Source organism: Symphalangus syndactylus, chromosome 2 (assembly GCF_028878055.3).
Source record: "Symphalangus syndactylus isolate Jambi chromosome 2, NHGRI_mSymSyn1-v2.1_pri, whole genome shotgun sequence".
NCBI lineage: Eukaryota > Metazoa > Chordata > Mammalia > Primates > Hylobatidae > Symphalangus > Symphalangus syndactylus.
Window position 1 is genome coordinate 82,655,244 of NC_072424.2, and position 242,588 is coordinate 82,897,831.

The 242,588-nt window shown below is 38.4% G+C and overlaps 1 protein-coding gene, 3 long non-coding RNA genes and 1 other non-coding gene across 15 annotated transcripts; 3 read left to right on the forward strand and 2 right to left on the reverse strand.

Moving 5' to 3' along the window:
• The first annotated feature begins 37,115 nt into the window (after positions 1 to 37,115).
• Positions 37,116 to 67,663, forward strand: LOC129471536 (uncharacterized). Of its 2 annotated transcripts, XR_010116396.1 has the most exons (5): positions 37,116 to 37,245; positions 43,293 to 43,479; positions 59,702 to 59,772; positions 62,618 to 62,860; positions 67,384 to 67,663. It is a non-coding gene; the product is annotated as an uncharacterized lncRNA (long non-coding RNA). The 2 variants fall into 2 exon arrangements; XR_008653625.2 differs by lacking the exon at positions 62,618 to 62,860.
• A 4,548-nt stretch (positions 67,664 to 72,211) lies between these two features.
• On the reverse strand, positions 72,212 to 76,954 carry LOC129471519 (uncharacterized). 3 transcript variants are annotated; one of them, XR_008653619.1, is made up of 3 exons: positions 76,805 to 76,954; positions 76,605 to 76,640; positions 72,212 to 72,778 (listed from the first exon to the last, which is right to left on the reverse strand). It is a non-coding gene; the product is annotated as an uncharacterized lncRNA (long non-coding RNA). The 3 variants fall into 3 exon arrangements; XR_008653615.2 differs by lacking the exons at positions 76,605 to 76,640; positions 76,805 to 76,954 and adding an exon at positions 75,435 to 75,700; XR_008653617.2 differs by lacking the exons at positions 76,605 to 76,640; positions 76,805 to 76,954 and adding an exon at positions 73,037 to 73,637.
• Positions 76,955 to 77,138: 184 nt separating this feature from the next.
• LIN28B (lin-28 homolog B) lies at positions 77,139 to 229,238 on the forward strand. Of its 8 annotated transcripts, none has more exons than XM_055260188.2 (5): positions 77,139 to 77,440; positions 86,916 to 86,964; positions 94,573 to 94,760; positions 172,074 to 172,258; positions 224,323 to 229,238. In XM_055260188.2, the coding sequence occupies exons 2-5, from the start codon at positions 86,931 to 86,933 to the stop codon at positions 224,690 to 224,692; spliced, it is 777 nt and encodes a 258-aa protein (XP_055116163.1). In that variant the 5' UTR covers positions 77,139 to 77,440; positions 86,916 to 86,930; the 3' UTR covers positions 224,693 to 229,238. The 8 variants fall into 8 exon arrangements, with proteins under 8 accessions (XP_055116163.1, XP_055116174.1, XP_063476067.1 ...); XM_063619997.1 differs by lacking the exons at positions 77,139 to 77,440; positions 86,916 to 86,964 and adding exons at positions 93,529 to 93,729; positions 123,555 to 123,608; XM_063619988.1 differs by lacking the exons at positions 77,139 to 77,440; positions 86,916 to 86,964 and adding exons at positions 94,117 to 94,256; positions 123,555 to 123,608.
• LOC134732869 (uncharacterized) lies at positions 173,871 to 220,701 on the forward strand. Its single transcript, XR_010116394.1, has 4 exons — positions 173,871 to 174,056; positions 175,076 to 175,195; positions 175,918 to 176,108; positions 220,606 to 220,701. It is a non-coding gene; the product is annotated as an uncharacterized lncRNA (long non-coding RNA).
• LOC129477789 (U6 spliceosomal RNA) lies at positions 191,348 to 191,454 on the reverse strand. Its single transcript, XR_008655976.1, has one exon. It is a non-coding gene; the product is annotated as a U6 spliceosomal RNA (small nuclear RNA).
• Positions 229,239 to 242,588: the final 13,350 nt, after the last annotated feature.

A 242,588-nucleotide genomic window follows, 5' to 3' on the forward strand; every position in this document is an offset into this window, starting at 1 on the left:
AGAAGAAAGCTGCCCAGGAGAACACCAAAACAGCTAAACAGCTTCTTATAGATTATTATTAGCTAAAGAGTAGAAGATTTTCTCACCTGTCACCAACACCAAAAACATCAAGTGGAAGTTTCAAAAGGGCACTTGTATCATAATTTCCATTAACAAAAGCGTAGAGTTTTTCACTAATGCTAATCCAGGTTCTTCTGTGGCCCAGACAGTTTTAACTTTCTTTTTTGTATATCTGGTATTTTGTTCTTCCTGGAAATTGGTTTTATTGAAGATTCCCAAGCATTAAGGGAGAGAGAAGAGAAAAACAATCTGTTCAACAAAAGGCAGGAAATGGGTGGGAGCAAAGAAAAATGGTCATAAAAACAAAACATAAAGTAGCGGTAGAAACAAATCTAAATTTATCCATGGTCACAGAAAATATAAACAGAGTAAACTCAATGTTTACTCTAAAACATAGAGGTCTTAGATAGTTGTTAAGAAACATAAAAATGGAGGCCACAGTTTAGATATACCCAAGTCCAACTGTGTATAACCACAAACCAAAACTCATCATCCTCATTTCCCCAAAACACCATCTGTAATAATAAACACAAAACACAAGGTTTACATCCTTGTCAGCATGATTCAGTGAAACTAAGCCAATCAGCTATAGACAAATCTGCTTAAATAGTTGCCCTAAAAAAATTAATGTATAACAGCCAATCATGAAAAAAGGTCAAAGTACTTCATCTTTATGCTTTATAAACTGTACGGGAAATGCAGTAAGGCAAGCTTTTCAACACTGACTCAAAATCTCCTGGATCGCAATTTGTACTTGATCTGATTTATTTCTTACATCTGAAAAGATCAAATAAAACAGCTATTTGCTGTTTCTAAGGGACCACCATTTCCAAAAGGAAATGGAAAAAAGGGATACCATAGAAAATATTAGCCAAATAAATGTGACATATCAATATATCAGGGTTCTCTGGAGAAACAGAACCAGTAGAATGTGTGTGTATATATGGAGAGAGAGAAAGAGATTTATTATCAGAAATTGACTCACATGATTATGGAAGCTAGCAAATCCAAAATCTACAGTTTGGACCAGCGGTCTCAATACCCAAGAGACCTGATGATGCAGTTCCAGTCAAAGGCCAGGGCAGCTAGTAAGACAGAAGAAGTCTGGAGGCAGTCTGCTGAAAAATTCCCTCTTGCTGTTTCTTCTATTCAGGCCTTCAGCTGATTGGATGAAGCCCACCCATATTATGGAGAGCAATCTGCTTTAACCAATTTAAATGTTCATCTCTTCCAAAAACACCCTCCAAGTTGATACAGAAAATTAACTATCATGAACAATATTAATATCAGCAAAATAAATTTTAAAGGAAAAAACATTATTAGAGTCAAAGAGAGTTACCAGAAAGTTTATACTAGTCCTGAACCTACACCTAAAAACATAGACTAAAAATAAAGCTACACTTGACAGAATTACAAGTATAAGTTCCACACCATGGTGCTAGATTTTTCACACCCTTCGCTCTGAAACGAATAAAGCTAGCAGAAAAAGATAGTTAAAGATACAGAAGATTAAAAAACTTCAACTACAAGTCTCAGTAAAGGGCACGTGTGAACATTCACTTCACTACTAATGAAGAGGGAATACGCATCCTTTTAAAGCACATATATTACAGCTACAAAAATACAACTCATCCAGTGCCCTTCTTCAGACTAGTGTCACTGAGGTGGCAACTAGGAAGACCATGGCCAAAGCCAGGGTAGGGTAGGATGAAAATCCCAAGAAATGGACTGGACAGAGGAAGCTATCAAAGAAAAACAAAGCAGACTCTAGGTCTGGAAGTAGAGGCAGGAAATGCAGGGGACACATAAGCCAGTAGAAGGGACTTCGGAGTTAGCAATGAGAGGCAGCCACGGGTCTCACTAAACTACACTTTCATCCGGTACCCATGCTACAGAATTTCTTAATCAAAGTGAAGGATCCTACATTTGTCCTGCTGGATTTCATCTTGATTAGGTTTTTGTTGTTGTTGTTGTTGTTGTTGTTTTGTTGTTTTGAGATAAGGTCTTGCTCTGTTGCCCAGGCTGGAGTGCAGTGGTGTGATCTCCACTCACTGCAACCCCCACCGTGAGCTCCGCCTCCTGGGTTCAAGCAATTCTTGTGCCTCAGCCTCTGAGTAGCTGGGATTACAGGTGAGCGCCACCATACCCGGCTATTTTTTGTATTTTTAGTAGAGACGGGGTTTCACCATGTTGGCCAGGCTAGTCTCAAACTCCTGGCCTCTGGTGATCCACCCACCTCAGCCTCCCAAAGTGCTGGGATTACAGGCATGAGCCACCGCACCCGGCCTGAGGTCATTAGTATAACCTGAAAAGATATTGTTGAGTCCTGCATCTATTAATCACTTGTCTGGTATCTTCTGTGCTGTGTATCACGTGCAGACTTGACAAGCTCCCTCTCTATATAGAGATGTAAGTCACAGATTAAAATGCTGAAACAAAAGAAAGCCAAAAAAAAAAAAAAACTCACTGAAATTACAACTTAAAACTTTCCCAAATTATCTTTGATTCATTAATGGGTTCTTTAGGGGAGAATATGTCATCGCCTATTAACACATCTAACTGTCTATGTACTGAAAGCCATTAGAAATGTTGTGTACAGGCTGATTGCGGTGACTCACACCTGTAATCCCAACACTTTGGGAGGCCAAGGTGGGTGGATAGCGAGGTCAGGAGTTGGAGACCAGCCTGACCAATATGGTGAAACCCTGTCTCTACCAAAAATTAGCCGGCTGTGGTGGCACGTGCCTGTAATCCCAGCTACTCAGGAGCCTGGGGCAGGAGAATTGCTTGAACCCGGAAGGCAGAGGTTGCAGTGAGCTGAGATCGCGCCCCTGCATTCCAGCCTGGGCAAAGACCCAGACACTCCCTCTCAAAAAAAAAAAAAGAATTGTTGTGTACCTTTTGATTCATTCAGTTCACCTCTGGGCATATAGTCCAAAGAAACAACCTGAAATAGAAACAAAGATGTATAGATAAATATAATATTTATTTATACAGAAGTATTATTAAATTCCCAGTAAACAAAAAAAATACTGCCTGTAGGAGGGGAATAGAGATATTTCTTCAATAATGTTTTTCAAATAATTATGCTCATGGATATATAATTGTAAGTAGAGATAAGTGTTCTGAAAGGCTGGAAAAACCATTCTGTGAAAGACTAGGAACATCTAGAGAGGATTTCCAAAAAAACAGACACTTAACCTAAGAATCAAAAGATGAATAGAAGGTATCTAGGCAAAGGCGCTAGGGTGATAACGAATATTCTTAGTGGGGTGCAGTAGCTCACATCTGTAACCCCAGCACTTTGGGAGGCTGAGGCAAGAGGATCGTTTGAGTCCGGGAGTTTAATACCAGCCTGAGAAACATGGCGAGACCTTGTCTTGACGAAAAAAATTAAAAATTAGCCAGACATGGTAGAGTGCCCCGGTGGTCCCAGCTACTCCAGAGGTTGAGGCAGGAGGATCACTCAAGCCTAGGAGAATGAGGTTGCAGTGAGCCATGTTTGTGCCACTGCACTCCAGCCTGGGTGACAGAGTGAGATCCTGTCTAAGAAAAAAAAAAAAAACCAAAGAGGCCTTGTGCGGTGGCTCATGCCTATAATCCCAGCACATTGGGAGCCCGAGGCAGGTGGATCACTTGAGATCAACAGTTCAAGATCAGCCTAGCTAACATGGTGAAATCCTGCCTCTACTAAAAATACAAAAATTAGCCGGACATGGTTGCACGTGCCTGTAATCCCAGCTATTCTGGAGGCTGGGGCAGGAGAATCGCTTGAACCTGGGAGGCGGAGGTTGGAGTGAGCCAAGATTGTGCAACTGCACTCCAGCCTGGGTGACAAAGCGAGACTCTGTCTCAAAAAAAAAAAAAAAAAAAGTGCTCAATGGAGAGAATGGAATTTGCAAAGATCCTATGGTGCATGAAATGTTCAAGGAATCTAAAGAAAGTTGTATTTTGGTTATGTCATTGAAAGTCAAGGAGCAAAAGGTAGTACACTATGAAATGGTGAGAGAGGAAGCAGTCCATGTGGGGTTTTGCTGGCCACGATAGGGCCTTCAGCATAAGAGCAGTGGAAAGGCATTAAAGGATCTTAAGCAAGTGGGAATAATATGATCAGATTTGTGTTTGGAAGGAAAACGTTTACTCCACCTGAAGGATGAAGAATGAATTAGATTGGCAGTTGAATAGATAAGCAAAAAATAGTTTGTGGGCTAGTCACTAGTTAGTCCAAAAGATGGTTGTCTTTTGGACAGCATAGTGGTTATGTCAGTAGAGTAAAATGTTTTCATAATAACATTGAGAAATGTTTTTGTAATAAAACCAATAACACCTAATGATGGACTGCATATGGGAAATGGGAAACAGAAAATGGATTATGCAATTGTATGTATGACGGCACCATTCCTGGGAAAACAGAACACTGAATAGAACCAGGTTTGGAAAAGGAGATTGTGTCATGGAAAGTTCGAGGTGCCTTTGAGGTACTGAAGTGGAGATATCAAGTAGATGACTCGACATACATGGCTATTCTGGGCTTACAGTATACATTTGGAGATATAACTCTACAGATAGTGTTTGGAAACTAGGGAGATAGTATAAAGTAGAAAAGAAACATCAATTTGTTCAAGACTAATCCCTGCAGGTTGACCTCCCAAAGCGAGTTCGCTTCCTGAAGGGCTCAATGGTTCAGGCAGTCTGTCCTGGTAAAATATTGATAGTTGAACCAGGCTGTGGAATAAAAAGAGCACTAGAAAGGTAGCTGGAGTGGGATTGGGGTTGAGAGAAAGTTTTGGGGTTTTTTGTTTCATTTTTTCAAGTTACCAGGTAATTGAGGATTTTTTTTTTTTTTTAGACGGAATTTCGCTCTTGTCGCCCAGGCTGGAGTGCAATGGTGGAATCTTGGCTCACTGCAATCTCCGCCCCCTGGGTTCAAGTGATTCTCTTGCCACAGCCTCCCGAGCAGCTGGGATTACAAGTGTGTGCCACCACGCCCAGCTGATTTTGGTATTTTTAGTAGAGACGAGGTTTCACCATGTTGGCCAGAGTCATCTCCAACTCCTGACCTCAGGTGATCTGCCCACCTTGGACTCCCAAAGTGCTGGGATTACAGGCATGAGCCACCTCGCCCAGCCAAAGATATTTTAATTAATTGAATATTTCAGAGAAGGAGAAATTATTGGTAGTGTAAGATCAAAAATACACAAAGCTCTCTAAATAAATAAGAACCACATAAAAGTTTAACAATAAGAAAATTGCTCAATAAGTTGTGGTATGTTTATATATGCAATATTTTGCAGCCACTAAAAATGGTGTATACGATAAAAGGATAGCACCGATTACAAGACAAGTGGAGAGGGCAGCTCTGGGGACGGAAAACGAAGTAACAAGGGCCCCGCATCAGAGGGAGACTTCTTGCTGTATATCTTTTAATATAGTCTCTGAACAGAAAGACATCCGAATACCTCTCATGACACGCAAAGTTAATAAGTGCATATTTTATCAATGCAAAAGTTTCTTCTCTGAGACCATGATGAAATAATATACAGGGATACAATGGAAGATGTTCACCCTTGCAGAATTCACATATTGCTTAATACGTAAGAGAGATTTCATACTGGAGAAATCTCACTGCACTAAAATATTCTTTCTGTTTTCTTGAGTCCTGAGAAAACACACTATAAATACTGAGGACAAGTAAATTTAAAAATCCTTATCTAACTCTATGTATTTAGAGCATGATAGATGTCAATCTTCTTCCCTGTGTATCATCAATGGGAAGAAGTACATGCTAACTAACGGCAGCTGGTCCTCATGGATATAAATTGCAAGCCACCAGAACTTTCTCAGGAGTAGATTATTGCAACCCTACATGCATCTTAGGTTAGGATTTAAAGTGTATTAGTTCTCAGGAGAAATGTAAATTTTGATATTTCCATGAATCAAAATTCATAAATTGTGATTGCCTAAAGTAGAAGCTTTTGGCTATGCCTAAATAAGTTTGATGTTTCAAATTTTCATGTATCTATTGCAAAAGTTTCATGTTTTATGCTAATATTAAATGCAGTGCTATGTTTTCCAAAGTGAGGCATTAGGATATCAATAGATAGACAACATCCAAAATGCAACTCATACTGAGAAATTAAACATTTTAAACCATTAAAACATTTGTAGAAGTCTGTGACTTTCATAATAAATGAGACGAAATCAGTAATTAGTCCTATGAAAGTGTTTTCTGAATTTTGTAGTAAGTTCAATGACCTTAGTAATCACTTCAGGGAGCAGCGTGAAAGATCATGTTTCCTACAGAAAAAAGTAATAGTGTCAAGAAAAACAGTATGGGCTGGGCGAGGTGGCTCATGCCTGTAATCCCAGCACTTTGGGAGGCCATAGCGGGTGGATCACTTGAGGTCAGGAGTTTGAGACCAGCCTGGCCAACATGGTGAAACTCCGTCTCTGCTAAAAATACAAAAATTAGCCAGGCGTCGTGGCATGCGCCTGTGATCCCAGCTCCTCAGGAGGCTGAGGCACGAGAATCACTTGAACCCAGGAGGCAGAGATTGCGGTGAGCCGAGATTATGCCATTGCACTCCAGCCTGGGGGACAGAGGCAGACTCAGTCTAAAAAAAAAAAAAAAAAACACACAGAAAAGAAAGAACGAAAAATAGTATCATTGAGCTTGTGTATTTAAAATTATTTTAATTTGTGTTGAGTTTATTTTTCATTTCAGTGAAATGCTGCCTTCTTTAAACATTCCGTTTTAATTAGATAAAAGGTGTCAGCGACTTCATTCCATCATCAGTAACTTACTTTCAAATTCAATACTTACATGTATGTGCAAAATGCAAGGTAGAAGTACACTAAAGAATAAAAACCTGCACATGCAACCCCAGAATAAAGACATTTTTTTCTTATGCTCAAGAAGTTCAGCTTCTAAAAAGAGACTTAAGACATGTACAAATATGACAATAATACACAGCAAACTGTGGAGAGTCCTTCAAGTTGTACCAAAAACCCTGAGGAGGTGAGAAAGAGAATCATCACTTTGGTGTAGTAAGGGAGTAGAATCAGGGAGATTTCATGCCTGAAAGAGGTCATATTTACACATGGGGAATAGAAACAAGCAGGACAATCTGATTAAAAACAAATAATAATAGCTGATACTTGTTGAGCATTAATAGCTGATTTAGCTGAGGCTTATGGGTAACTGGGGAATTAAGGCTAACATATTAGTCAGATTTCAGTTAGCCTTGAACGACATGCTTAGCAGCTTGAAGCCAGTTCTATAAGCAGTGAGGAGCAACATAATTAGGTGGCATTGGGAGAGAGTGGCAACAGCTAGATGAGTTAAGAGGCTATTGCAATTATACAAGTGATTGGATACAAGACACTGTATTAAGGTGAGGGTGAAAAAGAAAGATGTATGTGAGCATACTGTAGATGGGCAGGATGCAGAATCTGGAATCTAGATGATCAATGGGATAAATGGGTTAGAGTGATTTGGGATCACTCCAAAGTCAGTAACAGAAGTAGAGTAGTTCTTTTGAGGGAAAAAGGTTAGTTCAAATGTTGTTAAGGCCCTTTTTAACAGATTTTTACGGAGAAAAACAACTATTTTAACTTGAAGTCATCCATTTCTCATAAAGCTAGGTTATAGGCATTGAAATTAGTATTATATATGTTTGGTTCTGTCTTTCCTCCACTTTGGTGCAGTAGACTTATTCATGAACATGTGTTACCGTGTATTTCAGTATTTCACTATTTATGTGAACATGTTATGTTTCTTTCTTTTTTTTTTTTTTTTTTTGAGATGGAGTCTTGCTCTGTTGCCCAGGCTGGAGTGCAGTGGCGTGATCTCGGCTCACTGCAAGCCCCGCCTCCCAGGTTCACGCCATTCTCCTGCCTAAGCCTCCCAAGTAGCTGGGACTACAGGTGCCCACCATCAAGCCTTGTTATTTTTTTGTATTTCTAGTAGAGACGTGGTTTCACTGTGTTAGTGAGGATGGTCTTGATCTCCTGACCTCGTAATCCACCCGCCTCGGCCTCTCAAAGTGCTGGGATTACAGGCATGAGCCACCGCGCCCAGCCAACATGCTATGTTTCTAACTCCAAATCATTAGGTAGCAGAATTCTGAGGAGCCTTGTCAAGCCTGATCTGAAGCATGAGATGGTTCTATACCAGATTCATTTAATAAATGCACCTGTCATCTGAGTACTGGTTTTCCACATCTATTAGTATGGAATTAATTTACATAAAATCATCACTTTGAATTGCCCATGAAGAACTGATTTGTTCACTTTTTCTTCAAGAGAAATAGTGCAGTGAAAAAGTAAAAGGTCTAACTGCCCAGGGTACAGTGGTTTAGGAGAGTGGGGACATGGACAGTCTAGTGCTGACCTTGACACCAAAAAACCGTGTTTCACTTATACTCTCTTGTTTTAAGTTTCCTCCTCTGCAAACTGAGATTTATTAAACAGGATTTTTTCAGCTTTAACTGACAGGAATGCAATTTCAGCTAGCTTATGTTAAATAAGAATTTATTAATACAGTAAGATGGCTCACGAATGCCAAGGGCAGGGGGCACCTTCAGAACTCTTTGGTCTCTGTCAGAGTTATCTTCCTATAGAACAACTTGAAACATTTCATTTCCCACCTCAGAATCTCTGCAGCTCTCCCCTTTCTCCAACATTTAAAAATCTAAACTCCTGGCCAGAACTTCCAACACTATGTTGAATAGGAGTGGTGAGAGAGGGCGTCCCTGTCTTGTGCCAGTTTTCAAAGGGAATGCTTGCAGTTTTTGCCCATTCAGTATGACATTGGCTGTGCGTTTTCATAAATAGCTCTTATTATTTTGAGATACGTCCCATCAATACCTAATTTATTGGGAGTTTTTAGCATGAAGGGCTGTTGAATTTTGTCAAAGGTCTTTTCTGCATCTATTGAGACAATCATGTGGTTTTTGTCTTTGGTTCTGTTTATATGCTGGATTACGTTTATTGATTTGCATATGTTGAACCAGCCTTGCATCCCAGGGATGAAGCCCCCTTAATCACGGTGGATAAGCTTTTTGATGTGCTGCTGGATTCGGTTTGCCAGTATTTTATTGAGGATTTTTGCATCGATGTTCATCAGGGATATTGGTCTAAAATTCTCTTTTTTTTGTTGTGTCTCTACCAGGCTTTGGTATCAGGATGATGCTGGCTTCATAAAATGAGTTAGGGAGGATTCCCTCTTTTTGTATTGATTGGAATAGTTTCAGAAGGAATGGTACCAGCTCCTCCTTGTACCTCTGGTAGAATTCAGCTGTGAATCCTTCTGGTCCTGGACTTTTTTTGGTTGGCAAGCTATTAATTATTGCCTCAATTTCAGAGTCTGCTATTGGTCTATTCAGGGATTCAACTTCTTCCTTGTTTAGTCTTGGGAGGATGTATGTGTCCAGGAAGTTCTGGCCAGGGCAATCCGGCAGGAGAAAGAAATAAAGAGTATTCAATTAGGAAAAGAGGAAGTCAAATTGTCCCTTTTGCAGATGACATGATTGTATGTTTGGAAAACCCCATCGTCTCAGCCCAAAATCTCCTTAAGCTGATAAGCAACTTCAGCAAAGTCTCAGGATACAAAATCAACGTGCAAAAATCACAAGCATTCTTATACACCAATAACACACAAACAGAGAGCCAAATCATGAGTGAACTCCCATTCACAATTGCTTCAAAGAGAATAAAATACCTAGGAATCCAACTTACAAGGGATGTGAAGGACCTCTTCAAGGAGAACTACAAACCACTGCTCAACGAAATAAAAGAGGACACAAACAAATGGAAGAACATTCCATGCTCACGGATAGGAAGAATCAGTATCGTGAAAATGGCCATACTGCCCAAGGTAATTTATAGATTCAATGCCATCCCCATCAAGCGACCAATGACTTTCTTCACAGAATTGGAAAAAACTACTTTAAAGTTCATATGGAAACAAAAAAGAGCTGCATTGCCAAGACAGTCCTAAGCAAAAAGAACAAAGCTGGAGGCATCATGCTACCTGACTTCAAACTATACTACAAGGCTACAGTAATCAAAACAGCATGGTACTGGTACCAAAACAGAGATGTAGACCAATGGAACAGAACAGAGCCCTCAGAAGTAACACCACACATCTACAACCACCTGATCTTTGACAAACCTGACAACAAGAAATAGGGAAAGGATTCCCTATTTAATAAATGGTGCTGGGAAAACTGGCTAGCCATATGGAGAAAGCTGAAACTGGATCCCTTCCTTTCACCTTATACAAAAATAAATTCAAAATGGATTAAGGACTTAAATGTTAGACCTAAAACCATAAAAACCCTAGAAGAAAACCTAGGCAATACCATTCAGGACATAGGCATGAGCAAAGACTTCTTGTCTAAAACATCAAAAGCAATGGCAACAAAAGCCAAAATTGACAAATGGGATCTAATTAAACTAAAGAGCTTCTGCACAGCAAAAGAAACTACCATCAGAGTAAACAGGCAACCTACAGAATGGGAGAAAATTTTTGCAATCTACTCATCTGACAAAGGGCTAATATCCAGAATCTACAATGAACTCAAACAAATTTACAAGAAAAAAACAAACAACCCCATCAAAAATGGGCAAAGGATATGAACAGATACTTCTTAAAAGAAGACATTTATGCAGCCAACAGACACATGAAAAAATGCTCATCATCACTGGCCATCAGAGAAATGCAAATCAAAACCACAATGAGATACCATCTCACACCAGTTAGAATGGCCATCATTAAAAAGTCAGGAAACAACAGGTGCTGGAGAGGATGTGGAGAAATAGGAACACTTTTACACTGTTGGTGGGACTGTAAACTAGTTCAACCATTGTGGAAGACAGTGTGGCGATTCCTCAAGGATCTAAAACTAGAAATACCATTTGACCCCGCCATCGCATTACTGGGTGTATACCTAAAGGATTATAAATCATGCTGCTATAAAGACACATGCACACGTATGTTTATTGCGGCACTATTCACAATAGCAAAGACTCGGAACTGACCCAAATGTCCATTAATGATAGACTGGATTAAGAAAATGTGGCACATATACACCATGGAATACCATGCATCCATAAAAAATGATGAGCTCATGTCCTTTGTAGGGACATGGATGAAGCTGGAAACCATCATTCTGAGCAAACTATTGCAAGGACAGAAAATCAAACACCGCATGTTCTCACTCATAGGTGGGAGTTGAACAATGAGAACACCTGGACGCAGGGTGGGGAACATCACACACCAGGGCCTGTCGTGGGGTGGGGGCAGAGGGGAGGGATAGCATTAGGAGATATACCTAATGTAAATGACAAGTTAATGGGTGCAGCACACCGTTATGGCACATGGATACGTATGTAACAAACCTGCACGTTGTGCACATGTACTCTAGTACTTAAAGTATAATAATAAAAAAAGAAAAAAAGAAAAATAAATAAATTTTAAAAATAAAAAATAAAAATCTAAACTCCTAAGAATGCTATTCAAAGTCTGGCACTGTCTGTTTTCAATAAACCTTTTCAGTCTTATAATAATTGCCAATTAATTGAGCCCTTTTGGTTTCAGAGGAAAACAACCTGAGTTAGAATTCCTGGTTCTGCCCCTACTAACCTTGTACTTTGGAAAAACTTCCTTAACCCCTGGAAGCTTCCATTTTTGTCATTTGCAAAACAGGAATAATAACAGTATCTGTCTTATTTCCCTTATTTCATTTTGCATTTCATGGTGACAAATACAGTCTCGCATTGTGGATCTTTTCTTTTTTTTCTTTTTTTTTTTCTTTTGAGATGGAGTCTTGCTCTGTTGCCCAGGCTCGAGTGCGGTGGCGCAATCTCAGCTCACGGCAACCTCTGTCTCCTGGGTTCAAGTGATTCTTCTGCCTCAGCCTCCCAAGTGGCTGGGATTACAGGCGTGCACCACCACATCCAGCTAATTTTTGTATTTTTAGTAGAGACAGGGTTTCACCATGTTAGCCAGGATAGTCTTGATCTCTTGAACTCGTGATCTGCCTGCCTCAGCCTCCCAAAGTGCTAGGATTACCGGCATGTGCAGATCTTTTCTTCATTACCCATTCTTGAACCAGAGTGCAAGATTAAACTATTTAAATAAGTTCCTCTCTTAGGAAACATATGCCTGAGAGATGCAGTTCCTCAAAAGCTGGGAGCCTAGACTTGTAAAATAATTTGGCTAATGCAGAGGATATGCACTTATTTATTCAATTCTAAAAGTCTGTGTCTAGAAAATAACATCCATATTTGGCACATTCTTCTTTTTTTTTTTTAAGACAGGGTCTCACTCTATCACCCAGGCTGGAGTGCACTGGCAGTCATAGCTCACTGTAACCTCGAACTGCTGGGCTCAAGCAATCCTCCTGCCTCAGTCTCTCAAGCAACTAGGATTACTGACATGGGCTCTTGCACCCAGCTAATTTTTAATTTTTTTTTTGTAGAGACAAGGGTCTCAATGTGCTGTGAAGACTGGTCTCAAAATCCTGGCTTCAAGTGACCCTCCCACCTTGGCCTCCTAAAGTGCTGGGATCACAGGCATGAGCCATTGCACCCAGTCTTGACATATTTGGCACATCCTTGACACCTATCATTTTGAAATCATCTGCTAATATTTTTTGCTCCTTTTATTTATCCTTCTAGCCTTGCATTTATCCCCTGAATCCTTCATTTTTAGCTCCCAGGAAGTCTCAATTAATTGAATATCTTAGCACTTGTTGCTTTTAGGAAAAAATAAGCTGATATAACAGAAGTTGCTGTCTCCTCTGTCCTCTGCCACAGCCACCATAGAAGGCTGTGCTTCCCGACAACTGTCTTGATCCAAATTGGCCATTTCAGACAAGATCAAGACTACCTGATCAGCCTCCCCACTCTGAGGCTTGGAGGTGGTAAATTTCAGGTGATCAAAAATGGAGAAATTTCCTTAATAGCTTTGTTTCAGCTAGATGTATCTCACTATTCCAAAGTCCTTATTTAATCTCAGCTCTAACATAATTAATCATTGACTTCTGTTCCTTAACCTGCTCCCTGCCTAATCCCACACTTTGAGTTTAACCGCGACATTTCAACATTTAGTGCACTTGTTCTTTAAAATTTCACCTATGACTTAATATGCCTACAGCATTTACAAAGGTAGGGGCTCAACTTCTTATGCAAATCCATGTAGAAAGACAGCAGAGATAGTTGGATCTCTTTTCTCTGCAACTACCTGTAACATGTATATCTGGGAATGCAATTACTCAGATTTATAAGTAGAATTTAGCAAAGCTTTGATGCTTCATGGTACTTTCCTGGTTGAGCACTAAAGATAAGTGATTTTTCTCTCTTCTTCCTAAACAATCTATACAGAATCTTTAGTTTCTCTGTCCCTGAATTTCAACACAATAGATCCAATTATACTTCCTGAGTCATTGTGGGGAGAGTTTAGGTGAGGATGGGGATAGGAGGGCAGATGAATGGAGAAGTGGATGCTCTAGATCAAATGCCTGTGCAACAGCAGGAGTAATAATCAGCTGCACTCCTGTGCTCAGATCTAGTGCTGCTTGGAAGAGCTTTCTGTTAGAGGATTCTATGATCCTAACCACCCTGTTTCTGGAAGGAAATGTGCCCAGGAGCATTGAGGGTAGGAAGGGGTCTGATTCTCACTCAGGGACCACAAGGCCATGTACTGCATACCCTGATACTCAGAGAAGTGCTACTAGGCTAGCACATGGGCTTAGGGCAACTGCATAGTTATTCTATTTCTGAACAGCTTTTTATACTCATATTGATTATAACTTTAAATATTTTTGGAAGATATAATCGGACTGCGAGACTAAAAGAAACGGGGTTTCATCCTGTTGATGCCTCTCTATTACTCCAAATCTTTATTTCATCATGTAGTTAATGAATGAAACAGGTGCAAAGCCTGTGTTTCAGGCTGAAAGAGATTCTGATACATATAAGGTACTATCCTGATACATATAAGGTACTGTCCTTGTCCACAAGAAAATCACAAATCAGAGCTGGTGGTGCAGATGGGAAAGAGGTGAAGATACCACAAAAACAATTAAGACGTGTACATTTTTATTCACTGAACACATATTTATTGTGTATTTCATTCCAGACACTGTTCTAGCTATTGAGAATATAGTATTAAATAAGACAGATGGCTGGGCATGGTGGCTTATGCCTGTAATTCCAGCACTTTGAGAGGCTGAGGCTTGCAAGTCGCTTGAGCCCAGGAGTTCGAGACCAGCCTGGGCAACATGGCAAAAACCCATCTCTACAAAAAAATATTAAAAAGTTAGCCAGGCACGGTGACACCTCTTGTCCCAGCTACTCGGGAGGCTGAAGAAAAAGAGTCACCTAAGCCTAAGAGGTCAAAGCTGCAATGAGCCATGATAGTGCCACTGTACTCCAGCCTAGGTGACAGAGTGAGACCTTGTTTCAAAAAAAAAAAAAAAAAAAAAGACAATATCCCTTTCCTCCTGGGTTTATATTCTAGTAGAGAAAACAGAAAAAGAAAAATAAATAATATAATTTTAGCTACTCAAATGTACTGTAACTAGTTAAATAGTGATGTATAATATGCTTCCATGTGTCATAAAAACAATAAGGAAGCTATTTCTTTATATGACATGGAACTCTTCACCGATCCAAAATAATTTCCAAGATGGATTAAGTGAGAAAAAAATCAAGGTGCAGAAGAGAATTTAGAATATGTTAACATTATAAGAAAATAAGGGCCAGGCACGGTGGCTCACAACTGTAATCCTAACACTGGGAGGCTGAGGCGGGTGGATCACGAGATCAGGAGTTCGCGACCAGCCTAGGGAACACGATGAAACCCCATCTCTACTAAAATACAAAACATTAGCTGGGCATGGTGGCATGTGCCTGTAATCCCAGCTACTCGGGAGGTTGAGGCAGGAGAATCACTTGAACCTGGGAGGTGGAGGCTGCAGTGAGCTGAGATTGTGCCACTGCACTCCAGCCTGGGCAACAGAGCAAGACTCTGTCTCCAAAAAAGAAAATAAGGGTAAGACCACATATTTGCTTGTATATGCTTGCACAACTGCTGACTGACATTAGCTGTCTCTAGGTTGAAAGACGAATTGCTTGAGAGACAAACACTGTGTGTACTCTTTTTTTTGTTTGTTTTTTTGAGGCGGAGTCTCGCTCTGTTGCCCAGGCTGGAGTGCAGTGGCGCAATCTCGGCTCACTGCAAGCTCCGCCTCCCGGGTTCATGCCATTCTCCTGCCTCAGCCTCTCTGCGTAGCTGGGACTACAGGAGCCTGCCACCATGCCCGGCTAATTTTTTGTATTTTTAGTAGAGATGGGGTTTCACCGTGGTCTCGATCTCCTGACCTCGTGATCCGCCCGCCTCGGCCTCCCAAAGTGCTGGGATTACAAGCGTGAGCCACCGCGCCCGGCCATGTGTTCTCTTTTAGCTTCTGAATTGTGAACTTATATAAATGTATTGCCAGGGTCGGGTGCAGTGGCTTACGCCTGTAATCCCAGCACTTTGGCAGGCCAAGGCAGGTAGATCACCTGAGGTCAGGAGTTCAAGACCAGCCTGGTCAACACGGTGAAACCTGTCTCTACTAAAAATACAAAAATTAGCCGGGTGTGGTGGCCTATAATTCCAGCTACTTGGTAGGCTGAGTCAGGAGAATTGCTTGAACCCGGGAGGCAGAGGTTGCAGTGAGCTGAGTTCACACCATTGCCCTCCAGCCTGGGCAACAAGAGCAAAACTTCGTCTCAAAAAAAAATTAATTAATTAATTTAAAAAATGTGTTGCCTAATGACTTTTAAAACAAAAAGACAGGGTGAGAGGTGAAGTAGTGACAGACAGAATAAATCTTTTTTTTTTTTTTTTTTTTTTTTGAGATGGAGTCTTGCTCTGTCACCAGGCTGGAATGCAGTGGCGCAGTCTCGGCTCACTGCAACCTCTGCCTCCTGGGCTCAAGTGATTCTCCGGCCTCAGCCTCCCAAGTAGCTGGGACTACAGTCGCACACCACCACACTTGGCTAACTTTTTGTATTTTAGTAGAAACAAGGTTTCACCATGTTGGCCAAGATGGTCTCGATCTCTTGATCTTGTGATCTGCCTGCCTTGGCCTCCCGAAGTGCTGGGGTTATAGGCATGAGCCACCGTGCCCGGCCCAGAATAAATAAGTCTTTCACAATTAGTTTTATTTTATTTTACTTGAGACAGGGTCTCCTCTGTCGCCCAGACTGGAGTGCAGTGTCATGATCTCGGCTCACAGCAACCTCAACCTCCCCATGTTTAGGTGGTCCTACCTGTGCCTCCCAGGTACCTGAGACTACAAGGAGGCACCACCATGCCTGGGTAATTTTTGTATTTTTTGTAGACAGAGGGTTTCACCATGTTGCAGGCTGGTCTTGAACTCCTGGGCCCAATCTGCCCTCTGTGGCCTCCCAAAGTCCTGGATTACAGGCATGAGCAACCATGCCCAACCCAATTCGTTTTATTTTAAAAGGGACTAGAGAAATGGGGATAGCAGATAGGCTCAATGTGGGGAGGAGGCAGCGGCAGGTAGTTTTTTTTTAAGTTGGACGATATTATAACACATTTGTATACTGACAGAAATAATAAATTTAGAGGGAAAAAATAGATAATACCAGAGAGAGGACAGTCACACTTTGTGAATAGGGAAGTGAGGATGGAGCCCAGTGCTTAAGAGAGGCCTCAGTTAGGAACATGAACAGATACCATATGTAACAGGAGGGAGGGGGTGCAAAATTCATCAGTATGGGAGCAGACAGTTAGTAGATGTGATGTTGGGAACAGGCAGCTATTTTCTTCTTATTACTTCTATTATATCATTAAATAAATAGCAAGCTGAAAGTGGACCACAGTAAACAGCAGTTAGTAGATGTGATAGTGGGAACATGCAGATATTCTCTTATTACTTCTATTATATAATTAAATAAATAGCAAGCTGAAATTGGAGTGCAGTAAACAGATGTTGGGGCTAGTAGAAGGAGAAGACAGTATGGAGATAGTTGCTTAGGAGAATAAGAGCAGGAATCAACTAAGGAAGTGTACTAGTTCTGTTAGGACATACATTTAATGTGAGATCAGTCAGCATAGGGTTGTATTTTTATCAAATTCAGCTGCTTGGGTGTAATTTCAGAGCAGGTGGAAAGTTGTATTTAATCAAGCCTCAGGTATTGCCAGTGAGAATGATGAGGGAGGAGAGGGGCAAAGAAGTTCAAAATAGGTGCAAGGGAGTATCTATAATGATGAACCAAGGAGTGAAAACCGGATAAGGAGCTTGGCTGTCTAGCTCCCACCAAACCTACATTCCTACAGGAAACGGTGGAAAATATATATAAAAAGCGCTACATAAAGGCACTAGAAAGGGAGTAAACCAGGCAGAAATGGAAAGGGAGTCAACATTTGGAAGAAGAGATCAAAAAGTGAGTTTCCTGCTCTTGAAGGAGCTGAAGCAGATTCCAGTTGGCATGAGAGCTAAAACTAAAGTAGAAAATCACTGCCTTACCAGTTTGAAGAACCAGAAAACAGATTACAGACGAGCTCAGCTTCTAGAAAGTTAGTAGGGATATTCTGGAAAGGATGAGCCAATGCAGGAGAGCCCCAATTTGTATTTAAATTCTGCTCATATCTCTGGCTGGTCCATGAGCCACATACAAGGGTCAGAATCCAAGCAAGGCTAAGGTTAAAGGAGCTGAACTGAACCAGTTACTTGTGATGCTCCACAACCTTTGGAAGCATGAGGCTCCTTCTGAAGTTGTTTGGTTGCTGTATGTTTGGACTGTCTTCAGTGAAAAGCATACTTGGTGAGAAACAGGCCTTGGTGCAATTTTTAGTAGTCATATTGACCTAAATGGAATCACAAAATTCATGTGTCAGCCAGGCACAGTGGCTCACACCTGTAATCCCAGCACTTTGGGAGGCCGAGGCAGGCATATCATGAGGTCAGGAGTTCGAAACCAGCCTGGCCAACATCGTGAAACCCCGTCTCTACTAAAAATACAAAAATTAGCCGGGCATGGTGGTGCACACCTGTAGTCCCAGCTACTCGGGAGGCTGAGGCAGGAGAATCTCTTGAACCCGGGAGGCAGAGGTTGCAGTGAGCCGAGATTGCACCACTGCACTCCAGCTTGGGTGACAGAGCAAGACTTTGTCTCAAAAAAAAAAACAACAACAACAACAAAAATACGCATGTCTGCTGGTTAACTTGGGTATTCCCTTTTGTTAATGGTGTAATCCTCTTCCTCTTTTTCTCCACCATCTCTCCCATATTTATACATACAACATTGAATGTAAGTGTTGTGGCTCATGGACCACAAAAAAGCAGCCAACATATGTTAAATGTGTTCACCGTCCCCAGTATAAAGAGCCCTGAGACTCCTGACTAGGAAACAAAATAAGATTAAGGTCAAAGACACATTAACTTTGCATTCTTCAAGGTGTCCTCTCAGTTCTCATATACCTGAGTTTACAGTTTGCCTTACCAGCCCAGGCTACAAGAGCACATATATGTGCTGAGTAAGAGAGAGAATCCGGTCAGCAGCCAGCCTGGGTGATGAGCACAGATCCCAGAAAACAGACTCATTCTCTTCTCTTATCAGACTTTAAATGGCAGATAAATTTCTTTTCTCTCCTGCACGCAAAGAGGATGTCTCCCAGCACAGACAAGAGAATGATGACATTGGAGGAACTCAAATCACACCTCTGACATTTAATTGGAACAGAGGTATCAAAAAAGTTTGTGAACAAGTGTTTTTTTTTTTTTTCCATTTTTCTGAAGCTTTCAGCTGGGGTTCACTCTATGCTCCCAGATGGTGCTGAGAGCTACTATTATCCTGTCAATCTCTTCTTGCTCTGCCCCAGATGTTCACACAGCTTACTTTCTCACTTCCCTCAGGCTTCTGCTCAAATATCTCCTTAGAGAGATCTTTCTTTCTCTCTCTTTAAAAATTTGTGGTAAAATTTATATAACATAAAATTGACCACCTTAACCATTTAAAGTGTGCAGACAAGTGGTATTAAGCACATACACATTGCTGTACAACCATCACCACCATTCATCTCCAGAGCTTCTTTCATCCTGCAAAATAGAAATTTACCTATTACATACTAACTCCTTCAATTCCCCCTACCTGTAGCCCCTGGCAACTTCCATTCTACTTTTTTTTTTTTTTTTTTTTTGAGACGGAGTCTCACTCTGTTGCCTAGGCTGGAGTGCAGTGGTGCAATCTCAGCTCACTGCAAGCTCTGCCTCCCAGGTTCATGCCATTCTCCTGCCTCAGCCTCCTGAGTATTGGGGACTACAGGTGCCCGCCACCATGCCCAGCTAATTTTTCTGTGTTTTTAGTAGAGATGGGGTTAGCCAGGATGGTCTCAATCTCCTGACCTCGTGATCCACCCGCCTCGGCCTCCCAAAGTGCTGTGATTACAGGCGTGAGCCACCGCACCCGGCCTTTTTTTTTTTTTTTTTTTGAGATGGAGACTCCCTCTGTTGCCCAGGCTGGAGTGCAGTGGCACAATCTCGGTTCACTGCAACCTCCCTCTCCTGGGTTCAAATGATTCTCCTCCCTCAGCCTCCCAAGCTGGGATTACAGGCGCCCACCACCACACCTGGCTATGTTTTTCTCATATTTTTAGTAGAGACAGGGTTTCACCATGTTGGCCAGGCTAACTTTGAACTCCTGACCTCAAGTGATCCTCCTGCCTCAGCCTTCCAAAGTGCTGGGATTACAGGCGTGAGCTACCACACCTGGCCTACTTTCTGTCTCAATGATAGACAGATGTTTCTGGACCACTATCCTATGTAATTAATACTACTCTTTCTTCCATCTGACTCCTCCTGTCATTTTCTGGACCTTTCATCCTGTTTTGTTTTTCCCATTATATTTATCCCTACTCAAAACATATAGTTGTATATCTGTCACCTCCCACTGAAATGTATGATCCTTGAGAGCAGGACATTTGTTTATTTTTGTTCACTGCTATGTCTTCAAAACGTAACATAGTACCTGGCAAGTGCAGGAACACAAGCATTTGTTAGTATGAATGAGGTTCAAGGGGAAAAGTCTTCGTAGTCTAATTTCCTGGTTATTGGATTAGAACCTATTCTTAAGGATGTGTATTCCCCAGCTGTTGAACTCTCAGTTCTTTGCTCCCGTTTCTCCCCAACTATCAGTCCTCAATCAGTACAATTTTTTCTTAGCACAACTTTGATCCTATTTCTTCTAGTTTATTACCACTCCAAATTCTTAATCTCAGTTTTAGTCCATTTTGTGTTGCTATAACAGAATACTACAGACTGGGTGATTTACGAAGAAAAGAAATGTATTTCTCACAGTTCTGAAGGCTGGAAAGTCCAACATCAAGATACCAGCTTCTGGTATCATTCTTACTGTGTCATCCCATGGAATTCTCTATTTAATTAGCCATAAATTACTTTTCAAGCTTGTTAGAAACAAGCTTCAGTGATATTTGCTGTGCCCTCATTGTGCCAAAACAAAAATATTTTCTCTGCAGCTCCATATCATTTGCTCTCCAAGTTTTCTAGTATCTGTTAAAGGCATCATTGCATGCAGTGGAAACTTACTCTGACTGACTTAAGCTGAAGAAGAGTTACAAGGAAGCCTAGAGAGCCAGGCAGGAGAACCAGGTATATCCCAGGAAACTTGGACAGCAGCTAGGGTTACAATGAGGATTACTCTACAGCAAGTAGCTGATGGGACTGATAATGAATGCCAGCTACCAGAGCCACAAGGCAGCTATCAACTATTACCTGCTGGCAGCAACCCTGGGTGCTATAGCAGAACTTATACTACTGCTACTGCCACCACAAGAAGGGATTAGAGAACTCATCCTTTATATCATTGGTTTTCAGTGTAAACTCTGGGACTAGAGCATCTGATTGGTTGGGCCTAGGACACATGCTTGTGCCCTACCTGCATAGGAGGCCAGGAAAGTGAGACTGTCTTTTTAGTTTCTACAGTGGGAAATGAACTCTGACTATAGCTAAGACATATATACTATGCAGAGCAAGCAAAAAAAAAAAAAAAAAAAAAAAGGAGGGATTTCAGATGCCAGGTAGCCACAAAAATAACAAATGTTCACTTTGTTATTTTTGCTACTCTATCTGTATTCCTTATCTCAGTCTTTATCTACATTTATCCAAATGTATAAGCCAGAAATCATGGCATCATCATTGAATTGTTCACCCCTACATACAATAAGTATCACAGTTCTCTTGCTTCCATTGCCCCCCCAAGCATTTATTTTATCTATTTTTTATCTCTGTCCCCATTACCATGACCACAATTGGGCCTTTATCATTTTCTCCTTGGATAATTGCTGTTGTATCCTACTTCGCTCCCCTAAGCCAGGCCTCATCCCCTGCAATCAATCTTCCACACTGCTCTCACATAGATGTTTTTCTAATATTTGATCATATTGTTCTCCTACTTTGTGAGTAATGGTCTTCATCACATTAAGAACAGAATTCAGATGATTGGAATGGCACAAAACATGATTTTGATCCACTCTTCTTTCAGCTTCATCTTCTTCCAATATTCTACTATATGAACCCGTCATTCTCATAGTGAAAAAAATACTTGTTCTCTAAATTTATAATCCTCTCTCACACATCACATCTATGTGTGTGCTGTTATTGCCTCTCCCTGGAATGTCCCTGCACTCTCCTATATGTGCACAACTCCTACTCTTTCTTCATGACTCAACTCATGCTACCCCTGGAGGAGTTAGGAGGTGTAGCCTCTTCTGATGGCAGCAGCGGCCCATTTGGAGTGGCTGCTGCAAAGATGCCGGCTACAGCAGGGAAGGCGTGCCCGGGGCTGCACACTTTATGGAGCTGCACGCTTTATGGAGCTGCATGCTTTATGGAGCCGGCAGGAGCCCGGAACAGATGGGAGATCCTACCCCTTCCGAGTTGGTGGGGCAGGATCTCCATGCTCCTGGGCACAGCTGCAACCAGCCAGCTGCAGCTGCGGACCCAAGTATCCCTGCTGCCCCCGCAGGTTCCCAAGTGCCTGCTCCTGCTGCCTGGCCTCTCCCCACTCCCAGTGCCTGCTCCGATTTTGGAGCAAGGTTATGGCTGAGCCTGGGTGCTGTCACGACCTGGCTGGGTGAGCTGCACTCCGAGTGGCACTGACACAGCAGCCCCCTGCTGCCTCGGAGCCCTTCAAACTTTGGGCACCAACAAGCACAAGCGGGAGGCCAAGGTGGGGCTGAGGGCAGCTCAGCACAGGCCTGCAGGTGCCCGTCAGCACAAACAGCCTGGGCATCATGCACGGCAGCAGGAGGCAGGTGCGAGTCCCGGTGAAACCCCACCTTCAAGTCAGGGATGGCCTGAGGCCTGGGGGCCAGGCTGCTAGTTCTGCAGACCAGAGTGGGAACTTACGATGCTTTTACCAGGCCTGCCCACGGACGCCCAGGGACCAATCAGCATGCACTTCCTCCGGTCTGAAGACCATAAAAACCCTCGGACTCAGCCAGACTCAGGCAGACGATGGAACGACCTGCCTGAGGACAGGAGCTACCTACTCTAGGTCTCCTCTCTTCTGAGAGCTGTGCACTCGTTGGGACAAACTGCCTGCAGGTAGGAGCTACTCACCTCAGGTCTCCTAATCCACTGAGGCTCTTATTGGTGGAAGGCAACTCAGCTCCACAGGAAAAATTGTCCAGGTTTTATAAAATTGATACACACAGGCTGGGTGCAGTGGCTCACGCCTGTAATCCCAGCACTTTGGAGGCTGAGGCGGGTGGATCACCTGAGGTCAGGAGTTTGAGACCACCCTGGCCAACATGATGAAACCCCGTCTCTACTTAAAATGCAAAAAAATTAGCTGGATGTGGTGGCGGGTGCCTGTAATAGCTACTCGGGAGGCTGAGGCAGGAGAATCGCTTAACCTGGGAGGTGGAGGTTGCAGTAAGCTGAGACTGTGCCGTCGCATTCCAGCCTGGGCCACAAGAATGAAACTCTGTCTCAAAAAAAAAAAAAAAAAAAAAAAAAAAAAAGACAGAGAGAGAGAGAAAAGAAGAAAATTCCCCTTCCATTAATGACATGGTTATTTATCAGGGTTTTTCAATCATCTGTGGCAAACTTATTTAAAATCCAAGTCTCCTAAGATTTTCTCTGTCTCTGTAACAACTCAAAAATATAAAATTCCTAGGCAAAGAATTACAATGATAGTCATATATATAAAGCTGTCAGGGTGCATTGACAGATAGTTAAAGAGTTGAATAAAATAGATAGGATCAGAAAATAAAACTTGGAAAAAAGACTTAAAAGTTGTGTCCACACTTAAAATTTTTCTTTGCATTCTAAGCATCTTTTGGCCAAATGAAAATAACTCAAGTGGCAGATGCAGGCCCAGTTCACTATTTCAATGTCTTCACATAATATCTTCCTAAAGTGCTTTACAACTTAAAATAGTGTTCTTGTTCAATGTGTGGCACGTAGAACTCAGAGGCCAGGAACATGAACCAGCCTGGAAAACAAGATAATTGGAGTGTAGGCAGATCAGAAAAGCCAACAACACTGCAGCGGTTCAGCAAATTCAGGACCATGGACAGTAATGCACGTGCCCTCACCTCTCTTATCACTCCACTGTGCATAATTTGCTCATACAGTCCGTTACTGTGTATCAGGAGTGTTTGTGAAACCCATCCAACAGACCCATTAAATTTTTTTTCTTTTATTTTTCTTTCTTTCTTTCTTTTTTTTTTTTTTTTTGAGACGGAGTCTCACTCTGTTGCCACACCAGAGTGCAGTGGCACAATCTCAGCTCACTGCAACCTGTCTCTCCCGGGTTCAAGTGATTCTCCTGCCTCAGCCTCCTGAGTAGCTGGGGCTACAGGCACGTGCCACCACACCCAGCTAATTTTTGTATTTTTAGTAGAGATGGGATTTCACCATGTTGGCAAGGATGATCTCGATCTCTGGACCTGGTGATCTGCCAGCCTTGGCCTCCCAAAGTGCTGGAATTACAGGCATGCACCACCACACCAGCCTGAAAAATATTTTAAAGAAAATAGAAATTGACCTCTACATTTGTTTATCTGAGTTGCTTTCTTAGAAAGGACCTCCAGACCTCTCAAAAAGTACTGAAGAACTGAAACTGACCAGATCACAGCAACTAAACAATGAGATGCCAGGCTGCTCATTTTGTTTCCTTACCCCTCTCTAGTTCCTGTTTTCTAACACATTATTACATTTCTTCCCTGCTACATAAACCCCTAATTTTAGTTGGTCAGGGAGATGGATTTGAGACTGATCTCCCATATCCCTGGCTGCAGCACCCGATTAAAGCCTTCTTCCCTGGCAATACTTATTGTCTCAGTTATTGGTTCTCTGTGTGATGAGCAGCAGGACCCAGACAGAACCCCTAGAGTTTTGGTAACAGCTTGAGCAAGACACAGGCAATGTTTAGAGGCCAACTGTAGAGGCCAATGTTGCATCCACAAAACTCAGGCAGAGGCATGATAAAGCTCATAAATCTAAAAATTGATATCCAGGGTCATACTCAAGGAAAAGAAAAATCAAATCTGAGAACAAAAGGATGGACTAGGGTAGAAGCTAATGCTGAATAAAAAAGAAAAAGGAATGCATTCGGACCTAAGGACTAGAAACAGCACTTCCAAGTGCAGAAGCAGGCAAGCAGGGCCACACAACAGTGCAACCAGAGTAAGGTCTTCGTGCCCTTTGATCTGAATTTAATTCCATTTAAATTGATTGAAATCCACAAGCACTCAGTGCATGTCAATAATAGAGAGATCATGATGTTAAGCAGTAATCTCAGTGTGGACAGATAAGAGCTAACAGATTTGCAGTGCTCACAGGCATAACAGGATTGAATAGATGCTATTGATTACACCTGTGGCCTGTGTCCTCTGGAGCCCTCACGATATTGACATTTGGAAGCAGATATCTTAATTCACTACCAATTCTTTTGCACTAACCCAGAGATGATAAAGAAAACTGAATGAGAATGAGAGTGAGGTGGTTTGGAAAGGGAAAATTGATGAGTACTGACATGATTATTCTCACCCTCATCTTAGTTCTTTCCCTTTAACATTTTAAAAAATCTCTCAAGGCCAAAAAATGGCTTTATATGAACCTGGTTTAGGGAGAAAACTACAAATATGTGTGTTTGTATGTACATGTGCATATATGTTGAGAGAAACTTTTGTCTTGATTTTATCCAAAATGGATAAAGGGGTGCCAACACAGTTGGGAGAAAGAACAAGTAAGCATGGTGTATACAGAAAAGTTTTTTCTATTCAAGAATAAAATTACTTAGGACAAGAAGAGAATCTTTGCACCTTCCTTCTAAATATTTTACATAAAGGATAGTCTCCTTAGTAGAAACAAATCAAGAGTACTGTAGACAAGATTCTTAACATCAGAGAATCCTTTCTCAGAGATTAACAATGCTGTCAATCTAGTGGGAAGAAATGGTAAACAGAAGTACAAGAGTCTGGCAAATAAGCAAGAAGAAGTAGTCGAGGACCATGAACCCACTTCATTTTGCTGCATAACTGGCACAATTATCATGGATGCAAATATCTTCTGTTACTAGCATATGTCTCTCCATCTACCTCTACAATGGAATTGGTATGACATAACTATGTGGATGTCCTCAAACTTCTTTGATGCTCCATGTGTTCCTCAAATTTGTGTTTTGTTGGTTATAGAATATCTTCTTAGATAAGAGTATCATTTGCTGGTTAGTGATATACAGAAAAATATACTTCTTCTAAAATCATATTCAGGTCTTGCCTAAAATCTAGGGTTAATAAGAGCCAAGCCTAGATCATTTTTCTTCTGCGGATGCTATGATTAGGGGCTTTGAGTCAACTCCTAGAATAGGGATCAGCAAAGTTTTCCTGTAAAGGGCCAGATACTAAATAGGCTTTGTGGGCTACATATTCTTCTCTGTCACATATTTTCCTTTTAAAAATTCTTTTAAACAACTATTTTAAAATGTAAAAATGTATTCTCAGTTTATGGTCTGTCTAAAAACAGACCACAAACCAGATTTGGTACACAAGACATAGTTTGCCAACCCTTGCAAGGAAAAAGATTAGGGGAAGATTAAAGTAGCTTGGCCCAAAGGAAGTATTGGGGTGAGGATACATCACTGAATTCAGGGAAACAGAAATAACCTTCTAAAGAAGATATGATACTCCTTTTCTCGAAGGAATGGTATGGCCACACCATCTATATATTGTTTCTTTGACAACTAAAATTATTTTGTTCCTTAGAAAAGTATATGATTTGTCCTTTCCATAAGGGCAATGACATTTGTAGGAGTAAACTAATAGACTGCTGACAAAGTCAAGTGGAGTATTCACCATCCTTCTTGATCTTATTCCCTGACATCAGAGCTATGTAAGCAACAATCCAAGAAAAGAAAACTTTCCTTCTACATTATGTTGTAAAATACACATGTATGTGTTTTTATATATGTGAAATATATAAAATATGTGTTTATGTATGTTAATGATATATAAAATATTATAAATAATCAATATATAAACACATATATTTCCTCTAGATTATAGTTCCTACAACTACAGGCCTGTGTCACTGTGCCTGGCTTTTTTTTTTTTTTTTAGAGAGACAGGGTTTCACCATGTTGCCCAAGCTGGTCTCAAACTCCTGGGCTCAAGTTATCCACACACCTCGGCCCCTCAAAGTGCTGGGATTACAGGCGCCTGAGCCACCATGCCTGGCCTCATATATAATTTCAAAAGATATATAAGGGTGCTAATATGGTAAAATGGATAAGTGAGAACAGCCATCTGGGTACACCCCCATAAGGTACTAGACATACCGGGTGATGTAGCCAAAAGGTCAGTTATAGAGCAGTACTCATGTGTGGAGTGAAAGGGGCTCTGCATTTGTCTGATCACCATCACCAAGGTATTCCTTACCCGTTGCCATGTAATCAATCAGCTACTCCTTTTGGGGAAGGAAGTTTTTTTTTTATGAATGTATATATTTGGATTAATTAAACTTATTGTCAAGGAAGTAACACTGCCTGCTATGAATGGATCCCATATGTGCTAATTACCTTACAGAACACAGAAGCTATAGAGAGATTAGGGTAATGACTTGGATGGATGAACAAATAGGTCAGCTAGAGATGAGTGAGCTGATTTGTCTAATATTAGAAGTGAGCCCTATAAAACCCCTGACTGGACTAAATTATTCAGTTGCTTCTGCAGCTTTAGAAATTCAAGTATATTTTAAATCTTCAGCATTTTAAATTTTCATATATTTGCCAGTCTTTTGTCTCTAGAGAACTACAAGAGATGCAAAAACATACTCTTTCACAAAACTACATTTCTAGAGGTTTATGATTTGTCAAAAGATTCTCTATCATCCTGTAAAGCTTTCATAATTTCCCTAATAATATCTGTTGTAAAAAGGCTCCAAACATGAAAATCTCCATCAACTGCATGGACTGCAGTCATGAATAAATGCCAAAAGTAACATAAATATGTTCTTCCAGCTGGGCTCAGTGCTCTCTTGCCTGTAATCCCAGCACTTTGGGAGGCTAAGGTAGGAGGATTGCCTGAGCCCTGGAGGTCTAGACTGCAGTAAGCTGATATTGTGTCACTGCACTCCAGCCTATGCAACAGAATGAGACCCTGTCTCGAAAACAAAAAAAAAGATGTTCTTCCATAACATTTATCAAGAGATTGGATTTTGTGATTTGAATGGATAATACAAGATCACAAGTTAGGCAGTCAAGATAGAGGGTTTGTTGATCTAGGAATCAAAGGACACAGACTCAGTTCATTTTTGCCCTAAGGGGCTGTGTGAAGACATTTAACCCTTCAGCACCTCATTTTTCTCCTTTTATAAAATTGATTTCAGGTGCTAGTATCTGTATCTTAGTTAACACTAAAGTTATCTAAAATAAGGAAAAGAAGAGGGTTCTTTATGTTCCATTCTCTCTCTCTCTCTTTCTGTCTCTCTTCCTTTCTCTCTCTCTCTCTCTGTCTCTCTCACTGTCTCTCCTTCTTTCTTTCTTCTCTTGTTCCCCAGGCTGGCATGCAATGGCGCCATCTCAGCTCACTGCAACCTCCACCTCCCAGGTTCAAGCGATTCTCCTGTCTCAGCCTCTGGAGTAGAGGGATTACAGGCATGCACCACCACACCCAGCTAATTTTTTGTCTTTTTAGTAGAGATGGGGTTTCACCATGTTGGTCAGGCTGGTCTTGAACTCCTGACCCCATATGCTGCGCCCACCTCTGCCTCCCAAAGTGCTGGGATTACAGGCTTGAGTCACCACACCTGGTCTTCTCCCTGCCTTTCAAATGTACCCATCTCAATATTTACCTGAGACCCACACAAATAAAAATACTAGATTCAGTTCCATTATCAGAAAGAACATGAACTAAACACATTGGTATACTGTTTAAGTTAATAGTTTCATGGAATTTAAAATTTACATATAATTAATTATATATTTTATCATTGGTCAAGCAAATAAGATATACACCCATCTACATCCATGGATGTAATTTGATAATTTGTTTACCTATCCATCTATTGATATTTGGGCTGTTTCAATCCCAAAATTCACTGGTGTTCTTTCCATTAAAAAAAAAAAATCCAGGCTAGGCGCAGTGGCTCACACCCTAAAATCTCAGCTCTTTGGGAGGCTGAGGTGGGAGGATCACTTAAGGCCAGGAGTTTGAAAGTAGCTTGGGCAACACAGCCAGACCCCCGTTTCTACAAAAATTTTTAAAGTTATCCTGATGTGGTGGTGTGCACCTGCAATCCCAGCTATCTGGGAGGCTGAGGCAGGAGGATCACTTGAGTCCAGGAGTTTGAAGGTATAATGAGCTGTGCTCACACTGCTGTGCTCCAGCCTGTGTGACAGAGTGAGAACCCGTCTCAAAAACAAAAAAAATTCTTTTACTCTTTGGGTTTCATTGTGGATAGTTTCTATTGCTACGTTGTCAAGTTCATCAGTCTTTTCTTCTTCAATGTCTAATCAATTATTAATCCAATCTAGTGTATTTTTTCACCTCAGACACTGTAGTTCTCATCTCTAGAAATTCTATTTGGCTGTTTTTATACCTTCTATGTTGGTGCTTAACATGGGATATAGTTAAAATAACTGTTTTTGTTTGTTTGTTTGTTTGTTTGTTTTTGAGACAGAGCTTTGTTCTTGTTGCCCAGGCTGGAGTGCAATGGCACAATCTCAGCTCACCGCAACCTCCGCCTCATGGGTTCAAGCGCTTCTCCTGCCTCGAGCTCCCGAGTAGCTGGGATTACAGGCATGCACCACCACGCCCAGCTAATTTTGTATTTTTAGTAGAGACAGGGTTTCTCCACGTTGGTCAGGCTGGTCTCGAACTCCCGACCTCAGGTGATCTGCCCTCCTCAGCCTCCCAAAGTGCTGGGTTTACAGGCGTGAGCCACCACGCCCAGCCTAAAATAACTGTTTTACTATCTTTTTCTGCTAGTTGTAACCTCTATATGTGTTCTGAGTTAGTTTTAATTGATTGATTTTCTTATCTTATTTGTCTGCTTGATATTCCTCATAGTCTTAGCCTGAATACTATATATTTTACCTTGTTGAGTGTTGCATTTTTTTTTCATTCCTATAAACTTTCTTGAGCTTTTTCTGAGATGTAGTTTACCTGAAAACAGTTTGTTCTTTTTGGGTCTCCATTTCAAGTTTTTTTTTAAGATGGGGCCAAAGCAGCATTTAGTTCAGGGTTAATTATTCTCCACTACTGAGGCAAGACCCTTCTGAATATTCTACCCGAATCATGAATTTTTTCTTGTCTGGCTGGTGATAACTGGCACTATTTCAGTCCCTGTGTGGGTATAGAATACTATTCCCTCTAATCCTTTCAGATAGTTATTTAGCCAACCTCAAGTAATTTCTTTATATGCATGTGCTGATCAGTGCCCTGCTAAATACTCCAGAGAAGCTTTTTGCAGAACTCCAAGGTTCTCTCTCAGCGCAAATCTTTCCTCTGTGCTGCTTTGTCCTGAGAACTCTGTGTTGGTCTTCATGGGATCTCAGCTCTATCTCCCCAATTCTCAGAGTTCTGGACTCTGCCTGGGTTCTCCCTCTTTGCTCCATGGCCTGAAACCTTTCTCAAGGCATTAAGCTTGGGCAATTACAGGGCTTGCCTCATTTATTTCTCATCTCTTAGTGATCACTGTCTTTTGTTATCAGATATCCAGGTTCTAGAAAACTGTTCTTTCTTACGTTTCATCTGAGTTTCTGATTTCTTTCAGGTGGGCAAGTAAATCCAGTTACTGGGAAGCAGAAGCAATTACTTTTAGTTTTAGTAGAACTTATTTCATCATAAATTTATATAACAATTTTTAATGATGGCTGTGCAAATCAGCTGGCTCATAAGACTCCTGAAAATTTAACAGTTGGCACCCACAAGCCAATATGAGCCACCTCCAGCAGACCTCTGCTAGAGCTTCACTTTTTACATTTGTAAGACAAAGAAATTGGTTTATGTGATTTAGTTTTATGTTTAGTTTATCAAGTCTAAATTCTGTGGCCTTAGGAAGAACTGCTCTGATCAGATACATTCAATAATTTTAAAACACAAAGCAAATAAAATAAAACTAATAAATCCTTAAGGATTCAGACCCAAAACTTTATTGTATTCCTATCTCTTCTTTTTAATTTTCATTTATTTTTATTTTTTATTTTTTGAGATGGAGTTTCGCTCTTTCATCAAGGCTGGAGTGAAGTGGCATGATCTTGGCTCACTGCAACTTCCACCTTGTGGGTTCAAGCGATTCTCCTGCCTCAGCCTCCTGAGTAGCTGGGATTATAGACACCCACCACCATGCCCCGCTAACTTTTGTATTTTTAGTAGAGATGGGGTTTCACCATGTCGGCCAGGCTGGTCTCGAATTCCTGACCTCAGGTGATCCACCCATCTCAGCCTCCCAAAATGCTAGGATTACAGGCATGAGCCACCACACCCAGGCTATGTCCTCTTTTTTTTTTTAATAGAATCTCCTGCGTCTATGCATATATGGTGGGCAGGGGACGTTTCCAGTTCAGACCTTTGTCATCTATAGACTAAGAAATTACTGCAACTGATATTTTTGCTTCTAGTCTCTTTCCCTTTCAATTCTACCTTTCATGGTATCAGGAGAACCAGCTTTCTAAAATCACAGATTTGGTCAGGTCTTTCCCCATTGCCTATGGAATGAAGTCCAAACTCCTTAGGATGATACATAAAGCTGCTGTGATAAAAGACATATTACAAAATAAATCATTCCAAAATCTTATTCCCCTTGATAGCACTGTATAAGTCTACACCATGTGATGGCTCTAGGGAGGTAGAGAGTGCTTCCTGGCCCTTTGACTTTGAACTCTATCTATCTTGTGGTTGCTTTGACCAATGGGATGTTAGGGGTGTGACATGAGCAAAGACTTGAAAGGGACTCGCATGGTTAGACCTTTTGCTTCTGCCATTACCATGAGAAAAACATACCCTGGTAGTCTCTGTCCCTACAGTCTGAGCCCAGAATGAGATAAGTGGGCTAGACCCACAACCTAAAGCAGAATACTGTAGCCTAGCCAACCCTAGCCTAGATCTGCAGTTGGCCTGCAAATCAATGAGCAAGAAAATCATACCACAAATATTTTTCTGGTTGTTTATCAAGTAGCAACAGCTGATAGATACAATGACTAACATTTTAGTCTTTAATCCACACAAGGAACTTTAACATTTATTAGCTCATTTAACTTTAACAATAACTTGTAAAACAGTCTTGCATTGTACAGATGGGGTAAATAATATTTTGTAAGCCTATGTTACTTTCTTAAGTTATATAGCAAGTAAGTGTGGTAGGTATTAGATTTGATATCAGATTTGTCTTTCTCCACTGCATGCCTTCATTTCCTACTGCTGCCCCAATTTCTTCTATTTGCTGCTTTAGTGAAAATATGCTCTAAAATATCATGTATATCTCTAGCTTTTGCACATTCTGTACACCAGGAGGCATAAGGTAAGTGCTCAATAAATATTTATTGAGTGGCTAATGAATAAGTGACTGTCTAGAATGCCTATCTTTTGTCACCTTGGTAATTCATGATCTTCAAGACCTAGTTTAGAGATCCCTCCTATGTCAAGTTTTTTCTTCTTACCTCCAATTTCTTCCTATATGTTTTGCATTTCCTTACCATAGTTCACCTATTCTACCTGTCATAATAAATTGCAGTTATTTAATGACATTTGTTTTTCTTACCTTAAAATTGGTCAACAGTAAGGTTCACACGAATTCATCTTGTGTCCCTAGGTTAGGAACGGCACATGCCTAATAAGTATGTTTTCATTCTTTTTTGGGTTCTTGCTCCGTCACCCAGGCTGGAATACAATGGCACAACCTTGGCTCATGATTCACTGCAGCCTCAACTTCCTCAGCTCAAGTGATCCTCCTGACAACCTCCCATGTCACAGGCACACACACCACCACACCTGGCTAATTCTTTTCTCTTTTCTTTTCTTTCTTTCTTTTTTTTTTTTTTTTCCCAGAGACAGGGTCTCACTTCACTTTGTTGCCCAGGCTGGTCTCAAACTCCGGGGCTCAAGCAATCCTCCGTCGGCCTCCGAAGGTGTTGGGGTTACAGATGTGAGCCACTATGCCTGGCCTGTATCTTTTCATTCTAAATGCTCTTTGTGATTATCAAATGGTACCAAAGCTAAGCTTCCAGGAAATCCCAATGAATTTAAGCATCATGACTATCCAGTGATTCTATCTGCCTTCCTAAGCAGACACGAAAGAAAAACTTAAAAATAGTAAGTTTCAAGGGGTTTGAACAACTTCTTACCCATCTCTTAGGACTTCTCATCTGTCTTCCAGGCCCTTGTTGAAAACCACTGCATGCAGCAGGATGTTATCATGGAAAAGCACTGTACTTGTGAATCGCATACTTGCAGGGGAAAAATGTTTGAAAACTCTGTGTTTAATTCGAAAGTTTCAGAATGATTTTTCTTAACCAAAGTATTTCAAATGCATCAGTTTTACAAAGAGAAATAGTATGACCTAAATTTTGAAGTAAATACTATTAAATCAAGTATTACGATGTAGCCAGCATCATAATACTGTACTACCTGGATAGTACTTTATCAAAGAATAGTAACAACCACTAGATGTCAGCACTTATGAATTGTAATCTAGCCAAATGTTCCAGTGGTTTTTTTCTTTAAGATTATGACTTATAATAAAAGATCATTAGAAAATAAATACAAGGCCAGGCGCAGTGGCTCATGTCTGTAATCCCAGCACTTTGGGAGGCCGAGGCGGGTAGATCACGCAGTCAAGAGATCGAGACCATCCTGACCAACATGGTGAGACCATGTCTCTACTAAAAATACAAAAATTAGTGAGGCTTGGTGGCGCGTGCCTGTAATCCCAGCTACTCGGGAGGCTGAGGCAGGAGAATCGCTTGAACCCAGGAAGCGGAGGTTGCAGTGAGCCAAGATCATGCCACTGCACTCCAGCCTGGCGACAGAGCGAGACTCCGTCTCAAAATAATAATAATAATAATATTAATAATAATAATAATAACAACAATAATAAATAAAAATACAAAATGTTTGCTTGAAATATATAATATATTTAGAAAATAATAAACTCAGTTAAAATCTCATTTAAAATGACCATTTTGCAAGCCCTGGAGGTCCACAAACTGGTATTTTGACAACACAGGACCAAAGCAAAATTCTACATAGAAGGATTTTCCATAGGTAATACCCTATCATCTCAAGAGCTGAATAAGTGGACTTGAATCTATGTATTCAGGATTTTCTTCAGGTCATGAGAGCAAGATACTCCTCTTCACAAAAGAGCCACATGTTATAGTCCTGAAGTATGCTCTCTGTGTACCTCTTTGCCACCTACCCAACAATTGACTTGAATTTCTCCTTTTAAGTTGTGGAATCACTAAATTCCCTAGCACTCCTCTTTTGAACATATTCAACAAAACAAATAAAATCAGTGCATGGACAAGGCTGCTTAAAATACTTTTTTTTTTTTCTAGGACACAAAAATCTCTCTTGAGCTGCCTCTGAATAGCAAAATGAAGTGAGATGCACCAAGAGCAAGGATAACGCCAAAGATGTGTCCATTGGGTGGGATCTGTGAGCCTGTGGCTGAGAGTAATACAAGTCTAATTAGCTGCTTAATGAACCATTATGAAGCTGTCTGGGGTTGAGTGAGGAATGTATACACTTGGCTCAGCTGACTGGCATTATTTTGATCAGAGTCTGAAATAAAACAATAGAATGTGTTAAGCTATTAAATATTTTCATAGATAGCCTCAGAGATTTCTTCCATAGCTAAGGTTCCATAACACCTTGAAGCTAAGAATCCCCACTTTCTTGTACCACCTGAACTTAGTTTTAGAAAATGAAAGTGGTTTTGTTCATATTTTACTCATATTTAAAAATAAAATTATAGTAAAATCACGTCACTGAATTAGTATTTCTATTCTATTCTATTCTGTGTTTTATGACAGGGAATATGGCTCCTAGCTTTCCAACTTGCAATTTTTGTTTGCGTGCTCTGAGAATTTTGTCCTAGACTATTACAATTAAATGATTATCATTATACACTAAGATTCTTCTTTAAGAGTTACAAGATTTACATTCTTCTCTCTCACCATTTACCAGAGTTATATAAGTTTAATTCTGTGTTTAAAAAGATTCAATATATATTACTAGTCCTTTCCTACATAGCATGAACATTTATTTTCGTTTATCCCTTAAAGATGATGAAAAAAATTATTAAAGTGTGTTTTTGTTCATTTGTTTTAGTAAAGATTACATGGATAATTAGAGATAGAGTTAGGGTTATTGGACATTTTTCCTTGTTTTTGTGGAGCCCATGTTTTCTTTAATCTCCTTGAGAATCAAAGCAATTATGTAAAATTTTCTTCTTCCCAAGTGTGCCCTTTACCTGCAAACTGTGTCCTTTATTCCAGTCTGGTTTTGTTTCAGCATTTCTGTAGAAGTCCTATGTAGGTGTTGCCTGGTATTTGTCAAAAATATCAAGATATGATTATCTTGCTATTTTTCTTTTCTTTTTTTTTGAGATGGAGTCTCGCTCTGTTACCCAGGCTGGAGTGCAGTGGCGTGATCTCGGCGCACTGCAACCTCCGCCTCCCGGGTTCAAGCAATTCTCCTGCCTCAGCCTCCTAAGTAGCTGGGATTACAGGTGCCCAACACCACGCCAGGCTAATTTTTGTATTTTTAGTAGAGATGTGGTTTCACTATCTTGGCCAGGCTGGTCTTGAATTCCTGACTTCTTGATTCAACCACCTTGGCCTCCCAAAGTGCTGGTATTACAGGCATGAGCCACCGCGCCCAGCCATATCTTGCAATTTTTCCGTAGAATCATTTGATGGGTATTTTTTATTTATTTGGGGGCCATTTGAATTCTTACCCTATAATATGAACTAGAGGTTTCATTTTAATACTTTTTGTTCTTTAGTCCGTTCATTGCCTAAGAGGATTAGGTAAAATGTCTGGGGTTGTAAGTAATCACAGTATTAGGACTTTACGTTAAAAACATCTACCACTTTCCAGTTATGCCAAATCATGAAAAGTATCATTCGTATCTTTCCTATTCAGTGGGATGTCCTTAGGTGTTGGTTTATTCTTTAGCTTCAGAATGAGTTATACAGTTTTGTGAAAAATCAGGTTACTGTGACATCCCATGATTTATTAGCCACGTTCTTTTTCTTTTTTTTCCCCCTTTAGCTTTCCCTTTCTTTTTTATTGAGTGGGCCAACTTATCTTTTCTCCATCTAATCATTTTTGTTCCTTTGCAGCAAATGTGGATCCTAATATAGAATCCCTTGTCTTTTCCCCTCCAGAGCTCTCACTGTGATTACGGAGTCAGATTAGAGAATGTTTAATATGGTAGCTAGTCATCACAAAGTCCATTACAACTGACCAGCTGCACTGGGGGAATGGCCTCCAAGTGGCTTGGCTTTGCCTTTCTTGTTGCCTCTCCAGGCTTTCAGCCTTTCATCTTCAAAATAGGGGATTACAGTGGGTGCCTTATTACCTTGTAGTCCTACAACACTACAAAATGACTTCAGGTAGGGTGATGCTTTGTTGATGCTTTGGAAAAGCCCATACCAAACCAAACCCTTAACCCTGTGAATTCTATTTATTACTTTCTATATTCCATCATGTTCTAATTTTTTTCAATAAACTTATTTCATTTCAATAATTTTAAGATCAAAGGTTAAAACAAATTTTTAAAGAAATTATCTCTTGCTATATTGCCCAGGCTGGCTTTGAAATCCTGGACTCAAGGAATCCACCCACCTCAGCCTCTTGAGTCGTTGGGCCTACATGCACACATCACTGTACCTGGCTTAAGATTCAAGTTTAAAAAAAATCAACTTTAATATTGCTGCAAATAAAAATTTAGTACACTGGAAATTTAAATGTAGAATAGCTATGTGCAATACTTTGCAAAAAAAATTGGATAGAATTATGAATGAAGAAGTAGTAGTAATGAACATTATCCCAAATGAAGATAAATATACTAGAGCAAGTACATAGACAGAGGACAGGCGCTAATTGTATTGAAATGTACTGAAAATTGTATTCAATATCAATATAAAATTGAAAAATCCTGAAAGAAAGGGAGGCTAGAGGTTATTATTGAGTTAATTGATTTACTTTAGAAATTTTCAAACTTTTGAGGATGCTGGAGGTATTTTTGCTTTATGGACATGCTCTGATTTTTCCAATTATCATTGAAAACTATTTCAGCTCAGTAGATCACAGGCATCCATCATAAGCACTTGAAACAACCTGACAGGTGTTTCAATGAAATGATGGTTACATTATTGATGCTGTCTCACACACATGGATACTGTAATTTGAACCAGGCAATTTCCTCATAATGCACTAATTATTATCTAAACCCCTTGCATGTCACCAATTCAACTAAGTGTGGCTATGTTTCAAGCCCTTATGGAAACCTGCAGAAATCTGAGAGTAGGAAACTTGAGTATCTCCACACCACCTGAATCAACTATTTATTGTATGGCTAACTGCCCCACGGGTTTGCTTTGCAGACAGACTATCACTATAGCAGAGTGAGTTGTTAAAAAAATACTGTTCTGTTAGGCGCAGTGGCTCATGCCTGTGGTTCCAGTTAGTTGGGAGGCTGAGGCAGGCAGATCACTTGAGCCAAGGAGGTAGAAGCTTCACTGAGCCATGATTGCATCACTGCACTCCAGCCTGGGAAACAGAGACCCTGTCTCCAAAAAAAAAGAAAAAAGAAAAAAACCCCACTGTTCTATGAACCAATATCATAGATAATATATTTTTAAATTTCTTGCCACCTTTTTAAAAAAGACTATTTTTAGAGCACTTTTGGTTTCACAACAAAATTAAGATGAAGGTATAGGCTGGGCACGGTGGCTCATGCCTGTAATCCCAGCACTTTGGGAGGCCAAGGTGGGTGGATCACCTGAGGTCAGGAGTTCAAGACCAGCCTGACCAACATGGTGAAACCTTATCTCTATCAAAAATACAAAAATTAGCTGGGCATGATGTCAGGTGCCTGTAATCCCAGCTATTCAGGAGGCTGATGCAGGAGAATCACTTGAATCCAAGAGACAGAGGTTGCAGTGAGCCGAGATCGCATCATTGCACTCCAGCCTGGGTGACTGAAAACTCCATCTCAAAAAAAAAAAAAAAAAAGATGAACGTATAGAGATTTCCCATATATCCCCATCACCCTACAAATGCATAGATTCCTCCATTGTCAATATCCACCACCAGAGTGACATATTTGTCACAACTGATGAAACTGTGTTGACACATGATAATAACCCAAAGTCCATAGTTTATATCAGGGTTAGCTCTTGGTATTTTACATTGTATGCCTTCGAAAAATGTTTAAGGTCATGTATCCAATATTTGTATCAGAGTATTTTCGCGGTCCTAAAATTTTCTGTTCTCCACTTATTCAATCTTTCCTCCCTCACTAACCCCTGCCAACCACTGATCTTTTTAGTGTCTCCAGAGTTTTGCCTTTTCCAGAATGCCCTATAGTTGGAATCATCATCCATCCATTCATCCATACACACATACATCACACATTCTATGATGTACAGTTGGAATTATACATCAACATTTTCAGAATGGCTTATTTCACTTAATAATATGCATTTAAAGACCCTCCATGTCTTTTCGTGGCTTGATAGCTCATTTAATTTTAGTGTTGAGTAATATTCCATTGTCTACAAAACTACAGTTTATCCATTCACCTACTAAAGAATATGTGGCTTGCTTCCAAGTTGTGGCAATTATGAATAAAAAATGCAATAAACGTGTGTGCATGTAAGTTTTCAACTCCTTTAGGTAAATGCCTTTAGGTAAATGACGTGGAGCATGATTTCTGGACAATATGGTGAGAATATGTTTAGTTTTGTAAGAAACAGCCAAAACTGTCTTCTAAAGTGGCTGTACCATTTTGCATTCCCACCAGCAATGAGTGAGAGTTCCTGTTGCTCCACATCCTCACTAGCATTTGGTGTTGTCAGTGTTCCAGATTTTGGTTATTATAATAGGAGTATGGTAGTATCTTATTGTTGTTTTAATTTTCATTTCTCTGATAACATGTGATGTGGAGCATCTTTTCATATGCTTATTTGCCACCTATACATATTTTTTGATGAAGTCTCTGTTCAGGTCCTTGGCCTTTTTTTTTTTTTTTTTTTGAGACGGAGTCTCCCTCTGTCGCCCAGGCGGGAGTGCAGTGGCACGATCTCGGCTCACTGGAAGCTCCGCCTCCCGGGTTCACGCCATTCTCCTGCCACAGGTGGGAGGCGCCTGTAGCTGGGACTACAGGAGCCCAACACCATGCCTGGCTAATTCTTTTGTATTTTTAGTAGGACAGGGTTTCACCGTGTTAGCCAAGATGGTCTCGAGCTCCTGACCTTGTGATCTGCCTGCCTTGGCCTCCCAAACTGCTGGGATTACAGGCATGAGCCACTGCGCCCGGCCCATTTTTTCTTTTTTAAAGGCAGAGTCTTGCTCTGTTACCCAGGCTAGAGTGCAGTGGCATGATCTCGGCTCACTGCAACCTCTGCCTCTTGGGTTCAAGTGATTCTCCTGCCTCAGCCTCCCAAGTAGCTGGGATTACAGCATGTGGCCACCATGCCCGACTAATTTTTCTATTTTTAGTAGAGACAGGTTTTCACCATGTTGGCCAAGCTGGCCTTGAACTCCTGACCTCAAGTGATCTGTCTGCCTCAGCCTCCCAACGTGTTGGGATTATAGGCATAAGCCACCACCCCTGGTCACCCAATTTTTTAAATTGGGTTATTTTTTCTCTTATTGTTGAGTTTTAAGAAGTATTTGTATATTTTGGATAGCAGTCCTTTATCAGATGTGTCTATGCAAATATTTTCTCCCCATCTATGGCTTATCTTCTCATTCTCTTGACATTGTATTTTGGGGGCAGAAGTTTTGATTTTTAACTAAGTCCAGCTAATCAATTAGTTCTTTCATGGATCATGTCTTCAGTGTTGTCCCTAAAAAGTCATCGCCATATCCAAGTTTATCTAGATTTTCTCCTATGTTATCTTCTAGGAGTTTAAAAATTTTGCCTCTTATATTTAGGTCTATGATCCATTATGATCTTTTTTTTTTTTTTTTTTTTTTTGAGAGGAAGCTTCTCTCTTGTCACCCAGGCTGGAGTGCAGTGGCATGATCACAGCTCATTGCAACCTCCACCTCCCAGGTTCAAGTAATTCTCCTGCCTCAGCCCCCCAAGTAGCTGGGATTACAGGTACCCGCCACCACGCCCGGCTAGTTTTTATATTTTTAGTAGAGACAAGATTTCACCATGTTGGCCAGGCTGGTCTCAAACTCCTGACTTCAGGTGATCCACCCATCTCAGCCTTCCAAAGTGCTGGGATTACAGGCCAAGCCACTGTGCCTGGCCTCTATAATCCATTTTTAGTTAAATTTTGTAAAGGGTGGAAGATCTGTGTCTGGATTCATGTTTTTGCTCATGGATCATCTATTTCTCTATTCTTTCCACCAATAGCACACTGTCTTGATAACGGTAGCTTTATGGAATCCTCCAACTTTGTTCTTCTTCAATATTATGTTGGTTATTTTGGGTCTTTTGCCTTTCTGTATAAAATTTAAAATCAGCTGGGTGCGGTGGCTCATGCCTGTAATCCCAGCACTTTGGGAGGCAAAGGTAGGCAGATTGCTGAGTCTAGAAGTTTGAACCCAGTCTGGGCAACGTGGCAAAACCCTATCTCTACAAAAAATAAACAACTTAGCCAGGCATGGTTGCACGTGCCTGTAGACCCAGCTATGTGGGAGGGTGAGGTGGGAGGATTGCTTGAACCTGGGAGGTCAAGGCTGCAATGAGCCATGATTGTACCACTTCACTCCAGCCTAGTGAGACTCTGTCTCAAATAAGCAAACAAACAAATAAACAAATAAAATTTAAAATCATTTTGTCAATATACACAAAATAACTTGCTACGATTTTGAATGGGATTGTATTGACTCTATAAATTTAGTTGGGGGAAACTGGGATATTGAAAATATTGAGTCTTCCTAACCATGGACATAGGATATTTCTCCATTTATTTAGTTCTTCTTTGCCTTCATTCTTCAGAGTTTTGTAGTTTTCCTCATAAAGATCTTTTACATATTTTGTTAGATTTATACCTAAGTATTTCATTTGTGGGTGCTAATGTAAAGGGTATTTGTATTTAATTTTGAATTCCACTTGTCCATTGTTGGCATATAGAAACGTGGTTGACTTTTGATATTAACTTTGAATCCTGCAACCTTGCTATAATTGCTTCTTAGTTCAAGGAGTTTTTTTTTGTCTATTCTTTTGAATTTCCTACATAGATGATCATATAATCTGTGAACAAAGACAGTTTTACTTATTTCTTCCCAATCTGTATACCTTTTATTTAATTTTCTTGTTGTATTGCATTAACTAGTACTTCCAGTAAAATACTGCAAAATATTGAAAAGGAGTGGTGAGAGGGGACACCCTTGCCTTGTTTATGATCTTAATGGGAAAGCTTTGAGTTTCTCACTTTTAGGTATGATGTTAGCTGTAGATTTTTATAGATATTCTCTATCAAGTCAAGGACACTCCTTGTATTCCTATTTACTGAGAGTTTTTATTATCAGTGGTTGTTGAATTTGTCAAATGCTTTCCACGCCTATTTATATAATCATATAATGTTTCCCTTTTTTTTTTTTTTTTGAGACAGAGACTCGCTCTGTCACCCAGGCTGGAGTGCAATGGTGCAATCTAAGCTCATTGCAACCTCCGCCTCCCAGATTCAAGTGACTCTCCTGCCTCAGCCTCCCGAGTAGCTGGGATTACAGGCACCTGCCACCACGCCCAGCTGACTTTTTTTTTTTGTCTTTTTTTTTGAGACAGACTCTTGCTCTGTCACCCAGGCTGGAGTGCAGTGGTGTGATCTTGGCTCACTGCAAGCTCCACCTCCCAGGTTCACGCCATTCTCCTGCCTCAGCCTCCTGAGTAGCTAGGACTACAGCCACCTGCCACCACGCCTGGCTAATTTTTTTTTAGTTTTTATTTTTAGTAGAGACGGGGTTTCACCATATTAGCCAGGATGGTCTCGATCACCTGACCTCGTGATCCGCCCACCTTGGCCTCCCAAAGTGCTGGGATTACAGGCATGAGTCATCGCACCTGACATAATTTTTCTTTTTAGTCTTTTGATGTGATGGATTACATTAATACATTTTGAAATGTTGAATCAGCCTTAACACCTGGAATACATCACAGTTGGTCATGTGTATAACTCTTATACATTGTTGGATTCCATTTGCTAATATTTTGTTGAGGGTTTTTGCATTTATGCTCATGAGAGTATATTGGTCTGCAGTTTTCTTGTAATACCTTTGTCTGGTATTACAAGAAAATCCTAGTGTAATCCTGGATTCACAGAATGAGTCAGACAGTATTCCCTCTGTTTCTATCCTCTGAAAGAGATTGTAGATAATTAGCACAATTTTTTCCTTAAATATTTGGTAAAATTCATAGGTGAACCCATCTGGACCTAGTGCTTTCTGTTTTGAAAGGCTATTATTGATTCAATTTCTTTAACAGATATAGACCTATTCAAATTGTCCATTTTTTTCTTGTGTGAGTTTTGGTAGATTGTATCATTCAAGGAGTTGGTCTGTTTCATCTAAATTTGTGGGCATAGAGTTGTTTATAATAATCTTTTACTATCTTTTAATGTCCATGGGATCTGTGGTGATGCCCTTTTTTCATTTCTGATATTAGTAATTTGTGTCCTCTTTCTTTTTTCTTGTTTTCTTTTTTTTTTTTTTTTGAGATGGACTCTCGCTCTGTTGCCCAGGCTGGAGTGCAGTGGTGCAATCTCGGCTCACTGCAAGCTCCGCTTCCCGGGTTCATGCCGTTCTCCTGCCTCAGCCTCCCGAGTAGCTGGGACTACAGGCGCCTGCCACCACGCCTGGCTAATTTTTTGTACTTTTAGTAGAGATGGGGTTTCACCATGTTAGCAAGGATGGTCTCGATTTCCTGACCTCAGCCTCCCAAAGTGCTGGGATTACAGGTGTGAGCCACCGCGCCCGGCTTTTCTTGTTTTCTTTCTCACTTTTTTTTGTTTACGATTTATTGACTTTATTGATCTTTTAAAAGAAACATCTTGGCCAGGCATGGTGGCTCACACCTGTAATCCCAGCATTTTGGGAGACCGAGGCAGGTGGATTGCTTGAACCAGGGAGTCAGGTTGCAGTGAGCTGAGATCGTGGCACTGCACTCCAGCCTGGTGACAGAGCGAGATTCCATCCCAAAAATAAAATAAAATAAAATAAAATATAAAATAAACGTATTTTGGTTTTGCTGATTTTCTCTATTTCCTATTTTCAATTTCTTTGATTTCTGCTCTCATTTTTCTTTCCTTGCTTACTTTGGATATCATTTGCTCTTATTTTTATAGTGTCCTAAGATGGAAAGTTTGATGGTTAATTTTAATCTTCTTTTTTAATATATATGCTATAAATGTTTCTGTAAGCACTGCTTTCACTGCATATCACCATAGATACTTTAGTATCAACCTTATTTTTAAATTATTATTATTTTTAACAGGCAGACAATATATTTATAACTGAGCCAGGGGGAAAAATAAGAACATGAAGCTTTTAATAATAGAAACATGAAGAGGCAGAGCAAGATGGCTGAATAGAAGCCTCCACTGATCATCCTCCCTACAGGAACACCAAATTAAACAACTGTCCACACACAAAAAATCACCTTCATAAGAATCAAAAATTAGGTGAGCATTCACAGTACCTGGTTTAACTTTATATCACTGAAGCAGGCATTGAAGAGGGTAGGAAAGACAGTCTTAAATTACTGATGCCACCCCTCCCCCATTCCCCAGTGGCAGTTGCATGACATGAAGAGAGAATCCGCGCATTTGGGAGAAGGAAAGCACAGTGATTGTGGGATTTTGTATTGGAACTTAGAGCTGACCTGTCACAGCAGAAAGCAACACTGGGCAGAACTCAAGCAGTGCCCATGGAGGGAGCATTTAGACCAATTTTAACTAGAGGGGAATCGCCCATCCCAGCAGTCAGAACCTGAGTTCTGGCAAGCCTCACTAATGTGGGCTAAAGTGCTCTAGGATCCTAAATAAACTTGAAAGGCAGTCTAGGCTACAAGGACTGCAATTCCTAAGCAAGTCCTGGTGCTGTTGTGGGCTGGGAGCCATTGGACTTGTGGGGTACATGGCTTAGTGAGATACTAGCCAGGACAGCCACGCAAGTGCTTGAGCCATGCCTCCCCAAACCTCAGGCAGCACAGGTCACAGCACTGGGAGAGACTCCTTCTTTCTGCTTGAGGGAAAAAGAGGGAAGAGTAAAGAGGACTTTGTCTTGCTACTTGAATACCAGCGCAGCCACAGTAGGATAGGGCACTGGGTAGAATCGTGAGGCCCCCATTCCAGGCCTTAGAGCCCAGAAGACATTTCTAAACGTACCCTGGGGCAGAAGGGAATCTGCTGGCTTTAACTTAGTACTGGCAGGATTCATCACTTGCTGACTACAGAGCCCTTAGGCCCTGAATAATATAGCCAGGCAGTACTTGCCATGGGCATTGGGTGAGACTCAAGAGACATGCTAGCTTCAAGGGTGACCCAGCAAATTCCTAGCTGGGGTGGTTAAGGGAAGAGGCTCTGCCTGCTTAAGAAAAGAAGAGGGAAGAGTAAAGGAGACTTTGTCTTGCAACCTAGGTACCAGCTCAACCACAGTGGGGTAGACCACCATGTAGGCTCTTGGGCTCCCTGCTTCCAGGCCTTGGTTCTTGAACAGCATTTCTGGACCTGTCTTGGGCCAAAGGGGAGCCCACTTTCCTGAAGGGATAGTCCCTGGCCTGACAGCATTCACCACAAGCTGACTGAAGAGACTTTGAGTGAACATTGACAATAGTCAGGCAAATAATGGCCCTTGGGCAGTGGTGGTCATAGGGAGGGACTTCTCTGCTTGTGGAAAGAGGAGGGAAGAGTGGGAAGGACTTTGTATTGTGGGTTAGGTGCCAGCTAAGCCAGAGTAGTGGAGGATATGGTAGATTCCTAAAGTTTCTAACTCCAGGCCCTGGCTCCTCAATGGCATCTCTAGATCCTCCCGGGCAGGGGGATATCACTACCCTGAAGGGAAGGAAACAAGCCTAGCTGGTTTTGCCACCCACTAATTGTATAGCTCTAGGGTCTTGAGTGAACACCAGTGGCAGATGAGAGTGGTTACTGTGGGCCTTGGGCAAGACTCAGTGCTGTGCTGGCTTCAGGTCTGACCCAGAACAGTCCCAGTGGTGGCAGCCACAGGGGTGCTTTACACCTCTCCCTGAGCTCTGGACAGCTCAGGACAAAGAAAGAGACTCTGGGAGAAAGTAAGGGAAGAGCACAAAAGTCTATACCTGGTAATCCAGGGAATTCTTCTGGATCATATCAAAGACCAGCAAGGCAGTACCTCTACAAGTGTGCAAGAGCCATAGCTTTACTGAGATTGGGGTGCCCCATAATGCAGATATGACTGCCGTGACCAAAAACTTAGATCACAACACTCAAGTAACTTCAAATACCCAGAAAGCCTTCCCAAGAAGAACAGGTACAAACAAGCCCAGACTGTGTAGACTAAAATAACTACCTAACTCTTCATTGCCAGACACTGACAAAATCCACAAGCATCAGAAGCATCCAGGAAAACATGATCTCACCAAATAAACTAAGTAAAGCAACAGCGACCAATCACAGAGTGACAGAAATATGTGACCTTTGAGACAGGTAATGCAAAATAGCTGTTTTGAGGAAACTCAGTGAAATGCCGGCAGAAATTCTGAAGATAACACAGAGAAGCAATTCAGAATTCTATCAGATAAATGTAACAAATAAATTGAAATAACTAAAAAGAAGCTGAATATCTGGAGTTGAAAATGTAATTGATATACTGAAGAATGCAACAGAGTCTCTTAACAGCAGAATGATCAAGCAGAAGAATTAGTGAGGTTGAAGACAGAATATTTGAAAACACACAGTCAGAGGAGACAAAATAAAAAAGAATAAAAAAGAATGAAGCACACCTACAAGACCTAGAAAATAGCCTCAAAAGGGCAAATCTAAGAGTTATTGGCCTTAAAGAGGAGGTGGAGAGATAGGGGTAGAAAGTTTACTCAAAGAAAAAACAGGGAACTTCCCAAACCTAGAGAAAGAGATCAGTATCCAAACACTAGAAGATTACAGAACATCAAGCAGATTTAACCCAAAGAAGACTACCTCAAGGCATTTAATCAACAAATTCCCCAAGGTCAAGGATAAAGAAAGGATCTTAAAAGCAGCAAGAAAAAAGAAACGAAGAACACACAATGGAGCTCCAATACATCTGGCAGCAAACTTTTCAATAGAACCCTTATAGGCCAGGAGACAGTGTCATGCCATATTTAAAGTGCTGAAGGAAAAACTTTTATCCTAGAATAGCATATCTGGTGAAAACATCCTTCAAACATGAAGGAGAAATGAAGAGTTTCCCAGACAAACAAAAGCTGAGGGGTTTCAACACCAGACCTGTTCTTCTACAGACCTCTACAAGAAATGCTAAAAGGAGTTCTTCAGTCTGAAAGGAAAGGATATTTACTGAGTAATAAGAAATCGTCTGAAGATACAGAATATTATAACGCTGTAATTGTGTGTAAACAACTCATATCTTAAATAGAAAAGATTAAAAGATGTACTGACCAAAAATAATAAATATGACAACTTTCAAGACATAGATAGTACAATAAGATATAAATAGAAACAACAAAAAATTTAAAAGTGGGGAGACAAAGTTAAAGTGCAGAGTATTAGTTTTCTTTTTGCTTGTTAGTTTATGCAATTAGAATTAAGTTATCAGTTTAAAATAATGGTTTATATTATTTGCAAGTCTCATGGTAACCTCAAATCTAAAATCATATGATGAATGCATAAAAAATATAAAGCAAGAAATTAGTGTATATACATATATACACTATATACACACACATATTCGTACACACAATGGAATATTATTCAGCCATAAAAAAGAAGAAAATCCTGCCTTTTGCAACAACATGGATAAAACTGGAGGACATTATGCTAAGTGAAATAAACTAGACACAGAAAGACATATACTGTATGATTTCACTTACATGTGGAATCTTTAAAAAGATGAATTCATAGAAGCACAGAGCAGAACAGTAATTGCCATGGGCTGGGGGCAGGGAAATGAAGTGATATTGGTCAAACGGTATAAACTTTTAGTTATAAAATGAATAAGTTCTGGGGGTCTAACATATGGCATGGTGACTGTAGTTACTAATAATGTATTGTATACTTTAATTTGCTAAGAGAGCAGATCTTCAGTGTCCTCATTGCTGCCTCCCTGCCCCGAAAACATGGTCAGTAAGTGTGATGATAGATGTGTTCACTTGATTGTGGCAATCATTTCACAATGTATATGTATATCAAATAATCACGTTGTACACCTTGAATATATACAATTTTTTTTTTTTGAGATGAAGTTTAGCTCTTGTCTCCCAGGTTGGAGTGCAATGGCGTGATCTCAGCTTACTGCAACCTCCCCCTCCCAGGTTCAAGTGATTCTCCTACGTCAGCCTCCCGAGTAGCTGGGATTAGAGGCATGCGCCACCAAACCCAGCTACTTTTTGTATTTTAGTAGAGACGGGGTTTCACCAAGTTGGCCAGGATGGTCTCAATCTCTTGACCTCATGATGTGCCTGCCTCAGCCTCCCAAAGTGCAGGGATTACAGGTGTGAGCCACCACGCCTGGCCAAATATATACAATTTTTATTTGTCAAATATACCTCAATAAAACTGGAAGAAAACATAATCAAGACATTGAAACATACAACCAGGCCGGGTGCAGTGGCTCATGCCTGTAATTCCCGCACTTTGGGAGGCCAAGGCAGGTGGATCACTTGAGGTCAGGGGTTGGAGACCAGCCTGGCCAACATGGTGGAACTCTGTCTCTACTAAAAATGCACAAAAAAATTAGCCAGGCAATGTGGTGCATGCCTGTAATCCCAGATACGTGGGAGACTGAGGCAAGAGAATTGCTTGAACTCAGGAGGCAGAGGTTGCAGTGAGCTGAGATTGCACCACTGCACTCCAGCTTGGGTAACAGAGCGAGACTCTGTCTCAACAACAACAACAAAAACAAACAAAACAACAAGAAAAAAACATACGACCAGAGAAAATCACCTTCACTCAAAGGAAGACAGGAAGGAAGGAAAAAAGGAAGAGAAGACCACAAAACAGCCAGAAGACAAATCACAAAATGGCAGGAGTAAGTCCTTACTTATCAATAATAACATTGAATGTAAATGAGCTAAACTCTCCAATCAAAAGACACAGAGTGGCTAAATGGATGAAAAAACAAGACTCAATATCTACTGCCTACAAGAAACACACTTCCACCTACAAAGACACATATAGACTAAACATTAAGGGATAGAAAAAGATATTCCATGCAAATGGAAACCTAAAAAGAGCAGGAGCTACACTTATATCAGACAAAATAGATTTCAAGATAAAAACTATAAAAAGAGACAAAGAGGGTCATTACATGATGATAAAGGGGTCAATTAAGCAATAATTTTAAATATATGTGCACCAAAAACTGGAACACTCAGATATCTAAAGTAACTATTAGAGAGAAAGAGAGAGATAGATCCCAATACAATAATAGCTGGAGATTTCGACACCCCACTTTCAGCACTGGACAGATCATCCAGACGGAAAATCAACACAGAATCATTGGATTTAATCTTCACTATAGACCAAACGGACCTAGTAGATATTTACAGAACATCTCATCCAATGGCTGTAGAATACACATTCTTCTCCTGAACACACAGATCATTCTCAAGTTTAGACCACATGTTAGATCCAAAAACAGGTCTTAACACATTGAGAAAAAATCAAAATAATATCAAGTGTCTTCTCTGACTACAATGGAATAAAACTAGAAACTAAAAACAAGAGGAATTTTGGAAACGATACAAACACATGGAATTTAAATAATACACTCCTGAATGAGCAGTGGGCCAATGAAGAGATTAAAAAGAAAATTGAAAACTTTCTAGAAACAAATGATAATGGAAACGTAACATACAAAAACCTATGGGATACAGCAAAAGCAGTGTTAAGAGAGAAGTTTATGGCTGTAAGTGCCTACATTTAAAAAGAAGAGGCCAGGCGTGGTGGTTCACGCCTGCAGTCCCAGCATTTTGGGAGGCCGAGATGGGTGGATCGCTTGAGGTCAGAAGTTTTAGACCAGCCTGGCCTAAATGGTGAAACCCTGTCTCAATTAAAAATACAAAAAATAGCTGGGCATGGTGGCAGGCGCCTGTAATCCCAGCTACTCAGGAGGCTGAGGCAGAAGAATTGCTTGAACTCAGGAGGCGGAGGTTGCAGTGAGCCAATATCACACAATTGCACTTCAGCCTGGGCGGTAAGAGTGAAACTCTGTCTCAAAAAAAAAAAAAAAAAAAAAGAAGAAGAAGAAAAAAAATTTCAAATAACCTAATGATGTATGTTAAAGACCTAGAAAAGCAAGAGCAGGCCAAACCCAAAGTTAGTAGAAGGAAACAAATAATAAAGATCAGAGCAGAAATAAATAAAATCAAAAAGAACAGAAAAGAGCAATGAAATAAAGAGTTCATTTTTTGAAAAGATAAACAAAATTGATAAACGTTTAGCGAAATTATGTAAGGAAAAAAAGAGTAAAAATCCAAATAAATAAAATCAGGGATGAAAAAGGAGACATTACAACCAATACTGCAGAAATTCAAATGATCATTAGAGGCTACGATGAGTAACTATATGCCAATAAATTGGAAAACCTAGAGGAAATGGATAAATTCCTAGACACATACAACCTACCAAGATTAAACTATAAAGAAATCCTAAACCTGAACAAACCAATAACAAATAATGAGATCAAAGCTGTAATAAAAGTCTCCCAGCAAAGAAAAGCCTGGGACCTGATGGCTTCACTGCTGAATTTTACCAAACATTTAAAGAAGAACTAAGACCAATCCTACTCAAACTATTCTGAAAAAATAGAGAAGGAGAGAATACTTTCAAACTCATTCTATGAGACCAATATTACCCTGATAGCAAAACCAGACAAAGATGCATCAATAAAAGAAAACTACAGGTCAATATCCCTGATGAACATTGATTCAAAAATCCTCAACAAAATACTAGCAAACCAAATTCAGTAACATATTAAAAAGATCATTCATCATAACGAAGTGGCATTTATTCCAGGGATGCCAGGATGGTTTGACATATGCACATCAATCAATGTGATACATTATATCAACAGACTGAAGGACAAAAACCATATGACCATTTTAATTGATGCTGAAAAAGCATTTGATAAAATTAAACACCCTTGATATAAAAACCCTCAAAAAACTGGGGCTAGAAGGAGCATATCTCAACATAATAAAAGCCATATATGACAGGCCTGCAGATAATATCATACTGAATGGGGAAAAACTGAGAGACTTTCCTCTGAGATCTGGAGCATGACAAGGATGCCCACTTTCACCACTGTTATTTAACATAGTACTGGAAGTCCTAGCTAGAGAAATCAGACAAGAGACAGAAATAAATGGCATCAAAACTGGAAAGGAAGAAGTCAACTTACCCTTGATTGCAAATGATATAATCTTATATTTGGAAAAACCTGAAGACTCTACCAAAAAAAAAAATAGAACCAATATACAAATTTAGTAAAGTTGCAGGATACAAAAATCAACATACAAAAATCAGTAGCATTTATATGTGCCAATAGTAAACAAATGGTAAAAAAAAAAAAATTAAGAAAGTAATCCCATTTACAGCAGCTACAAATGAAATTAAGTATCTACAAATTAACCAAAGATGTGAAAGATCTCTACAATGATAACTATAAAACATCGATTTAAAAAATTGCAGAGGACACAAAAAAATGGAAAAAATATTCCATGTTCATGGATTGGAAGAATCAATATTGTTAAAATGTCCACACTACCCAAAGCAATTTACAGATTCAATGTAATCCCTATCAAAATACCAATGACATCCTACACACACACACACACACACACACACACACCCTAAAATTTATTTAGAACCACGAAAGACCCAGAATAGCCAAAGCTAATCTTAAGGAAAAAGAACAAAACTGGAGGAATCACATTAGCTAATTTTTTTTCTTTTCTTTTTTCTTTTTTCTTTTTTTATTTTTTGAGACAAAGTCTTGCTCTGTTGCCAGGCTGGAGTGCAGTGGTGCAATCTCGGCTCACTGCAACCTCTGCCTCCCGGGTTCAAGCGATTTTCCTGTCTCAGCCTCCCAAGTAGCTGGGACTACAGGTGTGTGTTACCATGGCCAGCTAATTTTTGTATTTTTAGTAGAGATGAGGTTTCACCATGTGGGCCGGGATGGTCTCTATCTCCTGACCTTGTGATCCGCCCGCCTAGGCCTCCCACGTGCTGGGATTACAGGTGTGAGCCACCGCGCCTGGCCCCTAATTCCAAATTATACTACAGAGCCATAGTAACCAAAAAACCAAAACAGCCTGATACTGGCATGAAAACAGACACATAGACCCATGGAACAGCAGAGATAACCCAGAAATAAATCCATACATCTACAGTGAACTCATTTTCTACAAAAGTGCCAAAAACATACATTGGGGTAAGGATGGTCTCTTCAATAAATGGTGCTGGTAAAACTGGATATCCATACGCAAAAGAATGAAGTTAGACCCCTATCTCTTGCCACATACAAAATCAAATCAAAATGGATTAAATATTTAATTATAAGACCTCAAATTATGAAACTATTAAAATAAAACATGGGGGAAACTCTCCAGGACACTAGATGGGGAACGTTTCTTGAGTAATATCCCACAAGCACAAACTATCCAAGCAAAAAATGACAGATGGGATCACATCAAGTTAAAAGCTTCTGCACAGCAAAGAAAACAATCAACAAAGTGAAGAGACAACCCACAAATGGGAGAAAATATTTGCACACTATCTATCTGACAAGGGATTTATAACCAGAATGTATAAGGAGCTCCAACAAGTCTATAGGAAAAAATCGAATAATCTAATTTTAAAATGGGCAAAATATATGAGTAGACACTTCTCAAGAACAAGACATACAAATGGAAAACAGGTATATGAAAGGTGCTCAATATCATTGATCATCAGAGAAATGCAAATTGAAACTACAATGGGATATTATCTCACCCCTGTTAAAATCACTTATATCCAAAAAACAGGCAGTAACAAATGCTGGCGAGGATGAGAAGAAAAGGAAACCCTTGCACACTGTTGGTTGGAATGTAAATTAGTATAACCACCATGGACAACATTTTGGAGGTTCCTCAAAAAACTAAAAATAGAACTACCACATCATCCAGCAATTCCACTGCTAGGTATATATTCAAAACAAAATAAATCAGTATGTAGAAGAGACATCTGAACTCCCATGTTTATTGCAGCACTATTCACAATAGTCAAGATTTGGAAGCAATCCAAGTATCCATCAGCAGATGAATGGATAAAGAATATGTGGTACACGTACAAAATGGAGTACTATTCAGCCATAAAAAGAATGAGATCTTGTCATTTTCAACAATATGAAAAGAACTGGAGGTCATTATGCAACATGAAATAAGCCAGGCAAAGAAAGACAAGTATCACATACTCTTACTCATTTGTGGGAGCTAAAACTTAAAAGAACTGAACTCATGGAAAGAGAGAGCAGAATGATGGTTACCAGAGGCTGGGAAGGGTAGTGGGGTGGGAGAAGTGGGGACAGTTAATGGGTACAAAAACATACATAGAATGAATAAGATCTAGTATTTGAAAACACAATGGGGTGACTGCAGTCAACAGTAATTTATTGTACATTTAAAAATAACTAAGAATATAATTGGATTGTCTCTGACACAAAGAAAGGGTGTGATTGAGGTTATGGAGACATAATTTACCCTGATGTGATTACTATGCATTGTGTTTATATCAAACTGTTTCCTGTACCCCATAAATACATATATTTACTATGTACCCACAAAAATTAAAAATTAAAAAAAAATAGAAATGACCATGCATGCTTGTTCATTTATAAATAGATGAATGAGTTATCAATGAAAATACATCATCAGGTCTTTTGCACACTGATTATCATAAAACCATAAATATGAAACAATCCAGCATTGAATTTCATGCTAAGAGAACATCTACCCTCTTACCTCTCATTGTCTGTTGAATGTCTGTTTCTTTTTAATTTTTTTTTAATTTTAACTTTTATTTTTAATTCAGGGGGTACCTGTGCAGGTTTGTTACATGGGTATATTGCATGATTCTGAGGTTTGGGGTACGAATGATCCCGTCACTCAGGTAGTGGGCAAAGTACCCAATAGGTAGCTTTTCAACCCTTGCATCCCTCCCTCTTTCCCTGCTTTAGTAGTCCCCAGTGTCTACCGTTCCAATCTTTATGTCCATGAGTACTCAATGTTTAGCTCCCACTTATAAGTGAGAACATGTGGTATTTGGTTTTCTGTTCCTGTTAATTCACTTAAGATAACAGCCTCTAGCTGCATCCATGTTGTTGTAATGGACATGATTTTGTTGTTCTTACAGCTGCACAGTATTCCATGGTTTATATGCACCACATTTTCTGTATGAGCACCTAGGTTGAGACCACGTCTTTCCTATTGTGAATAGCACTGCAATTAACCTATGCATGCATGTGTCTTTTTGGTAGAATGGCTTATTTTCCTTTGTGTATATAACCAGTAATGGGATTACTGGGGTGAATGGTCATTGTTTTAAGTTCTTTGAGAAATCTCCAAACTGCTTTCCACAATGGCTGAACTAATTTACATTCCCACCAACAGTATATAAGCATTACCTTTTCTTCACAGCCTCGCCACACCTGTTATTTAAAAAAATTTTTAATAATAGCTATTCTGACTGGTGTGAGATGGTATCTCACTGTGGTTTTGATTTGTATTTTTCTGATGGCTGGTGATGTTGAGCATTTTTTCCTATGCTTGTTGGCAGCTTCTATGTGTCTGTTCATATCTTTTGCCTATTTTTTAATGGAGTTATTTATTTTTTGCTTGTTGAATTGTTTTAGTTCCTTATAGATTCTGGATATTAGACCTTTGTTGGATGCATAGCTTGGGGAATATTTTCTTCCATTCTGTAAGTTGTTTGTTTACTATGTTGACAGCTGGTTGGTTTTTCTTTTTCTTTTTTTCTGTGCAGAAGCTCTTTAGTTTAATTAGGTCCCACTTGTCATTTTTTAAAAGATTGTTGTTGCTATTGCTTTTGAGGACTTAGTCGTAAATTCTTTCCCAAAGCTGATGTCCAGAATCCAGAATGTTATTTCCTAGGTTTTCTTAGAGGACTTTTATAGTTTGAGGTCTTACATTTAAATCTTTAATCTGTGCAGTGGCCCATGCCTGTAATCTCAGGGCTTTGGGAGGCCAAAACGGGAGGATCACTTGAACCCCAAGTTCAAGACCAGCCTGGGCAACAAAGGAAAACCCCATCTCTACAAAAAAGTACAAAAATTCGCCAGGTGTGGTGGCATGCACCTGTAGTCCCAGCTTCTCAAAAGGCTAAGGTGGGGCGTTGGCTTGAACCTGGGAGACAGAGGTTGCAGTGAGCTGAGATTGCACCACTGCACTCCAGCCTGGGTGAAAGAGCAAGACCTGTCTCAAAAAGAGAGTGAAATCTTTAATCCATCTTGAGTTAATTTTTGCAGATGGCGAAAGTTAGGGGTCCAATTTCATTCTTTCACATATGGCTAACCAGCTATTCCAGCACCATTTATTGAACAGGGAGTCCTTAGTCTATTGTTTATTTTTGTCGACTACGTCAAAGTTTTGTAGTGATGGCTGTAGGTGTGCAGCTTTACTTCTGTGTTCTCCATTCTGTTTCATTGGTCTATGTGTCTGTTTTTTGTACTTGTACCATGCTGTTTTGGTTACTGTAGCCTTATAGTATAGTTTGAAGTTGGGTAATGTGATGCCACCAGCTTTGTTCTTTTTAACCTTGTTTTTCATTAGTTGTGTGAAATGCAGCCCTAGTTATCTCGTGTTCATGTTTCCTATTATTGTCCAAAGAATCCTTGTGATAGTCATACCGTTTCCTACATCTCTGTTCAATGTGGTTCTGGGAGGCAATGAGAATTGGCCTGAGCCTCTACCCACTATCAATTCCCTTGACTGGTCAATGTGGCTTATGTTCTTCATTGGAAAACATCACAGCATTCTATTTTTTAATAGTGCTTTCCAGGCTACTGCTTTCACTATCATCATGGTGTTGGCATATTTCCTTATATTTCCAGTCATAGTGTGCTTCTGGTCTCTGTCGTATTGCCACCACAGTGGAAGACTGAAAAATGATAAGGTGTTCTTTTCTGTGATACCCTTTTGGCCTCCAAATATAATTCCTCCCACTAATAATAATTCCACACTCTACTGATTTCTCCCCCAGCCCTCCTCAAAATGAGGGCAGAAACCATATCCATCTTATTTCCATATCTCTGGCACACTATCTGCCACTTAGTAAGTGTTCAATAATATTTGTTCAATCATTTCAAGTCCCTCAAAGATTGGTTAGAGTGTATTCAAATGACAATACTGTATTATCTTTAAAAATATTCTTTCTGAGCTGTACCATTGGCTTGCATCTATAACCCCAGCTACTCAGGAGACTGAGGCAGGTGGAATTGCTTAAGCCCAGGAGTTCAAGGTTGCAGTGAGCTATTATTATGCCAATGCACTCCAGCCTGGGCAACAGAGAGAAACCGCTTATGTGGCAAAAATAAATAAATAAAATAAAATAAAAATCTTTCTAGTAGGCTTCCTTTCCAGATAAGATGGCATAGACTTGTAACTCTTTGTTCCTGCCAAGAACAACTATAAACCCTGGAAATAATGCATGAGGCAACCACAGGAGCACTCTGAAGTTAAAAAGCAGAAGGCAGGCTGGCTAGGAATATGAGAGGGGAGGAGCAGCACAGTGGCCAGGTATCTTATGATCCTCCCCACTCAGCAGCAGAAGGCAGCCCAGTCCCTGTTTTTCATGAATTCTAATCTAGTAGCAGAAGATGGCCCAAGTAGAGTTATTCCTCTCCTGGATTTAATAGGACTTCCATTGACAAGAGGGATAGAGTAGAAGCTCTTTTGACAAGTCACCCTGGGAAACTACTTTTCCTTCCAGGGGGCTGGACACTTCCTTCTCCCATGTAGAGGCACAGGTGGCCTGGACTGGGGAAGTGCCTTTTGTCCCCACATGAGGTAACTGCAGGGATCAGTGGGAACCTTGGTGTCATCAGAGGAACTAAGCAGATCAAAATAGCACACCAAAGGCCCTGAAAATGAAATCAAATTGTCATTGGAACCACAGTCTACAATTAGACCAGGACCTGCAAGCTAAACATATGCAGAGTGACTGCTTGCTAAAATAGAAGATTTAAATAGGACCCAGAATTTCCTAACACAATAGCCCAAATGTCCAGGATACAACAGAAAGTCGCCTATCATACTAGCAGCCAGGACAATCATAACTTAGATGAGACAAGACAATTACATTACACCAACAGTGAAATGTATCAGATGCTGGAATTATCTGACATGGATTTTAGAGCAGCCATTATAAAAATGCATCAACAAGCAATTATGATTTCACTTGAAATCAGTAAAAGTATAGAAAATCTCAGCAAAGAATAGAAGTTAAAAAATCAAATGGAAAATAGAAAACTGAAAAATACAATAACCAAAATTAAAAACCCACTGGAGGTGGGGTGCAGTGGCTCACGCCTGTAATCCCAGAACTTTGGGAGGCAGAGGTGGTTTGATCGCTTGAGCTCAGGAGTTCGAGACCAGTCTGGGCAACATAGTGAAACCCTGTTTCTACGAAAAGTTAGCTGGGTGTGGTGGCATATGCCACCAACTACTGGGGGCCGGTGGCAGCGGGTCGAGGGGGGTGGTGGTTAAGGCCGGAGAATTGGTTGAGCCCAGCAGGTTGAGCCTGCAGTGAGATGTGACTGTACTGTGTCACTGCACTCCAGCCTAGGTGACAGAGTAAGACCTTGTCTCAAACAACACAACACAACACAACACAACACAACACAACACAACACAACAGTAGATCAGCTCATAGAATCTCCAGTCATAGAATGGAGATGACAAGATAAAAGCAGTGAACTCGAGGACAGATAAGTATTATTCACCCCATCTGAATAACTGAAAAAAATTTTTTCTTTGTTGACCAATAGGAATCTTTTACTATATGGTAAATTGTTTCCTTTCCTGATATATTAACCCCCAGCCCCATCCTGCATAGAAGTTGGGTGGATTTTGTCTCCCTTCTTTGTCCCAGTTTCAATATCACAGGTACCTGTCAGTCCCAAAGCTTTCTCCAAGGGATCCTGGGATCTAAGCAAAAGGAAGTTTTGTAACCTGCTTTTGAGCTTTGCATTGGGTATATTAATAACCAATGCCACACTCTCCATCCTTCCATCTCCCATCCATCAGATGTATATATATATATTTTGAGATGGAGTCTCACTCTGTCACCCAGGTTGGAGTGCAGTGGCACCATCTTCGGCTCAGTGCAACCTCTACCTCCCAGGTTCAAGTAATTCTCCTGCCTCAGCCTCCCGAATAGCTGGGACTACAGGCATGTGCCACCCCACCTGGCTAATTTTTGTATTTTTAGTAGAGACGGGGTTTCACCATGTTGGCCAGGATGGTCTCGATCTCCTGACCTCGTGATCTGCCTGCCTTGGCCTCCCAAAGTGCTAGGATTACAGGCGTGAGCCACCGTGCCCCGCCCCCATCAGATATTTCATATGGTTTCTCATGTAAGACAACGTTGAGCTGTCCTGTCAGGACTCAGAAGCATAGCTTCCTAGCTAGAATCTGTTTACGATAATCCTTTGAGCTCTATAAGTTAGCTCTGTTGAGAAGTAAATGTTTAAATCTAAATATGTAACCGTTTATTAAAATCATACTATAAATTGGTTATTCATTATACAAAAAGTGTTATAAAAGAAACGTATCTTTTAGGTACAAATCACATTCCTGTCAGAATAAATCTTAACATTTATTAACAACTCTTTCATCTTTGGTTTTCTTTGCTATCTTTAAGAAAACTAGAAATCTTCCACTCCTGATATTTTAGACCTATTCATAATTATGTTTGCTGCCTCAATTTGTATGTTCTACTCTGGGATAGTTTTGACACCTAAAACCTTACTTTAGCTTATTCAGCTGCTTTGCAACTTCAGGTTTTCAGAGCTTAAACCAGAAGTCTGTTGTTAACTAATTAGCTCTGGCTGATTACTTGCATATTCTAATTGCCCTAGCTATCTATGCCCGAATCCACCATAATCTCTAGGACCTGAATTCTTGGCACGTCCCTCACTTGGCAGATTTGATTTCCCTCTGTTCTTAAGCCTGGCTGCTAAAGCCTCTCCCTCCTGTCTCTCTCTTCAAACCAAGAGAAAAATAGAGGAAAACACGGATTCCAACATAAAGTATGATTCTTGCCACTTCCTTCCCCTAAACACATAAGTTCATTATGACTATTCACACCCCAAAAATTCAAAAAGTACTTAACAGTATTCTAGGCAAGGTGCTAGTCTATTGAGAAAATGGCCTTAATAGCAACTTCACTTAGGCATCTCCCCAAGTCTTTCTTCCCGCCTGACCTATGGGTTTTGTGTTCACAATGTTTTATATGTTTTTCCCTGAGTTTAAATTCTAACTTAAGGATCTACTTCCTGCACATTCATGAGCAAACTGCTTAATACCCACACTCCACCCAAGTCTCAGTTTCTCCATCTATAAAATAAGATTTTTTTTTTTTAGGAAGACAGGGTCCTGCGCTGTTGCCCAGGCTGGAGTGCAGGGGTGTGATAACGGCTCACTGCTGCCTTGACCTCCTGGGCTCAAGCAATCCTCCCACCTCAGGCTCCTGAGTAGCTGGCACTACAGGGGAGTGCCACCACGCCTGCTAATCTTTAAATTTTTTGTACAGATGGTGTCTCATCATGTTGTCCAGGCTTAAAATAATAATTATATTAATACCTACATCATGATTCTATAGCAAGGATCAACTGTGTAACACAGTGTCTGGAATATAATAGGGACTCAATAAATGTTAGCTGTTGTCACTCTTATTTATATTATTGAAATAAATTTGTTTCTATCTTCTCTAGCTGCCAAAGTATAAATTCTGTGAGGACAGGGCATTCTTATTCATCTGTGTATATCATTTTAGGAGGGTTTACCTGAAGCTAATTGACTCTGGGTCATGGCTGCTATTGCCACCACTGTCATCCCCATTGCTGTACACTCTGTTATACTCCTCCAATTAGGTCTCCTTGCTACATGGTGTATTAAAAAAAGTCAGTAATGATAGCCTTCTAACTTTGGGAAAACCCCATACTTGTCACAGAGAATTGACATTGGGGCCTGGTAATCTTCATTTCTACAGCCCACATGTAACTTCTTGAACCATATCTTAATTCCCACTGGATGATTTCACATAATTAATTCATATAATTAGACATGATCCTACAATTCTACATGATTTACTGAATCCCTTCAAGCAACATGAACTTGTAAGCAAGGTGGACATGATAGGGAATCTGCTATGGCATCATTTTATCTCTGTTCCTGTATATTATTGTTGGGAGGGAGCGCATGGTCTTAAGGCAGTCGTCAGAGGCACATGCTTCTTCCACATTTACATATTCTGCCAAGCCTAGCACTCTGCCCCTGCAACTGAGATTGACTGATTTTAATTTAGGTTTAAATTTTGTAGAAATATTTACCTTTTCATAGAATATTAATATATATGAATATATGTATTAATTATAAACATATACAAATACATATGCATTAATACTAGTACCCAATTTAAAACTGTCCTCTAGAAACATGGCTGGAGGCTGCTTGTCCCTGTTACTACTCTCTAGGCTTGACAGGTTTGAAGCAGTGATTTCAGGTAAGTGGGTCATCCCAAGGTCTACACTTAGTGAGAATTATTAGGAAGCTTGATTAGTTGTTGATCTAAGCCCTAGTTTTCAATCTAGCTTTTTGGTTTTAATCTCCATCTGTCTGGATTCTCTGTATATAGGATATTAATTGGTTCAGAACTGGGAAAGGGGAGTATTATTTAACACCTCACCAAATATCACGAGAAGCTAGTGACAAACCCAAGGCTAGCTAGTAAGGGAAGAAGAAAAGTTGGTGTAGAATTAGAAAGTAGTAAAAAGAGAGACTGAAATAAGGACAAAAAAATAGAAAAGAAAGATATAAATATTTTTTAATAACTACAAGTGATAAAAATAGCAATACGCTGAGGAAGAGACTGGATAGACACTAACGTCTAGAATGTTGATCTCTTTCTTCCTTATGCTGCTTTTATTTGCAGATAAAAATAATTGACCTTTTATAACATAGAAATGTAATTATAGATATAGATCATTAAGAAACTGTCATGAACAGAGGTGAATTAACTAATGACTAACATCCACCCACCAAAAGTGAAAACTTTCATGGATTTTATAACTTTTTTTTTTCGTTTTGAGACAGAGTCTCGATCTGTCGCCCAGGCTGGGATGCAGTGGTGCAATCTTGGTTCACTGCAACCTCCACCTCCGAGTTCAAATGATTCTCGTGCCTCAGCCTCCCGAGTAGTTGCGGCACCACACCTGGCTAATTTTTTGTATTTTTAGTAGAGACAGGTTTCACCATGTTGGCCAGGCTTGTCTGGAAATCCTGGCCTCAAGTGATCTGCCTGCCTCGGCCTTCCAATGTGCTGAGATTACAGGTGTGAGCTACTGTGCAGGCTGTATTTTGTAAATTTTGTATAATTTTTTTTTTTTTTGAGACGGAGTCTCGCTCTGTCGCCAGCCTGGAGTGCAGTGGCCCGTGGCCCGATCTCAGCTCACGGTAACCTCTGTCTCCCGGGTTCAAGCGATTCTCCTGCCTCAGCCTCCTGAGTAGCTGTGGCTACAGGCGCGCGCCATGACGCATGGCTAATTTTTGTATTTTTAGTAGAGACGGGGTTTTGCCATGTTGGCCAGAATGGTCTCAGTCTCTTGACCTTGTGATCTGCCCACCTTGGCCTCCCAAAATGCTGGGATTACAGGCATGAGCCACTGTGCCCGGCCACTTTTATATAACTTAAAATATTGGTTTTCTTAAAAGTGCCCCAGAAATTATGAGTCAGGGAAATCTGATTTGAGGACAAGAAATTTAAACTTCTATTAAGTTCCCTAGGTTATCTGGTGTGAGTGATCTGTGGAATACACTTTGAGAAACATACAGTGAGTAGTCTTAGGCTCCTCCTTTGTAAATGGAAATGCCTATGCTCAATTTATAGGGTTATTATGAGATATAAATGAGATCATGTACATAGATGCTAAGAATAGAATCTGCCACCTGGTAGGGATTCAGCATATGTTAATTCTTCACCCTACACCTCTTCCTATTTTAGGAGACATTTTTTACTATCCAAGAAAGAAAACTGCTGAATTACTTTTTATTTATTAATTTATTTTTAGAGCCAAAGTCTGGTTATGTTGCCCAGGCTGGAGTGCAGTGGTGGGATCATGGCTCACTGCAGCCTTGAACTCCTCGGTTCAAGCTACCCTCTGCTTCAGTTACCCTACCCCCGAAGTAGCTGGGACTACAATACAGTCTGATATGCAGCTAGATTTACTTATGAGAAGCTTTGCCAACTGCTTAAAATTCATTTGCCACTTGCCCCAGGTCCATTATACTGTGTCCTAATAAATGGAAATCAAGATTATTATCATATTTTAATTCTGTCCCATAATTTGAGCTAACGCATTCATGCCTTATTTGTCATGTATCTAAAATGCCAAATACCTTTTGTACTTCAACACCAACCTCCCATGACTTAATCTTTAGGTCTGAAAGCACAGCAATTTCAGTTAAGTACTAAGGGGGGACTAATGGAAGAAATGACCCTGGGCAGATAATCACTTAGGAATTCTTCACTAATTAACTGTATACTGATTTTTAAAAATCAAGAGTTTAATGTAATTTATGTTAATGCTAAAAATAAAGAAAAGCTGTGTGTGAATCTGGCAATGTTTTGAGGCATCTTCCTTTTTCCTTGACATTTCAAACTATGGTACAATGAAATAAATTCAATGCTTTTCTTGAGAGATATATTCTTATGGGCAATCCTTGAAACTTCCATGAATTTTTGTTGGGGAAAAATCTAGTATCTAAAACTTGAAAATGGGCTCTAAAAGCGCAAACACCTTCATGCCCAACATCAGCTACAAACCTGAGGGGGGGTTTCTATAGTTTAAAAAAGACATTTTTGGTTGGGCGTGGTGGCTCACGCCTGTGATCCCAACACTTTGGGAGGCCGAGGTGGGAGGATCACCTGAGGTCAGGAGTTAAGACCAGCCTGGCCAATATGGTGAAACCCCGGCTCTACAAAAAATACAAAAATTAGCCAGGCATAGTGATGGACACCTATAATCCCAGCTACTCAGAAAGCTGAGGCAGGAGAATCGCTTGAACCTGGGAAGCGGAGGTTGCAGTGAGCTGAGATCCTGCCATTGCACTCTAGCCTGGGTGACAGAGTGAGACTCTGTTTCAAAACCCAAACAAAACAAAACAAAAATTTTTTAATGTTTTGAAATATGTTATCTCATATGTTATGTTTATGACAAAAGTTAAAAGCAGATGACTCCAAGTGATTCCAGATTAAATAATGATTATACAACAGAACCATCAACCATATGCCTCTGTACCTCTTAAAATTTAAAACCTCAAACATTTATTATTTCACATATATCTTTCAGTTGATCAGGTGATTCTTCTGGTCTGGAATGGCTCACCTTATAGTTGGATGCTCTTGGACGGCTTTATTCGCTTTTGTGGCAGTTGGCAAGCTGATTGGTCTAGGGGAATCTCAGCTGGGATGCTTCATCTTTGCTGCACGTGTTCTCTTATCCTCTAGCACTTCGAACTTCTTCACGTGGTAGTCTCAGGTTCCACAGAGCAGCCGGCAAGCAAGCCCCAGTGCCTGTGTACTTCTCAAGCCTGTACTTATATCTCATTTGCTAATGTCTTATTGTCCAAAACAAGCCATAAATAAACTCAGAGTTGGTGTGGGAGGGGGTTACCCAAGAGTCTGGAAACAAGCAGAGGAATTATCGCAACCAATTTTGCATAGAATCTACCCTAGACTTGGGAGATAAATTTACCTTCATTATACTTGTATCTAGGATTGGCTCTAGTTATCAGGTTTGTCATTTTCTTGTACACTATTTCTTCAACTTTCAACTTGTATTAAAGTTGTAAGATTACTGAAGTTAGTCTTCTCTTAGAGGTAAATATTTTAATTTTTTTATATTCCTGTTAATTTCAGGAACAGAGCATCTTATTTGAATCTAAGAGCTATTAAGATACACTGCACATATTTCAGGTAGAAATCACTAATGAACACATTGGCATTATCAATTACCATATTCAACACTGTAGCAGTCACCAATAAATGAGGTTGTGCTGCAGTAATAATATATAATAATAAATATATCAGTAGCATGAACAACAAATTTTAAATCTCATTCTTTTTTTTTTTTCAGATGGAGTCTCGCTCTATCACCCAGACTGGAGTGCAGTGGCGTGACCTCGGCTCACTGCAACCTCTGCCTCCCAGGTTCAAGCAATTCTCCTGCCTGAGCCTCCTGAGTAGCTGGGACTACAGGTGCACACCACCACACCTGGCTAATTTTTGAATTTTTAGTAGAGCCAGGATTTCACCATATTGGCCAGGGTGGTCTTGAACTCTTAACCTCAGGTGATCTGCCTGCCTTGGCCTCCCAAAGTGCTGGGATTACAGGCATGAGCCACTGCGCCTGGCCAAATCTTGTTCTTACTACATGTCAATTTTATCTTGACTGGGGACTCTAACTGTGTAGTCTTCAAGACTCAGGCTGATGGAGGCCACCATCTGGAAAGTTGCTGGTCACCGCATCAGGGAAGATGCTTTGGGTTCTTACACTGGCAATGATATGTTCTGGCCCACAAGAAGCATGTGCCACTTTCATCTATAACCCATTGGGTAGAACTGGTACATGGCCCTGCCCAACTGCACATGAGATTTCTGTTTATTAGGAGAGATGTGGATGTGAGTGAGCATCAGATGTATCTTCTATAGTCCACCATTCTTGTCACCACAAGGCCATGTCTCTTCTTCTCAGATGTAGAATCAATAACCACCTCCCCAAAAAAGATAATCTAAAAATCTCAACTAGCTATGGCATGGAGCTCAAAATTCTGGATTTCTCAGTGATTCACAGTGATCCTCTCATCAGGCCCAAATGTGAATCCCCTTGATTCCACTACATATGGCCCAAAGGGATGAAATATCTGCTTCCCACTTCCTGAACCACATGCAATATATAATTGCAGAACTGGGACTGTAATCAACTCTCCCATTCTGAAAGGGAGAAAAATGGGAGACACACAGTAGTCAATGGTCTAAAGCAATTCTGGAATCCTGCTAGATAGATGTTGTGAGGCCCTCCTGACCAAGGTGTGGGAAATCTTCCTTGATTAGGTCATGACTTTGCTCTTTAAGAGGAGCTCCTTTGTTGTTCTCCACATGCTCCCCCGCATTCCCAACTCAACCTCCCCAGAAGATTCTTCCTTTTCTATAACCTCTTTAGTGACACCTGAAGTGGTTGCTGGAAAATATGCCTTCCTTGGAGGCTGCACATGTTTCTCAACCCTTTTCCTGCCCAAAGACTCTTATGAGCCTAAGAGTAGTTCTAAATCTAGAGTAGATTCATACAATTTTAGATCAACTTAGGAATTTCTCTGGCAGTATTAACTCTCCCAAAATATAGGGTTTTTTTTTTTTTCTATATGATAACAAACTAGTTACTGGCTCCATGTGCCATTAATAACATCCATAGTTTATTTTGGTTTTGATTAGTTCCCCTCCCCATAAATCTCCCCTGGCTCCTAGCTCTGTCTTAGCTCTGCCTGGCCACCTCGCCAAATCCCTTAGTCTCCCCCTACTCCTAAAACAGACAGGTGCTGACATACATATAGACTCCTAACCAATCAGTTATCACAGCCCTACTCGGAGTATTCTTAGACATTGACTCCAGAGTACTGATAGAAGTAGATGAGGAAAAGTATGGACATAAGAGAAAGAAATTGAGCCTAGGAGAGACAGATAAATGAAATACCAGATAAGAGGGAATATCCTGTAACTGCAAAGCAGTATGACAGGTTTCTTAGGATGGAATGGCAGCTCTGAAAGCTAGTCCAAAAAAGGAGTCTCAGAGATGTTCAAAGCAGATAGTGCTGGAATAAATGTATTAAGAAGTAGACCACATTCATTCTGATGAACAAATTCAAGTATATTTGTGAAAAAAGCCATCTGATTATCAGTAGCACTTTATAGTAAAATGCTAAAATCTTAAGATGACTGGCCAGGTGTGGTGGCTTACGCCTATAGTCCCAGCACTTTGGGAGGCCGAGGTGGGTGGATCACCTGAGGTCGGGAGTTCAAGACCAGCCTGACCAACATAGAGAAACTCCGTCTCTACTAAAAATACAAAAATTAGCCGGGCGTGGTGGCACATGCCTGTAATCCCAGCTACTCAGGAGGCTGAGGCAGGAGAATCCCTTGAACCCAGGAGGTGGAGGTTGCAGTGAGCTGAGATGGCACCATTGCACTCCAGCCTGGGCCACAAGAGTGAAACTCCATCTCAAAAACAAAAGAAAAAAAAAGATGACTGGTAAAGGGAACACAGGAACACTAGCACAGTGCTGACTGCAAGCCACAATGATGATGCAGAACTTAAGGTTGACTCTTGGATTTAGAATCTGTCTGAGCACTATGTGCATTGTGTGTCTTCACCCTGAAGTAAAAACAGCAACCAATGTGTGTTGAGAGCTTACTATTAATATATGCCAAGCATCTGCCCATTTTATACATGTGAACGTTGAGATTTGAAGAGGTAAAATGATTTGCTAAAGGTCACTGGGCATATTAAATAACCAAGCCAAGACTCAAATCTAAGTCTGTCTGTGAAATCAGGGATCTTTATTCTATATTCTGCAGCATTTCAAAGTCTCTAAGGCTTTTTGACATAACCAGGCAATAATGTGGTGAAGAGCCAACATATCCAATTCAGTGCAAGTAACAATTGGTTAATGCACTGTTATGACCAGTCCAAGTCAGAGTAAAAAAAAAAAAATCTGTTATTGAGATGAGATGACAACTTGAGAAAGTGAAGAAACTTGGTGGCTTTTAAATACAGATACCAGCCACCTGATTTCTAAGTTTTAGGTTTAGCACAGGAACATGTATATTAAAATGTAGAGTGGCCAAATAGAGCCCGTGGGTCAGTTTCCAGAATAAACATTAGAATAGTGTGAAGTGCTGCTACAAAGTGTCTTTAAAGAGATGTACTGGTAGTAGGTGTGGTGGCTCAGGCCTGTGGACCCTGTTACTTGGGAGATGAAGGCAGGAGGATTGCTTGAGGCCAGGAGTTCCATATCAGCCCACCTCTAGAATAACTTTCATTGATTGTTGTGTTGCTGCTTTAAACAAAGTTCTGAATATTTTTTCATGGCCATTGTCCTCTCCAGATTGCTCTACCCCTCATTTCTACAGCAATCAGTCAATCTCAAGTAGGAAGGCCAGGAAGGCCAAGCCATTCATAATCACACTCACAATTATCTCTGCCTCTTTTTTTAGAAGTGCAGTTTACCATTGATGCGAGCACCGGCACTCCTAGAGGAGAGTTGTTACCTGATCCTCACACATCCTCTAAGTCAGTGGTTCTTAACCTCCTGTGGGTTATGGATCTCTTTGAGAGTATGATGAAGGTCGTGAGTTCTCATCCCACTAAAAGTGTATACTCAAACACACATACAACATTTGGAATAAGGAGCCCCTTGAAGACCATTTCTAAACTTGGCATCTTTGGATCGAGTTAAAAACTTTTGTGCATGTCATCTTCCCTTCATGGAATCTTAAAAGAGGAAAATTAGACAGAAGATATATTCAGAGACAGAAGGAAACCAAAATATGCCACCCCAAAATATACTTCTATGGCATATTTTAAGATGGCTATTCAGAGGGGCTACAGATCACAGAAATAGCTCCCTAAAAGCTGTCATTCTGTGGGGAAATCTACATTAGTGAAATAAACAGCAGCTACAGAGTCTTTCTCAGGGGTCCCCTTATCCAGACCTAGGAAAGACTGACTCCAGGAAAAGGAGATCAAATGTCCTAACACTTTTAAATGCCTAACAGAAAAATTTTTACCACAGACTACCATTTTTTCTTTCTAAAGGCTGCTACCTTTGAGGCTTCATCTGCATAACAAGACAGCCTTTGCTCACCATGCCTTTCCTCCCCTCTCCCTCCCATAAGCTGTTGCCATACTCCAAGCTTCTATTCCTTTCTGTATGCTACAGAGACTTTAATCATCTGGGTGTTCTGTGAGTCTCATACTTTGTGTGGTTCCTGTGCCTATGCATGTAATAAATTTTGATTGTTTTTTCTCCTATTAATCTGTCTTTTGTCAATTCATTTCAGCAAACTTAGACCTGAATCTTCAGAGGGAAAGTCTCAACTTCCCTACCAGACCAAAAGCCAGCACTTGGTATACTCTTAAATTTGTAATTCCTGTGTGGGAATCAAGCCTCAAGAATTTCAGCATTGAGTAGAAGCAATAAATCAAGGACAACCTGAGATCATGATCATCCTTTGCTTCTTTTCTGCCTCTTACCAGCTGCATAATTTGGAAAAGCCTCCCCTGTAGAAAAGTTTAGCAATTGTACTAAGATGTTTGTTGTGATCATTAAATAAAAGAACACACGTGAAGCACTTGTATCAGACTTCAGAAAGGAATTATATAAATGTTAGATATTGTTAGTGACATTATTTAATTATTTTTGAGACGGAGTCTCGCTTTTTTGCCAGGCTGGAGTGCAGTGGCATGATCTCGGCTCACTGCAACCTCTGCCTCCCAGGTTCAAGCGATTCTCCCACCTCAGCCTCCCAAGTAGATAGGACTACAGGCATGTGCCACCACACCCAGCTAATTTTGTATTTTTAGTAGAGACAGGGTTTCACTATGTTGGCCAGGATGGTCTCGCTCTCTTGACCTCGTGATCCACCTACCTTGGTCTCCCAAAGTGCTGGGATTACAGGCATGAGCTACCGTGCCCAGCCTGACATTATTATTTTAATTCTATTTCTATTGAATTATTCTTTATGGCAGCAGAATGTTTGTATCAATATACCACAATTTTACCCTATACTCTTTCTGTTCTCATTAAGCTCATAAGCAATAGCAAAGGAGGATTAGGGCTGCTCACTGTCCCTGGCATCCAGCCTGTGTCTGTGGCCATACTGACAGGACGCTCAAAGCTAGAAGCCTCCAAGAAGTAGGATAAGTGCAGAAGACAATCCAATGAGGAAAGGGAAACATATAATTACAATTTTATTTTTAAAATCTCATTCTTTTAATTGCATGTCAATGACTGATAATGGAATAAATTTGTTTTTTTTTTAAAGAAAGGGTTTTGCTCTGTTGCTGAGACTGGAGGGCAAGTGGCACATGCCTAGCTCACTGCAGCCTTAAACTCCTGGGCTCTAGCAATCCTCCTGCCTCAGCCTCCCAAGTAGCTAGGGATGTATGTGCGCACCACCTCACCCAGCTAATTAAAAATTTTTTTTTGTAAACATGGGGTCTCGCTATGTTGCCCAGGCTGATCTCAAACTCCTGGCCTCAGTTGATCTTCCTGCCTTGGCCTCCCAGAATGCTGAGATTACATGTGTGAGCAACTGAACCTGGCCAGGATGAAGTGTTTTTAAAATAGAAAAGGGCCATGAGAGCACTAATTTAAATAAATCATTTAATAAGTGTTAGAATTATTTAATTATGAAATTAACGAAAAGTTTGAATAACAGTATACTTTTTTAAACTTCAAAATTCTAGCCCAATATAGGAATAAAGGAAGAGATATTATAAGCAAAGTTAAGATTAAAATCTGAGGATTTAAGAGATCTGTGGAATGGAGGAAGAATATATGTATATACATATATATATATATATATATATATATATATATATATATATATATATATTTTAGACGGAGTTTCCCCCTTGTTGCCCAGGCTGGAGTGCAATGGCATGATCTCGGCTCACTGCAAACTCTGCCTCCTGGGTTCAAGCAATTCTCCTGCCTCAGCCTCCTGAGTAGCTGGGATTACAGGCGCCAGCCACCACGTTCAGCTAATTTTATTTGTATTTATTTATTTTTTTTTAGTAGAGACAGGGTTTCACCATGTTGGCCAGGCTGGTCTTGAACTCCTGACCCTAGGTGATCCACCTGCCTTGGCCTCCCAACGTGTTGAGATTACAGGCATGAGCTGCTGCACCCGGCTGTAAGAATATGTAAATATTTATAGGTATAAATGAAAAAATGGTTGTTGAGGTGTTCCCTTACTTGTGAATTAAAAATCTGAAAGAAAAATATGTCAAACTAAAGAAGCCCCTAGAGCACAGAGAATACTGCATTGAGCATCAGGTGATCTGAATTTGAACACTAGTTCTTTTGCTTAAAAGCCCATGTATCTCACTCAAGATACCAGTTTTCATATCTATAAAATGGGGCTAATAAATCATTTTATGCCGTGCAGGCTTGAGATAATTTGATGAAAGCAGTGCAAATATTTAATCTATCCTACAACTATTTATTGTTGCCAGAGAAAATAAGGAAAACACCTGCCCTCATGGGGCAAATTATTATTATATTATAATATACAAAAATGATACTAATGTACCTACATTAAGTCTTGGATCTTCATTTTCCAGAAGTGGGGATAAACATCCTATTAATTTGCACTTTTTCTGTTCTGATTACGCCTTAAGCAATAGCAATGCAGGATTAAGGCTGCTCACTGTCTCTGACCTCCAGCCTATGTTTGTGGCCACAATGATAGGATGCCTAAAGCCTCCAAATGGGATAAGCATGGAAGATAATCCAATGAAGAATGGGAAACACATAATTACAATTTTAAAAATCTCATTCTTTTAAATTTCTACTTGTACGTGTTTTAAATTAATGTACTATAGTACACAAGTATACGATCTATAAATAAATATACATAATTGAAGGTGATGGGGTTCACAGCATTCTACCCTGAAGTATGGTGCATTGGTGCAACTGAATATTTTAAGCTGAAGGAATTTGAGAAATGCAGATGTTAGAACTCTCTGACCTTGCCCTGCTTCCCTGAGGCAGGTCATAAGACCCTCATATGAGATGTGCCCTTCCTATACACGGAGGAAGGTGGCACCTTTATCTCTGAAGATGGAGGGACCCTGAGGGGAATCCAAACAAACAGAACACACTAAATTTCTCCCAGTTTACCACTGTTAGCTCAGACCTTTTTGTCCTATCACATTTTTCCCAGACTCTCCACTCTTTAACAAACCTAATATAAAAATGCTTAGGTGGAATTATTTCTCCAGTTCTTCGTTATATTTTAAAGGCTCCTGCACCATTTGTTAGTCTAATTTACAGGGCCCTGGCTAATGAACCTAAGAAGGATGGAAGGATAAGATATTTTATCTCCTCTACAGAGGTGTGTGCATAACACTTTTATTTAAAAAAACTGATAGTGGTGTAAGATAAAAACCTTTACACCATGGCTCTAATAATTTAAAATACAGATTTAAAAATTTTAAATAAAAATTTAAAAATGAACAACAATGATTCTTTCAGAAGTTGGAGGTGGATAAAGAAGTTTCATTTTAAAAAGCTGGGGTCTGTAGATTCATGTATGACTGAACTGTAATAATAAATAGTCTTTCTGCCAAGCATTCTTTTTTCCTGGTCCACATATCTGGCAAGACCATCTATTCAAAGGAGGCTTTACTGGCTATTTCTAGCACCTACCTTAAAGCTCTGAATTACATAGATTCTCCCCAGACCCTAGAATATTTAGTCATTAACAATTTTTAAATAACACTTTAAGGATACCTCTTATGAAATTTCATAAATTTTGATGATTGAGAGAACATTTACAATGTGAAAATGTGCAAACATAGATAAAACTAGAGAGACTAGTACAATGCCACATATCCATTACCCAGATAACAGTTATCAAGATTTTGCCACATTTGCTTCATCTATCCATCTTTTTTTGGTTATCTTTTTTAGCATTTGAGTTTTCAAAATATAGGTTTCTAAAGGCATTTTTCATAGAAGTAGCATCAATAGTTTTTCATAACCTTATTGTTCTTACTAAATTTTAAAAAATAAGTTGTACATTCACATGGCTGAAAAATCAAAACTATATAACAAATATATATTAAATCCTGCTTCCACACTTATTTCCATCCATTCTGATCTCCCTATCTGCCCGCAATTGTTTAGTTTCTTATATATCCTTCTGAGTGTTTCTGTATATAAATATATTATATAATTATAAGTATATAAATAAGTATAACATATATTCTCATTATCCCCTTCCTTTCTCACACAAAAGGCAGCATATGTGATGTTTGGCATGCAGCTTCCTGTACTTAACAATGTATTGTGGAGCTCTTCCCATATAAATACACAGAAGGATTTTACATCTCAGTGTACCATTGTTTATTTATTCAGCCCTTGTAGGAGGACACGTAGGTTATTTCCATTCTTTCGCTATTATAAAAATCAATCCAGGTATACACATCATTTGCTATATAAGATGCACTTATATCTCTGGGATAATTTCCCAGGAAAGGGATTGCTAAGTCATAGAGCATATTTTAAATTTTGAGAGATTTCACCAAATTTCTCTCTCTAAATGTTGTGCCCCCTTGGTACTCCCACCAGGAATGCATCAAAGTATGGGTTTACCTATAGCCTCACCGAAAAATTATTTTAAAACTTTAAAGCTGTATTTTAACACAGTGTGTTGTCAAACGTTAGGATTTTTGCCAGTTCAATAGGCAAACACAAGTTTGTCACAATTTTTATGAGTTATTATTATTTTTTTGAGATGGAGTCTTGCTCTGTCGCCTAGGCTGGAATGCGGTGGCGCAATCTCGGCTCATTGCAATCTCCGCCTCCCGGGTTCAACCGATTTTCCCGCCTCAGCCCCCGGAGTAGCTGGGACTACAGACGCCCGCCACCACGCCCGGCTAATTTTTGTATTTTCAGTAGAGACGCGGTTTCACCATGTTGGCCAGCTGGTATCGAACTCCTGATCTCAGGTGATCCACCCACCTCGGTCTCCCAAAGTGCTGGGATTACAGGAGTGAGCCACCGCACCCAGCCAACAATTTTTATGAATGTTAAACTTCCTGTTCATTTTTCATTTTCCTCTTCTGTACATAAGGGAGTGCTCAACAGATACCATATAATTTGGGTGACAGTGCTTGCTTTATTAACTTTTAATGTTGGAAATAATTTGTATTTGGGATAGGTATATAGCAGTCTAAAACAAGCTTTTGTGACTGATTTCTTTTACTACGATAAATGCAAAAAATCTGTGCCATGTGCAGCAAGTCAGTTCTCTGCAGAATGATATTAATTTTTCAGTGAAGAAGCAAAATCATTTCTAACAATGATTCTTGTTATGGGTTGAACTGCATCCCTCCAAAAAGATGTTGAAGTCCTACCCCCCAGTCTCTGTAAATGTGGACTTACTTAAAAATAGGGTCCTTGTAGTTAATCAAGTTAAGATGCGATCATTAGGGTGGGTCCTAATCTGACTGGTGTCCTGAAAAGGAAAAATTGGGGCATGGGGACAGATAAGTAGAAAGGTTAGACAATGTGATGACACAAGCAGCAGCCATTTACAAGCTAAGGAATGCCCGAGTCTACCAGAAGCCAGGAGAGAGGCATGGCACAGGCTCTCATCACAGTCCAGAATCGACCCGGAAGCCTTCAGATCTGTAAGACGTTACATTTTTGTTGTTTCAGCCACCCTAGAAGGCAAAAACAATGCTATTCACCCTGTTGCCCACGCTGGTCTGGAACTTCTGTACTCAAGCGATCTGCCCATCTCGGTCTCCTAAAGTGCCGGGATTACAGGCGTGAGCCACTGCACCCGGCCAGCTATTTTTAATCTTTTTCTTTCTTTCTTCCATTTTAGGACAGGATCGCATTGTTGCCCAGGGTGGAGTGCAGTGGCGCAATCTTGGCTCACTGCAACCTCCGCCCCCCTGCTGGAAAGATCCTCCCACCTCAGCCTCCCCAATAGCTGGGACCACTGGTGCGCAGACCACGCCCAGCGAATTTTTTGTAGAGAGCCAGGTCGCCATTTTCCACAGGCTGGTCTTGAACTCCTGGGCTCAAGCAATTCGCCACGTCAACCTCTGAAGAAGGTGCTGGGATTACAAGCATGAGCCACCGCCGCCAGGTCAGTTTATTTTTAAACTCTATTTTTCTTTCTTTCTTTCTGAGATAGGATCTCACTCTGTCGCCCAGGCTGGAGTTGAGTGGCGCGATCTTAGCTTACTGGAACCTCTGCTTACCGGTCGGGCGGGCGACCTCAGCCTCCCCAGTAGCCGCAACCGCGGGCACGTGCCACCATGCCCAGCTAGTATTTTGTAGAGAAGCGGTGACCATTTTGCCCAGGCTGGGGTGCAGGGCCGCAGTCTCGGCTCGCTGCAACCTTCGCTTCCCGGCTGTCTCCTGAGTACCGGCAGCTGGGACTACAGGCGCCCGCCACCAAGCCTGTCTGATTTTTTGTAGAGACGGTTTCACCATGCTGGTCAGTCTGGTCTCCAACTCCTGGGCTCAAGTGATCTGCCCGTCTCGGCCTCCCAAAGTGCTGGGATTACAGGCGTGAGCCACCGCGCCCGGCCAGCTCTATTTTTCAAATTGTTTTAATATAGTATAATAAATATGTAAGCCTAGTTTTTCAACATTGTAACACTCAATACTTGTAATTCGTAAGTAAAATGACGTGATGCCTGGGGTTTGCTTTCATATACTCCAGTCATAAAAAAATAGAGAGCAAGAGAAATATGAAACACTGTATTTTATGTTTTCTAAAGGTCTTGCTAAGTATTTCCTTGAAAATATAATCAGGGTGCATTCACATGCATTCATTAAAAAACATTTCTTACACACTACCATATTCTAGGAACCGCTGTAGGCATTGGAGATATTAAGAGTAAGAGCCTGTTCTCTTTGGGAATAATTATTAGATATATTCTAAAAGTAAAGCAGGCCAAGCACAGTGGTTCATGCCTGTAATCCTAGTGCTTTGGGAGGCTAAGGCCGCAAGGTTATCTTGCCACCAGAAGTTTGAGAATAGCCTGGGCAACAGAGCAGGAAACTGTCTCTACAAAAAAAAAAAAAAAAAAAAAAAAAAAAAAAAATTAGGCAGAAAAAAAACAAAGAAACAAAAAAATTAGGTGCTTGTAGTCCCGGCCACTCAGGAGGTTGAAGACGGATTCTCACTTGCGCCCAGGAGGTTGAAGCTGCAGTAGCTAGGAAGGTACTACTGTACACCAGCCTTGGCAACAGAGTGAGACCGAGTCTCTAAAAAAGGGGAGGTTGGAAATAAAGTAAAATAAATTATCACCATGGTCCCAGGTAGGAGGATTCACTTTTATAAAGAAATTGCCAAGGTTCACTTTTAGAAGGAAATTGCCAAGGTCAGGCATGGTGGCTCATGCCTGTAATCTCAGCATTTTGAAGGGCCAGGTGGGCAGACTGCTTGAGGCCAGGAGTTTGAGACCAGCGTGAGCAACATGGCGAAACCCTGTCTTTACTAAAAATACAAAAATCAGCAGGGTGTGGTAGCACAGGCCTGTAATCCCAGCTACTCAGGAGACTGAGGCACGAGAATCCTTTGAACCCAGAAGGTGGAGGCTGCAGTGAGCCAAGACTGCACTACTGCACTCAAGCCTGGGGGACATAGTGAGACCTTGTCTCAAGAAAAAAAAAAAAAAACCCGAAAAGAAAAAGAAATTGCCAAGAGCCATACATAAACGATAAATTCCTTTGTTCTTATGGCTTTTCATTCATTTCTAATCATGCTAACATACTCCTTAATAAATGCTTAGCCCATCAGTGTTCATCATCGCCCCTTTCAGGTACCTTATATGAAATAATACATTAAATATTATAATGTCCCATTTTTTATTTGTGTCTCAGCAGCATGATGGCATGATGATAACTAGTTTGAAATCAAAAAGAAGGATGACCTCTTGAGTGCTGGGATACTAACCCTGGGTTGTGTTTTAATTTTTTATTTTCTGTTTACAATTCTTCTCAGGACTTTAAATAGGTATTGCATAAGTATACATCACATTTAAATGCTGAAAGGCTTACAAAATACCTAAAAACATAGCTATTAAAAAAAGAGTTCATTCTGTAAGTGCATTTGTAAGCTCTACTCATAAATAAAAAATTACTATAATGCTTTAAAGTCAAAGCATATCACATTTCAGATTGTGATATATAATTAGTTGCTGTTTTTCATTTCTAGTAATCAATGTCCACATCTTTTTCCTCTAAATTATATTTGAAATCATAGTGTAAATTGATACAATGATTATAACTAAGAATTGTATCTGAAAGAATCCTCTGTACTACTTAGCAAAGTAATGTAAGAGATACTTTACATACTTGCCAGTGAAAAGGCATCTTTAAAGTAAGTGGTATTCACTCCACTAGCTCAATGGAAAGTTGAGGAGCCATCCAGGGAATTTGCTGAAGGTGGTAGCCAATGTGGAAAATTCTTAGGAGGGGTCACAACAGGATTTTGCTTCTGATCAGTTTGTCTGCACTGATCTCACTCCCAGGCCAGAGATGCTTTTTTCTAGACTGTGGTTACCCTTGATAGATATATTGGTTTCTTAATCCTAATCCAGAAATTGGAAGGGAGAAATGCATCATCACACAGCAACGGTTTGGAGATTTGCCTTTTAGTCATACAGTAGTAGCCAGTGAACTGGCCTTTATTAGTTACTTTCAGATGAAAGTGTTTTCTTTTTTTTTTTTTTTTTTTTTTTTTGAGACGGAGTCTCGCTCTGTCGCCCAGGCTGGAGTGCAGTGGCGCAATCTCGGCTCACTGCAAGCTCCGCCTTGCGGGTTCACGCCATTCTCCTGCCTCAGCCTCTTCGAGTAGCTGGGACTACAGGCGCCCGCCACCACGCCCGGCTAATTTTTTTTGTATTTTTAGTAGAGACGGGGTTTCACCGTGGTCTCGATTTCCTGACTTCGTGATCCGCCCACCTAGGCCTCCCAAAGTGCTGGCATTACAAGCGTGAGCCACCGCACCCGGCCAAATGAAAGTGTTTTCATTTGAAAAGTTTTCCACTTTTAATTTGTTTTTATGTCCTATATTTCACATTTTTGAACACATTTTTAGTTTGCTGAAATATTTAATCCCTTTAATCAGTTCCACAGAACAGTCCAGATTACAAGGCTATATTCGATTTTTGTAGCTGGTCAGATAATGATTGACTAGTACTGTTTAGTTCTGAAAGTCTGATGAGAAACTACCCAAAGCATAAGAAAGAACTATAAAATTATCAGGTAGAAAATTATAAGAGAGAAAGCAGTGATATTTTGGGAACATATGCCAAAATACCAACACTAACTATGTGTGTATATCACAGTATTTTTGGCCCCAGATCTTGTGGCTCTTTGAATGATGATGATTAAGTTTGTATCATCCAATTTGACGTTGAGTACCTTATTGTTTAGGAAAAGGATCAGCTGACAGTAGGTTCCCCAAACTTCTGGCATTGCCTACCATGTTCACTGGATTCTGAAATACATGACTATTATTACCTTGAATTGTGCTATTCAGAATGACGTCCAGGGCATCTGTAGTAAAAGAAAAGAAGACCTGGGCTTCAGATATGATTTTGTTACCTTCTTACAGTTTTACCGCACCAAGTTGTCAGGTTGGGAAGCAAGGAGTAGCATCGTCCCGCCTCCCTCCAGTGGCACCCTAGGGACTGCCATGTGAGCTTCCCTCCCGGAACGACGCTGCGCGCGGAGAGCCGGGAGTCACAGGCCCAGGCACTCGCAGCCTCCACCAGAACAAACGGCGGCAGCGGCCGTGCGCGCCCACGGCCTGCGCGGGGACGCGCTTCGGGGGTTCTGGGGCGCCCACGGTAAAGCTCCACCGCGGCCGCGCGCGCCCGCCCGGCCCTGGAATGAATGGAAGGTTCAATCTCGCGCGCTCGGCGCCGGCAGCCAATGACGCGGCCGGGAGCGGCGGCGGGCAGGTGTGCGCGTGCCGCCGGCTGACGCAGGGCTCCAGTCGAACCGCCTGGTGCCGCCGCCGCGCCCCGCGCTCCCCCACCCGGCTCAGCCCCCTCCTCCCCGCGCCCCGCCACTCGCCGAGCTGCGGGCGGCGGAGCGGTGGCGACAGCGGATTCCGCGCCCGGTGGCCGCGCGCCGCCCGGCTGTTCCGCGTCCCCTTGCCGGCTCACAATGTGCTGACCCTCCCGGCCCCGCCGCGCGCCTCACGGGTCTCTCGACCTCCGCGCTCCCTCAGGAAGTGACAGACTCCAGGCCCCTTCCTCTGCCCCGTCCTCCGGGACTGAACGCCACACACGTCCTCACACCCTCTCCCCCTCTCACACCCAGGCTAGCGACGCGACCATGAGGCCCCGGAGGTAAGCAGCCAGCCCCGCGGCCGCGCGAGTGCGAGCGTGGCCGGGTGTGCGTGCGGTGCGGACGCCGCTCGCGGTCCCGAGTCTGGCACGTGAGCAACGTCGAGGGGAGCTCCGTGCTGAGGAGCAGGAAGAAAAGAGGAGGCGCGAGCGCCAGGGAGGGGCGAGGACTGGGCACCGCGGGGAAGTGACAGGTCTCGCAGCAAGTTGCGGTTCGGGATCCGGCGCGCAGCGTCTTTCCTTCGCCGGCCCTGATTTATTGCCCCGGTGCTGCCACTAAGACGCGGGCAGTCGATGTACTTCCGGGTTCACACCTTTCTCTCCCCGCTCGGTGCTGCTGGGTCGGCGCCCGGTGTGGGCACTGCGTTGCCAGAGCGGCCGCCCAGGCTCGCTGCTGCGGTTGCTGCCGGGCGGCCAAAGCCGGCTTGGAGCGGGAGGGCGGGGCGGGGCAGGGCGGGGGCGCAGGCCACGCGGGGGCGCAGGGCGCGAGGGTGCGGCGCAGGCTGGGGTCCCGGTGGCGGGTCCTCTCGGCCGGTGCCGGCTCGTCTGGGACGCACGGGGCCGCGCCGCCAGGGGGCGTGCGCACCTCCCTTTCGCGCTCCGCAAGCCGAACTGCTTTGTACCGGGCAGGCGTCGGGGATCGTTTTTGCTTCGGTATCGGTGATGTAAATTCATGAATTAAAATAAGGATTTTGAAAAGAACGGGGAAGAACGCACTTGGATTTAGGTTGTTTTTGAAAAGGAAAAGCCAAAGAAGAAATGATAACGTTTGCAGGAGCATTAACTGACTACTGACTGGAACATTGGATGCGTGTGCTTTGTGAGGATTTGTACTCCAAAAACTTTTTTTAAAAATTGCACGTTGGTAAATATTGAGTGTTTTCGAGTAAAATCTAACAGTATGTATTTAGTGCCCTTATTGCGGAAATTTCTTAAATGTAAGTAATAGTAAGTCCGCCATTTTGAATTGTTTCATGTAACACAGAATGAAATCTTAGGTGCCTGTGTTTCTTTGAGTTCCCTTCAGTTCTTTGTGGATTTGTTTTCATCCGTAGGTTTTTAAGGTTGCCAAGTATTACTGTTCATGGACCTGAATTCTCCACTGAAGATTTTTATACCTATTATTGTTAATGCGAGGGAAAAATAAATTATGCTCCTATTCTATTGTAGTTCTTTATTTATCGATCACAAATACTGTGGAAGTGAAAATTACACCTGACAACTAGTATTAGAATGAATTTAAAACGTTTTACAACACTGGAAAAAGATGACAAAGTGATTTTTACTCTAATCAAGAAAATCTTAATATTTCATTTTTTTGGTGCTGGTTATTACCATATTTACTTAGATAATGCAAAAGTGCTTTTTTAAAAAGCACATTTTTACGTCCAACAATAAGTACAAAACATCACAGTTTTATGAAAGCTTTCAGGGAAATTTTGAAAGTTACGGGTGAATTCTAGGAAATATATGCCAATTTGTATGATTTTAAAAATAAAAAATTTGCTATGAAATTTATGCCTTTTTTTCTTCTGCTGTGAATTTGCATAGATTTTATAGAGGAGTCATATGATAAATTAACAAAAGAGAATGTAATAATCAGTATTCCATTTTCAATAATAATTACACCCTTGTCCATCTTAGGGAAAGTTCTTGCTTGCCAAATTATTTATCTTTGCATGTATGAAGTACAGCAATCCAGTGTGCCTAATTTCCTACAGAGCTTTAGAAATGAAACTGACACAAGGCCTCTTCTAGCACTTAGTGGGGAAGGAGCTATACTACCAATGAATAAAAAGTTTTATTTGACTTTCCCATCTTACAAGTAGGATCAGCTAATCTTTGCTTGACAATATAAGGTCATAAAAATTTAAGGAACTGGTTCGGGTTGTAATGCATATTGGTTTTTGGTCACTTTATAGGTGCTTCTCAATTAATAGATCTGGAACTAAATGATTCAATAATTATATTCTCATTAATCCTTGTCAGACTGTATGGTGTCTTATTATATATGTTCTCTGCTAGACTTCTTTCAGAAACAATAAAAAGTTTGTTGTGAAATTAGTCAAGATTTAAATTTAAAAATCGCTAGGTTGTGAGGCGAGATATGTCAATCTTATACTTTGTAAGGGAAGCAAATCGAAATTTAAAATAGTAGTGCTCAAAGTTAAGTCTTCAGAATAACTTATTTCTAAGTTTATTGCACATGTAAATCCCAAAATACGGTGAATTTAAGTTTGGCTTTTTTTTTTTCTGGTTTACTCTGAAGAAAGAAGATTAAATAGATCTTACCTGCCTAAAAGTTTGATAATGCTTGGTATCTGATCTGGTAACATAATTAGGGATTTCTGACACACTGCTGTCATAATTTACAAATCGTGATTAAAGCAAAAAAATAAGTTATTAAACAAAACATGTATGAATAACAGTCTTCAGGTGTGAGTGATGTCTCTTTAAAAATAATTGAAGCGCTAGGCACAGCTACCAAATTTGGGGACTGTATTAGCAAGTTCAGGTCAGGAAATGATCTATAAACATTTATCTTAATCCAAAGTTGAATTGATTTAAAAAATGAAACATGGGCATACAGAGATGAATCAATTTAGAAGTAATTAAATTATTGATTATGAAAGTAGCGTTACAAATTTTTGGACAACTAAAGCATTTTCTTATTAGGTATTTTTTAATAGAATTTAATTTTCTTTTAAAATTCTCAAATACTCAGTTTTTTGTTTAAATACCTTTGAACCTGTGCCTTATTTCCTTGACTTTTAAAGGGACTATATTTTCTTTACAAATAACTGCTGTCTTTGATGAACCACAAAGTAAGGTATTTCTAGCTTGCCAAGAAGAACAATGGAAATTCTTTACATTCAAACACTTAAGGTTGATTTATGTGAATAAGTCTTGGCATACATGAAATACAGAATCTCATTGTTTTGAGAAACTTGCCCACCATGTACTTGTATACATGTACATTATTGTGTTGGATTTCTCTGACACAATGATGCTCGACAAAGTCGCTGGCCACAGTGCTGAATCAAGACAGCCATATTGGTCCCTGCTAAATCTGACTGAAAACTGTACAGTACACAGAAATTGTGTAGGGATTCAAGTAGCATCATGACTATAGGAAATGTATGCATATATATTTTGTAAATTTTTTTTTTGCTTTTCACCTAGTTGAATTAGAGTCATCAGAAATTGTGATAGAGAAATGTTATCCCTGAAGTATATTAATTTACTGTGTAACATTGATTTTGAATAATGTCAGTAAAATCAATAGGATCAATGCTAGAGGTTTTCTCTTTCTTTGAAAGCTGCCACTTGCAGATGATGACAAGATTTTTAAAACCCACTTAAGCAACTAGTTATTTAACTCAAAAACTGTACAGTTTTAGTTGACACTACCCGTAAGATAGAGTATGAACTTGATATTTGCAATTTTTGATTTAGGTTCTTATTCTGGTACTATCAAAACCAGCATCAAAATATGTGATACCAAGCTTAATCAAATTAGAAATCATTCATGAAATAAATTCCACTTAAAAACATTAAATAATTTTAAAAATAAGAATATAAATTTTGAAATTATAATGATATTGACCTGTCATTTGGGGGGAATTTTCTATTGTTTGAAACAGGACAAGCAGCAGGCTTTCACTGCTTAAAATATTACTGTGCTCTACATTATATGAAATGAGTACTAGTATGAAACCATTGTAGAAATAACCTGAAAAGTAATGTTGTAATACATTTAATATATCAGTAAAAAGTACTATTTTAAGCATAGAACATTGACATGATTCTTCTAAAAATAGAATGGGTTGATATGCAGGATCATCAAATTAAGGGTCAAAGGTGACAAATCAGGACAAAGGGCATGCAGCTCATTTTCAAGCAATCAGTTTCTAGTTTTTTCTTAGCGGAACAAAAGCTTAATTATATGGAAAAAAAGACGATGCTGAATGGCCGGTTCTAATGGTGGAAAAACATGTTTACAATTTTCAAGATATTTTGAAATCAGTATTTATTTTACAGACTTACTTGGAAAGGCAAGAGCTGAAATGCTACTTTTACATTTTTCAGACATTTTTCTGTGCATCATTTGTTCAGACTTTACAAAAACATTTTAACTAAAATATTCTAGACTGTATAGGTTAAAAAACAGACATTTTGTGGATTTAACATTTTAGAAAAAATCTGTAAATTTTGTGTTATCTTTTGTATTAGTCTGTTATAACCTCCTCTGTTAGTTAAAATCCTAGTATTTTTATTTGATATTACATTTATTACATCAGTAAGTCACCCAGTGTTGTAAGGATGAGTAACTTGTAAAGTGTCTCTTTATCTTTATTAAAATGTTAATTGAAAGTATTTAGAATACACTAAAAGTTCTCGTTTACTTGTTAATCTCTGGTGATGATATAAATTTTGAACCATTAATAATGTTGTATATTGAAACTTAAAATGTATGTCAATAAAATTTTCTTGTTATTATTGTAATTAAAAGAAGTGTTCAGTTTTACCTAGAATAATTTTTGTTTACTATATCAAAAAGCCACTTTAAAGTTGTGTCTTAAAGTTATGGTGGGCCTTCAAATTATATGTGATTACCTTTTTTAAGGCAGGAATTTTGCCATTATTTTGATCTTTTTGATCTGAAACCACTATCGCTTTCTTTTCTTTAATGTGATCTAACAATGACTGGGCTGTGAGCTTGATTACATAAAGTTATTATTTCATATGTTAGAAAATACAAACACATTAGCAAAACTAACTGTGCTGTGGCTCAACTGTGTTACAGCTTATATTTAAGATAAAGAATTGTGTTTACCAGCTGCTATCTGTGCCATAATATTGCCTTTAAACAATTTTGAAAATATGCCAGTCATCTTAAATTATTACTCATTTGTTTTTATTTTCCAGAATAAATTCTTTTTATTACAGTATTTGAAGAGAATGATAGAGCTGTCCATATCTTATATGAAACAAATAAAATTTCTGTTTGTAATATGGTTGAGAAAATTAAATTTATCTCCGTGATTCAGTAGTGCCAAAAATACTACCCTCCGATTTAAGGTTGAGTGTTTCATATGATATATTCTAAATTAAATCATATACTTTATAAATATAAGAATGAAACTTTGAGATTTTTTTCCTAATATAAAATTTTGTTCTCTTGATAATTTTAAAAATATTTCACCAAATGTGAAGCTTGTTTTCAAACTCCAATAGCTTAATATTTTTAAACTGTAGAAAGTCATGTGTAACTATTTCTCTTACTTTTAAGTAAACTTTTTTTTTTAGATTTTCTGTTCCTGTGTATGATTGAGGGTACATCAGCAACATTTCCACCTACATCTATGATTAAAGTAGGATGTTCAGTTAAATTGAAAAATAATTTATCCTGATTTTACTGAGGCAGCATTTGAATTTAGACTATTGACTAATTGCAAAAAATAATTACAGTAAGGTTTTTAATAGATATTAAATGTTCGTTTAAAGGACAATGTAAGGAAACACTTTCATAAAGCACCTGCATTCACTTCAGTGTTGAACTTCCATGTTTAATATTTTATTTGATGTGCGTGTGTGTTATATTTTAAGTTATAGTCAATTTAAATCAGTATTGTGCTTTGGGTTTTACTCTGGTGTTAGTGTAATATTAATATGTTTGCTATATGATTTTAAGTAATGTTATTTTAAAATATTTTCTCTTGCTAGGAAAGAAAAATCTGTGTTGCCTTCCAAAGAATGTAGTTCAGTGATAGTTGATACATACTATAGATTAATTTTTCTTTAAACCATAAAGTGAATATTTATTATAGTAAGTTACAATGTACTTTACACTTATGTTATTTTAGAAAATACTGACCATAACAGAAACAAAAAATTATCTTAAGTATTTTTCAAAATGTTGAAAAATTCTGGAGATGAGAATAAGTAATGAAATAATTTTTCTTATTATGGTGAATATTATTCCTGATTGTTAAATCATTTTTGCAACTTAAATTTTGCATTTGTTAGTATTAGAAGTAAAAGCATGATGTGAATTGAAATAAAATTCTGAGTAATGTGAAATGTAGTAGTATTTTATTTTTATTCATCACTTCATTTCTCTGAGCTTAACAGCTTGGCAATTTTTATTTTTATTTTTTGAGACAGAGTCTCGCTGTGTCACCCAGGCTAGAGTGGAGTGGTGGGATCTTGGCTCACTGCAACCCTCGTCTCCCAGGTTCAGGCAGTTCTCCTGCTTCAGCCTCCTGAGTAGCTAGGATTACAGGCATGCACGACCACGCCTGGCTAATTCATGTATTTTTAGTAGAGATGGGCTTCACCATGTTGGCCAGGCTGGTCTCAAACTCCGGACCTCGAGTGATCCACCTGCCTTGGCCTGCCAAAGTGCTGGGATTACAGACATGAGCCACCGCAACAGCTGGCAGTTTTTGAATGAATTACAATTCATAATAGCAGTCATTTTCCTTTACCTTTAGTTACAACAGTGGATTTTCACTATAAACAATATATAATGTATTTGCGAAGAATATTGTTATGTATTTTAATAGAGAGTGTGAAATCTAAGAATGTTTGTGATGGATACTCTTTGTAAGTTAGGCACTCCTATAGCAGTAAATCATATATTTAAATTAAAATAATTGGAATTATTTTGTATATATGTATTTTATATTTGTAATATATGTATTTTATATTTATAAGAGATTAATTGCTTATCCAATTATTTTTTATGAAAAGATGGTTTAACAAAACATTTTGCATACAAGTCCATTTTTGTTTTTTTTTTATAAAAGCCAACCTAGGAATAATCAACCTAGGTACAGGAATTCATTGTCATTGGTTCAAAAAATAGAATGAATACAAAATAATGCCAGAATTATAAAAATGAGCTAAATATACACAGTCTCTCTAATCACAGAGCATAGAGTTCAGTTGGGAGAGAGAACATTTTCATGGACTGTTATAATAAACCACAGTACACTATTACATGGTAGACACATTGTATTCAGTATGGAACAGTATGAAAAAGACCTCTAAGTAGAGATCTAAATGATGAATGGAGATTATTCTAGTGTAGGGGCAAAGAAGTGTATTTTGGGATTTCATAGGTTTCGGTTTTTGTTTTCTAAGAAAACGTAATGAACTCTGTTAAATAAAATATTTTACCAAAATTTATTAAATACAAGGCTGGGCACGGTGGCTCATGCCTGTAATCCCAAAACTTTGGGAGGCCGAGGTGGGTGGATCACAAGGTCAGGAGTTCGAGGCCAGCCTGGCCAACGTAGTGAAACCCCATCTCTACTAAAAATACAAAAATTAGGCAGGCATGGTGGCACATGCCTGTAATCCCAGCTACTCGGGAGGCTGAGGCAGGAGAATCACTTAAACACTGGAGGCAGAGGTTGCAGTGAGCCTAGATCGCGCCATTGCACTCCAGCCTGGGCAACAAGAGCAAAACTGTGTCTAAAAAAAGAAAAAAAATTAATATAAATACTCATGTATAAAATGTGAGTGGCTGTTTTTGGAGTATTCATGCATTTGAAGAATTATTTTAACTCCTGATATTTCATTTCAAAAAACAGTCACCTAGAATAAGAATATGAACACTTAAAATTATAAATATTTTATAGCTTATACCTGTCTCATTCCTATCATAGTTGTTCAGTCAATATTGGATGGATACATGATAATATCTATATTTAAACTTAATTCTATTTTTTCTACTCTTGTTTTTGTACAATTTTAAACCATTAATATTAGTGAAAAACGTTAATTGTGAAATAATTTCATGTTACTTTTCCTTTGAAGCGGACATTACTGTTAAAACTAGTATAACCACGGACATCGTATGTAAGTTTGAACAGTGAAAAATCTGAATGTTATTAGCAGTCAAATTGGCTTTTTAAAAAAAACTCCAAAAGCTAATAGTTAGAGCTCTTGAATTAAATATCATTATTTAGCTAACTTTCTTACATTATTTGACTTTGACTTTATTAAACCTATTTGTGATAATTTGTCCAAATTATTTGCAAAGGTTTTTTTTTGTTTGTTTTTTTACAAACCCTATCTATTGTATTTACACATCTTTAAAATATGTTGGCTTGAATTCTTCTCTAAATATAAGCAGATAGGATTAAGAATAGGCTGTGGACCATTAGAATAGAAAGGCAGAAGCTAGAGTTGCGCTGAAATATTTATGTACAATAATTAAATATACTCACACATAAGCCAGATGTGCAAAATAAAACTTGATACAGGATCAATGTAAAGGAAAGCTCTATTTCATTAAGTGTCTGTAATGAATTTTGTTAAAGTTAGGATCTGTCATTATCTTGTGTCTTTTGGTTGTAAACACAGGCTAACTGAAGGATTTAATGTACAGAGGTTCACGTGCCTTTTGTTCACATTCTTCCTCTATTCTTTTCAAATCTAACTCAGTGGGATTGTCATCCTTTGTAAAAAGAACCTTGGGTCAACATTCAGTAGAACCCTGCACTTGGAAAGTTCTCCATTTCCTTTTGAGAAGAAAATTAGATGGCAACTTAAAGAATTTGCACAGAATGGTTTTACTTATTTTTTGTGAGTTGATATAGTAGGTATAGTGTGTAAAACTTAGTTAAGGAAAGACAACTCTGGGTGTAGCAGGTGAGTGCATGCATGTTCACACCAATCTGTTTTGCAAACCTTAGTAACTGACCCAAGGATAAAAACAATAGTAGTCACCAGGAGTTCCTCTTCCAATCACTATACTTCATAACTATGTGGCCTCTTTATTGCAAGTTTTATTGTGTTGTGGCATCTGCCAATGGATGTATTAGAAACATCAATATTTCCTCATATTTAAAAAATGAGAACTGTTTGCTTTTTAAAAAACATTAACCCATTTAAAAATATGAGTTAAAATGCATATTAGATATTTTAAAATATACTTAATGATTAAATGTATTACCATTAATGTAATTTTTCATTCAATTGACTGCAACAGCCCCAATACCAATTTTATAGTACCATCGTTAGATTCTCATGATTTATCTTCTAAAATATATCTGAAGAGAATAGTCAAATAAGTTAGTTCTTCAAGAAACATGATATTCTAGGTTAAGTAGATTTTAACTGCTTGGAAAAAATGCTAGTATTTTTAAATTACAGTGTAAAATTAAATATTAAAATTTAAACTGCATTGTTCGTGATACTGGGATCTTTTGACTGCATCTTAATGGTCTTAAATGTTGTAAATGTTCTTTGAACTAGCGTCCTCTACTAGATATAAAAGGCAAGTGTATGCCAATTGGTTATCTAATTTTGCTAGGTGAGTCTGAAACTGTAAAAAAAAGGTTTACAGGTCTCCTCACAGAGTCAAAACCTGGGCATTTTATTGCTTTCTAATGGCCATTAGGATGAAGAAGAGGCAATTAAATAGGCAATTAATGTAGTACTGACTTGAGCTCTCTGATTTTAGGTTCTTCAGAAGAGGATGAGGTCATTCAACCAGGTTTCATCAGCCCCAGGTTAGTCTTTTTTTTTTTTTTTAAATATTTTGTTTAATTAATGTTTTAAAAGATCAAGATCACTAGAGGCATATGAGAACTTGACAGCCCTCAGGAATTCTCCATCCTTTCTACTTTGGCAAGATGGGTACCAAGTCCTCCTATACTCCATCCTGATACTCCATCTAAAAAACTGGTGTTCCCATAAGAATTACGTGGACGACCTCTTCTAATTAACCCCTTTCCCCCACCCCCACTTTTAGCAATATTGTATTTTGTGATTCCTTTTTCTGTAACTCAAGCAACATAGGTAATAGATATTTAAATGCTTATGGAGATGAATGAAAAGTATTCATGGCTTGTTCATTTTTGTAACTCCCAAAGTAAAATAGGCACTAACAAATATCTGCTGAACTAAATTAAAAATGGAGACATGGTGCTGTTTTAAAATAATTTATCATAACAAATAGCACAATATATTAGAGATTTTGCGGAAATTTTTCTTACCGAGGAAGCTCTGTGTTGCTTTTCATAAACATATATCAGAATTTGCTCCTCATTTTCATACTACAAAACTTGAGTCATTTGAACTTTAATATTTTAAACCCAGACTTTTGACATGCTTTCTTACATTATTAAAATTAACTTAAAAGTTATAGCACCATTTTTTAGTAACAATCTTATTTGATAATAATTATTACTCTGGCTTGACCAGTACCACTTTGAAGGCACACATAGGAGCTGTGATATTGCAAAGTATATGAATATTAATAATAACTACAAGTAAAATGATGTTATTCTGTTACTAAACTTTTCAAATATAGGATTGTGAGTAGCAAGAGGAAAGCAGTAAGGATCAAAAAGTTGAACGAGGAAACCATGATAGGATTTCTATTTGAGAAACTGCTTTTTTTTAGAGTGAATCTTGACATAGAGGTGATACTCTAATATCATGAAAAAGAAGATTCTCAAAAGTTGATACAAATGTTTTCGTATACCAGCTAGTTTCCTCTTATTATTGTTTTATTTTCATTTATTAATTTTTTATTTTTTTCCCCTTATTATCGACTGTGGTTTTTTGTTGGGGCCAGTTCAGAGACCTTTTTCTTTTCTGTTGGGAAATAATGTTAACACCAATGTGTTAAGTGACTGCAATAAAGTTTCATGTCTGTATTTCCTTGTGATTAAAAAGGATTGGAGGGGGAAAGGTACAACTTTCACCAAAAGAATGGTTATTTCTAGAGATTACGTTTCAAGTAAAAAGACTTTGAATATTTGCTGGTCCAGTTTCCTTGCTTTACAGATGAAGAAACTGAGTCCCAGAGAAGTTTAGTGATTAGCCCAAGGCCACAGATTGGTAAATAGGACCAGAATTGGTAAATAGGACCAGAATTCTGGCCTCCATTTTCTAGCTGATGCTTTTTCTCCACAGATTTGCTTCTCACACATGCTGATTTGCTTCAGGCATCTTTAAAGCCTGAAGATTTCTTTTAACTTGTCTCATCTTTTACCCTGCCACTCTTCTTTCCTTTTTCATTTCTGATATACTTGCCTTTTCCCCTCAAATAAACCCAAAGGGTAAATATTGAAATAAATACCTGGGAGACAGTCCACATTCTTATTTCAGTTGATTATTTCTTTTGATGAAATAGAGCTTTAAAGAATACTTTTATTCATTGCTTGAGGGAGGAAGAAAGAATAGGATGTTAACATTATTTAGTGTTTGCTCCACAGACTCATGGTATTTATTGCAAAAAGACCTTTACATTAGGAAACATACATATTCAAGTAGTACAGTTTAAAAATACTTTCATTTTGCAGCTAAAACATGAAGCTTCCTTTTGTGCCATTCTGGGCAAAGTAGTGTAAAACTTAGTACTAAATGATTTTTCTAGCCTGTTACTATTCTAATTAAAGTAATTTAAGAAAGTATTTGTTGAGCACAGTTTGAAAAATATTTTTCCTGCTTATTGGGAGAGAAGTATGTTAATGTAATAGGATTTTTGCTATTCCAGGTTTTTAAAAAGATACTTTCTACAGCTATTATGTATGATTTTTTAAAAAAGAGTTAAAAAAGACTTTCTTCAGAATGTTAGTCTTAAAATAATGCTCCTTTTCTGAATTTTGTTGTAAATATTTTGCTGAAACATAACTGACCAAAAAGAAGGAAGCATTTGCAAATTTTGAAATGTAAAGGGAAATTTTGAAATATAAAGGCAAATTTTGAAATATAAAGGCAATTTGTCTGGAAAACTTAAAATTTATGCTAATCCGTTTTTGTATTTCCATAATTTACTTTATTATTCTGGGGAAAGTGTGTAAGGTATTTAATGAAAGTCTCTAGAGATTTTTACCTCTATATAAAAATTCTAACATTGGACCAATTGTGTGAAGCCAGAGCATTTTGCCTCCAGACAAGGAAATTAAACGAGAATAGAATTTTGCTTTTTGGAAACAAAAGCAAAGCGACCCAACTATATTCTGAAGTGCCTCTGCTACAAGACCCACGCACCCAGTCGGGCGCGCCTTGCATTTGTCTCCATGTCGTAGGAATGTCAAGAAAGTTACCGCCAAGTGGTTTACCAAAACGCGGTGGAAGGAATCAGGACAGTTTGCCCGACGGGCGGGTCGGCGGCTTTCAGGCGGGAGAGATCTTGCCAGGGGCAGAGACTGAGATCCCGAAAATCGCCCCCAGCCTTGCGTCCAGCCCTTTCTCGCCGACGTTTTTTCTTGATCCTCCGAATGCCCAGGGCGACGTTTGCCATCGCGGCTTCCCGAAAGGACGGCGCCGGGTTTGCTGGAAGACAGCTCAGTTTTAGGCATGGCCCGGTGGGGGTGGGGGTGGTCATTTTCTTGGGTTCGGATTCCCTCTCTTTGACCGCACTTAGCTTTAGAAGATTCTGGCATCTCATAGGAAAAGGGATCAAATGATAAATGATATACGTCTGGAAATTCAGTAAAAATAGTAGGTTGTGCATAGTGTTTTTGCCATAGTAGTGAAGGCAGGGATTTCTTTTGTTTGGTGTTCTTGGGGACAAGATGACAAATGTAAAAGTCCCTTAATTAGTGAGAAATCACCAGCATTCTTCGGATCTACCCCACTTAGGGAGAGGAGATGGTAAAGTGACAAATAAAGGGAAAAGTGACTGAGGAAAGAAAGGTGAGAGGAAGCTGCAGAGGCAGGAGGTGGAGGGAAAGCGCAGATCTGCTGGCGCGGGGTCTGGGGTCTCAGGTCTCGGCCGCCTGGGGAGCGACCTGCCTGGAGAGGCGGGTTGCGATGGCAGCGCTGGGCTACAGACCCCGCCTTATTTGCGGGGAGGAGAGGACGGGTGGAGTCACTTGCCGCATTGCCACAGCCCCTCCTCCTAGTTTTAAGAAGAACCGAAGCATTGTTTCTGCTTTAACAGAAGTCACTCATTCCTTATAATTGAAAACAACGACGGTGGGCTCTGGCACCTCTTTCGGCTCCTTGTACTGCTGGAAAAAAAGTCTGGGAAAACGTGTACCTTGTTTTTTAAATGGGAATGATTGTGATAGCCAACAGGCATATGATAGGTTATTTCCTTGCTTTTTCCCCCCAGTACATTGACGATTCTTTGTAGCTACTTGAACTCATTTTAAAGACATTTTGAAAGAACTGTAAGTCAAGCTATAAAGTATTTGGCTTTTGAAGGAATAAAACACGCCTTTTGAGTCAAACACAGGTCTTTCAGGCACTAAAAACAAGTAGGAAATGAGAAAAAAATTAAAACCAGAAGACTTCAGGAAAGTGACAAATTGGAAAGCATTCTAGAAGACTCATAGGACGACTTTATGTGAAAGGAGTACTCTAGGAGTTTTAAAAGCTTATGGGCAATTTATATGATAAAAGGATCTTAGGCTCAAAAGTTTTGGGGGAAGGCACAGAAAAGACAGTGCCATATTCTTAAATTGGTGAGTGATTATTTTGTGTTTCTCAATGTGTCTCCTGCCTTTACTTCTCTCCCCTTCCAACTTCCTTGCTTTCTTCTTCCTTTTCCCTCTACCCTTCCCTCGCCTCTTCTCTTCCCCTTTATTTTACCCTCCCCCAAGGTATGTAAATGCATTTGTCTTAAATTCTTCATGAACGAATTTTAGAGGATTTTTCAGGGTTCCCAGTTGGAAAAAGCCTTCTACACAACTTGAAAGGCTGATGTCCCTCTCAGGAAATGAATGAGTCGATAACCTCTGACACCAATGACCACTCCAGTGAACCTTACCTTAATTCCACTAATACTGGAGGCCCCCAATCAGGCAAGACTGAATCTCATAACTCTACTGTACAGTGTAGTTCAGTTGTGGTATTCCACACTTTTCCTCCACGTGTTAATAAATTTGAATTTCATCAAATTGAACAATAAACAGAGTCTGAATCTACCTACATATTATGATTCTGATTTTATAATGATTAAACTGTTTTCTAATTAAAAGCAAACTTAAATGATATTTTACAAAGCTAAACTATACTGGCCTGTGAATTTTGTGATCATTACGTTTATGTAAGTAATAGCACTTCACCTCAATTTACATGAATACTTTCTGAGATTTTTTTTCCTCTTATACCAGATGTTGATTTTTTAAAGTGATTATTAAAATATGAAAAACGTATAAATTACTTTCTCGATTTCATATTATGTCACAAGCTTAGCCTGTAATGCCATCATTATTACTTTCTTGTCAGTGTAATCAGTATAATAGAAGTAATTTCTACCATCAAAATAATGCCTAGTAAATGTTTTGTTAGTAAATAATTTTTTCAGAGCTTTGAGCTTTTGTTAAACTTTCAAAGTCATTGGATTTTTGTGCCTTTTCTTTTCTCCCTAACAGCTGGCACATGATTATTCCTCCCAAAATAAATAAAATGAGAACGTAGCCCTTTTTCCTGAGAAATAACAAAAGGAATAACAGACAAAAAAAAAAAAAAACTTTCCAAATTGATTAGTTTTGATTAAACCTTTTATCACAAACAGCTGAAAATAACTTCTATTTTTTATACATCCATTTTCCAATCTGAACCAATTAAATTTATATTTAGTTGTTTAATATGGGGAGGGAGTATAAATAGCTGTATACAGCTTTTTCCATAGCTCTTCGATTCATAATCCCTACATTTTAGCTTGTGTGAAACAGTGCTGGAGTGTGGACGTGTTTGAAGAGACTGGGAGGGGGACTGCTGGCATGGTGGGGGAGGGTCAACTCAGTAGCTTTGTCGAAGGAAGTGGTATCTGAACAGTTAGTTTCTTGGTAAACTGCTTGTTTAAGAAAATGGGGGGTGGGGTAGGCAAGTCTGGTGGTGCGTTTTAAGGTTTTAAAATAGGCGATATTTTATATTTTAAAGGAAATAAAGTATTTTTAGTTAACCTATAATATTTATTGTAGTGTTCGATAAGGGCAGCAATACTGTTGCCAGCATCTTGTAATCAATCGTTTGAATCAGTTTGAAAGGTAAAGGGGGTAGGCATTTTGAAACTGGGGGTTAGTCGAGGAAGGACAGACAGTAGGAGCTTCATCCGTTATTACATTTTCGTTTATTCAACTCTTCTAGCCATTGGTAGTGGACTTTTAAAATGTCAGGGTACAAGTCAATATGATATGAATTTACCTTTTTTCTCCCACTTGTCCTTCTTTCTCCACCCCACCCCCTGCCCGCGCCGGCCTTTTTTCTCTCCCACCTCTTTCTTTGACTCTGCTGCCGCCTATCCTGGCGGCTCCTCTTCAGCTCCCCTGCCTGGCGATCCCCTCCCCCTCTTGCCCTATGTCCTCCGGCTCTTGGGGAACAATCGCCACTGATTGAGGTTCACTCTATGTTAGGCTGGAAAACTGGGCTGTTATTTAGGAAGTCATTAATCACATCTACTCCCCCGGAAAGAGATGGCAGAGAAACCTGTGAAGTACAATTCTTTACCAACCCCCTCTAAAATTTTCCAAAATGGTTTACCTAAACATAATTTGACTATATGAAGGTGATAACGATTTTTCTAGTAGGATTTTATTTTAAATTTGAAAAAATTTCGGGCATAATCAGGTAATTTATGTACCTCTGCCATTTCCTAGGTGTATGTTTTCATTATCTAAAGTTTCATGGGGATGTAATTAGGTTTAATTAGATCTTTTATAAATTATATATTTTCCTCTAAGAATTGAATTAAATATGAAATTAGCGTTCCAAGCAGGTTTACTGCCATGGAATAGCTGAATTCTTAAGGGAAAAAAAAGCGTTAACATCAGTTGTTTTATTTAAACGACCCCCTCCCATGATTTTATTTAGTCAGGCTTGTGTGTAAGGCACGCGTGTGCACATATATGACTGTGCCTTTTTTTCTAAATCTATGATTCACAAGGACCCTCCATTGTGTTTAAGTAGAAGCACGAAATCAGCATTCTGATTTATCCTAAAGAAGCGTTCCAGATTGTCTTTAAGATAACATGTTTGAGTTTTTCGTGTTCATTCATAAATTATTTTGATGTCAGCATAGATGAAATGGCGATTGGTTATCTCTTCCTCTTGCCAGCCCCTTAAGGATACGAGGTGAAATTAGTAGCAAGAAAGCATGTAATTGACAAAGTCACGTGTGCTCAGGGGGCCAGAAACTGGAGAGAGGAGAGAAAAAAATCAAAAGAAGGAAAGCACATTAGACCATGCGAGCTAAATTTGTGATCGCACAAAATCAAGATGTTAGATTGATGCAGAAGATCACTCCGTTCCAAAGGGAAAGTTTTCATCTCACGAGTTTGGAGCTGAGGGCCCGTGGGGCAACATGGCCGAAGGTTAATTTTCTTTTCTATTGTTTTACTGTGAATTTCTTTCTTCTTTTCTCCTCCCCCTCCCCCTCTCCCACCCTTCTTAGACCGTCCCCCCCTTCCCCTTTTACCCCAATACTGGGCATTACCTCCCAACCCCCCATCACGCAGTGGGGCTTTCTTCAAACCTATTGTTATAGATCTCCAAAAATGTTTTGTACCGCCCACACTGATTCACAACTTGAAAAGCTTTCAGGGGGCTATTGTTTGAATTGTGTGAGTGTGATTAAGCGCAGTTTCAGTTAGTGAGCCCAAGAAAACTTTTATACACCTGCCCCCTCCCCCATTCCACCTCAACTTTAATTGAAAGTTATGGGGGGGAGGGGAATGCACATTGCAAATAACGCTGGATTCACTGCTGCCCCATGTGCCTTAACTAGTAGCTCTAAACCATCTTCAGGATTTCTGTTTCCTCCTCGTGCCCGCCGGAGAGAATAGTTTCGCTGAAAATTTCTCTTTGTCAATGGGATCAGTATTAAATCAGCAATATACAAGTAAAGTATCGTATGCTGTAATGTAAAATGTGGCTGAAAAATGGAGTTAAATGAAAAAGTACACGTATGTATAGAAACGTGGAAGTTGGTGTGATCGATAGAACAGTGTGGCTTCCCCCTCCCCCGCTTTCCTTTTAACCCTTTTCATTTTAAGTATTTTCTGTGGGGAAAAGAAATCAAACCATTAAAAATTTTTTTTTTTTCTGTTACGCTTCCCCTCCACCTCCAGGCAGGCAACTTTTTTTTTTTTATTTTAATCGTTGAATGCACATTGAATGGGAATACAGACTGACTTTTTTGTCCTGTTCCTTCTCAGGCGGGGCGAGCAAAGGTGGTGGAGAAGAGATCGGGAAGCTGCCGGAGCCGGCAGAGGAGGAATCCCAGGTTTTGCGCGGAACTGGCCACTGTAAGTGGTTCAATGTGCGCATGGGATTTGGATTCATCTCCATGATAAACCGAGAGGGAAGCCCCTTGGATATTCCAGTCGATGTTTTTGTACACCAAGTAAGCCAAACTTTTTTGTCCCCCTCTTCATCTTTTTCCATGTGGAGGAGCTGATCGGTAGTTATGCCAATAGACGTACAATGAGATGCCCTTTGGTATATTGAAAGACAAAATCTTCCCTAAAATCACTAGGTAGTCCAACGTTTAGGGTACGTGAATGGGCCTTTTCCTGGGTTTTCTGTCTAAAGAGAAAAGAAAATATTTGAAATTTCACTACATATATTAAGGTTGATGTTATTAGCATTTCCCCCTGCTATATTCTACAGCGAAATAGTGTTCATGTAGCTTCCGGTATTATCTATACAATATACTCTGTCGCCTGTATCTGGTGAATGGGTAGAAAAATGAAGAAACATGATCATTTTAAGGTTGAAAAAACAAAGCAAAACAGTTTGCTGTGGAAAGAAATGTATAGATTGCCTCTTACTTTAGACACCTGTAGTCACAGTAGCTCCCTTTATTATTTCATTGCTGCCTGTCCTGTAGTCATTTTGTAGACTCAGATCAAAATAATTTGACTTCATAGTAAAATAAAATAGAACACTGTTGGCCTAGTGTGGTTGTAAAGAAATGGGTGGAATAGAGGGATGCTTGACAAACATTTTAGAAATGTGCTCCGTGTAGTCATTGGTCTACGTATACTGTCTCTTTAAGAGACTGAACTCAAAAAAACATGTGGCCAGAGGCGGCTCTAGCTTGTGTGTTTAAAATGTGCTGGTCTGCTACTTGGGGTAAATTTCCACTTTTGCTCGTATTGTGTTGTAATTTTTAAAGATGTTTTAATATCAAACAGAATTTCATTGCTTCCCATTTTCAAAATTTTACCCAGGAAATAATGAATTAATACTTCTTCTGCCTTTACTCCTCTCTACTGCTTAATCCCTTTATAGTAAAAAAGATACTTTTATGGAAGCCGATTGTTTCCTCAAAAAAAGGTAAATATAAATTTTCTGTAGCGAATTCATAGTTAGAAATAAAGAGGTTTATGACTAAAGAGGTTTATTTTGGCATGATATCTAAGTTAAAAAGAATTGAATGAAAGGCTGTTAACACTACAGATTGACTGACAGATACATGCGTGAAATACTTGGTATATTTGCTTGAAAAGTATGTATTTGATACTGTGTTGCATGTTCCTAGTAATATTTATACCCCCTTCCCTAAGGAATATCATCTTCAAATTAAATATATAAACAATAGAAACATATGAAACCATTCTGTTTTGATCTGTTGTTCTGTGGTGCTTGGTAGCTTCCTGACCTTGCTGTGTGGTGTGTGTTTTCCTTTCCTGAAGGCCTGGCCATCATTATTGGCTGTTTATATGTGGAAGGATCAGCATAATCTGTGAATTGAAACAGGGTTTAAATACACAAATACGAGTCCACATACAGACTACTGGATTTTATGCTTCCTATTTTATAGTGCAAAATGAAGCTATATTTTCTGTTTTTTCCCCTCTAAGACTGGATGACAAAAATAATTGACAAACCTATTTTCTCTCAGGCTCTTTCTTCCCCCTTTGAACCTTCTTTAGGTTGTTAAATTGTTTTTTATGATCTCATAAATTTGTTTTATAGATGAATGAAAAAAATAGCCGTTTTCTTCTTTGTCTGGTCACACCTTTTTATAATTTGATTTTCTATGTTTACCTTCTAAAATATTCATCAAATGTTAAGATATTTAATTAACCAATGTTAATGTTTAGAACCACAAGACATTTGTGTTTACACTATTTAATGATTATATATTGATAAACATTCCTGTATTCACTGAATTAAAACATATAGCTGCTACAGCTTTTTAAATATATAGCTGTTTCTATACTATAAACATTGATTTTTAAATAGTTGATTTAATCTTCAGTTACATACAGTAGTATATACATACAGTTCATGTATATATTAAAAGGACAGTATTAAATGATGCCTAGTTAAGAGGTTTCTTATATTGCAATATACATAAATTGTATATAAATCGTATGAATAATTGTTTTGAAGAAGGCAGGAATCCTACTGATGTTAGCCAAGCAACTACAAGTAACAGTTAGATGGTTGTAAATGATATAGATATTATGTGTGCATCACTTATGAAATAAGGTTGCAATTCAAGACTATTTCATAGAATTTTAAAAAACATTTTTATTATTATTTTAGAGGCCTTTTTAGTTTTATAAGCATTTTTGAAAACATACGAGGTTTTATGTCTATGTACTGTTTTGTTGTGAAAGGATATGTATCATAGATGATTAGGAATTTTAAATGTTCAACTGGACCTATATCTACTCAAAATTTTTAAAATATATGACATAGTTTTTTTGGAGTATTTGGAAGCACGTGTCATTGGATTTTTTTTTTTTAAAGTATTCTGAAACATTTTTAATAATGTATATTTGGAGAAATAAAAAACAGATTATTTGTGTCCTTAATAAATACATAAAAATTTATGCTGAGGCACCTAGGATACTTTTTCTCTTAAAAATATTGATTGCAAGTAACTGCATATCAAAACATATTCAGTTGCTTCAAAATAAAGAGAATATATATATATGTGTATTTTAAAATTGAGCTGTGTATTTGTGGTTATGTATATTTATAGTTACATAATTCTACTTAAAATTTATTGGCAGTAATACCGTCAAACTTTCTTGTAGTTCCTGTGATGTCACCAAATCCTCAAAAAGAAACACATGCCTAGGTGCTGTACTTTGTCTCTCTTTAGACATGTTGATAAATGCTGTGAGATTCTGCTGTTTGAGGATGGTATGTAACCATTGATGGTTTAAAATGACAGTCTTCATTTGATTTTCTAATGTTAACTTGTAATTTAAATAATCCTATTTTTATGATGTGAAAATATATATTCTGACCCATATTAATTGTGAAACATTTAGTTCAATAATGAATATTTTATTTTTAAAAAATTAACAAAATATATAACTATTATATTTGTGAATTTTGTCATATCTCACTGTTAAAGTTTTTAAAAAATATTCAATAAAATAGGAAATTTTTGATGATTTTATTTTTAAATATAAATTTTTAAGAATTTCTTAAGCATCTAATGCAAACACAGATTTATTTCAAATGAAGTAAGGATATACGTGGTTAATACAAATTTGTTACGTCTAAATTCTTTTTTTTTTTTTTCGAGGTGGAGTCTCGCACTGTCACCCAGGCTGGAGTGCAGTGGTGAGATCTTGGCTCAGTGCAACCTCCGCCTCGTGAGTTCAAGCGATTCTGCTGCCTCAGCCTCTCGAGTAGCTGGGATTACAGGTGCCCGCCACCATGCCTGGCTAATTTTTTGTATTTTTAGTAGAGATGGGGTTTCACTATGTTGGCCAGGCTGGTCTCGAACTCCTGACCTCGTGATCTGCCTGCCTCCACCTCCTAAAGTGCTGGGATTACAGGCTTGAGCCACCGCACCTGTCTGTAAGTGCTGGGATTACAGGCTTGAGCCACCGCACCTGTCTGTAAGTCTAGATTCTTACTAAGGTGATTTCATAAATCAGAATATGATTATTTTGTAAGTGCAAGTAATTAATACTCCTACCAGTTTCTTACGTTTTTTAAAATCACAGTTAGATTGTAGGATAACATTTACATTACCTGGAAAATGTTACTGGCAGTTTTTTGAAATGTTAAAAGTTTTTAATACGACTTAAATATTTGATGGTACTTTAGAGGAATAGAATGGTAATTAAATATTAGATCTCTTTTGGAGAAGGGCAACATTAACCTAATAACTACCTGTTGATGTTTGTTATATAGGTTTTTCTATAGATTTTGATATTTATTTCCAAAGTCATTATCTTACCTAATAAGACAAAATGATCATTTGAATTTGATTTTGTTCTGGGGAGGTGTAGAATACATTCTCCTTATTGCTCTCTCCTCAGCTTATGTGCCTAATAATACTTCACATATTGGGTGTATATATACTTGGAACGCCTTGCCATCAAATATGATACAATTGTTTACATAAATGTATTTCATTTATTTCATCATGTATGCACAATGTATGTATCTCTTTTTTTCTCAAAGAGAAAGAGTAATTTCAAAATGACTGCAATTTAGCTACCATTACTCAGTAGGCCTAAATATTTATTAATAATTTACCTTTATTCATCTTCATTTACCTTACAAGTATTGGTGTTTTCTTCTTATGGTCTTTATTTATGAATTAGATTTTGATCTTTATGGATAATTCAAATGCCCACATTAGAAAGGATTTATATATTTTATGTTCTTTTGCTTCAAAAATATCTCAAGGAGTAATGGAAATAGAAAAAATAAGAATCATTATTGTTACTGAGTTAAAGCATTAACAGTATGAGATACGAAAACATTTAGAGATGACTAATACTTAAATATATGAAAAATTTCTTACACATAGTTCAATCAATTGATCTAATATAGAGTTCTTATATATTTAATTAATTATACAATATAGGAAAACAAATTTATTTCAGTATGTTCATTTTTAAGGGCTTTTCATAATATTTCATTGCTAATTAATTAGCCATGTTTAGTTTTGTTGTAGTTAAGCATAAAATCATTTTTCACAGGAAGAATATGTGTGATTATTATTATTCTCTGGGCTGCTTAAAATGCCAATTAAAAAAAATTAGACATCTTAGAAACTTGAAAATGTGATCCTAAACAGTTACAGCTCATTTGTATAGTGAGTTATGTATTTTAATATTTTTAAAATGGTTTATAACCTAACAGATTTTTAAGATGATTTGCCCAGTTGACCAATTTCAGAGAATCTCAAGCTAAGTGCTTTAAGGCCGTTTAATCATAACATCACATTTAAAGGCATTTTATTTTTTATTTTTTCTTTTTTTCTTGAGACAGTGTCTGGCTCTGTGGCCCAGGTTGGAGTGCAGTGGCGTGATCTCTGCTCATTGCAAGCTCTGCCTTCCGGGTTCACGCCATTCTCCTGCTTTAGCCTCCTGAGTAGCTGGGACTACAGGCACCCACCACCACGCCCGGCTAATTTTTTTGTATTTTTAGTAGAGACGGGGTTTCACCGTGTTAGCCAGGATGCTCTCGATCTCCTGACCTCGTGACCCGCCCACCTCGGCCTCCCAAAGTGCTGGGATTACAGGCGTGAGCCACCGCTCCTGGCCAGGCATTTATTATACAACAAAATTTAATAAGATTTCTTAATGTAGCCCTAAAGATACTTTTGATTTTCAAGTGGTGGTGCATTTCTCAGACTCTTTTTCATGTATTTAAGTCCTACAAAGACATTCTGATTCAATTTAAATGTGAAATGTGAATTGCGTACATATTGAATATGTAGGCCTTTCTCCTATTTTAAAGATCATTGGTGTACTTCTTAAATATTTTTCTCCTGCCTTTTTAAAGAGCGGTTTTAGGTTCACAGCAAAATTAAGAGGAAAATACATAGATTTTTCCATGTACCGTTGCCCCTTCAAATGCATAGCATCCTCCATTATCAACATCCCCTACCAAGAGTGGCACATTTGTTTCAGTTAATGAATGTACATTGACACATCATAATTACACAGAGTCCATAGTTTACATTAGTGTTAGCCTTTGGTGTTGCATGTTCTCGCTAATTTTTGATTCCTCTTTTATTTTAAAAGACTATTCACAACAAATGAATGCAGTAAATCAAAGAATTATTTTTTAAATAAAAATATGAGTGTCAAACTACTTACAAGTATTCAGTGTAACCTTTTAAAGCATGTCTTTAACTTATCTTAGAGTTCTTAGGTTTCATGAGAAATTAAAAGCTTATTTGTTACCTGTGTTCAACTTGGTAGATTAAAAATTGAGTCCTTCACTGTAATTTTTGTTACTTTCAGGCAGCAACAAAACATTATTTGGATTTGGTTTAATTCTTCCTATTCAGAGATAGTTAGAAATATTACAGATAGTTATGTCTGTTTTAACGGAGCAGCTCTTTTGGTTTGTGATTAACTTAAAAGTTCCTACTTAAAAATAAGATGCACTGTATTGTTTTTGTTTTTTTGAGACTAAGTTGCCCAGGCTAACCTAGAACTCCTAGCTAGTCTCAAGAGATACTACCTCCTCAGCCTCCCTAATAGCTGTGACTACAGGCATGCACCACCATGTCCAGCTTGATGTACTGTATTTTTCCTTCTGCACCGAGAATAACCTAAACAAAGTGAAGATACTTCTGATCAATTAAACTGGAAAGTTATCTTAAATGTTATATTCTGTAGACTTGATTTGGAATGAAATATGGGATATTTTATCATTATCAAAGACTATCAGTTCTTTATACCTTGAGATATTTCCCTGAGTTTTGAGTAACAGGAAGTTCAACTTATTTAATATATAGTTACAATAGATGGCATTGTACCATATACAGTGCATAAGAAACTTAACTGATTTATATTCCTCCCTAAAATAATTTGATTATAGCATCTTCTAATATCATAAAAGTTGATAACAGTAATGTGTTTAAGAAAGTACATTGCAAGTCAGTGGGGTACATTTAAAAATGATCTTTTAATGAGTAGTTTATCAAACAAGTAATGAACATACCATGTTGCATTTTGATACATCAGGATACATCTAATCATTTATCTCAAATTGGAGGACAGTCTGATTATTGCTTCTTCCTTTCCAATATCTAAATATTTGAGAATTTGGAAATATTTTCTAAATAAGATTTACAAATAATTGACAGATTTAGTCTTATAATTTTTTCTATAATTTTCTATTAGCTGGAGTAATAATACCCAAGTTTTCAAGTGGTTTTGAAGAGTAGAGGTAATGTTATATAAACTGCCTAGTAAGTGTCTGTTGGGAAAATAAACTAATGTAAACTGGTGTTTGCCAAAAGAATCATGGTTAAGTTATTTTCAGTGGCGTATACTCATGATGGATAATTAAGCTAGTCTTTTATGTGCTTGCTTTAAAATTGGGCAAAATTTGTTGTATATTAGTAGTTTAATTTCCATTACAGTTGACACTAAGGCTTTTTATTACAGTTTTGTGGTATAGAATATTGTTTTTGTTATTTAAAATAATTCTTTTGGCTGAGCTTAGTGGCTCATGCCTGTAATCCCGGCACTTTGGGAGGCTGAGGCTGGCAGATTGAGCCCAGGAGTTTTAGAGCAGCCTGGGTAACATGGCAAAACTCCGTTCCTACCTAAAAAATTAGCTAGGCCTGATGGCATGCACCTGTGGTCCCAAGTATCAGGGAGGCTGAGGTAAAAGGATCACTTATTGAGCCCAGGAGACAGAGGCCACAATGAGCCGAGATCACTCCATTGCACTCCAGCCTGGATGACAGAGCAAGATGGTCTCTAAAATTATTTTTTAATTTTTGAGATGGGGTCTCACTCTGTTGCCTAGGCTAGAGTGCGGTGGCAGGATCATAGCTCACTGAAGCCTTGACTTCCTGGGCTCAAGTGATCCTCCTGCCTTGGCCTCCCAAAGTCCTGGGATTACAGGCATGAGCAACAGTGCCAGGCCTAGAATATTGTTTAAAATATCAGGGTATAAACTGCAGCTTGGAAATACTTTTGTTATGCAGATATTTTGGTTTTAATAATTGTTATAACATAAGATTTTACCTGTGTAAGATTTTACCTGTGTACATATACATCTTGTGTATTCATTATAAGCTAAAGAAAAAGTACTGTTTTAAATAGGCCTGCCGTGATAATTTAATACCATTTTTTGATTAATAATTATTTAATCTTTGTAAGATAGTACAGAATGATAAAGATTCTGGTCAAATCAGTATTCAAATCCCAGTTTATTAGATACCTGTGAGGGAAGTAAGTTACCTTGTCAGTGTCTCAATGGCCTATAAATTGGAGGACAAAAATAGTACCCACTTTGTATAGGACTGTTAGGAGGATTACATGTTATTACATATGTAAAGCACCCAACACAAACTTGGCGGCAGATAGTAGGGACTCAATGTGTGTTGTACATAATTATTATTATAAAGGAGAAGTAGTGTGGTATTGTGAGAAAAAAAACCATGGGAATGAGTGTTTGGCTTCGGCTCTGCCACTTGGTTGGTGTATAACTTTTGGCTGGTCACTTCCAGGGAGCTTCAGTGTTCTCATGGGTAAAATGTGATAAATAATGTTTTTCATCTTTATTTTAGAGGGTTATGGTAAGGGTCAATTGAAATAATACACATGAAAATAATATAAAAACTGTAACAATCTCAGGTTTTAGTTTTAATCTTTTTTCAATAGCTATGTTTTTATTAATCATTTTAATTATAAGAGTTTTTCTGGTTTTTGTTTGGAGACAGAGTCTTGCTCTTGATCAGGCTGGAGTACAGTGGTGGGATCATGGCCCACTGCAACCTCAAACTCCTGACTCAAGCAATTATCCCACCTGAGCCTTCTGAGATGCTGGGGTTCTAGGTGTGCATCACCATGCCTGGCTGGAGTGCAGTGGCGCGGTATCAGCTCACTGCAAGCTCCGCCTCCCGGGTTCACACCAGTCTCCTGCCTCAGCCTCCAGAGTAGCTGGGACTACTGATGCCCGCCACCACGCCCGGCTAATTTTTTGTATTTTTAGTAGAGACGGGGTTTCACCGAGTTAGCCAGGATGGTCTCGATCTCCTGACCTTGTGATCTGCCCTCCTCGGTCTCCCAAAGTGCTGGGATTACAGGCGTGAGCCACCACGCCCAGCCTCTGGCTGACTTTTTTTATTATATTTGTAGAGACGGGGTCTCCCTATGTTGCCTAGGCTGGTCTCGAATTCCTGGGCTCAAGGGATCCTCCCACCTCAGCCTGCCAAAGTTACAGAGATTTACAGGCGTGAGTCACCACACCTGGCCTCACTTTGGTTTTCTTTAGTTTTTTTTCTGCCTGGAAATTAACCTTTATCCTAGTAGTTTCTGTGCTTGTTAATGAGATTAATTCATATGCATTTTACTAATCTTCAATATAATATTAATTTCATTTATCATTATGGTATTTTCTCATGTGCTGTAAACTCACTACTTACTTAAAGGGCATAGTTAGGCTTATTGATGTTCATATGTCTTGTCAGAAATTTATTGCATTGGCCGGGCATGGTGGCTCATGCCTGTAATCCCAGCACTTTGGGAGGCTGAGGGGGGTGGATCACTTGAGGTCAGGAATTCGAGACCAGCCTGGCCAACATGGTAAAACCCTGTCTCTCCTAAAAATACAAAAAATTAGACAGGCCTGGTGGCACATGCTTGTAATCCTAGCTATTTGGAAGGCTGAGGCAGGAGAATCGCTTGAACCCAGGAGTTGGAGGTTGCAGTGAACCGAGATCACGCCATTGCACTCCAGGTGACAAGAGTGAAACTCCCTCTCAAAAAAAAAAAAAAAAAGAAATTTATTGAATTTCTATCCCGACTCAGTAGTTTTTGTATAAACATTTTTAAAATTTTTATTTAATTAATTATTATTATTATTATTTAGAAACAGGGTCTTCCTTAGTCACCCAGGCTGTCGTGCAGTGGTGGGGTTATAGCTCACTGCAACTTAGAACTCCTGGCTCAAGCAATTATCCAACCTGAGCCTCTGAGTAGCTGGGACTACAGGCGTTCACCACCATGCCCGGCTGATATTTTTTATTATATTTGTAGAGATGTGGTCTCCCTGTTTCCCAGCCTGGTCTCGAGCTTCTGGGCTCACGGGATCCTCCCACCTCAGCCTCCAGAGTAGCTGGGACTACAGGTGTGCACCACCATGCCTGGCACATGCCACTGTGCCTGGCTAATTTTTAAAATTTTTTGTAGAGACAGAATCTTGCCTTGTTGACCAGGCTGGTTTAGAACTCCTGGCTTCACGTAATCCTCCTGCCTCTGCCTCCTTAAGTGCTGGGATTACAGATGTGAGCCACTTTGCTCAGCTTATAAAAACATTTTTAGAAATGTAAATCAACAAGATGGCTTAATGTCATAGAAAAGTATTAACTTTTAAAAAATGATTATAAAAATCGTGGTTCAGTAAAGTCAACTAATTTTTATTGATCATGTACTAAGTGAAACACTGTTGGTTTGGTATTTTCATTTTAGCAAACTTTAAAATAAGTTTTTTCCAGTTAATTCTCATTGTTTGCATATAAGGCATAAAAGCGAAGGATCATTTTTCCTGTGTTCTATTCACTTCCTTTTACGAAGTCTAATTATACAGCCTCTACCAATTTAATTTTGGGATAGCTAAGATAAAAAGCAAATATTAGTTTTAAAATTTTGAGCTAAATGCAATGATTTCCCAATAGTATTAAAATATGTTTTTCACATTTCATGTGGAGAAACTGTTTTTGCCAGTCCTTAGAATCATTAATTTATTGTGCTGTTAGTAATATACTTAATTTCTACCAGCTGCTTTAAATCTTTTGTCATAACAGCCCACTTTAAAAAATCAAAACCCACTTAAATTTATTACTTTTGTTAATCTTAAAGTTAGACTATTTTTAAATCTTGTAAGTTTAATTTGGTAATAACTCTTAAGATTGCTATTTTGTTTTATGGTGTTATAGGATATAAAGACTCCATATAAATTTCAGATTACTTTTACTTTGGCCAAGATTTGTTGGTGATCATTTTTTTCCTTAAGCTTTTGTAAGCAATTTCCTAGGCCATTAGAGATAGTGAATAGAATGTTCCCAGATCCTATAATGCTTAAATTATTTTAACTTAGCTTATTTTTTTTTCTTCCATTCAAATGAATTGTCTTTATCTTTAGTTCAGTCTGTAACAAAAGTCTGGCAACATAGGTTATAGCTATTGCTTTAAATATTTAATAGATCATTAATATATTGTAAAGCTTGGAATGAATTATATCAACTTTTCTTCCTGTGTGATTTTAATAATACATGATTTTGCTTATGATATATAAGCACTGATACTTCCAAATTAGTAACACTTTTCAACAGCTCCTTTAAATAGATGAAATATTAGAGACATATACGTAACACAGCTCAGTGTAAGCCATACTTTTTTTTTTTAAAGTGCATCTTTTTCCATTTTCACAAGAAAGAAAGCTTCTCTTTTCAGGGGTTGATTAAACTGTGCATTAAAAATTTAGTCACAGTATTGGCCTCATTTTTTAGCTCTCTAATTAAAAATTTTCGTTGAATACTCAATATAAGGACACTTGGATTTGCTTGTTTGCCCCTTTCACTGTTTCCTCCCCCATGCCATTGAAGAATTTTGAATGGTGAGGAATTTGTGCCCTTTGGCTCAGGTTGCAGGCCCACTTGATCAAGCCACAGAAGCCAGGGTCAGAACTATTCATTGCTTATCTTTTCCTTGGGCCACTTGTAAAGCCTGCTTTCTGCTCTGGGAAACAAAACAAAACAACAACAACAACAACAACAAAAAGCCCCACAAACAACTCTTTATACTGGACATGTATAAACAACTCTTTATATTGGACTTTATATGCAGTATAAAAATGGGCATAATAGTTGATTCTTTATTGGGACTCTCCATGGGTTAATTTCGTTATCTTTAGAAGTTTTTCATTGCATTGCAGCTTATTTGATGTATATACTTTAAATACATGTTATTTTATATGGTATGGTATCCTGTTGGTAGTGAAAGTGTGGTCATATGATGTTTTTCTCTTAGGTTGAGATTTACCACTTTTGAAATCATGACTTTTAAGTAAATTGAATTAATTTGAATGAGAGCTGTAAAAAGCCCTAAAGTATTTTATTTTGATGTACTTAATTTCTAGTATTTATGCAGACATTTAAAGCTTCCCTGAATTAATAACAGCACAAGTTTATGAGCTGTTCCAATAATGGTGCAAAGACTACATCTAGACCCAGGTTTAAACAAACACAAAACACTTTGTTCTTATCGTAGTATCCTTTAAAAGTATACAGCTCTGGTTCAGGACCTCAGGACCACCCATCACCCTGGACATTGGATACTCCTATTTATTCAAGAGGCTTGTGAAGTATCTGTGTGCCAGTGGGGGATGGTGTGTGTATCTGTATAAGGAATCACAGTTAGGTGATTTTACCCCAATAAAAGCTTCAATATTGTTTATAAACTGAATTTTGTCCCTGAAGAATTTTCTAGTTGTAAAACCTAAGTTACATTAAATGCTTGTTATTTTATTTAAGTTCTGGCTGCAGTCTTCGCATTTTTGATGTTTTCAGAAGGCTAAAATGGGCCCCTATTAAGATTAATCTTAATTCGGTATAGTTTTTTGGCTTTCAGGCCCCACCCATTAGCTTTGGATAGCTAATACCAAGCTTTTGTTTCTTCCTGTAGAAAGGAAAGAAAACTTTCTCTTTCGTTGCTTAAGTCATGTGACTTCCCTTTTAGTTAGTCACAGATAGGATTGCAGTGAATCTCAGAATGAAGCATAAAACTTTGAGAAAATATTTATTGATATGTGTCTTGTTTAATTTCATATGATTTACCTTACTTTACATCCATGCTGTTGTTTTTTAGGAAGCTGAAAAAAATTACTACTAAACAGATTTTAAAAATAATACAGACCTTTTAATCTACCGTAGTAGTTTCTTAGTTACTTATTTTTCAATCAGTTATCTTTTAGCATCATTTGAGGTTTCTAAACTGTAGCTTGTTTCTCAGAACTCATAGTGTAGAGAAAGTAGGGGTAGTGGTTGGGAGACATTAGCAAGAAATAATTGCTGGCAGAATAAAAGAAAGAAATACGTTATAGGACTACATGTAAAATACAAGAGGGAATTAATTACATTTATTTCTTCTTGCTCTTCTGACCCACCTCTTAACAGTAAGCATAGGGTAGCTAGCTGTTTGGAAGAAAATCCTATCCACCTTCTATGATATTTATATACTTTTTTTATAAAGTTAAATGAGGATAAGTGTTTGATGCTTATTCCTAATTTGGTGACTTAGTCATGATGTTCTAGTTTATTGTGAACCATTAAATATTTAATATTTAAAGTTATTTTAATTTGTTCTTAAGCTACTTGTATTCAAATGTTTAAGTTCTATTTTAGTGAACAGTATAACTGTCTCCAAATAATAACTAAAATATTTGAAACAATAGTTTCAAAAATAGTACCCTCTCTGCCGTTGATTTTTAAAATATGTCATTTATTGGCATATATTTTCATGCAAATAAGTACTTTTAAAAGACTTCTAAGAATACTGTATAGACCACCCTTGACATAAGTAATTACATTTTAAAATCTAATAGCCATTTTTGTTTAAAATATTTTATTTCAATGAGTATTTGTTGTTTACGTAAAAAATTCTTCCTTAAATTTTCATAGTCTTGTAGGTCTTAAAAGACAATGATATTTGGTCATATGATCTTCCTGTCAGTCCAAGATAACTTTTAAGTTAACCAGATTTATAAATACAATCTTTTGGTCTGCTTTTAGGATGAATAATGAGAGAAACAAAGTCATCTTTTAATTTTTAGTAGTGTTTTGTGGTAAGTTTATTTTACCTTTAAAAGTTAAATACAAGATTTGTTGAGCTACATAGAAAGGCTACTTAAGTTTCTGTTGATAACAGTGGGTTATCAACCTTTCAAGAACTAGGATCAGGTATGAAGTCTCTAATTAATGTATTGGCCCATGCTTTCATTGACATTAAAATTTACAGCAATTGATTTATTTTTTTATGTCCTCTGCAATTGAATGTTTCAACTGCTGTTTACTTAATTAAATTTAAATTTTTATTGATATTTTAATTAATGCTTAAGTTGTCACTTAAATTTTGCTTTTTGGAAAGGTTTGGGATAGTAAATCTTTCAAATCCATGATCCTCCCTCATTTGTCATTTTGATTAGCAAGGAATACAGAAAACACTAACAACTATTATTAAGCATTTAAATCTAGTACTAACATTTATTGTTGAAATTATTTGTATCCTAGTATTACTTTTATTTATTTATTTATTTATTTGAGATAGGGTCTCACTCTGTCTCCCAGGCTGTAGTGCAGTGGCACAATCTCAGCTCACTGCAGCCTCCACCTCCTGGGTTCAAGTGATTCTCATGCCTCAGCCTCCTGAGTATCTGGGACTACAGGTGCGCACCACCACACGTGGCTAATTTTTGTATTTTTTAGTAGAGACGGGGTTTCACCATGTTGGCCAGGCTGGTCTTGAACGCCTGACCTCAGGTAATCCACCTACCTTGGCCCCCCAAAGTGCCGGGATTACAGGTGTAAGCCACCGTGCCCGGCCTACTGTGAGTTTTAAAATAAAAAGATAAACAAAAGCCTGTTTTTAAAGAAGTGCTACCTTAGATTTTTTGTGTGACACAGGCTTTAAAAAGAAATACATAACAAAATTTGGTATTAATTCATAACAACATTTGGAAGTGAAAGGTGAAAAGTTGAGGGTTTTCCGCTTTATACCTGTTTTCTTCCTTCAGAATTTTTCTTTAGCTTCTGTGGAGAAAAGTAGTTTTTAAAATGAATATATTCGGGTTTTAAGCATTTTCATGTTTTGTCAAAAATACAAGGTTAGTTTGCTGGGGGGGTAACACCATTAGATGTGTTGCTACTTGTTTTCATTGTGAGTATAAGTTTAATGAATTATTTGATTTCTGGATTTTCTTTCCCCTAAAATAAAATTAATACTAAATAAATAAATTTTCAAATAGTTGAAATATGTGAACAACCAGATAGATGCAGATACCTGTTTCAGTACATATTTTTTAGAGTTCAGTATTTATTTTTTAAGGATATGATATTTAAAAATCTTAACAAATGAGGCCTGGTATGGTGGCTCATGCCTGTAATCCCAGCACTTTAGGAGGCCGAGGTGGGCGGATCACCTGAGGTCAGGAGTTCGAGACCTGCCTGGCCAACATGGCAAAACCTTGTCTCTACTAAAAATACAAAAATTAGCCAGGTGTGGTGGCAGGCGCCTGTAATCCCAGCTATTCGTGAGGCTGAGGTGTGAGAATCGCTTGAACCCGGGAGTGAGAGGTTGCAGTGAGCCGAGATTGTGCCACTGCACTCCAGCCTGGGGGATAGAATGAGACTCTGTCTCAAAAAAAAAAAAAGTCTTACCAAATGATGTTTGGGAAATTGTCTTGTTAGATGGTGACCACTTTTCCATCCTCTCTGTCTTTAGTTTTAAAAATGTCTGATCACTGTTAAGCCATTAATATTCCTAATAGTAATTCAGAATTTCCTTTGATATTTAGTGTTGAATATACATTCCAAAATCTCTTAAAACATGGATAATGTTTTCAGAGTGAGAATTTAATAGAATAGAATTCATTATTTTGATTTATATTGTTCAATTTTCAGTGTAAATTGAAAAGCGAAATTACCCAAATTATTGGTGCTTTATGCTGTTCCCAAATTATTCCCTGCCCTATCATTATAATTTGATCTGCCACCAGGAATTATTACAGCCCTAAGTCGTCCTTTCTTTAGTCTCCTTCTCCTCTCTTTTTTCCTCCTCCCCCCACTCCCCTTTGGGAAGGAAGCCTGAGGCCCTGGCTTTAGAGATACCAGGAAAAAGCAATCACTCAGCAGAAAGTGTCTGTCTTTAGCAGAAGTGTCATTCCTTGACGAAGAGTGTAGTTGAGAAGAAGTTAATAACAGATAATAGAGTTTTAGAATTTATTCTAATTACTTTAGAATTTATTTTTGATACAGCTGGCTATTGCTGTCATGAAAAAAAGATGTCTGTTCTGTCTCTTTAGGTATTAGCAAAGTCAAATCCAGTTCTTCACTACATTTCTGTCTTTACTTAGGTTTGGTTAATTCTTTTATACCTTTTCTAAAGGCTAATGATTTTTCCAACATTGAAGAAGAAAGAGTTCTTAACAAGAGCATTGGATGGTTAAGTAGTTTTAACATTTTTACACACTTATTGATATTACCTGAATTTCCAAAGAAAGTACATATGAAATGTTTTACTGTATATTATTTGTCATCTAAAGAGAGTGTTTGTGTTTCTAGCATATTTTTACCTAGAAGAAGGCTTTTAAAACCACAGACTGACTCATAAAATAGGCTAATAATGAAAATAAATTGATACCAATAGATGTAGAAATGTTTTAATTGTTTACTTCCTTAGAGAGACTGAAGTTGGTTGTTTTCCAAGATGAGTAAAAAAACGCAGATTCAGGCTGGGTGCAGTGGCTCACACCCATAATCCTAACACTTTGGGAGGTCGAGGTGGGCAGATCATGAAGTCAGGAGTTCAAGACAAGCCTGGCCAATATGGTAAAACCCCGTCTCTGCCAAAAATACAAAAATTAGCCGGGTGTGGTGGCATGTGCCTGTAGTCCCCACTACTTGGGAGGCTGAGGCAGAAGAATCGCTTGAACCCGGGAGGCGGAGGTTGCAGTGAGCCAATATTACGCCACTGCACTCCAGCTTGGGTGACAGAGCGAGACTCCATCTCAAAAAAATAAAAAAAAAAAAGAAAAGAAAAAGAAAAAAAGAAAATGCAGATTCAGTGGAATAAACACTATAAACCATAGTGTGAGCTCCCTGAAGGGCCCAAGTTTCTTTCATTGCGGTATAGGTATTTCTGTTGGCTTTTCTTCATCTTAAAGGGTAATCTCTTTACTTAGCTCCACATGAATTTAAGTCTCTTATACTTGTTGACTAGTTTGAAAAACTTACACAGTATGGTTATGAATCTCACAATTAGCTCACAATCTATATTTGAAAGATAATAAAAATAAATATTGCATAAAACTTATGTTTTATGGCAAGAATCAAGGATATTTTGAATTATTATTATTTTTTTTGAGATGGAGTCTCATTCTGTTACCCAGGCTGGAGTGCAGTGGCACGATCTCTGTTCACTGCAACCTCTGCCTCCCGGGTTCAAGTGGTTCTCCTGCCTCAGCCTCCCAAGTAGCTGGGATTACAGGCACCTGCCACCACACCCACCTAATTTTTGTATTTTTAGTAGACATGGGGTTTCACCATGTTGAGGCTGGTCTTGAACTCCTGACCTCAGGTGATCCGCCCACTTTGGCCTCCCAAAGTGCTGAGATTATAGGCGTGAGCCACCGTACCCAGCCCTGGATATTATGAAATTTTTGAATATTATTTGTTTAAAGGATAGATACAAACATAATAGCTAAGTAGATTTAAGGTAATATAAAAATTGATCATTCTATCGAAAGATAGAGTAATATCTTTGATTATTCTATAATAGACTAATATTTAGTAATATCTAAAAATACAGTTAGATTATAATCATTTGTTCCTCTCCATGTTAATTCCTCTGCAGATTTTATAGTTTTGTAGATTAACATTTATATTTTGTTTTAAATGCTTGCTAACACTAAATCCCCACTACTACCAATCCCTAGGCATAGACCCCAGTTTGCCACCATTTTTTCTTAACTGATTATCCGAAGCCACTGGTTTAACTTCTCTCTACCAAGCCTTCTGTTCTGCCACCTGAGAGAACTGTTAAACTATAGACAGTATTGTAGTAATTATGAAAATTTTGATATAGTGACAACACAGTGATTACAGTGTAACTTTTACAGAGTGCTTGCATGTGCCAAGTACTGTGCTTTTTTTTTTTTTTTGGACACAAGATCTTGTTTTGTCTCCCAGGCTGGAGTGCAGTGGTGTGGTGTGATCACGGCTCACTGCAGCCTCATCCTCCCCAGGCTCAGGTGAACCTCCCACCTCAACCTCTTGCATAGCTGGGACTACAGGTGTGTGCCACCATGCTCAGCTAATTCTTTTCTTCTTTTTTTTTCTTTTTTTTGTAGAGTTGGGGTTTCACCACGTCGTCCAGGCTGGTCTCAAACTCCTAAACTCAAGCAATCCGATTACCCCACCTTGGCCTCCCAAAGTGCTGAGATTACAGGCATGAGCCACTGTGCTTAGCCTAGTGTGCTATGTCCTGATGAAGAAAATGATCATAGAATGGCTAATTGCCTAATTTCACGCTGTTGAGCCAGCAGTATCACCCCAGAGTAGTGCTCTTAAATCTCTGGGTTCTAGCCACATGTAGCTGTTTTAATTTTATATTAATTACTTTGTGCTAGGTGCTAAAGATTCAGGTATGAGCAAAAAGCAGAGAGGGTTTCTGACCTCGTGGAGCTTAAAGACCAGTTAAGGGATCAGACACTTTCATCACACAAATGAAAGTAAAATTAGTGTGATGAAGACAAGGTATGTGGTGCTTTGCGTGTATAATGGTAAGGGGCCTGACCTAGTCTCAGAGTGAGAAAGGCTTCTTTGGGGCAGTAGATTTGTGATGAGGAATGAAGAAGGAGTAGACAAATAAGGAAAAGAGCATTCTAACAGAAAAAGGAGTTGTGTGCAGAGGCTTTGTGGCAGGAAGGACAATGGAACTTTATTGAACATTAGCTTTACAAAGTGTTAAGATGACAAAGATCAGTAATATCCAGTCTCTGTCTTTAAGTGCTTATAGTCATGTGTATGCATGTACCAACAGTTCCCACAGAGTGTTAAGTGCCAAGATAACAGCGTTGTGGTAGCAATTGCGAATGCTTTTAGTTGCAGGGAAGGCTTTTACAAAGGAAGAGTCCATTTGAGATGGGCCTTGGAAATACCTAGGAAATTGTCAGCCTGAGAAGGCATTTCATATTGTAAATGAGCAAAGATGTGAAGAGGTTAAAGAGCCTCTTGGAAAGGCCAATGTCTGGTTAGAGCATGGGGACTTGATGGGTGAAGGCAAAAGGGAAGGAGGTGGAAGATGAAGCCCGAGCCAAGGTTGGGACCAGCTTGTGGCGGGCAGGCTTATACTTTTTGTTAGCCCTTACCCTGAACATTGCTATTGGTGAATTTATTTAAAGTATTCACTCTCCCAAAAGTTTCATTGCCTATTTGTTTTCTGAATAAAATTTAGACATCTTAGCCGGATATTTAAGCTCTTCATGATCTGATTGAATCTACTTCTTATTTTTTATTTTTATTTCTTTGAGGCAGGGTCTTCCTCTTTCAGGTTGAAGTACAGTGACATGATCATAGCTCACTATGTATGATCTTGTACTCCGAGACTCAAGCGATCCTCTCACCTCAGCCTCCTGAGTGAATCTACTTTTAAAATCTTTCTTCTCATATTTCCTATTTAAATTGTTTGCTTTGTCAAATAGGACCTGCGATTTTGTAAACATACCCTTCACTTCTTTGCCACTTTTCCTTTGCACAAACAGTATTTTCTCCCAAATTCCTTCCTACATTCACTTTTGGAAATCATTGCCATCCTTCAGAACCTCGCCCCAAAGTCAGAACCTTCTTTCTCCAAGGGCTTTCTAGCCAGAATTGCTTACTTCCTTCTTATAAACTTCAAAACCCTTTATAAATAATGGATCACTTGTCATAGACTGTCTTCTATTATTATTTTGTTTCCTTTTTTCTCCTACTGAATTGTAAACTCTACGTGGAAATTGTTTTATTAAATTTGATATTCTAACAATACTTAGGTGTATGCCTTTCTTTTTTTTTTTTTTTTTTTTGTTGTTGTTGTTGTTGTTGAGACAGACGATCACTCTGTCAGCCAGGCTGGAGTGCAATGTTGTGATCTTGGCTCACTGCAACCTCCACCTCCCAGGTTCAAGTGATTCTCCTGCCTCAGCCTCCCGAGTGGCTGGGAGTACAGGTGTGCACCAACATGCCTGGCTAATTTTTGTATTTTTAGTAGAGATAGAGTTTCACTATGTTAGCCAGGCTGGTCTTGAACTCCTGACCTCATGATACCCCCACCTTGGCCTCCCAAAGTGCTGGGATTACAGGCGTGAGCCACTGCACCCAACCAGGTGTATGCCTTTCTTATAATTCCTACTGTAGAACATTTCTTGAACAATGAAAAAAGCATAATACATTAGGAATTTTTTTCCTGTCTTCCATTGGGTAAAAAGATAGGGCTTCTAGAACATAAACTGGATTCAGTGTCCAAGAGAATATATATTAACTCTTCTTGTTTAAGAAAACCAAGTGTTTAACCTATATTCCATCCACTTCTAATACCACTCTTACATATTCATTATGCATTGAGTTATATACGGTAAACTGTAGAAATCCAAGATAGTTTTGGGCTACTGCCTCCACCTTCTTTTTTTAAGTGGAAAAGATGGCGGTTTCCGTGTTCTATTTGTTACTATAGTTTACCGCTAAGTCTGAAGTATCTGCAGTTCACTGGAAGGGAAGGATCTATCTGTCTAATTCTCTTTTTAAGTCCAGAAAACATTGAACTGGATGTTTAATAAATATTTTGAAGTGGCAGTCTCATTGGGAAGATGAGATGGTATTAAATGTAACTAGTAGAGGCCTTGAAATGGGAGAGACCTGTGTTTGAATCCCAGCTCTAATGCTTATCAGCTGCTTGAATTTTGCCAAATTACCTTAACTCAGATTTCTTATTTATAGAAATCAGTAATACTAATTTTATAGGATTGTGAGGATTAGTGTTCATGTATTTTAAGTGTCTGGTCCAGTGTCTGAAAGGAGTATAAAGATATCCTGTCTTTTTTTTTTTTAATTAAAAAAATGTAGATGTGCTACAATTGCTATAATGCAGAGTGAATCTGATGTAAGGGGTGACAGAGCCAAATCTTAATCCCTGTAGCAGGTAAGTGGGACTAACCACACAAGGTGAAATTTAATGGAATAAAAGATAGAAATTGGCACCAAAGATTTTTGTAGTGAACACACTGTTGGTTGTATATCCAACATCCATTTCCTCCCTTCCTCCTTCTGATCAAAACCCCGGGTTATTTTATGCATGTATTTACCTCTATACCTATATGCCACTGGGAAAAGTGGCTCCACCCCCAATATAAGGGGCTTAGACTTTTTAGTCTAAGCATGGCATTCTTCTGGCAACTATTGTAAGTCTAGGAGAGTGAGACATAAGTTGTCCTATTCAGTCTGAAGGGAGCAGTTATTAGTTTTTAGTTACTGGTTTTTAGAGGGCCTAAACATTAGACATAAGAAACTACCAGTAAGTCATTTAAGATTTAAGTAACAATATGGACTAAATATGAAACATTTTAGCATTTTTATTTTTAGGGTGTTTTATATTGTGTTGTTCTGATTATAAATGTAGTACATGTGATTATAGGATATTTGTAGAAAAAGAATATAAACATGATTTTTATTTTTATTTTTTAATTTAATTTAATTTTTTTTTTTTTGATACAGAATCTCACTCTGTCGCCCAGGCTGGAATGCAGTGGTTCAGTCTTGGCTCACTGCAACCTCCGCTTCCCAGGCTCAAGTGGTTCTCCTGCCTCAGCCTGCCTAGTAGCTGATTACAGGTGTGCGCCACCACGCCCGGCTAATTTTTGTGTTTTTAGTAGAGACGGGGTTTCACCATGTTGGCCAGGCTGGTCTCGAACTCCTGACCTCAAGTCATCCACCCGTCTTGACCTCCTAAAGTGCTGGATTACAGTCGTGAGACACCGTGCCCAGCCAAAGATGATTTTTAAAATCACCCATTATTCTATCACTCAGAGATAACCACTGCTTACTCTTTGGTATATTTTCTTTTTCTTGTTAAAAAAAAAAAAAAGCTGTTTCTGAATCAGGTATTTATGCTATTAGCTTTAGACTTTTTATACAAATAGGGAAATTAACTTTCAATTTTCTTTGTCAAATTATAAATAATGAGTTTAAAATTAATCAAATTATATAGAAAAACATATAAATTTGGAAATTAAAAAAAGAAAATGTAGAGAAACACTATGCATTTGAGTGACAGATTCTGAATTATATTTGTTGATGAAGTATACATCTTTAAAAATGAGTAAACCTAATATTCTGTATTATTTCTTACTTTGGTCCACTCATAATTTCATTAGTCTGAACACGTGAGCCGTTTATTATTTTTAAGAATTTAAGTGCTTTGGGAAATTTTGTCACCTGGTTAGAGAAGAAAAACAACAGAATTATAGCAATATGTCTTTATCTTAACATGAGAAACATAGAAAGGATTGATATGCTTTTGCATACAAATTTATTAATAGGTCCTCTTTAATAGGCAAGTTAATATTTTTTCTCCTAGCTAATATGGAATTCAATTCTGTTAACTATACTTAGAGATCAGTTTCACTCCTAAAATGTATTTAAAATTCCGTAATGTAGTTTTCCTAAATTTAATAAAGTGCATAAAGTAATTATGTTATTAAAATGTATAGGTTTATACAAGTTTTGATGAATCTATATGTGTAACCATGGTATATTAAGTACCTTTTAGTGTCATTTGCAGTTGAGATGAATTTTTATCTCTTTGAGAAAGGAAGATGTTTTGTCTGACCACAGAGCAATGAGGAAAAGCATTCTGGTAGCAAAAATGATGCAGGTGTTAAAACGTAGGTGTTAACAGTCTTTTGATCTTGAAATTTTGTGTGACATGGAGTTCCCAGGAGGCTCTCTCAACTTTATCATCCCAGATTGGTTTCAGAGGTGCACAAATGTATATATTCCTTTTATGATTAGAAGGTCATATGCTGACCTGAATTTAAATGGCAAATGTGCTTCAGGTTCTGTCCTGTGTTACAGATATTTAAAACTGATGCTAACGGAAGAATTTTCATTCAATATGAAAGGAAACAGCCTTTATGCCTTTTGTAAATGTTCCTTTTTCTACAGTAATGGATTCATTATCTGCTTATCCACATATTTATTGGTGGTCACTCTTGTATCTTCTCTATACACTAGGATACTTCCTCTGCACACAGACTGAATTAACCTTTTCACAACATGTCCATATAAATTGTTGGTTGTTCTACTCATTTTATCAGCAGAGCCACTAGAAACAGCCCATTTCCAATCTGTTACTAATTTTATTCCTACCGTATATTACAATATATGCCAAATGCTATCATATTCTGCCATATATTTTCATGCTATATATTTTCCCTCTTGTCTTCTGGGTGTTTAGCCCATTCCTAAGATAATGCCAAGCAGAACTAAGGTTGGACACCACAGCAGGTTCTGGAACATTTTATTTTAGCTAGTAAAAATACAGTGTCATAAAGGATACAGGACATAGCTTTTCACATTATAATTCACCTTAGCCTTTGTTTTTGTGTGTGTGCTATTATTTCCCATCCTTCTGAAAACACTGCTATTTTAAAATCATTCTACTCATATTTGCTCCTCTCACCACTTGGGTTTTTTTCCTCCCCTTTTTCTCAACTTCTACCCCCACTCACTCTTTCTGGTGTTAAAAGCTTCTGTAGGGAATTGATAATCCATGTCTTTCTGCTTCAAAGTCTGTAACACATGGAGCTGGCTGCTAACAGAAATTGACCAGGTTCCTGTGATCCTTGTCAGTTCTCTGATTAATCAGTTTTTCTTTACAGGAGAAACTGCTCTTAACAAAAGAAAACTAACCGGAATTTTTACTCATTTGCCCATGGCTGCTTACATCTGCTCTTCTTCTGTTCCTATCACTTTGCCCTTTTATTATAAACTTTTAATTATTGGCTTTCAGTTGTCTCATTTGTACTAGAGAGTAAAGAGCTAATTTCTTATAATTCATATATCCTCAGCAATTCCAGCTAATGTGTATACTCGTACAGCGTGATCTGTAAAGCCGCTTCCTATTCAAAAGACAGTGACTGCAAATCAAAATGAGTGTATCTATTTCCTAGCTCTTGCTGACTTCCCAGCAAAAAGGAAGAGAAAGCAATTTTAATGTCAATTCCAAGATACCCAGAAAAACAAGGGAAAGTTACTTGTTGCTGTTTTTATAGGTACATTTCTTTAAACATGGCAAGCATCTTAGAATTAAATAGAGTTAAAAGAACTAGTCATTAGGTCATGAACAAGTTTGAGCAGCCAAGTTAGCCTACAAATAAGGTTATGTGATAAGACTATTTACAAACTGGTCAGATGGATTCTATTTAGAATATCCTTTAAGCATTACATAAAGGTGTTTGTGCATAGTGATAATAGATACAGCAGGATTATCATAAGAAGAAGGAATTAGGGCTTGGGCACGGTGGCCCACGCCTGTAATCTCAACACTTTGGGAGGCCGAGGTGGGCGGATCACGAGGTCAGGAGATTGAGACCATCCTGGCTAACATGGTGAAACCCTGTCTCTGCTAAAAATACAAAAAACTAGCTGGGTATGATGGCACACGCCTGTAGTCCCAGCTACTCGGGAAGCTAAGGCAGGAGAATCGCTTGAACCCGGGAGGCAGAGGTTGCGGTGATCTGAGATTGCGCCATTGCACTCCAGCTTGGGCGATACAGCAAGACTCCATCTCAAAAAAAAGAAAAGGAGGAATTAATTATTAATTTGAATGGCCTCCAGTTCAGTGATGAGATTGAATGACAGTTAATGCCCCAAAAGCATGTTTTACAAATAAATAGTTCTGTGGTACATTAGTTATTGTAAATTCCTGAAAGAAAAGCAAAAGTTGTTAAATAAGTTTGGGAAATTCTTGGCTATATAAAATTCAATCCTTTTATTTAATATATGATACGTCACTGCTTTATCGTACTATAGTATGCCATCAGTCTCCATGATAGGAGGATAAGCTGTATTTTCCATACTTGGTGAACATTGGCCACCCCTCCCATTTTGAGAAATCATCTCATGGGCCATATGTGGTTGCATGGAGACAAGTACTGGGAAATTCTTGGCTGACAGTAATCTGTATATTAATTAATATTAACACCTTTACTGTTTATCTCATAATTATTAAGTTAAAAAATTTAAAGATCTTTTAAACATCTTCTAAACATTTTTATTTATATATTTATTTTAGAGACAGGATCTCGCTCTGCTGTCCAGGCCGAAGTACAGTGTTGTGATCATAGCTTGCTGTAACCTCAAGCTCATGAGCTCAAGTGATCTTCCCACCTCAGCCTCTCATGTAGCTAGGACTACAGGTGTACACTACCATGCCTGGCTAATTTTTTTCTTTTATTTTTTTTTGGTAGAGACAGGGTCTTACTCTGTTTGCCAGGCTGGTTTTGAACTGCTGGCCTCAAGTGATCTTCCTTCTTCGACCTCCCAAAGTGCGGGCCATAACACCTGGTCTTTCTAAACATTTTCAATTATGTATTTTTATTTTACAAAGCCAGAGACATAAATAATATTCAAGGCATCCAGAAAAGCTGGCAAAGGGATGGCTCATATAGAAATAGCATAACAGATGAGCTAACATCAGGTGAATATTTAGAAAGCATCAACCATGCATCTGGGTATCTTAAAAGGAGACTGAAGATAGCTCAAAATTGGTAGATGGTGGTAGTGGTGATGGTGTAGGGAAGCTGAAATTTGGTTGGGGTAGGTTCTATGAGGAAAAAAAGAAAGTAAAACAATGATAAATGATATACATTCCTCTTCCACTAGTAGCACCTGGCTGCCTTTCCTTGAGTAGCAGCAAAATTTGCTTGAAGGCAGCTACCTTAGTTACTTAACAGATTATTGTCAGTTTTATTGTCAAATCTTGAACAAATCTTGGTGTGCTAGCACAGTGATTCTCCAGGTTTTTTGTTTCTGTTTTGGAGACGGAGTTTTGTTCTTATTGCCCAGGCTGGAGTGCAATGGTGCTATCTCTGCTCGCTGCAACCTCCACCTCCCAGTTTCAAGCGATTCTCCTGCCTCAGCCTCCCAAGTTGCTGGGATTACAGGCGTGTACTACCATTCCCGGCTAATTTTGTATTTTTAATAGAGATGGGGTTTCACCATGTTGGCCAGGCTGATCTCAAACTCCTGACCTCAAGTGATCCACTCACCTCGGCCTCCCAAAGTGCTGGAATTACAGATGTGAGCCACTATGCCTGGTCGATTCTCCAGGTGTTTTAAAATTTTTTTTGATCGGCTACAGACCAAATCTTTGTGTACAAATGCTTATTTTCAATTTATGTACTTATGGACTATGACAAGTAAGTCACGAACAGTTTACTTGCCGGCACCAATCCTCATACCACACTACCGTTGTACTAGAGTACCCAGCTGCCAAATTGAAAATGTGGCTACAGTAACAGCTGCCTAAAATTCTTCCTACTGAAGACTACGCCTTTTATTCTACAAGTAGAAAGAAAAGTGATTTAGATATATAAGAGCTTTCTCTGAATAAGTGATTTTAATTTTTATTTGTAGCCCAGTATGCATTTAAAAAAATAGGTGATTTGGTAAATGTTTAATAATTAGCTCTTTCTCCAGAGGAATAATTGTGTGTATGTGTTACACATTTTACTGATTAAAAAACAGCACACAATTTGTAAATAATAAACATATGGTACTCATAAATTCTGTGTAGCCAATTGATTCTCTTGGAATGCTTTTGTTGGCTTTACCTCAACTCTTGTATCTCTAGCCAAACTATGCTTGCATTTGATGAATGAATATATTTCTTTCTTTTTTCTTTCTTTTTTTTTTTTTTTTGAGACAGGGTCTCACTCTGTCACCCAGGCTGAAGTGCAGTGGCTCACTGCGGTCTCCAACTCCTGGGCCCAAGCGATCCTCCCACCTGAGTCTCCCAAGTAGTGTATGCACCACCATGCCCAGCTAATTATTTTTTAGTTTTTGTAGAGTCAGGGTCTCATTATGTTGACCAGGCTGGTCTTGAACACCTGGCCTCAAACAGTCGTCCCACTTTGGCCTCCCAAAGTAGTATAATTTTTAAATGTATGTTAAGTAATATTTTTTGATACTAGTTAGTAACACAAAAGTAAAACAACAAAGACAAAGATATAGGTCAGAACTTTATTCACTGAGAATGTTATGAGTACTTCTTTGCAGAATTAGATAACAGTTTTTGAATACTGTAGGAATATTTCCTAAATTTTTGTGCTATTTACAATGTAACTGCTATAGATAGGACACACTGTTAAATTTTATCTGCATTATTAACATTTTCTTCATCACTTTCCTAAGTGTCTAGACAATTAAGAAAACAAATCAAGCCCTGATTTGTAGCATTTCCAAATTTCCATGGTAATAAGTACTTCCACCATGGCCAATTTTAAGCTACCAGTGTGAAATCACTGAATGTGGATTTGAGAAAAAATGCACAGTGACAAACTGTAGGGGAGGGAACAAAAATATTTTTGTCTTACTCTTCTAGGTTCTCAGGCTGGAGCTTGTAAGTTGGACTAACAAATGAGAGATTAACAAAAGAAAAGCATACACGTTTATTTAATATGAGCCTTATGTGACACAGAAGCATTCATAGGAAAATTAAGACCTGAAGCAACTGTTAAGCCTGAGTGTTTTTAATACTAGGTTTGATGAGCAGTGGAAAGTCATTGAAAAACATGACAGTACAAAGGGATATGACCTAAATATAGTTAACTGGGGGAACTTAACAAGGTGTGTTTGTTCAAATTCCTGTTTAAGTGTGTTTTGCCTATACTTTAATTGATCTTTTTTATTGATTTGTATGAGTTCTTTATATATTCTTGATAGTACATATCTTGATATGATACAGTTTTTTATATACTTGTTCAGCAAATATCTTCTCAATATGTAGCTTGCCTTTTTTACCTTCTTCATAGTTTCTTTGGATGAACAGAATAGTTTTAAATTTTGATTAAGTCCAATTTATATTTTATATTATACATCATATTATATATTTTCTTTTACAGATAGTGTTCTTATGTCGTGTTTAAGACATCTTTGTCTACCTCATGATCATGAAGACATTTTCCTGTGTTTTCTTCCATACATTTTACAGGTTTAGCTTCACATTTACATCTATGGTCCATATACAGTTAATTTTTGAGCAGCTAGTCAAGTAGATGTCAAGGTTTATTTGTTCTGTCTTATGAGTATTCAGTTGACCCAGTACCTAGATTTAAAATATGATCCTCTTTCCAGTGAATTACACTGGAACCTTTGTCATAAATCAGGTGATTGCATATGTGTGGGTGATATGGTTTGGATTTGTGTCCCTGCCCAAATCTCATGTTTGAATTGTAATCTGCAGTGTTGGGGGAGGGGCCTAGTGGATTGGATTATGGGGGCAGATTTTCTAGTTGCTGTTCTTACGATAGTGGGTGAGTTCTCACGAGATCTGGTTGTTTAGAAGCGTGTAGCACTTCCCCCTTTGCTCTCTTCCTCCTGCTCTGGCCATGTAAGATGTGCCTGCTTCCCCTTTGCCTTCTGCCATGATTGTAAGTTTCCTGAGGCCTCCCAAGCTATGCTTCCTGTACAGCCTGAGGAACCATGAGCCAATTAAACATCTTTTCTATATAAATTACCCAGTTTCAGGTTATTTATTTATAGCAGTGCAAGAACAGACTAATACAGTGGGTCTGCTAATTCATTGGCCTTTTTATCTATCCTTGCTCTGGCATTATACTCCCAATTATTGTTACTTTATAGTAAGACAGCATCTGGTAGTTTTAAGTTCTGCGATCTCATTTTTTTCCCATATTGTCCCTTTATTTTAGGTCCTTTTCTTCTCCTAACAAATTAGTCAGCTTGTTCGTTTCTACCAAAAAAAAAAAAAATCTCTGTGGGGGTTTTGATTGTGAATGCTTTACATTTGTGGTTCATTTTAGGGGAGAAATGACATCTTCATATTGAGGTGCTCAATTTGTGAAAGCTAGTCATAAGAATTGGTCATTCTTGTCATACCCAACTAAAATAGAGTTGAGAAACCAGGGGAAAAGCACTCAGAATACAAAACATTACTCCAAGAATGTAATTCTCTGCAAGCCTGACAGTTGAAACTGCTTGTTGTAATCCAAAACCAGTTTTACCTTTAGGTTCTGAAATAATTTGCTGCAACTCTAGGACTAATTTTGCCCACCACCCTCATTCACCACTCACCAATCCGAGCTTGCCAGCTCCCCACACGCTTACTGGTGTCAACGAACTTTTTCAAAGAGCACTATCTAACATTTCTTTTTTTAAAAATCATCTCACCTTCTCTTTGTTCTTCAGACATACCAAAGCATGTATACCCTGAATTGCAATTCTTTCTTCCCAAGTAAAACAGTAAGTTTAGAGACTCATCTCTACATTTTTATTTTGACTTTGACAAATCCATGAACATGTTTGTCCTTTTATTTATTTAAAGCTTCATTAATTTCTCTGAGAGATGTTTTTGGTTTTCAGTACAGAGGTCTTGTAAATCTTTAATTAGATTATTTCAGTGTATTGATTTTTTTGATGCTCTTGTTAAATAGTATTTTTTTATATTTTATTTTCCACTTGTTTTTTACTCTACATAAGAATAATTGATTTTTTAATATTGCCCTTGCATCTTGCAACCTTGCTAAATTTTCTTATTGATTCACATGGTTTTTGCACTTATTTTTGGTGGGGATGGGGAGACAGAGTCTTGCTCAATCACTCAGGCTGGAATGCAGTGGTGCAACCTCAAACTCTTGGGCTCAAGGGATCCTGCCACCTCAGCCTCCTTAGTAGCTGGGACTACAGGCTCACACCACTATGCCCAGCCAAATTTTTTTATTTCTTTTTGTTCCCAGGCTGCCATTGAACTCCTGGGCTCAAGCAGTTCTCCTGCCTTGGCCTCTCAAAGTACTGGGATTACAGGTGTGAGCCACTGCACCCAATCATTTTATAAATTATTACAAATACTTTATGTACCTCTTTTTCCTATAGATTTAAAATTTATCCGTATATACAGTCATGTCATTTTCAAATAATAATAATTTTATTTCTTGTTTTCCCATCTCAATACTCGTCTTTTTTTTTTTTTTTTTTTTTAGATGGAGTCTTGCTCTGTCCCCCAAGGTGGAGTGCAGTGGTACGATCTTGGCTCACTGCCACCTCTGCCTCCTGGGTTCAAGTGATCTCCTGCCCCAGCCTTCCGAGTAGCTGGGATTACAGGTGCCCACCACCACGCTTGGCTAATTTTTGTATTCTTAGTAGAGACAGGGTTTCACCATGTTGGCCAGGCTGATCTCGAACTCCTGACCTCAAGTGATCTGCCCACCTTGGCTTCCCAAAGTGCTGGGATTACAGGCATGAGCCACTGTTCCCGGCCATCAATATTCTTCTATTTTTTAAATTTTTTTTTGATTCACTAGGTTGTTGACTAGAAGTGATGATAGTGGGCATCTTTCTCTTGCTCGCAACTCGGGGAAAATGTTTAACAATCTCATCATTAAGCATGATATTAGCTATAGAGTTTTATAAGTTTGTCAAATTATGGCAATTCCCTTTCATTCCTAGTTTGCTGATAGTTTTTATTATGAACAAATGTTTTATCAAATGCCTTTTCTGCATGGATGGAGATGACCTTACGGTATTTGGCTTTATTCTGTTAATGTGGTAAATTGTGTTGGTATCCAGATATAAAGCCTGATTTATAAGATTTGTTGAGAAGCGTTTCATCTTTTTTCTATTCCTTGGAAGAGTTTTTGAAAGATTTGTATTTTTTTTTTTTTTTTTTTTTACCTTAAATGTTTGGAAGAGTCTACCAGTGCAGCCATGTGGCCTGTAGTTTTCTTTGTAGAAAAGTTTTAAACTGGCCGGGCGCGGTGGCTCACACTTGTAATCCCAGCACTTTGGGAGGCCGAGGCGGGCGGATCACGAGGTCAGGAGATCGAGACCATGGTGAAACCCCATCTCTACTAAAAATACAAAAAATTAGCCGGGCGTGGTGGCAGGCGCCTGTAGTCCCAGCTACTTGGAGAGGCTGAGGCAGGAGAATGGTGTGAACCCAGGAGGCGGAGCTTGCAGTGAGCCGAGATCGCCCCACTGCACTCCAGCCTGGGTGACAGAGCGAGACTCCGTCTCAAAAAAAAAAAAAAAAGAAAGGTTTTAAACTATTGATTTGATTTTTATTTTTATTTATTTTTTTTTTTTATTATACTTTAGGGTTTTAGGGTACATGTGCACAATGTGCAGGTTTGTTACATATGTATCTATGTGCCATGTTGATTTCCTGCACCCATTAATTTGTCATTTAGCATTAGGTGTATCTCCTAATGCTATCCCTCCCCCCTCCCCCCACCCCACAACAGTCCCCGGAGCGTGATGTTCCCCTTCCTGTGTCCGTGGGTTCTCATTGTTCAATTCCCACCTATGAGTGAGAACATGCGGTGTTTGGTTTTTTGTCCTTGCGATAGTTTACTGAGAATGATGTTTTCCAGTTTCATCCATGTCCCTACAAAGGACGCGAACTCATCATTTTTTATGGCTGCATAGTATTCCATGGTGTATATGTGCCACATTTTCTTAATCCAGTCTATCGTTGTTGGACATTTGGGTTGGTTCCAACTCTTTGCTATTGTGAATAGTGCCGCAATAAACATACGTGTGCATGTGTCTTTATAGCAGCATGATTTATAGTCCTTTGGGTATATACCCAGTAATGGGATGGCTGGGTCAAATGGTATTTCTAGTTCGAGATCCCTGAGGAATCGCCACACTGACTTCCACAATGGTTGAACTAGTTTACAGTCCCACCAACAGTGTAAAAGTGTTCCTATTTCTCCACATCCTCTCCAGCACCTGTTGTTTCCTGATTTTTTAATGATGGCCATTCTAACTGGTGTGAGATGGTATCTCACTGTGGTTTTGATTTGCATTTCTCTGATGGCCAGTGATGATGAGCATTTCTTCATGTGTTTTTTGGCTGCATAAATGTCTTCTTTTGAGAAGTGTCTGTTCATGTCCTCTGCCCACTTTTTGATGGGGTTGTTTGTTTTTTTCTTGTAAATTTGTTTGAGTTCATTGTAGATTCTGGATATTAGCCCTTTGTCAGATGAGTAGGTTGCAAAAATTTTCTCCCATTGTGTAGGTTGCCTGTTCACTCTGATGATAGTTTCTTTTGCTGTGCAGAAGCTCTTTAGTTTAATGAGATCCCATTTGTCGATTTTGGCTTTTGCTGCCATTGCTTTTGGTGTTTTAGACATGAAGTCCTTGCCCACGCCTATGTCCTGAATGGTATTGCCTAGGTTTTCTTGTAGGATTTTAATGGTTTTAGGTCTAACATATAAGTCTTTAATCCATCTTGAATTAATTTTTGTATAAGGTGTAAGGAAGGGATCCAGTTGCAGCTTTCTACATATGGCTAGCCAGTTTTCCCAGCACCATTTATTAAATAGGGAATCCTTTCCCCATTTCTTGTTTTTGTCAGGTTTGTCAAAGATCAGATAGTTGTAGCTATGCGGCATCATTTCTGAGGGCTCTGTTCTGTTCCATTGATCTATGTCTCTGTTGTGGTACCAGTACCATGCTGTTTTGGTTACTGTAGCCTTGTAGTATAGTTTAAAGTCAGGTAGCGTGATGCCTCCAGCTTTGTTCTTTTGGCTTAGGATTGACTTGGCGATGCGGGCTCTTTTTTGGTTCCATATGAACTTTAAAGTAGTTTTTTCCAATTCTGTGAAGAAAGTCATTGGTAGCTTGATGGGGATGGCATTGAATCTATAAATTACCTTGGGCAGTATGGCCATTTTCACGATATTGATTCTTCCAACCCATGAGCATGGAATGTTCTTCCATTTGTTTGTATCCTCTTTTATTTCATTGAGCAGTGGTTTGTAGTTCTCCTTGAAGAGGTCCTTCACATCCCTTGTAAGTTGGATTCCTAGGTATTTTATTCTCTTTGAAGCAATTGTGAATGGGAGTTCACTCATGATTTGGCTCTCTGTTTGTCTGTTATTGGTGTACAAGAATGCTTGTGATTTTTGTACATTAATTTTGTATCCTGAGACTTTGCTGAAGTTGCTAATCAGCTTAAGGAGATTTTGGGCTGAGACAATGGGGTTTTCTAGATATACAATCATGTCATCTGCAAACAGGGACAATTTGACTTCCTCTTTTCCTAATTGAATACCCTTTATTTCCTTCTCCTGCCTGATTGCTCTGGCCAGAACTTCCAGCACTATGTTGAATAGTGGCGGTGAGAGAGGGCATCCCTGTCTTGTGCCAGTTTTCAGAGGGAATGCTTCCAGTTTTTGCCCATTCAGTATGATATTGGCTGTGGGTTTGTTGTAGATAGCTCTTATTATTTTGAGATACGTCCCATCAATACCTAATTTATTGAGAGTTTTTAGCATGAAGGGTTGTTGAATTTTGTCAAAGGCCTTTTCTGCATCTATTGAGATAATCATGTGGTTTTTGTCTTTGGTTCTGTTTATATGCTGGATTACATTTATTGATTTGCGTATGTTGAACCAGCCTTGCATCCCAGGGATGAAGCCCACTTGATCATGGTGGATAAGCTTTTTGATGTGCTGCTGGATTCGGTTTGCCAGTATTTTATTGAGGATTTTTGCATCAATGTTCATCAAGGATATTGGTCTGAAATTCTCTTTTTTGGTTATGTCTCTGCCAGGTTTTGGTATCAGGACGATGCTGGCTTCGTAAAATGTGTTAGGGAGGATTCCCTCTTTTTCTATCGATTGGAATAGTTTCAGAAGGAATGGTACCAGTTCCTCCTTGTACCTCTGGTAGAATTCAGCTGTGAATCCATCAGGTCCTGGACTCTTTTTGGTTGGTAAGCTATTGATTATTGCCACAATTTCAGAACCTGTTATTGGTCTATTCAGAGATTCAACTTCTTCCTGGTTTAGTCTTGGGAGGGTGTATTTGTCGAGGAATTTATCCATTTCTTCCAGATTTTCTAGTTTATTTGCATAGAGGTGTTTGTAGTATTCTCTGATGGTAGATTGTATTTCTGTGGGATCGGTGGTGATATCCCCTTTTTCGTTTTTTATTGCATCTATTTGATTCTTCTCTCTTTTCTTCTTTATTAGTCTTGCTAGCGGTCCATCAATTTTGTTGATCTTTTCAAAAAACCAGCTCCTGGATTCATTAATTTTTTGAAGGGTTTTTTGTGTCTCTATTTCCTTCAGTTCTGCTCTGATTTTAGTTATTTCTAGCCTTCTGCTAGCTTTTGAATGTGTTTGCTCTTGCTTTTCTAGTTATTTTAATTGTGATGTTAGGGTGTCAATTTTGGATCTTTCCTGCTTTCTCTTGTGGGCATTTAGTGCTATAAATTTCCCTCTACACACTGCTTTGAACGTGTCCCAGAGATTCTGGTATGTTGTGTCTTTGTTCTCATTGGTTTCAAAGAACATCTTTATTTCTGCCTTCATTTCATTATGTACCCAATAGTCATTCAGGAGCAGGTTGTTCAGTTTCCATGTAGTTGAGCGGTTTTGACTGAGTTTCTTAATCCTGAGTTCTAGTTTGATTACACTGTGGTCTGAGAGACAGTTTGTTATAATCTCTGTTCTTTTACATTTGCTGAGAAGAGCTTTACTTCCAACTATGTGGTCAATTTTGGAATAGGTGTGGTGTGGTGCTGAAAAAAATGTATATTCTGTTGATTTGGGGTGCAGAGTTCTGTAGATGTCTATTAGGTCCACTTTATGTAGAGCTGAGTTCAATTCCTGGATATCCTTGTTAACTTTCTGTCTCGTTGATCTGTCTAATGCTGACAGTGGGGTGTTAAAATCTCCCATTATTATTGTGTGGGAGTTTAAGTCCCTTTGTAGGTCACTGAGGACTTGCTTTATGAATCTGGGTGCTCCTGTGTTGGGTGCATATATATTTAGGATAGTTAGCTCTTCTTGTTGAATTGATCCCTTTACCATTATGTAATGGCCTTCTTTGTCTCTTTTGATCTTTGTTGGTTTAAAGTCTATTTTATCAGAGACTAGGATTGCAACCCCTGCCTTTTTTTGTTTTCCAGTTGCTTGATAGATCTTCCTCCATCCCTTTATTTTGAGTCTATGTGTGTCTCTGCACGTGAGATGGGTTTCCTGAATACAGCACACTGATGGGTCCTGACTCCTTATCCAGTTTGCCAGTCTGTGTCTTTTGATTGGAGCATTTAGCCCATTTACATTTAACGTGAATATTGTTATGTGTGAATCTGATCCTGTCATTATGATGTTAGTTGGTTATTTTGCTCGTTAGTTGCTATAGTTTCTTCCTAGCCTCGATGGGCTTTACAATTTGGCATGTTTTTGCAGGGGCTGGTACCGGTTGTTCCTTTCCATGTTTAGTGCTTCCTTCAGGAGCTCTTTTAGGGCAGGCCTGGTGGTGACAAAATCACTCAGCGTTTGCTTGTCTGTAAAGTATTTTATTTCTCCTTCACTTATGAAGCTTAGTTTGGCGGGATAGGAAATTCTGGGTTGAAAATTCTTTTCTTTAAGAATGTTGAATATCTGCCCCCACTCTCTTCTGGCTTGTAGAGTTTCTGCTGAGAGATCAGCTGTTAGTCTGATGGGCTTCCCTTTGTGGGTAACCTGACCTTTCTCTCTGGCTGCCCTTAACATTTTTTCCTTCATTTCCACTTTGGTGAATCTGACAATTATGTGTCTTGCAGTTGCCCTTCTCGAGGAGTATCTTTGTGGCGTTCTCTGTATTTCCTGAATCTGAATGCTGGCCTGCCTTGCTAGATTGGGGAAGTTCTCCTGGATAATATCTTGCAGAGTGTTTTCCAACTTGGTTCCATTCTCCCCATCATTTTCAGGTACACCAATCAGACGAAGGTTTGGTCTTTTCACATAGTCCCAAATTTCTTGGAGGCTTTGTTCATTTCTTTTTATTCTTTTTTCTCTAAACTTCCCTTCTCTCTTCATTTCATTCATTTCATCTTCTATCAGCGATACCCTTTCTTCCAGTTGATCGCATCTGCTACTGAGGCTTCTGCATTCTTCGCGTAGTTCTCGAAACTTGGCTTTCAGCTCCATCATCTCCTTTAAGCCCTTCTCTCCATTGGTTATTCTAGTTATCCATTCTTCTAATTTTTTTTCAAAGTTTTTAACTTCTTTGCTATTGTTTTGAATTTCCTCTCGTAGCTCAGAGTAGTTTGATCGTCTGAAGCCTTCTTCTCTCAACTCATCAAAGTCATCCTCCATCCAGCTTTGTTCTGTTGCTGGTGAGGAACTGCGTTCCTTTGGAGGAGGAGAGGTGCTCTGTTTTTTAGAGTTTCCAGTTTTTTTGGTCTGTTTTTTCCCCATCTTTGTGGTTTTGTCTACTTTTTGTCTTCGATGATGGTGATGTACAGATGGGTTTTTGGTGTGGATGTCCTTTCTGTTTGTTAATTTTCCTTCTACCAGACAAGACCCTCAGCTGCAGGTCTGTTGGAGTTTACTAGAGGTCCACTCCAGACCCTGTTTGGCTGGGTGTCAGCACCGGTGGCTGCAGAACAGCGGATTTTCGTGAGACCACAAATTCAGCTGTCTGATAGTTCCTCTGAAAGTTTTGTCTCAGAGGAGTACCCGGTTGAATGAGGTGTCAGTCTGTCCCACTGGGGGGGTGCCTCCCAGTTAGGCTGCTCAGGGGTGAGGGACCCACTTTAGGAGGCAGTCTGTCCGTTCTCAGATCTCCAGCTGCGTGCTGGGAGAACCACTACTCTCTTCAAAGCTGTCAGTCAGACAGGGACATTTAAGGCTGTGGAGGTTCTCGCTGAGTTTTTGGTTGTCTGTGCCCTGCCCCCAGAGGTGGAGCCTACAGAGGCAGGCGGGCCTCCTTGAGCTGTGGTGGGCTCCACCCAGTTCGAGCTTCCTGGCTGCTTTGTTTACCTAAGCAAGCCTGGGCAATGGCGGGCGCCCCTCCCCCAGCCTCGTTGCCGCCTTGCAGCTTGATCTCAGACTGCTGTGCTAGCAATCAGCAAGACTCTGTGGGCATAGGACCCTCCGAGCCAGGTGCGGGACACAATCTCCTAGTGTGCCGTTTTCCAGGCCCGTTGGAAAAGCGCAGTATTAGGACGGGACTGACCCGATATTCCAGGTGCCGTCTGTTTCCCCTTTCTTTGACTAGGAAAGGGAACTCCCTGACCCCTTGCGCTTCCCGAGTGAGGCAATGCCTCGCCCTGCTTCGGCTCGCGCACAGTGCGCTTCACCGACTGTCCTGCACCCACTGTTAGGCACTCCCTAGTGAGATGAAACCGGTACCTCAAGCAGAAATGCAGAAATCACCCGTCTTCTGTGTCGCTGGGGCTGGGAGCTGGAGACCGGAGCTGTTCCTATTCGGCCATCTTGGCTCCACCCCCCTGATTTGATTTTTAAACTACATATAGGAGGACTACCTAGATTTTTATTTATTTATTTATTTATTTTTCTGAGACAGAGTCTACTCTGTCACCCAGGCTGGAGTGCAATGGTACCGTCTCAACTCACTGCAATCTCTGCCTCCCAGGTTCAAGTGATTCTCCTGCCTTCGCCTCACGAGTAGTTGAGCTTACAGGTGCCTGCCACCATGCCCGGCTAATTTTTGTATTTTTAGTAGAGATGGAGTTTCCCCATGTTGGCCAGGCTGTTCTCAAACTCCTGACCTCAGGTGATCCACCTGCCTTGGCCTCCCAAAGTGCTAGGATTACAGGCGTGATCCACTGTGCCCAGCTACTACCTAGATTTTCTTTTCTTCCCATGTCAACCTTTGCAAGTTGTGTTTTTCAGGGAATTTGTGTATTTCATATAAATTTTCAAGTCTGTCGCCATCAGAGTCCATAATGGCCTCACATTTTCTTCATACTTTCTATATGATCTGCAGTTGTGTTCCTGCCTTCTGTCCTTATATTGGAAATTTGTGTTTTCTCTGTCTTGATTAATCTTGCTAGGGATATATTTATTTTATCTTTGATTTTGTTGATTCTTTTTTTTGTATTTTATTTCTGCTTTCTATTTCTTGATTTCTGCTCTTGAATATTTCCTTCCATCCAATTTCCTGGTGATTAATTTGTTCTTTTTTTATTTTTGCTTTTTTGAGACAGGGTATCTCTCTGTCGGAGTAGTGCAGTGGTGCAATCTTGGCTTACTGCAACCTCCACCTCTTGGTTCAAGTGATTGTCCTGCCTCAGCTTCCCAAGAAGCTGGGATTGATTATAGGTGTGCATCACCATGGCTGGCTAATTTTTGTAATTTTAGTAGAGCCAGGGTTGTGCCATGTTGATCAGGCTGGTCTCAATCTCTTGGCCTCAAGCAATCCACCTGCCTTGGCCCCCCAAAGTGCTGGGATTATAGTATAGGCGTGAGCCACCATGCCTGGTCCCACTAATTTGTGCTTTCTTAGCTGTCTGAAATTTTATTTTATTTTACTTGGGTTTTTGTTTTTGTTTTTGTTTTGCTTTTTTTTGAGACAGAGTCTCACTCTGTCGCCCAGGCTACAGTGCAGTGGCATGATCTAGGCTCGCTGCAGCCTCTGTCTCCCAGTCTCAAGCAATTCTCATGCCTCAGCCTGAGTAGCTGGGATTACAGGCCCTGTGCCACCATGTCTGGCTAATTTTTGTATTTTTTAGTAGAGATGGAATTTCGCCATGTTGGCCCAGCTGGTTACGAACTCCTGGCCTCATGTGATCCACCTGCCTCGGCCTCCCAAAGTGCTAGGATTACAAGCATGAGCCACCATGCCCAGCCAGTGAAATGAAATTTTAAGTTATTGATTTTAAACCCTTCTTTTCTGTAAATGCATTTAAAGCTATTCATTTCCATCTGAGACTACTTTAACCACATTTCTCATAGTTTGATATGTTGTGTTTTCATCACCATTCAGTGAAAAATACATTTTAATTTTCATTGTGATTTCTTCTTTGACTCATGGGCTATTTTGAAAGTATGTTGCTGAATTTCTAAATATTTGGAGTTTTCGTAGTTACTTTTCTGTAATTGAGCCACATTTAATTCCATAATGATTAGATAATATATTCTGTATTATTTCAGTCCTTTCAGGATTTGTTAAGATCTGGTATGTGGCTCAGAATGTGGTCATAGTATGTGCATTTGAAAAGAATGTATATTCTGCAGTTTGGAGGCATAGCGTTTTACATATATTTATTAGGTTAAGCTAGTTAGTCATATTCAAATGTATATCCTTACTGATTTTTTTGTTTTCTTTTTCTAAGAGAATCTGATATAATATGGTTATACTGGCTGTCTTGGGATGAGTGTTTCACCTAGTATAATTTTATTATCCTTTTGAATTTAACTTTTCTGTTACCTTATGTTTAGTGTGCGTCTTGTAAATGTCGTATATATGAGTCTTCATTATTAATTTTGAAAATTGTAGTCTTTTAATTGGAGTCTTTAATTTGTTCACATCTTTTTTTTTTTTTTTTTTTTGTGATGGACTTTCGCTCTTGTTGCCCAGGCTGGAGTTCATGCGATCTCGGCTCACCATAACCTCCGCCTTCGAGTTCAAGTGATTCTCCTGCCTCAGCCTCCCGAGTAGCTGGGATTACAGGCATACGTCACCACACCCGGCTAATTTTGTATTTTTAGTAGAGACGGGGTTTTTCCATGTTGGTCAGGCTAGTCTTAAACTCCTGACCTCAGGTGATCCGCCTGCCTCGGCCTCCCAAAGTGCTGAGATTACAGGCGTGAGCCATTGCGCCTGGCCTCGTTTACATCTTATGTAACAATTACTATTACTTGGTTTAGGTCTGCAACTTTGCTATTTGTTTTCAAGTTGTTTTTTCTGTTCTTTGTCATTATTCCTTCTTGCTTGCTTTTGGATTAAGTTTCTGTTGTGTGTGTGTGTGTGTGTGTTTTTTTTTTTTTTTAACGGTCTCACTCTGTCAGCCAGGCTGGAATGCAGTGGCATAATCATGGCTCACTTCAGCCTTAACTTCCCAGTCTCAAGCAACCCTTCCACCTCAGCCTCCTGAGTAGCTGGAATCACAGGCATGTGCCACCACATCTGGATAATTAAAAAATTTTTTTGTAGAGATGGGATCTCCTTATGGTGCCCAGGCTGGTTTTGAACTCCTGTGCTCAAGTGGTCCTCCCACCTTGGCTTCCCAAAGTTCTGGGATTATAGGCATGAGCCATTGTGTCTGGTCTGATCAAGTATTTTTTACTACTCTATATTTCTTCTCTATTAGCTTTATACTTTTACTTTTCTCAAAATTTTTTTTAGTGGTGACACTGGAGGTTACAGTGTGCATCCTCAATTTATTTTAGACAACTTTAAATTATTACTTTTTTACTCTCCCAAGAATCTCATGGTGTCTCTTGAGTTGTTTCTTTTAATATAGTTGAATTTATCAGCCTTCGTACATGATTTTTGGCTTTTGTATTTTGTTTCAGAATTATTTTCTTGTTCTGAGATTATTAAACTGTTTATCTTATTTTTAAAGCTTTAAAATATTTTCTTTAACATTTAAAAGTCCCTGAAATTATGTGTTTGTATTAGTATTATTAAGACTAGTTTTACTGTTGGGGCCCTACATGGTGACTCATGTAATCCCAGCACTTAGGAAGACTGAGGTGGGAGGATCACATGAGGCGAGTTCAGGACCAGACTGTGCAACATAGCAAGACCCTGTTTCTACCAAAATAAAAAATAAAAATTAGCTGGGCATGGTGGAGAGGACCTGTAGTCTGAGCTACTTGGGAGGCTGAGGCAGGAGATCACTTGAGCTCAGGAATTCAAGACTGCAGTGAGCTATGATCACACCACTGCATTCCAGCCTTGGTGGCAGAACAAGACCCTTTCTCAAAAAAAAAAACAAAAAACAAAACGAGATTTTATTGTTGAATAAATGGCCATTGTTTAATTTGTTTCAGGATTTTAAAGTTAAGAGCTTTGGCAGGGGGCGGTGGCCCACGCCTGTAATCCCAGCACTTTGGGAGGCTGAGGTGGGTGGATTGCTTGAGGCCAGGAGCTCAAGACCAGCCTGGCCAAGATGGTGAAACCCTGTCTCTACAAAAATACAAAAACTAGCCAGGTGTGGTGGCATGCACCTGTAGTCCCAGCTACTCGGGAGGCTGAGGCACAAGAATCCCTTTAACCTGGGAGGCGGAGGTTGCAGTGAGCCAGGATTGCGTCACTGCACTTCCAGCCTGGATGACGGAGGGAGATTGTCTCAAAAAAACAAAAAAAAGTTAAGACCCTTAATTTTGTGAATAATAATTCCAAAAGCAATAAACCGATCATCTTGGAAAGTTACTTTTTCTTAAATGGCATTGAGCAGAGAATATTTATCTCTAAAGGTATCATTAAACTATACCAGTTCTTGATAAAAATATATATGTATTTTTTGAGACGGAGTCTTGCTCTGTCGCCAAGGCTGGAGTGCAGTGGTGCAGTCTTGGCTCACTGCAAGCTCCGCCTCCCGGGTTCATGCCATTCTCCTACCTCAGCTTCCCAAGTAGCTGGGACTACAGGCGTGCACCACCACGCCCGGCTAATTTTTTGTATTTTTGGTAGAGATGGCGTTTCACTGTGTTAGCCAGGATGGTCTCGATCTCCTGACCTCGTGATCCACCCGCCTCGGCCTCCCAAAGTGCTGGGATTACAGGTATGAGCTACCGCGCCTGGCCGATAAAAACATTTTTTTAACTTTTAACCATACTCTTTTTTTTTCTTTTTTTTTTTTGAGACGGAGTCTCGCTCTGTCGCCCAGGCTGGAGTGCAGTGGCGCAATCTCGGCTCACTGCAAGCTCCGCCTCCCGGGTTCACGCCATTCTCCTGCCTCAGCCTCTCCGAGTAGCTGGGACTACAGGCGCCCACCACGACGCCCGGCTAGTTTTTTGTATTTTTAGTAGAGACGGGGTTTCACCGTGGTCTCGATCTCCTGACCTCGTGATTCGCCTGCCTCGGCCTCCCAAAGTGCTGGGATTACAAGCGTGAGCCACCGCGCCTGGCCTCATACTCTTAAATGAAGATTTGTGGCAAAATAAAATTGTTTTACTAAGAATTAGCAAATCAGTTATTTAACTTATCCATTCAGTTTTGTTTTCTGCCAGGCATTGTGTTAGATATTTAGGATATAAAAATGAATTCAGTCATGGGCTCTGTCTTCAAGGACCCTGTGGTTTGGAATAGGAGAGAAAGCTATAAATCGTTCATAAAAGTGACGTAGATCCTGTTGGGAAAATTTGTACATTGGAATCCCAAAAGGGAAGGTTTTTCATTTGTCAGGGTGTTAAAAATATTATATAAGAGATGATTATTAATTTGAGCCTTGTAAGAGAAGGGTCTTTGTCAGGCAGTAATTCTCAACAGAGAAAGCATTACATTCAGAGCCAGGCATTTTTAGAACATTTTAAACAGTTAAGTATGGGCAAAGGATGAGAGGACAGTGTGAGACAGTTGGTTGAAGAGGTAAGAGAGCTGGAAAGGTTGGCCTTAAACTTATTGAAAGGTTGGCTTTCAGCTGATTGACACTGGGAGCCTTTGAAGGATTTTAAGTGGGCAACTAATTTGAACAGATTTTCACTATAAGTGGTTCTTGCTGTATTGCATATTGAGTTATCCCTAACTGGAAAATCTCAAATCCAAAATCTTCCAAGATCCAAAAATTTTTGAGCACCAACTTAGTGTCCAAAGGAAATACTCACTGGAGCATTTTGAATTCTGGGGATTAGGGATGCTCAACTGGTAAGTATAATGCAAATATTTCAAAATCCCAGAAATGTCCAAAATCTGAACACTTCTGGTTCCAAGCATTTTGGATAAGGGATACTCAGCATGTATATTGAGGATGCATTTAAGGAAGGTAAGAGAACTGCATTTCTAGGAAAAGGGTGAAAGAGACCTTTACCAGAGCGGTAACACCGGAGACAAACAGGAACATTAGAGATTTAAGGAGAATATACTTAAGATTTGGTAAGCTATTGGTTGTAGAGGGTGAGAGAGGAGGCAAGCATATGAATGACTTATTACATTTCTAGCTTGAGTTGGAGTTGATTGAGTGGACTGGAGAGACAGAAGCATGAGAATTATAGTGAAGGAGAGGGATCCTCAGATTTGGGGGGGCCAGATATGAAATCTGTTTTAGAAATACAAGTATGCAGGCCCTGTGACCATCTAGTTGGATATATTCATGTGGGTCTGAGAAGTCAAGTCTGGGTTCTAGTTATAGGTACGGGAATCATCAGATTTAAGTGGTAGTGAAATAGAAAATGTAGAGTGGGAAGAAAAGGATCCAGGAACAGAACTTTGCAAAGTACCAGTAAATAAGAGGGATTAGTGACATACTTTCTTCATAGTGATAGAAAGATATAAATGTTTAGATCCACAAGAAGCTTATCTTCTGTTTTGGAAGTAGAGGGCAAATATATATGTGCGTTTAATGGAAACATTTTTACTAAATAGCATATAATAAATACATGTAATAAGAACTGTAAAAACATGATGAACTAAATATAAACTAAACTAAAAAAATAGCTAAAGCCAAACTAAAAGTAGTTTGGGCTTATATAATGAAGGGAAACTTCTTAGATACTATGTCTTTTGAGTAAGGTTTAAAAAACATTTAAAAATTATTTTAGAATTATTATATACTTTATATATATACACACACATATATACATACCCCACTAGAAACACATGTGAATCAAACAAAATCAGGTTTATAGTTTGCAGCAGTGTGAGACATGGCACATCATGTGGAATCTTGTAGCATCTCAATAAGAGGGTGTTAAAAAGGACTTATGGGACTTGAGTTTATGTCAGGGGATTTGCAGAGGGTTAAGGAAGCAGGGATTTGTGCTGGATTGGATGCCATCAGAAAGCAGGAGTCATTCGGTGGTTGGGTATCTTAATAATTCTTATCTAGAAAGAGGAATATAGCAGGGCTAAAACTAGAAATTGTTAAACAAATTTATTAGCCAGAAGAGGGGAGTGTGTTTGATCATTTCTGGTTTGGACAGTGTTCTTGTTTTTGTCTCTGTTCAGATAAGGTCACAGAATGTTCTTGTCTGATATTAGTGTTCTCTGAAATTGTTTATGTTCAACAGAACACTCTTGGCCTAACAGATAGTGCCAAGACAGCTCCTGACTGTGAAGGGCTGCTTTTGTCTTTCTCAGTATATAACAGTGATAAGTGAAGAGAAGAATTTAGCAAAGGCTTGGTGGCAGACACAAATGTTGGGTGTTGTTAGGAAGTGCTCTAGTAAGTCTGTATTGGGAATACACTAAGGACAGTAATTAAGGAGGTGTAGAGGGGTAGTAAAGTAGGGAAAAACCAGGTAGTATATGGTTTTAATTGATAAACTTTGGAATATCCTTCATGTAGATTCCTTAACCAGGTTGTGGTATGATGAAAATAGTGTTTGTGGACAAAACTCCCCCTTAGTTGTTTAATGAACATTTTACCTTGCCTGTAAGTCTATTTCAAATAACTGTATTTTTCTTAAAAATGTTTGTCCAAGCCAGGTAAGGGGGCATGCACCTGTGGTCCCAGCTGCTTGGGGGAAGCTAAGGTAAGAAGATCACTTCACCCCAGGAGTTTGAGGCTGCGTGAGGTAGGAATGAGCTACTGCACTCCAGCCTGGGTGACAGAGTGAAACCTTGTTTTTTAAAAAGAAAAGAAAGGCTGGGTGCAGTGGTTCACGCCTGTAATCCCAGCACTTTGGGAGGCCAAGGCGGGTGGATCATGAGGTCAGGAGATCGAGACCATCCTGGCTAACACAGTGAAACCCCATCTCTACTAAGAATACAAAAAATTAGCTGGGCCTGGTGGCAAGCACCTGTAGTCCCCGCTACTCGGGAGGCTGAGGCAGGAGAAAGGCGTGAACCCGGGAGGCGGAGGTTGCGGTGAGCCAAGATCGCGCCACTGCACTCCAGCCTGGGCGACAGAACGAGACTCTGTCTCAAAAAAAAAAAAAAAAAGAAAAGAAAAAGTTTGTCCATAAAACATTTTTACATGGTTATAATTTAATTTTATTGTTCTGATATATATTGTGATTTATATATATTGTATTTTATATATATAGATAAGATGGAGTGAAAGGAAGAAAAGAATAAAAAATTTGAACCTTGATGATGGCAAAATTGAACTGTATCTATATGTATAGTTTCTCAGTTGCCCAATGTAATATAGTACCAACAAAAATATGTAACACCCCCCCACACACACACACACGTTATTTGTATGAGATAGCCTGAAAGTTGCAATATAGACCTGACTGCTAAAATGATAAAATGTTTTCAGGTTGAGAGGTTTGACATTTGGTGATGATGATAGAGAATAATGATGGTAGAATTTCTGATGGTAAGAAGCTCATACTTGTACTGAAATCAGAATTTATAATCTGCATATGGCTGGGTTCATATCCCATAAAAATTAGTCTTAGCACATTAGCTAAGGCTGACACTTCCGGGTTTATATGCCTAGCATCCCCATTAGTGTTGTTGTCACTCATCGGAAGCAGCAGTAGCCTTTTGTCCTTAATTTATTCCCTTGTGCCTTTTTGATGAGCTTGTCTTCTTTTACATGCTTTTGAAAAGATTCTTATTTATATACAATAGTAAACTGAGGAAAAAAAGGTTTCATTATTGGAAAAGCCTTATTGTTGAAAGATTGTTTTAAACCCTTTTATGCTGTAAAATTAAGTCCTTTTGTTATCCATTTAACTTGTTTTAGTCATAATTAGAAGAGTTTTAGCTAAAATGTGTAATACCGATCAAACCATACAATAACAGAATATTAAAATAAACATACCTAATTCAAGACCCATGTTTTTAAGAAGTGTTTCATGTTATAAGACCCCACAAGGTTAAAACCAAGAAATAATTGAAGTTCATTGCAGTAAAATTCAATCTATTATGTAATTGAAGTTCTGTGACTACATTTTATTCATAAAGCATAAAGTTCAACTAAAAGAGGGATGTAAATCTGTTAACATTTTATTATCATTTTGTTTAGATTTTTCAGTGTTAAACAGAACAATGAGCATATTCCAAAATAATTTAGGATTAGATGGTTTAATTTTATTCTTTGTATAATAGTTTATTGTTTATATATAGACAATAATAGTTTGTGATTTTAAAATTTGTTTACCTTCACCATTTATATTTAACTACTTTTTCCTCTCCATACTTGGCCAGCTGTGTCATGTTACAACTGCTTGTATAAAAAATTAATTTCTTCTTGTCCATTCATTTCCTCTTAGAATCCATTATCACTTATCATTCACTGATGTTGACATTTAAAGTCATTTTTATATTTAGATAACCTATTATTTATAAAAGTAATGATGGCCATTTAATGAGTGAAATATTTTATTCCAAATATATTTTAATGTCATAAAGGCAGTTTACTTACACGTTGGGGTCTAAAATATTTAATTAAAGTGAGTAAATTATGTATAAATTAAATATTTATGTATGGTAAACCAGGTAATTTTTTGGGTATTGTGCATGACTAAGGATCTTTGTCATTTTAACTATATTTTTATTATTAGACTTAAATAGCTTGTAGAAACTTCTTAGGTAATTAAAAGGCCAACTGCAAAGTAAGAAAATGATTTATAATGCACAGACAAAAGATTAAAATCCTTGCAGTATATAGAACTCTTGAGAATTAGAAAAAACAAGCATCCTTATCAAAAATGGGCAAAGGACAGGAATATGGAAATTCATGGAGCTATAAATATAGAAATTAAAGAATTGAAATTTGAAAACAACATTTAGTAGATGAAAGTTTGGCAGTGTTATTATTTTATTTATGTATTTATTTTTTGAGGTGGGGGCTAGAGTTCAGTGGCATGCTCATAGCTCATTGTAACCTTGAACTCTGAGGCTCAAGAGATCCTCCTACCTCACCCTCCAGAGCAGCTGGGACTGCAGGCCTGTGACACCACTTCCAACTGATTTTGTATTTTTTGTAGAGATGGGATCTTGCTATGATTCCCAGGCTGGTCTTGAACTCCTGGCCTCAAGCAGTCATCCTACCTCAGTCTCCTAAAATGTTGGGATTCCAGGCATAACCCACCTAACCCAGCCTGTTTTAATGATGATACCTAATACTAGCAAGGTTGCAGAGAAATGGACAGAAATTTATATACTGATATAAATTTCTAGATAATAATTTGTAATCTATATCAAAAGCATGTAAATTAGGATGGATATGCACAAAGATATTAATTATAGCACTTACAACAAAGAATTAGAAACAAATGTTCATTGTTAGGTGATTTAATTATGAACATCAATGTAATGGCATGTATACCGTGTAGCCAATTTAAGCTGTTTGTTTGTTTTACCCTGTCTTATGGTGCTGAACAAAGGAACAAAGGAAATTTTTTTTTATTTTTTTAATTTTTTTTGGAGACGGAGTTTGTTCTTGTCGCCCAGGCTGGAGTGCATTGGCGTGATCTCGGCTCACTGCAATTTCTGCCTCCCGGGTTCAAGTGATTCTCCTGCCTCAGCGCCCCGAGTAGCTGGGACTACAGGCATGCGCCACCATACCTGGCTAATTGTGTGTTTTTATTAGAGGCGGTTTCTCCATGTTGGTCAAGCAGGTCTCGAACTCCCAACCTTAGGTGATCCGCCTGCCTCAGCCTCCCAAAGTGCTGGGATTACATTGTGAACTGTATTCAGAAGTTCCTTTGACTTCTTTGGCACTCCTTTTGAGGACCACCAGGGAAGGGGAAAGCTGAGCACATTTCCATTCTGCTTCAGCCAGAATGGTTTGTCTCTATTTTTTAATACAGAAGTTTCAAATAAGAGTTTACCTGCAAAAATGGTGGGGGAGGGGGCACATTTGGCTGCTAAAACCATGGTCTTAAAATGTTCAATTCCATGCATGTTATCTTCCTAAATGAAAAAAGTATAGTATGAAACATTGAGTATGTAAAAAAACAGTTATATCTCCATCTCTCTGTGTGTACGAAAAAATGCAAGTTTTGGTATATAGTGGTAACAGAGTGGTAAAAAAATAAAACGGGCTGGGCGCAGTGGCTCACGCCTGTAATCCCAGCACTTTGGGAGGCCGAGGCGGGCGAATCGCGAGGTCAGGAGATCGAGACCATCCTGGCTAACACGGTGAAACCCCGTCTCTACTAAAAATACAAAAAATTAGCCAGGCATGGTGGCGGCTGCCTGTAGTCCCAGCTACTTGGGAGGCTGAGGCAGGAGAATGGCGTGAACCCGGGAGGCGGAGCTTGCAGTGAGCCGAGATCGCGCCACTGCACTCCAGCCTGGGCGACAGAGCAAGACTCCGTCTCAAAAAAAAAAAAAAAAAAAAATGGTCACAGTAGTGTGGTGGGATTTCAAGATGTTTTTTACTTTGTTTTTCTTGTCTATATTTTTTAAAATGAATGGGTAGTATTTGTGATGATTAGAAAACAAAGCAATAGCAGTCACTTATAAATACCTTTAAAGTGTTAGCACACTTGCATGCAAAATTCTATTTTAATGCTGGTCTGGTCAGAGCTAGTTTTGCCCTTCAAGGCTAATTGTTCAAGAGACCTTTTTATATAAAAGAGCTATGTTGTAACTGGATTTCTGTTACACTAGTGTGTTAATTTAATAGGTAAAATAATTTATTTTTATATTTATTTATTTATTTATTTATTTATTTATTTATTTTGAGACGGAGTCTTGCTCTGTCGCCCAGCCTGGAGTGCAGTGGGGCAATCTCGGCTCACTGCAGGCTCTGCCTCCCAGGTTCACGCCATTCTCCTGCCTCAGCCTCTCCGAGTAGCTGAGACTACAGGCACCCGCCACCACGCTCGGCTAATTTTTTGTATTTTTTAGTAGAGACAGGGTTTCACCGTGGTCTCAATCTCCTGACCTCATGATCCGCCCACCTCGGCCTCCCAAAGTGCTGGGATTACAAGCGTGAGCCACCGTGCCCAGCCTGGTAAAATAATTTAAATAATAGAGAATAAAAATTTAAAATATTTATTAAATTAAAAAAACAGAAAATCCTTCCTAAACCTAGAATAATAATCACTAAGTATAAGATTTACTATATGCCAGTTGTTGTAAGCAGTTGACATATATTCACTCATCTAATTCTTACAACAACCCTAATTCAGAATTACTGTTATGTACAGAAAGCTGAAGTAATATGACCAAGGTCACACTACTGATTCAAACTACCTTATATGTTACTTTTTTATTCCGAGTTTCACCTCATTGAACTCTAATTCAGATAACTAATTCTTTTAAATTTTAAAAATAGTTTATAGATGGCAGATGTGAAAACATATATATAGACATATGTGTATATTTTATGTTATTTGTATTTCAGTTTTTTAAAATCATCTTATTAGAAGCCTTTGACCAACAGCTGTTGTTGCTTCACTCATTGCTACCATCATATGCAGGTAGTAAACAAGTAGATCTTCTAAATTGATCAGATGCCCTTTCTTATTAAAATATTTTTGGAGTTTTGTCTGTGGTAGCTTTGACCCTGAGTTACTATGTATATTTTTAAGCAAGCTGATTACCACAATTATGTGGGGTATGAACAGTGTCTACATGCTCTGCCTGTGGAACACATATAAATCATTTGGCCTTGGGATATACATAAATCACACTTTTTTATACTGAAGATGACTGTCAGTGATGTTTATGCCTGACTTATTTATGATGGTAACTAACTTCGTTGGACCATCTATCTACATATTTTCTTATCTACGACCTTGTGGGTCTTCTCAGAGCTAGGTGAGAAAGCTGGTAGAAATCAGAGTGCATTTGGAGACTAATAATCGCTATTTATATGCTTTTTTCCTACAGCAGATGGTGCATTTCCAAAATACTGTTTAGGTTTGATAAATATCAGGAATAAAAATATTACCAGGATTCTAAGGGAAAAGGGACATGTGTAAGAGAACGGAAGAATTATTAACAAGGTCAATGAACTGCGATGAACAAATGAGTAGGGAAGACAAGGAGAAAGAAGTTACGGGGAAATGTGCTAATGAAGATATCATAGAAATGAAATCAGTATTACTGAAAGATGATGAGCTAATTAAGAAGATGTTATGATATCCCTAAGAATAAAATGAGCTCTTCTTCAAGTTTTTCTTGATATTACAAAAAAACTCGATCTGTAGCTGGAAGAGAATTTATTTTTAGACAAGTATTCAAATATTAGAAAGTGGGGAGGGGAGAAAAAGTACATAGCACAATTATAAATTAATGCACCCCTTGTCTAAAATTGCATATTTTTCTATTGCATCTGGTTATTTGGAACAATTTGCGTTAATGTAAAAACTGCATTATGGTGAAGCTGGGCCATTGACTTACATGAATCCAGTGACTTTAGTGAAAGAATTAGAGCAGAGTTGTGGAACTTGTTTTATGCCTGGAAAGATCCCCCAGGGCTTTCTGACCCTTCTGTGATCATTGGAGCAGACTGAGCACTTGGAGAGATTCTCTGGTATATATATATATATATTTTTTTTTTTTTTTTTTTTTTTACAGGAGAAGGGTTGGTTCATTTTTACCTAACTTTGCATTAGCCATAAAGGTTTTCTCCTGTGGCATATAAGATCCTGCTCTCTGATACATAGATTGGAAGATGAAGGTGTTCAGGATGAAGAAAATACATTTTAAAATAATATGATATCTTATAATCACTATGATAATTCTTTTACATTAATAGGGTTGAACAGGGTAGAGATGAAATCTATTTTCAGTCCTCCTTTGCAAACTACCTCAGATTGTGATATAACTCTAGGACTGCATTATCCAAAATGGTAATTCATGCCCATCTACGGCTGTTTAAACTGAAATTAATAAAAATTAAATAAAATATTTGACTCCACAGTTGCACTAACAGTATTTTAAGCGTGCAGTAGTTACATGACTAGTTAGTAGCTACCGTCTTGGACAGAGCAAATACAGACCATATCCATGATTGTGTAGAGTTTGTTGGTCAGCACTCCTTTAGAGCATATATCTTTTGAAGAAGTCATCAATATTGCTTCATTCGTGGCTTTCAAAGTGTAAGTGTATTCAAGAGAAACTATTTGTTTTTTCAAGTTGGACACATGTTCTTGTGACTTTGACAGTATATTACTGTGAGAATAGATTTGCAAGTTAGCTGACTTTAGTAGAGGACAACTTTGTTCAAATTAATCAGTAATATTTACTGTGTCACGCTGTAAAATACTGTAAAGTTGGGCTTCTGGGCAACAGCATTGTATAGATAGTGAAAAAGAACACAGACCTTAAAGACAGGAAACATGGAACCTTGTCCCAGCTTTGGCACTAACTTGTTGTAAGACTTTGGGCAGGTTAATTTGGGATTTAATTTCTTCATCTCTAAATTGTAGGTTTAAATGAAATAATTTTTAAAGTCTCTTTTGTTATAATAGTTAATTCTAAGCATTTTCTTCCCTTAGGTATGACTTTTATAAAAGACCTATGGTTTTGAATGGAAGAGGTAATACGAAGAGAAAGAGAAAGTTATTAATAAAGGTGCTAAAACGATCCTGCCCTTATTCGAAATCATTTTACGATAGAGAAAAGTAGGCCTTAGAGGCCCAGATACCAACAGCAAGTGAGGGAGTGATTCATAATGTTCAATGCTGTAAAGCTGATAAGTGTGATAAAGAATGAAAGTCTGCTGAATTTGTATTCAAGGAGTCATAAGATGACCTTAGAATATTTTGGCTAGGTAGAAAGTTTGGGGCAAAGGTCACTTTATGAAGAACTGAAGAATAAATGGATGAAGTGGCAAAGGAAATAGTGAGATTAGATCTCTCTCTTTCTCTTCCTGTGCCTTACTGATTTTTTTTTCTTTTTTTTTTTTTTTTTGAGAGACGGACTCTTGCTCTATCTACCAGGCTGGAGTGCAGTAGCGCAATCTTGGCTCACTGCAACCTCCGCCTCCCTGGTTCGAGTGATTCTCCTGCCTCAGCTTCCCAAGTAGCTGGGACTACAGGGATGTGCCACCATGCCCAGCTAAGTTTTGTATTTTTAGTAGGGCCGGGGTTTCACTATGTGTTAGCCAGGCTGGTCTCGAACTCCTGACCTCAAGTGATCCATCCACCTCGGCCTCCCAGAGTGCTGGGATTACAGGCGTGAGCCACTGCGCCCAGCCTGACTTTGTTTTTTCAATTTAATTTTACAAAGCAATAATTTAAAAAAATCAATTGTTCTACAAGGCTAATGTATTTGTCAGGGTTCTCTAGAGGGACAGCACTAACAGGATAGATATAAATATATAGATATATAAAGTGGAGTTTGTTAAGTATTAACTCACACAATCAGAAGGTCCCACAATAGGCTGTCTGCATGCTGAGGAGCAAGGAAAGCCAGTCCGAGTCCCAAAACTGAAGAACATGGAGTCTGATGTTCGAAGGCAGGAAGCATCCAGCACAGGAGAAAGATGAAGGCTGGGAGGCTAGGCCAGTCTAGTCTTTTCACATTTTTCTGCCTGCATTATATTCTAGCCTCACTGGCAGCTGATGAGATGGTGACCACCCAGGTTATGGGTGGGTCTGCCTTTCCCAGGCCACTGACTCAAACGTTAATCTCCTTTGACAACACCCTCCCACCCAGGATCAATACTTTGCATCCTTGAATCCAATCAAGTTGACACTCAGTATTAACTATCACAGCTAAGAAGGAAAAAGGAAAAGCAATTTTATGCGCCTTTCCTCTCCACTCCCTCTTTCTTTTTTGTACAGGCAACCACATTTAAATTGGGTAGCTGTCTCTTTTGGTATTTGGTATTCGGTATTCATACTGCTGTATCTTTTTTTTTTCCCCTCAGATATTATCCATGAACTTCTTACTGCAGAAAATGAGAATTTAGCTGTTTTAAACCACTTCTTTCACCATTCTTCCAAAAATAAAAGTTTAGCCCATTTTCTAGTTAAATAAATATTGAATGTTTATTTTGTCGTAGCTACGTAAATATTGTTTGTGGCAGAATCACAGTATATAGTGATTTTTTTTTAAAAAAACAACTTTTAGGGTTATAATTGCTTTTTGCTTTTGCTTAATTTCCCATGTAAATATCATTAATAAGTCTCTAAAATCTTAACAGAACTAGAAATCTACTCAGTAGCTTCAAACATATCAGGTCATCTGCCAATTTTTGTTGTTGTTGTTCCTTGGAGAATCATTCCTATAGCTTACCATACTCCTGCTCTAATCCAGACTCTATTGTTCTATATAGGCCTGCTTGATAGCTATTGTCTCATGCTTTCCTTTAATTTCATCTTGGGGAATTTCCCTTCTTCTTTACTATTTTTAGATCACATGTCTTCATCATATTTATTCTCCCAGGTTTTGATTGAACATATCTTTAAACTCCTTCATAGAAAGGGTAATAAGGAGGCAAACTTTTAAAGACTCCACTTGTCTGATAGTTTGTCCAGGTATAGAATTAATATGGAAATACTTTTCCCTCCACATTTTCAAAGTATTGTTTTATTTATCTTCTGGTGTTCGCTGTTGCTGTTGAGAACTCAGGTGCCCTTCTGATTCTTATTCCTTTTTATGAGACCCCTCTACCTTTTTTGTTCTCTTCCAAGAAGTGTTTAGGGATTTTCTTTTTTCCTCCTCCCTGGGTTATTCCGAGGTTTCACAGTGATTTTGCAGGGTTTTTTTTATTAATTTTTTTATGACTTGATCCTTTAATTGTGAAAACTCATATCCTTCTGTTCATAGAACTATTCTCAATAAAGTGTTCTCCTTTCTTAGTTCTCTTTCTGTAACTCCTACTGGTGGATGCTTTATTTTAAGCTTTTTTACTCTTTGATATGGTTTCAATTTGTGTCCCTGCCCAAGTCTCATGTCAAATTGATTTCTCCCTTGCTGTTCTCATGATAGTGAGTTCTCTTGAGATATGATGGTTTATTGAATAAAAGTGTGTGGCACTCGTCCCTTGGCTCTCTCTCTCTCTCTGCTGCTGCCATGTGAAGAAAGTGTTTGCTTCCCCTTTGGCATCTGCCATGACTGTAAGTTTCTTAAGGCCTCCCAGTCATGCTTCCTGTGAAGCCTGTGGAACTGTCAGTCAATTAAACATCTTTTCTTCATAAATTACCCAGTCTCAGGTAGTTCTTTATAGCAGTGTGAGAATGGACTAATACACTGTTGTTGTTCATCATTTTTTTCTGTGTTCTTTTTGGAGGATTTAATCAATTTTCTAACACTTGTGTTGATTCTTTAAATTTCTCTAATAATAGTTTAATTTTCAAGAGCTCTTTCTTGTTTTCAGGAGACTTCTGACTCATTTCATAGATGCATTATAATCTTTCATCCGGCTGAGGAATATTAATTGCAGTTGTTAAAGATTTATTCTCCTGACTTTGTGTCTGTTTCCTTTATGTTCCTTTTTTCTGTTTGCTTGTTTGAGCTCCTTTCTCTCATGTTGAAGTGACTGGTGATTCTTGGCTGTCCATTTTTAAGAGTGACCTAGCTTTTTGATGTATGACATTTTTACTAAACGCTTTAACACTATGTAGCATGGATTGCCAACCAGTATATTTTTTACTTACCAGCCCTAAGATAACAGCAAGTGGCCATAATTCACTTTTAGGTTCCAATTTTTGTTCCACTCAGCATAGTCTAGATTATGGTTTTGTTTTGTTTTGTTTTGTTTTGAGACAGAGTCTCGCTTTGTTGCCCAGGCTGGAGTATTGTGGCACAATCTCAGCTCACTGCAACCTCCACCTTCCAGGTTCAAGCAGTTCTCCTGTCTCAGCCTCCTGAGTAGCTGGGACTACAGGCACCCACCACCACGCCAGGCTAATTTTTGTATTTTTAGTAGAGACGGGGTTTCACCATGTTGGTCAGGCTGGTCTCGAACTCCTGACCTCAGTTGATCCACCCGCCTTGGCCTCCCAAAGTGTTGGGATTATAGGTGTGAGCCACCGTGCCCAGCCTAGATTATGTTTTGGTAACATATGACCCCAAATTTTCAGTGAGGTAACACAATAAAGGTTTTATCTCTCTTGCACTACACATTCAGTGTGGTCTGCAGGGTCCTCTAGTTATGGTCCTCTCACTTCAGGACCCAGATGATGGATCTTGAAACTTGCTTCCAAAAGTTTTGAAGCAGGAAAGGGAATACAGCAGATTTTGCACTAGCTAGCTCTTACGGTTTCTTCCCGAAAGTACCTAAGCTATTTCTACTCACATTTCATTAGCCAAAGTAAGTTATATGGCCATGCCTAATGTAAAAGACAGTAAGGAAATGCAAGCCTGCCTTTTGTCCTGAAGACAAGGGCGACCAGAATATTTGTAACAACTGTAATGGCATTCTACTTACACATGTTCTGTAATTCATATATGCTCTTGCCATTTTAATGGATTTTATAATATACATATCTTCCAAGAATGGGATGTCTAAGGTCTCTTTCAGCTTCAAATTTTATGGCTGTAATACTTGAGAATTGCCATTCACCCTAACAACTTGTTAAAAATTACTATGTTAAGTATATATACAGTTAATGAAAACATTTGGGAGCTATTTTCCCCAATAGTAGTTTAAGATAAATAATTTAGAGGTGGTATGCTTTATTGAAACAGAGTCAGATGCTTGAAAGAATCGTGGGACATTTTTGTTTCTGTGTTGCATCACTGGCAATGTTTAATAACTGCTTGCATTCTTGAATTATAAATGTCCAATTGGGAGATTTTAAATGACCAGATTCCTCAGCTAATTTAAATGTTCTTTCTTTGTTGAAAATAAAGCATATATATTTTTAAATATACCTCTTTTTTTTTTTAAGAATGTCTCACTGTGTTGCCCAAGCTGGAGTGCAGTAATGTGATCATAGCTCACTACAGCCTGTAATTCCTGGGCTCAAGAGATCCTCCCACCTTAGCTTCCTGAATAGCTGGGACTACAAATACATACCACCACAGCTGGCAAATTTTTGTTCGTTTGTTTTTGTAGAGACGGGGTCTCACTGTGTTGCCCAGGCTTGTCTCGAAGTGCTGGGATCGTAGGCATGAGCCAGGATGCCTGGCCTCTTTTTTAATATTTATTTTTTAAACTAAAACAATTTTGTAGAGAGAAGGGTCTCACTGTGTTGCCCAGGCTGGTCTCTAACTCCTGGCCTCAGGCAATCCTTTTTACTTGGCCTTCCAAAGTGTTGGTATTATAGATGTGAGCCACCACACCCAGACCCCTTTTTAAATCATAAATTGTTCTATGTTGTCATTAAAAAACACCTCAAGTATGTTAGTGCCCTCTGTCAGATAAAATTTCAGTCATATTTAATTTTGTGCCTTGTGTCCAAACTTTAATTTTATTGCTGACATAGTAACATTATACCACCACATTGCTAAATCTGTGAGCTTCTTCCATGTCTATGCCTGTTTTCCCCTCATTTTCAATATAGTAGGTTATTTTAAGCAATAAAATACCTTCCAAACCACTAAGTTGTTAAATGTACACTAAAAATAAATTAACGGAATTATTTTCATTCTGTGTTTGAAAATGACATTGTATCTTGAGAGTGACCATACAAACTCTTCACTAAATTTCATTATTTGAAACTCACGTATGTTCGGACAATTTTTATTTTCATAAAAGAGCATGCCAGGCTGGGCGCGGTGGCTCACGTCTGTAATCCCAGCACTTTGGGAGGCCGAGGCAGGCGGATCACGAGGTCAGGAGATCGAGACCATCCTGGCTAACATGGTGAAACCCCGTCTCTACTAAAAATACAAAAAATTAGCTGGGCATGGTGGCGGGCGCCTGTGGTCCCAGCCACTCAGGAGGCTGAGGCAGGAGAATGGCGTGAACCCGGGAGGTGGAGCTTGCAGTGAGCCAAGATTGTGCCACTGCACTCCAGCCTGGGCAACGGAACGAGACTCCATCTCAAAAAAAAAAAAAAAAAAAGAGCATGCCAATATCAAGTAACATAATGTTTGCTTGCTGTTGAATAGCAACTTTATTTTTGTTATTTTGTGTATTGTCTACATAGTGGAAGCAGTTGAAGAATGCAATGTTGCTAATTTAATGGAATTTGTTTTACTTTGAGTTCAAAGACTTGACACATTTCTTTTTAAATGTCCTGATTTTGGTAAAAAAAAAAAAAAAAAAAAAAGGAAACCACTTCTAGCTGTAAGGGTAGTTACTTTTTACTTCACACATACAGTGACATTCAACTAAGAGGAACTAACAAGTTATTATAATAAGGCATGTTATATGCTCACTTGTTTATCAACAACTGAGGATTACATTCTGTGCCTAGGACTTACCACATCATTTAATATCACAAGTACTTTAGAGCTAACTAGTCTTTCATGTTTTTTTTTTGTGTGTGAATGGCTATGCACAAGCCAGGGATTTTAATGAATGAGAAATACAGAGCTGTAATATTCTGAATCAAAATATATGCACTGAAAGCTACCGGTAGAAACTACCCTGAAGTCTGCACCAAAAAAAACGTATGAACCTGGTGGTACCAAGTTATGTGTTAGGGATTCCATTGACTTAGTTTTGAGTGTGTAATAGTGCATGTTATATGTTACAGATTTTAAGATACTTTAAAAATATATTTAAATATATAAATTCAAATAAATTATTTTAGACTCTTTGAAGCATTTCCCTGATCTCCAGAGTTTTAAACATAGAACAGTTTCAAAATCTCAGATGATGGTGGGGAGATTGTGGAAAGCCAAAGTTTTAGGGCTTTTTTTGGGGGAGGCGTGTTATTATTTTTACATTAAGTAAAGCCAAAGATAAGTTTGAATTTTCCTATTACCTGTAAAGCTTGAGAAGTTCCTAATTTTTCTCAGCTCTAAAAGAAAAGTAGACACACTTCTTGTTGATTCATTTTCTATACTACCTGTCCCATCAACTGTCATTGCGATAAAGGGTGAATAGCGCACTGTTCTCAAAGCCAGATCAGCTCCATGAAGATCACTGAAACTGCCTTGGAGGAAAGAATCAAATATAACTTCTCAGAAAATATGCTAAAAAGGAAAGCAGGGTCTCTATATCAGTTGTTCTCTTCAGTTTCATGATCTGTATTCTCATTTGTTGATGTCTAAATCATTTTCCTGCTGCCTTTCAAATTCATTCATCAGCTCAGCCGCCAAGAGTGTAGTCTGAAAATAATTCCGCAGATTCGCTTCAAAGTTCTTACACTCATTTATTCTGTTTCATTCATATTCACATTCATTTCTTCTTATTCATCTCTCTGTCTCTTCATCTACCTTCTCCCCATTTTCTAGTTACATGAACAATGTAAAATGTCAGATTGTCAGTCACTTGAATATTGTCTAAAATCTGTTGGTGGCATCCAATGTAAGTTCCATGCACATGCCATTCTTGCTGAATACTTCATAGCAGTAAGAATAGGCCAGGCAGACAGATCGCTTAAGCCCAGGAGTATGAGACCAGCCTGGGCAACATGATGAAACCCCGTGTCTAAAAAAAAAAAATAATAATAAAAAAATTAGCAGGACATGGTGATGTGTACCTGTAGTCCCAGCTACTTATGAGGCTGAGGTGGGTGGATTACTTGAGCCTGGGAGGTGGAGGTTGCAGTGAGCTGAGATTATGCTGCTACACTCCAGCCTGGGCAACAGAGCCAGACCCTGACTCAAAAAAAAAAAAAAGTTAGAATGATAACAGTTTCAATATCAACTTATTACTTTCTCATCTTTAAATTTAAGCAAACCAACATATCTCTCACCCATAAAGTATCTGTATCAAAGATATTTTTTCTAATATTTTTAAAATTTTGAAACATAGATTGAAAGAATTTTAACAAGGAGTACAATACTATCTAGATTGTGTAATTATCATTTTTGTATACTTTATATAACTCTGCATCTATTATCCCTCTATGGATTCATCTGTTTATCTTTTTTCTACATTTCAAAAGAAGCTGCAGACATCAATATAATCTCCTCTAAATTTTCCAGCATACATATCATTAACTAGAGTTCACTATCTTTTTTGAGGTAAAATTGATACACAGTGAAACTGTAAGTGCACCATTCAATAACTGTGACACATGTCTACCCTTTTGTAACTCAAACCCATCTCAAGACATGGAACATTATCTCATTCCAGAAAGATCCTTCATGTCCCTCTTTAGTCAGTCCACATATCCACCCACAGGCAACAATTATTTTCATTTTTTTCCTACTATAAGTTAATTTTGTCTGTTCTAGAACTTCAAATAAATGGAATTACAGTATACTCATTTTTTATAAAGCTGTTTTTACTTGCTGTTTTTGGGAGATAACTTTCCTTGCATCTCTCACTCAGATTGCTCCATCTCTTGTGAGTGAGGCCGACTCTCCTTTGTTCCAGACTATCTTTTCAAAATGTTTATAATGTGCTAATAGCCTTGGAACATAGGCTTGTGTTTCCTTCCAAAATAAAGGGCCAGTATGCTTACTGCCCATTATAAAAAATTCAGTTTCCCTAACTAACATCAGTGTTCCTCCTTCTTTTTATTTTTTTAGATAGAGTCTGACTCTGTTGCCCAAGCTGGAGTACAGTGGCATGATCATGGCTCACTGCAGCCTCTGTCTTCCTGGGCTCTGCTGATCCTCACACTTCAGCCTCTAGAGTAGCTGGGACTACAGACACGTGTCACAATGCCTGGCTAATTTTTGTATTTTTTGTAAGGATGGGATTTCACCATGTTGCCAGGTTGGTGTTTAACTCCTGGGCCCAAGTGATCTGCCTACCTCAGCTTCCCAAAGTGCTAGGAGTACAGGCGTGAGCCACTGTGCCTGCCTGGCAGTGTTCCTCTCTTGTTAATGCAACCCTCTGGGTGTATAGGTCACATCTGACCTTCTTCACATCACCCTGTGGGAATTGAAGCAACTGCTCTTGTTAAAAAATAAACTGTCCTTTGGGAGGCCGAGGCAGGCACATCACCTGAGGTCAGGAGTTCAAAACCAACCTGGCCAACATGGATAAACTCCGTCTTTACTAAAAATACAAAAATTAGCTGGGTGTGGTGGCATGTGCCTGTGATCCCAGCTGGAGGCTGAGGCAGGAGAATCGCTTAAACCTGGGAGGTGGAGGTTGCAGTTAGCTGAGATCGTGCCATTGCACTCCAACCTGGGTGAAAGAGCAAGACTCCGTCTCTCTAAAAAAATAAATAAATAAATAAATAAATAAATAAATAAATAAATAAACTGCTGGCCAGGTGTGGTGGCTCATGCCTGTAATCCCAGCACTTTAGGAGGCCGAGGCAGGCAGATTACGAAGTCAGGAGTTCGAGACCAGCCTGGCCAACATGGTGAAACCCCATCTCTACTAAAAATACAAAAATTAGCCGGGTGTGGTGACAGGCGCCTGTAATCCCAGCTACTCAGGAGGCTGAGGCAGGAGAATTGCTTGAACCCGGGAGGCAGAGGTTGCGGTGAGCCGAGATTGTGCCACTACACTTCAGCCTGGGTGACAGAGCAAGACTCTGTCTCAAACAAAAAATAAACTGACCTTTGGCTGGGTGCAGTGGCTCACACCTGTAATCCCAGCACTTTGGGAGGCCGAGGCGGGTGGATCACCTGAGGTCACGAGTTTGATACCAGCCTGACCAACATGGTGAAACCCTGTCTCTACTAAAAAATACAAAAATTAGCTGGGCATGGTGGCAGGTGTGTGTAATCCCAGCTACTCAGGAGGTTGAGGCAGGAGAATCGCTTGAACCCGGGAGGTGGAGGTTGCAGTGAGCCGAGATCACACCATTGCACTCCAGCTTGGGTGACAGAGCAAGACTCCATCTCCAAAAAAAAAAAAACAGAAACAAACCAACAAAAACCCTATCCTTTGTTTCTGACCCTGTGGTATCATGCATTCTACCACCTTCTGTGAAATTTTGGCAGGCTAATTTATTTGCTAGCTTGTTCAGGTAAAACCAAAAACTCTTAACAGTTTTTGACAACTATTATGACGTGTATCCCAGTGATTCATTCCTTTTTATTGCTCAGTAGTATTTTACATAGCAAAAGTTGTTTATCTGTTCTATCATTGAAGGATATCTACACTGTTTTCAGTTTTTGGCTATTATGGATAAACCCCTAACATACATTTGCACACAAGTCTTTGTGTGAACATGTGTTTTAATTTCTCTTGCATAAAAGCCTAGCCGTGGAACCTGGGGTCATAGGGCAGGTATATGTTTAATTCTATAGGAGATTGCCAAACTTTTTCCAAAGTAGATCTACCATTTTATATTCTTACCAGCAGTGTATAAGAATTTTAGTAGTTACACATCCTCACCAACTTTTAAGCCATTCTAGTGGCTGTGTATTGCATTGTGGTTTTTTTGTTTGTTTGACGGAGTTTTGCTCTTGTTGCCCAGGCTGGGGTGCAGTGGCTCAATCTCAGCTCACTACAACCTCTGCCTCCCGGGTTCGATTCTCCTGCCTCAGCCTCCTGAGTAGCTGGGATTACAGGCGTGTGCCACCAAGCCCGGCTAATTCTGTATTTTTAGTAGAGACGGAGTTTCTCCATGTTGGTCAGGCTGGTCGCGATCTCCTGAACTCAGGTGATCCGCCTGCCTCTGCCTCCCAAACTGCTGGGATTACAGGCATCAGCCACTGCACCCGGCTGCGTTGTGGTTTTAATTCCCATTTTTTCTGAAGCCTAATGATGTTGATTACTCATGTGCTTATTTTCTATTTAGGTATCTTTTTTTAATAGGCATATCAATTCAAGTCATTTGCTTACTTTTAAAAATCAAGTTACATTCTGGCCAAGTGCAGTGGCTCATACCTATAATCCCAGCACTTTGGGAGCTGGAGGCGGGAGGATTGCTTGAGCCCAGGAGTTCGAGACCAACCTGGACAACATGGCAAAACCCTGTCTCTACAAAAAATAAGCCCGGTGTGGTGGCATGTGCTTGTTGTCCCAGCTACTCAAGAGACTGAGGTGGGAGGATTACCAGGAAGTTGAGGCTGCAGTGAGCTGTGGTCACTCTACTGCACTTCAGCCTGGGCAATGGCAGTGAGACCCTGTCTCAAAAAACAAAAAAAAATTTACATTTTGTTAGCCTTAATAAAAAAGAATTTATACAACTTAACCTGATCTATTTTTTAAGCAACCTTTTGTTCGTAGAGATGATCTGCATTGTCAATTTTATTGCAATCATTTATTTGTAATATTTCTTTGGTCTCCTTTTAATGTCTGTGGGATTGGTGGTGACAGGCCCTCTTTGATTCCTGATTTTGATAATTTGTGTTCTTTATTTTTCTCTTGTGTTTCTACCTAAGGGTTTATCAATTTTGTTGAAAGCACTGACTTTTAGCTGTCTTTACTTTTCTTTATTGTTTTTTACCCTATTTTATTGATTTATGTTCCTATTATTTTCTTCTACCAACTTTGAGTTTCCTTTGCACTTTCTGTAGCTTCTTAGTTTGAAACCCTCTGATGTTCTTTGAAACCTCTCTATTTTATTATTTTTTTTAAGACAGGATCTCACTCTGTTGCCCAGGCTGGAATACAGTGGCACAATCACAGCTCACTACAGCCTCAACCTCTTAGGCTCAAGTGATCCTCCCACTTCAGCCTCCCAGGTATCTGGGAGTACAGGCATTTGCCACTATGCCTAGCAATTTAAAAAATATTTTATTTTTTGAGACGGTGTTTCACTCTTGTCGCTCAGGCTGGAGTGCAGTGGCACGATCTCGGCTCACTGTAACCTCCATTTCCCGGGTTCAAGCAATTCTCCTGCCTCAGCCTCCTGCATAGCTGGGATTACAGGCACCCACCACCATGCCTGGCTAATTTTTGTTATATTTTTAGTAGAGATGGGGTTTCACCATTTTGGCCAGGCTTGTCTTGAACTCCTGATCTCAGGTGATCCGCCCACCTCAGCTTCCTGAATGCTGGAATTACAGGCGTGAGCCACTGCACCCGGCCTTAAATTTTTTTTTTGTAGAGACAGGGTTTTACTGTGTTTCCCAGGCGGTCATGAACACCTGGCCTCAAGCAGTCCTCCTGCCTGGGCTTCCCAGAGTGTTGGATTATAGATGTAAGCCACTGTACTTGGCCTTTTTAAAAATAGATAAATAAATAAATAAAGTACTTAAATCTAAATTTTCCTTCATGAATGGTTTTAGCTGCATCCCACAAATTTTGATATGTTGTATTTTTAATTATCATTTGGTTTAAAAATTTTAAAATTTCCTGTGATTTTTTTTTTTGCATTATCAGGTCAATTAAAAGTATACTGTGTAATTACAGATATTTATAATTATTTATCTTTATTTATCATTATGGTTTCTATTTTACTTCTCTTTTGGTAAGAGAACAAATGAATCTCAAATAGGTTAAATTGCTTGATGGTGTTTTTTAATAGTTAATGTGTCTTAAATGAATTTTTCCCCCAGTTGTTCTGTTAACTGTAGACGGTGGCTTATAAAAAAAAATCTCCAGCTATGCTTGGAATTTGTCTAATTCTCTTTATAATTCTGTCAGTTCTTGATTTGTGCATCTCAAAGCTCTGTTACTGGGCACATACACATTTATGACTGTTATGCCTTCTTAATGAGTTTTTAAAAATTCCATTATGAAATGTCCTTCTTTATTTTTGATAATACTCTTTATCTTAAAGTCTACTTTTAGTAATATAACACAGCTGTAGCCTTATTATTGTTTACATGGTTGTCTTTTTCTCTGCTCTGATTTTTAGTTTTTATATATCTTTATAGTTAAAGTGGCTCTTTTGTAGATGTAGACGGCAAATAGTCGGGTCTTGCTTTTTTATCAATTTGATAAATCTCTGCATTTTGGTTGGAGTGTTAAATCCTAATTTAACACCTAATGTAACTGTTCATATGGTTGGATTTAGATCTACCATTTTGATATTCTTCTGTTTATCTCATTTCTTTGGTAACTTTTTTATGTCTGTCTGCTGCTGTCTGTGTTAATATGATATTTTTAAAATTCCATTTTAATTTATCCACTGGCTTTTCAGTTACATATTTTTGCATTTTTAAGTGGTTGAGGACATGCATTCTCAGAGCATGATATCACAACAAAGAAATGAAAATTAGTTCTCGTAGAGGCAATACCATCCCAGATACTGTAGTGGTTTGTAGTCTTCCAAAGAGCTACAGTACATAAGTAAATATTCAGTATATCTGTGTTATTAAAATTTCACATGGAGAGGAAAATAGGAAACAAAGCTCACTATGGGGAGTATAATGAAAAACAGTGTTCTAGGCTTATAGTATACATCCTCAAATTAGATAGTGTACATAGATGTACTATTCTGCCACTCCATGTAAAATCAGAGATATTTTTATAAGTAAGATCTACTTCAAATATAGTATTATTTCAACAGTGCAACATTAATACCATAGAAGTATAGATTTGATAGGGATTTTAAAAGTTTCTTCAGCCATCATCTATTAAGTACCTCTTATTTTCAAAGAGGAGCAGTAAAACAAAATACTCTATCATAAAAGCACCCATTTCTTATGATTCATTATGTCAGCTAAGAAGTTTTATAGTAAATTTTTAAAAGTTCAGAAAATTAAAGGATAAAAACAAAATACTCTATCATAAAAGCACCCATTTCTTATGATTGATTGTGTCAGCTAAGAAGTTTTATAGCAAATTTTTAAAAGTTCAGAAAATTAAAGGATAAAAACAAAATACTCTATCATAAAAGCACCCATTTCTTATGATTGATTGTGTCAGCTAAGAAGTTTTATAGCAAATTTTTAAAAGTTCAGAAAATTAAAGGATAAAAGGTGAGCATGGGTTGAGTAGGGTGGCCTACCTGTGGCATGTAGTTTCAAGATTCTAAACTTTAAATTGTGATTATGTTGTTGAGGGATATTTGAAATATTCCAGAGAATGTTATATTAAGCATTATGATAGACAAGGGCTTTTCATGTCAAATTATCTGGCTTTGAGTCCTGGTTCTGCCTCTCATCAGATAGGCCTTGGAACTCTTGATGTCCTCATCTAAGTGAGAAAAAGTCACAGCTACTTTTTTCTGCCTCCCTCCCTCTTTCCCTTGTTCCCCACCATCCTGATTCTCCCTCTCTGCTTCAAATATATGCTGAACACCTGCTATGTTTCAGGGATGGTTTTAGGCATGTAAATGAAAAATTATGATATTTCCTTTCAAGAAGTTAGTAGCTTTATAAGAAAACAGACACATTGGTGGAGCACGGTGGCTCATGCCTGTAATCCCAGCCCTTTGCGAGGCTGAGTTGGGTGGATCGCTTGAGCTCAGTAGTTCAAGACCAGCCTGAGCAACTTGGCAAGACCCCATCTGTAATGAAAAAAAAAAAAAAAAAAAAAAAACAGCTGGGTGTGGTGGTACACACCTGTGGTCCCAGCAACTTGGGAGCCTGAAGTGAGAGGAGCCCTTGAGCCTGAGTGGTAGAGGTTGGAGCGAGCCAAGATTGTGCTGCTACACTCCAGCCTGAGTGACAAAGCAAGACCCTGTCTCAAAAAAAAAAAAAAAGGTAACAGACACATTATAATGTAGTATCATGTGTTATAATGGCGATATATACCATACATAATTGGAGCACTGGAAAAGGAGTACCTGTATTTGCTTAAGAGTATCATAAAGTCTTTGAAGATGAGGTAATGTTTAAACTGAACCTCAGTAATACACAGATATTTGCCAAGTGTGGGTGAGGGGTAAGGGTGGGTTGAGCATATGAGATAGCAGGTGAAAGCATTCAGCACAGTACCTGTTACTGAATAGATTCTCCATACATGTTTGTCTTCTCCTACCTCTTCCATCTCTGTGTCAGCAGATAGGGAAGCAGATTGGATACTTATAAAAATAGTTTAAAGTGTTTATTGAACTACTAGTCAATGTACTGAGCATTGTTCTAGGCATTGTACATTTATTTGGGATCCAACAATAACCTTATGAGATGTTTTGTATTCCTGAAATATATTATCCCTAGTTTACAGACAAGGAAACTGGGGCTCTGGGTGTTTTTTCAGTTTTTGCAGCTGGAGGCCATTATTCTAAGCAAATTAATGAAAGAGCAGAAAACCAAATATTGCATGTTCTCACTTATAAGTAGGAGCTAAACATGGGTTCTCAGGGACATAAATATGGCAACAATAGACACTGGGGACTACTAGAGAAGGAGGGGAGGGAGGGGGGCAAGGGTTGAAAAACTAACTATTGGGTACTGTGCTCATTACCTGGGTGATGGGATCAATCATACCCTAAACCTCAGCATCATGCAGTATACCCATGTGACAGACCTGCACAGGTACCCCCTAAATCTCAAATAAAGAAGTTGAAATTTGAAAATAGAGAAATAATTTTAGAAAGAAATATTTGTGTTAGACATAATAAAGTGCTTAAGATGTCAATCAAAAATTTCCATTGGCTGATTATGCTACCTCATGCCTGTAATCCCAACACTTTGGGAGGCTGAGGCAGGAGGATTGCTTGAAGCCAGAGTTCAAGACCAGCCTAGTGAGACTGGTCTTGGCAACGTAGTGAGACTCCATCTCTACAAAAAAATTTAAAAAGTAGCCAAGCATGGTAGGGCGCACTTGTGGTCCTAGGTACTTGAGAGGCTGAGGCAGGAGGATTGCTTGAGTCCAGGAGGTCAAGACTACAGTGAGCTGTGATTACGCTACTGCACTACAGCCTGGGCAAAGAGTGAGACCCTGTCTCTTAAAAAAATAAAATAAAATTCCGTGATATGACTCTAGCTTGCATTTTACGACCTCATTTTTGGTCTCTCACTTCACAGTGATACACTTAAACTACTCTCCTTGCCATCCTCAAACGTTGTATTAACTATTCCTGCCACACAAGTATATGGTACCATTAGCTCAGTTTGGACTGCTGTCTTCAATCTCCGTTAGAATCTCACTCTCTCTCCATGCACTCAAAAATACACCTCACGTGTAAAGCTTCTATAATGCTTCTGTATGGTATAGACCCCTCCTTTGTATTATTCATTTCATAATTTTTCTTTCTGTTTCTCTATGTATTCTCTTTCCCTGGAAATCAAGTTAAAGTTAAATATTTGTCTTTTTGGATTCATCCTCTGTATTTCTCATTTGTTTTTGTGTTTGTCTCATGTATTTGCTTCCTTCCTTTCTTCCTTCCTCACCTCCCATATCATCCCCTCCCCTTCCATTTTCTAATCTTTCACTTCTAAGCCACTTAACAGTCATTTCAAAATTTTCTGAGAGTGCTTTTTAAATTCTCTGGTTGTTTAAAATCTTTTATTGATGTTACATTGTCTCAAATAGCTCTGGATATACTAAGTAGATGGTGTATAAAATTTCTTTTGTTCTCTCATTTATCTTGGTCTTTCTTTTCTTTTTCTTTTTTTTTTTTTTTTTTTTTGAGATGGAGTTTCGCTCTTGTTGCCCAGGCTGGAGTGCAGTGGCGCGATCTCGGCTCACTGCAACCTCTGCCTCCCGGGTTCAAGTGATTGTCCTGCCTCAGCTTCCTTAGTAGCTGGGATTATAAGTGCCCGCCACCACACCCAGCTAATTTTTTTGTATTTTTAGTAGAGATGGGGTTTCACTATGTTGGCCAGGCTGGTCTTGAACTCCTGACCTTAGGCAATCCACCCGCCTCAGCCTCCCAAAATGCTGAGATTACAGGCGTGAGCCACCGCGCCCATCTGGTCTTTCTTAATTGTGCTGTATGTTTTATGATTCTTGGTTGACCCTTCAGATATATGAATGAGGCATAGGAATGATTTAAGGTCCAGTGGGTAGAGAGCCAGTTTTTATACCAGTGGTCTTCTCACTGTCAGAATGAATAGGGGTGTATGCACAGGATCCAATATTTTACCGCTTGCCTGGATATTTCCTTCAGTCTCTTTAGAGAAGGGCCTCATATTATTTACCTTAAGGCCATGTTTGCCTGTTTTCACATGTGTAGGTAGGAATGGTGTGTGAGAATGAAATGGGAATCTGGTCCTTTCACAAACCTTTCATTAACCTCCCTGTTTTCAAGCCCGTTGTTCGTTCTTGCCCTTTATCATACATGTGTGTAAGCAGAGTTTCTCAGGGTTCTGTTAGGAATCTTGGTTCCTACTTCTGCTGCAGCTCCTTCTGTTAATTTTCTTGGGTGTGGCTCCCTCAACTCAGTTATCAGTCAGCACTCAAACTTCTAGAAATTTATTGAATTTGGTTTTCTGCTGATGCATCTCTCATTCTCTTCTTTATTGTGAATCTTTCTTTTTACTAGTTTGTCATTTTGATGGCTTTTAAAGAGTAACGTGAGGCACCTCACTTGGTCTGTTCAGCCTGCCATCTTGAACTGGAAGTCAGTTTATGCCTCCTAGAGAAAAAAATACTCTTATTTCTAAGGAGAATCAGTTATTAAACTGTAGCCACTTCCCAATCTAGTTGGAGAGAAAAAGCCTGTGTCAAGAGAGCTAAGTAACCCATTACTATCTGGAGCCCTGGGTAAAAATAATTGGCAAATGAACAATAGCATTCGGACTATTTTCAGTTTTTTTTTTTTTTTTTTTTGAGAATGGGTCTTGCTCTGTTGTCCAAGTTGGAGTGCAGTGGCGTAATCATGGGTAGGTGCAACCTTGACCACGGTTCAAGAAATTCTTCCACCTTAGCCTTCCAAAATGTTGGGATTACAGGCATCAGCCACTGCACCTGGCGCCTGTTAATACTATTTAAAAATCCTTTTTAAATGGTTCATTGGGAAGAGGAAAGCAAATATAGCAAGGATTTTTTTTTTTTTCCCCGAGTCAGGGTCTCTCTCTGTCACCCAGGCTGTTATAGAAAACAGCATGAAGTGCAATATTGAGACCTCAGCTCACTGCAGCCTCCCTAAGTAGCTGGGACCTCAAGTGTGTGCCACCATGCCCAGCTAATTTTTTTTATTTTTTTGTAGAGATGGGATTTCGCCATGTTGCACAGGCTGGCCTAGAACTCCTGAGCTCAAGCAACCCACCTCCCTCGGCCTCCCAAAGTTTTGGGATTACAGGCATGAGCCACTGCACCTAGGCTGAAAGCCAATATTTATATAATTCTTAAATAAATATGTGCCAGAATGAATTTTAAAAATTGAATTCTCATCATCCACCTCCCACCCAACCCCTTACCCTTCTGAGTCTCTATTGTCTATCATTCCACCCTTTTTTTTTTTTGGAGAGGAAGTCTCGCTCTGTCGCCCAGGCTAGAGTGCAGTGGCGCGATCTCGGCTCACTGCAAGCTACCCCTCCCGCATTCACGCCATTCTCTTGCCTCAGCTTCCCCAGTAGCTGGGACTACAAACGCCCGCCACCACGCCCAGCTAATTTTTTTTTTTGTATTTTCAGTAGAAACGGGGTTTCACCGTGTTAGCCAGGATGGTCTTGATTTCCTGACCTCGTGATCCACCCACCTTGGCCTCCCAAAGTGCTGGGATTAGAGGTGTGAGCCACCGCGCCCGGCCTATCATTGCACTGTTTACATCCATGTGTACAAATTTTTTAGCATCCACTTATTAGTGAGAACATGTGATATTTGACTTTCTGTGCCTGGCTTTTTTCACTTAAGATAATGACCTCCAGTCCATTAATGTTGCTGCAGAAGACATGATTTTATTCTTTTTCCCAGTGGAATAATATCCATTGTGTATATATATATACCACATTTTCGTTATCCACTCATCCATTGATAGATAGTTTGATTCCACGTCTGCTACTGTGAATAGGGCTGTGCAAAACGTACAAGTGTGGTTATCTTTGATATATTGATTTCTTTTCCTTTGGGTCGATACCCAGTAGTGGGATTGCTAAATCGAATAGTAATTCCATTTTTAGTTCTTTGGTAAATCTTCATGCTGTTTTCTATAAAAGTTTTACTAATTTGCATTCCTACCAACAGTGTATAAGAGTTCTCTTTTTCGAGGATACAAACAAATGGAACAACATTCCATGCTCAAGGGTTGGAAGAATCAATATTGTGAAAATGGCCATATTGCCCAAGGTAATTTATAGATTAAATGCCATCCCCATCAAGCTACCAATGACTTTCTTCACAGAATTGGAAAAAACTACTTTAAAGTTCATATGGAAACAAAAAAGAGCCCGCATCGCCAAGTCAATCCTAAGCCAAAAGAACAAAGCTGGAGGCATCACGCTACCTGACTTCAAACTATACTACAAGGCTACAGTAACCAAAACAGCATGGTACTGGTACCAAAACAGAGACATAGATCAATGGAACAGAACAGAGCGCTCAGAAATAATGCCACATATCTACAAATATCTGATCTTTGACAAACCTGACAAAAACAAGCAACGGGGAAAGGATTTCCTATTTAATAAACGGTGCTGGGAAAACTGGCTAGCCATATGTAGAAAGCTGCAACTGGATCCCTTCCTTACACCTTATACAAAAATTAATTCAAGATGGATTAAAGACCTACATGTTAGACCTAAAACCATGAAAACCCTAGAAGAAAACCTAGGCAATACCATTCAGGACATAGGCATGGGCAAGGACTTCATGTCTAAAACATCAAAAGCAATGGCAACAAAAGCCAGAAATGACAAATGGGATCTAATTAAACTAAAGAGCTTCTGCACAGCAAAAGAAACTACCATCAGAGTGAACAGGCAACCTACAAAATGGGAGAAAATTTTCGCAACCTACTCATCTGACAAAGAGCTAATATCCAGAATCTACAATGAACTCAAACAAATTTACAAGAAAAAAACAACCCCATCAAAAAGTGGGCGAAGGACATGAACAGACACTTCTCAAAAGAAGACATTTATGCAGCCAAAAAACACATGAAAAAATGCTTATCATCACTGGCCATCAGAGAAATGCAAATCAAAACCACAATGAGATACCATCTCATACCAGTTAGAATGGCGAGCATTAAAAAGTCAGGAAACAACAGGTGCTGGAGAGGATGTGGAGAAATAGGAGCACTTTTACACTGTTGGTGGGACTGTAAACTAGTTCAACCATTGTGGAAGTCAGTGTGGCGATTCCTCAGGGATCTAGAACTAGAAATACCATTTGACCCAGCCATCCCATTTCTGAGTATATACCCAAAGGACTATAAATCATGCTGCTATAAAGACACATGCACACCTATGTTTATTTCAGCACTATTCACAATAGCAAAGACTTGGAACCAACCCAAATGTCCAACAACGATAAACTGGATTTAGAAAATGTGGCACATATACACCATGGAATACCATGCAGCCATAAAAAATGATGAGCTCATGTCCTTTGTAGGGACATGGATGAAACTGGAAACCATCATTCTCAGTAAACTATCGCAAGGACAGAAAAACCAAACACCGCATGTTCTCACTCACAGGTGGGAATTGAACAATGAGAACACATGGACACAGGAAGGGGAACATCACACTCCGGGGACTGTTGTGGGTTGGGGGGAGTGGGGAGGGACAGCATTAGGAGATATACCTAATGCTAAATGACGAGTTAATGCGTGCAGCACAACAACATGACACATGGATATATATGTAACAAACCTGCACATTGTGCACATGTACCCTAAAACTTAACGTATAATAAAAAAATAAAAAAACAGTTCTCTTTTTCCCACATCCTTGCTAACATCTTTTTAATAATAGCCATTCTGACTGTGGTAAGATATTTCATTGTGGTTTCCTGATGATTAGTGGTGTGACATTGAGCATTTTTCATACACCTGTTGGCCATTTGTATGCCTTATTTGCAAAATGTCTATTCATGTTCTTGGCTCACTATTTTTTGTTGTTTGAGTTCCCTGTATATTCTGGATATTAATCTACCTGTCAGATAACTAATTTGCAAATATTTTCTCCCATTCTACAGGGTGTCTGTTCACTCTGTTGATTATTTCTTTTGCTGTGAAGAAGGAGGCTTTTTAGTTTAAGTCTTTTTTGTCTATTTTTGCCTTGCTGTTGAGGTCTTACCAAGTAAGATTTTAATAGAAAGCCATGACTAGGAGAGTACATCCCTGACCGGAATAAGATAGACTACAGAAATGAGAAAATATTCAGAGAAATATAAGTCATCCAGTTAGGGACTGTGTTTTAGAGTAATGGGAAATGAAGTGGAAAATGTAAGTAAGGTAAGATTATGAAGGATCTCACCTACAACCTAAGAGCAGAATTGTAGATTTTTGAGACAAGGGACTAACAGGCTAAGATTTATTGAGAGAGAATGTGCAGGTATGGAAGATGATGTAGAGTAACGAGCAGTTGCGATGCTGAGATGCCAGTGAAGAAACTATTACACTTATCTTGGTAGAAGATAGTGTAAACTTTCCCTTTGCCCTCTGAAGATTCACTAAAAATTACTGACAAGAGGCAGATTAATAGGAGAAAAGGCTTACAAGTTTATTTGATCATAGTTTTACCGTGACACAGGAGCCTCCAGAATGAAGATTCAAAAATTCAGGGGAAATTGTACATTTTTAGGCATATGTTTAACAAAGTATAGACAGCTGTAAAGAAATATAATTGGACAAAAAGATTATGTATGATCTAATGCTAACAGACTGAGTAGGGAAACCCAGCAAGGTCTGTCTCCCTAGATTTTTCTTGGCCTCTCTGAGCATGCATTCCTGCCTTTTGGGTATGGGCAAGACCTTCTCTGATTGGAGGTCTTATTGACTTAGAGTCAAACAAGGTAGGTCAGTTTTTGCACAGAAAGGTCCAGATGGGGATGGAATTGGAGTAATGTTTTTAAGTTTTATGGCTGGCTTTGGGGAAAAGGGATTCTGGTTTCTGTAACCTACCTTGGGGAAGAGGGATTCCAGTTTCTATGGCTAGCCTTGCGGGGAAATGAGACTGAGAAACAGGAAGACTGGAGAAGGTCAGAGAAAAACTTCTGCTTCTAAAGTTTTCTTTTTTGTTGTATTGTTTTCTGAATCCCAGCAATAGTTAAGACCTAAAGTAGGGTGATAGCAGTCCAATGAAGTGGATGGGGCAGATGAGAGAGGAGAGATAGGAAGCAAAAATAAACAAGATTCCATAAACGGTTTGGGTAAAAGTAAGCATTGGAACCAGTGTAATTGGAAAAATGGAGAAACCTTCAATAAAAATTGGCAAGTTAAGGGGATAAGTTGATTTTTGGGGGAACAAATATAGTGAGCTAATTCCTTACCTTTCAACAATCTTTCCCACCTATGTAGCAGCTATTTTGGTATAATAGCGAAGACAGAGTATTCTCTGTGAATTCTTGTCTTTTTCTTGCAAAGCCATTATAGTTTCTTATGGATATATATATATATATATATATTTTTTTTTTTTTTTTGCCAAGTATTATGAAACTAAATTGCCTTATGGACTAATTTGGGGAGGGAGACATATACGATAGAACTTTTTAAAGTATTCTTTCAGAATATCATGAAGAACAGCTAGAATTTATTGGTTTGTAAGAGCTGGAATTTTACTTTAGATTTGGAAAAGCAGTTCACTTATAAGATACCTATCAAAAATCATAATAACAGAAAATTAAATTAAGTGAAAGTATACCAGCTTCATTGGGTTCACTAGGAACTATGCACCAACTCCTACGAAAGTGCACTAAGAGCTATGAGGAGATAAGTGATAGAGTTTTGTTTGGTTGGTTGGTTGGTTTTTTTTGAGACAGGGTCTCGCTGCATCGCCCAGGCTGGAGTGCAGTGACACAATCTTGATCTCCGCTCACTGCAACCTCCGCCTCCCAGGTTCAACGGATTCTTCTGCCTCAGCCTCCCAAGTAGCTGGAATTACAGGCAAGCGCCACCACGTCGGGCTAATTTTTTGTATTTTTTTAGTAGAAACGGGGTTTTGCCACGTTGGCCAGGCTGGTCTTGAACTCCTGACCTCAGGTGATCTGCCCGCCTTGGCCTCCCAACGTGCTGGGATTACAGGCGTGAGATACTGCACTTAGCCCAGTGATAGAGTTTTTGTTGCCAAAACAAAACATATGAACATATGATAGCTCTAATAAAAAATGCTGTTTCTTTGTTCTCATAATTGTAGTAGTTGAACTATGCTCCATTTCATCCGTAAAAGAGAAATAATCTGTACCTTCTTGAGTGGAGAGGGAGAAAGGAAATGAATGAAAGCAACGTAACTATTTATAATTAGTGAGGAGAAAGCTTAGGAAAAAAATGAGAAGATGCTTTAGAAATGTTAAAATAGCTTTAATAATAATACTTTGTTATTTTAAAGAACGTAGGCAGTTGTGATTTTTTCCCCAAACATTTCATCAGAGAGCAGAAAAGGTGCTGCCAAATTGCAGACTTCCACATGAAAGATTTCACTATGTCATGTGACCTGCACTAGAAGCAGGTTAATAACCCTGTTTTCATGGGCTGTCTTGCTTTCACAATGAATGGTCTCCTTTCGCAATGAATTTTTGAAGTTTTGTTTTTATTCTATGTAATAATTTGGTTACGTGTAATTATTTAGCTGCCTTTAGAGTCATGGACTTGGAGAAGTGAAGATTTTCTGGTCCAGTATTTCTCTAAGTATGTTCGTCATCTGTACTTAAAGAAGGGGCTCTGGGATCAATTAGGTCAGGAAACTGCTGAGTTAAAAAAGATTTTTAGTTTTGTGGGAGTTGGGGAGGTGAGAACATTCCTGAGACTTTTTTTTTTTTTTTTTTTTTTTTTTGTAGAGTGACTGAATGGATTTTATTTTTTTTATTTTTTTTCTAATTTTTTTTTTTTTTTTTTATACTTTAGGGTTTTAGGGTACATGTGCACAATGTGCAGGTTTGTTACATATGTATCCATGTGCCATGTTGATTTCCTGCACCCATTAACTCGTCATTTAGCATTAGGTGTATCTCCTAATGCTGTCCCTCCCCCCTCCCCCCACCCCACAACAGTCCCCGGAGCGTGATGTTCCCCTTCCTGTGTCCATGAGTTCTCATTGTTCAATTCCCACCTATGAGTGAGAACATGCGGTGTTTGGTTTTTTGTCCTTGCGATAGTTTACTGAGAATGATGTTTTCCAGTTTCATCCATGTCCCTACAAAGGACACGAACTCATCCTTTTTTATGGCTGCATAGTATTCCATGGTGTATATGTGCCACATTTTCTTAATCCAGTCTATCGTTGTTGGACATTTGGGTTGGTTCCAAGTCTTTGCTATTGTGAATAGTGCCGCAATAAACATACGTGTGCATGTGTCTTTATAGCAGCATGATTTATAGTCCTTTGGGTATATACCCAGTAATGGGATGGCTGGGTCAAATGGTATTTCTAGTTCTAGATCCCTGAGGAATCGCCACACTGACTTCCACAATGGTTGAACTAGTTTACAGTCCCACCAACAGTGTAAAAGTGTTCCTATTTCTCCACATCCTCTCCAGCACCTGTTGTTTCCTGATTTTTTAATGATGGCCATTCTAACTGGTGTGAGATGGTATCTCACTGTGGTTTTGATTTGCATTTCTCTGATGGCCAGTGATGAGGAGCATTTCTTCATGTGTTTTTTGGCTGCATAAATGTCTTCTTTTGAGAAGTGTCTGTTCATGTCCTCTGCCCACTTTTTGATGGAGTTGTTTGTTTTTTTCTTGTAAATTTGTTTGAGTTCGTTGTAGATTCTGGATATTAGCCCTTTGTCAGATGAGTAGGTTGCAAAAATTTTCTCCCATTCTGTAGGTTGCCTGTTCACTCTGATGATAGTTTCTTTTGCTGTGCAGAAGCTCTTTAGTTTAATGAGATCCCATTTGTCGATTTTGGCTTTTGTTGCCATTGCTTTTGGTGTTTTAGACATGAAGTCCTTGCCCACGCCTATGTCCTGAATGGTATTGCCTAGGTTTTCTTGTAGGATTTTAATGGTTTTAGGTCTAACATATAAGTCTTTAATCCATCTTGAATTAATTTTTGTATAAGGAGTAAGGAAGGGATCCAGTTGCAGCTTTCTACATATGGCTAGCCAGTTTTCCCAGCACCATTTATTAAATAGGGAATCCTTTCCCCATTTCTTGTTTTTGTCAGGTTTGTCAAAGATCAGATAGTTGTAGCTATGCGGCATCATTTCTGAGGGCTCTGTTCTGTTCCATTGATCTATGTCTCTGTTGTGGTACCAGTACCATGCTGTTTTGGTTACTGTAGCCTTGTACAGAAATACAGTCTACCATCAGAGAATACTACAAACACCTCTATGCAAATAAACTAGAAAATCTAGAAGAAATGGATAAATTCCTCGACAAATACACCCTCCCAAGACTAAACCAGGAAGAAGTTGAATCTCTGAATAGACCAATAACAGGTTCTGAAATTGTGGCAATAATCAATAGCTTACCAACCAAAAAGAGTCCAGGACCTGATGGATTCACAGCTGAATTCTACCAGAGGTACAAGGAGGAACTGGTACCATTCCTTCTGAAACTATTCCAATCGATAGAAAAAGAGGGAATCCTCCCTAACACATTTTACGAAGCCAGCATCGTCCTGATACCAAAACCTGGCAGAGACATAACCAAAAAAGAGAATTTCAGACCAATATCCTTGATGAACATTGATGCAAAAATCCTCAATAAAATACTGGCATACCGAATCCAGCAGCACATCAAAAAGCTTATCCACCATGATCAAGTGGGCTTCATCCCTGGGATGCAAGGCTGGTTCAACATACGCAAATCAATAAATGTAATCCTGAGACTTTAATATGCTAATATGAGTCTCTCACAGAGAAACAACATACAGCGTTTTACAAACTTACTTGACCACAAAACCTTTTTCTCGTGGTCTTGTTGTTACTCAGAACTCAAATCTTTTGAATTTACAAATAAAGAGAAACGACAGCAAATGGCTTATTCAAAGCAATATAGCAGTTTATTTAAAGAACTGGACTTGAACTAAGAACTTCTACCATGATATGTTTTATTTCTGTTGCCTTACCAATTTAGGAGAGTCTTTAAAAACTACATGATATTCTAAATTAGATCTGTAAAATGTACACAGAGGGGTTTGAAAAAATCAATAAAACTACTGATTGAATTATTTTTAGTATATTTCGAATTGGCACATTGACTTTGATGAAAAGAGGATTGAAAGAGCCAAATAATATTTGAAACCAAAATCAACAATTTTGTGACTGGTGAGCATTGTTATTTTTACAAAAAATCAGCTATCTTTCAAATATGAAATCTGATTTCCTTTCAAATTATAAAAAGCTCAAATGACGCAGTAATGTATATACCAGAAAACTTTGCTACCTTTCTAGAACGGGACTGGAGAAAACGACTCTTTAGTGTCTGTTGTTTCAGACCACATCTCTATATAATAAACATATATCTTTTAAAAACTTTAGCTGGACTCTGCATGTGCCTGTTATCTTAGCTACTCAGAAGGCTGAGGCTAGAAAATCCCAGAAGTTCAAGACCAGCTTGGGCAACATAGTGAGTCCCATATCAAAAATAAATAAAGTTAAAATTTTACATAGACAGCATTATGGTAGACACAGTTCTTTAACTCTTTTTTCTTTTAACTCAACAATATTACATGCTTATCTTTCTACATTAGAACATGTAGAACTAATGAAACTTCTCTTAATGGCTTAATAATGTTATATGGTGCTATTATATTAATTATTTATTTAATCAGTTTCCCATTGATAGACATTCAGATAGGTGTAATTTTTTACCCTCAGTGCCGTGGTATCTTTTTGAGCCTTTGTGTATGTCTGTAGTAGAATTATTAATTGTGGAATTGCTGGGACAAAGAATATGCACATTTAAATTTTTCTAAGTATTTCCAAATTGCCTTAAAAATTTTTTTCTCCCACTGCCAGTATCGCAAAAAGAAACTTTAAAATGGTATATGTTTCACTGAACTTAAGACTTTATACTTTTGTAATGCATGACAGAGTATCTTTCTTTGTTAAAATTATAGAGATAATTTATAAAGCAATGATAATTTTGATCTCTCTTTTTCTCCCCCACCCTCTTCTGTTCTTTACAGAGCAAACTATTCATGGAAGGATTTAGAAGCCTAAAAGAAGGAGAACCAGTGGAATTCACATTTAAAAAATCTTCCAAAGGCCTTGAGTCAATACGGGTAACAGGACCTGGTGGGAGCCCCTGTTTAGGAAGTGAAAGAAGACCCAAAGGGAAGACACTACAGAAAAGAAAACCAAAGGGAGATAGGTAATCATTTTTGCTTTGTTAATTTATCAGTTTATTGTACTTGGAAAGGATTTCTGAAAATGTTTTCATCTTACTGCATTTTATATCGTCTAGCCAAAGGAAACCACCATCATGTAGAATATATTAAATATCAGAAATATAGGCTATTTTGCAGTTTGAATTATCTGCAGAATGTACTGAACTGAGCCTTCAGCATTAAGCACTGAATAGTCCCTTGACGACCTTTTCCACCAGACTGTTCTGAGACCACAGTTGAGGAGTTGAAGTTCCCAATAGATAGAGGTGCCCTTTTTTAAACCCAGAATTTGCCAAACACCTCACCTCTTTTTTCAAATGAAAATGTACCTGTTGTTTTGTCTGTTTTTAAAAGGCAGCTCACATATAGAAAGTCCAAATAATATAAAAACCATAAAGAGGAAAAAATCACTTGAAATCCTAATTAGAGGTGGGAATTATAATATATATGGTATTTTGAAACTTGTAATTTTTTTCACCTAATAGTATATTATAGAATATTTCATGTCAATTGTTATCACTTCATAAATTTTACTATATGAATGTACCAAAATATAATTTAAAGAACAATATGTTAGTGGATATTTAGGCCACCTCGTGTATCTTGAATTGATCAATAACACCATGGGAACTCTTAGATGTACATTTTTGAAAAGTTGTCTGATTATATCTTTAGGGTAAATGATAGTGAAAAGTCTGGATCAAAAAAATATGTATTTTAAAAATTTCGATACCTATTTCTAAACTGCTCTCCAGAAATGATTAGCGGGCCAGTATGTAACACCTCTGAAAGTGAGACAGCTCATTGAATGTTGTTGTTTTTTTTAAATCTTTTCCAGTTACATAGGTTAGAGATGCAGCTCATTGTTTGTTTGTGTTTTCTTCACATTATTTGATTACTTTGGAGGTTGAATATATTTTACATGTTTTCATTTTTATTTTTTTCTTCTAAGAATTGTACATTTCTTGTCCATTGACCATTTTCTATTGAGATGTTCATTTGTTATTATTGATTTCTAAGTTCTCTTGATATATTTAGGATATGAATCATTTTTCTCAAATAAAAAATAAGAAATTTTTTTAGCTTGTAAAATATATTTTAGCTTTAATGATAGTTTTTAAAAAGTATTTTGAAGTTTTGAAATTTTTACAAAGTCTGTGACTCTCTCCTTGATGTTACCTGACTTTGATTGCTATTTCATTTTCCAAACTACAAAATTAAAAATATACTATATTCATTTATGTTTTTAGTATTATTTTAGTTAATTTATATTTTACACTTAAGTGTCTCTTCTCTTTATAATCTAATTTGCTTTTGAAGAAAGGACTGTAAAGGTCTAGATTTTCTTTTCTCTCCAAATTGGTAACCAGTTATCTCTGTAGCACTTGTTGCCTATTTCGTATTTTCCTATTGTTTTGAAAAGCCATCCAGTGAAACAATAAATTCCATTTTCATTGACATTTTTAGCAGCTCATTTTGTACAAAAGAAAGTCCATGAATATGTGTGAAAGTTTAATGATACACTTAGCTTTTAAAGTGGTTTTCTGCTCCCATGGAGATAATACCTGCATACATACTTAAATACGTACAAGTAAAGCAAAGTAAAATAAAACAGCCCTTTATTTTTCCAGGTCTTTAAGATAAAATCTTTAACAAAGTAGTTCTAGAATGCTTTACATTCCATTCTGGGTTGGAATCAGTATGAGAGGGAGAATAGTGGAGGTTGAGATTTGAAGAGTAAGATAGGAGGACATTTTTTCATATTGAATCTTGTCAACCATTGTAAGGACTTTGATTCTGGAGAAAATAGGAAGTCATTGGGAAATTTTAGGTCGAAAAGTAACATGATCTGATTTACTCAGAGTATCATTCTGGCAGCTTCGATGACAACACAATGTGGAGAGGCAAGGATAGAAGCTGAAAGACCACTAAAGAAGAAGTTCCAATAATACAGAAAAGAGATAGTGGTGGTTTGGACAAGGGTAGTAGCAGTAGAAGTGGTGAACAAAAATTCTGATATGTTTTGAAGGAAGAGACCATAGAATTTACTGATGGATTGATTAGATGTGGACTATCAGAGGAGAAGAGTCCAGGGTGACTCCAAGGGTTTTTGGCCTATACAACAGGAAAGATTAAGGGACTATTTATCAAGATGGAGAAACCTACAGAAGGAGCCTGAAATCAAAAGTATAGTTTCAGACATTTAATTAGAGATACATAATGCACATCCAAGTGAAGATGTATATTAGGCAGATGGGTGCACTATATGGAGTTCCAGCACTGGAGTTAAAAAATTGGCAACATTTAGCAAAAAGATGATATTCACAGCCACAAGAGGAAATGAGATGACCATCACAGCGAGTATACATAGGCAAGAAGAGGACTAAGCCCTGGGGCACTCTAGCATTTAAGAGTCAAGAAGAGGGAGGAACAGCAAAGGGCACTAAGTAAGAAGGTGGGAAATAGGAGGGAAAGTCAGGGAAAGAAAATATTTCAAGAAAGGGTATCAGGTATGTTAAATAGTGCTGATAATGAAATGATCAAGTAAGATAACCATTGAAACTTGACCGCTTAGCAACACGGAAGTCATTATTGAGGTCTGAGGTTGACAAGAACGGGCTCAGTGGACTGGTGGGGGTGAAAGCCTTCGTGGGTTGTATTCAATACAGAGAATGAAAACAGAGGAAGCAGAGACAGCAAGTTTAGACAATCTTTTGAGAAGTGTTTCTATAATAAATGGGAGGAGAGAAACAAAGCAGTAGCTAAATGGAAGAAATTATAGCATGTTTATATGTTCATAGGAATGGTCTAGTGCAAAGGAAAGATTGAACATGCAGGAGAGAGGAGAACGATTACTGGAGTGATTTCCTTGAGTGGGTGACAGTATTGGGATTTAAAGCACAACTGGGGGAGCTGGTCATGTGAGTACAGAAGGTTCATTCTTACAAACCTGGAGGAAAGGCATAGCTTATGGGCACAGATGCAGGTGGTAGATAGAAATGAAGGTAGGATAAGGCGAAATTTCTCTTTTTTATGCTGGTTTTTTTTTTCTTTGAATTTGAAGCACAGTCATCAACCAAGAGTGATGGTAGAAGAGTAGGTTTCAAAATTTAACAAGAAAGATGTATAAAATAGAAGAATGAACACATTGTAGAGAAGAGGTACAATTTCAGGCTGTGCCAAAGACCCACATAAGAATAGTGGATATGAATTTAAAGTCAGTTAATATGATTGTGTTTTTTCTCCAGCCCTTGTTGACTTCATGGCTACAGCTGTGAAATAGTCATTAAAATGATTTAACTAGAGTTGAGGTTTTTCCTAGTTGAGAATGACAAAGGGCACTGGAGATGTATGTAGGGCAGCAAATGTAGTGATGGATGATAGAATAGAAACTGTATAAAGAGTGATGACATTGAAAAGGTGGTAAGTAAACACATGGGGTGTGGGTTGCAGTGGAGTCAAAGAATTGTAGTTGGGGTACTGATCTGGCAAGGTACGAGGTGGTGGTGGTCAGAAGTGAATAACTGTTCCAACTGCTTACTCTTACTGTGTGTCTTATTGTGATTAAAACTTTGACACACTTAATATCTAATAATTTCCAACTTTCTATTAAGCTAAGGGTGTCCATAATTTTTGTCACTAGGATTAGCAATTCCAGTTTTCCATTCGCCACTTGTTTTTACAAAATGATGTAGAGACAACATACAATAAAATATTCAATAAACATAGAGACTAGACTCCTGCATAGAAACTGACACCATGAGAAAACAAGATTTGACAGTGTGTTAGCAAGAAATGGATCTTTGTCAGCTGATGGCTGGAACAGTTACCAAGGTATGATTTGCTCCCCAAATGTTTAAAAAACTTCAAAGATCTTTGATAGCTTTCTTGATTTCTTTCATTGGTATTTCCTGAGACAGTTTTAGTAATGAGAATAAAATTGTGCTTTGATCCAGATTTTATGTTTATTAGTACAATTATGTGAAGCAGCCTTGAAAATCTTATAAAATATTCTGATTCTCTTGTTATTTCCTGTTGCTATTTTTTTCTTGATAAGATAATGTATTTCAAAGAACAGGCTCTTGAATTAATTAATTAATTAATTAATTATTTGTTTATTTATTTATTTATTTTGAGACAGAGTTTTGCTCTTGTTGCCCAGTCTGGAGTGCAATGGCGTGATCTAGGCTCACTGCAACCACTGCCTCCTGGGTTCAAGCAATTCTCCTGCCTCAGCCTCCCGAGTGGCCGGGACTACAGGTGTGCACCACTGTACCTAGCTAATTTTGTATTTTTAGTAGAGATGGGTTTTCACCATGTTGGCCAGGCTGGTCTCGAATCCCTGACCTCAGGTGATTCGCTCACCTCAGCCTCCCAAAGATTACAGGCGTGAGCTACTGCACCTTGCCTCTTGGATTAATTTCTGTTATACTGTTTTTCCCCTAATACTTCCTGTGATTATTTTTATTTCCTTCTATTTTATTTTATTTTGACTTTTATTATGAAAATTTTTAGAATACAAAAACGTAGGAAAAATTAGGTATGGCCACCAAACATGTATGCCCACCTTACATATTTAAAGTGGCTTCTTTTTCCTTTTTTAATAAGCATTTTGTGTGGAGATATTTTAAGACTATGTAAATATCCCATTCACCATCAAACTTTTAAATTTTCATTTATTTATTATATTAGTCTGAACCAGGGATTTCTGCATTTTTCTGGAAGTTATAATCTGTAACCACCATTATTTATTTTACTGCCCAAATTTCCCAGATTTGACCAGTAGGAGCCCCTTCACGCTGGTTTCTGTGTCCTTTTGATGGGTCCTCATCATTTTTTGAGTACCTTCTTACTGGTATAAGATACTTTCATACTGACCTTATAGCCTACAAAATGTTTAAAATAATGATATTAAATAATTGATTTGGTCTGCTGATGTACCAGAAAGCTAGAATTCCAGTTAATTTATATTAAATTTGGAAGTAAGCATTGGTGTATTTCTGTATATAAATATATACATAATATTAAATTGTCGTGTAGTAAAATTGACCTTTTTTCTTTTCTTTCTTTCTTTTTTTTTTTTTTTTTTTTTTTTTTTGCGATGGAGTCTGGCTCTGTCGCCCAGGCTGGAGTGCAGTGGTGCAGTCTTGGCTCACTGCAAGCTCTGCCTCCCGGGTTCATGCCATTCTGCTGCCTCAGCCTCCCTAGTAGCCGGGACCACAGGCACCCGCCACCACACCTGGCTAATTTTTTTCATTCTTTTAGTAGAGACGGGGTTTCACCGTGTTAGCCGGGATGGTCTTGATCTCCTGACCTCGTGATCAGCCCGCCCCGGCCTCCCAAAGTGAAAATTGACTTTTTTCTTTTGGTATTCAGTTAGATGAATTTTAACACACGTATACATTCCTGTAGTCAGTACCATCGTCCAGATTCAGAAAGTTTATTACCCCCAAAAATCTCCCTCTATCTATAATGGTTACCCCTTCCCCACCTATAACCCCTGGCAGCCACTGACCTATTCTCTTTCACTGTAGTTTTGTGTTTTTGTGAATGACATGTAAGTAGAATCATACAGTGTGTAACATTTTGAAATAGCATTTTTTCACTCAGCATAATAATCTTTGAAATTCATCCAAGCTGTTAAGTGTATCAGTAGTTCACTTTTTTGCTGAATAGTATTCCATTTTATAGCTATAACACTGTTTGCTTATTCGTCTATTGAAAGGCATTTGAGTGGTGTCCAGTTGTGACAATTATGAATAGAACAGCCATAAACATTTATGCACAGGTGTGTGAAGATTCGTTTTCAGTTTTGGAGTGGGATTGCTGCATAATAAGGTCATATATGTATGTTTAACTTTATAAAAAACTGCCAAATTATTTTCCAGAGTAATTATTTTCTTTTGCATTCCCACCACTGGTATGTGAGAGTTCAAACTGCCACTTATCTTTGCCAGCATTTGGTATTGCCAATTTTTAAAAATTTTGGCCCCATGTGGTGGCTCACACCTTTAACACCAGCACTTTGGGAGGCCGAGGCCAGTGAATTGCTTGAGCCCAGAAGTTTGAACCCAGCCTGGGCAACATGGAGAAACCCTGTCACTGCAAAAAGTAAAAAAATTAGCAGGGCATGGTGGTGCATCCCTGTTGTCCCAGCTACTTGTACTGAGATGGGAGGATCACTTGAGCCTGAGAGGTCAAAGATGCAGTGGGCCATGATCAGGCTACTGCACTCTAGCCAGGGTGACAGCAAGACCCTGCCTCAAAAAAAAAAAAGAATTTTTTTTTTAACCATTCTGTTAGGCGTGTGATGATATCATGGTTTTAATTTTCATTTCCCTAATAGCTACTGATATTAAGGATCTTTATATGTATTTTTGTGTCATCCTCATATACTCTTTGACAAACTGTTTCTTCATATCTTTTGCCCATTTTTTACTGGGTTGTGTGTTTTCTTATTGCACTTTAAGAGCTCTTTGTATAAGTTTTTTTTGCCAGATACATGATTTGCAGATATATTCTCCCTGTCTGTGGCTTGTCGTTTCAGTCTCTTAAATATCTTTTATAGAACAAAAGGTTTTAATTTGAAAGAAGATGATTTATCAATCTTTACATTTTCTGTTTACATCAATGATCCATTTAGAGTTAGTTTTTATATAAAGTGTAAGGCCTAGGTAGAGGTTCATTTCTGCCATGTGTAATATGAATTGTTCAAACATCATTTATTGAAAAGAATATCCTTTTTCTTGAAATGTTTTTAGATTAGAAAGTTTAGTTTCTGTCATTTTTGGTTAAAAATTGAAATTTCAAAGTTTTGATTACATGGTATTAATATGTTTAACAAATTCCAAATATGATTTCATCACTTGAGAACTTATTTGTTCAATTCTAATATTTGTATATAAGGTAGAATCATATTTTGTGAAGAATTACTCTCTATGGCAAAAAAATGTAAAATAATTTTGAAGATTCCACTTCAATTATTAGTAGACTGTTTATAAAAGAAAATGGGATTATTTTATTCTCTCTTAAAATTCTGCTTAATTTAGTGTCCACTTACAACTCTCTAGTTACTTGAGGTAGTAAATATTGTGTTGTTTTATTTTAAATCCTCCACATTTGAAAAGTTTTCTTAACATTTCAAATGAAATAATTTCTGATTTATTTTTTCTATTTAGTTTTTCCTATGTTCATTACAAAAAGAGTAAAGAAATTTAACAACTCCATACAGCTCTCTTTATAATAAAGTGAAGATTGTTAATAAAAAATTAAGAAATTTTGTATTTCTTCTATAAAACTAGCCTATACTTGGGACCTTTTGTTCTCTTTAAAAACATGATTTACTATGAAGAATAAGAGTGAGTGACTTCCAACATAATGAAATTATGGGTGAGGGTGGTAGAATTATTTTCTTTGCCACAGTTGATTTCTATTATTTATATGAAATAATCATGTCATCCTGTAGCACGTAATTAAATATATAATATAATTTTAGTTTATATTAACAGATATGTTAAATATGTAAAAAGGATTTAGACTAAAATGACTGGTCTGGAAATCTTTTTTATATATAGTTTAAATGTTTTTACTCCTTAATACTTGGTGAATAAAAATGTGTATAATTTTAAAGAACACAAAGTGCATGGATATGTAGTGTATATGTTGGTTGTATACATACAGCTTTGTAATTTTTAACTGTTCATGGTTTCTCTTTTTACCTCCTTTTTTAATTCTATTTTTTTTAGAGTAGTGACTGTCTTTTTTGTTCTTCTTAACCTTCCACATATTTTGACCCAACCACATATTCCAAGAAGTGTCATTCATAATAATGCAGTGTTGACTTGAGTTTTTAAAAATAACTTAGAAAATAATACATTCTACTGCTTTTATTTCATTTTGTTCAATATTTAGTTTTTATAACTACGTTAGTATGAGTAAGCTTTTTGATTTTCTACATGAGTTAAAGTGGTAATATATTTTGTTTAGAAAGAAGGCTAATAGACTGTTGTTAAAAAAAGATGTTTGATGTTACTACTTTTGGCTTGGAAGCATGGGGAATTTCTTTGGTTTGATCATATTAGAAGAATTTATTAATTTATCATTTTTAAGATGCTCCTTATTTAGATTTAAAAATTGATTGTGAAATTTAACATTCCTTGTAGTCAGTACTAAAATGGTACATCATGGTGTATTTATCATTTATGATCAGAAAGACCAAGATGAACAGAAACAGAAACCAATTATGTCTGATTTATTCTTAGCTCACATGAATTAACTTGCCTTTTTAAAAAAGAAAGTGGAGATGTATGATAGTAAAGTTATTTTTGCAGAGCCATAATTTTGTGGCCTCAAATTCTTTAAATTTGCAAGACAGTTTTAGAAGCCATGAGGTTTTTGTTTTTGGGATTAAGAAAATCAGTGTAGGCTTCCTTATTGAGGTGCTGTAAATTCACATTTGTTTATTAAACAGAAAAGTATTTATTTATTGCCCTCATTCAGTTTTAGAGCAAGTAAGCTGAAAACTAATGTGGTAATTCTGTCCCACTCCCACCCACCTCTACAGCAATATAACCTCTTCCACTCATTATCACAGTGGTATAATTTGACAGTTTTCCAGGTACTTTATGCTTGGGAAATCTAGTATTATATTTTTGAAATCTCCGTAGCATTCCTGAAAACAGAAAAAAACCCATGTTTAGGTTTATGGTGTCATTTTATTAAAGAATATCTGTTTTACTTTTAAAATCCTGTCAATGATTTTATTTTTTATGTGTATTATATCCCAGATTCTGTTCCCAAAATAAAAATAAAAATGCTTTTTAGATGATAGAGATGTTTGAAATGTAGATCAACAAATACCAATAAATAACTGTTTCATCCTGATACTTGTGTGATTAGATTTAGGAATTTGCTGTTTAGTAGGTTCCTATTGTGGCAGAGAAATCTTTCAGGCATGAATTGATAGTCCAGATCCTTTGAGGTCTGTCTATTCTGACCTATGACCCCTATTCTTACAAGGTCAACATCTGAGGGCAGGAGATTAAGGCAGTTTAAAGACCAGAATGGTAAATGGAATGGAAAAATTAGCCAGCACATTTTGGGTGCAAAACATCAAAGTCATCAAATAGTTTGCTTATTTTAAACCTGGCTTATGGTTATAACAAGCTAATTTTATTGTGTTTGTTGGAATCAGAAAAGTTTAATAACTATAATTTACTTCAAGGTACTATTTATATAATAATAAATTTTAGCTGCATAATACAAATTAAGTTCACATAGCTTACCCTCAAAATATCAGGAAATGTAAAAATAGTTTGTCACAATATCAATACATTTTAGTCTTGTGTGCGTTTGTATACTTAAATTTAAATTGGGAAAATATTTACTTCAGCTTTTACTATGAAATATTTAATTTATCAACACTGTTGCATAAAATATATACATATGGTAATATGAAGTGACTAAGGATTTAGTTGTAATTATACAATGTTGACTTTTGGGAAAAAAATAGTTTTAAAAGATGGAGGTAGAAAGTAAAAGAAGGTAAACTGATTAGGGAGAGACAATTTGTTCATTTTTCTCCTTTGCCTTTTTGAGACTGCTCTTTTAAATTTTGTCTTTCCTCTTTAAAATGTTCCTTATGTCTTTTACTTGTATGCTTTTTTTCATTGTAATTCTGAACTATAGATCAGTAGATATCCCTTCTTAGTTTCTATATTTTGGTCCCTGTAAGAAATTCCCCACAACTCTTTATTTTACATTTGTTTGTATCCTGGACAGCTGTGAATTTGCATCTTGTACTTCCTACTAATGACTGGCAAAGGCTTGAGTTGAATAACTGAACTATTGCATCCAAATTTTCAGTCATCCATATGGTGACTAAGGAAATTAATAAAATCAGTAGAATACCCAAGTCTTCTTAATTCTTCTGTATTTTTAATTCTATCCCGAGTTTCTTTATTATAGCCTAATTTTAGGATGGTTATCCAAGTCCTTTCTTCTTGTGATTATTTGGCCAGGGATCTCTTAATGAGGCAATTATAGTTGTTTCCTTCATTCACATTATCTTAGCAGATGCTCTCCCTGCTGTGACCTCTGTTCAGACCGGGCAGACAATGTGCCATTCTCATCACCCTCTGCCAGACATTGTGTGGAGCTGAGCTTCATTTGGCGCTGCATAGGTCTCCCAAGATGCCTTATTGGAATGGTCAGAAGCCAAGTGGCAAATAATCAGAATTTTAGGTTGATTTTCTGATTGCTGTTGTAGTCTAAGCATAATAAATAATAAAATAATGCCTACAGAAAAAAAGTTCCAGAAGCAACTCTAATAATAGTTCAAGTAGAAATTATGGATTTAAGAAGTAACTTAGCTTTCTTCCTTTAGACTGTGGCCTTGGTGAAATTAGATCATATATTTATTATATGATTTCAGTACAAGGGTATTGTGATAATTTGGTAGTATATTAGAAATTTGATATCTTTTCTAAAAAGGAAATTAATTTAGCCTCTAATATTAAGTATGTAGATGTTTAAATGAACATTATGACATTGTTCAGAGTATCATTTGTAAATTTTAATGTCACTTAAATTTTTATGCTTAAATGTCTTAAACATAAATTATCATGATTTATATCTGCTAACTGTGACATCCAATCTGTTCCTGTGTGAACAGAGTAAGAGCTGATCAAGATGAAGAATGATCAACAGAAAATTTTGTTACATGCACTGCTGAATCCTTCCACTGAAATACTAGTTCTGCATCCCAAACCCAAGTAACAATCTAGGGGAATCACAAAGTTTTCAGTGGTCTCCAGCTAGACTTTTTAAATTCTACATAATAAGGATATGCAAGTCAAATTCTGTTCTGATAAATTTGAAGAGCTTATATAAAGATTCTTCCAAATTCACACTGGAATTTTAATTTTTGAAATTTGGTTAAAATAACAGATTAAGAGCTACAACTTTTCTCTCCTCCCTTCCCCTCCCCTCTCCTCCCCTCTCTTCCCCTCTCCTCCCCCTCCTCCCATCCCTCCCCTCCCTCCCCTCTCCTCCCCTCCCCTCTCCCTTTTTTTTTTTTGAGACAGGGTCTTACTCTGTCACCCAGGCTGCAGTGCAGTGGTGCAATCTCGGCTCACTGCAACCTCCACCTCTCAAGTTCAGGTGATCCTTTCACCTCAGCCTCCCAAGCAGCTGGGACTACACATGTGCACCACCACGGCCTAATTTTTGTATTTTTTTTTTAGAGACTAGGTTTTGCCACGTTGCCCAGGCTGGTCTCAAACTCCTGACCTCAGGTGATCTGCCTGCCTCGGCCTCCCAAAGTGCTGGGATTACAGACGTGAGCTACTGCGCCCGGCCAAGAGTTACAACTTGAACTGTTCTCATAAAGAGATGTTTCTTTTTTTTGGAATAATAAGATTACCTTATTTATATTAAATTTATTTTGTATATATAAATGGTCCTGGGAAAATCGTCTATCTGTAGAGAAAGAGTAAGATTGGACCCCTACCTTATACCATTTTTAAAGAAATAAGGCAAAACTTTACAACAATATTAGAAGGAAATACAGGATAATATTCCTGTGATCTTAGGTTTGGGAAAGATGTTTTTAAAAGAAGGTACAAACAGTACAAACCATAAGGGATAAGATTAATAAAATTGGCTGCTCTAAAATTTAAACTTCTACCAGGCAAAAGTTTCAGTCAGACAGATAAAACCACTCAAAGTATCTATAGAAATTAGGGATTTAGACCTTATACATAATGTGGGAGTTGCAGGGGAATGGAAGAGTCAGTGTTTTAGAGAAATAGTCATTAACCAGTCTTCAGAAGCACTGGGCTGAGGGGTACAAATCAGAGCTTGCAGGGAATTCCAAAAAGCGAGGCACACGTGACTATGAAAAGGGAACTGGAAGAGGGAGTCTCTGGAGAGGCCTATGGAAACTGCTGCCTCCGAGTGGACCAGTGGCAGGCTGCTGTTGGTCAGCAGGGCCAACAGTTGGGAAGACAAGCTGAGCACAGAGCACCAGAGAGAGAACAGGTGGGACCTGCTGGGCAGGTCTGTGTCTGTTACCAAGTCTGGCCAGGTCCAAGAATAATGACTTCTTCACTTCCAAATCTTGTACAAGTTTCTCTTTTGGTTGACTCCATCTCAGAACCATCCAGAGAAGGAGATTCTGTGAAATACAGGTGCTAGCCGTAACCAAACTGACATTTCAATCTAGCATCGTTATTATAAACAAAGTTAGATAGAGTGGGAAAAGATATTTGCAATGCATGTAATTGATAAATAATTAATATCCAAAAAGCACTACAAATCAAAAAGAAAAAACCCTGATAGAAATGAACGAATAGTAATTCTTAAAGAAAAGTATTCACTGAAAAACTGTATGGCATTACTAACCTAAATGAGACATCATTTCACTGATGTTGAACTAGCAGAAATTTCAAAGTCTGATAATACCAAGCATTGTGAAGAACGTTCCACAATACTGATGGGATTCTTGACACTACCACTTCATAGAGCAATTTGGCAATATCTGGTGGAAGATTGTTCATGTCTTTTTACTCCACTTCTGGGTAGATTTTTCATGGCAGTGTTTTTCAAACTGTGGGTTGGGACCCACTGGTGGCTTTGAGATCTATTTGATGGGTTATGACCAGTATTATTAATTTTAAAAAATGAGATAGAATAAAAATCATCAGAGCACATTGCATGTAGTAAGATTAACTTATTTTGTAAACTTTTGAGTTGTGGTGTGTGTATTTGTGTGAGTACTGAATCAAGATTGAAAATGTTTTCTCAATGTGGGTCATGGTCGTTTTCACACAAAGAGAATTATGCAAAAATGTTACTTAGAGCATTGTTTGTAGTAACAAAAAACTAGAAACAACCTGAATGTCTGTAAAAGATAATTTTTAAATTATAGTATATTCTTAGGATGATATGGCAGTTAAAGTGAACATATTAGAGCTACATCTCAAGGATAACTCCTTTTTTAAAAACCACTGTATTATTGTTGAATAAAAATTTAAGTTGCACAGAGTATATGAAATATTACTCCATCTATATTAATTTTTTAAAACCATCAAACGGTATTATGTATGGATACTTACATGTGTGGCAAAAATGTGAAAACATGATAAACCCTAAATTCATGATAGTACTTACTCTTAAGAGGCAGAGAAGAGAATGGGATTGTGGGAGTATACAGATTATATTTAACCATTTGTTCAAGTTATTTTGAATCCTTCAGTAGGGTATTCATATATAATAGATTCCACACCTTATGATATTTATTTTTAGGTATTGTAGTTTTTGATGCTATTTTGAATGAATTTTTTTTCTTCAGTTTTAACTAGTTCTTGCCTACTGTAGAGAAAAGCTGTGTAAAGATTTAGGGGAAAGTTTTGTCTCTTCTCCAAGAGTTGTACCTATTCTTTTCTCTTCTTAGGAATACACTCGAACTTCCTAAGCAGTGTTGAATGATGCTGATGACAGCAAGCATTTTGTCTTCCAATTTAATGAAAATAGCTTTAATATTTCGAGTTTAGTCTGATGTTTGCTATTGTTTTTCAGTAAATAATCATGTTTAAATTAGTTTCTTTTTCTTCTCGTTTACTCAGAGTTTTTACTGTGGATGGCTGCTAAATTATTATATCAAAAATGTTTTCAGCATCTCTTGACATAATTATGTAATTTTCTACTCTAGTATATTGAAAAAGTGAGTTACATCTATAGATTTTATGAAGTTAAAGCATTCTTACATTCCTGTGGGGGAGTGGGACCCTTTTTGGTCATTATTTGCTTATTCAGTTTCATAATATTTATCAGTCATACATAACTAGGACTTTTTGTGTACTTTCCTCTTCAAGTTTTATTAAATTTATTAAGATTATTCTAGTCTCATGAATTAGTTTTCTGTCTGTATTGCTGTATAGTTTAACATAATAAGAATTTAAGTAGTAGTCTCCTCTCAAGTGATAAATAATAGATTTCTTCTTTCATGGGAAAAACATCACAACTTGTGTTTATATTTATTTACTTTATACCTTTTATTTTTTATAATGTATATTAGTATATACCTGATATTATAAATACACACAAATACACATTATATGTGTATTTGTGTGTATTTACATATAATGGGGTAGATGTTCAAAAAAAATTCTTACTAATAAGTGTGCATGATCAAAATAATTTAGAGCCCACAACTTTAAAAGCTAATAGAACTAAGCTATAAATACCAAAGCCCCTCGCATTTTGTAGTTAAAAAAATTATCCAGAGCTTTTTCATATCTATTAGAGTTTTCTGCTTCCTTTTCGATCGGATTTGGTATATTTTACTAAGAAATAATTTACTTCCATTAGATTTTCTAATTTGTGCCAAAAATTGAAAGAAGATTTTCTTATTCTTTAAATTTCCTCCTTATATGCAATTGGATTTTTTTTTTTTTTTTTTTTTTGAGACAGGTTCTCACTCTGGTTGCCCAGGCTGAAGCACAGTGGTGGAATCTTGGCTCACTGCAGCCTCGACCTCCTGGGCTCAGGTGATTCTCCCACCTCAGCCTCCTGAGCAGCTTGGATTACAGGCACACACCAACACAACCAATAATTTTTTTTTTTTTTTTTTTTTTGTAGAGACAGGGTTTCACCATGTTGCCCAGGCTGTTCTTGAACTCCTGGGCTCAAGCAATCCTCCTGCCTCAGCCTCCCAGGGTGCTGGAATTACAGGTGTGAGCCACCACACCTGGCCTGCAATTGGATTTTAGTAATTCCTAACATTTTATGTTTTCATTTTCTTTTTTTCTCATTTAGGCATCTCGCAAATTTACCTTTTCAAATAATTACCTTTTATCTACAATTTTGCCTGTTTTTTCTTTCAGATCTCACTTGTATAATGTCTTCTTTGATAATTTTGTTATATTTTTCTTTCTATTTTCATAAGTTGGATGCTTAATTTATCTTCAGTCTTTATTTTTATAGGCACTAAGGATTTTAGACCATAAATATTCTTTTAGGAAAAACTTAATTGTTTTGCACAGGTTTCAGTATGAAGTTCTAGGTTTTTTTTGTTATTTTCTAGATAATTTGATACTTAGTTTTGATTTTCACTGTGCTGGCTACTCTGAAATCCAGTGCTGTTAAAGGGTTGTTGTTTATCATCTGACTGGAGGTATATTGATCATAAGTCTTTCCGGTGCAAGTTACACAAATGAACTCATCATGGCTGAAGGTAGCTGTTCTCAGTGCCATTTTTGGACCAGCATTAGCATCACATGGGATCTTGTTTAAAATGCACACTCCAAGGCCTGACCCTAGACTTAACCTGGGGTGTTGGGCTCAGCTATTGTGTTTTTTTCCTTCTTTTTTCCAACAAACCTCTGGGTAATTTTGATATATTGTAAGTTTGAGATCCCTTGGCTTGGCGTGTGAGGGTGATGTGGAAAGAAATTTATTGAATCATATAGTTTATAATTCCAGGAATTAAAATAGTTCAGATACATCTGGATTTGAGTGCTCAATCCTAGTGCCAAGAGGGATAGAATTCTCAGCAATTCTCACAAAAGTTCAGAATTAATTTTGCTGATCTAGCCTAGAATGTGATAATCTGATTCGCTAGACATGAATCATTTGCCCACTCTGTGCTGGGGAGTCAGGTGAACTCCCACCCCCATCTAAACCACAAGGATTAAAAGTAGGGGAAAGAGGATTCTCCAGAAGAAAAAGTGCCATTATGAGTAGAGACACTGAACTGGGGGGAGGGGGTAGGCAAAAATAACTGATACACATAAAATAGCACTGGATTACAGAGTAGCCAGTCTGTAAACTGTTACTGTTTTTCAAGAAGACAATGAGCTTATACTGTAATCTAAGTTAATATACCACTTCCTTCATTGGAAGGCCTTGCAACAAAAACAGTGTGACCTGTACTAAATATTCCTTTCTTCCTGTGTTTAGAATTTTCCTCTGTTATTTGTTTATATGTTTCTTTACTTTTTTCCTTTTCTCCTGGAAATCTGGTTACATAGCTATTAGTGCTCCTAAAGTTTCATGTCTTTTCTCAGCATTTTCATCTATCGTCTTGCTTTCTTTTGTAAGATCATTATTTGGAATATTAATTGAGTTCTTCTGGAACATCAACTGACTTCTCAGATGTGACTGTCTTCTTTCACTGTTTTTTTTTTTCTATTTAGTTTCAAAATTTGAGATCATGTTTTTAGTTCCAGAGAGCTTTCTCTTCTGTCCTGAATTAGTTTATGTTAAAAATTCTCTTCAGATGTCAGTGGGAGCCAGGTTTTCTAAAAGTGCAGCTCTCTCTGTCAGGTTATTTTGTCCCTATGAAATACTGGAGTTTTTCTCCCCTCTCATTGTGGTTTTTCTTCCCTTAACATGAGTACAGAGGTGGCTTTTAGCCTCTCTTAAACAGAGACAAACCTCTGATTTATGGAAGTGATTTGTGATTTCTGCTCTTGTGAGCTGACAGTAAGCAAACTATCAAAGCCTAACCCCTCTGCTATGGGAGATGGGGGTTGAAGGATGGATGACCAAGGAAAGAACCTCTGAACTGTCCTGTAGTCACTGGAAGAGTATATTCCATTTGCCAAAGGAACAAAAAAGTGAAAATACTTAGGAATAAAGCTTAATGAGAGATATACAAAGTCTAAATGAAGAAAACTGAAACTGGCCAGGCGCAATGGCTCATGCCTATAATCCCAGCACTTTTGGAGGCTGAGGCAGGTGGATCACTTGAGGTCAGGAGTTCGAGACCAGCCTGGCCAACATGGTGAAACCCCATCTAAAGATACAAAAATTAGCCGAGCATGGTGGCGCATGCCTGTAGTCCCAGCTACCTGAGAGCAACAGAGTGAGACTCTGTCTCAAAAAAAAAAAAAAGAAAACTAAAACTATACAAAGTTAGTATAAAAGAAAACACATGAGTAAAACTAAGCTCAGTATGAAGCCTACCCTGGGATATGTTTGTTTGTGTGTGTGTGTATCCTAGTCAAAATAAAATCTTTTCCTCCTTTTATTTTTAGAAACTTAATAAGATTGATAATTTTTAACCAGTTACTTAAAAAACTTCTTTTGGTGATTTTTTTGTTTTTGGTTTTTTTTTTTTTAGAGACAGGGTCTCACTCTGTCACCCAAGCTGGAGTGCAGTGGCAGGATCTCAGCTTACTGCAGCCTCCCTTCCTGGGTTCAAGCAATTCTCCTGCCTGAGCCACTTATGTAGCTGGGATTACAGGTGTGCACTACCATGCCCTGCTAATTTTGTATTTTTAGTAGAGATGGGGTTTCACTAGCCTAGGCTAGTCTCAAACTCCTGAGCTCGAGCAGTCTGCCTCCTCAGCCTCTCAAAGTGCTGGGATTATAGGCGTGAGCCACTGGGCCTGGCTCTTTGTTGATTTTTAATAGTTTTTCAATATATTCATGGTTTTCAAGGTATGAAATATTTTTACCCACAAATAATAATAACTATATCCTCTATGATAATTTGTGGTATATCCATTTTATTGTTCTTCCATTTTCTTTCTGCCTTTGTGTTTTACCTATTCAGTGATCAAATAATTATCTATATTTTTCCTGGTTTCCTTCTATTAACTTTTAAATCCATCAGAAATTTTATTTGTTACTTTATATAAAGATGAAGAAGCTTTGTTCTGAATTTCCCCTTACTCAGCATCTCTTGTTGAACTCTGTTGATTTGTGAAAGTTCTTTTGTTATTTAATGATTTCTTCCATGTTACTTCTAATATGTATGTTTCAGGGCTCTATACTTGTACAGCTTGTCCTACTCTTTCTTCCACTAGTTGTTTTAATTTCTATATTTTTGTAATACCTTTTAATTCCTCAAAGGTAAATCTCCCTTTATTACTGTTCTGAGATATTATTATAGCTATTTTAATTTATTTTTAAAGATGAACTTCAAAATCACTTTCTTCCCATCATTATCAACTCTCATTGGTATTTTTATGGGAATTCAAATTATTTTATTCACAAAATACTTGTGGTACAGGAATCCCAGTTTTACAGTTTGTAAATCCAAAGTATAGTACCATAAATAGAAATTTCACTTCCCATAATGAAGATATAAATCTAATTATAGCCGATAAACTACTTCATATGGCTTGATCTAATTTTTTTCATGCTCTAAAAATTAAGTTAATACAGTCATTGGAAATTACTATTTTAGTTTAAAAAATATTTTCATTTCAATAGTTTTAGGGGTACAAGTGGCTTTTGGTTAAATGGATGAATTGTATAGTAGTGAAGCCTGGCTCTTAGTGTACCTGTTGCCTGACTAGTGCACGTTCTACCCAATGGAGATGATCTTAATGGTAACATTTTAAAGTTGTATTTTTAGTCATTGGAATTTTTGGATCAAGTGCAATGGCTCGCACATGTAATCTCAGCTACTTGGCAAGCTGAGATGGGAGGATCACTTGAGCCCAGGAGTTCGAGACCAGCTCAGGCAATATAGTGTGACCCTATCTCTTAAAAAAAAATTGCATATGACATTTATAGCTACAAGTGTATGTGCTATGAATAGTCTAACGTTAAACTGTTAGGAGCAGTAATAGAAGAAGCAGGTAAATAATCACATCATAGATTGAGAAAAGTTTCAGAAATACCTGAAGGCACTATTTTTTTATTCTATGTATATCTTATGTAGGTAAGCCTGTTTAAATCCTGAGTATTCCTAAATCCACTCACTTATATTTAATAATAATAACTATTATTACTTAATGTGGAATACTTCATAAATTTGTATGTCATATGTCATTCTGGTTTTTTTTTTTTTTTTTTTTTTTGAGATGGAGTCTTGCTCTTGTCACCCAGACTGGAGTGCAGGGTCACGATATTGGCTCACTGCAACCTCTGCCTCCTGGGTTCAAGTGATTCTCCTGCCTCAGCCTCCCAAGTAGCTGGGATAAAGACATGCGCCACCATACCCAGCTAATTTTTGTATATTTAGTAAAGATGGGGTTTCACCATGTTGACCAGGCTGGTGTCGAACTCCTGACCTCAGGTGATCCACCCGCCTCAGTCTCCCAAACTGCTGGGATTATAGGCGTAAGCCACCATGCTTGGCCCTGTATGTCATTCTTGTATAGGGGCCATACTAATCTTCTCTGTATTGTTTCAATTTTAGTATATGTGCTGGCAAAGCAAGCACCCACTCACTGTACATTAAAAAAGTTAACCATATCTGTACACACTTGGACAATGCTAAACCAATTACTCATTTTTTGCCTCAGAAAGGAAGTCTGGGTATGCTGTAGTGCATGGTTAGGCTGCTTTTCAAAGTCCAGTTGGTAGGAGGCTGAGCAAAACCTTGCCAGAACTCAGAACTGTGAACTTTACCATGACTCTCCAAGTGATCAGTATGTAATGTGCTATCTAATAACACCTTTTAAAAAATCTAAAACCCATCTTCTTTCATCTCTGTATGGTTTTCTGTTTTTTCATATGATATTTTTATAGTTAGTAATTGTAACTAATACTAAATGATTTTACAATTTTTTTAATTTCTTTTTTTATTATTATACTTTAAGTTCTAGGGTACATGTGCACAACATGCAGGTTTGTTACATATGTATACATGCACGGTGTTGGTGAGCTGCACCCATTAACTCGTCATTTACACTAGGTATATCTCCAAATGCTATCCCTTCCCCCTCCCCCCACCCCATGACAGGCCCGGGTTTGTGATGTTCCCCTTCCTGCGTCCAAGTGTTCTCATTGTTCAATTCCCACCTATGAGTGAGAACATGCGGTGTTTGGTTTTTTGTCCTTGCGATAGTTTGCTGAGAATGATGGCTTCCAGCTTCATCCATGTCCCTACAAAGGACATGAACTCATCCTTTTTTATGGGTGCATAGTATTCCATGGTGTATATGTGCCACATTTTCTTAATCCAGTCTATCATTGATGGACATTTGGGTTGGTTCCACGTCTTTGCTATTGTGAATAGTGCCACAGTAAACATTCATGTGCATGTGTCTTTATAGCAGCATGATTTATAATCCTTTGGGTACATATTCAGTAATGGGATGGCTGAGTCAAATGGTATTTCTAGTTCTAGATCCTTGAGGAATCGCCACACTATCTTCCACAATGGTTGAACTAGTTTACAGTCCCACCAACAGTGTAAAAGTGTTCCTATTTCTCCACATCCTCTCCAGCACCTGTTGTTTCCTGACTTTTTAATGATGGCCATTCTAACTGGTGTGAGATGGTATCTCATTGTGGTTTTGATTTGCATTTCTCTGATGGCCAGTGATGATGAGCATTTTTTTCATGTGTCTGTTGGCTGCATAAATGTCTTCTTTTGAGAAGTGTCTGTTCATCTCCTTCACCCACTTTTTGATGGGGTTGTTTTTTTTTTCTTGTAAATTTGTTTGAATTCTTTGTAGATTCTGGATATTAGCCCTTTGTCAGATGAGTAGATTGCAAAAATTTTCTCCCATTCTGTAGGTTGGCTGTTCACTGTGATGGTAGTTTCTTTTGCTGTGCAGAAGCTCTTTAGTTTAATTAGATCCCATTTGTCAATTTTGGCTTTTGTTGCCATTGCTTTTGTTGTTTTAGACATGAAGTCCTTGCCCATGCCTATGTCCTGAATGGTATTGCCTAGGTTTTCTTCTAGGGTTTTTATGGTTTTAGGTCTAACATTTAAGTCTTTAATTCATCTTGAATTAATTTTTGTATAAGGTGTAAGGAAGGGATCCAGTTTCAGCTTTCTACATATGGCTAGCCAGTTTTCCCAGCACCATTTATTAAATAGGGAATCGTTTCCCCATTTCTTGTTTTTGTCAGGTTTGTCAAAGATCAGATGATTGTAGATGTGTGGTATTATTTATGAAGACTCTGTTCTGTTCCATTGGTGTATATCTCTGTTTTGGTACCAGTACCATGCTGTTTTGATTACTATAGCCTTGTAGTATAGTTTGAAGTCAGGTAGCATGATGCCTCCAGCTTTGTTCTTTCGGCTTAGGACTGTCTTGGCGATGCAGGCCCGTTTTTGGTTCCATATGAACTTTAAAGTAGTTTTTTCTAATTCTGTGAAGAAAGTCATTGGTAGCTTGATGGGGATGGCATTGAATCTATAAATTACCTTGGGCAGTATGGCCATTTTCACTCTATTAATTCTTCCTATCCATGAGCATGGAATGTTCTTCCATTTGTTTGTGTCCTCTTTTATTTCGTTGAGCAGTGGTTTGTAGTTCTCCTTGAAGAGGTCCTTCACATCCCTTGTAAGTTGGATTCCTAGGTATTTTATTCTCTTAGTAGCAATTGTGAATGGGAGTTCACTCATGATTTGGCTGTTTGTCTGTTATTGGTGTATAAGAATGCTTGTGATTTTTGTACATTGATTGTGTATCCTGAGACTTTGCTGAAGTTGCTTATCAGCTTAAGGAGATTTTGGGCTGAGATGATGGGGTTTTCTAAGTATACAATCATGTCATCTGCAAACAGGGACAATTTGACTTCCTCTTTTCCTATTTGAATACCCTTTCTTTCTTTCTCCTGCCTGACTGCCTTGGCCAGAACTTCCAACACTATGTTGAATAGGAGTGGTAAGAGAGGGCATCCCTGTCTTGTGCCAGTTTTCAAAGGGAATGCTTCCAGTTTTTGCCCATTCAGTATGATATTGGCTGTGGGTTTGTCATAAATAACTCTTATTATTTTGAGATATGTCCCATCGATACCTAACTTATTGAGAGTTCTTAGCATGAAGGGCTGTTGAATTTTGTCAAAGGCCTTTTCTGCATCTATTGAGATAATCATGTGGTTTTTGTCTTTGGTTCTGTTTATATGCTGGATTACGTTTATTGATTTGCATATGTTGAACCAGCCTTGCATCCCAGGGATGAAGTCTACTTGATCATGGTGGATAAGCTTTTTGATGTGCTGCTGGATTCGGTTTGCCAGTATTTTATTGAGGATTTTTGCATCGATGTTCAGGCATATTGGTCTAACATTCTCTTTTTTTGTTTTGTCTCTATCAGGCTTTGGTATCAGGATGATGCTGGCCTCATAAAATGAGTTAGGGAGGATTCCGTCTTTTTCTATTGATTGGAATAGTTTCAGAAGGAATGGTACCAGCTCCTCCTTGTACCTCTGGTAGAATTCGGCTGTGAATCCATCTGGTCCTGGACTTTTTTTGGTTGGTAGGCTATTAATTATTGCCTCAATCTCAGAGCCTGTTTTTGGTCTGTTCAGGGATTCAAATTTTTCCTGGTTTAGTCTTGGGAGGGTGTATTTGTTGAGGAATTTATCCATTTCTTCTAGATTTTCTAGTTTATTTGCATAGAGGTGTTTATAGTCTTCTCTGATGGTAGTTTGTATTTCTCTGGGATCGGTGGTGATATCCCCTTTATCATCTTTTATTGCATCTATTTAATTCTTGTCTCTTTTCTTCTTTATTAGTCTTGCTAGTGGTCTATCAGTTTTGCTGATCTTTTCAAAAAACCAGCTCCTGGATTCATTGATTTTTTTGAAGGGTTTTTTGTGTCTCTATTTCCTTCAGTTCTGCTCTGATCTTAGTTATTTCTTGCCTTCTGCTACCTTTTCAATGTGTTCGCTCTTGCTTCTCTAGTTCTTTTATTTTTGTATTATTTATTTATTTATTTATTTATTTTGAGGCAGAGTCTTGCTCTGTCGCCCAGGCTGGAGTGCGATGGCGCTATCTCGGCTCACTGCAAGCTCCGCCTCCCGGGTTCACGCCATTCTCCTCCTTCAGCCTCCCAAGTAGCTGGGACTACAGGCACCCGCCACCGTGCCTGGCTAATTTTTTTTGTGTTTTAGTAGAGACGGGGTTTCACTGTGTTAGCCAGGATGGTCTCGATCTCCTGACCTCATGATCCGCCCCCCTCGGCTTCCCAAAGTGCTGGGATTACAGGCCTGAGCCACCGCGCCCGGCCTAGTTCTTTTAATTGTGATGTTAGGGTGTCAATTTTGGATCTTTCCTGCTTTCTCTTGTGGGCATTTAGTGCTATAAATTTCCCTCTACACACTGCTTTAAATGTGCCCCAGAGATTCTGGTTTGTTGTGTCTTTGTTCTCCTTGGTTTCAAAGAACATCTTTATATCTGCCTTCATTTCGTTATGTATCCGGTAGTCGTTCAGGAGCAGGTTATTCAGTTTCCATGTAGTTGAGTGGTTTGAGTGAGTTTCTTAATCCCGAGTTCTAGTTTGATTGCACTGTGGTCTGAGAGACAGTTTATTATAATTTCTGTTCTTTTACATTTGCTGAGGAGTGCTTTACTTCCAAGTATGTGGTCAATTTTGGAATAAGTGCAATGTGGTGCTGAGAAGAATGTATATTCTGTTGATTTGGGGTGGGGGGTTCTGTAGATGTCTATTAGGTCCGCTTGGTGCAGAGCTGAGTTCAATTCCTGGATATCCTTGTTAACTTTCTGTCTCATTGATCTGTCGAATGTTGACAGTGGGGTGTTAAAGTCTCCCATTATTATTGTGTGGGAGTCTAAGTCTCTTTGTAGGTCTCTAAGGACTTGCTTTATGAATCTGGGTTCTCCTGTATTGGGTGCATATATGTTTAGGTTAGTTAGCTCTTTTTGTTGAATTGATCCCTTTACCATTATGTAATGGCCTTCTTTGTCTCTTTTGATCTTTGTTGGTTTAAAGTCTGTTTTATCAGAGACAGGATTGCAACCCCTGCCTTTTTTTGTTTTCCATTTGCTTGGTAGATCTTCCTCCTTCCCTTTTGTTGAGCCCATGTGTGTCTCTGCATGTGAGATGGGTTTCCTGAATACAGCACACTGATGGGTCTTGACTTTTTATCCAATTTGCCAGTCTGTGTCTTTTAATTGGAGCATTTAGCCCATTTACATTTAAGGTTAATATTGTTATGTGTGGATTTTGTCTTGTCATTATGATGTTAGCTGGTTATTTTGCTCGTTAGTTGATGCAGTTTCTTCCTAGCATCAATGGTCTTTACAATTTGGCATGTTTTTGCAGTGGCTGGTACCGGTTGTTCCTTTCCATGTTTAGTGCTTCCTTCAGGAGCTCTTGTAGGGCAGGCCTGGTGGTGACAAAATCTCTCAGCATTTGCTTGTCTGTAAAGGATTTTATTTCTCCTTCACTTATGAAGCTTAGTTTGGCTGGATATGAAATACTGGGTTGAAAATTCTTTTCTTTAGGAATGTTGAATATTGGCCCCCACTCTCTTCTGGCTTGTAGAGTTTCTGCCGAGAAATCTGCTGTTAGTCTGATGGGCTTCCCTTTGTTATTTTACAATGTTTTTAAATCACTGTGTATTTTTATATTATCAGGACAATGAATGGCCTCATAAGTTTTCTTAAAATTTTTTTTCTTTTAGACAGAGATCACCAAAATCTCCGAGAAATGTTGATTTCGGTACTTGGTTTTATTAGCAAGTTCAAGACACGATATAAAATATGTAAGACAGTGTTTTACAAATGATGCTTTAAAACATATATAGGGCTAGGAGTGGTGGCTCATGGCTGTAATCTCAGCATTTTGGGAAGCTGAGGTGGGAGGATCACTTGAGACCAGGAGTTTGAGACCAGCCTAGACAATGAAGCAAGAGCTTAGATTAAAAAAAGAAAGAAAGAAAAGAAATGGTATATAGGATTCATGTAGACTAATAAGTAAATATATCTAAAAGAAAAAAAATGTAGGTAATAATGAGAAAAGAAAAAGCTGGGGGCTGGGCACAGTGGCTTATGCCTGTAATCCCAGCACTTTGGGAGCCCGAGTTGGATGGATCATGAGGTCAGGAGATCGAGACTAGCCTGGCCAACATGGTGAAACCCTATCTCTACTAAAAATACAAAAATTAGCCAGGTGTGGTGGCACGCACCTGTAATCCCAGCTACTCAGGAGGGTGAGGCAGGAGACTCACTTGAACCTGGGAGGTGGAGGTTGCAGTGAGCTGAGATCGTGCCTTTGCACTCCAGCCTGGGTGACCGAGTGAGACTCCGTCTCAAAAAAAAAAAAAGAAAAAGCCGCGACAACTGATTGTAATTGAATTGCTGAGGAATGTTGTATACTTGCTTTCTTTCCTTCTCCAGGGATTTTTTTTTTTTTAGTTTCAAAGAAATGTCTGCAATAGAAAGACCTATAATCTGAGTTCTTTTAAGTGTAATCTCCATGAGAACAAGGACCTGATCTGCCTTATTCACTATTGTGTCATGGGTACAAAGTAACTACTTAGTAAATATTTATTTAAGTAGTTGTAACCCGGGGCAGTTATCTTTCCCTCTATCTCAGTTTCTCATCTGTAAATTCTTTGATTTTACCAATTTTTGTTGAGTACCTGCCGTGGACCAGGTACTGTTCTAGGCCCTGAATATGGAGCAAAGAAAGGGACATACCAGGGTCTTGCCGTCCTGGAGCACAGATTTTAGAATATGAGGCAAATAAGCAAAAACAGATTTATTAATAAATGTATATAATGTGACGTCAGGTGTAGTGATAAGTGCTGTGAAGAAAATTATAGCAGTGTAAGGGGACAGAGTAATAGTTGGACTGTTTTAGATTAAGTAATCAGGAAATGCCTGAAGAGATGACATCTGAGCAGAGACATGAATGACGTAAGGGAACAAGCCTTGTAAAGATCTGGGGGAAGTGATTTTTATTCAAAAGGAAAACCTGTGCAAAGATTCCGAGGCATTAATGAATTGAGCATGTTTGAGGAGTGGCAGGCCAGCCAGTATGACTGAGTGAATTGATTGATGAGAAGAGAGGTCCAAGATTAGGGCTGAGAAATTGGCAGGGTCATGTAGACCATGGTTTATGAAGTTTGATTTTATTCTTGGTGAGATGGTGTCTTAGTCTATTTTGTGCTACTATGAAAGAATACCACTGATTAGGTAATTTATGATGAAAAAAAATTTTATTGGCTCACAGTTTTGGAGGCTGGGAAGTCCAAGATCAATGGGCAGGCATCTGGCAAGTGCCCTCTTGATGTGTCATGGTGAGAAAGCAAAGGGAGAAAAGGATACCAAACTTGTCCTTTTACAAGGAACCCATTCCTGTAATAATGAGCCCATTTCCAGGATAATAACATTAATCCATTCATAAGGACAGTGCCCCCATGACCCAAATACTTCCTATTAGGCCCTGCTTTCCAATACTGCTGCATTGAAGATCAATTTTCTTATGTTTTGTTTCTTTAAGGAATGAGTCCTTTTTATGTAAGCTGTGGAATGCTTTGGCATAAAATTGTTTATTATATTCCTTTATGTCCTCTTAATGACTACAAGATACATACCAATATTCCCTTTTTCATTGCTGATAATGGCTACTGATTTCTTCTCTCTTGTTTCTTGATCATTCTAACTAGGAGTTTATTCATTTTTTTTAAATCCTTTCTAGCCAATTTTTGGCTTTGTTAATTTTTTTATATTTTCTATTTCATTGGTTTCTGCTCTTAATTACTTAATTTACTTTATTTACTTTTGGTTTATTTTTCTCTTTTTGTAGCTTCTTTAGGTAAAAACTTAGACCATTGATTTTTAAACCTTCTTTTCTAACATAAACAGATAAAGTTTTAAATTTTCCTCTAAACACTGCTTTAGCTGCATTTAATTTATTTTTTCATTTTTATTTTCCTTGTGATTTCTTCTTTGATCTAAGTGTTATTTAAAAGTATATTGTATTAATATTTTGGAATTTCTATATGTCTTATTTATTTCTAACTTAGTTCTGTTGTGGTCAGAAAACATTCTGTAAGATTTCCACTCTGTGAAATTTATTGACTTTTTTTGTCCCAAGATATGTTCTATCCTAGACAGTGGCTCATGTGCACCTGAAAAGAATGAATATTCAGCAGATGTTGAGTGCATGGTTCTATAGTGTTAATTAGATAATGGTGGTTGATAGTGTAGCCCAGATCTATGTCTTTATGGTGTGTGTGTGTGTGTGTGTGTGTGTGTGCGCGTGCTCATAAACTTGTTACTGGAAAGGAATGTTAAATTTCAACTCTGATTGTGGATTTCTCTATTTCTTCTTTGAGTGCTAACATTGTTTGCTTCATGTGCTTTGAAACCACATTAACAGCAAATTCGTTGCATTCATATTGGGAATATTATGTCTTCCTGATGAATTGACCCTTTATGTTTATGAAATGTCCCACCTCCCTTGTAATATCTATTACTTTGAAGTATCCTTTGTCTGATACTGATATAGCCCCACCAACTTTTTTATGGTTGTTTTGTATGGTGTTTGTGTGGGTGCGTGCGTGTGTGTGTGTGTGTGTGTGTGTGTATTTTGAGACGGTGTTTCGCTCTTGTAGCCCAGGCTGGAGTGCAATGGCACAATCTCAGCTCACTGCAACCTCAGCCTCCCGGGTTCAAGTAATTCTCCTGCCTCAGCCTACCGTATTCAGGATTACAGGCTGGGATTACAGGCACCTGCCACCACGCCCAGCTAATTTCTGTATTTTTAGTAGAGACAGAGTTTCACCATGTTGGCCACACTGGTCTCGAACACCTGATCTCAGGTAATCCACCTGCCTCGGCCTCCCAAAGTACTGGGATTACAGGCGTGAGACACTGCACCCGGCCTACTGTTTGTTTCCTTTTAATTTCAACATATCTGTGACTTATATTTAAAATATGTCTCCTGCAGTCAAGATGTAATTAGTGTGTTTTTTTTTAAATCTAACCTGATGATCTCTGCCTTTTAATTGGGATTTGAGACCATTTGTACTTAATGTAATTATTGATATGGTTAGATGCAGGTCTGCCATTTTGCTCTCAGTTTTCTATTTTTCTCATTTGGTTTTGTTTGTATTTGTTTTCTGCCATCTTTTTGGTGAATATTGTTTCATTTGCTATAAAATGTAACAATGCTACCAAAATTTAATTCCCTTCACCACCACCCTGGTGTCATTCTCTGTGCTATTATGTCATACATTTTTTATTTTGACATAATTTATAAGTCCCACAATTCAGTGTTACTACTTCTGCTTTAAATAGATAGTGTTTCCTGTACACATCTCTCATTTCTAGTTTTATTTATTACTTTCTGTAGATCTGTCTTTATCCCCATTTCGCCTTGCTCTTATGGACAAAATGTCTTGGAGACATTAGGGGATGATGAAAATAAAGGTGAAATTATAGGTACCGGAATGGGACTGACTAATTCTGTGGTGGGAGTGGGAGAGTGACAACCTGAAACCTGGAGAGCAATTAACTTAGTCCTAGGAACTCTGAGGAATGGAGGGACATTCATCACCTTTTGTCCTGTCTCCATGCCCCAGGGGACTTCTTGCCACTTTGGGGTGCCCCCCATGGGGGAGACACACACCCGGGGTGCAAGCTGGTGAGTTTCTATGTGGTTACATTTTTCTTGAACCTGAACAACTTTTTTTTTTTGGCATTGCTTCTTGTGAAGTCTGCTGGCCAAAAATTCACTCAGATATCTTTATTTTGACCTAATTTTTAAAAGGTTATTTTTAATAGATTTAGAATTCTCAATTGAAAGGGTTTTTTTTAAACTACTTGTCAACTGTCCCCTTGTCAACTGGTCTTCATTATTTCTGAGAGGATGTTACATATAATTCATTTATTTGTTCCATAGTATAAAATGTATCTTTTTTCTTATTCCTTTATTTGGGCTTTAAGTAGCTAAATTATGATGTGCCAAAGTGTGGGATTTTGGGGGATTTATTTGTATTTATTATGTTTCGGGTTCTCTGAGCTTTTTGGATTTGTTGATCCACAATGTTTTTCATAAAACTGGGGAAATTTTTGGCCATCATTTCTTCGTGTGTTTTTTATTCTGCTTCATTCTCTATTCTTCGTCTGAGATTCTAATTACATATATGTATATATCAGACCATTTCATATTGTCCCTCATGTCACTATGAATAAGAGTATCTTAAAAAGAAAATAAAGAACTGTAAAATATGAATAGATTCGTATTTAGAACTGTAAAATTGAACTCAGGGTTTCTAAAGCAGTTGGAATTCATGGGACAGGATACTGGAGAGAAGAGATCTGTGCAAAAGAGAACTCCTGTACCTCTCCCTCCTTAGTCTTGATTAAGGGCCGGGTTGCATGTGCACAGGTTGAGGCCCTTCAAAGCACAGCAGCAGGCTTTGTTTTCTGGCAGAGAGGTAGGCAAAAATATCTTCATATTTATTATATTCATATTTATTTTCTTTGATTCAGTTTGTGCTATTTATAATCTGCTTTTTTAAGTTCGCTAAGTTTTTCTTCAGTTTCTAAGTTACTGTTATTCAATCCATGAATATTTCCATTTTAGATATTGTAGTTTTCAGTTCTAATATTCCTGGTCATTGTTGTTGTTTTAATAGTCTGTCTTCCTTCCTTCCTTCCTTCCTTCCTTCCTTCCTTCCTTCCTTCCTTCCTTCCTTCCTTCCTTCAGACAGGGTCTTCCTTCCAGTCCAGGCCAGAGTGCAGTGGCATGATCATGGCTCACTGCAGCCTCAAACTCCCAAGTTCAAGCAGTCCTCCCATCTCAGCCTCCTGAGTATGTGCACGCCACCATGCCTGGCCTTTTTTTTTTTTTTTTTTTTTTTGGTAGAGACTGGATTTCGCCATGTTGCCCAGGCTGGTCTGACCTCCTGGGCTCAAGCAGTCCTTCCACCTTGGTCTCCCAAGGTGCTGGGATTACAAGCATGAGCCACTGTGCCCAGCCTCTGTTTTTATTTTTTTTCTACCACTATTCCTCATTTGTTCATTCATTATGTCCATCTTTTAAGTTGTTGAACATATTTATGATAGCGATTTTGAGTTATTTCCTGCTATTTCCAACATTTGGGTCTTTTTAAGATCTTGACTACTTTTTTCCTTAAATATGGGTCACTTTTTCCTGCTTCTTTTCATGCCTAGTAATTTTTTTATTGTATGTAGAATGTTGGGCTAATAGATCGTAGGGAGTCGGGGTCATTTGTTTTCTCTACAAGATGTTGACTTTTGTTCTGGTAGACAGTTTTTGCTTCTGCCAATTTTGTTTTATTCTAGATTATGGTAGATCTATTTTCATGTTTTGCTTAGTCCTAGATGCAGTCGTAGGGTACTTAGAGTATGATCCTTATTCCTAAGGCATGAGTTTACTAGGATCTCAAGTGAAATGCCTGTGTTTCTCAATTTGAAATCCAGTGTGGTTTCTTGACTTCTGGCTAGGCCAGAACTCCAGTATCTCCCAGCATTTTGTGGCCTTGGATATTTTTGCATATCTCTCTGCCAAACAACAAAGTCTGCTGCTGTGTTTTGAAGGGTCTCAACCTGTGCACATGCAACCTGGCCCTTAATTACGAATAAGGAGGGAAAGGTACAGGATTTGCACAGATCTCTTCTCTCCAGTATCCTGTCCCATGAATTCCAACTGCTTTAGAAACTCTGAGCTGAAATTTATGCCTTCATGGCTCACTGAGATCACTGCTGTGCTTGTGTTTCATTGTCTTCTTGCCCCTTAGTCCCAAAAGTCTACCCAGGCAGAAAGCTAGGGCAAACATCTGGGCTTACTTTGAGTGTTTCCCTTCTATCAAGCACTACAGTTTTTTACTACCTATTGTCCTGTCCAGTGACAATAAACAGTTGCCTCTTATATCTTTCCCATTATTATAGCTGTAGACCGCAGAAGAGTAAGTCTAATAAGTCTATCATATTCAGAAGCCCACTGAACCTATATACAGTATTCATAACTTTTTTGTAATACAGATATAAAATAGCTGTACTGTAAAACTTACATGTAGAAATTTATTTTGGGGTTGCAAGTTGTTTTACAGCCGGACTGTGGTACCATTTCCAGAGATAATTTCTTTATAACCTCTTGTATTAGTTTCTGTTTTCCAATCCATCAGCTATTCCCCATCACCTATTAAAGGATCTTGTCTCTAAGGTCTTTTTATATACATGACACTGAATTTATGTCTCGGCATGAGGTTGAATTAAAATATATGTGGTATGTTTTCTGCTGCACATCATCACTATCATCTGCCATCTGACAACATAGGAAATTATTTGGCTCCTACACTTATACCTAACATGCAGCTCATTTGAAGAGTGTTGTATTTCTCATTTTTGCAGTGTTGAGTGTTTAATTTGCCTTGACATGTTATGCTGCTTCAATCAAGGTGATTTTTCTTCCTCTTTCTGTATATGTATATTACTCAGTATAATTTTTATCTTAGTATCCCCGTGTACCTCTTCTTTCATTTTCTTTTACTTGTATGGAATGGCTTAAAGCCAATTTATTTATCATAGACAAGTACAAGCATTGATATTGTATTATTGTGTAGTTTTACCACTACATTTTAAAATTGAAGTATGTATTAGTTTACTATAACTTACTTTTTTCTATGTATTATGGTTAAGGAATATAGATAAATAGTTTAAATTATATATAGAGAGAGATTACGTTACTTTAAATTTATTTCAGTATAAGAATAGGGGCATTACAAAAATATTTAGTATAAAAAGGAAATATTGACCTAGTAGTGTTAAGAAGTGTTGCTTTAAACAAATTAAAACATACTTATTTTATAGTCTGAATCTGAGCAATTCAATATCTGAACGTTTTGGATCTAATTCTACTGGCTGTAGCTCATGGTCCCTTATTTATTTAATTATTTTGTCTTTTATGATTTTTTTAACCAGAAATTCGTATTTCTTGAACTTTTGTCTACAGGAATTTTTTGACTCCTGGCTTGAAAGTGCATTTTCTCTGAGGAGGGTATGTGTTTATTTTATCATGTTCCTAGAGGTACTTGTACCAACTGGGAACCATTTAAAAAGAAATTCTCAGCTTGAGTTGTAGCCCCACATGAGCTGCAACACCATATAGCATCTGGCTTGTGATATCAGTTCTCAAGGGGGAGATTGTTTTCTCTTTCTCCCACCACATACTTGGGAGCAGAAAAGTTATCTTGCCTTTTCCCTTCTTTGAGGTAACTACTTTTCATTGATCTTTTCGTTCTGACTATAATTTTGGGCAGGGGCTCCAGCTTTCTGTGGGACAGGATCTCCTGTTAGACTCCTAATTCTGGACAGATCTTAGGCTTTGTTTTCTAACTGCTGCTGCATCATCCAGTTTACAAGGTGAAAGCTTCAGATTGTTGCTAGTGTTCTGTAGATGTCTCCAAAATGAGAGGCTATTTTAGTGCTCCACTTACCTCCCTAGTTTTCTGCTTTCACTTTGTTTTTGGCTTCTAAGCATCACTGACTTTTCAGTGCCATCAGCAAAGCAGTTCAAAGGATGCTTTAGAAATATTTTTCCAGCATTTTTAGTTGTTTTTCAGTGGTATGGTTGTTCAGAATATTTTATATGCTACTTGGAAGGAAATGAAGTGTATTTTTGTATGTAATGTAATTATGTTATATATAATATAATTTTAATGTATGGTTGTTGCTTTTTAAAATTTGCGCTTTTGCTCCTGTGGGTATTTTAAAGGTATTTGTGCCATTTTTCTTTCTCTTTTTGTGAATTGCCTATTCATGTCCATTGTCTGTTTTTCTATTGGACTCTGGTGATTTTCAAAAGAATATATAGTACATGGCTTTGGAAAGGGCTGCTTTTCTGAGGAAATGAGTCCCCTAGGAAGATCTGTTTCCTAAGATATGCTTATCAGACTTTGAGGAAGTTTGATACTGGGGCTATGGTTTAATTTTAGTTCCTTAATTCTTTTGTATTCGTTTTATGTTCAATCTGTGGCCTCTTACTATCTCCTACTTGCTAAATCCAGCAGTCTGTTTTAATACCTCATCTTGTTTGATCTCTCTATTAGCCACTTTCTCGAATGCGAAACTGTATATATATATATATATATATATATATATACTTTTTTAAACTAGGGAGAAGTATCTCTTTCCTTGTCTTCCTTCTACTTTTCTGACTGTTCCTTCTTAGAACGCCTAACTGGTTCCTCCACCTGAAAGTTATTAAATAGTGGATTTCCTGAAAGCTTTGGCTGCAGTTCTTGTTTCACTCTTCACATTTTGCTAGGTGACCTCTGAGCTTTAGCTACTATCTGTTCTTTCAGTGATGTCTCCCAAGTCTGTGACTTCAACCTTAGCATCTCTTCAAGTTTCAGACTCGCTGTGTCTCCAGAGATGCACATCCACATGTGGTTAACTTGTAGTTTTTCCATTACTATTTTATTGAAAAATCCTTATAGTGGTAAGTGAAGCTTAGTAAGATTTGACAAAAAATTGATTAGATAAAGGGAAATTGAACTGTGTAGTAGTTTTGCCCAGAAGATGAAGCTTGTGCCATAGAGTTACATTATAGCTCAGTGGGTGCCTGTTACTCTGAAATATTACTAAAATGTATGCCAATACTATTTGGCCCAAAAAGTATGGCAAATAGGAATTCATGTTTTTATTGCATTTGACACTAGTCATTTTACATTTCTTCCACTTTAATGATGCTTCCCTTTAGTACTAAATATTCTTTTTTCATTCTTACATTCCAGCATCTTACAATATTTTCTCTTTTCATTTTCTTTATTCTCATGTTACTCTATTTTTTTTTTTAAGACGGAGTTTCGCTCTTGTTGCCCAGGCTGGAGTGCAGTGGTGCAATCTCAGCTCACTGCAACCTCCGCTTCCCGGGTTCAAGCAATTCTCCTGCCTCAGCCTCCCGAGTAGCTGAGATTACAGACCTGCACCACCACGGCTGGCTAATTTTGTATTTTCAGTAGAGACGGGGCTTCTCCATGTTGGTCAGGCTGGTCTTGAACTCCCGAGCTCAGGTGATCCGCCTGCCTTGGCCTCCCAAAGTGCTGGAATTATAGGCGTGAGCCACCATGCCCGGCCTTTTACTGTTTTTTAATAATACAAGATGAAGGTGACTGATTTGCTAATTCATTTTTTTGTTTGTTTGTTTGTTTCTTTGTTGAGATAGGGTCTCACCTTTTTGCCCAGGCTGGAGTGCAGTGGTGTGATCGTGGCTCACTGCAGCCTCAACCTACTGGGCTCAAGCGATCTGCCCACCTCTGCCTCCCAAAGTTGTTGAGATTATAAGAGTGAGCCACTGTGCTTGACCTATAATTAATTTTTTGTTTGTTCGTTTCATTTATATTATCCACAGTAATATAAATAGGGTCACAGTAGTTGGTGACTGAGTGGTATGAGCAGACTGATAGATGCACCTGGAGTATCAGTTACTGTGACCAATCTGTGACATGGCATGAAGGCCAGAGATCAGCAATCTACTCCCAAATAGACAGGAAACTGAGATGACTTCATGGGTTTAGGAGAATTGACTTCCAGTAAGCATGATGTTTTAAAGCCCAAAATATAGTGACTTTTTCAATAGTGCTTTTTCCATTTCTTTGAACCAACCAGGTATTACACCAGTAAACACTGTGAATGCAGTGATAAATGTAGAATTTATTGGAAGAGATTTGGAAACTAGGGTTGGGTCTAAATGACCTTGAAGAGATGAGTTGAGTGTGAGATTACAAGAAAACATAAAAGTGGAAATAATTTGTGAGTGATCAGAGTAAAGAAAGTAGTTTGTATATGGGAAGTTGATTAATTTTTCAAAAGGGAGTTGATAGACAAATATAAGTGTAGATCTTGGTGACTCTAGAAAGGTACTGAGAACAAGATAGGAAAATGATATCAGTAAGGTAGAAAGAAAACCAATTTAATATTCTGAAAACCAGATGAAAGAACAGTCCCTAGAATATAGGAATAGTCAGCAAATTCCCAGTACTTAAAACTGTACAACACAAAGATAGTCTACTTTATCATTTTATCTGCAAATTTTCCGATAGAATTTACATAAACTAAGTTACCCTGCAATTTGATTTTTAGGGACTCCAAGGGATAAAGCAGAAAAATATTAAATATTTAGACAGTGAGCTACATACAGGAAGAAATGCATGGCATCTGCAACAAAGCAAATTAATTTACTAATATCTAATCAAAATGGAAGAGTAGGAGATGGTCAAGAAAATTCCAGTAGATAAGGAATGGAAAATAGAAATTAATTATGGAGCATTCATAAGATGTATACATATATTATATCATTATTGGGCTATTTAGTTTGATCTCTTTAGCATTCTTGTAAAGAGAAAAATATTTTAAACTTCTTCTGTTATTTGTTTTTGCTCTCGTTCCCCCCACCCCCACCCCCCAGTTCATGAGGGCTTCAATTCATCTACCATGAATTGTCTTAACACTGGTGGAGAAATTTCACCTACCATTTATATATGGAGCTTTATAATTAACAAAACATTTTAAAATATGTATCTCATTTAAGACCAACAGCAACCAAATGAAGTAAGTGGAAATTATGTTCATCTTTAAAAATGAGTTCTTGAAGTATGAAGCTTACTTATAGAGGAGGAAACCCAGAGAGATTAGGTGGTTTTATCATGGACCACCACCTGAGTTACAGGCTGAAATCCTGGATTCCCTTTTATATTAGATTTGAGGTCATGAACAATGTGTACATAAACTTTGAAACTTAGGGTTCTTTTTTCTACTGTAAGATGAGAGTTTTAAAAATATTACATTGTAAAATATATTTAATATTCTGCTCAGTAGTCTTCATTTCCATTTTCTTTTCCAAGCCAGCCAACTTGCCTTCCTAAACATGTCCTCTGCTTTTCTACTTCGGTGTTATACTCAGGCCATTTATTTGCCTGGCATATTTTCTTTCCCACCTCTGCATCTATTTAAACCTTACTTATTTTTATTTTTATTCTAATGTATTTATTTATTTTAGACAGGAATATTTTCTTAAATAGTACTGCTTCTTGCGGAGCAGGGCTGACTTGGAGGCAGGCCTCTCAGAGTCAGCCTAAACCTTACTCATTTTAAAATAACTTTTAAGTACTATGTTGCAGCCAGGCCAACTCCTTTACAAAGTCATCCCTCTCGCTCTCAGTAATTATGATTGTGTCATTGTTCTGTTTTGTTTTGTTTTTGATTATGTCATTTTTGGAAAAGACACAACACTTTCTATCTTACAGCATTTAACAAAATCTACATTTTATTAGCCATTGCTATACCAGGAAGAACAGTTGTCAGCAACAGTTACCATTTGACGCCAACGGACTGTTTTAAAATATATTTTTAAGTGACATTACAAATAATTTACAAATATATAAATCAAAGCCTGCTTTAAAAACTGCATTGGAAATTAGCAAGAATTTAACAAACTGAAATTTTTCTTGCATGTGTTTCTGGTATGAAGATACTAATTTTCATAATGGGTGATTTCTGTTGAATGCAAGTAATTGTGCATGAATGATCCTGGAACATACCTATTTTGTAAATACCGATTCAGTTTTCAAATACATTTCTAAGAGGTTCCAGCTTATTGTTCCTGGTGGTTCTTGCATTTACATCCTCAAAATGAAATACTTTTGAAAGTTTTCAGGGCTCGTAATTTTCTAAGAAGGTGGTCATTTTCTTTAGCCTATGATTACAAAACATTTTCATTTTTAGACATTGATTAGAATGATCAATTCAATTGATTTTTTTTCATTTCTATGTTATTTCCTTTCAGTCAGTGCCTTAAGCATTTGTCCACTTATGAGCCATATTTCTTATGTATGGTTTCTTATGTAAATTTTTTAGTACAAACCTCATAAAAGGTAAAATACTGTCATGTGTTCTTTTAGTAAAAATTTTTGTCCAAAAATATTGCATGAGGACATCCTGTTGAATGACTAACTGGGTAACAAATTTCCTTTTTGTCCTTAGAAATAATATTGTTTACTCATTGATTCAGTGAATATTTATTTATTTGTCTTATATAAAGGCTCATACTCTGAGATTTAGTTTATACAATTCATCATTATCATTAGAGTCTAGAGTACTGCTAGTTATCTTTTTGTATTTATGCTCTTATTCATCTTCTCTCTGCCATTATGGACAGAAATGAAAATTTCTGAATTCTCAGCTGTGTTCAACGTAAGGTTAAAAAGAAAAAGATTATTAAAAACACTGTCCCAATGTCTTTGCTACATTCTTGGGAGATCAGGCAATACTTTAAGCAAGACCGAGAAGGGCGGATCACTTGAGGTCAAGAGTTCAAGACCAGCCTGGCCAACATGGTAAAATCCCATCTCTACTAAAAATACAAAAATTAGCTGGGCATGGTGGCGCATGCCTGTAGTCCCAGCTACTCGAGAGGCTGAGGCATGATAATTGCTTGAACCTGGGAGGCTAAGGTTGCAGTGAGCCGAGATCACGCCACTGCACTGCAGCCTGGGTGACAGAGCAAGACTCCATCTCAAAAAAAAAAAAAAAAAAAAACAAAAAAAAAAAAACAAAGGTAAAGTAAAGGATAATAAAACAGCAATGATTTATTTCTCTATTTTATCATCACTTGCTGGGCACAGTGGCACATGTCTACTTGACAGGATCCTTTGAGGCTAGGTGTTTGAGGCTGCACTGTGCTACAGTCACGCCTATGAATAACCCCTACAATCCAGCCTGGGCAAGATAGTGAGACTCAGTCTGAAAAAAATTTTTTTTCAGAATTCTATTTTTCAATATGTCTTATTAAATATAATAGTTATAATAATAATTATATTGTAACTATTTTATCTTTTAGTGTAGTTAGAAATAAGTCCCAATACTATGAAAGATCAAAATGTTTCAAGATATAGGAAGAACAAAAGCACTGAGAAGAAACAAAAAAACTAAAATTGGGTCCAATAACTCAGTGTTAAAGCTAGTTGGTGATCTAGAAGTCTCGGTGCCTAAAAGTGCTTATAAATGTTTCTTGCATCTCATGTAGTGGCTCTGTGGTGCATATTTACTGTATGTTAAAGGATAATTTTCAAAAAAGGCAGCATTATGGTTTTTATGCAAATATCAGATGAATAAGTGTTAAAGAATTTATTGAACTCAGTTAAGTGAGAGAACCAAATGTTTTAACTTGTTCAAAGGAGAATCAAAGAATAGACATATTTGTAGATCAGGTATATTGACATGAATATGCAAATGAAGCCAAAACTGGCTTCTTCCACAGTGGGGAAGGGAAATCAGTTGACTCTCCACTCTCCAGGGTAGAATTTGCCCCTCTGTAAAGAAAAATGATGTTGTATTTCTATCAGTTATCAGTCATGGAAAGAGCTATAAAATAACCCTCTTAGAATCAGAATCAGATAATCCAGAAGCTGGGTTCCAGATGTTTTCCACTGAAGCAGAGCTTTCCCCCGCACATATATTGCATTCATTCAAATTACATGTCAAACACATAAAGAGAACTTTACATTCAGAGTGGTAAATAGCACTGCCATTTGTAGCTATTGTATTTTTAAATGTGTATTTTCTGAAATAAATATATTTTTTGAATAAAAGGCTCAAGTATTGCCCAAATTTACCTCCTTTTGCCACACCAGTCAGGGTATCATTCAATATTTTTTAAAGAAAAATCTAGAAAAAAATATTCAGTGGCTTTGTTTCTCTTGTTCTACTAAGAGAATAAGCCAAGTTCTTCATGGAAAGTTCCTCCAGCCAAATCTAGAGGGTGACCAAAGGAGATGAAAACTCGTCATTCAAATACTTAAGGAACTGTACTCATAACAAAGCCATTTTTTTGGCTTACAGAATATGTGCAAATAAATCTGTTAACATGTAGAATCTAGCCCTAATGATTAGAAGTTATTAAGAATATTTGGACTTGTATAAACAATCTGGTTCTATCCGGGGATTCAACTGCTCTTGCCATACTTACCTTCAGATTTTACCTCCACCAGTGGCTGTGTATTCACAGGGTCACAGCCTTGAAATGTTCAAATAGGAAGACAAGACCCCTTAAGGGATCAGTGATCAGAGAAAAGATCTGTAGAGATGTCTTAGCAGCTTGACCATCAGGCTTTAGTCATAAAAAGATTATGACACGAAGGGCACCCTCAATCAGCAAGGAGGAGGAAAGGAAGTAGCCATGAGGCCAAGAACACCGTACAAGACTTTATCTTGAGCTCTAATTTTTAAAGTAAGACCTACACAAGAGAAGATAATATCACAGTTTAAGGAGGTTATCTGAACATGGTAGCAATTTTCCTTGTTCAATTTTTACTTACGTACATGGTGAACGGTTGAAGAACTGCTGATTCTTGGCAAAAGGCAATATATAGTGTGTCACTGGAAGACCAACTGGGCCAGAGGGAGAAATGGACAGAGGTCATTTACTTCTCATTTATACTTCATCGTTTTCCTCAGTGGTAGCTGGTGCTGGAATGGGAGACCAAACTTACTGATCATTAGAAGCCTTTCCTTTCTGACTTGAGCAAAATGGTTTTAATTCCTTCTGATTGCTGTGTAGCTATCAAGACAGGTGATGGCTTGGGACAGTCTTCTTTTGGCTCTTGCACATGAATTCATACTGAGAACACATTTTGGTTGAATCATACCAGGCACTGTGTTCTAAGACCACTGGCCCTCTATAAATATTTTTAATGCTATTCATATAAACATTGTCAAAATGGAAAGATTATTAATATTTATTACTAATTCAATAATGTAATAATTCAGGGGGCTGGGGGTATTCTGGCTCACACCTGTAATCCCAGCACTTTGGGAGGCCAAGGTAGGTGGATCACTTGAGCCGAGCCTAGAAGTTCGAGACCAGCCTAGGCAACATAGTGAGACCTCGTCTCCACTAAAAATACAAAAATTAGCCAAGGCATGGCGGTACACACCTGTAGTCCCAGCTACTTGGGAGGCTGAGGCAAGAGGATTGGTTGAGCCCAGGAGCTCTAGGCTGTAATGAGCTGTGATGGTGCCATTGCACTCCAGTCTGGGTGACAGAGCAAGACCCTGTCTCAAAAAATAATAATTAGTTAATAAGTACGAAGTGCTAGTAGTTAGTAGTAAGTGCTAGTAATTCAGTAGTAAGTCAGTTATACACCAATAGAAAGGTGTTTTAACATTCTGTCTTCATTAAAAACTCAGATTCTACCAGCATTGTTAGTTGCATCAAAGGTAACCCAGTCATAGGTAACTTCAAAGCTTTGAGTAACCCAGAAGATATTTACTTTGCTAAAAAAACTAGGGTAACATCTTTTAATCTAGCGCCCTTTTGCCCCTGGCTTGCAAACAACCAGTATAAATTTGAAGCTGTTATCTAATCTTGTATGTACAGTACATCAGTCATGCCACCAAAATTGATTCTTGACTTCTATACGCCTTTCTTTCCTTTGGAATTTCTCATGTTCTCTCTTCCTTCTGTGTTTTAATGGAGACGTGTATGTGATAAAATGTGAGCTAGTCACTATTTTGTAGTCCTTATTTTGTATACCTAAAGTATTTTTAATATGGTGTTAAAATTCTTTTATATATTGTTTGGACATTTACATCTACTTCTCTAGATAACAAATTATTGCCTCACTTATCAGGTAATCATGATGAAATTCTTCTTTTAAAATTTCTTGTGCTCTGGTCATATGTCCTAATAGTAAGACATTTTACATATATATATATATATATATATATGAAAGATATGACTTTAGAATGACTTACAAAATAATATTGTATTAATAGATAAAAAGAATGCTGGCTGCAGAACCAAAGCCTAAAAGAAATCATGCGATGAGAAGAAAAAAAATATTTGTAAGAGTTGACACAAAGCTCTAGTGGAATTGTATTTCTTCAGGCTTAGCTGATGCTTATTTACAGCAGATGTCACACCTCTGACACTGTGAATTTGAAGTAGTCTGGTGAAAAAAGCAAGCAGCCCTGATGGTTTTAAGTTTTCGGCAAGGCTGCTCTAATAAATGAACAAACATTTCCAGACTGTATATTATAATCTGATTCTTCCATCTAAGCAAGCACCTAATTTTAACCATTTCAAGATAAGTTAAACATTGAACGTCTTCTCTTCCTTTCATAATTGATAGTAGTACTAACCTTTTAAAACACTTTAACTCAAAGGTCAGTAAGACCAAATAGAGTCGATAAACTGACCTTGCTTCCAACAAGGATGAATGTAAACCTGCAGTTAGGATAGTTACAACACTACAACAGCAAAAATGCGTGTGGCTTTTATTTATTTGTGTATATGTGTGTGTGTTACTCCTGAACTGGACGCTCCTTCTTAGTTGTCTTGGGTTCTGAAAGCAGCACTGGCCGAGTACCCACTGCATGTGAGATTGGGTCCTATTTCATAACAAACTGCTTTTACTCCCAGGAAATTGGAAAGCATGAAGTTATCTGTGTTTGAGTACATCTTTCTCTCTCTCTCTTTTTTTTAAACTTTTCCATTAGCCAGAACAGATTATCTGTCTGAGATGTTGTTTGTCATGTAAGAGAGAGATAACATTTCTGTTTGAAATAAAGTTTTAACTTGTGACCTAGAATTCATTATTATGCTCCTTCTCAAGTTACAGTACAAAGTAGAAAACTTTCATCAAATGACTATTGTTCCATTGATTTGACACAGAATCTACCAAGTACTTTTAAACATAATGGAATGATACATAAAAATGTCTGGTTTATAGCTATGCCTGATTGAAGTGCCCTTATATGAAAAATGTTCCCCTTTGCCCCCATGCCTCCAGTGATTTCTCTCCCCTTCCATGTCTTGTTTGCTTTTAAAACTGCTACATGTTTCATCCCCATTTCTCAGTGACCTGCACCACCATTCATTACATACCCATTCCCCACATTTTTCCTCTTACCTTCTTGTTTTTATAAGATGATGAAAGGTTTGTGAATAGAGCTATTACTGTATTTTAGCTGGTTTTCAGTATACTTTGGTGCATTTTCACTGATGTTATGAGATAGTTGATAGCATTAATCAGAGAAAGTGTTTAAAGGCTAATAAACATAAGACAATCCAAAAACCAGTCAGGAGAAGATATTAAATGAGATAAAATGTGTAAATCTTAACCATCCAGCTAACTATTCACATACCTTTCATTGGCATCTAATACAAAGTTGTGCACATAGTAGATATTCTTCAATTTTTTTTCTCCATTTGGTTTTCATTTGATTCTATGAAAATGATTAAATGAATATTATAAGCAGTTGAATCCACTAACAGACAATGTATCTAGTTAATTTCTCATCATATAATCAGATGATAAAAGAGGTTAGAACAGTAGTTGATAAATTTTTTAAAAAATTAGTTTAGTTGGTCTGAACACTGAGCTTTAGGGGAGACATAGAGTATTCATTTCCACTGCCAGCAGTTCAGAGTTTGAATTTACTTTGGTTCCATGAGACCACAGGCTGATCCCTGCTTGTTACGCTGAATAGTACTGGACAATACAGAGCCTTCCAAACACACACGATTTATTATGCAACAGAAAGAACCAAATGGCAATTATGCTAACTGAATTTTGCTTTTTATTTAATAATACTGAGCACCTACCCATAGGGTGGTCTGATTAAATAGGTTTAAATACTATCTATTATGGACCTCCTTTTCTTTAGGTATGGAAAACAGAGTGAGCAGTAGTTATCTTGTTAATGGCATTCTTTTAAGCACAGTGTAGTTTAGATATGAGGGTTTTGAAAAATAACATACTTAATCATTTTTATAAAAAGCAGAGATCTTGTTATTATATTTATACTGACAAGAAAGTAATTTTCTATTTAAATGCCAACAGAGGCCGAATGCAGTGGCTCACACCTGTAATCCCAGCACTTTGGGAGGCCGAGGCAGGCAGATCGCTTGAGGCCAGGAGTTTGAGACCAGTCTGGCCAACATAGTGAAACCCTGACTCTACTGAAAATACAAAAAATTAGCTGGGTGTGGTGGTGCACACCTGTAATCCCAGCTACCCAGGAGGCTGAGGCATGAGAATCATTTGAACCTGGGAGGTGGAGGTTGCAGTGAGCCAAGATTGTGCCACTGCACTCCAGCCTGGGCAACAGAGTGAGACCCTGTCTCAAAAAACAAAACAAAACAAACAAACAAAAAAACAGAATTTGGCCATGAGGAGAAACGTTTGCAAGAGCATGTCCATGCTAAAAAAATTTATATGCTGTTCAAAATTATTTTAGATGTAGGCAATAGAAGATAGAGAATTAAAAGAGTTATTATGGGAAATCAGTAATTGTTAATTGGTAATGATGGTGAAATTTAGGGAAAGTAGCTATTGATTAAGGAGCCGTAAATTTGCTGGGTGCAGTGGCTCATGCCTCTAATCCCAGCACTTTGGAGAACCAAGGTGGGAGGATTACTTGAGCCCAGGAGTTCAAGACTAGACTGGGTAACAAAGTGACAGCCCATCTCTACAAAAAATAAAAAAATAAAAAAAAATTAGCCAAGCATGTTGGCACACACCTGTAGTCCCAGCTACTGAGGGATGCTGAGCCCTGACTGTGCCACTGTAGTCCAGCCTGGGTAACAGAGCAAGACCCTGTCTCAAAAAAAAAAAAAAAAAAAGCTGTAAGTTATCATCCATTTTGATGACACAAGTATATATTGAACTTGTTCTTGATTGATAAATTAGAAATTGAACAGAGAAACCATATCTGAAGTTAAACTCAGTAGGTTTTTGCAGTGTGTGCCTTCCAGGGATCAGTGATGGTAAAAGGTTGAGGAGCTTTTCTGCCATCACAACCAGAAATTTCAAGGATCCATTCTCAATAAGGAAATAAGAGATATATACACACACTTCTTCCCTCCCTCACTTACTCCCTTCTTTCCTTCTCTTTCCCTTCCTTCTTCCCTCCTTCCATCCCTCCCCTCTTTTCCTTTCTGAGGCATGAGTGAGTAACCTGTTGAAAACTGTTTTGAGAGATTTATTCTCTTTTGAACCACATTCCTTATAGTGGGAAATATAGTGGTAAGATTGTCAGTGCAACACTTGAGTTTGTTAATAGCTGTAGTTCTCAAGTAGCTGCACATCACCATCTCCTGGGAAACTTTTAAAAAGTACTGATGCTTAGGGCATCGTGCTCAAAGATTCTGATTTAATTGGTCTAGAGTAGGACCAAGGCATTAGTATTTTTTGAAAGCTTTCAAAATGGTTCTGAGTCACTGGTAGACAGGCTCACTGTCAGATGACTAACAATAATAATGAAGGTCAATTACAAAATGGCAATGGAGTTTTATAATTATAATTTCTCTTTTTCGTTTTTAATTACACAAATAATATATCAGTTCTTTCTTGTTATTTAAAAAGGAAACTATACAAAAATTTACAGAGTAAAAGTGAAATGCCAGCCAGGCATGGTGGCTAATGCCTGTAATCCTAGCACATTGGGAGGCCAAGATGGGGGGGACTACTTGAGCCCAGGAGTTAGACACCAGCCTGGGCAACATGGCAAAACTCTATCTCTACCAATAAAACCACGCACACACACACACGTATTGGTGGTGTATACCTGTGGTCCCAGCTGCTAGGGAGTCTGAGGTAGAGGATGATTGGGTTTGGGAGGTCTGGGCTGCAGTGAGCCGTTATCACGCCACTGCACTCCAGCCTGGGCAGCAGAGCTAGACCTTGTCTCAAGAAAAATGAAATGCCCTTTCACCGTACTATTTTCCCTGGATGTAACCACTCTTTGTCAATTCACTGTCTTCTCTCCCAGTGGTTTTTACATTCATTCATTCATTCATTCATTCATTTGACAGAGTCTTGCTCTGTCACCCAGGCTGGAATGCAGTGGTACAATCTTGGCTCACTGCAACCTCTGCCTCCTGGGTTCAAGCGATTCTCCTGCCTCAGCCTCCCGAGTAGCTGGAATTATAGGCACGCACTACCACGCCTGGCTAAGTTTTGCGTTTTTAGTAGAGACGGAGTTTCACTGTGTTGGCTGGGCTGGTCTCAAACTCCTTACCTTGTGATCCGCCCGCCTAGACCTTCCAAAGTGCTGAGATTACAGGCATGAGCCACTGCACCCGGCCGGTTTTTACATGCATTTGAAAATGCACATAATTACTTATAATCATGTCTAATGTCTTTGAAACAAATGTGATCATACTGTATTTATGTATTATGCCATGGTTTGCTTTTTTTACTTAACAATTTGTCTTGGAGATCTTTCCATGTCAATACATATAAATTTACCTCAATTTTTAAAAAAATTATTTCATTATTCTATCTGCAAAATATTTTTTGGTATATGTGGCTTTAACTTATTTTTCATTTTAACAAGTTTATAGCTTAACAATAACAATTGGTTATTGTTAGCATTATTATTATAATTTAATTTTTCTAACTTTTTACCAGTATGGACAATGCTGTTGTTAATATCTTAGTACCTGAATCATTGTGTTTGTCAGTGAATATTCCTGTAGAGCAAATTCCTAGAGTGAGAGTTACTAGGTCAGAGAGTATGTGTATTAATATTTTCAAATATGCTGTCAAATTGTCCTCCAAGAGAGGCAGTCTCAATTTACATTCACTCCAACCAATAGAATCTGATTGCAATATTTCAGAGCCTAAATAAATCATTCATACTGCAGTGTGATTTAATGGGCTAACTAAAATTTCCATCTTCTCTCTTTTGACTGGAATTGTATTGAGTCACTTTGATAGCACTGATCATATAGCATATCAGCTTAAAATTCCAATTTATAATCTTAAACATATGATTAAAAAGAATAGAAAAAGTATTCACAAATTTTTAGACCAAGTTTTTCAACATGTAAAGTATAGGACAGATGAAAAGAAAATTCAGCCTTGGCAGTGTAAAGAATCTGGACTGGACTACTCCCAGTCTTTTGTTTTATAGATGGGATGCTCAAAGAAAGACACTGACCTCCCCAGTAACAAAGTCTCAAGAAAAATCTACTTCAATTCTTGTGTGTGTGTGTGTGTGTGTGTGTATTAGTGTTTTAAATTCAAGATCCTAGATATTTTAGACTTATATATAATAAAATTACATCGATATTGTTGGGTATAACATTTTTATGTAATCAAAATGGAAGTGAAATTTAATTGCTTTCAATTAAAATTCCCTTCTAGATAATCTCTAAATTTCTTCATCAATACAATTTAGATATTGTAGTTCCCAATTCATAGGCTTTGGGGATGGATTAAATTATATAACACATTAAAAACCTTTAGCACAGTGTCTGGAATTTCGTAAGCTCTCAGTGAATTGAACCTGTTTATTATTTCTGTTATTACCATTTTAATTCTCTTAAAAGTATGTTAAAGTATGTTTAGTCCTTCTGTATATAGAATATTTTGTTTTTAGCATGATTAAGGTAATAGAGGGGCATGATGCTGGCTTCTATATTCCAGAAGATCCAAATGAAAACTTTTCTGGTGTTAAATGTGTATTTATTATCTAGGAAACTTTTTAAAAGAACATAAATCATCAGTATCACCAACTATTTTTGAAAACTCCATGTTTTTACCACTGTACTTAGAAAGAATATATAAAAATTTAAGTATGGAAAACATACTTAAATAAAAATTAACTTTACTAAAATTGTTATTGTTTAACTGGCTTACAGTCTTATGAATTTGGTTATGAGAAGAATGAAATAAAAGAAACTAATTCATTAAAGTATAGGTTGATAGAGGTCAGAAGACATGTACACTATTAAAGAGACTTACTAGTTCCGTGACTCATCAAAGTTTCCTAACTCCTCTCTTGGTATTTTGGGGCTAGTCCTGTGGAGTGAGTAAACAATACCCAAATGTTTATTTAGATTGTGTAGAATCAGTCAGAACAAAATGGGGCCTTCTTCTGGAAGGTTGGTTCCAGGATCTGCCCCTCTTACCTTCAGGAGGTACAGGGTAGGCAAATTGCTTCCATAAATATGCTCTGGATCCTTTGCTTGTCAGCTCTCTGTGGTTCTCTAATAACCTTTCTGCCCACCTACCTCCTCACCACCAGCTGGCTGTGATCCAGCACTTCCATGTGTTCAGTTGATTGGCACACCATTTTAATTAAGTAACAAATATTAAAACATACTAGAATAAAAAATAATACAGCTGAGGAATGTTATTAGTATCATTTCTGGATTTTAGTTGAACTGCATCAAGGTTTAAAATGATCTCTTCAAAGAATCAGTTATTTTTCCTTCAATTTAGTTCCTGTAATTTTTTTCAATCTGTGACTTTTCTTTAGCCCCTCTACCTCCCATTTGGAAACTTTATTAATCCTTTTTTTGGTCTGTTTTTCCCAGGAATTTTTATGTAATTCCTTTTCTATATTTGTACCTTCTTCCTGCCCAAAGCTTGCACTTCTTTCTACTCTTTTCTCTGTTCCTGATATTGCTTTATGTACTATCTTTCAACAATTCCTTCCCCTTCAGAAGCTTACAGATCACTGTCAAAATTATCCTTAATGCCCCCATCAGACCCTCAGAATGTGGATTTGAGTTTACATATAAATTCTTATTAAGTTAAAATGTTCAAGTACTGTGAAGAATCCTAAGATACATTTTTTTCCATTATACTTTTAGACAGGCAAATCTGGATCTTCCTCTGTGGTATCGCCCCTCTTCCCAATTTTTTTCATCACTGTCAGGATCAAGGGGGAATATATAACTGATGAATATTTTCATTTACATCATTGGAATATTATTTAAAAATTAAGGTCTATATTTTAACCTAGTGGTTGTCTGCTGTGCTCAGCTCCATTATTGCTGATATCATTTGAAAATATAATCTGCCTATTCAGTTGTTTGGATCAAAAAATGCAAACATTTTTAATGGTCATAGCAGATCTAAATTCTGATTTCTGAATCAGAGTTTTCATTTTTTGATGAAATCCTCAGAAATTTGGGTATGTTTTCATATTAACTAGTGTAGGTGTTTGGACTTGATTTTTAAAAACTCATGTAATTACTTCAGAATATAATTAAATAGTTCTAAAGGTCTAAACAATTTGTTTTTATTTATTTAACCATCGTAAGTGCCTCTATTCTATCCATTGTTGCCATTCTTTCATTTAAAATCTTTTCTTTTTTTTGAGATAGAGTCTCACTCTGTCGCCCAAGCTGGAGTGCAGTGGCGTGATCTCAGCTCACTGCAAACTCCGCCTCCTGGGTTCACACCATTCTCCTGCCTCAGCCTCCTGAGTAGGTGGGACTACAGGCCCCCGCCACCACGCCCGGCTAATTTTTTGTTATTTTTAGTAGAGACAGGGTTTCACCATGTTAGCCAAGATGGTCTCGATCTCCTGACCTCGTGATCTGCCCGCCTTGGCCTCCCAAAGTGCTGGGATTACAGGCGTGAGCCGCCACATCCGGCCTTAAAATCTTAAATTATAAATCTTATTTTGATAGTGTCTCAAAAATGTTGACTTTGGTTTGATTGTTAATTATCTTCTATCTTTAAACGTTCCTTAAAGAAGAAATACTACTTGTACAATATGCTAGCTCATTAGAATTACAGTATTTATAAAATGATTTTATGAACTTGATAACCTTCTAAGATTAAACCAAACATTTTTGTTTATTTTATCTTTATTTGTTTGTTAAAACAGAGTCTAGCCCTGTTGCCCAGGCTGGAATGCAGTGGAGCAATCTTGGCTCACTGCAACCTCTGCCTCCCTGGATCAAGCAATTCTCCTACCCCAGCCTCCTGAGTAGCTGGAACTACAGGTGTGCCCCGCTACACCTGGCTAATTTTTTGTGTTTTTAGTACAGACGGGGTTTTGCCATGTTGGCTAGGCTAGTCTCAAACTCCTGACCTCAAGTGATCTGCCCACCTCAGCCTCCCAAAAGTGCTGGGATTACAGGCGTGAGCCACTGCACTTGGCCTATTTTATCTTTATTTGTAATGCATGAGAAAATATCCTTTGTGCCATTGATTCAGCATTTAATAAAGTACTTAACATGAATAATTTTATTTTTTATGTTGGACTATGGGAATATATAATAAAGTATGAGTATAGTTTTCTTTGTATACTATACATTGTTTGTGTGAGACTATGTCCTTATATTTCTTAAGCATGTAGCTAAACATGGACACACGTGATATTTTTATGCTCACATCACAATGTAAAATTCATTCCAACTACAAAGGCAAACTGATGTGGAACAGTGTGGAGGGTGAACAAAGGGGACTAAAATCATGTATAGCTTGTATGGAGTATATAGTTGTGGTATAATTTGTGAGCTGCAAGGTAGCTGAACATTTCTATTTTGGTGTCAGTCCCTTGGGAAGGAAGGGGTTTCATAATGGAGAGTGATCTGTACTCTTAGTAAGAGTGATTGACACTGAATGATTAAATAGAAGAGAATATAAATACCACTCCTCCCCCTTTTAAGGCTAAGCACATAGACACTAAATGCAAATCTTTTCAATGTGGAAGAAAGTCTGGCCTAATGATAGCACATATCAGAAAAGCCAAGGGGGTAAATTAACTATGCAGGTCAAAATGTAAGGAAACCAAAATTATATGGCATCCTTAAAAATAACTTTTATAGCCCAAATCTAATGGTGAATGCACAGATAGAGGGTAATTGAAGATCCCATTTGTGAAAGTAGAATACTGACATCAGGCTCCTGGTCAATGAGTGGGCAAAATGGTTTCCTGAATTGGATAACACAGTGCATACCACGGTGACTGATAAAATTGATGTGTCCGCAGGAGAGCCAGCCCTATTACTGAAGCCTTTAACCTATTTTCTCTCTTTGAAAATGAGCTCCTGAATGGAAGTTATCCTCAAGGAAGTGAATTTAATTCAAAAGAAGATATTTTATAGATGGGAAAATTTAATTTAAGAATTCACTTATCTATTGTAGAGGAGAACTGTGTGGGAAAATATATTATTATAAGTAATGTGGTTATATTTTTCAAATATGTCATTTTTGAGTGTTGTTATTTTGAGAACCTGAATTTTAAGCATTAGTAAGTAATCTTTATTATTTAATCTTACACTCTCTTAGAACATATGGCTGACAATATTAAATCTGCTCTGTAATACTTTATTAAGATACGTAATTATACAATGAATAATTTAACTACAACATGTGATTTCTTGTTTTTTTTTCTCTTTTTGAAAATATGATTCAGTCTGTCCTAAGGTAAATACTTGTTAATCATTGCAAAGAATAAAAGCCCATCTTATAAATTCATCATTCTAAAGTATATAAGGTAATATTGCTAACTGGAGAAGCAGGCAATAGTTACCCTAATTTTTGCCAATTAAAAAATTCACTGTTTAATTTATCCCAGGAGATAAAATACTAAATATCCTATATACACTGCTTAGTAGGTTGTTAGTACATTAGTAGTTTGTCTATGAAATATAAGGTAGTATAAATTATTAAGTTTGATGTTCTCACACACATACAAATATAAGTCATCATAATTCATTTTTTGTTGTGAGTCTGGACTTAAGCCAATTTTCTCAGTTAACACTTTTGTTGTTGTTGTTGTTGGAGATGGAGTCTCACTCTGTCACCAGGCTGGAGTGCAGTGGCACAATCTTGGCTCACTGCAACCTCTGCCTCCCAGGTCCAAGCAGTTTTGCCTCAGCCTCCCGAGTAGCTTGGGACTACAAGTGTGCGCCACCATGCCCAGCTAATTTTTGTATTTTTAGTAGAGGCGGGGTTTCACCATGTTGGCCAGAATGGTCTGGATCTCCTGACCTCGTAATCCGCCTGTCTCGGTCTCCCAAAGTGCTGGGATTACAAAGCGTGAGCCACCGCCACCCAGCTAGTTAACACATTTTGTTATTATTTTTTAAACACATTATAACCTGGCTGGATGCGGTGGCTCAGGCCTGTAATCCCAGCACTTTGGGAGGAAGGGGCAGGCAGATCACTTGAGGTCAGGAGTTCGAGACCAGCCTGGCCAACATGGTGAAACTCTGTCTCTACCAAAAATACAAAAATTAGCTGGGCATGGTGACACATGACTGTAATCCTAGCTACTCCTGAGGCTGAGGCAGGAGAATCGCCCAAATCCGGGAGGTGGAGGTTGCAGTGAACCGAGATCACTGCACTCCAGCCTGGGCAACAGAGTGAGACTCCATCTCAAAAAAAAAAAAAAATATATATATATATATATATATATATATATATAAAACCTGTTCTTTGTGCTTCATAAATGAGATTTATAGAGTCATAAATGTATTTGGAAAATAAAATAGAAAGCTCTTAAAATATTTCATTTGGAGACAAGTCATTAAACGAATTCTGTATTTAAAATCAGATTTAAAACCTTTGGTAAATATAAATTTTTCTTAGTTCCACTTATGGTTTTTTGTTACTTTTAATGTAAAATTTTAGAAGAAAATCTGATTGAACAAATGTACCTCTGAAAAAATTTTCTTGCTTAGCTTTCCTTGCCAAGCTAAAAGCTGAACTTTCAAACATCTAATGCAAAGCCATGTCCCCAGTGTGCATTCACATATTATGGATGGATTTCCATTTATTTTAACTTAAAAGAGATCACCCTAAAAGAAAGCTAATTTCTTACAAAAAGAAAAGAAAGTTAACTTTTCTCATCATTGAACTAGCATGAACCTTTATTAATTCAATCTAAGTATTTAGAAGCTTTCTTTTTTTAGCACTGTTCTGATTCAGACATTTACTCTATTGCTCTAAAATTACTTAGTAATTTGCCAGATATCATCCTGACTTTCTGACTAGACTGACTTTCTTATATATCAAATTTCACTGCATTACTTAATTTTATACAAAGGAAAAGAATTTTCCAGTTTAGCTGGTTTCTACAGTCAAAATAATTAACATTCAAAGAAGTGTTAAACTCTTAAAATTTAATTTGGTCTAAAATTTTGCCAATTTCTGAGTGAATTGCCACTTTGTATCATTCCAACAGCTGTATTTCTACACTCTTGTTTTTAAAACTGACTGGTTGTTTTTTGTTGAATATTCGCTGCCCTCTAGTGGGCTAAATGGTTCTTTTAAAATAATCAGATAGTGTCAAATTTAAAGGAATCCTTTCTATATGGAAGTGATTAAATATTCTTACATGTTTTAATACTCTTGTTTTTCACTGTGTTTAGTTGTGTTTCACACAACTAAGTTTTTAACCTCACCAGAACATTTTGGTGATGATAGTCTTTGAACCAACAGTGTAATCAGTATAAACAATGATAAATGCTTTTAAGAAGGCACATTAAGATAAGCTTATCTCATTGATAGTTTGTGTGTTTTCACATTTTAAAATGTGTTTTTGGATACATGCTGCCTACTTCTAAGATGTTTTCATCTTTTTTCCTTGCAGATGCTACAACTGTGGTGGCCTTGATCATCATGCTAAGGAATGTAGTCTACCTCCTCAGCCAAAGAAGTGCCATTACTGTCAGAGCATCATGCACATGGTGGCAAACTGCCCACATAAAAATGTTGCACAGCCACCCGCGAGTTCTCAGGGAAGACAGGAAGCAGAATCCCAGCCATGCACTTCAACTCTCCCTCGAGAAGTGGGAGGCGGGCATGGCTGTACATCACCACCGTTTCCTCAGGAGGCTAGGGCAGAGATCTCAGAACGCTCAGGCAGGTCACCTCAAGAAGCTTCCTCCACGAAGTCATCTACAGCACCAGAAGAGCAAAGCAAAAAGGGGCCTTCAGTTCAAAAAAGGAAAAAGACATAACAGGTCTTCTTCATATGTTCTTTCCTTTACCCGGTTGCAAAGTCTACCTCATGCAAGTATAGGGGAACAGTATTTCACAAGCAGTAGCTGACCTGGGATTTTAACTACTATTGGGGAACTGTGAATTTTTTAAACAGACAAATCACTCTAAGCAAATTACATTTGAGCAGGGTGTCATGTTTTATGTTAATTCAGAGAATAAGATACTATGTCTGTCAATATGTGCATGTGTGAGAGGGAGAGAGCCTGAGTCTGTGTGTGTACATGAGGATTTTTATATAGGAATGTAGACACATATATAAAGAGCCTTTGTCTTTATATATTTGTGTATAGATCAAAGCACACACCCTCTCTCATATAATTGGATATTTCCAAGAATTGAAAACCCATGTGAAGCATTATAGATAGTTTTAAATTTAACCCACTGGAGTTTTCTTGAAGTACCACTTCTTTTATATTATATAAAAATAAAAACATGACTGTTACCTTTTGTGTGAACCAAAGGATACTTCAGATCTCAGAGCTGCCAATTATGGGGTACTAAAGGTTTTTAAGACATCCAGTTCTCCCAAATTTGGGATTGCCTCTTTTTCTTGAAATCTCTGTAGTAGTAATTTTCTTCCCCCTTTTTGAAGGCAGTACCTTAACTTCATATGCCTCTGACTGCCATAAGCTTTTTTGATTCTGGGATAACATAACTCCAGAAAAGACAATGAATGTGTAATTTGTGCCGATATTTCACTGTTTTAAATTCTAGGTTTGATTGTAAAATTAGATGCCTATTAAGAGAAATGAAGGGGAGGATAATCTTAGTGGCTTGTTTTCAGTAGTATTTTAATACCAGCTTCTTGTAACCTTTTCCATGTTGTGAGGGTTGTATGGGATTGTGTGGCAACAGCAGCTTCCCTTGGCTAAGTCAATCTTCTACCCATTGCTTAGAGCAGGGAGCCCTCCTCATTTACTGCTGAAGACCTTAGAGAACTCCAATTGTTTGGCATATATTTTTGGTGGTTGTTTTTATTCCTCCTGGAGAGTTATCTAACTTGTTTCTAAAACAAGCAGCACACAAATGAATTAAATACTGGGGTTGAGAATTAAAATTAAGTAGATGTTCACAATTGCCCAATATATATGACCTGTGAATGATATGAAAAAGTGCAGCATTTAATGGCAGTTAACAAGAGTGACAAGCCTGGGGCAGAGGTACGAAACCTCTCCCACCAGAGAGCTAGAAGTATTTTATATAGTAACTTTGATCTTATGGAAGTTAATCTTCAATGCTTATTCTGAAGTAACCTATATGGTGGATACAGGATGAACATTCAGTGCCAGGGAGAATCTTCTCAGGTTGGTTCTCAGTTAGAGTGATAAACTGGCTAGGGGCCAGTCATGGTATTGGTCCCGTTAGGTTTCGGTCATGGAAAAAAAAATTATTTTGGGGTCATCCTGGCTCTAGATGTTATGGGCAAATTTCTGAAACATCTGCAAGAAGGTACCAGTTAATTATAGTGCTTAATATTGGGAATAAGATTAAGCATTATAATTATAATGTATGGGCCTGTTGGTGTAAGCTCAGATAATTAAATAAAAATAGCATGACTCAAATGAGACATATTCTGCTGAACAGTTTCTACTTCCTCTCCCACCTGTCCTGTCATGGGAGACGTGTATAGTTGCTGCTGTTTCAGCAAGCCACCGTAAGAAGAAAATGCCTCAGGTTGGGTTGCCAGTCCTTTACAACTCAGCTTGAATTTCACAACAGTGATTGTGAGAATCTGCGTGGTATACACTGAAGTATCGGTGTGCTGTGATGCAAAGCTTACCTTTGACGATATTGAATGTGATATAGCTGTAGAGAAGTACTTCCTTGCCTTATGTGAGGATTTCAAACTTATTTAAATTATGTAGACAAATCAAAGTGGCATTGCTTAATTTTTAGCAGGCATAATAAGCAAGTTAACAGTAAAATGCAAAACATGATAAGCATTGCTCAATTTTTAGCAGGTATAATAAGCAGGTTAACAGTAAAAATGCAAAACATGATAGATAAGTCACTTTGAAAATTCAAACCAAAGTTCCTTCACCTTATGGAAATAGGAAATTATGGACTTCAAAATTGGACATTTCCTGTTTACAAAAAGAAATTCAGAGCTAAAATCATGGTAAAAAAAATAGAAACACTTGAGAACTATGGTCTTTATGGGTGCAATTTGAAATCCTTTTCATCATCTTACCAGACTAAACTAAGAGCATATACCAAACCTATCTTATGGTTGAAAGTTGAGGTTTATTTTTTATATGAGAATATTATCACTATAACATAACATACTCAGGACAAAGAACTTTGCTCAGGGAACATACCATATAATATTTTTGTTGTTTCTTTACAGACTAGTCTACAGTCCTGCTTACTCAAAACAAACCAAATAACTTATACCTTTATATAAGTATTATGTACTGATGATAGTAACTACCTCTGAGTTTGACACAGATCAAAATTTTTGAATATCAGATATCAGTTATCCTATTTTTATTTCATGTGAAAACTCCTCTAAAGCAGATTCCCTCAACTCCGTGCATATGTGAATATCACTGATGTGAACACATTGTTCATTTACATACGTAAAATATTACTCTGTTTACAGCAAAAGGCTACCTCATAGTTGATGCTTAGCACACCTGTATGTATGCTGTTCCAGCCTTACAGGTGGCTGATAATTCTCTGGTACAGAACCTTTTTATCTGTATTATAAATAGCAATTCACAACTGCATGTTTCTGACAAACACTTGTGAATAATGAAGCATCTCGTTTTAGTTAGCAAAGTCGCCAAACATTTCCTTAAAATAATCATGTATTTAGTTTAAAGAATTATGGGCACTGTTCAACTTAAGCAAAACAGAACACGGAAGCAGTCTTAGAAGCATCACTTTGCCCAGAGGTGGAGGTTGGAAGGGGTAGCAGGGAGAGGGGTTGGTGTATGCAGGTATTCATGCTAGGCAAAGAGTTTAAAAGATGCCAGTGTACTTCATTTACTGTCTGTGCTGCCCTGAAGCCAAGCATATTGCAGCATTATAGCCCCAGGCACATAATTAACTAGCACTGGCTTGCCAAGGAATGAACATGCAATGCCATTACTAGCTGTTGAGGGAAAAGGGTATGTGTGAAGCATCACTTTGCAGGGATTACTAATGGTGGGGCAGCAGGTCTGTGAATTAAGTTATCTCTTGACCTCACCCTCATGTCAACACAAATGTAATTCCTAAACAAGATGCATTGCCAGTCTCTTAGCCCTGTAAGCTAATCATTTGCTACATGGCAGACTATAATGAAAACATTTTTATACTTGGGTTTCTAGTCTTCACTAGAAGGCCTTGGATGTATTTTTGCAGTTGAAAGATTTAGAAAGATTTTTACCTGCTTATAACTTGGAAGTTTAGCGTGCAATGTAAGAAAAAAGATCAAGAAATGTCATGTTATTAGCATCAGTCCACCTCCAATATTGCTGATACTTTTTTTATTCTGGCTCAGTTTTATTTTGCACCAGTGCGGCCCCAAGTTACTGCTGGTTGTATTTAGTTTGTGAATAGGAGCCCATAAGTGTTAATAGACGTTGTAACATTCACTATAAGATGAATTATACAGGACATGGGAAATCTCATTAAGTCTTAAAGTTAATTTAAATTAATTTATCTGTTTTCTCTAAGAAATGTTTATCATAAAATATATATGTGTATTTCCCCTTTGGTTATAAAATTTGGGAAAGTATGTACAAGTGCAGCTGCACTGACTTTAATTTTCTAGATGTCTTAATGAGATTTGTTTTAGAGAAGAACATCTTGTAAAAGCATCAAACTCTGTCTTACATAGCTGTCAGCAGCCTCTTTAAGATGTGGTGGTTGTGTGATCTGTGTCTTAATTGTTCAGTTAGAGTGAGAAGTTGACCTATGATTCATTTTTAAGTTTTATACTTGGAACAAAGCTGCAAGTTATGGTAAAGTACTGTACTGTGAGAAGTATTATGATATTTAATGCATCTGTGGCTTAACACTTGTGAGAGTTACCAGCTTGAAAATGATGGTGTTGACTACCTCTTGAATCACATCTATCAACCACTGGCACCTACCACCAAGCTGGCTTCAATTAGTATGTGTTGCTTTTTGGTATTAACAACTCTAACCATACTAGAGACCAAAGTGAACCCTGATTTTTATATGTCTTTAATAATGGTGTTTTATCTAGTGTTTTTAAATTATCCTGTGTAGTATTTAGATTACCTCATTGTCCATTTTGACTCATGTTGTTTACAAGTGAAAATAAAAACACTTGAACTGTATGTTTTTAAAAGACAAAAAAGGGGTAAATGTTTGGAATGCATTTCACTCACGTGCAGTCATCTGGAGGGACTGAAGCACTGTTTGCCTTTCTGTACACTCTGGGTTTTATATTCTCATTTCATGCCTAATGTCTTATTCTGTCAATTATGGATATGTTGAGGTTTAAAAATATTACTTGATTAAAAATAAAACATATAACATTGGCATTTATGATGGGTTTTGGAGATTTTTTATGATGTGTGTTCTTACTAAGTTAAGTGAAAGGATTAAAGGCCATTTAGGCAGTGTTTTACATCAGTTGGAGCATAAGTTAAATGGTATTAACATATCCTCAGTGGTGAGTATTAACATGGAACTTACTCCAACAATAGAGATGCTGAATAAATGCAGTCTAAGTGAAGGAAGAAGGAAAGGTGGGAGCTGCCATCACTCAGAATTGTCCAGCAGGGATTGTGCAAGCTTGTGAATAAAGACACATACTTCATGTGGTCAGAAGAGTGGTCTGAAGCAAAATATTCAAAGCCTATTGAAGAAATCATTTTAGAATTTTTTCTACAAGTTTTTTCTAATAAAGAATTTGAAAAGAAAAGGGCAAATTTTATCAGTACCAAATATCTAAAATACGAATGTAGATTTATCAAACCATGAATGCAGTATTGATGTACTATAACAAACCATTTGGTAAAACTATTGAGTTCTTTAAATTGGCCAGTTCCACAATCAAACTTATTTTCCTCTCTACACCTGGATAATTTATTTTTTTGATGATCTGTTAATGACTCTTCTTTTTTATTTTATTTGAAATTCTGGTAAAATCACGTAACATAAAATTTACTAACTTAACCATTTTTTTTTTAAGATGAGGTCTCATTCTGTTGCCCAGGCTGGAGTGCAGTGGTGCAATCGTAGCTTACTGTGGGCTCAAATTCCTGGACTTGAGCGATCCTCCCACTTCAGCCTCTTGAGTAGCTAGACTGCAGATGTGCACCATGCCCAGCTAATTATTTTTTAAATAGAGATGGAGTCTTGCTTTGTTGCCCAGGCTGCTCTTGAACTCCTGGCTTCAAGCAATCCTCCCTCCTTAGCCTCCCAAAGGGCTGGGATTACAAGTGTGAGCCACCATGCCTAGCCTTAACCATTTTTGATTATTAAGTATATTCACATTCTTGTACAACCATGTATGATTCACCTTTCTTTGAATGTGAAGGGCTTTTTGTACTTTAGAGAATATGGAAAACCTTTAAACCTTAAAAGAAAAATACACATAATCCCATCATCTGAAAGTAACCAATAACAGCTTTTATTAATTTATATTTAGTATATGGAAATTCTTTTTTTCTTTTTGTGAGACAGGATCTTGCTTTGTCACCCAAGCTGGAGTGCAGCGGCACAACCATGGCTCACTGTCCCCAGGCTCAAGTGATTCTCCCAGTTCAGCCTCCCAAGTAGCTGGGACTATAGGCTTACACCACCACGACTGGCTCAATTTTTGCATTTTTTTGTAGAGATGGTAAAATCACAAAACAAAAATTTACTATCTTGTGGCCCAGGCTGGTCTTGAACTCCTGGGCTCAATTGATCCTTCTGCCTTGACCTCCCAAAGTGCTGGAATTACAAGTATGAACCACCCCGCCCGGCCAATTTTTAAATTTTTTGTAGAGACAGAGTTTCACTATGTTAGCCAGGCTGGTCTTTAACTCCTGGCTTCAATGATCCCACCTCAGCCTCCCAAAGTGTTGGGAATACAGGTACAAGCTACCACACCTGGCTGAAAATCTTTTTTTTAAAAAAAAATTTTATACATAATCGCATCACCTAGAAATAACCATTAGCATTTTTTATTAATTTTCCTCTGGTTATACACACACACAGAGAGAGATACATACACATGCGGGTGATTTTTTCTTTTTTGAGATGTAGTCTCACTCTGTTGCCAGGCTGGAGTGCAGTGGCGCAATCGGCTCACTGCAACCTCCACCTCCTGGGTTCAAGCAATTCTCCAGCCGGGACTGTAGGCACGTGCCGCTGCATCCGGCTGATTTTGTATTTCTAGTAGACATAGGGTTTCACCATGTTAGTCAGGCTGGTTTCGAACTCCTGACCTCAGGTGATCCATCTGCCTTGGCCTCCCAAAGTGCTGGGATTACAGGTGTGAACCACCACGCCCGGCCAGTGTTTATACATAGAATAATTTGATCATTAAATAGTCCAATATGCTTACGTAATTAATGTTGCTTTTTTTTTTTTTTTTTTTGCGAATAAAGAATAGCTGTAAGGCACATTCAGGATAACAGGAAGACCCAGCCAGAATCCCAGGCTGTCATTCTCTACACAGAGTACGACGTTTCCTACCCGTCTGTGTCTCCTGTATAAGCCTTTTGTAAGGACCTTTGTATGAAGCTTTTGCTTCCTAGGCTACTAAATCAAAGCAGTGCTGTGTGATAGCCACAATTTTGTGATTGATTCTGCTCCTGATTGCCTGTTATTTTTGTAAAATATTCCTCAAAAACTGGGGGGTTTCTTGTTTGCTTTGCTTTCTAGAAATAATTGAAAATTCTTAAAACTTTCACAGTTGCTCAAATGTAATTTCTGTCATCCTCAATTTAGAAACCAGTATGTTGCCCTTTCTAATCCTCTCCCCCTCTCTCTCTCTCTCGCATTCTCTCACACACACACACCCACACACACTTTCTGAATTAATTTGGACTGCCTGGAAAATGGTAAATGTTTCTGTGGCTGCATAGCAGGCATGTTTCTTAACACAATATAGGACAGTTTATTGTATTTATAGTGTATTTTGTTTCTAAAATTACTCAAAATTTCTTGAAGATGTGTGCTGTTTCTGAAGGTCAAGGGCCTCCATTTCTACTTAATTTCGGAGCTGCTCAGCATCTGTAGCTATATCCACCTGCTCCAGTTTGTAAAAGTTGTTTAAAACACAAACTCCAACCTTGGAGGTTTTGCTTACACCCCAAATCACATGGTTGGTTTTCTTTTGTCAAGAAGAAGGAAGAGGCTGGACCCACACCTGTTAACGTAAGGACAATGCCCAAAGTCAAAGTCCAGGGAAAGACTGTTTCACACTTGAGACTCAAACCACATTTCTGTTTGACTTGGTGCAAATAGACATATTGTTGACCTGTCCTTTCATACTCCTTTTCCACCTTCTAGAAGTGTAGCTTCTCCCTCACTGCCAGTATGTCAGATATTTCAAGTGTTATTTATCACTTTCTTTCTTTTTTTTTTTTGACGCAGTCTCGCTCTGTTACCCAGGCTGGAGTGCAGTGGCGTGATCTCGGCTCACGGCAACCTCTGCCTCCCGGGTTCAAGCGATTCTTGTGCCTCAGCCTCCTGAGTAGCTGGGATTTTAGGTGCACGCCACCACACTCAGCTAATGTTTTGTATTTTTAGTAGAGACAGCGTTTTGCCATGTTACCCAGGCTGGTCTTGAACTCCTGGGCTCAGGCAGTCCACTCACCTCAGCCTCCCAAAGTGCTAGGATTAGAGATGTGAGCCACTGCACCTGGTCATTTATCACTCTCTTTCATTGAGATCACTGGGCCACATATTAAGCCCTTATAGTTATCAATCTCCACATTGGCTCTTCAAGTTCTCTCATTTCTTCATGAAATTAATTCTCCACAACTTTCATTAACTAGTTCAGATACTAGTTTTGCTAGTCCCCTGTTAAACTGCTTCTGCCCAGAAGCAATCAAACTCACCCGAAAAATCCACTTAAAACTATATTAATAAAAACCTAATTACAATCCTAATTTCCTCACAGTAAAAATCTTGGAAAATGCAGAGGAGGGGCTGCCGTGTGAGAAGCTCCTGCTGTGGTGTTCTGACGATGTGCCCGGTCCATGCTGTACTTCCTTAGGTAGGCTTTTGTTTGTTGAGGCTGCACAGCATTAATGGGGAAACTTATTGCTGGGGAAAATGTAACATAAAACCAAACAGTGGGAAGGGACTCTGGATTGGCATCTGGTTCAATACTCTGTCTCCATCTAGGATCATACCTGACCATCCTAGATGGTTATTCCCAAAATCTGCTGGAGAAGAGTCCACGAGTTCCTTTAGAAGGGAATCAGTAAACAACAACAACAAAAATAAGTAATAAAAGACTGTGGGTCAATGTCAGATTATATAAGAGATCCCATTTAGATACTCAGTTTTCCATGATGTGATTATTACGCATTACATGCCTGTACCAAAATATCTCATGTACCCTGTAAATATATATGCCTACTATGTACCCACAAAAACTAAAAAATAATTTAAAAAGAGATCCCATTTAAAGGGACCATATTGACAACGCTGCAGTATTTCTTTTTAGTAAGACATTATTTCTTAATGGAACTATCCCTACTAAAATTTTCTTCAAGGCTTATGTAAAAGATGTCCTAAATAACACAATCTAAAAAGCATGTCATAATGTACTCCACTGTGCAGTGGGCCTTTAGAAGTGTAAAAATTCCTTATGATTAAGGTGAAAGTCCGACTTTTAAGAATGGAGAAGAACTGGAATTTAATAATTCTGAATAAAGATTGAACATGATGCAGTTCAGTTGTTGCTTGACACCACCAGAGGGCACTCTTCACTCGCTCTCTGAAACAGATTTTCTTTTACATCCTCTCATAGCTGTAATACCCTTTTGAGTATCTGAATATCCACATGATTGATAAACTTACCTAGGAAAATTTCTGACTGAAAAAATGTGTAATTATAAGTAATGCCTTTTGAGCTCTTATGCAGAAGACAGGGGCTGTCAACACAGAGCTCACAATACTGAAGAGATAATCAGATATTTGTAACCTGTCTAGAAAAAAGTATTTCTAAAAGTCTCCTTGTAATAAGAAACCACAGGACTGTAAACATTCAATTACATTAAATAATCATACTGCATTATTACCTCATACATTTCTCCCCCACCTTTCAAGCTATGAGAAATATAAAACTTCTCCCAAGCATGGTGGTTCATACCTGTAATCCCAGTGCTTTGGAGGCCAATCCAGAGGGATCACTTGAGGCCAGGAGTTCAAGACCAGCCTGATTAACATAGTGAGACCCTGTGATGTGGTTTGGTTGTTTCCCCACCCAAATCTCATCTTGAATTGTAGCTCTTATAATTCCCAGGTGGGAGATAATTGAATCATGGGGTTGGGTCTTTCCCATGCTATTCTCATGATAGTGAATAAATCTGATTGTTTCATAAAGGGGAGTTTCCATGCACGAGCTCCCTTCTCTTGTCTGCCACCATGGGAGACATGCCTTTCACCTTCCACCATGATTGTGAGGCCTCCCCAACCATGTGGAACTGTGAATCCATTAAACCTCTTTCTTGTGTAAAATTGTCCAGTCTCAGGTATGTCTTTATCAACAGCATGAAAACAGACTAATACAGCCTGATTCTACAAAACCTTAGCTGGGCATGATGGCTTGTGTCAGTAATTCCAGCTGCTTGGAAGGCTGAGGCAGGAGGATTGCTTGAGACCAGGAGTTCGATGCTGTAGTGCCTATGATCACACCACTGCACTCCAGCCCGGGAGACACAGTGAGACTGTCACTAAAAAAAGAAAAAGAAAAAGAAATAAGAAATGCAAGACTTCTTTATTGGGATTTTATTACTGAAAACTTCGATGTTCCTCTTCTTACTCAGACGTCTTAATAGGGCTGCCCATACTTCCATTATTTGAGAAGAAACAATATCTTGTCAAAATGCTGATATCACACCCAGGTATTCTAAGTATTTGATTTAAATGTGTGCCTCTAGAAACAAGGACAAATTAGATACAAGTTCTGAAAAGAGTTTTCAGATATAATTTAATGAAGAAATACGTCTTTTACCTTCAGCTTCCATTTATGTGTCACTGATTAATGTAATAATAGCTTTTACTTTTATAGTGCTTTATCGGTGACATGGTGCTTTAAAATTTAATTCTCACAAAACCCTCCTAAGGTTAAGATGGCAGATATCGGTATTCCTATATTACAGCTGGGTTCAGGGAGATTACATTAACTACTTGGGCCACAACCAGGCTTGGAGCTAGCTAGAAAAGACACCTCAGAATTCTGATTTTAATCATTCTCTTCTTCCAGTCACCAGAACCAGGCAGTAAGCTTCCTTCTGACTCTTTAGGAAGTGCCAGGAAGACAAGGAAGTGAGTAGGAGAGTTGAAAGGATCAAAATCACACACCAATGTGATTGCCCACATTTGCTTGTCTGAATGTTTCCGTCTATGCCACCCATTTCTACTAGTCATTCTCCAAACCCACTCTCACTCTCATCCTGCTCCACTGTGTTTCTCTGGTTTTGTTTGTTTGTTTTCTGTTTTGAGACAGAGTCTTACTCTGTCGCATAGGCTGGAGTGCAGTGGCACGATCTCGGCTCACTGCAACCTCTGCCTCCCGGGTTCAAGCGATTCTCCTGCCTCAGCCTCCCAAGTAGCTGGGATTACAGGCACATGCCGCCACGCCCGGCTAATTTTTGTATTTTTAGTAGAGACGGGGTTTCACCATGTTGCCCAGGATGGTCTCAATCTCCTGACTTCGTGATCTGCCCACCTTGGCCTCCCAAAGTGCTGGGATTACAGGAGTGAGCCACCGCACCTGGCCTTTTTTTTTTTTTTTTTGACAGAGTTTTGCTTTTGTTGCCGAGGCTGGAGTGCAATGGTGCATTCTCAGCTCACTGCTGCAACCTCTACCTCCCAGGTTCAAGTGATTCTCCTGCCTCGGCCTCCTGAGTAGCTGGGATTGTAGGCACGCACCATGCCTGGCTAATTTTTGTATTTTTAGTAGAGACGGGGTTTCACCATGTTGGCCAGGCTGGTCTGGAACTCCTGACTCAAGTGATCCACCTGCTGCGGCCTCCCAAAGTGTTGGGATTACAGGCGTGAGCCACTGCGCCTGGCCGTGTTTCTTACAGTGGGAAGCAAGGCTATGAATGCACTAGCCTGCAAAGCCTGGACCTGCCGGGAGTTCCACCCAATCACCTGGCATGCTTGTGCAAGGGAAGTTCCTGGACCTCACCCCAGACCAGTTTCTCAACGTTCCTATCCATATGAATCACCTGGGGAGCTTTTAAGACTCCCAAAGCCCGGATGAATGGCATCAGAATCTTTAATCCCAATGTGCAGCCCAGGCTAAACCCATTGTCCCGGCGGGTGTATTGTGTCAGTGTCTGTGAGGGTGGGCTCTTGGAACTAGACTTTTAACTGGTTTCCTGAGTGACTGTTTTATAAAAAGTCTGAAAACTACTGGCCAGGAGCCAATAAATACAAGTTGCTTTTAATTGGACTGTGAACAAGAATACATGGGTTCTAGTTTTTCTTGGGTTCAATTTTCCTGGCTGTGTTTTTCATCTGCCCAATGTGGGCAGGAGGTGGACTCAAACGATCAGACCTCAAAGTGGTCAAGGGTACCTCAAAATGTGGTCCTTAACAGCAGCATCAGCATCCTGCCCCGGCAACATGGCAAAACCTCATCTCTACAAAAAATACAAAAATTAGCCAGACATGCTGGTGCGTGCCTGTAGACCCAGCTTCTTGGGAGGCTGAGGTGGTAGGATCGCTTGAAGCCAGGAGATCAAGGCTGCACTGAGCTGTGATAGCGCCACGGCTCTCCAGCCTGGACAACAGAGGGAGGTATTGTCTCAAAATAAAAAGAAAGTTATCCTCAACATAACTTTTTTGGATCAAGAGGTGACCAATAATCGCAGACATCTGAGTGCCAGCAAGGGTCCGAGGAGGTTCCGAACTTCCTTGTCCTTGGTCAGGTCACAATGCTCCTTTAAACCTTTAACAAAATAGTTGGTTTGCTTTCTAAAATATATATACTTCCCCTTTATTCCCAGAGCTGGTTTCAAAAGCTACAAGATTGCTGTTTTTGTGTTTTATCTTAGTTCTCCAAAATTATCCTAGGCTACGTGCAGGAATGGGTACAGGCCCTTTAAACAAATGGAGTTAGTTGTGTTAGTTCTTTTCTTGTTTCACTGTTACACCAGTGCTTTCCATCCACTGGCTGCCTCAGAGAGGTCTCTGCAGCCTCCTCTCTGCCTAGTGCTTTCTGGAGCCACTTGTCTAAGTTGGAGTTGGCTCTTCTTCTCTCTGCCCCAGGCAAACAGGTCCAGAGGGATTGCAGCCGTGAGTGTGGGCCGCCCATGCCTCCAACCGTTTCTGCTGTAAGCAGGAGCCTTGGTAATAATCCCCTGCCCTGTCCGTCCTGTGGGTCCTGGCACTGACCTTTACAAGGCTCTTTACAAGGACTGTGGCTGCCAAGATTCCAGAAGGCTTAAGGATTCGACTTGACAAAGGAAAAAGGGAAAGCGGATGACAAACATGTACTGGGTGCAAGCTATGTGTTAGGAAAGGTTCGAGTGTACATGTGAGGACACAGTGGCTCTGCAGGCTTCACAATTTGTCTAAGATCCCACTGTCAGAGCCGGCGCTCAGAACCGCTTCTGTCCCACCTCCAAGCCACGTCCAGGGCAGAAGGACTCTGCCTCCTTTTTCAGGCCTGTGCTTTTCAGCTGCTTCCATCTATGAGGCAAGTGGAGGTAAACAATGTAGATAAGAAATCAGTTTGGGACAAAATATACTAGGACCCCATTTTTTCGCAGGAATTGGTAATCATTTTAAAGGCCAATGTCAGATTTTAATTTTTTTTTCCTAAGAAAATGCCCCTCTATATAAATACATGTACAAAGAATAGAAAGTCTTACATTTTTCTATTTTAGCATGAAAACTCCTTGATAACCTAAGGAAAGGAGCTGGGAACCAGATACACTGGTGGCCTCACACTGAACCTCCAGGGGCACTGGAGAGAAAGAGGGCTACAGACAGGCAGGCCTCAGTCTGAGGGGTCCAGGAGGAAGTCCTGGCTTTGTGACTTGCTGAATTGTCTTGGTAAACTCAATCTATCTGAGCTTCAGTTTCCTCCTCTGCAAAGTGCTGATCATAATAACTACCTTGCAGAATTGTTGTGAGATACTAAGTCATGTATTTTAAATGCAGCCTCTGGTAAATAATAGGCACTCAATACATGCTGTTCTCACTATCTCCCATTACACCTAATTGTTCTTACTAACAAAACTTATCAGCACTAATAAGAAAAGTTAGAAGAGATCAGGAGAGAACAACAAAAGTAGTGGGAAGCAAGTAGAAAAAAATTAGGTCTCCAAGACAACAGAAGCGATTTTTTTTTCTTTTTTTTTGAGATAGGGTCTCACTCCATTGCCCAGAGTGCACTGGAGTGCAGTGGCATGATCTCCACTCACTGCAAGCTCCGCCTCCCAGGCTCAAGTAATCCTCTCACCCCAGCCTCCCAAGTAGCTGGGATTATAGGCGTGCACTACCATGCCTGGCTCATTTTTGTATTTTTTTGTAGAGACAGGGTTTTGCCATGTTGGCCAGGCTGGTCTTGAACTCCTGGGCTCAAGGGATCTCCCTGCCTCAGCCTCTCAAAGCCACCTCCTTGAGATTACAGGTGTGAACCACCACACCCGGCCTACAGAAACAATTTTAAGAGAAGTAATGTCATAGCAGATGAGTGAATTGTAGTTCTGTTTTCTGCACAGTGTAGCTGGCCCGCTGGGAAGTTGAACCTGAGGTTTGTTCCCTGTCTGAGATCCTTCTGCAGTCTTGCCTCAGCCAGTCTCTACACAAATGGAATAATTATAATGTAGTCACCAACAGTTGTGAACAGCTCAGTACGCTTTCATCATTTGCAGATAAATATCAAGAATTAAATGGCTGCCATCACTTCCCTTCTTATAAGAGCTGGGACCTCCATTGACTCAGATGTGAGATAGTTTAGCTCAGTTCAAACCATTTTTGGTTCTGTTGGCCTGCCAGTCAAGGAGTCAGAGGGTAAAATCCTGAGTCAAGGTGTCCTCCTGGGAGCAGGCCCTGTGCACTGGCCCAGCAATGATAAGCACCATGGCATTTAACAGGCAGCTGGGACGAGCGAATAGACGAAGAAAATCAGAAAGACATAACTAAAAGTGGGGAAGAGGTAAATTTTCTCATGATAGCATGAAGAAGAAGGCTGGGAGAACTTGGAAGTCAGTGGGATATATTTGTCCTCGGTGAATAGCAGAAAATATTAACGTAGTGTTTAATATCCAGGATCCAGCTGGGTACAGTGGCTCACACTTGTAATCCTAGCACTTTGGGAGGCCAAGGTGGGCAGGTCACTCAAGTTCAGGAGTTCCAGACCAGCCTGGGAACATGGTGAGACCCCCCAGCTCAACAAAAAATACAAAAATTAGCGGGACATAGTGGCACACGCCTGTAGTCCCAGCTTCTCGGGAGGCCGAGGTGGGAGGATCACTGGACCCTGGCAGGTCGAGGCTACAGTAAGCTGAGATTGCACCACTGCACTCCAGCCTGGGCAACAGAGCAAGAACCTGTCTCAAAAACAAACAAACAAACAAAATACAAAAAACACAAAACAAAATCCAAGATCCAGTGGTAGAGCAACCAAGAGGACGCTGCTATAGATGACGCGGGAACTGTGAACATGGCCCAAAACTGGAATGAGAACAAGGCCTAAGCATAGAGTAGGAGTAGAATAAGTAGAAAATAAGTCGGTTTCTCAGAGTTGAAGACACAGCCTGAGAAGCATAGTGAGATCCCATCTCTACCAAAAAAAAAAAAAAAAAATTAGCCAGGCATGGTGGTGCATGCTTGTGGTCCCAGCTATTAGAGAAGCTGATCTGGGAGGATCACTTGAATCCAGAAGTTCAAAGCTGCAGTGAGCTGTGATCGCGCCACTGCACTCCAGCCTGAGCAACAGAGCAAGAACCTGTCTCTAAAAAAAAAAAAAACCACAGTTGTAAGGCAGAACTAGGAAAGTGAACAGACCACATATGTTTGGGACCTGCCGACAACGTGACCTTGGGTTAGTCACTTACCATCTCTGTACCCACCTTCTCTCCCTGCTAAAAAGGGGACACAGGGCTTGCCCTCCCACACTGACAGTACTGTTGAGGGTTCGAATAGATAAGTGAAAGAGCATTGCTAGATTCGACGATGATCTGAAGAGACACTGAGACCTAAGCAAACGTCCCTGCCGTGGCTGCCATACAACCAGCCATATTGTGTGCATAAATTCTTGGCCACAGAGGGCAGCAAAGGAGGGAAGAGCAGATCCACAAAGGTGTGAGAGTTTACCCTGGGGGCACCGCTGGATGGAGAAGTGCGGGCATTTTGGGCAGAGGTGGGCTCCAGTGCGATGAGTTCAGGGGATGGAGAAGTCACTGCCTTGGCTGGGTGCAGGTGACTGGGTATGGGAAGGGCCTTGGTGGCCGTGCAGAGTGCGGCCTTTTCTCTGCAGGAAAGGAAGCTCCATCAGAAGGTTTTCAATTCTGTTGGCAAATTTTCAGATTATTCCGATAGCAGCACAAAGGTCGACTGGAAAAAGCGAGGCCAGAGGTGGAGAAACAATGTGAGGTTCTATTGCAGGAACCAGGGGAGAGCCACAGGGGCTAGAAACAGAGGTGCTTAGAGAATGATGAAATTCATCATTCCACTTAAAAATAATAACTCATTGCATGTTAACATGAAGAACATTTTTCTATTTATAAAATTTATAAAATTACTATTTTATAAAACAAAAAAGTGTAGAGTGGCATTATTTTACGCTTTTGCAATTCTTTTAGAGGTGTGGCTAAATACAACAGCTGTATTCTCACATCTGCTGTGCATTCAGTAGATTGTAACATATATTGTTTTGGTTGAAGTATATGAAGAAAATCTAGCTTCACACAGATTTTGGAAAAGGGAGGAGTACAGAGTAAGTACTTTAATAATCTTGAGATAATTGTGGATTTTTTTTTTTTTTTTTTTTGAGACAGAGTCTTGCTCTGTCACCCAGGCTGGAGTGCAGTGGCATGATCTCTGCTCACTGCAGCTTCCGTCTCCTGAGTTCCAGCGATTGTCCTGAGTAGCTGGGATTATAGGTGCGTGCCACCACACCTGGCTAATTTTTGTACTTTTAGTAGAGATGGGGTTTTGTTACGTTGCCCAGCCTGGTTTTGAAGTCCTGGCCTTAAGTGATCCACCCACCTTAGACTCCCCAAAGTGTTGGGATTACAGGCGTGAGCCACCACACCCAGCCAACTGTGGCTATTCTTGATACTACAAAAAACACTGTAATAGTTTCATTTTTCTTTTTTTTTAAGGTTAGTCAAGTGAAGCAGTGGGAGTGGAAAAGGAACAATCTTTCTTAAAGGTTGTTTGCAGTGTGGAGTCTGAAACCCTGTTACTGGCAGTTTTCTGCTGCTGCACTGGTCTAGCTTGCACTTGGAATAGATCTTATATCCATGTGTGTGACTTTACAACATCATGTGTTGACCATTTAAAAAATACTGGCTCACTTATGCGGATCTTTCAAATGTTAACACATTTCAAAATAAAAGATCAGAAATTCACTCATTTATTATTATTCATTCATTCACGGGGGGGCAAGGGACGAGGAAAAGAAAAAACCTTAACTAGAAAAATCTTTATGTATTAGGAAGCTGGTAAACTCACAGTGACGTCTTCAACTTGGAAATCTGTATCTTCAGCCCAGATCCCTTCACTGAGTTCCAGACTGGCTTATCCAATTGCCTCCTTGACATCTTTTCATTATTCTGAAGGCCCCTGGAACTTAGCATGAAGAAAACATACTCAGGCTTTGCATTCAAACCTGGCACTCTGCCATGTTCCTGGCCAGAGAATCACCAGCAGTAACATAAGCCAGAAATCTCTGACATGCTCCTCTCACTCACCACTTCTGCTCCCACAAATAGCCAAGTCCTGTCAGCTTTATCTTCTGGTGGGCTGTAGCCATGTCTGTCCACAGAAAACCCCCAAGTGGACATCAGTGGAAACTCCCAGCTCTTACAGCACAGCCTTAGGTAAGGGAAGCTGGTCAAAAGCTGGCTCAGCACGAAGTTCAGGGCTGGAAACCCAGACACCAGGCCTAGATGCCATGGCCTGTTGAGTGATAGAATTAATTCCTCTCATGGTATAAGATGCTCCTTCCATTTGGGCCTATCCTTGAGGCTGACTAGCGTGGGTGTGTTGGATGCCAAGGACTTGCCACTCAAGGCCAAAAGATGGGCTGTCAAGTTTCCATTCCAATACCTAGGATAGCTGATGGGAGAAAATGTGGATTTCTCAAAGAATAGAAAGACTGTCTCCCTCATCCACCACAGAACAGATCCAGGGAGGTTTTCTGACTCCTTCATGTAACTCCTCATATTGTTGAATCTTGGGAAACTAGAAGGGAGTGAATGTTCAGATGCAGTGGAAAAAAAGCTGAAGCCCACAAAGTCCCATCAAGAAAACTCTGAAGGCTTCTCCATTGCTGCATCTAGTCAACACTGTCTACACTGCCTTCTGGCCATTTTTTTTTTTCACAGTCAAAGCAGCCAAGATGGCAGGACCTTTGAAGTCAGGTATGACCGACCCACGAGTACTGCCCCTGCTGGTCTGCTCAGAATACAATGGCCTGCACCAGGCCCATCCCCACAACCTTGGCCTTTGGGCATGACATTCGGACAAGCTAGATAC

Bases quoted from the DNA above. Each gene is read 5' to 3' on its own strand.
- LIN28B (XM_063619988.1), top strand. From the start codon at position 94,226: ATGGGATCAGTATTAAATCAGCAATATACAA. The intron at 94,257-94,572 runs GTAAAGTATCGT...GTTCCTTCTCAG, and splicing joins ATTAAATCAGCAATATACAA to GCGGGGCGAGCAAAGGTGGT. The intron at 123,609-172,073 runs GTAAGTTTAGAG...TGTTCTTTACAG, and splicing joins CTTTCTTCCCAAGTAAAACA to AGCAAACTATTCATGGAAGG.